At 43.6% G+C, this 238,102-nt stretch overlaps 2 protein-coding genes across 4 annotated transcripts; one reads left to right on the top strand and one right to left on the bottom strand.

Moving 5' to 3' along the window:
• Window positions 1-4,735: 4,735 nt before the first annotated feature.
• RPAP3 (RNA polymerase II associated protein 3) lies at window positions 4,736-201,631 on the top strand. Of its 3 annotated transcripts, none has more exons than XM_029616263.1 (17): window positions 4,736-4,790; window positions 8,217-8,405; window positions 20,148-20,285; window positions 48,617-48,733; window positions 58,906-59,033; window positions 72,662-72,783; window positions 74,729-74,799; window positions 95,817-95,954; window positions 96,731-96,858; window positions 117,243-117,364; window positions 131,506-131,576; window positions 156,445-156,555; window positions 178,759-178,994; window positions 180,246-180,431; window positions 181,139-181,240; window positions 197,726-197,826; window positions 200,953-201,631. In XM_029616263.1, the coding sequence occupies exons 2-17, from the start codon at window positions 8,253-8,255 to the stop codon at window positions 201,036-201,038; spliced, it is 2,010 nt and encodes a 669-aa protein (XP_029472123.1). In that variant the 5' UTR covers window positions 4,736-4,790; window positions 8,217-8,252; the 3' UTR covers window positions 201,039-201,631. The 3 variants fall into 3 exon arrangements, with proteins under 3 accessions (XP_029472123.1, XP_029472125.1, XP_029472124.1); XM_029616264.1 differs by having other exon boundaries at window positions 4,740-4,790; window positions 8,214-8,405; XM_029616265.1 differs by lacking the exon at window positions 8,217-8,405 and having other exon boundaries at window positions 4,738-4,790; window positions 200,953-201,630.
• Window positions 201,632-203,329: 1,698 nt separating this feature from the next.
• LOC115099019 (G-protein coupled receptor 61-like) lies at window positions 203,330-205,183 on the bottom strand. Its single transcript, XM_029616266.1, has one exon. The coding sequence runs from the start codon at window positions 205,141-205,143 to the stop codon at window positions 203,788-203,790; it is 1,356 nt and encodes a 451-aa protein (XP_029472126.1). The 5' UTR covers window positions 205,144-205,183; the 3' UTR covers window positions 203,330-203,787.
• Window positions 205,184-238,102: the final 32,919 nt, after the last annotated feature.

Raw genomic sequence — 238,102 nt, 5'->3', positions numbered from 1 at the left:
GAAATGTTTGTGATCTAAAGTATATTTGGTGTGTAATATCTGAAATGATTTTATTTGGTTATTATCTTTGAAAAATTGGGATATATATTTCAGCCCTCTAAGCCCCATTATAGAAAAAAAACCTATGAATACATTCCAGGCAGAAAAGTCCAGTTGTCCTTAAAAGGTAAAAATTGTGAAACCAAACTCTCTTTAAACCTAACAAAGAAGAAAAAGTTTCCATATTTTAATCAAAGGCTTTTCCAGCATCCAGGCTTACCAGTATTGACTGGAGTTGTTTCCCCCGACTACTTCCTATTGCGGCAATTATGCCGCACACACTGATTGTAGTATATCAATCTTTTACAAATCCCATCTGATCCATATCCACTAAATGGGTAGGTCTGCATCCAATCTGTCTACCATAATTTTAGCTAATAACTTACTATCAAAGTTTAACAATGAAATTAGTCTATAAGACTCTGGAGTTGTGGATCTTGGCCTGCCTTTGGCAAGACTATAATAGTAGCTGTATTTGGCAAAAAGGAGAAATGTCCTGTGTTTATTATCTGCTCATTCATTTTTCCTAATGGAAGATATACTACTTGGGCCACTAATTTAAAGAATCCATTGGAAAGCCATCCAGCCCTGGAGGTTTAAGAACATAAGAAATTGCCATGCTGGGTCAGACCAAGGGTCCATCAAGCCCAGCATTCTGTTTCCAACAGAGGCCAAAACCAGGCCTCAAGAACCTGGCAATTACCCAAACACTAAGAAGAACCCATGCTACTGATGCAATTAATAGCAGTGGCTATTCCATAAGTATAATTGATTAAAAGCCATTAATGGACTTCTCCAAGTACTTATCCAAACCTTTTTTGAACCCAGCTACACTAACTGCACTAACTACCTCCTCTGGCAACAAATTCCAGAGCTTTATTGTGCGTTGAGTGAAAAATAATTTTCTCCGATTAGTCTTAAATGTGTTACTTGCTAACTTCATGGAATGCCCCCTAGTCCTTCTATTATTCGAAAGTGTAAATAACCGAGTCACATCTACTCGTTCAAGACCTCTCATGATCTTAAAGACCTCTATCATATCCCCCCTCAGCCGTCTCTTCTCCAAGCTGAACAGCCCTAACCTCTTCAGCCTTTCCTCATAGGGGAGCTGTTCCATCCCCTTTATCATTTTGGTTGCCCTTCTCTGTACCTTCTCCATCGCAACTATATCTTTTTTGAGATGCGGCGACCAGAATTGTACACAGTATTCAAGGTGTGGTCTCACCATGGAGCGATACAGAGGCATTATGACATTTTCCGTTCTATTAACCATTTCCTTCCTAATAATTCCTAACATTCTATTTACTTTTTTGACTGCTGCAGCACACTGAGCTGACAATTTTAAAGTATTATCCACTATGATGCCTAGATCTTTTTCCTGGGTGGTAGCTCCTAATATGGAACCTAACATCGTGTAACTACAGCAAGGGTTAGTTTTCCCTATATGCAACACCTTCGATTTAGCCTCCTTTATTATTCTCTGGATTTCAGACAGTTGATTGGGCCTATTAAAAGTCTCTACTTGCTTCGGAGTTTAATAGATTGAAGATAATTTTTAATATCCTGAATCCCAGGCACTCCATTCTATAGTTTTTTGTAATAATCTTGGAATGCTTACAATATCACTGTGTTGCACTGCAATTTCCAGGTTGGAAAAACTTTACACCTGTAGTATAGTTGCCCTTTCTGATCTTGTTGATGAAGAAGATTATTCAAAGTGTTTTGCGTAGCTAAAAATTGTACTTATTGAGCCCTGTTGGAGATCGCACATTCATGGTTTTGTCTAGTCGTAATTGCTTCTCTAAGGCCAAAATCGCTGAATTTGTTTTCTTCTTTAGGGTAGCTACATAGGCAATGATGCTTCCACCCCCGGAGTACTTTCTTGATGGTTTCCCAAAACAAAATAGGCGAGTCCTGGTGCATATTATCGAACACAAATTCCTCCCATCTTTTAATCAGGAATTCTCAAAAATTAGTCTGTAGAAAGATATTTGGGAAATAACCATGTCCTGATCGAGTCTATTGGGTGATAACCTTCAAGGTCCAGCCACACAGAAGCGTGGTAAAATACGATCAGCAGGCTTATTTGGGTAGTTGTAATGTGGGAAAATACTTCTCATTGAATCAAAAGATAATCAATGTGGGATTGCGTGTTGTGTGCATAGGATATGTGAGTAAATTCCCTATCAAGAGAGTGAAAGATCCTTCAAACATTAATCACATCTAAATAGGGACACAGATAAGCTATGCCTTCACATTTCACTCGATTGGATCCTATAATCGGTGGCATTTTATCCATTTGCCAATCTTGCACATAGTTAAAATCCTCCTATAATCACATTTGTACTTGCATATGGCAATAAACAAGCTTTTTTTTTTTTTTTTTTACAAAAATAAATCATGCTTACAATTACTTGGGGCATAAACCTTGCATAACACTATAGATTTACTTTACAGGGTGCATTTAAACACTAGGTATCTCCCTTCCACAGTGGCTATCACATTGGCCTCCTGAAAGGGTATACCCTTCCCCACCAATATTGCCACCCCAGCCTTGCGAGTTCCAAAGGAGGCAGAGTAAACCTTCCCCCACCCACTGGCTTTTCAGTTTGTGATGTTCCTTTTCGCTCAAATGACTCTTCAGCAACATGGCAGTATTTTTCTTATACCTCCGTAAATATTGTTATGTTTGGTATCTCTTAGTTACGGAGCCTATACCAGCCACATTCTAAGTCACACATCTAACTGGTGGTACTGCTGTAAATAAAATCAAAGCCAAAAGAAAGCCATCTGCACATGACTAGTCCAACAGCCGAGACCCCCCCCCCCCCCCCCAGACCTCAGCCTTTCATTTCCAAAAATACGCCAGTACCCGCTCCCCTGTTAAACATGCATGTCCTTCTCTTCCCCCAACAATCCCTCCCCCCTAACCTGTTCCCAACTTAGATATCAGTCTCATAACATGCAGCCCATACATGTGCATCTAGAACACATTCCCTGTGTAAGGTCCCGCTCCCCAAAATCACACTCTCCCCCACCCCCCCCCCCCCCAAAAAAAAAATAAAAAAATCTTACTCAGCAGTAGGTTTCCAACAGTAAACCCCCAAAAAGAGAGAAAAATAAAAAAAAGAGAAAAAACAACAGCATCACCTCTTGATTATGCTGTTTTCAAGTTGACTGCATAGAAAATTGTCAACAGTCCCATCTAAGCTCGCGGCCAGCTGGAACACATATTTGCAGATCTATCAGCAGGAAAAATCAAATTAAAGAATAATTGCCGTTTTAATTCACCAATGACCATGAGGAAGCTCTTCTTTCTCTTGTAAAAGTATTAAGGGTTAGCTGTCTCGCAATTCACCCAATATCAAATGCCTTGTATCACCTCCAGATTATCCCTCAGATCTGTAATGAAAACGTTCACTTTTTCAACTGTCTCAAAGATGTGGCTCTTATTCTGGTGCTGGATTCAAAATTTTGCAGGAAACTAAAGTATGAAGGATATTTGGCACTCTGCCATTTTAGTGCAGATGGGGCAAACATTTTTCTTTTTTACCAATACTGCTGCTGAGTAGCCTGGGAAGAGCAGAATTCGTATTCCAGTTTCCTAGATTGATGATATAGCCTCAGAACTTCCTCCTTGTAGCGATAGTTAAGGAATTTGGCAATAGCTAGCCAAGGCCTTGTCTGTACCATTGTTCTCGCTCCCAGTCGAAGTACATGTTCTGCCTTTCACTTCCCATGTCTGCCCGAAATGCCAAGGTCTTAGCTGAGCCAGGTTTCCAGAAAATCCTTCAATGCCTTATCCTTAATAATCTCTGGAAGGCCAATTAGCTGTACATTGCACCACTGGGACCTATTCTTGAAGCATTGAGCTTTTGTTCAGCTTTTACCACTGCTAATTCCTTCTCTTAAGACCTGTACTCATTCCTCTATGCTAGTAAGTGCATTTCTACTTCCTGGAATCGCTGAATATTAGTCGTGAACCACACCTGAATTTTGGTGAGCTTTTCATACATTTTTTCAAACCTACCATCCAGGGCTGTGACAGCTTGTACTGTGAGATCGCCTGCTCTCTCGGTCTTCTCACTTGAAGAAGGGGCTACCATCTTGTGCCATCTTGCCTACTGTAGGTTTTTCCTTTCTCCTGCCGAGCCAATTTAGATGTTAAGCATTCTCCGATTTACTTCGGCTTTGTCCAGAAAAACACAGTCTGTTAGGAATTATTTGTTCCCTGTCAATTAGAGCTAATTCAATAAGCAAAGATATCCGAATGCGCTTAAATAAAGGAGTGGGGCTCCGGAGCCATGAAGAAACACATTTCCACTCTCCTATCACATCATGTGATCTCTTATCCACATGTTTGTTTACGCCTTCAAAAAAGGTTTAGTAAATTGGTGAGGCAAGACTTCCCTCTGCTAAATCCTTGTTGTCTTTGTCCCATTAAACTATGCTTATCTGTATGTTCAACACGTTTGTTTTCTATGATAGATTCTACCATTTTGCCTGGCACAGACATCAGATTCACTGGTTTGTAGTTTCCTGGACCACCCTTTGATCCCTTTCTAAAAACTGATATTACATTTTTTTTTGTCTTCTTTGTACTCAGGGGCGGATTGGCCTATCGGGGCATCGGGCTCCCCCCCGGTGGACCGGTCGCTCCCATCACGTGATTTTTTTTTTTTAAACTTCCCGGCCAAAGACAAGAAGAGGGTCTGCTGGTGTTGCGGCCCGAAGAGAAACCTGCGGGCAAGGTAAGAACCAATTTTCCTATAACAGCCTCACATCATTACTAATAGGAATCAAAAACTAGATTTCATTTGCATAGATGTGGCTAATGATACCTATTTCCTGAAAAATTCCAGCTTGTGGTCTCATAAATATGTTAAAAATGGTGAGAGACGAGCTCTGAGGGACTCTAGTTCTCACTGCCGTCTGCTAAAGTGAGACTTGTCAACTTGTATTGTCTGGATCATGCATGACAGAAGTCAACCCTGTCTTGTGTGTAAGGTACCTAACTTTCTTCCCATAAATCAGAAAGAAATGAAAACTGTGAGATGATCTTAGGCTTACAGAATCTACCTTAGATCTTTGTCTGCACAAGCCTGAAACATACTGTCCATCATACGATTTCCAAAATGCTGACTCATCAGAGAGTGCAATGATTGCTATGATAAAACCAAAATTGTTATGCAAAGGAGAACTAACCTAGTGTCCAAACACCATCTGGCTAAAAGCAGTGGTAACAAATGTGCTCACAAGAGATATCCAACAATAGACTTAGGTATCACAAAACCCACCTTTAATGGATCATGATACTAACTGACTAAAAGGTGAGGACCCATGCTGTAGCAGACAATGAGAATTTCTGCATATGTATAAAGGGAACTTTTCAGATATGTTTACGTACATAAAAACATAATTTGAAATTTGTCCCCACCCTCAGAGCAGTGTTTGGGACGAAATTAGGTCATAGAAGGATAGTATGTGCTGAGACTTCAAAGCAGGTGCTAAGTATATGGATAGAAAGTACATGCATTCTCCCACTATTCCATATTTTCAAAGGGAAAATCAGGAAGTTTCTCTTTGAAAATTAGCTTGCAGGTATAGGGGCTGTTTAAAAAATGCCCCTGTAATTTGCTAGAATTATGTGTTGTTCACTCTGTCAGTCATACTCAAAATATATTTACTCTGCCTTTTTGGAATATTTAATAATTGATTTTGTTTCCTGAGGGTGTACATTTGGTATCCTACCAAAAAATTGTGCCTTAATAGCCTTAATTGAAGACATGGGATGCAAGGATGTCAACTTTTTGCCTGTTTCATGCATGTAAAATGTTTACATATGTAAAATGGGCATCTGATCATTACCCAGCCTCTAAAAGCATGCACACTGTGGTAGATGTGCACACGCTGACATCTACCGAGTGGGAAAAGCACATCCTCTGTATAAAGGAGCATTCTTGGGTGCAGGAAGAGATTGAGTGACTGCATGTGCATACATGTCTCCCCCCCCCCCCCCCTCCCCCATCAGTTTTGAAGGGCACTTACCAGGAAATATGTTTTTTCATGGAAAGAATAGTAAAAGAGTAGCATGCTTGGGACCATATACAAAGTTGTTTCCTAGCTCAGAAATTCAAAGCAAAAGCAGGAAACTGAAGGAGAGGTGTGAAATGGGTCAGTAAGAAAGATATGAGTTTAACTGCTTCAGATATTACAGAAAAAAATATAGCTGGGTGTGATTTGCAATATGAGAAACAAGATTTCAGCACAGCACGGGAAGATGTCCAAACAAATAACTGCAGATATAAAACTGTGAACTTTTGTTAAACAGGCCATGATTACAATTAAGGTCTGACATTGACAGCCTTGCCATCCAATCAGATTTGAAATGAATTATAGCTAATTGATAACTTATTCTTTTCTCGTCTAGCAGCCCAGCTGACTCTTTCACAGGATTCTTGCTTCAAATGTACTTGAAAAATTTTTCATTATTTTGTTGCCTCTCTGGCAAATTTCTCTGCAAATTCTGTCTTGGCCTGCTTATTAATGATTTACAACTAAGTTGCCAGTGCTTCTGCTCGTTCCTAAAAAGAACATAAGAAATGTCATGCTGGGTCAGATTAAAGTCCATCAGGCCCAGCATCTTATTTCCAGCAGTGACCAGTTTGGGTTGAAGTTCCCACTAGATACAAAAAGGTAGATCTATTTCTTATTGCCTACTCCTCTGGATAGGTGATGGCTATGTTCCTCGTTTGGATCTGCTTTCCATTTTCTGAAAAAATGTCCTTTTGGCTTTAACTGCCTCTTTCATCTCATCATTTAGCCCTGCTGACAGTTATTTTGTTGTCCTTTTTGAACTTTTTTTTTTAATACATTTTATCTGGGTTTCCAATATGGTATTTTTAAACAATGTCCACACATCTTGCAAACTTTTAACTTTTGTATCTACTTCTTTTAGTATTTTTCCAATGTCCTCATTTTATCACCCCTTTCTAATATTACATGTTTTTACAGTAGTTTTACTTAATGTTCCTTCTCCAATGATTGTTAAATTTGATTGCATTGTGGCCCCACCATCAATGGTCCGTAGCATCAGGTATCTCTATATATCTGTTTATCAAAGCTTAAAAAATAGCCTACGCTACAGTGTAAATATCAATTCATAATGGTATCATCTTTTATTGTATTTTATATATTTCCATTTATATACTGCCCAACAATAATCTTCTCAGAGCAGTAATAATGGCCCCCAACTATGGGAAGGCTATACATTCTGAGACATGGTAGCTATTTAATTTACTTTAGTGCTATTGTATGTCTGAGTGGAGTCTGATAATCTAGTAATGCAACCTAGACAAAAGAATATGTAGTGGGCTGACATGTATTGCGACACATATAGATGTATCTCTCTCTCTCTCTCTCTCTATATATATATATATATATATATATATATATATATATATATATATATATATATAATGTACATTATCAATCTATATCTATAGAGAGAGAAAAAAAATCATTGTCATATGCAAGGATGGCAAAATTTTTGGAAAACTTAGGTGCCGGCCAAAATTCATAGGAGCTAGGGGGGAAATATTCTTTGGAGCTTGTTTATCTTTTTGCTTCTTTTATTCTTTTTTTTTAATATTCTTTTTTGTTTTGAAATTATTTCTCCACCTTCTCTCAGCTATTTTCCCTCCCCTTCTTCTTTTTTCCCATTTCTTCCATCATTTTTTTTTCATTTCTTCTCTCCTGCAGGCTGGCAGCAGCTCCTCTGCCCATGCCCAGACACATTTGGTATTCAAGTGTTTTCCATCCCTGATCTTATCACTATATTAATGAACCTAGGGATTTTGGCTTGCTGAAGTAGAGGGAATGGTTCTAGTGTTGTCTGTCTATTTCAGAGGTTCCCGAACCTGTCCTGGTGGACCCCCAGCCATTTGGATTTTCAGGATATCCACAATGAATATGAATGAGAGAAAATTTGCATGCAGTGGAGACGTGCATGTACATTTATCTCATGCATATTCATTGTGGTTATTTTGAAAACCCGACTGGCTGGGGGTCCTCCAAGAGACAGGTTTGGGAACCACTGGCCTAGTTCAAATTGAATTATGAGATTCTTGTGTGTTAGGGAAGTTAACAGTTGATTCATGTGTTTTGTTTTTAAGTAGAAATCTGAAATTTCTGGCATTCAGCAAACCCACATTATGACTTCGTCAAACAAAGCAGTGGAGTTGCAACTGCAGGTGAAACAAAATGCTGAGGAACTGCAAGATTTTGTAAGAGAATTAGAAAACTGGGAAAAAGACATCAAGCAAACAGATGCTAATCTGAGTAAACAGAGTGGAGTAATAGAAGAGGTAAATCTATGAGGCCCAGTTTGCCATGGATTTATTTGTTTGTTTTCATGTTTGGCTACCCTTTGGGTCATTTTCAGACTTTGTGGAACAGTACATATTCATTTATATAGTGGATGCACATGCTGGACCAAAACAAATTAATTAGCATGGCTGTTTTCTTTTTCTGGCATCCCATATTCCCTCTGTTGAGAATATGTACTAGTCAGCTGAGTTTGAATCCAACTCTGAGAGCTTCTGTTTATGTTTCTTAATATTTGTTTAGTCCATTGTAGAATTTTGAGTGTAATGAGAAACCTAAGTTCCTCTATATTCTGGCAGGTCAGTCCCCACCAGGTTATGCACTTCTGTCAGCAGATGGAAATGGAGCAAAAGCTGACGACGACATGGCTAAATAGTCCTGCCCTAACATCTTCCCACCAGATGGTAAGCATGCATTTCCCTGTGGGGATTGCCTGTGAAGCAAGAAAGTAAAGATAGAAAGGAAGAAAGAAGTTCAAAAGGAGCCATCAGGAAGATGAGATGTCTATATAGTACTCCTTGTCTCCTGAAGTTATATTGTTCGGTTTGGTAGCCTTGGGTGGCATGGACTTAAAATTCACTTAGAGGTTGCAGGCCGAGAGAGGCTCGGCGGTGAAGGCTTTCGCCCTCTCCCCCCATAGCCGGGACCCGTTCCTGTTCTCAGCCAGGGAGGGCTGAGCTCACTTAAAAGTTTTTACTTTATATTTTAAAAAAAATAAATAAATAAAGCAAGATAAAGAAGAGGAGTTTTTCATCTGGGTCTGTTTCCTTGGTGTTTGGTCTTCCTGCTCACGTTTCTGGGGAGGTCTATGAGGGGTAGAGGTAGTTCAGGCACAGCAGGTTGAACGGTAGTTTGTTTAGGCCCCGCTTTCAGGCTTTTCCTCGTTTTAGTGTGTGGTAGGCTGCGAGGATGATTTTGCCCACTTTTCTCTGTCCTCCGTTGGCGTGGGTGCCTGACCGCATTTTTTGTTCATCTAGCTAGGCATGTGCCTATACCTGACTGAGTGCCTTATAACCATGGCACACATGGCAAAGAAGTCTAAGTGCTTATCTATTTGTGCTGCATACCATATCAGCTTGATACAGCCGGAGCTTTCTTTAAGCTGTGTCAGTGCTGCCTGGATGCTCATGGGGATTTACTTCCTTCTGATCTTGCTGTTGATAGTCCATCTCCTCGGTCGGAAGGGAGTAGGACTGAGGGCTACATGACGCTGGTGCCCTCTTCGGTTGGTCCTCGGGGAGACTTCTCAGGGGAAACTCGCTCTCAGGATGTCAGGTTTAGACTTACTGACCTGTCCTTTTCCTGGGTGGAATTCTTCCAGGGATTTACAGACATTTCTTCAGGGGTGGTCTTCTGAATTGACTATATCTACTGGTTTAGGTCCAAGTGCTCGGAAATCTTCAGTGCCTGCCGCCATGGTCAAGTGGCATGGCCTGATGAGTCTCAAATACAGGTGGATCAAGATGACACTAATGATGTTGGTGGTGGCTCTCTTTTGGAGGATGGGGAGATTCCCCAAGATTTGAAACCCATAGAACTCTTCTCCGTTTCTTTCATAGAGATAAGTTGCCAAGCTTGATTTCTCAGATTTTGAAGACCCTTGGACTTGCAGGAGCTGACTACTCGGGGATAAAGAAGAAGGACCCCTTATTGTCACCTTACGCAAGGCCTCATATTTCTTTCCCTCTTTGGATGTGATTCAAGAGTTGACTGATCTGGAATGGAGTTCACCAGAGGTGTCCTTCAAAGGGGGGGCACGCCTTAGTAGGTTTATATCCCTTGGATCCACAGGCTAGAGAGCAGTTTTGTTTCCCTAAGGTGGATGTTTGGTGTGTTCTGTCACAAAGTGAGCCACCATTCCAGTAAAGGGAGTTGCAGCTCTTAAGGATGCTCATGATAGGAGAATTGAGGCTATCCTAAAGTAAGCCTTTGAGCCAGTGGCAATGAACTTGAAAATTGCATCTTGTTATGCCCTGGTAGCTCGAACTACCTTGCGTCTTTCTCAAGAATCTGACAGCGCCACGTCAGATAGCGGACCTATGGTAGAACCGGGGGGCTGTCTTCTTAGCTGAAAAGGTCTGTGACCTGGTTCGCACAGCCGCCAGAGGAGGTTCTGCTGTAGTAGCTAGATAACAACTGTGGTTGCGCAACTGGTCAGCAGATACTATTTCAAAGTCCAACCTTACTAAATTGCCCTTCAAGGGTTCGCTTCTATTTGGCTGTGAGTTGGAGAAAATGGCAAATAAATGGGGGGAAACCCAGGTCCCTCGCTTGCCAGAGGACAAGAAATTGATTTCCTGGATTTTTTGGGCAAGTGGCCACTCTCGAGACTATTGGCATTTTCAGCCTTATAGGGGATGTTCTTCCCAAAGAGCCCGTCCCTTTTGCAGATATCAGTCTTTTCATCCCAGAAGGCCTGGAAAAGATGTGGGCTCCAGAACTGGAGCCCCTCGATCTTCTCAGTGAAGATTTGTGGACTCACCTGTCAGTGGAGATAGGGGGCTGCCTATCTTGTTTTATCACAGGAAGGTCAAAATTACTTTGGATCAGTGGATCCTCAAAGGGGTTCGGGATGGATATGCTCTGGAGTTTTTTCGCATCCCTCCGGACACCTTTATATCTCCAATCAACTCTCCTCAGAAAAGGGTATCAGTGGAAGCTACTTTACCAAGGCTGTTGGACCTGAAAGCGGTGATGCCCGTTCCCGAGTCTCAGCAAAATGTGGGTCATTATTCCATTTATTTGGTCGTGCCCAAGAAGGGAAGGGTTTTTTCGACTCATATTGGATCTCAAGGATGTCAACATTTTTGAGTCACGCATTTCAGGATGAAACGGTGCACTCTGTCATAATGGAAGTACTAGCAGGGGAATACCTCACATCTCTGGATCTGACGGAGGCATATCTGCATAACTGCGGCCCTATGCAAAGACGGAATCCTAATTCACCCTATATGGACGATTGGTTGATTCGAGTCAAGAGCTTGGAAGAGTCTTTGCTTCTCGCAGAGTGGGTTCATTGCTACAGGACGTAGGCTGGGTGGTGGACCTGGCCAAGAGAAATTTACAGCCATCTTACACTTTGGAGTATCTTGGGGTTTGTTTTGATACAAGGCAGGTACTACCACAAAATCCACAAAAATGGGGGAAATTGAATCCAATGTCACTACATATCCTGCATTGCCTTTATTTTTTTTTTGTTTCAATAGTTTATATTACTCTGATAAATCAAATATTGATCTCTATTGAGGGCACCAGCTGGGTGGATGCCAATACTGAATATGAAGTAAATTGCGGTCAGAAATACCGGCAGGATTAAATGAACAGATGGATTGGCTCTCATTACTTTAAAGAGACTTTAAGAGCAGTTTAAAGGGCTGGCTGTTTGACATTGGTGAGCGGGAGGAGTCGCATGATTAATAATCCCTTTAAATGAGGACGCGGTGAATGAGAACTTGTATCCGCCATTTTTTTGAACAGACGGACCATCTGTTCGTCCTGCACAGCGGGAAGAAACAAGGAGAAGCGACCTCTCGGCCCACCATCGCCCGCTGGATTAAAGAAGTTATCAGAGCGGCCTACGTAGAGGCCGGGAAGTCACCGCCTCTACAAGTCAAGGCTCATTCTACCAGAGCCCAAGCAGCATCTTGGGCAGAATCTAGGATTCTGTCGCCTGCAGAAATATGTAAAGCGGCGACATGGTCCTCCCTCCATACCTTCTCCAGGTTCTACCGTCTGGATGTCCAGGCCAGGGAGGACACAGCATTTGCAAGGGCAGTCCTACGCGGTCCTCAGGCAGCCTCCCACCCAGTCCGGGAGTAGCTTTTGTACATCCCACTTGTTCTGAGTCCATCTGGCTACACGCTAGGAAATGTTGAGATTACTTACCTGATAATCTCGTTTTCCTTAGTGTAGACAGATGGACTCAGCATCCCGCCCGGCTGCCGGTATACATGGGTTTCACTGATTCAAGGTAGGCCATGTCGTTTTCTTACATAAGAGCGTCCCCTTTGCCAGGTGTCGACGCCTTCCGGTTGGGAATGCTGGCGGTCTCCAGCTACTATCAATCGGTCAGGGGAATCCTGTTTCACTATTTCATTGATCGTCAGTACACATATATCCATAACAGCTTTTGCAAGGAAGATTACTGAATTGCCTCACTTCCTGTGGGGGTATATGTACCCGTGCTGACGTCAGATCCGTCTCCAACTGCTAGCACGAGCACACTATACCCACTTGTTCTGAGTCCATCTGTCTACACTAAGGAAAACGAGATTATCAGGTAAGTAATCTCAACATTGTTATAGGAGAGTCAATGGAGGGCCTTTGTCTTCCCATTTCGATGTGTCCCATTTCTTGAAGGGAGTTAAGCATCCTTGCCCCCATTTACAGCTTCCAGAGCCTTTTTGGGACCTTAATTTGGTTCTGGAGTTCTTGGCAATTCTGACCTTTCAGCCACTACATGTCTTTCCTTGCGTCTGTTTACCTTGAAGACAGTTTTTCTGGTAGCAATCTGTTTGGCACATCAGATCTCTGAACTGCATGCTCTTTCTTGCTGGGAGCCTTTTCTGCATATGATTCCTGAGTGGTACAGATTTGGACTGTGCTATCTTGTTTTTTTTGCCAAAGGTGGTTTCAGAGTTTCATTTGAATCTGTCTATTGCCCTGCCTACATTGGACAGGGACAGAGATGAGAGTGAATACCGGTTTTTGTGTTCCTTGGACATCAAGTGTCATTTGCTGAGGTACTTGGAGATAACTGAATCTGTTCAGAAGTCTGATTGCCTGTTTATGCTCCATGTGGCTGTAAACAGGGAACACTGGTGATGTGGGCAACGATAGTCCGTTGGGTTAAGGAAGTCGTTATGGTTGCCTATATGGCTGCTGAGATTACTTTATCGAAACAGATTAGACCACATTCCATGAGGGCTCAGACACTATCGTGGGCGGAGCTTCATTAGTTATCACTTGCCAAGATTTGCCGAGTGACGACGTGGTCATCTTTGGTCACTTTTTCCAAGCATTACCACTTGGATGTTCAAGCTACGGAGAATGCAGGGTTTGTGCAAGTGATTTTGACTGGAATGCTAGCAGCCTCCCGCCCTTTTCGGGATTAGCTTTGGTACATCCCACTGGTAGGGATTGGCCTGCCAGAATGCAGAGGAAAGATAAATTACTACTTACCTGATAATTTCCTTTCCTCTCCTCTAACGATGGCAGGTTAATCCCAGATGCACCCTAGGCTGCCAATGTTGAATTTTATGGTTAGCCTTTTCAGGGCAAACATTGCAGAGTGTGATTCCTGCTCTTTGATGAAGACTGGTAAGTGGCTATTCTAGCCCCTTAGTTTAGTGCATTTGTTACTTCTTTTTATGAGCTCAGTGTTCCCATTTGGTTGGAAGCATGAGTGGTTGATTATTAATGATAATGTTCAAGTATAATCAGTTTGTCAGCAGTTTGGGTTTTCCAGCAGAGAATATTGGCAGGCTGATGTAGGGGCGGGACTATATAGCCATGATGTCAGCTTTTGCTCTGTCTCCAACTGCTGGCAGAGGTGCATAATCCACTGGTGGAGATTGACTGCCATCATTGAAGGAAAGTTCATTATCAGGTAAGTAGTAATTTCTCCTTCCTTTCCTTGCTGCTAGACCAGTCTTAACATGTGGGATTTCCGTCTTCCACAGCTGTCGGAGGAGGGAAATCCCACTGCTTTTATGACTTCTCTCTGGGCTATAAGGGAGGTGTGGTCCTAGGCCATTGCCAGTAGTCTCTGTCTCAGTCAACTGTGGACGCTGGCTCCCAGAGCCCAGGTGCAGTCTTGGCCTATTTGTGCCTTTTCTGCTCCTGGGATAACAGTCCTTAGGGACTAATTTTTCCAGTGGGAGCATTTCTCTTAGGCTTGGCCCTGGTAAAGTCCCCTGGGAATAATCCCAAAACCCTCTGGAGTTTTGAAGGGAACTGGAGAGTTGAGGCCCTTTTAAAAATATAAAATGATTAGCAGTAAAACTGTACTAACAAAAAGAACATATTTTGAAACAGCTGAGTGGAATATCCAATAATTAAAAACTCATATAAAAAATTTCCAGATACCAACAAAATATTTCAAAATAGCAGACACAAAGACCCAGTAATGAAAAATAATAAGGATACAAAACATTTTTTGCTCTGCATACCTGGGAACGTTTGATATCCAGGTATCCTGAGATTGTTCTGAATTATCAGGAGGAGGGGTGGTTTGCTTGAAACTTTCTCCTCTCTTAGTCACATACCAGCGCTCTCTCTCACACTGGCTCTCAATTACACACCTATACACACATGCTCTCAGTCACTCACATATACGCATGCTTTTTCTCTCTCACTTATATAGGCTCTTAATTACACATTTACACACATGCTATCTTTTCACGCTTACACACACACACACAGGCTTTCAATCACATAAATACATGCTGTCTTTTTCTCTCACACACAGACTCTCATTCACATGCTTACAAACATGTCCTCTCTTTCTCTCATTTATACACAGGCTCTCAATCACATACTCACATGCTCCATCACCTAAACCAGATCTCAATCACACACAGACACACATGCTCTCTCTTACTTATACACACAGGCTCTTAATCATACATACACATGATCTCTCTCACACACAAAGGATCTCAATCATACACACATATTCTTTCACACAAACAGGTTTTCAATCACAAACTTACCCATACAGGTTCCCAATCGTAAACTTACATTCATGCTCGTTCTCTCACAGGCAGGCTCTCAATCACAGACATACTCTCTTTCACATTCTTGCAATCTCTCACTCACACACACAGCATCTCAAGCACACATGCTTGCTCGCTCATTCACTCTCTGTCTCCCCCACCCCCACCCCGGGAACTCACGGCAGCAGCAGCCTCCTCCCCCCAACGCTAACCTCCTTCATTTCAGCCCTCGCGGAGGAGGAGTCCCATCGGCCGCGTTTGAAGCTCTTCTTTATTTTCCTCCGAGCCGCGCTGCACAGTCTTCTTTTCGTCGTACCGACGCTGACCACACTAGCGTGGTCTCTTTTTCCCGCGCACGCACCCGATGCTCACCACTTCCTCTTCTGGGCCTCGGGGGGGGAAGAGACCATGCTGGTGCCGGCGACTCCAGCTATTCTGCCGCGTTCCGCCAGGGCTGACAGCATTTTAAGCCCGGGCGGAGGAAGACCGGGGAGCAGCTGGGTCAGCGGGGGACTGGAAAGTGTGGCGACACACTGAATTAGTAGATTTGTCTGCGAGCCAGATGCAGCCATCAAAAGAGCCATATCTGGCTCGCGAGCCATGGGTTCCCGACCCCTGGCTTAGAGAAATCAGGGAAGCTAACCAGTTTGGCAGTGCAATAATAATGGGAGATTTCAATTACCCCAATATTGACTGGGTAAATGTAACACCAGGACTTGCTAGAGATATAAAGTTCCTGGATGTAATAAATGACTGCTTCATGGAGCAATTGGTTCAGGAACCAACAAGAGAGGGAGCTATTTTAGATTTAATTCTTAGTGGAACACAGGATTTGGTGAGAGAGGTAACTGTGGTGGGGCCACTTGGCAACAGTGATCATAAGTAAATCTGCAGCTCTAACACTAAACTTTCAAAAGGGAAACTTTGATAAAATGAGGAAAATAGAAAAAAACTAAAAGGTGCAGCTGCAAAGGTTAAAAGTGTTCAACAGGCATGTACATTGTTTAAAAATACAATACGTTATTGGAGGACCTTGCAAGACTGGAAGATTGGGCATCCAAATGGCAGATGAAATTTAATGTGGCCAAGTGCAAGGTGTTGCATATAGGGAAAAATAACCGTTGCTGTAGTTACACGATGTTAGGTTCCATATTAGGAGCTACCACCCACGAAAAAGATCTAGGCATCATAGTGGATAATACTTTAAAATCGTCGGCTCAGTGTGCTGCAGCAGTCAAAAAAGCAAACAATGTTAGGAATTATTAGGAAGGGAATGGTTAATAAAACGGAAAATGTCATAATGCCTCTATATCGCTCCATGGTGAGACCGCACCTGGAATACTGTGTACAGTTCTGGTCGCCGCATCTCAAAAAAGATATAGTTGCGATGGAGAAGGTACAGAGAAGGGCAACCAAAATGATAAAGGGGATGGAACAGCTCCCCTATGAGGAAAGGCTGAAGAAGTTAGGGCTGTTCAGCTTGGAGAAGAGATGGCTGAGGGGGGGATATGATAGAGGTCTTTAAGATCTTGAACGAGTAGATGTGAATCGGTTATTTACACTTTCGAATAATAGAAGGACATGGGGGCATTCCATGAAGTTAGCAAGTAACACATTTAAGACTAATCGGAGAAAATTATTTTTCACTCAACGCACAATAAAGCTCAGGAATTTGTTGCCAGAGGTTGTGGTTAGTGCAGTTAGTGTAGCTGGTTCAAAAAAGGTTTGGATAAGTTCTTGGAGGAGAAGTCCATTAATGGCTATTAATCAATTATACTTAGGGAATAGCCACTGCTATTAATTGCATCAGTAGCAAGGGTTCTTCTTAGTGTTTGGGTAATTGCCAGGTTCTTGTGGCCTGGTTTGGCCTCTGTTGGAAACAGGATGCTGGGTTTGATGGACCCTTGGTCTGACCCAGCATGGCAATTTGTTATGTTCTTATGTTCTAAGAAGATAATAGTGGCCTATATCAATCTCCAGGGAGGAACCAAGAGCCAGCAAGTGTTGCAGGAAATAGACCAGCTAATGGAAAAAGTGGAAGGTCATCTGCAGATGATCTTGGCCTCTCACATTGCAAGAAAAGACAGTGTAAGAGCGGACTTTCTCAGCAGGGAGAGTCTGGACCCAGGAGAGTGGGTGTTGTGAGCCGAGGCGTTTCAGCTGACTGTAGATAGCTGGGACCTTCTGTTCCTAGACCTGCTGGCGACTTCTCAAAATGCGAAGGTTCCTTGATTCTACAGTCACAGGAGAGATCCGTGGTCCCTGGGAATAGATGGTCTCGTACAGGTCTGGCTGGAAGACAGATTGCTTAATGCCTTTCCTCCATAGCCCTTGCTGGGCAGGATAATTTGCAAGATCGAAGGCCACAGGGGGCTAGTACTCTTGGTGGTGTCAGACTGGCCCAGGCATCCGTGGTATGCGGATTTGCGACTACTCCTGGTGGAAGCCCCCCTTCGTCTTCTGCCACACATGATTCTTCCTCAGCAGGGACTGGTTCTTCACGAGGATTTGACTTGATTCTGTCTTACTGTTTGGCCCTTGAGAAGGCTCACCTGTTCATCATTTTGGCTTATAAGAGTCAGCAAGTTATAAGCATTGTTTCATTACTCTCCATATCTACAGTTTTTCCACAACAAGGTGGAAAATCTAGAGTGCTCCTCACTCTAGATTTCTACCAAATGTTATTTTGGCATTTCTTTTGAATCAAGCCTTTATTTTGCCAATATTCTTTTCAGAGCCTTGTTCACATAAAAGGGAAAAGGCCTTCAGTTCACTGGACTGTAAAAGATAATTGGTTTATTAACTGAAGAGAACCTCAACTGCTCTCAACTTTTAATCTCTTACAACCCTAACAGACTGGGAATAGCAGTTGCCAAGTGTACATTGTCCAGCTGGCTAGCAGATTGTATCGCATATTGCTGTTCTAGTCTCCAGATCACAGACTCTGTCAAGGTTTATCAAATAAGAGCCATGGCTACGTCAGTTGTTCACCTAAGAAGAGCGCTCTGCATTGAAATAAGAACATAAGAAATTGCCATGCTGGGTCAGACCAAGGGTTCATCAAGCGCAGCATCTCGTTTCCAACAAAGGCCAAACCAGGCCACAAAAACCTGGCAAGTTCCCAAACACCAAGAAGATCTGATGCCAGTAATAGCAGAGGCCATTCCCTAAGTCAACTTGATTAATAGCAGTTAATGGACTTCTCCTCCAAGAACTTTTCCAAACCTTTTTTTTTAATCCAGCTACTCTAACTGCACTAACCACATCCTTTGGCAACAAATTCCAGAGCTTTATTGTGAGGAGTGAAAGAAATTTCTTCGAATAGTCTTAAATGTGCTACTTGCTAACTTCATGGAGTGCCTCCTAGTCCTTCTATTATCTGAGAGTGTAAATAACCGATTCACATCTACTCGTTCAAGACCTCTATCATATCCCCCCTCAGCCGTCTCTTTTCCAAGCTGAACAGCCCTAACCTCTTCAGCCTTTCCTCATAGGGGAGTTGTTCCATCCCCCTTATCTGCAAAACTACAAATTGGTTGTCCATCTACACTTTCACATTTCATTACTATCAGGACAAGCTATCAAAAAATGATAATAACTTTGGGTAGCCAGTTTTGTGTAGTCTGTTCATTCTTCCACTCTCCATGGAGGGATTTGGGTTGCTTTTTCTGTAAGTGTTCCTTTTCAGCTCTTAGCTTGGGACTCCCCATGTGTTGTGATTGATTCAGTCCTCCTTATCAATGGAGAAAGAAAGTTTTCTTATCTTAAATGGGGTTCTCCATAAACAGGATGAATTAGCCATTTATAATACCCGCTTGCCTCCCTCAAGAGTAGTAAAGATTCTACTGAGCTAGATAGATGGATCCATTCAGCGCCATAGGATGACTTCACTTGCATCTCATGTCTGTTTCATTCTGCTGTCTTCAGAGAACCCCATTTATGTTAAACAAAATTGCTTTTCTGGAAGTAATGGTCTAATAGCCTCTGTTTATTCTTCCTGGGGCCAATACAGTTAAAGCAGGTATTCACATTAATCTTATGATTGTAAAGTGTCTTACATAATTATTTCATTTCTTCTAAAGTACTGTGCAGTACTTCTTGAATTTCTCTATTATGGAATTGTAGATTGGAAGTTTTGCTGTAGGAGTGCTATGCTTTACTGAGATCTAGTTTGATATAAAGAGGATTTTTAAAGGAAAGTCTGAATATTTTTCACCCTCAGACTTTCAGTTAAAGTACACATGCTCTCATTTTGAAAATTGTCCATCAGTACAAACTGTTATATGCCTGTTATTGGAGGGTGTAACTTGTGTGAGTAATGAATTTATGCGCATAATTTTGAAAATCAAGTCACCCATAAGTCCAGACTCCACTCCCCTGGAACGCCTCTCTTATACTCATAAAAGAATGTGCGGACTTGATTTACATCTATACTTTTTGTGCACAAAGACAAACACATTTTCTAACAAGCATTTTAAACATGCCTTAAACCCAGCTTTAAAGAAACAAACTGGATACCGATCCAATATTGCAAGTAGCGACCAAAGAGTAGAAGATCGGTAAAAGACCAGGGATTCTTTATTATCATAAATCTTTACAAGCTGCCCGACTCAGGCCGAGTTTCGCTCATGTGTGAGCTGCTTCAGGGGCAAAAGGGCATGATGCTCTTCGTCTTAAAAATGAAGCATCTAAAAAAGTATGTTTATTATATGCATCCTAAAGAGGGATCTTTAGAACTGCATTTCCATTCGATTTGATATGCAGAAACCAAATTGCCTTGTCAGAAGTTGTCTACTGCTGAGTAAACCCAGCTTTATGCACGTAAATAGCTTTGAAAATTCAGCTCAAAGAAACATAATAATTAAGTGTGTTTGTTTAACGAGTGTGGTAAAGTCAAATATTGTTCTTTTGTCAACATTTTAAAATTATGTGCTAGTTATTCTTTTTTAGCTGAATTTAAAAGTCACTCGTATATGCTGGGTTTTTTTGTTTTGTTTTGTTTTATAGAATTTACCACCAATCAGAAATAAGGATTTTAAGAAAAAGAAGAAAACCAAAGCACTCGCTAAGAAACAAAATCAGAAGGAAAGTAAAAATCTCAAGATCAGGTCATATGATTATGGCGCATGGGACAAGCTTGATGTGGTAAGCTGTAATGTGCTGATCTCCATTTGCAAAGTGCTATCACATAGGTCTTCTATATCAGCTCAGTTCTGGTGTAAGCTGTTTTACAGTATGGGCCACGGATTATTTAAAATGAAAGTTGCAAACCTCAACTGCTCAATATTTCTCATTATTTGTCACAAAATTGTACTGTCCCCCCAATATCAAAAGCAAATATTTGAAATGCCTACTATATTTTCTCTTCCATAAATTATGTAGAAAAAGGTGTGAGGAGTTATAATTCACTAAATAAGAGCAAGCCTATGTATGGGATACCTTCATATGAGGACCTTTTTAATTAAATATAATTTAACTAGATGACAGAAAAAGATCAAATGGCCAATCTAATCTCTACAGTTATTCCTTTTTGATTCTGCTAAGGATATATCCCTGCATCCAGCCATAGAGCATGACCACTTGTAAGCTATTTCTTCTTATGCAGGCTAGGTTTCTCATCTTTCTTATTTTTATTCTACTATTTTGGATAGATGAGTATACACAAATTCCCACTTAGTTAACAATAATCTAAAAAGCTGTCACTATTAGCATGGCTGTTGACAGAATGTCCAGCCTCCTAGGTCTCTTCTGTAGACTGCCAAAGAGAATCAGCTATATGAGCACATGTGTTTTAGCCAGAACTTCTAACATTTCATGTTTCGCACTTTGACAGTTCCAGTGCTTGTTGAATCATTCGACTAAGGCACTTTAAACACTTACAGACATGCTTTTAGGCTATCTGTTTACTTTTTGCACTATTGATCTTTTATGCTTATCGCATGGCCTCTCAAACACTGTTACTAATTTAGCCTTCATCACCTGTTCTGGGAGGGCATTCTGTGCATCAATTACCCTTTCTGTGAAAAAAAAATCCCAAAACTATTTTCTTTTGATAAGCAGTCTGAATTAGCTATTACATGTGGATGATGTCATCGGGTGCCACTGAATGGACTTGTCTATCCAAGCTATAGAGCTTTAACTCTATTGAGGATGTGAGGGAGTTTCCATGCGGGTATTGCCTCATGAGCATCCTCAGTCATTTTTTTGTCTGAGCTAAAGCATGGACATATACCGGTACTTCATTTCAATTATTTTTTTTTAATTTTATATTGCATTTTTACATCAAAAAACCTCTGCCTTGCATTGATGCTTCTGCAGCTACACAAATAGAACTTTTAAGTGCTACTTAAAAAAATAAAGAAAACTTGTTTCTTCACAAGATGTTGGATCACAAGAAAAAGTTTACAATGGTGAGTGGGTTATAAAGACTTGGAAAAGTTATGTTCTTTACTGATGGTTACAAGTTTTGCTAACATTGTCTAAGAGCAGACCATGTTAAAAAAAACAAACAAAAAAAACAAAAACACATGAAGCCTTTGGACAAATGTGCATGGTACTGTGAGCATGGGGACATCAAAGAGCTGCATACGTTTCTAGGGAGTAGCAGCAGATCTTTCTCGAGCAGTGCAGCATCATCTACTGCCTCGGGAAAATCTTTGAGTCGGAGCCAATCAGAACCCCACCATTCACTAGGTCTGTGGCCATAGGGTCAAGTTCAGCTGCCCCAATGCCATTTACACAAGCAGCATCACTCCCTTCAGCCAGCCCTATCTCCGTTGAAGAAGTACAAATGAACTGCATCAATGTCAACTGCATTGAACTATCCTCCTTCGGTTCCACTAGCACAAGTCTTATCTTAACATAGTGTGTCAAAGCACCAGAAGACCAATGCATCCATACACGCCTATGCTGCTTCAAAACATGATACATTGACGCACTTGAAGCAAAGAACCTTGACACACTCTAAGCACAAAACTATGCACTCAAAAGTGCAGAGCATCAACTCACCTGATGCACTGTACACAGATGCTCCTGATATGTGGTGCTCAAATGCCAGGTACATCTATGCACCTTTCCACAACACATAATGCACCATTGCAAGTTGTGTTGATGCACTCCACACATCTTTCCTCTGATTATAGCCATGTCTTTTCTGAAGCATTTCCCAGTATACCTGATGCAGGCCATGATGCATTTGACTCATTTGCACTCCATGATGTCCCTGGGCCTTCTACAGTCATATAGACCAAAAGAAACTCATGATCTTCTATATCGCCCGCAGATTCTTTATCGCCATCGTGCAAACCAAGGTGATTACCTATGCAAAAGTGTGCTAGCTGTCCAAGATCTGCTGGAGGAGTAAAAGTAATCTTAACTCCTCCATTGGTTAGTCGGCTCACACCCCCGAGGTTCGTACCTGAGGATCTTCAACTACAAACACCAAACCCTATTTATTTGATAGTACTTCTAGCTTTCAATCCACACCTATTACAATGCAAGAAACAATTCTAGTTTCAGAAGAAGATATTCCTCTGTTAATCCAGGGCAAAGGACACAGAGGTCCTATGGCCAAGTTGATGGGGTAGTGAATAATTTCTTTACCTATTTCCAAATGAGACAGATTGAATGCTCCAACCTATCTTTAACTCTTGCTTCTGTGGTTCTTCAGACTGGAGTCCTAGATTAACCTTTGGATGTGTTAGCCTCAGAATCTCAAATTAGAGGATCTTAATCAGCACCCTCAATTGCAGCAGAATCTACTTATTCAGAGGCAATAAAAAAAGACTGTGCCTCTAGAACCACAAATGGAAAAATGTTGTTCTTCCCTCTATTCATCATTAGGGTCCTGGTTGAGTCCATTGTAATAACTTCAGACCCTCCACCAGATCATCTAGAGTATTCTTCTCCCCTGGAAGACTTCACATATTCCAAATTTATTGAAACGTTAGCAGCAGCACTGGTATTCATGTCCATAAGGACAAAGATCCACCAATCAAAGTCCTTGGATTGTTGAAGATCTTGGATACCCCTGTGGAACCTACTGCCTTACCGTTTCAATGCATACATAAGGTTTTTGCACTTGAAACAATTGGAAACACCTATATCTTGCTATCCCACATCTTGAAAACTGGATTTCAAGTCTAGAGCACAACTCTCTCTGGGATTTGGTGTAACACATCTTCCACACCAGTCAGTCATTGTGGAATTGGCAATGAAAAAACATATTTATTCCAGTTCCCCATCAGGGAAAGATCTTAAACTCCTGGACAATTTTGGTAAAAGAACATTCATAAGATTTGCCATACTTGGCCAGACTAAAGGTCCAACAAGTGCAGTATCCTGTTTCTAACTGTGGCCAATCCAGGTCACAAGTACCTGGCAAGCTCCCAAAAGAGGTAGATAAAGACCATGCTGCTTATCCCCAAGTCCACCTTAATAATTGTTATGGACTTTTCTTCCAGGAGTTTGTCTAAACCTTTTTTTAAACCCAACTGCACTAACAGTTTTTACTGTATCCGGCAATGAGTAAGGGGGAGGATTCCATCATTACCTAGAGGAGTGGCACAAGGTCATAAAGGATCGCTGGCTTCTCAAGATTGTGGAGTCTGAATACCACTTACATTTCTTCTGGCTTCCCATGCTTCCTCATTGCTCAACCTTCAATCCAGATCCTTCTCACCTGATGCAACTCAGACTGGAGGTGGAGTCACTCCTCAAACAGTGGGTCATAGAACTGGTTCCACATACTACGTCTCTAAGAAATCTGGGGTACTGCGACCCATCCTGGATTTATGATGCCTGAATAAGCTATATTCAGCAAAAAGTCAAAAGGAGTTCTTTTGGCGCAATCCTCCCTTTCATCCAAGGGAGGAGTGAATATGCACTCTGGATCTATAAGATGCTTATGCTCATGTTTCCATCCATCACTACCTGGCACTACCTGTACTTTATGGGTGTTTATTCCACTATAATTACAAAGTCTTGCCCTTTGACCTGTCAGCTGCACCAAGAATCTTAACCAAATGCCTAGCTATAGTAGCAGCACATGTACAATGTCTGAGCATTCTAGTCTTCCCTTAGCTTGACGACCAGCTTGGAAAAGTGAATTCCCAATAGAGTGTGTTATCTCTATGCAGAAAACCATTTAGCTCTTAGAGTTGCTTAGCTCCCTCATGAACTTTGAGAAATTGACTTTGATTCCCTCTGAAAAAATCAAATTAATAGGGGTGCAGATAGATGTTCTGCAGAAGAGAGCTTTCGTCCCATTAGATTGTTTGCAAACTCTCTGGACTCTAGTTCACAAACTGGGGATTTCCAGCAGTTGACCTCTTTGCATGAAAGCAAAACAGAAAACTACAAAAATGTTGTTCCATTCTTCCCAGCAAACTCAGATCTGCTCAGGACACTTTTCTGCTCAGCTGCTTTTCCACCAATTCCACTGATAGAACGGTACAAAAAATCTAGAAGACTGGCCTGTCTGATCCTCATAGTTCCAGCCTGGCTCAGACAAGTCTGGTTTTCATAACTATTACAGCTCTCCAGTCATCCTCAGATCCCTCTCAAATCAGACATACTTATTAATTCAAAAAGAAGGGGACCTGTTTTATCTGAATCTTCTGTCCCTCAACCTGATAGCTTGAATGTTGAACATTCAATGATAAAATAATTGTCCTTGCTCAAAGAAGTTGAGGATATAATAGTGACTGTCAAAAAACCGTCAACAGGAGCTTATGGTTTAAAATAGAAAATATTCTCCCATATAGTGTCAGCACAACAGCTTGCATCCATATGCATGCGAACGCAAACACGTTCTAAATTATTTACTATTGCTGTCTGTCTCAGGTTTCGCCACTGGTAGGTATGAGCACATCTCATTGTCAAGCAGCTTACCATATTCCATCCAAGGGTAAATCTATCTCCAGTCATCATTAGTATCCACATTTATGAAAGGCTTGTGGCATACTAAACCCCCAGTTGTGAAACCATCCTTTCTATGGGATCTAAACATCATTCTGGCACAACTGATGAAACCACCATTTGAACCCTTAGTGTTGGCTTCTCTCAAGGTTTTGACAAGGGAAGTGATTTTCCTTGTAGCAGAAACTTAGCCAAAGAGTCAGTAATTTCATGCCTTAGATCATTATCCTCCTTATATGCAATTCTTTTACAATAGGGTGGTTCTCCACACGTGCCCGAAATTTCTACCAAAAGTAATATCAGGTTTCTATATTAAGCCATCACGTTACCTACATTCTTCCCGAGGCCACATGCACAAAAGAAGAACTCAGTCTTATCACCAGACTTCTCAATTATTCGTCTCTTATGATCCTAACGACTGGGCATAACAGTGGCCAAATATACATTGTTCAACTGGCTATTATAAATTAGCAGGAATACAAATTACAGACTCCATCAAGGCTCATCAAATTAGAGCCATGGCTACATTAGCTACTATTCTGAAAGCCATGCCTCTCGAAAGCACCTTGATGGCCCATTACCGTCTAGGCAATCTCTCAAGAGAGGCAGTATATTCAGACAGTTTTACATAGCCTGCTCACCTAGTAAAATACTCTCCATAAATGGGGTCTGGGTTTCTTATTCAGCTAACATTCTGCTGCAATCTTCAGCTTGGGACTCCCCACATGTTATGTCTTATTTAGCCCTACTTATTGATGTGAAAAAGCAAGTTTACTTACTGTAAACGGTATTTTCCGTAGATAACAGGATGAATTCACCATACTAAATGTTCCCTGCCTCCCTGGAAAGTTGACTACCTAGCTAGAATTAGCTCTAAAATTGGCTGAGGGGGCTCATAATACAATGCCCAGGCAGGAATTCCTGCATACGCTCAGTAGAGTAAAAGCTCTACTAGCTAAGACAAAGCTGTCTGTTCAGTGCCACCCACATATTATGGCTAATTCATCCTCTCTATGGAAAACACTAAGCAAACTTGCTTTTTCTTTTTTCTTTTAGTTATGTCTCTGCCTGGGCACCCTGGTGTCTCTCTAGCTGTGGTCACCAACTTATGTTGAAATTATTGAATAATATAATTCCAATTTCTCTATCCTGCTCTATGACCATCAGTGTCTCATCTCCCATTGTAATGTTCCCTCAGATTTCTGCACCTCAAAAGCAAAACTATACAATCATTAGAAATGAAACTTAGCTGCCAAGCAGTCAACAATTCCACAAGTTTTCTTAGATCTTTTCTCATGCTGTCTACTCCCTCAAGTATGTTGCTCATCTTAGTGTCATCCTGTAAAAGACAAACTTTCCCATCTTAAACTTTCAGCAATATTGCTGACAAACATATTAAACAGAACCAGCTTCAGGACCAATCCCTGTGGCATTCCTCATATTACCTTGCTTTCTTTTGCGTGAACTTCAGAATTTTCTCAAATGTAAATGCTGTGGGAAATAGATTTATATAGTATTTTTGTGGCAGTATGTTCACAGTTACATTAATCTGTTTGAATGAAAAGGCATCCTACAAGCATATTTCAGAGTAGGCATAAACAGTTTGAAGAAACTCTTTTCAGTAATGTCTATAGATAAATATTACTTTCATTCTGTTGGAACAATTATAGATGCAAATCATTTTTAAAAGAGCACTTTCAGTTTTACCAGAAAAAAATGTTGTTGACCAGAATTAGATTGTGATTGGGAATCACTATTGGCTGGTTAGAATATAATTTTTCCTGTTGTTTCCCCCCTGGAAAAGCATTACAGTTTTTTGATTATTGCTATGTGGCATATTTTAGGACAGAAACTTCCCTCTGACTTACAACAGGCTGCTACATAGCAAATAGTCAAATGGGCTTACTTATTTGCCTTCGTTTTATTTTTATACTATTATCAAAAACCTCTAAAACTTAATTTGTAAAGCTTTGATTTTATTGGGGAAAGATTGCAGTAAAAACCTCTTAAAATCAAACTGCATTAACTGTAACTTAATCAACAAAAAGGTTATTGTCGGAAAAATATTTGTTTTTGCTAAAATGAACTTAAAGATAGCCTCTAGTTTTTTGGCAATGTTAATATCTTCAAACTGTTCATTTACTGCCATTATCATATCCTGCTTGAAATTAAAGTTTTACAATTAAGTTTAGGTCTGGGCTGATTTCAGGTTCTGGTTATTTTGTTGCCATTTCAAGCCATGACACTTTATAGGGCCCCACTTTATAGGGCCACAAATACTATGTATTAGCAGACTGAATTAGCCATAACACATTGGTGACATCATCCAGCAGCACCGAACGGACTTGTCTGTCCTAGCTAGTAGAGCTTTGAGCTCTACTGAGCATGTGCAGGAGTTTCCATGCAGCTGTTGTCTCGTGAGCCTCCTCAGTCTGTTTTTGTCTGAGCACAGCACAGACATGTGCTCTTTTTCTCTATTCCATATTGTTGACCTTCTTGATTCCCTAAATTGTTTTTGCAACTTTTTGTTGCCTCACTTCTTTGGCAGCCCCAAGAACACCATTTTTCAGTGCTACTCAAAAGAAAAAAAAAAGAAGAAAATAGATGTTAACTTTTCGGAGATTCTGTCTGGAGCCCTTACTTTTGGTATCAGGCAAAAAGAAGGCCACCCTTAGTTGGTTTAAGAGCTGGCTTGTGACGGTGCACTCTTGGGAAGCAGTGTTGGCCTCTCTGAAAGCAATGGTCCAGCTCCTTCAGAAGCTGGGATTCCTAGTAAATTTTGAGAAGTCTATCCTGGTCCCATGCAGAGGATAAAGTTCATAGAGGTGTGGATAGACTCTCTGTACAAGAGGGCCTTCCTGCCACCAGACAGAGTCACCAAATTAGTATCTCTCATACACAAGCTGTTATCCTCACGGCCATCCATGGCGAGAGCCCTTTTGGTGATCTTGGGCCATGTGGTAGTGGTGCACGTAGTCCCACTGATACAGTCATCCATCTTTCCATGCGTATGATTCAGGACTTCGCTGGTGATTGGAATGCCTGAGTGCTTCAGCAAGGAGCTCTACTCCATTCTCTGCCGCCACAGGTAACTCTAAAGACTGACGCCTTCACAAGGGAATGGGGAACCCATGCAGGTTTAATTCAGACTCTGGGAACATGGTCCTCCGAAAAGCTGCCTCCAGATAAATCTAGAATTGAGGTTGGTGAATGTACATGAGGTATGTTCTCATGGCTTTCTAGCATGCCCTCCTGGAACAGCAAATCTTAGTTCATAGAGACAACAAGGTGGCTATGTTCTATCTCAGCAAACAAGGGGCTACGGGATCGTGGTCTCTTTGCCAAGATATGCTGCTGATTTATCGCTGGGTTGCCAAGTTTCAAGCTATCGTATAGGCTGCCTATCTTCCAGGCCTCAAATTTTATCACCTCCCTATTAATACTTCACATTAAATTGCCTGACTTTTACTTAAATCCTGTGAAAACTTGGAATATTATATATTTTACCATCAGAAAAAATCTCTGGAAATAATTATTGTGCATAAAAATATTTTTAAGGAAGGAGTGGAAGGTTTCATACAGAATTCAAATTGGCACTACCACCCAGTAATGTGCTGTTGCAATATAATCATCAACCAACCTCCTCCAACTGTGTTTTTTTACTTTTTTGTATATTCTCAGCGTGTAAAACAATCTTCTTTAGAAAATGACTTCAATCAATGTTATAAATGAACAAATGTGGATGCTTATAGAAACTGTTACTCTCTCTGTAACACTGGTGCAACTTTAAGCGCCACACACAGATCTCTAATACACGAGTTTCTCATCTTCTACGGTTCTTCTAACATATTTTTATGCACAATAATTATTTCCAGAGATTTTTTCTGATGGTAAAATACATAATATTCCAAGTTTTCACGGGATTTAAGTAAAAGTCAGGCTATTTAATGTGAAGTATTAATAGGGAGGTGATAACATTTGAGTGATTGACACAGTTCGTGGATCCCTCCAAAAAAGAGTGTGTGTGGTTGTTTTGGTATCTTCCAGGCATTAGCAGGGTATTTCAGCTGCATGAGTGGTCTATTCATTGATCAACTACAAACACTCTTTGAGTTGTGGGGTTGGCCAGCAGTTGATCTGTTCATGACGGAGTGGAGCAGGAAGCTGGAGAGGTTCTGCTCAATTCTATCTAGCGACTTTAAATTAGCTATGGATGCCTTCCTGCTCGAAGGCAGCACTAACCTCATGTACACTTTTTCTGCCAATATCTTTGATTGCAGGAGCAATCCGGAAGGTCCTTCAGGACAAGGCCCGGCTGATTCTCATAGCACCTGTGTGGCCCTGGCAAGTGTGATATCCATACCTCATACGATTGTCCAGCTGCCCTCCAATTCCTTTGGGATCAGAACCTTCCTTGTTAACTCAGGAAAGGGGCTTTCTGTTCCATCCCACTCTTTTTTTCGCTTCACCTCATGGCATGGAGGTTGAATTGAGGCATTCCTTACCCAAGGATATTAAGGACATCATAGTATTGTCCAGGAAACTGCCTGTTCGCTGGGCTTATAGTTTGAAAACTGAAATGGCTCACAGTCTGTTGCCAGCGAAGTCCTTAGTCCCCCTTCTCTTGTGAGCCATGTTAATTATTTGTCTACCTGTGTATTCTTTCATGCTCTAGTCTGGCCACGTCCTTGGTGAGGGTCCATCTCAGCGCCATAGTTGCCTCATTGCTGCAGTGGATGACAAGCCCATCTTAAGTCACTCATTGATATCTAGGTTCATGAAAGGCTTGTAGCAGATTAAGCCTCCCATGCAGAAATCTCGACTCCAGGGATTCAAATGTCATTCTTGTTCAGCTTATAAAGCCACCTTTTGAGCTGTTGGAATCCGCTTCATTGAAATTTTTGAGGTGGAAAGTTCTGTTCTTAGTTGTGATATCATCAACAAGGAGTATCAGCAAACTTCAGGCACTGGTTCACTATTCTCCATACATGTAGTTCTTCTATAATAGAGTGGTCCTTCATAGTCATCGGAAGTTTCTTCCACAGGTTGTCTCTGCATTTCATAATAGTCAGTCCATTATACTGCCCATTTCTTTTCCAAAGCCTTGTGTACAAAGGGGAGAAATCCCTCCATACTCTGGATTGCAAGTGTGCTTTGGTATACTACAAAAAGAGAACTGAACCACATCATCAAACTTCACAATTATTGGTCTCGTATGACCCTAGTTAGCTTGGTGTGGCGGTCACTAAGCATACGTTGTCTAATGGGAGTGCTGATTTATTCATCATTGTTATACACTTGTGGGCCTTCAATTCTCAAATCCAATTGAGATTCATGAGATGCGAGCTATGGCTTCTTCAGTTGCTCACCTTCATGAGATGCCAATTGAGGATATTTGTGAAGCTGCTCATGGTCATCAGTGCATATGTTTGCATTCAACTAGTGTCTGGACAATCTTTCTAGGAATGATAGCAGATTTGAACAAGCAGTTCCTGTACGTACCCGGATCAGTCCAGACAGTGGGTTGAGCCTCCTTTCCATCAGGTGGAGACAGACGATCCGTGGTACTACAGGAACGAAAATTAACAGGTAAGAACTAATTTTCCTTTTTTGCATAATCTTTTTTTCCATGTAGTCAGCTCTCAATGGTGGGGTCCAGGTTGTTTGTTAGTAATTGCTCCGCTGCAACCCTCAGCCCAGGACTCCCACATGTTTGGCTAATTCAGCCTTCTTATCCATGGAAAAAGCTTTCCATAAATGCTGTGTTCTGTAACTAGCAGGATGAATTAGCCATACTTATGTAGGAATATCAGGTTTAGATATCTACATTTAATTGAGAATTTAATCTGATAACCTTATGATATGAATTCATAAGTTTTAAGGGACTAGTTACTTACACTTTTGTGAGGAAATCAATCAGTTTTATTGTAGCAGCATAAGTATACAAGATTTAATATGGTACATATATTTATTTTCTTTGTTTTTGGTTTTAGTTTCTTTGTTTTTGGTTTTAGTTTCATAGCGCAAAGCACTGTAATGAAAGATAAGCAGAACTTATATGCGTTATCTCCAAGCACAACGATGCACAAATTAATTACACAATTGCCAAACTTACTAACCCAGCTGAAAGTTAATTAAATCAGTTTTATCTCATTTATTTATTTATTTATTTAAAATTTTTATATACCGACATTCATCCAGGATATCATATCGGTTCACATTGTAACATAAACTGGCGCTAGGCATGGCGCTTTACATTGAACGATTAAAACATGCGAACAAGGTATTAAAAGGGGGTGGGAGATAACATGGGAAAGTTTGCATTAAATTATATTATAGCAACGTCTTTAAACAATCCAGGCTACACTCCTGAGCATAAGAACATAAGAAATTGCCATGTTGGGTCAGACCAAGGGTCCATCAAGCCCAGCATCCTGTTTCCAACAGAGGCCAAACCAGGCCACAAGAACCTGGCAATTACCCAAACACTAAGAAAATCCCATGCTACTGATGCAATTAATAGCAGTGGCTATTCCCTAAGGCTGCTTGATTAATAGCAGTTAATGGACTTCTCCTCCAAGAACTTATCCAAACCTTTTTTGAACCCAGCTACACTAACTGCACTAACCACATCCTCTGACAACAAATCCCAGAGCTTTATTGTGCATTGAGTGAAAAAGAATGTTCTCCGATTAGTCTTAAATGTGCTACTTGCTAACTTCATGGAATGCCCCCTAGTCCTTCTATTATTCGAAAGTGTAAATAACCGAGCCACATCTACTCGTTCAAGACCTCTCATGAACTTAAAGACCTCTATCATATCCCCCCTCAGCCGTCTCTTCTCCAAGCTGAGCAGCCCTAACACCTCTTCAGCCTTTCCTCATAGGGGAGCTGTTCCATCCCCTTTATCATTTTGGTTGCCCTTCTCTGTACCTTCTCCATCGCAACTATATCTTTTTTGAGATGTGGCGACCAGAATTGTACACAGTATTCAAGGTTCGGTCTCACCATGGAGCGATATAGAGGCATTATGACATTTTTCGTTTTATTAACCATTCCCTTCCTAATAATTCCTAACATTCTGTTTGCTTTTTTGACTGCTGCAGCACACTGAGCCGACGATTTTAAAGTATGATGCCTAGATCTTTTGTCCTGGGTGGTAGCTCCTAATATGGAACCTAACATTGTGTAAATACAGCAAGGGTTATTTTTCCCTATATGCATTACCTTGCACTTGTCCACATTAAATTTCATCTGCCATTTAGATGCCCAATCTTCCAGTCTTGCAAGGTCCTCCTGTAATGTATCACAGTCCGCTTGTGATTTAACTACTCTGAATAATTTTGTATCATCTGCAAATTTGATAACTTCACTCGTCGTATTCCTTTCCAGATCATTTATATATATATTGAAAAGCACCGGTCCAAGTACAGATCCTGAGGCACTCCACTGTTTACCCTTTTCCACTGAGAAAATTGACCATTTAATCCTACTCTCTGTTTCCTGTCTTTTAACCAGTTTGTAATCCACGAAAGGACATCGCCTCCTATCCCATGGCTTTTTAGTTTTCGTAGAAGCCTCTCATGAGGGACTTTGTAAAACACCTTCTGAAAATCCAAATACACTACATCTACCGGTTCACCTTTATCCACATGTTTATTAACCCCTTCAAAAAAAATGAAGCAGATTTGTTAGGCAAGACTTCCCTTGGGTAAATCCATGTTGACTGTATTCCATTAAACCATGTCTTTGTATATGCTCTACGATTTTGATCTTGAGAATAGTTTCCACTATTTTTCCCGGCACTGAAGTCAGGCTCATGGTCTATAGTTACCCGGATCGCCTCTGGAGCCTTTTTTAAATATTGGGGTTACATTGGCCACCCTTCAGTCTTCAGGTACAATGGATGATTTTAATGATAGGTTACAAATTTTAACTATTAGATCAGAAATTTCATTTTTTAGTTCCTTCAGTATCCTAGGATGCATACCATCCAGTCCAGGTGATTTGCTACTCTTTAGTTTATCAATCTGGCCTAGTACATCTTGCAGGTTCACAGTGATTTCGTTCAGTTCGTCTGACTCATCACCCCTGAAAACCATCTCTGGAACTGGTATCTCCCCAACATCCTCATTAGTAAACACGGAGGCAAAGAATTCATTTAGACTTTCTGCAATGACCTTATCTTCCCTAAGAGCCCCTTTAACTCCTCGGTCATCTAATGGTCCAACTGACTCCCTCACAGGATTTTTGCTTAAGATATATTTAAAAAAGTTTTTATTATGAGTTTTTGCCTCTATGGCCAACTTCATTTCAAATTCTCTCTTCGCCTGTCTTATCAATGTTTTACACTTAACTTGACAATGCTTAAGTTTTATCCTATTTTCTTCAGATGGATCCTTCTTCCAATTTTAGAAGGATTTTTTTTGGCTAAAATAGCTTCTTTCACCTCACCTTTTAAACATGACTGTAATCTTTTTGCCTTCTTTCCACCTTTCTTAATGTGTGGAATACATATGGACTGCACCTCTAGGATTGTAGTTTTAAACAATGTCCAAGCCTGTTGAACACTTTTAACCTTTGCAGCTGCACCTTTCAGTTTTTTTCTAACTATTTTCCTCATTTTATCAAAGTTTCCCTTTTGAAAGTTTAGTGTTAGAGCTGAAGATTTACTTATTGTTCCCCTTCCAATTATTAGTTTAAATTTGATCATGTTATGATCTGTCTCAATACCATGGGTTGAAATCCAGTGAAACACCATATGGTGGTTGACAGAACCCAAAGGTTTCACAGACGTCTCCATGAGATATATGATAAATAATTTTTTAGTTTTAATTCTTTCAAGGGATAGTTGGCCAGACTCCTGCTTCGTGGTTATGGAATAAGTGGTTCTGAGTATGAAACTCAGTCTTACTTGCAGGTTCAGAAGTAAAGTGAACTTGCAGCAGTCAAAGTTCTGTAAGCCATGCTCTGGAAGCAAAGCTCGTTTTGGGATAATCCTTGTTTAAAATCCCTGGATAATGTCCCTTTAAGAAAGTGTTCTGGTATAATGTCCATGTAAAATCCACAGTCTCTATAATTCAGAGTTCTTTTCTCCATTCGGAACTTCATTGCATTAGTTCCATAGAATCCAATGTTGCTCATCTGGGTCCAGATTGCGGGTTAATGAAATTCATAGAGTTCATCACAGACACTGGCGATTAATATCCATTTCATAGCGGGTCTTATGGCTGGATACAAAGTTTTTTTTCACCACGATCCAGTGGGAGCACTGAGAGGAGATGATCACTTTGCTGGTGGCTGAAAAGAATCAGTAAGTACTGCTTGGGGAAATTTTTAAAACTTAAAAGTATTGGGGAGAAGTAAGCTATTGGGTTATATTATTTAGCTTATTTCTGTGTCTGTATAGAATAGCTAGTCAGAGGGCAGGCAAAATCCAGGAGTTTTGTGTGATTTTGTATTAAATAGGGAGAAAGGCAGGCAAGAAACAGAAGTTTGGTGTTTATATTTCCCAACCCTCCCACCCCTCTCCTAGTTCATCCTTTAATTTATAGACAGGTGACACTTTCACACTAAAAAAAAAAATCAGCCTTTTAACTTGAATTCAGAAATTTCCCACACCTTATCAAGAGTTTCCCTGTACGTACCAGGATCATTCCAGACGGTGGGTTATGTCCCCCGTCCATCAGATGGAGTCAGAACAAAAAACTCTCAGGGGAGGTCCCATATAACCACGCCTCCCCTGGCTCAATCCCCAGTATAGTTCTGACTCCAGCAGATGTTGAGCAGGGGACTCTGAGGTCCCCAGCATTAAGCCTTAGGGTTTTACTCCTTTTATTTCTCTGTGAGGGATCAAGTTGTTTTAAACAAATTTTATTAGTAGAGATTCAGCTTTTCAGCCAGGAAAGGGTTTTTTTGTCCTGAGGGAACAATGACTTGCTGACAGGCTGTGTTTCTGTTTTCTACTCCTTTCCTTTCCTGCCTCCTCCCGTTTGTTGCAGGGCTGGAGGTAAGTGTTTATTTTTATTTTAGGGCGCCGTAGGTTTTTCTGCTTCAGGGCGCTCAGGTCCGAGGGAGCACATTGGTGGGGCCGATCCCTCCCCTCTTGCCCGAGGTTGTGTGTACCCGCCCTGCCCTTGAGGTGCGAGGAGTCTCCCGGCCCGCGGCCCCGCGATGTAATATTCCCCGGGGCCGCCTGCCGTCGGGAAGTGTCATTCCCCGACGGTCTCTTCGGGTCGGTGGGTGGGGAACCGGGCCGGACCCGCAGTCTTTCCGTCCCGGTTGACTGTTTATATTTTCGCGCGCGAGCTGCCCCTCCTCCTCCTCCTCCTCCTCCTTCCCTCCTCTCACGATACAGCGGCAGTTGAGTGGTGAGGGCGGCGGTGGACAGGGAAATCCCCTGCAACGAGAATAACTTCCTGTCAGCATGTCTTCGGGAGGGGAGGATAGCCCTCCTCCGAGGGAGGTCGAGCGTCTTCAGGACCGCGGGGGCAGAAAGAGACAGGCCCCGTTTCCACCGAGCGCGGGAACGGCGGCCATTTTGTCCCCAACTGCAAACGGCGGTCTCTCAGAGGAGGACACAGACGCCCAACTTTCGACTACTCTGCCTTTTCCTGGTGCCGGAGTTCAGCCTGTTACTCGGCTTGGGGCACATTCGGATGATTTTTTCTCTCCTGAGTTTGTAGTTTTAATGCACAGAGCATTTGTATGTAGCAGAGACACCCTGCTGGGGGGAGGGGGACCTCCTCCAGCTAAGCTACCATGCCTGATCCCCTCCCTGGGGAGCTTTTTACCCCAAGGGGGCGTCCCTCCTCCAGAGGGACGGCCAGGAACGTCTCGAGGTTCCCCGACCACTCCTGCAGCTCCGCAGCCAGCGGGGGGAGGAGACCCTCTCCTGGATCCACTCGCTGATGACCCCTCCCTGGGGGCCCAGGTCAAGGGAGATGATCCCAGAGTCCTCAGAATCTTTCAAGCCGGGGAATTAGAGGAGCTCATACCACACATCTTACAGGAGATGGATATTGACCCTCCTCCGGATCCGGTGGCTCCAGATCCTAATGTCAAGAAGGGGGATCCACTTTTAGCAGGTCTTCGTCCACTAGCAAAGGCTTTTCCTACTCATCATTCTATCCTACAGCTAATTGCCCGGGAGTGGGATACCCCTGAGGCCAATCTTAGGCTTGGCAGGGCCATGGACAAATTGTATCCTCTGCCGGCGGTTTTTTTGGAGCTTCTCAAAGTTCCTGCTGTGGATTCGGCCGTTTCTGCGGTGACCAAACACACAACCATCCCTGTCACTGGCGGGACAGCGTTGAAGGATATTCAGGATAGGAAATTGGAAGTGTTCCTGAAGAGGGTATTCGAGGTTTCAGCATTGGGCTTGCGAGCTGCTATCTGCAGTTCATTAGCACAGCGGGCAGGGCTCCGGTGGGTGCAACAGCTGCTCACCTCACAGTCCCTGCCGGATTCCGAGGCCCACCAGGCGGACAGGTTGGAGGCAGTGGTGGCCTATGGGGCTGATGCTCTCTATGATCTTATCAGGGTGCAAGCAAGAGCCATGGTGGCAGCGGTGTCGGTGCGCCGCCTCCTTTGTTTAAGGAATTGGTCGGCGGATGCTTCATCCAAGACATGTCTGGGGTCTCTCACTTTCAAGGGCAAGTACCTGTTTGGGGAGGACCTGTATCAGATTATTAAGTCCCTCAATGAAAATGCAGTCCACAAGTTACCGGAGGATCGACCACGCTCTTACAGGTCATTCAATACCAACAGAAGCCGATATCATAGTCAGCGTAAGGTGCGCTCCACGAGGCAACAACCGCCTCGGGCCCCTTCATCTCGCTCGCACACTTGGAATCGGTCCTTTTGAGGCCGTCGGCCCAGTAAGGACGGCCACGGTACAGGCACCTCGCCGAAGTCGTCTCAATGATGCCAGGCGGACCCACGAGTCGATTCCCTGGCTGGGGGGTCGACTTGCGCTCTTCTACGAAACGTGGGTCCAAATAACCTCAGACCAATGGGTTCTAAGTATTCTAAGACATGGCTACGCGTTGGATTTTGTACGCACTCCACCAGACAGAGTCCTGTTCTCGCCCTGTGGGTCCCTTCTCAAGCGCTAGGCAGTTCGACAGACCCTAAGTCGTCTCCTTGCCTTGGGGGCGATTGTGCCGGTGCCGGCCTCCGAATTGGGACGGGGTCACTATTCCGTTTATTTCGTAGTGCCCAAGAAGGAAGATACTTTTCGACCCATTTTGGATCTCAAGACCGTCAACAACTCCCTCCGGGTTCCTCGGTTCCGCATGGAGACGCTCCGTTCTGTCCTGGCGGCAGTACATCCAGGAGAGTTTTTGGCCTCATTAGATCTGACGGAGGCATACCTACATATTCCGATCCATCACGCCCATCAAAGATATCTTCGATTCAAGGTTTTGGATCAGCACTTTCAGTTCCGGGCTCTACCTTTTGGACTAGCCACGGCACCCCGGGTCTTCACAAAGATAATGGTGGTAGTGGCAGCGGCGCTCAGAAGGGAAGGCATCCTGGTACACCCTTACCTGGACAATTGGCTCATCAGAGCGAAGTCGCGGGTACAGGGGATTCAGGCGGTCGACAGGGTAATTCAACTTCTTCATGCCCTGGGGTGGATCGTCAATTTTACAAAGAGCAAGCTACAGCCCTCTCAGACACTGAACTTTCTGGGAGCCCATTTCGACACGAGAGCAGCCATGGTATTCCTCACCCAGGAGAGAGCGCAAGCTCTACGCGAGCAGATCCTCAGGTTCTTGGCTCTCGAGCTCCCGACGGCGTGGGACTATCCAGGTTCTGGGAACCATGGCCTCCACCATCGATCTGGTACCGTGGGCTTTTGCCCACCTCCGACCCCTTCAGAGAACATTGCTTTCCCGTTGTAAGCCGGTGTCCCGGGATTACCAGGCGGTCCTTCCAATCCCAGACTTTGCAAGGCACAGCCTCGGGTGGTGGCTGGACCCCTTGAGACTAGCTCAGGGTGTGTCCCTGGAGTCTCCAGACTGGATGATTGTGACCACCGATGCCAGTCTCTCCGGCTGGGGAGCGGTCTGTCAGGACAGTTCGCTTCAGGGGAAATGGTCGAAGGAACAATCGACCTGGCCCATCAACCGTCTAGAGGCCAGGGCCGTTCGACTCGCCCTTCAGGGTTTCTTACACCTTGTGCGTCTCAGGGCGGTTTGAGTTCTGTTGGACAACGCCACCATGGTGGCATACATCAACCGTCAGGGGGGCACAAGGAGTCGGTTGGTGTCGCTGGAAATCGACCGACTAATGGAATGGGCGGAGCGTCATCTCCTATGTCTGGCAGCCTCCCACATAGCGGGCGTCGACAACGTACAGGCGGATTTCCTCAGCCGACAACACCTGGATCTGGGAGAATGGGAACTCTCGGAGGAAGCGATGGATCTGATCATCGAACGCTGGGGAATTCCTCACTTAGACCTCATGGCAACGGCCAGGAATGCAAAGGCAGCTCGCTTCTTCAGCCAAAGAAGGGAGCACGGTGCAGAAGGGGTCAACGCGCTGGTACTCCCATCGTCTCGACGGTGCCTTCTGTATGTCTTTCCACCGTGGCCACTGGTGGAAAAGGTCATTCGAAGAATAGAAGCTCATCAGGGTCCGGTGATACTCGTGGCACCGGAATGGCCCCGACGACCGTGGTTCGCGGATCTCCTGCAGTTAGCGGTGGGGAACCCGCTTCGGCTAGGTCACCTTCCGCGGCTACTGCGTCAGGGTCCAATATTTTTTCCAGCGGCAGATCGCTTCTGTCTTGCGGTCTGGCTTTTGAAAGGCGCAAACTGAGGCGTCGCGGTTATCCTGAGCCAGTTATTTCCACTATGTTACATTCACGAAAGACATCCACATCAGTCACGTATGTCCGGGTGTGGAAGGTCTTCGAAGAATGGTGCGTCTCGAAAGACATTCAGGCTCCACAAGCTTCAGTGGCACAGATTCTTTCCTTTCTACAGGCGGGATTGGATCTAGGGCTGGCCTACAATTCTCTCCGTGTTCAGGTGGCGGCTCTGGGGGCTTTTCTGCAGGGGATGGACGGCAGCTTTCTGTCTTCCCATCCGGATATTCTGCGCTTCCTTAGGGGGTCAAACATCTGAAGCCTCCAATCCGACCGCCTTGTCCATCGTGGAACTTAAACCTGGTGCTCCGGTCCCTCTGCACCTCACCCTTTGAACCTTTGCGTGCCGCTACCATCAAAGATGTTACACTCAAGACAGTCTTCCTGGTGGCAATTAGTTCAGCACGCCGGATCTCGGAGTTGCAGGCTCTCTCCTGCCGAGAGCCATATCTTCGTTTTTCGCCCGGTGGAGTTTCTTTGCGTACCGTTCCATCTTTCTTGCCCAAGGTGGTTTCCGGGTTCCATCTCAATCAGTCGGTGGACCTTCCGTCCTTTTCTTCCTCAGTCGGGTGATCTCCACAAGTTAGATGTAAGGCGTGTCCTAATGCACTATCTGGAGATAACCAATGAGTTCCGGCTCTCCGATCATTTATTTGTTCTTTGGTCGGGACCTAGGAGAGGGTGCATGGCCTTGAAGCAGTCCATTGCTCGCTGGTTAAAGGGAGCAATCATAGCGGCATATCTGGGAGTAGGTAAGTCTCCGCCGTTGGTGATTAAGGCTCACTCTCTCCGCGCCCAGGCAACCTCCTGGGCTGAGAGTTCCTCCGTGCCCATCCAGGAAATCTGTAGGGCGGCCACTTGGAAGTCGATTCACACTTTTACCAGACATTATCGCCTGGACGTCCGGGCTCCGTCGGACGGACAACTGGGGGACAGAGTCCTTCGGGCAGGGCTGTCCACGGCCCACCCATGATGGGAAAGCTTTGGTACATCCCACCGTCTGGAATGATCCTGGTACGTACAGGGAAATGAAAATTATTCCTTACCTGCTAATTTTCGTTCCTGTAGTACCATGGATCATTCCAGACACCCTCTCTTGTTCTGGGGGTAGTTGTTTGTGGGACATCCCTGCTTACCTGTCTCTAGCTTCCGTTTTCTCTCTGTACTTCTGGTACTGCAGACTGTTTTTTCAGCACAATACTGTTTGCAAGGTTCACAGTTAAGGTTTTTTTAGTTCCAAAACTAGTTCCTGGTTATTGGCCAGATGGCCTTCTGTTCATTAACTTGATCCCTCTGTTCTTATAATCTCTTCTCTTTTGGCTTTGATAGTCTTTTACTGAGGATTGAGCCAGGGGAGGTGTGGTTATATGGGACCTCCCCTGAGAGTTTTTTGTTCTGACTCCATCTGCTGGACGGGGGACATAACCCACCGTCTGGAATGATCCATGGTACTACAGGAACGAAAATTAGCAGGTAAGGAATAATTTTCATTTAAACATTCCCTTGTAGGTCACTACCAAATGTATAGTGAATACACTAATACATTTAAAGGACCCTAATTGTATGCAGTCCCACTCCCATAGCAACCTAAAACTTAACTGGGAACTGAACAAATGCAGCAGTCCAGTAGCAAGAGGGGGGCCTCCCAGTCCTGCGTTGAGTGTCACATGTATGATTTTTTACCTGCTGGTGAGAAGTTGTACATGTACATCCGATACAAGGAGGGCCTGTCTTTCAGAGAATGACTCCAATCTCTGGAGGCTAGAGTAACAGACCTGGAGGAGATGAGGTAGACAGACGTATATAGATGTGAACTTCAGGGACATCATAGCCAAGTTCCAACTCCAGTCTGGTAGCCCTGGTGCTCCCTGGGAGGAGAAAGGTCTCATAATCGGAGAGCATCAACCTCGTGCAGCAGGAAATGATCCTGTAGCAAGGACCTGCTCACCAGGTGGTGCATTGTCGTCTCACACCAATGATGTCTCTCCCAGAGCTACTGCCCAGGAGGGAAGGGTTAGGTTGGCCATCATAGTTGGTGCTTTGATTATTAGGAATGTAGACAGCTGGGTGATGATCGCCTGGCAACAGTCCTACTTGGTGTGAAGGTGGCAGACCTCACGCGTCACCTAGATAGGATTTTAGACAGTGCTGGGGAGGAGCCAACTGTCATGGTACATGTGGGCACTAACAACATAGGAAAATGTGGGAGGGAGGCCAAATTCAGGATCTTAGGTAGAAAGCTGAAATCCCAGAATCTGCAGGGTAGCGTTCTCTGAAATGTTTCCTGTTCCACGCACAGGTCTCCAGAGGCAGGCAGAGCTCTTGAGTCAGAGTGTGGATGAACTGGGGAACATTTTGGGGAAGGGGGAGTCTTTTCCGAAGGGATGGACTCCACCTTAACCAGGGTGGAACCAAGCTGCTGGCACTAACCTTTTAAAAAGTAGGTAGATTAGCTTTTAAACTAAATCAAAGGGGAAAGCCGATAGTTGCTCAGCAGTGCATGGTTCAGAGGGAGGTATCTTCGAAGGATACTAATGAAGCCTTAGGCTTAGGACATCACAACAGAGAGGTTCTAATAATAAGAAAAGTAGTCCAAGTGCCTATAATTAAAAACTCATCTGAGCTAAAAGATTCCAATTTAACCCTGTCAACTGAAAAGCAGATTGTTAATACAAACAAAAAACACATTTTGAAATGTTTGTATGCTAATGCCAGAAGTCTAAGAAGTAAAGAAGGGAAAATTTAGAGTGTATAGCAGTGAATGATGACAGATTTAATTGGCAACTCAGAGACATGGTGGAAAGAGCATAACCAATGGGATAGTGCTATACCAGGGTACAAATTATATTGCAATGACAGAGGTGAGCACCTAGGAGGCGGTGTGGCGCTTTATGTCCGGGATGGCATAGAGTCCAACAGGATAAAGATTCTGCATGAAACTAAATGCACTATCAAATTTTTATGGTTAGAAATCCTTTCCGTGTTGGGGAAGAGTATAGTGATAGGAGCATACTACCGTCCACCTGGCCAAGATGGTGAGACAGTCAGTGAAATGCTAAGAGAAATTATGGAAGCTAATCAAATTGGTAGTGCAGTAATTATGGGAGATTTCAGTTTCTTCAGTGTCAACTGGGTAAGTGAAACATCAGGACATGCTAGAGAGATAAAGTTCCTGGATGGAATAAATGACAGTTTTATGGAGGAATTGGTTCAGAAACCGATGAAAGAGGGAACAATTTTAGATCTAATTCTCAGTGGAGCACAGGATTTGGTGAGAGTGGTAATGTGGTGGGGCTGCTTGGTAATAGTGATCATAATATGATCAAATTTGACTTAATGACTGGAAGGGGGACAGTAAGTAAGTCCATGGCTGTAGCACTAAACTTTCAAAAGGGAAACTTTGATAAAATGAGAAAAATAGTTTAAAAAAAAATGTTTTTAAAGTTGCAGCTACCAAGGCAAAAAGTGTGTAACAGGTGTGGACATTGTTAAAAAAAAAAAATAATAATCCTAGAAGCACAGTCCTTACGTATTCCTCATATTAAGAAAGGTGGAAGTAAGATCAAGCGATTGCTAGCATTAATAAAAAGTGAAGTGAAAGAGAAAAATTTAGCCAAAAAGATCTTCATTCAAAAATTGGAAGAAGGATCCATCAGAAGAAAATAGGATTAAGCATAAGCATTGGCAAGTTAAATGTAAGACATGATAAGACAGGCTAAGGTACAGAGAAGGGCAACCAAAATGATAAAGGGGATGGAACAGCTCCCCTATGAGGAAAGGCTGAAGAGGTTAGGGCTGTTCAGTTTGGAGAAGAGACAGCTGAGGGGGGATATGATTGAGGTCTTTAAGATTATGAGAGGTCTTGAACGAGTAGATGTGAATCGGTTATTTACACTTTTGAATAATAGAAGGACTAGGGGGCATTCCATGAAGTTAGCAAGCAGCATGTTTAAGACTAATCGGAGAAAATTCTTTTTCACTCAACGCACAATAAAGCTCTGGAATTTGTTGCCAGAGGATGTGGTTAGTGCAGTTAGTGTAGCTGGATTCAAAAAAGGTTTGGATAAGTTCTTGGAGGAGAAGTCCATTAAAGGCTAATAATCAAGTTTACTTAGGGAATAGCCACTGCTATTAATTTGTTATTAGACATTATTTTTATGTTGTTAGACATTATTAATTTGTTATTAGACACTGCTATTAGACATTACAACGTTAGAATTGACGACATCGAATCTAAACCTATACACCTATCCAGGGGAGTTCCACAAGGCTCCTCCCTCTCTTCTACCCTCTTCAATATCTACCTGCTTCCCCTTTGCCAACTACTTTCTGATTTAAGCCTCCCTCACTTTCTTTACGTCGACGACGTGCAAATACTCATCCCCATCACAGACTCCTTAGACAACACACTTAAAACCTGGGAAAAAGCACTATCCTCGATCAGTAGCCTCCTTAACAGCTTTAATCTGGCCCTCAACACATCCAAAATGGAACTTATGCTCATCTCTCCACCCAGTAACCCCATAAAAGCATTACCCCAAACTATTACATTCTCACAGCAAGTACGAGACCTAGGAGTCACCTTAGATAACCAACTGAACCTAAAAAGATTTATAGGCTCAACCATGAAATAATGCTATTTTAAACTTAACACCCTTAAGAAACTCAGACCACTCCTCCACCAAAATGACTTCCGCACTGTTCTGCAAGCCACCATACTCACCAAAATAGACTTTTGTAACTCCCTACTCCTCGGTCTCCCCAAAGCCTCTATGAAACCCTTACAAATGCTTCAGAACTCTGCTGCCAGAATTCTCACAAATACTCGCAAAAAAGACCATATTACACCCATCCTCAGAGATCTCCACTGGCTCCCCATTTCCTCCTGTATCATTTACAAAACACTCACCATCCTACATAAAACCCTCCACAACCAGAGCATGCGCTGGTTAAACGACTCATTACAACTCCACACAGCCAACAGACCAACCAGATCTTCCTACAATCTTCCTACACATTCCCTCGCCCAAGCTAACCCACCTCAATACCACTAAAGAACATGCTCTATAGATTGCAGGTCCATCAACCTGGAATACCATGCCTCCTGACCTCAGACAAGAGCAATGTACTCAAAAATTAAAAAAAACAACCTCAAAACATGGCTCTTCAAGCAGGCCTACCCCTAACACCATCCACTTCATTAAAAAATTAACTTTTCAGCCCAAACCTTTACATCCATTCATCCCTCATGCCCCACCCTACCATAGCATAGTTCATTGCTTTTACAACCCAGCAATTGGCTCCTCCCTCACCCCTTCGCTTGTTCATGTCTGTTACATTGCCTTTTGCATTCTCACAATTGTTCTACCTCCACTATGTTTCCTCATAGCCTGTTTCGCATATAGTTATTTTATTGCTCGTTCTCTTTGAGTTTTTATATTACGGTTTCTCCTCTCTTGAATTTTTTAAGTTCCTAACTCCTTTGTTAACCCTGAACCAGTTCCATGTAACTGGTTCAGTTTCCAGTTAGCAATGTTATATGTAAACCGGCATGATGTGCATATGAATGTCGGTATATAAAAGACTTAAATAAATTAATTGCATCAGTAGCATGGGATCTTCTTAGTGTTTGGGTAATTGCCAGGTTCTTGTGGCCTGGTTTGGCCTCTGTTGGAAACAGGATGCTGGGCTTGATGGACCCTTGGTCTGACCCAGCATGGCAATTTCTTATGTTTAAGAGAGAATTTGAAAAAAAGTTGGCCATAGAACAAAAACTAACAATAAAATCTTTTTTAAATATATCCGAAGTAGAAAGCCTGCGAGGAAGTTGGTTGGATCATTAGATGATTGAGGGGTTTATGGGGCACTTAGGGAAGATAAGGCTATCGTGGAAAGATTAAACAATTTCTTTGCTTCAGTGTTTATTGAAGAGGATGTTGGAGAGATACCTATTCCAGAGACAGTTTTCAAGGGTGATGATTCAGATGAACTGAACCAAATCACGGTGAACCTGGAAGATGTGGTAAGCCAGGTTGACAAACTGAAGAGTAGTAAATCACCTGGACTGAATGGCATACACCCCAGTGTTCTGAAAGAATTTAAAAAAAATGAAATTTCAGACCTATTTCAGTTAATTTGCAAGCTATCATTAAAATCATCCGTTGTAATCACGTGCAAGAAGATGTCTAAATATTCGCCTCTGGAAGTGGTTACTGGGGAGAAGCAGACAGAAAAACGGAAAATACTACCCCAAACTAAACTGTATTTTCTAGTACTTTTTTAGGGCATAAATATAGACATTCAATTGAGAGTCAAGGGATGGGGGAGAGGAACAATTTAAAAATATTCAGCATTATCTTTATTGTAGATTTTCTTCACTTTATTAATGATGCAGACGTGGTACCTTGAAATCAGTCTTGTTGCATGTTTCACATGATCTATGTACTGTTGTGCTACTTAATAAACATTAAATTATATTTTAAAAAAATCATCTGTTGTACCTGAAGATTGGAAGATGGCCAATGTAACACCAATATTTAAAAACAGCTCCAGGGTGATTCGGGAAACTATAGACTGGTGAGCCTGATTTCAGTGCCGAGAAAAATCGTGGAAACTGTTTTAAAGAATAAAATCACAAAACATTTAGACAGACATATTTTAATGGGACACAGCCAGCATGGATTTACCCAAGGGAAGTATTGCCTCACAAATCTACATTTTTTTTTGAAGGGGTGAATAAACATGTGGACAAAGGTGAACCGGTAGATGTGGTGTATTTGGATTTTCAGAAGGCGGTCGACAAAGTCCCGCATTAGAGGCTTCTAAGAAAACTAAAAAGTCATGGGATAGGAGGCAATGTCCTTTTGTAGATTGCAAGCTGATTAAAAAACAGGAAAGAGAGTAGGATTAAATGGTCAGTCTTCACAGTGGAGTGCCTCAGGGATCTGTACTTGGACCGGTGCTTTTCAATATATTTATAAATGATCTGGAAAGGGGTACGATGAGTGAGGTGATCAAATTTGCGGATGACACAAAATTATTCAGAGTAGTTAAATCTCAAATGGATTGTGATAAATTGCAGGAGGATCTTGCGAGACTGGAAGATTGGGCTTCCAAATGGCAGATGAAATTTAACGTGGACAAGTGCAAAGTGATGCATAGAGGAAAAAATAACCATGCTGTAATTACAGAATATTAGGTTCTTTCTTAGGAGATACCACCCAGGAAAGAGATCCAGGATTAATAGTGAATAACACATTGAAATCGTCGACTCAGTGTGCTGTGGCGATCAAAAAAGCCAACAGAATGTTAGGAATTATTAAGAAGGGAATCTACTAGATAAGGGAGCCCTGACCGACGTGCCGCAAATGCGCAGTAGAGAGCAACTCTACCGCGCATGTGCGGGCAGCACGTCGGCCAGAGCAGAGCGTGCCCGAAAAAAAAAATGGAGCCTGCTCCTTAGGAGCAGGAGCGGCGGCAGCAGCAGCAACGAGCAGGAGCGGGAGGAGCAGTAGCCGCGGCGGCGACGACGGTGACATGCGTGCGTGTGCGAGGGAGGGACACCCCCCCTGTCTGCCGGGTGTGGATGAGCTGAAAGGGGAGGGGATTGAGAGGGGGGAGTGAGTGAGGGGAGGAAGGAGAGAGTGAGGAGAGAGGTGGGGGGAGGAAGGAGAGAGTGAGGAGAGAGGTGGGGGGAGGGAGGAGATGGGGGAGGGAGGTGAGAGTGAGGTGGGGGGAGGGAGGGAGGAGAGAGTGAGGTGGGGGAGGGAGAGGGGGAGGGAGGTGAGAGTGAGGTGGGGGAGGAGCAGGGGGAGTGAGTGAGGGGAGGAAGGAGAGAGTGAGGAGAGAGGTGGGGGGAGGAAGGAGAGAGTGAGGAGAGGTGGGGGGAGGGAGGAGATGGGGAGGGAGGTGAGAGTGAGGTGGGGGGAGGGAGGGGAGGAGAGAGTGAGGTGGGGGAGGAGAGGGGGAGGGAGGTGAGAGTGAGGTGGGGGGAGGAGCGGGGGGAGGGAGGTGAGAGTGAGGTGGGGGAGGAGCGGGGGGGAGGGAGGTGAGTGAGGTGGGGGGAGGAGAGGGGGGAGGGAGGTGAGAGTGAGGTGGGGGGAGGGAGACTAGAGGGGGGAGGAAGTGGGAAGGAAATGGACCGAAATTTTTTTTTTAAATGTAGCCCGTTGTTACGGGCTTTAACGGCTAGTGGTTAATAAAACAATGGATGTATTAATGCCTCTGTATCGCTCCATGGTGAGATCACATCTTGAATACTGTGTTGCACTGGAGAAAGTGCAGAGAAGGGTGACCAAAATAAGTGGCATGGAACGGCTGCCCTATGAGGTAAGGCTAAAGAAGTTAGAGCTGTTCAGTTTGGAGAAGTGATGACTGAGGGAGGGGATATGATAGAGGTCTACAAAATCATAAAAGGACTTGAACAAGTTAATGTAAATCGGTTATTTACTCTCAGATAATAGAAGGACTAGGGTGCATTTAAAACACATCAAAGAAAATTCTTTTTCACTCCATTCATAATTAAGCTCTGGAATTCATTGCCAGAGATGTAGTTACAGCAGTTAGTGTAGCTGGTTTTAATAAAGGTTTGGATAAGTTCCTAGAGGAAAAATCCATAAACTGCTATTAATTATTAAGCAATAGTAGCTTGAGATTTATTTAATGTTTGGGTACTTGCCAGGTACTTGTGACTTGGATTGGCCACTGTTGGAGGCAGGATGCTGGGCTTGATGGACCCTTGGTCTGAACCAGTATGGCAATTCTTATTTTCTTATGACGTGCACAGTTCTTGTCCAAGGTTCTCATCTCACATTCTGAGGTGCTGACAAATATCTGATATGAAAGAACAATCACAACTTCTCAAGTTGCCAAGATCATCACTTGACTGAAGACTCCATCTCTGTGTTACTTAGCCTACACTGTTTAGTTTAATCTATGTGCATGGCATCAGGCCTCAGTTCAATAATGCACGTTCTTGTTTAGGGTCACTGGCATTTATGCTACACTTGTAACCCACCCACCTCCCTGGAGAGTTGACTACTTCTCTCAGTTAGCTCTGGGTTAGACTGCAAAGGCTCATGAGGTAGTATCCATATGGGAACTCCCGGGCATGTTCTAAGCTGTACCAGCTAGGAGAGAAGAGTCTTTTTTTGTGCTGCCTGATGACATTACTCACGCATTATGACAATTTTTCCTGCTATCTATAGCAATCTTGCTTTCCCTTCATACTGGATACATATGGCAGTTACATCTGTCTCAGGGTTGTGCAATATCTGAGGATGCTATACTGATTGCACACAATATTCATAAGAGAAGATGCTATAAAAGATTTGTATCAAATATTTGTAAATTAGTTTTGAATCTTCATTTTTCATTTTACTATTTGCATTTTTTGTATGCTAATAAATCTATTTTACTGGGAGAATAGTAGATGCCTGGAATAGAGGTGGTTGTAACCAATCCCATGACAGTTGTCAAGCATCCTTTAGACTGGTACAAAGAACAGTAGTAAGGTAAAGAGAGGGAAATAACTGGAGATCAATTTGGGCCTATTGTATCACAGTAGAGAGGAGAAATTGGGCATAGTAAATGGAAAAAGAGGCCATTTTCTGTTAAAATCTTACTATGAATGTATGCTTTTTGTAGTATTCAAAGCTGTGGTTTCTATTTTGTGTGTTTCTAGGACAAAATAATTGAAGAAATTGATAAAGAAGACAGCCCTCATGGCTCAGATTCAGACTCTGAAGAAGAAGATGGAATCTGTATAGACACAGCAAAAGCTCTTGCTGAAAAAGAAAAAGTATTACATCTTTAAATGGCTTGTTTCTTTTATTGGAGTTTGGTAAAGGTTTAGCACTTGATGCCATTTATATTTTTGCAGATATTAACATATATATATTTATTAGGATATTTGAGATATATTGACTTTTTTTATTGTTATTATACTTTAATATTTACGTATATTTTTATTGAATTGTATATGTTGAAATATGTTTCTTAGCATTCAGACAGGTTAATCAACACCAGTGGGTTATGCACCTCTACCAGCAGATGGAGATGTAGCAAACCAGAAGTCACAGTATATATATACCCCTGCACTGACAGTCCCTCCAGTATTCTCCATCTCCAGCAGATGGTGGATGTGCATCTCCCTACTGGGGATTGCTTAAAAAAAAATTAGAAGGAAGAAGGAAATTAATTTGCCTTGCTCTCCTTTGGTGATACCTTATGGTCCCTCCCTCAGTTGAGTTTTCCTGAGGTGATATCAGCGAATTCCTCCCTCAGTCGAGTGCCTCTGTTCAGTAGCTAGTTTTCTGGCAAGGACTTAACTGTACAGAGACAAACAGCTGAGAGGCTAGCGGGTACAGGAAGCTGAGCACAGCGGTGAAGGCCTTTTGTCTTCTCTCTCCCCACAGCGGAGACAGATTTTGTAGTTGGCTAGGATGTGTTGAGCTCAGGTAAAGAGTAGATATATAAAAAAGGAGTTAATTTTAGGGATTCTTTTCCCCTTCTAGTCTCCGAGCTCAACGCGCTGATCCGACGTTTATTCCTGTCTCTGGGGGAGCTTGGGGGGTTGTGGCAGCTTGGCGGGCTGAGCAGCCTTTTTGGCTAGGCCCCACTCTCAGGCTTCGCTTAGACCCCCACGTGCTAGACCGCGACAGAGTTCTCCTGCTTTTCTACACGTAAGTCTGCCACAAAACAGTGTCTGACCTTGGTTCGTGCTTGTGCGCCCAGGTGGGTGCTCAGGTGGGGGCCTGCCTGGACCGCATATTGGGCACCTACATTTTAGGCATCTGTAGTATGTGCTTATTGGATAACAAAGAAGAAGAATAGATGCCTTGATCTTTTTCAAATATTTTATTAAAGTAGAGACGTTTTCTTTTAAAAATGCCCGACTCAGCCGCTGCCTCAGGGGCTTAGATAATCATGATTCTTGAATGTGTTTTAGTGTTGTAGAATCATCAAGGAACAGATTACTGTAAATCAGCAGTGCAATGCAACTTACAGTGCACAATCCAGCGTTCAGTCTCTACTCTTGTTATGCTGACGGCTATTATAGGTCGCCTACCTCTTTGTGTGTGCTTATTGGACAGCACTTGTTTTTTGTGCGCTCTGTCCAGACTCGCTTGTGCGGGCATGCAACTGGGCGCACAATTGTCAGATGCTTTTGGGAATGTGCTGCTAGCAGGTGTTTATCCATGGCGCCAATAGCAAAGAAGCCTAAGTGTTTACCCTTTGTGCTGCTTGCCATATTTGGGCATCACAGCCTGGCATTCCCTCTAACTTGTGTCAATGCTGCTTGGAGGCTCAGGGACAGTTGTCTCCGACTGATTTTGCTGAGCCTGGCCCTTCCCAGCATGATACAGGAATGGGACCAGAGGGGGAACTGCCAGAGGTTTTGTCTAGTTTTGGGGCTCCCCTAACTGGTTTGTAAGCAGGGGAAGGCAACTCAGTGGTTGCAGGACCAACACCCCCTGGTTTTATTATGGATCCTTCTGCCTTTTCTTGGTTGGAATTTTTTCAAGGACTTCAGTCCTTTCTTCAGGCGCAGTTAGTGGCCCCGGCCAAACCTAAAAGTTCAGGATCATAGGCTGCGGATCCCCACATGCCTGGTGTTGTGGGTAAGTGTCAGAGTACGTGTACACCTGCTGTGTGTCACCCTGTAGGGACCCAGATGACACAGATGAAGGTGATCCTTGCTCCCTGGAGGATGGGGAATTCCTCCAAGTTTGCAGCCGTATAGAACAATGTTGCATTTCTTTCATAGAGATTAGTTATCGGCTCTAATCTCCCAGACATTGAAGGTGCTGGGTGCTGATTCCATGTCTGAGCCAAAGAAAAATCCTATTCGAATTTCTTTGTGTAAAGCATCATGTTTCTTCCCCATTATGGATGCTATTCAAGAACTGATCAATCTTGAATGGGGTGCCCCGGAAGCTAATTTTAAAGGGGAACGAACTTTGGAAGCGCTGTACCCTCTGGATCCAGCGGTGAGAGAGCAGTTGCGCTTTCTGAAAGTGGATGTGCTGGTGTGCGCCGTTACTAAGCAGACTACTATCCCTGTAGAAGGGGGAGTGGCAGTGAAGGATGCGCAGGATAGGAGAATTGAGGCTACCCTTAAGCAGGCCTTTGAAGTGATGTCAATGAATTTGCAAATAGCCTCTTGCTGCTCCCTGGTGGCTCGCACTTGCTTGCTTCTTTCTAAGGAAGTTGATGAATCTGGTTTGAATTCCAGGGCAGTGATGGAACTGGCAGCTGCCATTTTGGCAGATGCAGGTTGTAACCTGGTCAGCACTTCAGCCAGAAGGGTGGCTTTGGTGATAGTGGCCAGGTGTCAACTGTAGCTGAGGAAATGGTTGACCGATACAATTTCAAAGTGTAACCTTAAGAAATTTCTCTTCAAAGGATCACACTTGTTTGGCAGTGAGTTGGAAAAAAATAGCCAGTAAGTGGGATGAGTCCAAAGTTCCTCGGTTACCAGAGGATAAAAAGCAGATGCCGCAATTGTTCGGCACAAGAGGTCATGCAAGGGGTTTCAAACATTTTCGACCCTACAGAGGAGCGGCTTCTCAGAGGGCTAGACTTTTGGATACATCTCAGTCCTTTCATCTCAAGCAGTCCAGGAGGGGGTGCAGGCTCGAGCGGTACCCTCCAATTCTCTCAATGAAGGTGTGCCAAACCATCCCCGGGAACAGGAGATAGGGGATCGCCTCTCTCTTTTTTTTTTTTTTTATCAGAGGTGGGTTGAGATTACATCAGACCAGTGGGTTCTGAAGGTGAGACGGCTGTGCTCTGGAGTTTCTCAGCATTCCTCGGGACATTTTTATGGTGTCTCCCTTCAGCTCTCCACAGAAGAGACAGGCAATGGGAATGTACGTTATCAAGGATCCTCAGCCTGCGGGCTGTGATCTTAGTGCCCATGTCACAAGTAAATATGGGCTGAAATTCCATTTATTTTGTTGTATCCAAGAAGGATCCCTTTTGACCCATTCTGGATCTCAAGGGAGTCAACCATCATTTGTGAGTGACTCTGTTTCGCATAGAAACCTTATGCTTGGTGATAATGGCAGTACAGTCGGGGGAGTTTCTTATGTCTCTGGATTTGTCAGAGGCATACCTGCATATTCCCATCTGGCTGTAGCATCAACAGTTTCTGCGTTTCACTGTTTTGGGGCGACATTATCAGTTTCAACACTACCCTTCGGTTTGGCCACAGTGCTCAGAACCTTTTCCAAAGGTCATGGTGGTGGTAGAGGCAGTGTTGAGAGAGGATGGCTTTCTGGTCCACCTGTACTTAGACGATTGGCTAATTCGGGCCAAGACTATGAAAGAGAGCCTTCAGGTCTCGCGCAAGGTAATCTCTTTGCTGCAGGAACGAGGTTGGATGGTGAACTTGGCCAAGAGCAATTTGTAGCCATTCCAGACACTGGAATATCTCTGTGTTTGTTTCAACACAAAGCAAGGCAGTGTGTTCATACCAGAGAGCTGCATTCAGAAACTGATGATAACCGTATATACGATAACCGGCAGTACAGAAACTATCTGTACTGCCGGTTATCGTATAAACCTGTTACCTGTAAAGCCTGTTGCTAATTTTTGTTAATTGTAAACCGCGGTGATGTATCTTTTTACGTACTGCGGTATATAAAAACCTCTAAATAAATAAATAAATAAATAAATAAATGATGCATGTGCAGCTATTTACAGAAACAATATGCCCGATGGTATGGTCTTACCTACAGGTGCTTGGGTTGATGGCAGCCACCCTAAAGGTAGTTCCATGGGCAAGGACGCATATGCGTCCTCTTCAGCGCAGACTACATTCATCTTGGAGTCCACAGTGTCAGGACTACTCGATATGGTTTCACTTACTGGTGGAGATCAGCATCCAACTGCAGTGGTTGTTACAAGCTGATCATCTAATGAAGGGCTTTCCCCTTCAAACTCCGGACTGGCTAGTACTCATGATGGATGCAAGCTTCCAGGGTTGAGGGGCTCACTGTCAGGAGTTGACAGCACAGGGGTACTGGAGCACAGCATAATCTCTCAGGAGCATCAATCGGCTGAAAGCCCCTGGTTAGCATACTTGCGATTAGTTGACCGCTTGCAGTCGAGCAGTCCAAATAATGTCAGACAATTCAACAACAGTGGCTTACATCAATCACCAGGGAGGAACCAAGAGCCAGCAAATGTCACAGAAAATAGCCCAACTCATGGATTGGGTGGAAGTACATCTTCAGGAGATCTCAGCATCACACATTGCAGGAAAAGACAATGAAAGAGCTGACTTTCTCTGCAGACAGAGTCTGGATCCAGGAGAATGGGAATTGTCAAACAAAGCGTTCCAGGGCCTCCCTTTTCTAGACTTGCTGGTGATATCACACAATTCGAAGGTTCCTTGTTTCTTCAGTCGCAGGAGAGATCTGATGTCTTTGGGCATCAATGCCCTCGTGCAGGAGTGGCCAGAAAGCAAACTTCTATATGCCTTTCTCCTGTGGCCCATGTTGGGCAGAGTGATTTGGAAGATCAAGAGACACACAGGGATGATGCTTCTGGTGGTGCCAGATTGGCTCAGGAGGCCATGGTATGCAGATCTGCAGAGGCTCCTGGTGACTCTACTCTCTGATTTCTGGCCTACAGGGATCTGCTGCAGCAGTGGCCTATTCTTCACAAAGATCCATCTTGATTTTGTCTTACAGCAGTATGGCCCTTGAGTGGGCTCGGTTGCTGAAGTGTGGATACTCCACTGCTGTGATTTCCATCCTTGCTTCGAGTGCATAGGTTCTCCACTTCCTTAACCTATGTTCGGGTTTGGTGAGTGTTTGTGGCTTGGTTTGAGGAACAAGGGGTTCATCCTTGTTCAGTTAAGATTCCCCTCATTTTGGATTTTTTGAAGGATGGGTTAATTAAGAGTTTGGCCCTTAATTCCTTGAAGGTACAGGTGGTGGCTCTTGCCTGTTTCCGAGGTCAGGTGAATGGTGAACCCTTGTCTGCCCATCCAGATGTGGCCCAGTTCTTAAAAGGGGTGAAGTATCTTTGTCTTCCCTTGTGGTTCCTGGTGCCCTTGTGGAGTCTTAATCTGGTTCTGGATTATCTGGTGAGTCCCAACTTTTGACCACTGCACAGCCTGTCCTTGAGGTTACTTACTTTGAAGATGGAGTTTCTAATGGCAATTTGTTCTCCGCGTAGAATTTCTGAACTGCAGGCCTTTTCTTGCCAGGATCCATTTCTCTGAGTGACTCCGGGAGTGGTACAGCTGCAAACTGTTCTCTCCTTTCTGCTGAAGGTGTTCTTGGATTTTCACTTGAATCAATCATTTTCCCTGCCAACACTGGACAGGGAGAAAGATGTGGATGGATATCGCCTGTTACGGACCTTGGATGTCAAGCGGCATATCTAGAAGTCTCAGGAAGATGGACCAGCTGTTTATTCTCCACGGTGGGAGTAAGCAGGGTAAGCCGGCTTCGTGGGCTTTGATAGCCCGCTGGATTAAGAAGATTATCATGGCCACGTATGTGGATGCTGAGCAGCTGTTTCCTAGTCAGGTTAGGGCTCATTCCACTAGGGCTCAGGCAGTGTCATGGATGGAGATTAGATTGTTGTCTCCCATCGAGACTTGTCAAGTTGTGACGTGGTCCTCCTTACAAACTTTTTCCAGGCATTACCGCCTGGATGTTCAGGCGCGTGCAGTATTGATCGGACCGCGGGAAGCCTCCCATCCTGTTCGGGAGTAGCTTTGGTACATCCCACTGATAATTTCCCTTTCTTTAATGAAGATAGGTTAATCCATCTTCCTGCCCTTGGCTGCTGGATGATAGTACTATTGTCCTGTGTGGCTGTGTTTCTGGGGATTACTATTGTCAGATCCTGTCCCTAGATTAGTGATATTACACTCCTTGTCTGAGCTCAGTATTTTCCTGTTAACTGAATGCTTGAATGGTTATCTATTAATAGTTATGTTCATGTATTATTTAGTTCAGTGGCTCTCAACCTTTTTTCTGTCGGGACACACCTGACAGATGGTTCTCACATGCATGACACACTGAACTGTTTGCATCCACGGGAACCCCCCCCCCCCCCCCCCCCCCCCCCCCCCCCCCCCCCCCCCCCCCCCCGACCCACAATAATGGATGTAAAGCAGAATTACGACATTCCCCATACAACTCGCCCTATAAAAAAGATGTTCTGGTTCTGGTGTCATCTCAGTAACAGCAACTCAAACTCTTTCTACTAACCAGGCTACATAGCCCTACTTATGAAAAGACAGCAGTTTACCACCAATGCGTGTCCTCTTGAGAAAACACAACAAATAAGACTGATACAAACACTTACATGCTAGTAAAATATCTCATCTCAGTAACACACACAGAACCGACCTAACATACTCCCAGGATCTGCAGTTATGTACATAAACTAATCCGCACACAGTTACACCTGTATTATGGAATACACTCAAACAGTAACAACCCTATCTATGAAAAGGCAACACTACAAATATTAAATCAGGCCCTAAACACCAATACACCTCCTATTAGAAAACAGAACTAGCAAGCAGCTATAGATCCCCACACAGAAATAATTGTAAAACTATACTAATAAGCAAAATACATTTTTCAAAACAGCTATGAACAGAATAACATCCAACAATTAAAAACTCATAAAAACTATTAAAAATTCTCCAAACACCAACAAAATATTTAAAAAAAAGCAGACACATCACATAATATTAAATAATTAAAATGGCAGTCAATCAAGAAAGATAAACTTAAAAAGCCAACTTTACTTACCCTCTCCAGCAGCTCTCCTACTCCTGTCCTCTTCCATGCAGGCCATAGCACACACCAGAAGCAGCAGTAGTGGCTAAGCTCTATACTCATGGTCCTCTTCCTTAGGGCCCATGACCAAGTCTCTCTGTCTCTCTCTCACACACACACACACACCATACCAGTCACACCCCCATGACCAATTTCTGTCTCTCACACACCAATCATCTCCCAACCAGTCTTTGACACACACACCAGTCACCTTCCTGAACAGTTTCTCTCATGCCATACACACACAGGCTTCCCACTCCCGTTTTCAATCTTACATATACGGGCTTCTCACTCATACTGTGTCTCACTCATACTGTGTCTCACACACACCCAGTTTCTCACTCCCATGCTCACTCTCTCCACATGCACAGGCTTCCCATTCCCTTAATCACTTTATTTCTCTCACATACACACACCCCAGTCTCTCTCTTTCACACACCATCATCTTACCAACCAGTCTCTCTCTCATGCATGCACACACACACAGGCTTCCCACTCCCATGCTCTCTCTCACACGTATACAGGCTTCTCAGTCCCATGTTTTCTTTCACATATTCCCCCCCCACACACACACACACAATACCAGGCTTCTTACTCCCATGCTTTCTCACATACCCAGATTTCTCACTTCCATGCTTTTTCTCTCTCTCTATCTCACACACACACACACACACCCATCAGTCACCTCCCTGACCAATCTCTCACTCTCTCACACACACTCCAGTCATCTCTCTGACAAGTCACTTTTATTTTCTCTCAATCACACACATGCTCTCACTCACACACATGCTCTCAATTGCACACGTGCTCTCAATCAAATAAATGCTCTCAATTACACACATGCTCTCAATCAAATACATGTTCTCAATCACACACACATTCTCTCACTTACACACAGGCTGGCTGTCTTCTCTCTCTATCACTTCCTCCCCCCCCCCCCCCCCCACCCCGGAGCACAAATGGTAGCTGCAGCAGCCTCCTCCAGCCCCTGCAGGCCAAGAAAAAAGAATCCCATCGGCTGCGGGAGGCTTATACTGCTGTCTCCTTTGCCAATTGCCGGCTGCTTCGATTGCTCCGGGCCACGCTACTGCTCGGGGGCCGATACTTTTCCACACGGCACGGCTCTTTCTCCTTCCCGCGCACTGCACTGCATTTCACTTCCTGTTCCGGGGCAAGCGCAGGAAGAAGAAAAGGCCAGCCGCGGGTGCCACAGCTTCCTCTAACACCACTGCCGTTCCCATTGGGCTTGAACGTGCTGTTAGCCTGGTGGCAACGGCAGCAGGGAAGGAAGCAGCGGGAGAGACCAGGAGCACGCGACACACTGGTTGAGAAGCGCTGGTTTAGTTGTCCACAGTTGGCTTTTACAGAGATTACTGGCGGGCTGATGACCGTGCAGGGGTATATATACCTTGACGTCAGCTTTGCCTCTTCTCCATCTGCTGGTAGAGGTGCATAACCCACTGGTGTGGCTTGACTTGTCTTCATTAAAGAAGAAGAAATTATCAGCTAAGTAATAATTTCTCCTTGATAACTGATTTGAGCAGTATTTTATACTGGAAAAGTAGGGTATAAATCTAATAGACAATGTGGAGAAATATACCAAACAAACTTTTGTCTTACCAAAACAATAACTTAACAAGGGCTTGGAACAACCTAATACTTTACAATGGTCACGGTTGCTTTTTATATTGATCCTAACCACTGTGCTGAAATAGCGGTTTCCACAGAGATTGAAACATTGCTCCATTACCAACTACTAGAAGGCAGGAGCATTTAAATGTATATTTCACCCATCTTAGGCCTCATGCCCAGAATTGCATTTTTCTTTTTCCTAATTTTTTCTGCAGTCATTCCTGTAGATATCTTTCCCCCACAGAATGGCTATATCAAGAAGAATATGCAGCTCCAGCCATGCCAATGTTTTTGTAGCCTTACAAAAGATTAAAAAAAACTTTTGTGTTTTATAGTCTGATACATTTTGGTTTCATTTTACTTCTAATCCTAATTATCATATGGGGGAAATTTTAAAAATTCTGTAGATAGGTGAAAAGTTCGTGGATACTCTCCCTGTAGACTTTTTAATGGTTCTTAAAGGGAAAACATTTCCCTTTGAAAATTGTCATTGAAAAGTACCTGCAGAGATTTCAAAAAAATAACATGCGTAATTTTGAAAATGTAAAACTATGAGCGTTTTTGCTCGCCCCCACATAACTCAGTCCTGAACTTGCTTACCTTTTTCCTGTGGGCAAAAGTACCTGCACTGTTGATCCACATTTATACCTTTGGATAATTTTCAGACAGCCTAATTACCCAGGTAAATAACTTTTGAAAATTGCTCTCATAAAGATTGCATGGAGTCATATACTTGTTGGTGGCTAAAAGAGCCTTGTAAAGACATTTTAACTGGTTACTATGTAGTACTGCAGAAATATACCCTGCTTCCTTTCTCTTCTCTTCCCATATCCTGCGAGCACATGACTTAGGCCTTGCTTGAATTAATATTTTCATAAACTGCTCTAAATTGTCTGCTAAATTAAGGGGACTTGCCATCTTGGTGGTACAACACAATGAAGAAAACTTTATGGTTAATAGACAATACGAAATACTGAATTTCTAGTGGTGTTTGATTTTTCAGTTTTATTTTTTAATACCTCTTGCCAGATTAATGTTTCGCTAAGGTCAATATTTGGAGAACTGGCGAGCAGGTACATTTTCTGGATAAAGTTATGCATGTAACAGTGGAACATACCTAGATAAGTGTGCTACTGAATATACCCAGATAAAGTTATGCATGTAACTTTAGGACAGATATTTTTCTGACCATACCTATGCACATAATTTTAATAAGACTGGGCTCAATAACTGCATGCACTGGATAAAGTTTAATCCCGCTTTGGATAAAGTTTAATCCCGCTCTCAGAAAGCCTCCATTGCTGCCTCTCTTTATTAGCAGGAGAAAATATTCAAATCTTGGCTTTTGTCTTGCTAACTTTAAAGGTTAGCCAGATTATGCCTTTTGAATATTGACCTCACTGTGTTTGATGCTGTTACCATTATGATTCTCATAGCTAAGTGACGGAGGACACAAATAGTATTGTGGTAGAAAGTTTTTGTGGTAGAATGTAACCTTAACTGATATGTGTCATGATGTTTACAGGGCAATAATTACTTCAAACAAGGAAATTATGAAGAAGCTATAGAGTGCTACACACGAGGGATGACTGCTGACCCATACAACCCAGTCTTGCCTACGAATAGAGCATCTGCTTTCTTCAGACTGAAGAAGTAGGTTTTCAAGTAGTATGGTGTAACCTATTTGAGAGTTTACTGAATCTGTCTGTGGATTTATTACATTAGCAGAGTAAGACTGCCTGAGTCATACTGGAAGAAACCTATGGCATGAGATAACTGCTGAACGTCCACAGTAGGTTTGTAGATTGCCTGTTCCCGATGACGTAAGGGCGCGCGCTCCAGAGTTTGTACCAGCAAGGGCATGAACCTCGGGTGCATCCCCCCGTAGTGACGTCATCCGCTTCCACCTTAAAAGGTCTTTGCTTGCAACTATGAATCGAGTTAGCAAGGGGAGTTCTTTCTCCACTACTCTGCCTCCACAACCTTACCTAGGGGTACCCACTCCTCGGGGGACCTGCTCTCTCTTCTTGATTTCAGATTGCTAAGACGGGATCCGGTACTCGCTCCTCGAGGGCCTATGACCCTGAATGCTCAGAAGACTCCTTACTACCTGGAAGCGATCACAGATGTGAACACAGTGAGTTCTATTACAGATAGGAACCAGTACTCGCTCTAAGAGGGCCTATGTTCCTAATCTCCGAAGACTCCCTTCTGTCTAAGAAGTTATCGCAGGTATGGAGATCGTGAGTCATTATTGCAGATAGGAACCGGTACTCGCTCCACGAAGACCCATGATCCTAAATCCCTTCTCAACTCTCTGCTATATCCGAAGCTATCATATATCTATAACTTGTGAATTACTATTATAGATTGCAGATAGGAACCGGTACTTGCTCCATGAAGGCCTATGTTCCTAAAACCCTCCAAAGACTCTCTTCTATTCCATAAGCCATCTTATACACAGATATTGAGAGTTCTCATTCCAGACTGCATATAGGAACCAGCACTCGCCTATGGCTCCTGTTCCTGAATATACTGAAGACTCTCTGTTGCATAGAAGCCATTACAGATATCTACAATTGTGAGTGTATCATCTACTACTGGTTATGTATCCAGCATACCCTGTCTACTCACTACTTATAGTCTCTCTCTATAGCTCAGTAACCCAGAGACCGCAATTCCAGTATCTGAGGGACTTCAGCCCTGCCGGGCACATCAGCTCACTACTGCTACCTCTGGTGGTTCTACTTCCTGTCTAATAAAGAACTATCTGGATTTGTCTCCATACTCTAGCCTAGCCGGTGGTCCCTCTCAGGATATCCTCTTGGGGGCGCTGTCATCTGCCATCAGCCCAGGGATTCACCAATTTACTTTAAGTGTTCATTCCTTACACTACTAGAGCGGTATTATATGACTGCCACTCTGTGGGAAGCCAACCCACCACAGATCATTAACTCCGCCTACGGAGTATTACAATTGTTAGCTCTTCCCCTTGGCAGGGTGATCCATGACAGACTGCTAACTCCCTGGCTGACTTATAACAGATTGCTAACTCCAAGCAGCAGATTTATAACAATTGGAGCCAGCATCTGCCTTAATGGATTTACTGCAGATCTTTTCAATTTTTTTTATATGTGATTGCTTTCAGAGGGAAAGGGGTCTCATAAGTACAACCACCATGCTTTAAATTACATTGCATTCTCTGAGGACAAACAGTTCATTCATTATACAATCAGAGTAGAAATGCAGCAGAAAAGGACCAATTGGTCCATCCTGTCTACCCAGCAAGCTTATGGCCCTATCTGCTACGCTGTGCAAGTTCCCCCCATGCTTATCAGTTTCCCAGACCATAAACATCAGGGCTCTCATTGGTTGCTGTTTAAATCCAATTCCCCGTTACCCCTTGCCATTGAAGCAGAGATCAATGTTGGAGTTGCATCAATATCAGGCTTATTGGATAAGGGTAGTAACCGCTGCATCAGCAAGTTACCCCCATGCTTATTTGTTTCCCCACACTGTAAAAGTCAGGGGCCCTCATGAGTTTTATTAAGGTGAACTGACACAAAATAAGTCACGTATATTCAAGGTGAAACGATACATAAAAATGAAAAAAATGCTATTGAATGACCGATGATTATACATCGAGTGGTAGTGCGATACATACTACTTACCAGTTGGCATACTCTGTATAAGCTTCCATGCTGACCTCAGTCTGCCAGTATTCTGTTCCAATAGATGACAGGCAAACATCCCATGCTGTAAGCTGAGGCCTTGTTAGGCTGGGTGAAAAAAATTATTGGATGGGCAGCTCCTGAGGTGAAAGTCTTATACTCCCTCTCTCAGATGATTAATTAGACAGGGCAGTTCCTGAGGGGAAAGCCTTGTATTCCCCTCCCTTGGTTGAGCACTGCCCTAGACCAGAGGGCATCCAAATTTCTGAACCTGAGCTTCAGACTTAGTCTGCAATGAGCCTTCCTCTTCCTAACCCCCATCCCCCACCCTGCTCATCCTTTCTGTAGGTCCTCCTCCACCTATAGGAAAAAAAGGCAAATAGAAGAGAAGCATGAAAGTTACACTATCTCTCCTCTAGCAGTCACTTGTCAATAATGTTGCTAAAAAAAGGAAAAAGAAACAGAGGAAATCTGCATCAGAGCTTTCAACTGTGGGTAGATCTCTGTTTGAACTATGAGGGTGAGTAAGGGAGATTTTGACCTTTAGCAATAAAATGGCAGCGTAAGTAGGGAGACACTGGCATTTCCTCTGAAGCGTCGGAAGAAAGCTGCAATCTGTGCTGTGAACGGAGAGCATTGGTGAGTATCAGGAGAAGGATTGAGCTGCAAGTGGGGAGGCTGCCCTGGAGTAAAGTGTATGGGGGGGGGGGGGAAATCACATCAATGGGGTCATCTTGTCAGCCAGTTCATGCTGGAATGCTTGTTGCTACATTGTGAACAGTAGACATGTTGGAACTGCTGCAGTTGGTGTCAGAGCCTAAGTCTCTCTCTGTTCCACATAGTGTAGAACAGGGGTCGGGAACCTATGGCTCTTTTGATGGCTACATCTGGCTCGCAGACAAATCTACTAAATCAGTGTGTCACCACACTTTCCAGTCCCCCGCTGACCCAGCTGCTCCCTGGTCCTCTTCCGCCCGGGCTTAAAATGCTGTCAGCCTGGGCGGAACGCGGCAGAATAGCTGGAGTCGGCAGCACCGGCATGCTCTCTTCTTCCCGCCCCCCCCCCTCCCGCGGCCCGGAAGAGGAAGTGGTGAGCATCGGGTGCGTGCACGGGAAGACCACGCTAGTGTGGTCAGCGTCGGTCCGACGAAAAGAAGACTGTGCAGCGCGGCTCGGAGGAAAATAAGAGCTTCAACCGCGGCCGATGGGACTCCTCCTCCGCGAGGGCTGAAAATGAAGGAGGTTAGCGTTGGGAGGAGGCTACTGCTGCTGCTGCGAGTTCCCGGGGTGGGGGTGGGGGAGAGAGAGAGTGAGTGAATGAATGAGCGAGCAAGCATGTATGTTTGAGATCCTGTGTGTGTGAGTGAGAGATTGCATGTATGTGAATGATTGAGAGTCTTTATATGTGAAAGAGAGTATGTCTGTGATTGAGAGCCTGCCTGTGAGAGAGAGAGCATGAATGTAAGTTTACGATTGGGAGCCTGTATATGTAAGTTTGTGATTGAAAACCTGTTTGTGTGAAAGAGTATGTGTGTATGATTGAGATCCTTTGTGTGTGTGAGAGAAAGCATGTGTATGTATGATTAAGAGCCTGTATGTATAAGTAAGAGAGAGCATGTGTGTATGTGTGTGATTGAGAGCTGGTTTAGGTGATGGAGCATGTGAGTATGTGATTGAGAGCCTGTGTGTAAATGAGAGAAAGAGAGGACATGTTTGTAAGCATGTGAATGAGAGTCTGTGTGTGAGAGAAAAAGACAGCATGTATTTATGTGATTGAAAGCCTGTGTGTGTGTGTAAGCGTGAAAAGATATACAGCATGTGTGTAAATGTGTAATTAAGAGCCTATATAAGTGAGAGAGAAAAAGCATGTGTATATGTGAGTGACTGAGAGCATGTGTGTATAGGTGTGTAATTGAGAGCCAGTGTGAGAGAGAGCGCTGGTATGTGACTGAGAGAGGAGAAAGTTCCAAGCAAACCACCCCTCCTCCTGCTAATTCAGAACAATCTCAGGACACCTGGATATCAAACGTTCCCAGGTATGCAGAGCAAAAAATTTTTTGTATCCTTATTATTTTTCATTACTGGGTCTTTGTGTCTGCTATTTTGAAATATTTTGTTGGTATCTGGAAATTTTTTATATGAGTTTTTAATTATTGGATATTCCACTCATCAGCTGTTTCAAAATATGTTCTTTTTGTTAGTACAGTTTTACTGCTGATTTTATATTTCTTGACTTGTTTTATAAGGATGGGTGATGTTTCTTTTTTCCTTTGTTACACTGCATTCTGCTTCTGGCTTGTTGCAGTTTCCAATTCAGTTTTTTCTGCATGCTTCTAGTTATGCGTTTTGGTCTCTTTATTCTATGTTAGGTGAGGGTCAGCACGTGATTCAGTTGAGGTTTTCTGCTGGCGTGTAGTTTCTGTGTAGGACTCTATAGCAGCCTGACTTGGTCCGTTTTCCTAATAGGAGATGTATTGGTGTCTTAAGGCCTGGTGTAATATTTTCAGAGACTTATTGTACTTTAAAAGTGTGATCTTACATAAAATGCAACTGGATCTCTGATCCAATGTCGTAGATTTTTCTGTCTTCTGGAAAGGAATCTATTAGAAGGTCTTATTGTAAGCAGAGGAGATTTGCTATCTGTTTTGAAAGCAATGTCTTAAATCCCTTTTTCTGCCCCACAGAAAAATTCCTTGAATACCTTCTACATATTTCAATCTGAACTGAAAATTAACTCTTAGAGTACATTTTGTAGAAGGGAGGTTCATTTATATACAGATGTTAGAAGTGTTATTAATGCAGTACTTGCTTCATTTGAGACTTTACTTCAAGCCACCAGTTGTCATGGGATCTGAACATGGTTTTAGTTCAACTAATGAAAGCCCCTTTTTTGTCTCTGGCCTCATATGGGCTGAAATATTTGACGTGGAAAGTACTATTTTTGGTGGCAGTCACTTTAGCACACAGAATTGTAGAGCTACAGGCCTTAGTAACTTATCTACCTTATACTGAGTTTCAATAAAATAGGGTGATGCTTTTGTTGTGGTTGAAGAAATGCTTAAAGCCAGCAGCTGAGGAGAAAAATCATTTTTTATTAAAGTCTTCAAATAATATAATAAGGCACACCTTATGGGAGAAAGAGTGACAGAATACCACACAAGACTCCAGTACAGAGCTCTCTCTTAGATGATTTACTGATACCAAGCATTATTTCACACCTCCAACCCTTAAACCAATAACTGAGTTACAAAATTGTCAAAATATTTCTATTTTATTTATTTAGTTATTTAAAAGTTTTTATATGCCGGAATTTAGCTGGCTGCCTTCATTCCGGTTTACAGATACAACAACTTAATACATTTGGGAGCAACTGACAACAAACAGGAAAACAACTGATATCAAACGAATTAAAAAATAATAAATAAGAGACATCAAATAAGTTAAAATCAACATCAAAATGCAACTTGGATAACTTATATCAACTATTTTAAGTGATGAGGAGAAGGGCATGGAGTATAGTCCGGATTATGATATAGCGTAAGGCGGCGAGTATTGGAGCTAGATGAATCTATGAAAAAATGATTATTATGAGCTTGAGAGAAGGTGTATAGAATTGACGTGACGGTACATTAATGGTTTAAAACGAGCTCTATGATGATATTCTTGATATTGCGGTTATAAAATTGACTGTGGTTAGGTGATGGATGTTATGAGTGGTTAGCCAATTCCATCTTTGAAGGTTTGTCTGAAGATCCATGTTTTGAGTTCTTTCTTGAAAGTTTTGGTGTTGCTTTGAGAACTGAGGTGTTCCGGTAGTGAGTTCCAGAGTTTAGGTCCTGCTATGGAGATGGCTCTGTTTCTTATGTAGGATAGCTTAGCTAGAGGTAGTGATGGGACGTTTAGCTGTACTTTTCTCGAGGTTCTTGTAGTGCGTTGTGATCTGTGTTTTTTTATGATGTTATCTAGGGCGGTGTTTTCAGTTTTGTATATTGTATTGTGTAAGATGGTTAGTATTTTGAATTCGATTCTTTTCTCTACTGGAAACCAGTGGAGATTGTAGAGTACAGGGGTGATGTGGTCTGATTTTCTTTTGCCAGAGAGGACTCTGGCTGCCGCGTTCTGAGGTAGTTGTAGTGGTTTTAAGGTTGTTTTTGGGAGTCCAATCAGGAGTGAATTGCAGTAGTCAAGGCTGGTGAATATAAGTTGTTGTAAGACGGTTCTAAAATCTTTGTGGTGAAGCAGTGGTTTTAAGTGTTTAAGGATTTGAAGTTTGTGGAAGCCCTCTTTTGTTTTCATTGCGATGTGTTTTTTGTAGTTTAGTTCAGAGTCTATCCATATACGAGGTCTTTTACGTTGTCCTTTAGTTGTATGCAGATGTTGTCTATATGAATGGAGTGGTTGCTTTTTAATTCAGTTTTTTCTTTCTATCAGAAGGCATTCTGTTTTGGACATGTTTAGGCATAGCTTCAGATGGTTTAGCATGTTTCTTATTGATTCGAGGTGAGAGGCTGCTAGTTTCAATGCGTCTTCAATGGTGGAGGTTATTGGTATAAGGAGTTGGATATCGTCGGCGTACATGTAATATGTAACGCCTAGACCTGAGATAAGTTGGCAGAGTGGTAGTAGGTAAATGTTAAAGAGTATAGCCGAGAGGGCAGATCCTTGTGGAACTCCGGTTTCAAGGGGGATGGCATCTGAAGAGTTGTTATTGAAGTTGACTTTGAAGTATCTGTTTCTGAGGAAGGATGTAAACCAGTCTAGTGTTTTGCCTGAGAGGCCGATGTTGGCTAGTCTTGATATTAGACTATTGTGGTCGACTGTGTCGAATGCGGCAGATAGATCAAGAAGAATTAGTATATGGCTTAGTTTGTTGTCAAAACCTCTTAATATATTATTTGATAAGTTGAGTAGCAGGGTTTCGGTGCTGTGGTTTTTCCTGAAGCCATGTTGTGTGGGGTGAAGGATGTTGTTGGATTCGATGTGTTCAATGAGTTGTTTCAGTGCTGCTTTCTCAGTCAATTTTGCGAGTAAGGGTAGGTTTGAAATAGGACGGTAGTTGTTCAGATCGTCTGGGTCTAAGTTTTTCTTCTTTAGTACTGGTTTGATCGTTGCAGTTTTTAATATGTCTGGTAGTATGCCTTCTTCAAGAGATTTATTTATAATTGCTGCTATAGTTGGGGCTACGGTGTATGCTATTTCTTTTAATTCTCTTGTTGGTATTATGTCTAGGTCATGACGTGCTGGGTTGATTTTTCTTAACATTTTTTCTGTTGCTGTTGAGATTGGCTCGAAGTTGGACCAAGGTGTTATGTTTGTGGTGGCTATTTGGTCTTCAGTGATCGAGGATTTGTTTATGGTACTGGTTATTTTGCTGACTTTGTTTTTGAAAAACATGGCGAGAAAGACGGATGCCACAGAAGAGAATTTGCTAGATTAAGATTTTGGTTTCTGATGTTGGGGTGTTGATGTTTTCGGATATGAGGTTGTTTACTATGTTATATAGAGATTTGGTGTTATTGGTGGAGTTTTTGATTTTTTGACTATAGTAGTCACGCTTTGTGTCGTGAATCATTTTTTTGTAGGTGGCGAGTTGTGTGCGGTATCTTTGTAGTGTCAAGGGACATTTGCTTTTTTGCCAGTCCTTTTCTTTTTTTCTAAGATTGGATTTCGAGGCCCTTAGTTGTGAGTTGAACCATGGGTTGAGCTTTTCTTTGTTCTTTATCTGTTTTATTTTCTCGGGTTATATTAATTTTAAACAATCCAAGTGGATATTTGTAAATTTATCACTCAGTTTGCAAATACGATATATGTGTAAGATGAACGTATAGCTAGGCTAAAGTGTCAGCGTCAGCCTTGGTGTACTTTAAACATAGCACTGTAACACTGTGACCCAGTAATTTAACTAGCTTATGCAGCATTTTATCTAGCAAATTCTCTTCTGTGGCATCCGTCTTTCTAGCAAAAGTAATGCCTAAAATTTAGGGATAATACTATAAAATATTTGAGTAATTATAAAGATATTTATGAACAAAAACTTAGAACAAGAATAATGACTTCTTGTGTGGCATGCTAAAAAGTGATTCACTGCTTCTTCACCGTTCTCTATCACGTCATGACTGCAATAGAGCCCTTAGCACATACAACACTTTGCGCGCGCACGCACACAAAGTTTTTGCCCAAGGTAGTATCAGGCTTCTACCTCAATTGTCCTACAAACTTTTCTGTAGAGGCCGCATGCCATTAAAGATGAATTGAATTGCAAGAGAACTGTTGCCTTCCACCTACAGTGGATCTTATAAAGTCCACCTAATTTTTTGTTTGTTTTTGCCCTAACAAGACAGGGATAACCATATTAAAATGGATTCTGGATAGCGGATTGCATATTCTTGCTTATTCCCTAGTGGGTTTAACTTTAAAGGGACAAGTAAAGGCTCATAATTTCAGAGCTTTGGCTGCGATGGTAGTCCATTTAACACTGATCTCTATTAAATTGGCTTAAGATTAAAATCTCTATTAAATTGGCTTAAGATATTGTTTATTACGCAACGTTATGCTTTCACACTTTGTTAATTGTAAACCGGGTTGATGTGATGCCTGTCATGAAACTCGGTATAACAAAAACATTAAATAAATAAATAAATAAATAAATTAAAGAGATATGCCATTATTGTTTAGATAGTGACTCCTGACATGAAGGTAGGTTTAGGCCATTTGATCAGGATCTCTTTGAGGATTAGAACCCAACTCCAGCTCCCTCACCTACTCCCCCCCCCCCCCCCCCCAAAAGGCCAATATTTATTATTTTAGCTCTCCTGTTGTCATTTTTTTAAAAAGGGAATTCTAAGCCACCAAAAATTGACCTGCCGTGTTAGCAAGTGGTTGTTTTTGTGCCTTCCCCTTTTTATTATAAGGACAGCCCCTTAGCTAGGGAGTTGAGTTTATGTAATGAATGGACTGTTTGTTCTCAGAAAAAATGGTTACTTACCTGTAATAGGTGTACTCTGAGGTTAGCAGTTAACCAGTCATATAAACCCATCTCTTCCCTTCTGGATTTGAGCTCGTTAGCTTAATGGTATTGTGTATTATACTTTTATACTACCTCCTTCAAACAGAAGTTTAACCTAAAACAATTTACAACAATGCAATAAATATAAATATTGTTGTGACTAAACATGGACACAATAGTGTCCATGTTTAGTCACAACAATGGTTTGTATTGTTCATGCAGTGCCAGACACTTGTTTATATTTTAAAAACAAATTGTGTATGAGCCTAAACAAACTTACCCCCTGCAAACAAACATATCTCAATCTCCCTACCTATTTTCTAAGTGTAGGTTTCGCTGTCTCTCACTCACACATAGCATACGTACTTCACAAACATTTTATATTATCATCCATTGACTGTGACATACAGGACTGAGGCATACTGTGATGCATAGCTATGCAGAAACTGCTGTACATGTCCAGTTGAGATGAAACTTTTCTTAGAAAAGATCTGGAAAATGTCCAGCTTGGTAGTGTTGTTGTGATGTCACCCCAGTTATGTGGCTGATGAATTGCTGTCCTTAGAAAACATCTGTTTGAGGTAAGTAACTTGGTTAAAATTCACACTTACCCTCGGAGGGTCCTCCGCCGACCGCGAGGCTACCTTCGCTGTCCCACCGCCGGCAGAGCCCGCCTCCAGCCAGTCCCTCCTGGGACCAGCCAATCAGCGCAGCTGCACCCGACAGCCAAAAGAGCAAGGCCCCGGAGGCCTTTAAACTCAATCTCCTCCGGCGCCGCACACCGAAGGAGCGCGACAAAGGGGCCTGCCCCTTTGTGCGCCCCTTCGTGCAGCCCCGCACGGCAGTCCCTACTCCTGAAATTGGAATTTACTTCTATTCAAGCCCGACGACATCACTAATCTACATCAAAGAGCTCTAGCCTCCGGCCCTCCACCAGCAGGGAGTTGCCGTCTCTTGCCACAGGCTCCTTAGAAACATTTCTCCTCTCCCCACACTGACGATCCACCGGCGTAAGAAGAATCTGCCCGGGCCTACGTCGGGGTAAGGCCTTCACTTCCACTCTTACCCCCAACAGACACCTGCCAACTACGAGGCGCTATCGACCCTCCTCCACTGCAGGCCTTCCCTCCACTCCAACAACCAATCGCTCTTATCAGTCTCTCACTCAAACAACATTCTGCATTCTTCGAAACTTCATCCTGCATTATTTCCTTCCACTCTAACACCCTGTATTCCTCCCACAATTAAGCCCAAATGCCTAATTATCTCCCTTTACTGATTCACCATTATAGTTCTCTCCTCTTTGGAAATAAATCTCCCATGCTTAACCGCCCACACACCTACAAATCCCTCATCCCCATCATGATTTCCCCCACTACCCAATTTTTAGGACTCACTTTATTCTCCATCATATTATTCAATGCCCAATGTCACACTAAGAAAACGCTGATCCTCAACGACCTTCTTGACACAAATCCAGACTTCTGCGCCATAACTGAAACATGGCTCAAAACCACGGACATCGCTCTTATAAACCAGCTACCAACACAGACCTACAATTTGTTCTCCTTCCCGAGACGGAAAAAAAGGGGTGGGGGTATTCTCCTAGCAGTCAAAAAGTCTCTGAGATTCGCACAATATCGAATTAACTCATCTACTAAACTAGAAGCAGGCCTCTTCAAATCAGAACATCTTCAAATCCTCCTGGTTTATGCCCCCCTCGGGCCTTCTAGATTCTGATGCCTCTCCCATTCTTGAAATAATAGCGTCACACCTAAATCTGGACTCCCCAGCCATAATCCTGGGAGATTTTAACTTACACGTAGACAACTCCCCTCACTCAACAAATTGCGGAGCTTTCCTAACAGCCATGTCAGCCATGGGATTCAAGCAGCTAATCAACAAACCTACCCACAAAGCGGGTCATACGCTGGATCTCATCTTTATAAACTCAGGTATTTCACATACAGCGCAACTAGTGTGCAAACAAGTCCCTTGGTCAGACCACACCTTAATCTTCACCATCTTCTCACTGACACAACCGAGCAACAAACACTGCCCCCTACCATCATTTCTCTACAGGAAAACTTGCTCCTCTGAGCACCTCACCAAACTCTTAGCCCCAGAACTCTCTCTCATTGACGTCTCCACCCCCAACTCGGCCCTCCACTCCTGGTCCAAATTAACTGAATCAGTAGCAAACATTCTTTGTCCATTGACAACAAAAAAATGCAAACACAATGCGACCAAAAGACAACCTTGGTTCAACGATGAACTTCGAAAACTCAAACATCTCCTTCGTCAGAAAGAAAATGGCATAAAGCCCCATCACCGATCACCCTCTCTGATTACAAATGCACCCTTCACTTATACAAGTGTCACTTTGAAAACAAAAAGGGACTTTTATGCTTACAAGATCCATAACCTCATCTTTGACTCCAAAGCTCTGTTCGCATACGTTTCCAATCTAACAAAAAACAATACTCCAGACATTCCATTCGACCAAGCTCAACCAAAAGCAGATGAGTTGGCCCTTTTCTTCAGCAAAAAAATCACCAACCTTCTTACACAGCTTACTCCTAATACGTACTCACCTTCCAGCACATAGCTCCACCCCAACAAAGACATTTCTTTCAAATACTTCAAACCGATTACTATTTCAGAGATACAATCTGTTCTGAAGAAAATGAAACCATCTTCACACCCTTTTGACCAAATACCATCCAAACTGCTTCTGCTAATCCCGGATACAATCTCTAAAGCACTGGCTGACATTATAAATTGTTCCTTATACCAGGGAATCTACCCAGATGACCTTAAAATGGCCTCCATCAAAACTGCTCCTAAAAAACCAAACCTAAACCCCAATGATCCCAACACTTTCCATCCAATCTCCAACCTCCCATTCATAGCTAAAGTTATGGAAAAACTAGTCAACACACAATTATCGAATTACATTGAAGATCACCAAATTCTGTTCCCTAATCAATATGGATTCCGTAAAACATTAAGTACCGAAACACTACTTCTTTCCCTCACAGACTACCTCCTCACCGGCCTTGATAAAGGTCGTGCCTACTTATTAATCCTTCTGGACCTCTCTGCTGCATTTGATACAGTCAACCACTCCGTCCTCCTAAATCAGCTGGCGAACATCGGCGTTACAGGCACAGCACTGGCTTGGTTCAAAACATTCCTCGGGAACAGAGGATACAAGGTCAAAATACACAATAAAGAATCTCACCGTTATCCATCCTCTTTAGGGGTTCCTCAGGGCTCCTCCCTCTCACCCATGCTCTTTAATGTTTACCTTCTCCCACTCTGCCAACTGCTAACTAAACTGAACCTGAAACATTTCTTATACGCAGACGATGTACAGATCGTGATCCCTGTAAAAGAATCCATTAATAAAACCTTAGAATTTTGGGAAAACTGCCTGGTAGAGATCAAACACCTCCTCACCAGTCTAAATTTAATTCTCAATGCTTCAAAAAGTGAATTCCTTCTTATATCCCCGGAAAAAAACAACATCACCACAAACCCACCAGCCAACCTTCAAATTTCTCATGTAAGAGACTTAGGAGCTATCATTGATAACCGTCTTAACCTAAAAGCATTCATCAACCAAACAACTAAGGATTGCTTTCACAAATTACATGTCCTCAAAAGAATTAAACCACTCTTCCACTGTCAGGACTTCAAAACAGTTTTACAAGCAATAATCTTTTCTAAAATAGATTATTGTAACTCTATCTTATTAGGTCTCCCTGCATCTCATACCAAACCTCTACAGATGGTGCAGAATACAGCAGCCAGAATTCTGACTAACTCTAGGAGAATTGACCACATCTCCCCAATCCTCAAAGACCTACATTGGTTGCCAATTCACTACAGAATCATTTACAAGTCCATCTGTACTATTTACAAAGTCATCCATCACCACGCTCCACTCAACTTACAAATTCCTTTCAAAAAACATACCTCCTCCAGATCCATCAGAGAGAGAATCACTTCATGTTCCACACGCCAAAACCTTTCAACACAAATCCCTCAAAGACAGAGCCTTCTCAACAGCAGGACCACCATTATGGAACTCCATCCCATCGGACCTGCGACAGGAACCCTGCCTACCAACGTTTAGGAAAAGGCTCAAAACATAGCTTTTCAAAAAAGCCTTTCCAGACCCCAATTGATCCTTACCTCACCGGCTATATACTATCAGACTTCACCAACACACTGTTAACAACTTCCATCACTACATTAATTCTACTACATTGTAAATAATTGCTCTCTCTGTTAACCTCTCTGCTTCTTTCTTTTCTGCTCCCAGTTGTGCACTTCCCTGTTTTATTGTAACTGCAATATTTCTAACCACGCATTTGTTAAAGTTTATTGTACTTTGTATTGTATATTGTATTTTCTCTGTGTTTTTCACCCCTTGTTAAATGTAAACCGGCATGATGTGATGCCTGTCATGAAAGCCGGTATAAGAAAAACACTAAATAAATAAATAAATAAATAAATATATTTTGCTTAGCACATACTCAAATGTTTAATTTATTATTGGAAACTTTGTGAAAAGATAGTTTACCTTTTTTTTTTAGGTTTGCTGTCGCCGAATCTGACTGTAATTTGGCTATTGCACTCAACAGGAATTATACCAAAGCTTATGCTAGAAGAGGAGCTGCTAGATTTGCATTGTCCAAACTTGAAGGAGCAAAAGAAGGTTAGTTTTTGTTAAACTCATTTTTTTAAACTTTTTATTTATATGCATTTCAAATAAATTTCAAGAAATCACTTGAATAGCAAACCTAAGAGACAAAAAAATATATATACAATTAAAAAGAAGGAAAAAGGAAAAAAAACCCAAGGTAATAAAGAAATCTATGTTTTTGTACCTAAGACTACGATCGCTCGCTGGCTGAAGGAGGCGATTTCTTCAGCCTATATCTGCAAGGGCCAGTTAGTCCCGGAGGGCCTGAGAGCTCATTCCTCGTGGTCTCAAGCGGCTTCATGGGCGGAGTCTCAATCGGTCTCTCTGCAGGAAATATGCAGGGCGGCTACATGGAAGTCCCTGCACACCTTTGCTCGTCACTATCACCTCGACGTTCAGGCTCCAGTGTTTGGTTCCTTTGGTTGGCAGGTGCTTCGAGCGGGACTGTCTGGGCCCCACCCTTTGTAGGGAAGCTTTGGAACATCCCATGGTCTGGGCTGATCCGGGGACTTACAGGGAAAGGAAAATTAGTTCTTACCTGATAATTTTCGTTCCTGTAGTACCACGGATCAGTCCAGACGCCCACCTGTTTTTTCCTGTCCGCTCGAATTTCTTTCCTGTTTTCTCCTTCTTATAGGAGTACTTTGTGTCTCTGCATGGTTTTCATGGAATTTCATTACAGGCACCGGAAGCATCGTTATGATGATCAGGGGTAGTCATGCAAGAGCGTTTACTTACACAGTTCATTCAGTTGTTCTGTTGTTCTCTTGATTTACGTTAAATTACTAGTTATTCTGTTACTTGCTTGATCTTATACCTTTCTGCTTTGACAATGGTTATTCTGAGGGTGGCAGGATTGGCTCTGTCCTATTATAGGATACCCTTTCAGTTTTAGTATGTCTCTACCTGCTGGAAAGGAGGCTCAACCCATGGTCTGGACTGATCCATGGTACTACAGGAACGAAAATTATCAGGTAAGAACTAATTTTCCTTTATTTTATATTCATTTTATACATGCATTTGGTTGAAAGTTCCAAAGAGATGAACTTATTATGGGGAGCAACTGAGTGAATCATAAGGGGATAACAAACTAGTAGTTCAAACATTTTCTTATTGAGGTCAATAATTAGAGTTTATCCAGTATCTTTTTGAGTTACCCAAAGAAACCCCAATAATCAAATTTGCTGCTCTGCCAAATGGTAAAATAATATTACCCTAGTGCAAAAAAAAAAGAGGGTAAGAGTCTTTCCAGGGCCGGGGCTTAAGTTTAGCTGGGTAGTACTGATATTGAGCACTACCCAGCTGAAATTGCCCAGTAAGTCTGGTTGGACAAAACACTGGCTTAAAGTTACATGGGTGACTTTAGGGGAGCATATTCAGCAGTAGACTTAACCAGGTGCAACCCACTGAATTTCTTGACTAAAGTTACTTAGTAACTTCCTGTTCGCATGCCTGCTGAAATTTGACCTCATTATTTTTAGGAATAATTTTTCATATAAACTTTTGAGAGGACTTCCTACAGCCTACAAATGCTGTTTAAACTTGTGGAGTTATTTCTCCTGGTTCTAACAGCTGGTAAAATTTCAGCACTAATAAAACTGTCTTGCACCCTCTTGTGATTGATAAATGACCTGATTCAGGAGGTTCACCCAAGCTAGTGTACAGCAATGTAAATTGGAAATAAGCAAAATTAAAATAAAATGATAAAATAATAATATAATATTCACAATTGTGCACAGTGTGATAATAATATGGATTGCCCTATCTTCATCATAATATTGAAATGCAGAGCTATTTCAGGACAATTTCCTTTTCTTCCTCCATGATCAAGGTGTTACTTCAGTTAGTGCTGATTGTTAATTACTGAAAAAAAGTAGCACCTTCACTAGAACTTTAACAAATTAGCTCCAATTTTGTAGATTGTTTTTACAAAATATTATTTTTGTTTTATGTTTAGATTATGAAAAAGTATTAGCACTGGATCCAAGTAATTTTGAAGCAAAATATGAGCTCCAGAAAATTGCTCAGGTAACCATTTGGTTCTTATTTTCTTCAGATATAAATGAAATGCATTTCTGTAGTGTTGTCAGGTTATTAGGGCCACTTGCAAATTAGCCACGACACTCCAGGATTCCACAACTGGGCTTTATTTTAGTATACGCTTTAATAGAAAGCAAATACTTCCTCTGCACTCTGGCAGACCAGTCCACCCCAGTGGGTTATGCACACCTACCAGCAGATGAAGATGGAGTAAAGCTAACCTCATTGACATATAACCCTGCCCCGACATCAGCCCACCAGTATTCTCTGTCTTCAGCAGATGATGGACATGCATCTCCTTACTGGGGATTGCTTGTAGTAAAAAGTAAACAAAAAAAAAAGGATTGTAAAGAGAAGAAAAATTGAGAAGATAGAAGATTTAGACACATTGCATGAGTTCCTGAGGTGACACCCGTTTGGTCCTTCCTTTAATTGAGTGATTTAAGTTTGGGAGCCTGACCTGGTGTAGACTAAAAATAAATAAAAAAGCAGCGGTGAAGCCTTGTGCCCTCTCCCACCGTAGCCAGTGATCCAATCATATTCTCAGCCAGAAAGGGCTGAGCTCAGGTTTAAAAAAAAAAAAATAGAAAAGAGTAGGGAAGTTCTAGTCTCCTCTTTTTTTCCTTACCGGGACCTTCTCCCTTGACATTAGTTCCTCTGTGTCTCTTACCTCCTTTCCCCTTTCACTTCTCTGGGGCATTAGTATAGAGTGGAGGTGGCTTGGGCTCAGCTGGTTAAGCAGCTTTTGAGCTAGAACCTGTTGTTCTGGCTTGGTTCGGTCATCTGTATAGTAGGCCATGGCAGTGTTTTTATTTCCCACTAGCGTAGGTGTGTGCGCACATTCTCGCCACACGGTGGTGGCCTGACATGGGTGCGGACATGTGCGGGTACTTATGCATGTAAGGCTGTGGTCTAGATTTGAGCATCTATTTGCGCATAGGGAATACTCGGGCATGTATTTGCACACATACACTTGGAAGCTCTTGGTGGGTGCGCAGGAGGCTGCCTAGAGCCAAGTGCAGGAAAGCTATGGAACCGGGGACAAAAAGCCTAACCGCCTTGCTGTCTGTGAGGCTTGTCATATAAAGGTAATCCAGCCATTGCTTTCTTTAAGCTGTATCAGTGCTGTTTAGATGCTTGAGGCGATTTGGTTGCTACAGATTTTGGTGACGTTGGAACATCCCCTCAGGCTATGGTGACTCTGGAGATGAGTGGGGTGTAAGGCAACTGCGGACGGGTCCCCTCTCTTCTTGTTCCCAGTGATAGAGGCATATCTGAGGGAAGGCTTGGAGAGTGTCAAGTTTGAGGCTAAGGGCTCCCGTATGGAGCCATCCTCCTTCACCTGGGTGGAAGTTTTCCAGGGTTTGCAGACTTTCCTGCAGGGCACCCAGCGAAGGTGAAACAACCTAAGAAGGGTTTGCATGCTCGGGGCTCCCACTTGTCAGCCACTGTGGGCAAGCATCACAGGGAGGCTGTCCCTGGAGATATTCAGGGGGATGTAGATCATGATACATTAGATGACTCCGATGGGGACTTGGATTTCTCTTCTTTACAAGAGGGAGAAATTCCATGTGATTTGGAACCACATCGGACTCCTGTTTCATCACAGAGATGAGTTGCCAAGTCTGTTGGGGTCTGACGCTTGGTGTGGACGAGGCTGATGCTACGAGCTTACGAAAAAAAGTTCTCATATTGGTCACCTTACACAAAGCATCCTGTTTCTTGTATCCGATTCAAGAGTCAATTGTTCTTGAGTGTCCCAGAAACAAGTTTTAAGGAGTGATGCACTTTCGCGGGTTTATGCTCCTTGTATCCGAAGGCAAGGGATCAGTTGCAATTCCCAAAGGTGGATGCATTAGCATGCATTGTGACCAAGAGAACCATCATTCTAGTGGAAGGAGGGGGAGCTCTAAAAGATTCTTAAGATAGAAAGTTTGAAGCTATCCTTAAGCAGGACCTTTGAGGCCGTGGCAATGAATTTGCAAATTGCTTCTTGATGCTGCCTGGTGGCTCAGGCTGGTTTGCATCTCTCTCAAGAGACACAAGGAGTGGGGTCCAGTGTGGATTGGTAATGGAACTGGGGGGCCAAATTCTTAGCTGATGCAGGTTGTGACTTAGTGTGGACAGCGTGATAGTGGCTAGGCTAAGTTGTGGCTGCAAAATTGGTCGGCAGACACTATTTCCAAGTCCAATCTCACAAGGTTACCCTTTAAGGATTCTCTTTTATTCGGCAGTGAGTTGGAGAAGATGGTGAATAGCTGGGGGGAATCCAAGGTTCCTCGATTGCCAGAGGACAAGAAGATGGTGTCATTTAATTTTGATGCGAGGGGCTGCTCCATGGATTCCCGTCTGTTTCATCCTTACAGAGGAGCAGCAACTCAGAGGTCTCGTTCCTTCAGAAGATCTCATTCCTTTTGACCTAAGAAGCCTCATAAAGAAGTGGGCTCCAGGGCTAGTGTACCTCGATCTTCATAATGAAGATGTGGGGGCTCACCTACTGGATCAGGAGATAGGCGGGCATCTATCTCACTTTCTTCAAAGGTGGGGCCATATTTCAATGGACCAGTGGTTCCTGGAAGTGGAAAGGGACGACTGTGCTCTAGAATTTCTCCAAATTCCTTCAGATGCCTTTATGGTCGCAACATGCAAGACTCTGTAGAAGAGAGTGGCAGTGGAAACTATGTTTAGAAGGCTGTTGGATTTGAAGACTGTAATTCCTGTTCCTAGATCACAGGAAAATATGGGGCACTATTCCATTTATTTTATTGTTTAAGAAAGAAGAGGGATCTTTTGGCCCATCCTAGATCTGAAAGGGGTCAATCAACATTTGCGTGTGACACATTTCAGAATGTAAATTCTATGCTCCATCTTAATAATAGTACAAACGGGAATTTCTCATGTCTCTCGACCTGACAGAGACCTATCTACATATTCCAGTTCTCAAAGAACATCAGCGTTTTTATGCTTCTCCGTTCTGGGACATCATTATCAATTTCAAGCCCTGTCCTTTGCACCCAGGACCTTCTCCAAGATCATGATAGTAGTAGCAGCATTTTTATGCAAAAAGGACATTCTGGTCCATCCTTTTCTGAACGACTGGTTGATTCAGGCAAAAAGTGCAGAAGAGAGTCACTTCGCATCTCGCAAGATGATCTCCTTACTCCAGGAGCTGGGCTGGGTGGTGAACTTGGCCAACAGCAGTTTATAGCCATCCTGGAAGCTAGAGTATCTCGGTGTGTGATTTGATACGGAGCAGGGCGCAGAGTGTTTCTGCCAGAGAGTCGCATTCAGAAGTTAATTACTCAAGTTCTGGCCCTGAGAAGGACTATTCACCCAATGGTGTGGTCTTATTTTGCAGGTCCTGGGATTGATGACAGCCATGTTGGATGTAGTTCCCTGGGCAAGGGTGCACATTGCTCTCCCAGTGGAATCTGCAGTCCCAGGAGTACACAGCGAGACCCCATTTGCTTTTGGAGGTGAACTTTCATTTTCAGTGGTGGTTACAAGCAGATCATCTCAGGAAGGGGGTTTATAAGAACATAAGAACATGCCATACTGGGTCAGACCAAAGGTCCATCAAGCCCAGCATCCTGTTTCCAACAGTGGCCAATCCAGGTCATAAGAACCTAGCAAGTACCCAAAAACTAAGTCTATTCCACACTACTGTTGCTAGTAATAGCAGTGGCTATTTTCTAAGTCAACTTAATTAATAGCAGGTAATGGACTTCTCCTCCAAGAACTTATCCAATCCTTTTTTAAACACAGCTATACTAACTGCACTAACCACATCCTCTGGCAACAAATTAAGAACATAAGAACATAAGAAAATGCCATACTGGGTCAGACCAAGGGTCCATCAAGCCCAGCATCCTGTTCCAACAGTGGCCAATCCAGGTCATAAGAACCTAGCAAGTACCCAAAAACTAAGTCTATTCCATGTACCATTGCTAATGGCATGGCTATTCTCTAAGTGAACTTAATAGCAGGTAATGGACTTCTCCTTCAAGAACTTATCCAATCCTTTTTTAAACACAGCCATACTAACTGCACTAAATTCCACTGCACTAAATTCCAGAATTTAATTGCGTTGAGTGAAGAACTTTCTCCGATTAGTTTTAAATGTGCCACATTGCTAACTTCATGGAGTGCTCCCAGTCTTTCTATTATCTGAAAGACTAAATAACCGATTCACCATCTACCTGTTCTAGACCTCTCATGATTTTAAACACCTCTGTCATATCCCCCCTCAGCTGTCTCTTCTCCAAGCTGAAAAGTCCTAACCTCTTTAGTCTTTCCTCATAGGGGAGCTGTTCCAAGGGTTTCCTTGGAGACATCGTACTGGGCAGAACAGCATCTCCAGGACATATCCATTCTCCCACATTCACAGGAAGGACAATGTGTAAGGGCCAACTTCCTCAGCATGCATATCTTGGACCCGGGAGAGTGGGAGTTTGCAGACAAAGCCTTTCATCTCATAGTGAAGTACTGGGTTCGCCCATATCTGGATTGCTGGCAACCTCCAGAACCAAAGGTACCATTGTTCTTCAGTCACAGAAGGGATCCAAAAGCACTGAGCATCAAAGCTTTCGTTCAGGTTTGGCCATGGAGCGCAATGTTGTATGCATTCCTGCCATGGCTGATGATAGGCAGGGTCATTCAGAAAATTACAAGTCAGAACAAAACTGTACTTCTGGTGGCTCCAGTTTGGCCCCAGAAGCTGTGGTATGCTAATCTTCAGACTACAACTCAGGAAGGATTGATTGCATCAGGGGCCCATACTGCACAATGATCCAGGTCGGTTTTGTCTTACAGTTTGGCCCTTGAGATGGCTTGGTTACTGAAGTGTGGTTATTCTTCTGCAGTGATTTCCACTTTTGCCTTGCCAGGAAATTTTCTACAACTCTAGCTTATATTAGGGTTTAGAGAGTGTTCGAGAGCTGGTGTGAGGAGCAGATTTCTCATCCACTCAAAGTTTGAAATTCCACTGATATTGGAATTTTTGCAGGAGGTGTGTCCATATTTTTGAAGGGAGTTGAGGAGTTGAGCATCTACATCCTCCCTTGCGGTTCCTGGTGTCTCTTTGAGACCATAATCTGGTCTTGCTTTTTTTGGTGGGTCCTACATTTCGGCCACTGCATGGTCTCTTTTGAAAACAGTTTTTTTCGTGGCAGTCTGTGTGGTGTGACGGGCCTCCAAGCTGCAGGCTCTTTCTTGCCGTGAGCCATTTTTATGAATGACTCCAGAGACGGTACAACTTAGAACTGTACCTTCCTTTCTGCTGAAAGTGGTTTTGGAGTTTCATTTGAATCAGTCTGTTTCCCTGCCCTCGCTGGATAGGGATAGGGATGAGTATAATAATCATCTGTTCCATGCCTTGGTTGTCCAGCAGCATCAGGTGCAATATTTGAAGGTTACTTGCTCTTTCAGGAACTCTGATCAACTGTTTGTGCTTCATGGTGAAGGTAAACAAGGTGAACCAGCGATGCAGGCAACTGTAGCCCATTGGGTGAAAGAAGTCATCATGCCCACCTACGTGGATGCAGATCTTCCTTTACCTAGCCAGGTTAGGGCACTTCTACTAGGGCTCTAGGCAGTTTCGTGAGCAGAGCTTCAGTTGTTGTTTCCTATCGAGATTTGCAAAGCAGTGACATGGTCCTCCTTGTACATTTCTCCAAGCATTATTGCCCTGGACATTAGGGTTTAGGAGGATGTGGCTTTTTGCGCAAACGGTGTTAACAGGACCATGGGCAGCCTCCATCCCTTTCGGGAGTAGCTTTAGTACATCCCACTGGTGTGGATTGGTCTGTCTGAGTGCAGAGGAAGGAGAAATGACTACTTACCTGACAATTTCCTTTCCTCTAAGGAAGGCAGTCCAATCCACAGGCCCCCCCCCCTCCCCCAGGCTGCTTGCTTTTAGTTTGTCTTTATATGTGGGATGACTAACAGTGTTATTTCTGTTAATTTGTTTGAAGGACTGGTAAGTGACATAACCAGCCTTAAATTTAGTGAATGTTAACTTTTTTTTTTTGCTGAGCACAGTGTTTCTCAATTGTTGCCTGTTAATAGTCATGTTCATTCTAATCAGTTGTCCCACAGTTTGGCTTTTCTAGAAATACTGGTAGGGTGATGTCGGGACAGGGGCTATATGTGAGTGACATCAGCGAGTCATGCTTTACGTCGTCTCCATCTACTGGTAGGAGTGCATAACCCACGTGTGGATTGCCTGCCTTCCTTAGAGGAAAGGAAATTATTACGTAAGTAGTAATTTTCTCCTTCCTAGTTTACATTGCATGGTTAAATGTTTCCTTATCATCAGGTTAACTATGTAATTCAGATTCAATATTAACTTTCTCTTCATCCAACTAAACTAGTCCAAATGCATGGGTTATGCCTATCAACCATCAGATGGAGACAGAGACTAACAGGTTTGCTAATGTCACTCCTTAAAAAATGATGAAACAGAGCAAATTGCTGTTTTTTTTCCCATAGATTAGCAGGATGAATTAGCCATGCTGTCTGGGTACGTCCTCAGTGCCACTAGGTGGCGGCGCTCTCTAAGATCACGAAAGTCTTTTAGTGAGGTGTTCCTCCTTGTATCTTCCCGCATTTCCCTGAGGCTCCTCAGTCCGTTTTTTTCCACGTGACTGCACGCGGAGCTCTCATCTCCTGTGAGAAAACTATTACTCTGTGCAGAAAAAGTGACTGGAAGTGACTAAAAACCAGCAAAATACCACAAGGAGACTTCCATAACTTATGGTGCCTCGTCCACCAGGCTTTAAGTTTTGTTCCTGTAGTAAACTAATGTCTGTCACCGATGGACATCAAGTCTGCTATATCTGCCTTGGTCCCAATCATGACCAGGTAAATTGCAGGGACTGCGGATGCTTGTTCCCACAGGCACAGTTCCAGAGAGCTACCCGAATAGCTCAGCTCAGAGGAGAACCATCGGGCTTTTATGCCCCCTCTGAGGCTTCAGCCAGGTCATCACGGGGACCATCCAGGAAGTCTAAGGCTCCATCTCATCGAAGGGCCACTTTTGCGGACCCCTTGGGTCCAAAAGACCCAGCACCGAAGCGAGCACAGTCACCGTTGATGCACGGCACTGGAGATGCGCTGCCAACTCCGAGGCCACATTCTGCGTCAACGACACCGACGCATTGCTATATCAGAGACCAATTTAGTATTGAAGAGAATGAAACCATCATCGCACCCATTTGACCATATCCCTTCCAAACTACTGCTGCTAATACCAGATACCATCTCCAAAACCTTGACTGACATTATCAATTGTTCCTTAGCCCAAGGAATTTTATCCTGACGACCTGAAAGTTGCTTCTATCAAACCCCTATTAAAAAAACCTAACCTTAATCCTAAGATCCATCCAACTACCGCCCAATATCCAACCTTCCTTTCATAGCCAAGGTTACAGAAAAATTAGTCAACACCAGATTATCAGAATACCTCGAAGAAAACAACATATTATTCCCCACTCAATACGGCTTCCGAAAATCTTTAAGTACAGAATCACTTCTCATATCTCTGACAGATTACCTCATCATGGTCCTCGATAAAGGTCACGCCCACCTGCTGATACTCCTCGACCTATCGGCGGCCTTTGATACCGTGAATCACTCCCTTCTCCTAAATCAACTAGCGAACATCGGAATAACAGGCTCTGCTCTTGCCTGGTTCAAATCATTCTTGGGAAACAGAGGATATAAAGTCAAAATACATAACAAAGAATCACAGTTTTACCCTTCCACGCTAGGTGTTCCACAGGGCTCCTCTCTCTCCCCCCACGCTCTTTAACATCTACCTCCTACCCCTATGTCAACTATTAACCAATCTGAACCTCAAATACTTTCTATACGCAGATGACGTCCAGATTGTCATCCCCATCAAAGAATCCCTTACTAAAACTATCAAAATCTGGGAAAACTGCTTTCAAAATATTGACAACCTCCTCTCCAGTCTAAATCTTATCTTAAATTCCGCAAAAACCGAACTCCTCATAATCTCCCCCGAAAACAGCAACCTCACCTCAAATCCACCAACCGGCTTTCAAACTTCACATGTAAGAGACCTAGGAGCCATTATTGACAATCGGCTAAATCTAAAATCTTTTATTAATCAAACCACAAAGGACTGCTTTTATAAATTACATGTCTTAAAAAGAATCAAACCACTTTTCCATTTCCACGATTACAGAACAGTTTTGCAATCGATAATCTTCTCTAAGTTAGATTATTGCAATTCTATTCTATTAGGTCTCCCGTCTTCTCATACTAAACCTCTTCAGATGGTTCAGAACACGGCGGCCAGAATTTTGACAAACACAAGAAGAAGAGACCACATATCTCCAATTCTCAAAGACTTACATTGGCTGCCAGTGCACTACAGAATCTTATATAAGTCCATTACTACCATCTACAAAGCATTCCATCAACTCTCTCCGCTTAACCTCCAAATCCCTTTCAAAAAGCATTCCTCAGCCAGACCTATCAGAGAGTCCTACAGAGACTCATTACAGGTTCCTCCTGCAAAAACCTTTCACCATATGACACTCAGAGACAGGGCTTTCTCTACAGCAGGACCTACCTTGTGGAACTCCATCCCACCAGAACTGAGACAGGAACCTTGCCTCCCTACATTCAGAAAAAGACTTAAAACCTGGCTTTTCATGAAAGCCTTTCCAGATACCAACTAAACCTACTCCCAACTCAAGCAATTAAGATCTCCCTTCAGGGTATTCAACAACCTTTGACAACTCCGTAATGTTCTTCTCATTTAAATTGGCAGGTTTTTATTTACCTTGGTTATTATCTTTTATCTCATTGTTAATCTTTCTCTCGCCTTCTCTACATTCCAAGTTTACATTTTATCCCTGTTTTATTGTAACTGCTACTTTATTCTTCTATCACATGTTAATGTTCTAAGTTTTTAAAGTATTTATCCTTTTATCACACCCTGTTATTTGTAAACCGGCATGATGCGACTCCCATCGCGAATGCCGGTATATAAGAAATTCAAATAAATAAATAAAATAAATTAAAGCATTGACGCGTCCAAAAAGTGTTCCGACGCACCCTTGAAGCATCGACGCAACTACTGAGAGTCGATGCACTGACACATTGACGTTCAGGGGACGTCGCGTCGCAATCAAGTATTACCAGCATACCACCGATTCCTTCGAGGCCTCCTTTGACTCAACCTTATGCAGAGCCTTTCCCACCGATGCTGCCGACGCAGCCTACATCAAAACAAACCAAGAAACATTCCACTGGGCATAAGAGACCAAGGGATCCTTCCCCACTATTGGTAGTCGACTTAGACCATAGTCCATCTCCTCCAAGGCTCTCCAGAAGTTCTTTAGCCTCTTCGGAAGTTTTTTCAGGACTATCCGCAGCCTCACACCGCCACAGGGGTTCTGCTTTACAAGATCCCCTTTATGGAAAGATTATCTGCCCACCTATCGACATCTGTCATCCTAGAGGACCGGACAGCGACATTCTCCTCGCGGCATTACCTCCATCAGGAATTCAGCCACAGCCAAGGCCGTTCCCTGCATCGGGTTCTGCCTCTGAAGCAATATCTCAAATTTCAAAAATCCTGTCTCGATTCCTCGCATCAGTGGAGCAACAACACCAGCAACCACTTCACAAACCATCTGAGACAACTTCATCGCCCGAGGGTTCCCCTATTCCGGGTCCTGCGCCTCAGGAGCTGCCGAGGAGGCCTTTACCTCCTGCAGAAGATCCCATTTCTTCTTCTTCTTCGCCTGGTTCATCAACGGGTTACCCATCTGACCCACAAGAGATTCCACCAGAACTGGTATCCCCTCTGGAGGACCTCACTTATTTGCAGTTTTTAGAAAAAGTGGGCCAACGGCTTGAGGTGGAGACCAGATAAATACCAGACCCTAGGCAGGAAATGCTTGGGATCCTTAAAATATTTGACAGCCCAGCCGAACCCACTGCACTACCATCCCACTCTGTATTGGATTCTGTGATGGAAAAAGCGTGGGAATCTACTTTCTCCACAACACCAACTTCAAGGAAAACCGACCTTAAATATAGGATGCAAGACTCGCCTTTTTATGCAAACGTCCAGCTCCCACATGCGTCGGTAGTTGTCGAATCGGCAATGCAGAAAGCTAAGAAGTCGAGGTTACATTCGAACACCCCCTTCAGGGCAAGATAACAAATATCTAGATGACTTTGCAAGGAAGGCGTTCCAGTCAGGCATGTTGAATGCAAAGATTCAAAACCACCAATTCTTTGTTTAAATGCCTACAATCTCTAAAACCCCTCTTGCTAGGTGGTTCTATGGATGCTAGCCCCCCTCAGGAATTTAATGATATGGAGGAGGGCCTCGACATCTCTTACGTTCTATCTATGAGGGATTTGAAATGTCGGCAAAGAACACAGCTAATGCAATACCGGCAAGAAGACTGGCATGGTTAAAAGCAAGTGCCATAAGGGAAGATGTGCACGACAAGCTAGCTAATCTTCCCTGCCGCCTGGACAACCCGTTCGGTGACAGGCTCACTGAAACAGTAGTAAAACTGAAAGAACAGAAAGTGGCAGTACTATCTTTGACCTCGCCACATGACTGTTCATCGTCTCGGCGCCAATTCACCTCTTATAGGAAACCTTACCCTAGGCACACACATCAGCCTTATACTACTTACCGGCCTCAACAATATCAACCCAGCCGCCAGCAGCCTTACCAGCAACAGGGTCCATGCCAACTCCTTGTGCACCCCGTCAACCACGCCAATCGAAAGACCCTCATCCCTCTAAAAACCAGCAGAGGGTTTAGGGCTACCCTTTCCACCGCTACCGACAACAGCAGTAGGGGGATGGCTGTCCCTATTCCTTCCAGAATGGAACAGAATAACATCCGACCTTTGGGTCCTGACCATAATAAAGGAAGGATATTCTCTCAACTTTGCATCCCTTCCAACTCTCCCACATCGAGTTCCCATGAAACATGGTGCACATCAGAGACCTCTTCAAGAGATTGTCCAACTATTTCAGCAACAGTGCATATGAGAGTTAACTCCAACCCAGTATCAAATGGGATTCTATTCACAATACTTCCTCATCCCCAGAAAATTCTGGAGGGCTTCAACCGCATTCTGGACCTACACTCCCTCAACAAGTACTTACGGAGAGAGAAATTCAAAATGACCTCTCTCAAATCCATTCTTCTTTTCCTTCAACCCAGGGACTGGATGTGCTCGCTGGATTTAAAGGATGCATATGCCCACATACCAGTCCATCCCAAATCCTGGCGTTACCTCCGTTTTCAGGCGGAAGAGAAACACTTTCAGTACAAAGTACTCCCGTTCAGCCTCTCCTCTGCCACCAGAGTCTTCACAAAATGTCTAATGGTAGTGGTGGCACACCTCTATCGACAGGGGGTTCAGATATTTCCTTACCTAAATGACTGGCTACTAATAGCCCCCAATCCTGCTCTTCTGCGAGACAATTTAATTCGCACAATAACTTGCTCAGACAATCTAGGCCTCCTGATAAACTACGAAAAATCAAACTTGCAACCTACTCAAACCTTGCAATTCATCGGAGCGCACATCGACACCATTTGGAACAAGACTTTCCTGCCACAACCTTGAACGCTGGCTCTAACTGCACTAGCCCATTGCCTGTTACACACGACAACAGCTCCAGCCCATCAAATCCTAACCATACTAGGACATATAGCAGCATCCATCTATGTTGTCCCGCATACGCGATTACATATCCGTCGCTTACAATGGGCTCTAAAGAATCAGTGGACTCAGTTTCTAAGCCCACTATCCGCTCCGGTGACTTTAACAACCAGCATGAAAATAGACCTACAGTGGTGGATAACCTCACCACCACTGATGACGGGCTCACCCCTACGATCTTCTCGACATCAAATAGTACTCACCACAGATGCCTCTCCCACAGAGTGGGGAGCTCATCTCACCAACCTATAGATTCGGGGTTTATGGTCCAAACAAGAATGGAATCAACACATAAACATCCTGGAACTTTAGGCTATCCGCAATGCCCTTCGAACTTTCGAACGCACCCTCCGAGAACAAGTTGTCATGATTCACACAGACAACCAAGTCGCAATGTTTTACATAAACAAAGAAGGAGGGTCAGGTTCATGGAGCCTTTGCAAAGATGCGCTCGACATCCTAGAATGGGCTCACAGCAAAGGAATCTCCCTGCAAGCCATGTACTTACCGGAATCAACAACTCCAGGGCAGACAAACTGAGCAGAATATTTCACCCTCATGAGAGGGAACTACATCAGGATGTAGCCAATCGAATTTTCTCCACTTGGGGTCTTCCCCGGATCGACCTTTTCGCAATACAACAGAAAGGTTAACATGTTTTTGCTCAGTATATCCCAGCCCCCACCGGCTAGTACAGGATGCGTTCCTCATCGATTGGTCACAAGGTCTGCTTTACGCATTTCCTCCTACCACTCATCTCTTGCACAGCTCCAGAGGTGAATCAGAAGAAGACAACCGCAGACTGATCCTAATTGCTCTACTAGCACATGGGCACGCAACCATGGTACAGCTACCTAATTCAGTTGTCGATACACAAAACTCACTCCCTCTGGCTGGGCGCCAGCCCCAACCCTCCTTACCCAAAAAGGGGGGCTCAATGCTCCATCCACTTCACACATCGCTGAAATCTCACTGCATGGAGATTGAACGGGTCTTATTCCAAAGCCTAAACATTTCTCCTCAACCAAGAATATTCTGGTCTCCATCCAGAAAACCATCAACGAGACTAGGCATACCAATGCAATGGTCGCGTTACACTTCCTGGTGTTTGACCGAAGGTACAGATCCACTTACTTGTTCACCGAGCATCTCTTGGACTTACCTCCACCTGCTCTACAGGGAGGGCCTCGCCACTGCCTCTCTTCATGTTCACCTCAGTGCTATAGCGGCTTATCACGCTTCTCTCAACAGAGAACCTATATCTTGTCATATCTCGTCTCCAGGTTCATGAAAGGTGTCCTACATTTATGGCCCTCGACAAAAGAACCGCAAGTGCCATGGGATGTTATCATAGAATTGGAACAACTCATGCTACCACCTTTCAAACCATTGGACACTTGTCATCCTAGGTACCTTTCCTGGAAAGTCCTCTTCTTAGTCGCCCTCACCTCCGCGAGGTGCATCAGCGAATTTCAAGCCTTAGTGCACTACTCACCTTACCTTGAATTTTACCATGACAAGGTTACACTGCGTACACAAACTTCCTACCCAAAGCGGTCTCAGCTTTTCACTTAAACCAGACCATAACCCTCCCAACTTTCCACCCAAAACCTCACACAAATGACAATGAACGACGACTACGTTCATTGGACTGTAACGAGTGCTAGCCTATTATAGAAGCGCACTCTCTCTTATAATAGAGCCTCGCAGTCTCTTTCTCTCTTTCGTTCCAAATGCACCAGGACTCCCTGTATCCAGAGCACGCTATTAACTGGATCTCCAACTGCATATGTTTCTGCTACCAAAAGCATTGAGTCCTTATCTTCCACGCTCAAGGCACATCAAGTATGTGCGATGGCTGCTTCAGTTGCTCACCTCCACGATGTGCCTCTCCTTGACATTTGCAAGGCAGCCACATGGTCATCGCTGCAGACGTTCACATCCCACTACTGTTTAGATAAACAAACTAGGGATGACGGCAACATGGGGCGGATAATTCTGGAAAAGAGCACCTCATCATCTTTCAAGCAGGCTCATAAGAACTGTTTTGCCTCTCTACTACCATATTGAGCGCTAAACCTCACTACAACATAGTCACATTAAAAAATTGCGCTCAATACTTCAGCTGGGGATTCCCAGACATCATGGCTAATTAATGCTGCTTATCTACTGGAAAAGAGCAAGTTTGCTTACCATAAATGGTATTTTCTGTAGATAGCAGATGAATTAGCCATGCTGACCTGCCCGCCTCCCCAGTCAGTTCCGGCATTACATATAGTCTTGCTTTGACACGGCCTGAGGAGCCTCAGGGAAACGCGGGAAGATACAAGAAGGAACACCTCACTAAAAGACTTTGGTAATCTTAGAGAGCTCGCCACCTAGTGGCATGGAGGACGTACCCAGACAGCATGGCTAATTCATCTGCTATCTATGGAAAACACAGTTTACGGTAAGCAAACTTGCTCTTCTTGGTGGTCTACTCTGTGAGAAAAAGCATGTTTGACAGAAACTGTGGAACAACAAGTCTGAGCATTTCCGTAGGCACATGGAAATTTTTGTGCTTGCTAAGTGGAGCTGAAGTTAAGTTTTAAGGATTATTGCTTTTCTATACCGTCACATCGGGGGACCTTCACAACGGTTTACAATCAGTTACAAAGAAATACAAAAATATATTAAAAGAATTAACAGTTAAAAAATAAAAAGATAAAAAGTATAGAAAAACACATATTAGCTGTTAAAAAGCATTAAAAATTAAAAATATATAAACATTACACAGTACTTAATAAAACAGATATTAAAAATAATAAAGAACATTATTACTAAACATAAACAATCTCTAACTCTATTAAGCAGGGTGAAAAGATAAGCCAATGCATAACTAATGCTCTTGTTCTGTATAGGCACATTTAAAGAGCCAAGTTTTTAACTCTGCTTTGAATTTTTTCTTGTCTGCTTGCAGTCTCAGTTGAGTAGGAAGGGAGTTCCACACCTTTGTTCCTGCAATTGATATTACATGTTCCCTTACCTGGCCAAGTCTAGCAGATTTTATTGTTGGCACATTTAAAAGTCCTTTGTTATTCGATCTTACATTTTTTTGCAGAACGTACAATCGTATGGATATATTTAGCCATTCAGTTCTTTCATTATATATTATATTATGTATTATACAAACTGTTTTATATTGTACCCAATAAAATACTGGAAGCCAATGTAAGGAAATCAAAGTGGGTGTAATGTGATCACATTTTCTTTGGCCATTTAATATTCTGGCCGCCGATTTCTGTAATACCTGGAGAGGTCTAATAGTAGATGCTGGGAAACCTAAAAGCATCACATTACAATAATCGATATTGGCAAAGATTAATGCCTGTAAAACAGATCTGAAATCTGAATGGTCCAGAAATGGCTTCAGCTTTCTCAAGGTTAACAATTTGAAATAGTCATCCTTCAATTTGGATGATATATGTTTCTTCATAGAGAGCTCAGTATCAAGGATAACCCCAAGGTCTCTAGCAAAGAAGGATGGTACTATCTTAATATTAGCATCAAAATCCAAAGTTGGGATGGGTTTAAAATTACATTTTCTTTCCAGTAGGATTATTTTGGGTTTTTTTCTGTATTTAAGATTAGCCTCATATGCTGTAGCAAATTTATTATGGCATATATATAGATTTTTATAAAGTCAAAGGCTTGTTCTGTAGTATTATCAATTGGTACCAAAAATTGTGTCTCTTCTGCATACAGATAAAATTTTAAACCTAACCCGTTAAGGAGATGGCAAATTGGTAGTACATAAATATTTAAAAATATAGCAGACAGAGTAGACCCTTGGGGTACTCCTGTGTGTAAAGGAATCTTTTCTGATATTGAGTTCTATTTTAACTTGAAAAGAGCAGTTTTTAAGGAAGGATCTAAACCATTCTAGAACTGACTCTGTGATGCCAATTTCTTTTAAACAATTAACTAAAATGCCGTAATCAACCATATCAAAAGCTGCAGATAGGTCTAAAAGAACTAAAAAAATAACTTTTCCCAGTATCAAAACCCCTTAAAACAGAATCGGTAAGAGCAATTAAAAGTGTTTCTGTATTAAAATGTTTTCTAAAACCAAACTGATTAGGAAATAAAATATTATTGAATTCTAAAAAATTGTCTAGCTGTTTTTGAATGGCTTTTTCTAAAATCTTAGCTAAAAATGATGTTTGAGATTGGTCTAAAATTCTTGAGTTGTGTACTATCTAGTTTAGGTTTTTTGAGAATGGGCTTGATTATTGCGTTTTTTAGGATATCTGGGAATGAGCCTTCTTCCATGGATAAATTGACTATATCAGTAATAAGGGGAGCAATTGTACTTGCAATTGATATGAGAAAAGAAACTTGAACAGCGTCAATGGGATGTTTTGCGGAATTTAGTCTTTTAATAATTGATTCTATTTCTAGGGATGAAGTTGGTTCGAAAGAGCTCCATTTGATGTCTAATTTAGAGGGCATTTTAATTTCCTGGTTTGAATTTAACTTCGTTTGAATTTAGATCATCAACTTTCTTTTTGAAAAATAAAGCAATCTCATTACATTTCTCTTCAGCTAATCCATTATCTTTGTCAGTTTGGGTTCTAGTTAAGTTTTTTATGATTGAAAATAGAACTCTGGGATTATGCAGGGACTTCTCAATATTTTTTTTATAGAACTCTTTTTTTTGCTTTTTCTATATTTTTTTTTTTATAACAGTTAAGGGCTGATCTAAAAATTCTTAACAGTTGGACAGTCTTATTTCTTCTCCAGTTAATCTCATGTTTTTTTTAGTGCTTGTTTTATATTTTTAATTCTTTGTTGTACCATGGATTTTGATTCTTTTTAGGTATAATTTTTTTGGTTGTGCAAGGACATAATTTATTGGCAATATTTGTACAATCATTTATCCATTTCATGGATAACTAAGAACATAACACTCTTCTGTGTTATTTGCTTTGGGGCTTTCTTTGATATTCTTAAATTCATCAATTAAATCTTCTAATTTAGGTTGAGTTTGAAAAGTTGTATAAAGAACACTGTCTTTTGGATAAGTGTTCTTTATGTAAGGAGAATCAAATTCTGTCTTGGTATACATTAGAAAATGATCAGACCAGGGCACCTGGGTTATATTAGTTGTGATATTTTTACAGAGATTAACATTGTAGAAAATTAAATCAAGTGCATGGCCTGTTTTATGCATAGGATTTTGGGAGGAATGATTGTAACCCAAAGCTGATAATGATTCTAATAAAATAGCACATGTATTGTCTAATGGATAATCATTCATGTGTAAATTAAAATCTCCTAAAATCAAAGATAGCTTGTTGGGGTTTAATGATAATGAAAGGAACTCTATAAGTGGGGAAATGTTATGATCCAATAAACCTGATGGACAATATAGGAGGCATAGCTGCAATTGTTCAGATTCAAACAGGGTTATTTCATAAGATTGAGAAATATCTATAGGAACGATTTTCATCTTAAACTGTTTCTTTATAACCAACTTTATTCCCTCTCCCCTAGGATGCAATCTTGGTATTGAGAATATATCATAATTAGTTAACTGATTTATTACGATATTATCTGCTGGTTTCAGCCAGGTTTCAGTCTTCTAGAAAAGGACAAATTTAATCTTACCTGATAATTTTCTTTCCTTGAGTTCAACCATACCTGTCCAAATACATGGGCTTATGTCTCCTAACCAACACATGCGGACAGAGACTAACAGGTTTGCTGTTGTCACTCCTTATTGGATCCTATGCTGACCTCAGCCTGCCAGTATTCTTTGTCTACAGCAGATGGTAGGCAAGCATTCCATGCAATGAGCTGGGGCCTGGTTAGGCCGAGTGAAACTTTTTAAAAAATGTACATTTAGACAAGGCAACTCCTGAAGTGAAAATTTCAAACTCCTTCCCTCAGTTTTGCATAGCCCTAGACCAGTGGGATTCCAGATTCAGGTTTTTTGCTTCAGATTATGTATATTGTAAGCCTCCCAGCGCTGTCGTCTCTGATATGTTCTGTGAGTCCTCTCTTTAAAAAAGAAGAAGAAGTTTGAATATCTTCTTTATTCTCCTTCTTGGTCCTGTTGATAAAGTTAGTTTTAGAAAAAAAAAGAGGAAGCCTAAGAAGAAATGAGAGAAGCTGCAAACATCCATTTCGTGGAGCTTTGAGGGTGAGTAAGGGAGTATTTTAAGGGATATTTTTTTTTTCAGCCTCATTTAAGATCGGGACGGCAGTGTAACATCATGGCTGTTCCTAGAGTGTAGGAAGAAAACCATGCTCTGTGTCACAAGCGGGATATATTGGCAAGTGCAGGAATGAGGATCTTAATGTAAATTATGTGTGGGGGAGAAGGCGAGCGGGCAACAGGGTGAATTAGCTGCCCTGGGGGAACTGCTTCAGTGGGATCATCTGACTGCTGCACCAAAGACAGCGGCCATGTTGAAAAAGAGGCACAGCTTTTTTGAGGTGGAGCCCTTTTCTCTGTTTCTAGCAAAGCAGGATGCTGTATTAATGCCTCCTGGGGGCCACATTTGCCACAAGTCGTAAAGGAGTGACTACTTTTTTTTGTCTAATGAAGTAGTTCCTCCTTCAGCTCGAGCTTCAATTTAAGTTGAATTTTCATAGGTGTTTGCACAGAGTGCTATGCTTGGGCTCCCTTCAGTGGCGCCTTCTCCCCAAGATATACATTTTGGGGGAATCACGAGTGAAGAGAGCAAGGAAGGAAAATGATGAGGATGAGAAGTTCTCCTGGTCTAATGGATCCTCAAAAAAAAAAAATGTGAGTGAAGGGGTTTTGGAGGAAGGAGGGTATCCCCTTGAAGTGTATAGCACTGTAATGGTATGCCTATTTGTAGGGAAGAACTTTCCTCCTTGACTTTTCAGTCTTTACGAGACTTGAATATTGTGGAGGAGAAAAGTGTGAGGGGGGGCCTGAAACAATTGATGAAGATTTTGGCGGAGTCTAAAGGGAATAAGCTACCGGAGGTCAAGATGACAGTCAGGAACTCTTTTCTGCCTCGCTAGGTTTTGGGAGGTGCAGCGGTTTTCAACCTAATATGGGTTCTGCATTATTTTCGGGGCAGAACCAGGGTTCCGGTAGGCAACGGTCCTTTCGAGGCTCCCATAGACTTCTCTGAGAGGGCTCCGACCGGCGGCGGTAAGGCTTTACAATGAAGCCAGGCTGGTCTACTCTCTCAAGATGGCGGTGGAAGGCGGACTATCACAGTTTTATGAAGAGTGAACAAGGATTACCTTGGACCAATGGATCCTAGAGGTAATAAGGGACATCTAGGCATTAGAATTTTTTTGCCCTATCACGGAAGCTTTCGTGGTGTCTCATTGCAGTGTTGAAGACAAGCAAGCAGCGATTCGGGACACGTTGTGTTGCCTTTAGTTGATGTCATGATTGTACCAGTGGCGGCAAGAGAGTGTGGTCGCAGGAGGTACTTTATTTACTGTGGTGTGCCAAAAAAGGAAGGAGCTTTTCATCCCATCCTCGTTTTGCTAAAGGTGAAATTTGGTACTGCGAGTTTCCCATTTTTCAGTATGGAAACGTTGTGGATGGTGTTAGCAGCAGTTCATCATGTAGAGTTTTTCTGGCCTCGCTGGAATTTACGGAAGCCTATCTGCATATTCCCTTTCGGAAAGAACATCAGTTTCTTCATGGTATGATTCTTGGGTAACTTTTCCAGTTTCGGGCCCTCCCATTCTGTTTGGCGACTGCACCTCACATGTTCTCAAAGATTATGGTGGTGGTGGCGGCAGCGGCTCTCTGCAGGGAGGGAATCCTAGCTCATACTTATCTGACGACTGGCTTATCTGAGGGAAATCAGAGGATGTATACAGGCAGTCTGTGCACAGGATGATGGGATATGTTGCAGTCCTTGAGCTGGGTGGTGAATTTGATAGTCACCTGAGCCCTACCCAGATCCTGGAACACTTGGGGATGAAGTTTGATACTCAGCTCGGCAGAGTGTTTCTCACTTCGGAGAGGTTTCGGAAGTTCCAATCCCAGGTGGTGCGGATTTTGCAGATTGCCAGTGCCCGAGGCTTGGGATTATCTTCAGATCTGTGTTCAAGGACATCTATATTGAATTTGATGCTATTGGCTTTTGCCCACATGCATCCTCTACAGGGGGCATTACTGATGCACTGGAATCCGTTGTCGGAAGAGATTCATCGGCCTTTACCGCTGCAGGGTATTTGCAGGTCCAGTCTCTCATGGTGGCTGTGTTGGCCCAATTTGGAGAAAGGGATGGTCCTTGAGGTTCTGGACTGGGGTTATAGAGATCATGGATGCCAACCTCAAAGTCTGAGGGGTGATCTCTCAAGAACAGATGACATAAGGACTGTGGTCGCCAGATTTTGAAACTTTTTCTAGGAATTATTCATCTTTCACCCTGCCAATTTCTCACCATACTAACTTTTAAATTCCATATGCATAGCATGTGCATTCTTCTTGGAAAATAACTCCAAAGAGTGAGGAATGTGTGGTTAGTATTTATAAAGGGATTGTATTGAAATAGCATATTACCTTATCTACCCTCAGTCATAGCATTTGCAAACCAGACAGGAAACTGTATATAGAATTAGAATATGTTCACACAAGGACAGGGTAACTATGAGGGTTTTAGTTAGATATTGAAGTTTGCTCAGGTATTTACAATATGTGACTTTTAGATCTATCTGAAAATTCCAAAAAAAAGGCATAAAATATATTTTTGGTGAGGCATATCCTAACTTTTTCAACATAAGAACATGCCATACTGGGTCAGACCAAGGGTCCATCAAGCCCAGCATCCTGTTTCCAACAGTGGCCAGTCCAGCCCATACGAACCTGGCAAGTACCCAAAAACGAAGTCTATTCCATGTTACCGTTGCTAGTAATAGCAGTGGCTATTTTCTGAGTCATCTTAGAACGTGATCTTCATTTGTTAAATAAAAGTCACTTTCAGGAAAAGGTATCTTATAGCACAACTGAAAACAAAAACTTCTCCCACGCACATTTATGAACTTCAAGCAGTCACTAAATTGTTGTAAAGACCATCAGACAAGTGAACCGCCTCACTTATTGTAGTGCTGGTTTGATATTTTAATCATTGGTCCATACTTAATTGTATGAAAATGTCGTCTATTTTTCTAATACTTTTTACATATGTAAATAAGACATATTTTGAAAGGTCTCTAAAGATACTGATTTTGATGTCTCATAATGAATGGAATGTTGTCTGTTTATCAGTAATATCACTTTCTTAGGCCTTGTCACCATCAAAAGAAGGCTTGCAAGATAAGGAAACTGAAGAAATGGACAAAGACCCAGAAACAACTGATGAAGAAAAAAGATGTCTTGAAGAGCAGCAGCGTAAGCAGCAAGCTATTGCAGAGAAAGACTTGGTAAATCTATTGCCTAACTGAATTTCTTATAGAATAGATTTAGGGAGGGTAATTTTATAACATTGTGCATAGCAGTAAAGTCTGTTTTACCTATCAAGCACAGTCTTTACTGCTCATAAAATCACATTGAACATGCTGGGATAAAGTCCCCTAGTATACGCAGGAAGTTACACCTGCTCCTAGCAGTGCCTAACTTCTACATGTAAACTTAAGCACAAGTCTGTGTGTAAGTCCTATATCTGCCCAAGCTCCACCACCAAAAAGCCTTCCACATTATTGGATTATTATTTTTACATGCATATCCACTTGGAGCTATTTTCTAAGATCAACCTATGTGCATAAAACAAGGTATTATGCATATTAGTGGCTTTGAAAATCACCCTCTGTTTGATCAGCTCCTTGGATAAATGAATGCTAAAGTGTCTTGTGAAATGGATGTACATGGGCTCCTGGGGGAAGGGAAAATGTCCGTATATTAATGGAATAATTTAGGAAAAAGCTCTTAATCGGAATATGAGTTGATAAGCAGCATGTCGCTGATATTTATAAGTAAGAAGTATTTTGAAAGTTTAAATTTTGGAGCAATATCAAAATATTTGAAAAGTTCAGGATCTTTGAATATGTTAAGAGCATTTGTTAACCTTTGCATGCTACATATTTTACCATATTTTAGCTTTTTTTTTAATTTGCTTTTTAGATTAGCAGTCCATCCATTAAATTCTGATTATGATATAAATAGAACAATAGGTAACACTTATTTTTATGTATTGCACTAGGGCAATGGGTATTTTAAAGAAGGCAAATATGAAGCAGCAATAGAATGCTATTCACGAGGTATAGCAGCAGATGGCACCAATGCTCTTCTACCAGCAAACAGAGCAATGTCCTATCTGAAAATTCTAAAGTAAGTGATGCACAATATAACATATTTCTTGCCAGTATTATAAAGTGCCTTAAAAAAAAGTCTAATTAGCTACTAGTTAGTGTTACCAACATATAGTAACTACTTAGATATGCTCTATTCAGAAGCTGGCTTTCTTTATAAGAAATAAATGCAAACTAGTGAAATTGACTTATAGACTTGTCTTTAACAAGTTAAAATAATAAAAATGGACTGAAGGTTCTATTTAGTGATCTAATCAAAGTAAATGAATTGGGCAATTTTCAGTTACCATGTTGATTCATGGTCTGAGGGTAGAAAAGTAGCTAATTTTCAAAGGGAAAATACCTGGAACGTTTACATGAAAACTTCTAAAACTGACTATGCCATACTAAGCGGGCCAACATACCATGTATCCATGTGGAGGCTGCTTCAGTCTCTTCTTTTCTGGGAGCCCACTAGTCACTGTTCCTCACTCTCCTGCTTCTAGGCATGTGTTTTTTGGAACACAGGAACATTTGTCTTGAAGCCCCGTGGTCTTTTTCTGTCTTTCGATAGTTTCCTTAAGTAGGTTGCTTTTGTAAGTTTTATATTTGTCTTTTTGCTGGGCCGGCACATCGTTGGTAACCAATGGATATAGATTCCCTTGCCACTACTGAGTTCAACTTTGCCTCCCTGCTTTTTTGGTACACTAGAGTAATGTCTATCACTGACCCTCATGAGAAGTGTACCCTGTGCCTGGGGGCATTACTTGACATTAGGAGGTTTTGCATTTGCGCAACCATGACCTCAGAGGGATGACGGTCTCAAATGGAACTAATGGAAAATCACTTCGGGTCCCAACGGGCCAATCCATTGGCATCAACAACAGAGGCATTGTTGTTGAAAGGATTCCAAAGCTGCACCAGTTGAGGAGGATGCACCAGCATCAAGGGAGTACTCGGTTTCTTTGATGTCAAGCATCAATAGAGCTCCGAGGGACAGGTCATCATATGGCTTTTCCTAATCAAAGAAAGCAAAGGGTTCTGTCTCTTTGACTCCAGCATTGGGAGAAGTCTCGGAAGCCACAAATCACCAGAATGGACCAGTGGCAAGCGAGCTCATCCTAGTCTATAGCCGTGAACCGTGTCGATCTCCGAGGGTCCATGTGTCCTCCACCGATACACCTCTCAGTTTCCAGGAAGACATGACTAACCCTCCTGCCTGCTAGTCAGTGTTGGCATTGGCTATTTTCAAGTAGAAACTGGACAAGAAGATCTAGAAGGCCTTAGACAAGGCTTTGCATGAGCTCAGTGCTTTGGCATTGGGACTGACGCAGGCCGAAGTTGAGTGCAATTCGAGACTCTTCAGCTGCCTGGTGGCTTTGAATCAGTGTTGGTATTGGTGCCAGTAACTGAAGGTGAATCGGGATAGATATCCACTGCCCTAATGGTGATCTCCAGCCCATCAGGGGAGGATGCTTCCCCAGAGTGCTGGAATTCCCCAGGATCTAGACCAATGTAGCAAGTGCACCCCTCTCTGAGGCCTTGTCTGTAGATCGGGCACTGTCTACGTCCTCACCGACCTACTGGTTGCAGTCTAATTCTGCGTTCTCATGAGAATATGGCTATAGAACTAATGATGCTTCTGAAGAAAAGTCAATGACAGATCTCCCTTCTGACCTTTCTCCCCCAGAGAGAAGGAAGTCCCCTCCTGAGACCCTCTCCATCATTGAATTTGTTTGGAGAATGGTAGAGACCATTCCATTTACGTTGCTGATGGAGGATGAAACCAGAATCAAGATGCTGGACATCCTCCAGTTTGTGAGAGCCTTAAGGAGGTTGTGGCATTCCTACTCTACAAAATCTTTCAGGAGATACACATGAGGATGTGGGAACACCCCTTCTCTGTGGCTCCCGTATACAGGCAGGAGGATGCAATTTATCTTGTCCAGAAAGCTCCTGGATTTGAAAAGAGACAGTTACCATACCAATCTGTGATGGTCAAATCTGTTCTCAAGAGGGCCAAGAGGCAGTGGACTTATTGCTCGTTGCCCCCAGAGAAGGCATCTGGGATCTTGGATACTCTTGGGAAGAAAGCGTTTTAGGGACCTCTGCTGAATGCCGGCATAGATTCCTACTAGTTCTTTATAGGCCAGTACATGTGGGACCTGCTGCAACAGTTGCAGGGAGTAGCTGAGCTGGTGGACAAGGGAATGGAGTGCAGAAAACCCATGGTCTGCTCGACCTTTGTTTTTGAAATGGCATTGTGACTATCTCTGCAGTGGGGATTGTTACCCGCAGATTCACCAGGTTGCGGGCCTCAGAACTTTGACCAGAGATCTAAGAATGACTTGTGGGCATACCATGTTCTGGAGAAAAGATCTTTAGATATAAGGTAAAAACAGCAGTGGCACAGATCCGTGAACACTGTGCAATGCTACAGCAGTTCTCCACTGCCACTGCAGACCCACCCTCCTCCTCCGTATGGTATCAGAGTATAGGGCAGGGGAGGCACTTTTTCCAACTGAGGAGGATCTATCCTCTGCCCCCTCGGTCTCAGATACATCAGACTCTGCATGCACATTCATGGCACCAGTGGACCCCTAAGCCACAGTCGGTGCCCAATCAACTCCTAGGACAGGCTTTTGACTGAACGTGGAGAGCTTAGGCTGCATCTTATACCCATGCCAGAGGTCTTTCCCACCTGAGGCAGGCTGAAGTTTTATGTAAACCATTGACCCAGTGTAACTTCGGACGTGAGGATTCTCAGCATCATAAAAGGGTACAAATTGAGTCTATTGAATCTCCCACCAAATCAACTCTTGGACCCAGTTGTGATCAATTGCTGCACCAGGAACTTAAAAATGAATTCTTCTCCCTGGACCAGATTGGTCTACTCCAGGATTCTTGATTCCAAAGAAAACAAGAGGACTCCCATCTCATCTTAGACCTAAAGGCCTTGAACAAATTTCTAAAAAGAGGAAAGTTCAAGATGGCTTGCCCTGGGCACCTTAATCCTTTTTTAAAAAAAGGGAATTGGCTATGCTCTCTCAATCTATTCCCCATCAAAGGAAATTTCTCAGATTTTTTTGTGGGAAACCTTTACCTCCAGTACCGCATATTGTCCTTTGGTCTAGCGTTAGCCCCAATTGTCTTTACCAAATACCGTGTCCTGGTGGCTATGCACCTACGCAAGCTGGGGGTGCATCTGTATCCCTTTCTGGACAATTGGCTGATCAAGAGCATATCTCAGGCAGGCACTTCATCAGATAAGCTTCCTAGACTAAAGGCAAACCGGTACATGCTAAAGCCTTTCAGAGATCAGTTGGCCAACAAAGTAGTCCTAGTTCAAATAGATAACCAGGTTGCGATACTTTACTTTACATCAACAAACAGGGAAGCATGGGATCGTACCTCCTGTGTAAGGAGGCTCTATAGCAATGGGTCCAGGCCATCTCTCAGGGGATGGGTCTTAGGGCCATGTATCTGGCAAGCATGGAGAATGTCCTGATGGACAGATAGAGTCGGATCCTGGAACCATATGAATGGTCCCTGGTCGGGGGGGCCCCAGCAAACCAGATTTTCCACCAGTGAGGGTACTCCTCCACTCTTCTGTTCCAGAAAATGGGCATAGGACAAGATAGCTTTAGATGCCTTTCTTCTTTGTTAGGGTAAGGGACCTTCTATGATACCGCTAGTCACAGAGACTCTTTTGAAGCTGAAAGAAGACTGGGGGGGGCCATGATTTTTGTAGCCCACATTTGGCCAAGATGGATTTGGTTCTTGCTCCTCAGGGAGATGTCCATCAGGGAACCAATCAAGCTGAAGACTTCCCCAGACCTCATCACTTGGTATCAAGGCAGGTTGTGCCACCCCAACCTCAGGTTCCTGGCTCTCACTGCCTGGTTATTAAGGGGTTGCAAGGTCAACTTCTCATCTATCTGACGATATGTCTCAAGTTCTCTTGGCTTCCACTAGGAAGTCTTATGGACTTAAAAGGAAGAAGTTTGCTTTATGGTATGATCAGAAGGCTTTAGATCATTTCTCTTGCTCCTCATAAAAACTGCTTGAGTACCTTCTACATTTCTTTAAGTCTGGTCTCAAGACTAACTCAGTAAGAGTTCACCTTAGTGCAATTGTCGCTTATCACTTTGGTTGTCCTGTTTATTTAGGGTCTGCTTCATTTGATGCCTCCCATCAGGCCTCTGGCTCTGTCTTGGGACCTCAACATGGTTTTGTCTCACCTGATTAAAGCTCCCCTTTAAGCCATTGTGCTCCTCTGACTTGAATTACCTGATTTGTAGAATGAGTTGCCACTTTGGCTATGTCTAGAACAAGATTAGATGAGTGAATGCTAATTTGTGGTACAGGAAAATTAAGTTTAACAAAAAAAAAAAGCTATTTTAAATTGTTTTAATGTATTAATATTGTTTTTATGTTTTATGTATGTTTTTTGAAATCCATATTGAACAAAAAGGATTTTGTGGAATAAAAGATGTAATAAATAAATAAATCTGGAAGGTTGTATATTTGGTAGTGGTCATAGCACATAGGGTCATTGTGCTCCAGGCTCAAGTGCAACTTATACCAAATTTCATCATGATAGGGTAGTTTATTTATTTTATTTATTTGTGTTTTATATACCATCATTCCATGTTAAAATCACTAGTTCATAACGGTGTACAGGTTAGACACATAAACAAATAATGAAAACAGAGGTAGAAGTACGTACAGATTGTAACTTAGGGAAATACTTAGATACAATGCGTGGATTCAAAGACAGATACATTTAGGAAAGCATAACTGGGTTAAGAGGAGTTAGGAGTGGGGGTAAAGATCAGTACATTTTTTGTTTTCTGTCTCATGGAGAACTGGAGGCATTTGGCAGACTGAAGGAATTTTTGAATAGCCAGGTCTTCAACTCGCTCTTGAATTTTTTATTGTCTGTTCCCTGTACGTACCCGGATCAGTCCAGACCGTGGGTTGAGCCTCCTGTCCAGCAGATGGAGACAGACTAAAACTGAAAGGGTATCCTATATCAGGACAGAGCCTACTCTGCAGCCCTTCAGTATTTGTCTGTCTCCAGCAGATGGATCAGCTCCCTGTGGTCTCCTGATCTGGGCTGTTTAGTCCTTCTTTTCTGTCCGTATAGGATCAAGCAAGTAGTATCGTAGTTCTCCTATTTATTTAATCTTAAAAAAAAAAAAGAAAAGAAGATTAATTACACATTTGTAATCTGGCTCATTTTGGACTCTGTCCTTTCCTTTCTTTTTTTTTTAAATTCTTTATTTATAATTTTAACACGTAATACAAGAATTACTTGCCATATAGACTTTTACAGATGGAATGCATTATACATATTATCACATCAGTTTACTTTATTCAAAGAGAACATGTATTACCTTACATCCATCTGACATTTTAAAGAAAAAACTTAGAGAAACATTTAAACTTGTGAGCAATTATTCATTTAATAACTATAGGAAATGTAGGTTTCTACCCCTTTACTTTTTACTACTGGCATTCCTTCAGTCTCCCAGAAGAGATCTGAGATGTTCAGGATCAGTGAATTGATAGTTCTTTCCATTTAATTTAATTGCACATTTACATGGGTAGCGAAGAATGAATTGGCCACCCTTACCATTTACTTTAGTTCTTAACTCAAGGAACTGCTTCCTCCTAACTTGTGTGACCTTTACTAAATCAGGATAAATCCATATTTTATTCCCATAGAAGGTTTTCAACCTATTTTGGAAGAAAAATTTTAAGATAGTATCTCTATCTGAAATAAATGCAAAAGTTACGAGCATAGTGCCTGTTTTTTCAACAACTACTTCATCTTGAGATTTTTCTAAGAAGTCAGACAAATCTATAGTAGATTCAATATTTTCTCTATGATCTTTTGCTACATTATCATTTCCATTTTGTATCGAATGAACCTGCTCCTTCACCTTAACTGTATTACTTATATAGAATGCCCTAACAATAGTAGGCATACTCTGTCCTGATATATTCAATATTTTTACAATATACATCCTAAATAATTCTATGGGCAAGATCTTACTAATAAAAGGGAAATTGACAATTCTCAGATTTAAAGCACGTGAATAATTCTCAATATTTTCAATTTTCCTTTGTATTTCAGCTTCAGCCTTAATTTGTTGAACTTGTATTTTCTCCAACTTCAGTAGGCGATGGTCAAGAATATTATTGTGCTTTTGCATATTAATCATGGCTGCTGAATTGCTTTTAACTGTTTCATTTGTTTCATTTACAACTTTTTTTTTTAATTTTATATTTATTACGTTTTATAATAACAAAACAAAGATAACTTTGCTTAGAAATACAGCAAAAGATTAACACATAAGAAATATATTCCATTTGGTACAAACAATATAGGAAATAAATTTAACTTTCACATTTTTTCAGGAAATATTGTGGGAGAGAGATAGAACACTAGAGGAGTAATTAAGTAGAAAACAACATAATAAAGGCAAGACTCTCTTGTCATACCATCATTAATTCTGCACGAGAGTATCTTTTTATCTTGGGATGACCTTCTTGGCGTTTATGAATTCCCTCAAATGCTCAGGATTATAAAACACACAAACATTTCCAGAGTATTTTTTAGACATCTTGCTGGATATCTCAAAAGAAATTCCGCCCCCAGTGTACGAGCCTCTGGGCGCATTTTCAAGAAATCTTTCCTGCGTAACTGAGTTACTCTGGATAGATCAGGAAATATACGGATAAGCCCTCCTAGATAGGTAACATTTATCACTTTGAAGTAATGCTTCATAATTAATGCTTTATCATACTCTGAATATAATGAGACAAACAAGACCGGTCTTTCCAGCACTTCAAGACCTGAACTTTCTAAATAATCAGACAAGTTCTCAAAGTCTCCCGTATCCACAATCGGGGATATCTGAATTTGGCTTTGCCTTTGTTTCAAAAACAAAATTTTCTTCGGCGTTGGCATCTGCTCTTCCGGGATCTTCAAAATTTCCTTTAAATATCTTTTAAATGTTATTAATGGTAGTTCACCTACTACCTTAGGAAAATTCAAGACCCTTAAATTTAATTGCCGTAAATAATTCTCCACAGTTTCAAGTCTGCGCATTGAAACTGCTTGTTCTTTCATAGACGCCACACTTAATTCAGATAGTTGTTTTAACTCATTTTTCACTTGTGCTAAGTCTTTAGTTTGTTCTTCATTCTTTCTCTTGACCTGATTTTCCAAAGAAGTTATTTTCAAGGAGTTTTCATCTGTTTCACGGGTATATTCATTAGCTACCCTGGTCATCCCCACTATCAAGTCCCAAAGAGACTCCATAGTAATTACAGCCGGTCTTTTTACCTGAAGAGGGCTTCTCAAACCTCCTGTTGCTCCACTTTCTCCTTCTCCCACTGGTAATCTCTGGAGTATACTCCCGGCAAGCTCTCCATTCTGTGCCGGCCTCTTCGGAGTCGTGGAGGGAGGTGAGATGCTCCCTTGATCCGCTGCCTCGTCGAAACATCCACCCGGCAGAGACGGAACTGCGACGTCATCCGCAGGCGACTCTGCTTGCACGGCGGGGTTTAGAGAGGTAGCCCTCGGCTGTTCTCGCGGCTCTGGTGGGGTCAGTGATATATCCCCAGGCAGCGACGGTTCTCCTATTCCAGTCCCGCCAGCGGGGCTCAAGACCCCCATTTGAGGTAAGGGCGTCGCATACTGTAAGATGATACGCTGACCGCTTGGAAGTGAAAGCTCGGGTGGGTATACCCTTACTTTACCCTTCCTCTTGTGAGGCATTCCGTGAGAAGAAATAAAAAATCACGGAAAACAGGAAATTTCGGGAGCATCTGAGTGTGCGACCACTCAAGGAGCCCTCATTTACAACTTTAGTTAAATTTTTAATAGACGAGTCTAACTTCATTAGAACATTCCACAGAGTGTCCATAGTTATAAATGTAGTTCTTACTATTATTTCTTGAGGATTTGGTTTTTCCTTTGTTTGTTTCAACCCCTCCTTGGGAAACTTTAAAGGTGTTTCTGATTTATTCTCTTTATTTTCATGTTTAGTTATTACTAGCGGTAAAGTCCTTCCATCCAATGCTTCTTTCCCATTTAATATTTCACTAACTTCCTCCATTTCTAACCCATTCTGGGGACTTTCTGGTAAATTGGGGGATACTTCCCCTTCCTTACCAGGAGGTGGTGGAATGTCCGGCGCTCCTGGACTCAGAGATGTTATCGGCCAATAGGGACAGATTTAGCTCCATATCTGTCCCTATAGCGGCCCCCTCTACAGGAGTTATCTGTGGGGAACTCAACCAATCAGCCACTGTCCTCTGTTCTTGCTCTAAAATTGGAGTACTTGCGGCTGGCTTTAGTTTTGCCTTCCGCTTGGTATATGGCATTTATATTATAAAGAATCAGAAGCACTATAGAACAGATGCGACTGATTGTCCCTATTTATTTCAAAAATGCTTCCCTAATGAAGGTTAAGGAGAATCTCAAACAGGAAATATTTGTTTTTCTTACTAGATAAAGAAAAACAGTCCTTATCAAAATCAATTATTCACCATTGAACCCAGTTGGATCCAGTCGGAGCCAGTCAGAGCCATGCGGCCCTTTGGCACGTGGCTTCGACTGCGCGCCATAGGAGGGCTAGTTAAGCTGTTTCCTCTAGCCCCTGCCTATGACGAAATCCAATCCGATCGGTTCTCTGAAATGCCGTCGGGGCAGGCTCCTGCCTACCCCCGGAAGTCTCAGTTTATGAAATATATGAAGAGTTCCACCAAGGCAATGCAAGAAATCAGGAAATGAGCCTTAACGCGTCAAAATCAGGTAATAACAGTTCTCCTTGCCTCCTCTGTCCCTTCCTTTCACAGGAGACTCTTCCGTCTCCTGGCTCTTGCCGGACCTAGGGGGGCTTGGCCCCTTGTGCAGGGCATAGCCTAGGTCCGAGCCTTCTTCCTCGGCAGGGGGGGGGGGTTTGATATTGGTGGTCCAGTCACTCACCCCCCCCCCCCCCCCCCTCGCTGGCTGCTTTGAGGGCTTTGGGCTCTTCTTTTTTATTCCCCTCAGTTTAAAAAAAAAAAAAAAGCCTCATAAAGGATTTTTTTCATTTTATTCTACTAACAGGCTGGCAAGAAGGGGGAACTAAGTTGGCTTGTTAAACCGGCCGGCAGCCAGCCCAGTGGAGTGTGCAGGATTCACCCCCCAGCCTCCACTCCTTACCGGCACTTTACAGATTTTTTTATCTTCAGCTGTCTTAATTTCCTGTGCAGTCTCGCGGCTCCTCTTCGCTGGGGATGCCGCGGCCAAGTGCCTGTATCGCCTATGGGGAGCCCTCGGTGTGCCGATCGCGCGAGGGGCTCTGCTCAGCGTGCTTGCCGGGGGAGGAGGGTCCCTTCTCGGCAGCGCTGACAAATTCAGACCGGGGCCGCGCTCCCTCACGCATGGCCAGGTCGTTCCCGGGTCGGCAAACTGCGGGAACGGCGGACATTTTGGTTATCTCGGCAGCTCCCGATTCAGAGCTGCCAGGGGCTGGGACGCGTTTTTGGAGGAGTTTCCCCCCGATTTAAGCCTCGAGGCCCCTAGGGATGAGGTCCCTAACCCCCCCGGCAAGACTAGGGCCCGTTTTTCCTCAGATTTTGTGCTTCTTTTGCACAAATCTTATTTGGCCAGCTTGCAGGAGGAGGAGGACACCCCCCCCCCCTGGTCCCTTGCCGATAAAAATCCCTCGGCCGACTCAAACGCCCGTCCTCCCGACCCCGGAGCCACAGGGGCCCGTCAGAGTGCAGGTGGTCCCGGGGGTGCCCCCTATTCCCGGCGCCCCTAGTTGCCCCGGAACCGGATCCCACTACAGATCTAGCAGGGGCTCTCCCTCCCCTGGAAGGCGATGATCCCTGAGTCCTCTGCATGTTTCAAAAGGAGGAGTTGGAGCCCCTCATCCCCTTTGTCCTCCAGGAACTGGGGCTGGAGGGGCCCCCTGCGGATGCGCTTACGGCCTCTTTGCCCAAAGATATGGACCCAGTCCTGGCAGGATTCAGGGCTCCAGCAAGTGCTTTTCCCTTCCACCCTATGCATAAGTTACTACTCCTACGGGAATGGGAAGCTTCTGAAGCGGGGCTCCAGGTGGGGAAGGCTATGGACAAGCTCTACCCTCTCCTGGAGGACTGTCTGGACATGCTGCGGATTCCCACTGTCGATTCCTCCGTCTCTGTGGTCACCAAGCCCACCACTAATCCCAGTGGTGGGGGCAATGGCCCTGAAGGACGTACAGGATCGTAAGCTCGAGGCCCATCTAAAGCGTATCTTCAAGGTTTTGGCCTTGGGAGTCCGGGCGACTATCTGCAGCAGTCTCGTGCAGCGGGCAGGTCTCAGGTGGGTTCAACAATTGCTCGGCACCCAGGACCTCCCGTCTGCAGAGGCAGAGCAGGCTGAACGATTGGAAGGTGTCATCATGTATGGGGCAGATGCGCTCTACGACCTCCTCCGTGTCCAGGCGAAAGCAATGGTCTTGGCGGTCTCGGCTAGAAGACTCCTCTGGCTGTGCAATTGCGCCGTGGACCCGTCCTCCAAGGCGAGGCTGGGCACATTGCCCATCGAGGGTAAGTTGCTTTTTTGAGAGGACCTTGAGCAGCTTATCAATTCCTTGGGGGAAAACAAGGTTCATAAGCTACCGGAGGACCGTCCGAAACAATCTCGCTCCTTTGCGCCCTTTCGTCCTCAATTCCGGGGTCAGCGAAGATATACTCCCCGCGGACGAGGTGGCTCCTCTAGAGGTTACTCTTCCCGGTCTCAATCTTGGTCCCATCCTTTTCGAGGGCGTCAGTCCTTCAGAGAGGGACCGTCCCAGCACACCACTTCCAAGCCAGCCCCTCAATGAAGTTCGGTTGACCCATTCCTCGGTTCCCCTCCTGGGCGGTCGACTCTCCCTGTTCTTCGAGGGGTGGGTCAAAATTACGTCGGACCAGTGGGTCCTCGAGATTTTCCGAGACGGCTACGCTTTCAAATTTGTTCAAGACCTACCGGACCTCTTCGTAGTCTCCCCATGCAGCCGTCTCAAGCGAGAAGCGGTGGAACAAACCCTCACCAGACTCCTGGATCTGGGCGCCATTGTCCCGGTCCCGAAGAAGGAACTCTGCGCCGGCCAGTATTCTATTTACTTTATGGTACCCAAAAAGGACGGAACTTTTCAGCCGATCCTGGACCTCAAGAGGGTCAACCAAGCCATCAAGATCCCACATTTTCGCATGGAAACTCTGAGGGCAGTCATTGCGGCAGTCCACCCCAGAGAGTTCCTCGCCTCTCTCGATCTGACAGAGGACTACTTTCACATTTCGATTCACAGAGATTACCAGAAGTATCTTCGCTTCCACATCCTCAACCGGGATTTCCAGTTTCGGGCATTACCCTTCGGCCTGGCCACCGCACCCCATACCTTTACCAAGGGTCATGGTGGTAGTGGCGGCCGCTCTCCGCCACGAAGGTGTCCTAGTCCACCCCTATCTGGACGACTGGCTCGTGAGGGCCAAGTCGGAGAGTCTCTGCAGACAGGCGGTGGATCGGGTTCTATCTCTCCTCACATCTCTCGGATGGATAGTGAACTTTCCCAAAAGCAATCTTTGACCTTCACGGGTGTTAGAATTCCTGGGGGCCCGCTTCGATACTCGGCTCGGCAAAGTGACCCTACCTCATACTCGGGCTCTCAAGTTGATCAACCAGGTACGGAATCTCCTCTCGCTTCCTCTTCTGATGGTGTGGGACTACCTCCAGGTCCTGGGCTCGATGGCCTCCATCATCGACCTCGTTTGCTCATATGCGGCCATTACAGAGAGCTTTGGTATCTCGTTGGCAACCGGTGTTGGAACAGTTCCACGCAGTTCTCCCCCTTTCGGCCTCTACCGTCGCCGCCTTGCAGTGGTGGCTTTCGCTCCCTCATCTCCTCCAGGGAATGCCCCTTCATACTACACAGTGGACGATAGTAACCACGGATGCCAGCCTCTCTGGCTGGGGTGCAGTCTGTCAGTCCCAGTCCACCCAGGGGATCTGGTCCCCGGTTCAGTCTCGCTGGCACATCAACCGTCTGGAGGCCCAGGCAGTGCGTCTGGCTCTCCAGACCTTTCTGCTTCTGATATGCTGCAAAGCGGTGAGGGTCCTCTCCGACAACTCCACCACTGTGTCTTATATCAACCCCCAGGGAGGCACTCGCAGTCACCTGGTGGCTCTAGAAGCCAGCCATCTCTTCGACTGGGTGGAATGGCATCTGGATTGTCTGGCGGCCTCCCACGTAGCGGGCAAGGAGAATGTACAGGCCGACTTCCTCAGTCGTCAGCCTCTCAATCCGGGAGAGTGGGATCTCTCGGAAGAAGTCATGGCCCTCATCGTTGACAGGTGGGGTCCCCTGCACCTGGACCTCATGGCGACCTTGCGCAATGCCAAGGTCAACAGGTTCTTCAGCCGCTGGAGGGAGCACGGCTCGGAGGGAGTAGATGCCCTAGCTCTTCCCTGGCCTGCGGCAGTCCTTCTTTACGTGTTTCCTCCGTGGCCTCTGGTGGGAAAAGTTCTCCGAAGAATAGAACTCCACCAAGGACCCGAGATTCTGGTAGCACCCAAATGGCCCCGCAGACCGTGGTTTGCGGACCTTGTCAATTTGGCAATGGATGGGCCTATGCTAAAGGACCTCACTCTCAAGACGGTCTTTCTCGTCTCTATCTCTTCCGATCGGCAGGTTTCAGAGATCCAATCACTGTTGTGTCGGGAACCCTTCTTGCGTTTTTCCGATTCGGGAGTCTCTCTCAAGACGGTGCCTTCCTTCTTACCGAAGGTTGTTTCCGCCTTCCACGTCAACCAGTCGGTGGAGCTCCCAGCCTTCTCCACAGAGGAGATTGCGGGTACCTCTGGGGGCGATCTTCATCGGCTTGATGTCAAATGAGTTCTACTCTGGTATCTCCAGGTCATTAATGACTTTCGGGTCTCGGATCACCTGTTTGTCCTCTGGAGCGGTCCAAACCAGGGGAAACCGGCTTCCAAGACTACTATTGCTAGGTGGTTGAAGGAGGCGATTTCCTCGGCCTATCTTTGCCAAGGTCAGGCAGTACTGGAGGGCCTTAAGACTCACTCGCTGCATTTTCAAGCTACTTCCTGGGCGGGAGAGCCAATCGATTTCTCCGCAAGAAATTTACAGGGCCGCTACATGGACGTCCCTACATACTTTTGCTCGACACTACTGCCTGGATGTGCAAGCACCGGTTTTTGGTTCTTTTGGGCAGCGAATGCTTCAAGCGGGACTGTCTCGGTCTCACCAGTTTAGGGAAGCTTTGGTACATCCCACGGTCTGGACTGATCCGGGTACGTACAGGGAAAGGAAAATTAATTCTTACCTGTTAATTTTCGTTCCTGTAGTACCACGGATCAGTCCAGACGCCCTTCCCTTTTGCTCATTCATGTCATCCGCTCAGTCTTTCCTACAGGTATTAGGATGTCGGTACTGTTTTATTCTCTTCTCAACATTGGAAGCATTGGTTATTGATGCTCAAATAATGCAAGAGCATTTTCTTTCTACAGAGTTCCTTACAAAGTTATAAAGTTACTCCATTGAGTCTTTGTTGTTGCTTGCTCGATCTGGTTTTTCTCTTGTTTTTCTGCTTTGACAATAGTTATACTGAAGGGCTGCAGGGTAGGCTCTGTCCTGATATAGGATACCCTTTCAGTTTTAGTCTGTCTCCATCTGCTGGACAGGAGGCTCAACCCACGGTCTGGACTGATCCGTGGTACTACAGGAACGAAAATTAACAGGTAAGAACTAATTTTCCTTTATAGTTCACAGATCCCTTGGCATGGAGTTCCATAGTTTTGGTCCAGCGACTGACATTGCTCTTTCTCTAGTTTGCGTTAGATGAGAGTTTTTTATAGTCTGGATTTCTATGAGGCCTTTGTTTTGTGATCTGAGCATTCGTGGTAGAATCTGTGGTTTAAATGTTATTCCCAACAGATCATTATTCAGATTAAGGTTGTTGAAAATTATGAGAACTTTGTAGACTAATCTTGATTATACAGGGAGTCAATGTAGAGCGATCAGCGTTGAGGTGATGTGGTCATATTTCCGTTTTCTAGACAATAAATGGGAGAGTTAGAGTGTATAGTAGCAAATGATGAGATTGACGTAATTGGTATCACAGAGACTTGATGGAAGGAGGATAACGAATGGGTCAGTGCTATATCAGGATACAAATTATATCGCAATGATAGGGAGGATCAACTTGGTGGGGATGTGGCACTTTATGTCCGAGAGGGTATAGAGTCCAACAGGATAAAGATCATACAAGAGACTAAATGCTCAGTAGAATCTATATGGGTAGAAATCCCATGTGTGTTGGGTAAGAGTATAGTGATAGGAGTATACTACCGTCCACCTGGACAAAATGTTCAAACAGATGATGAAATGCTAAGAGAAATCAGGGAAGCTAACCAATTTGGCAATGCAATAATAATGGGAGATTTCAATTACCCCCAATATTGAATGGGTAAATGTAACATCAGGACTTGCTAGAGACATAAAGTTCCTGGATGTAATAAATGACTGCTTCATGGAGCAATTGGTTCAGGAACCAACAAGAGAGGGAGCTATTTTAGATTTAATTTTTAGTGGAACACAGGATTTGGTGAGAGAGGTAACTGTGGTGGGGCCACTTGGCAACAGTGATCATAACATGATCAAATTTAAACTAATAACAGGAAGGGGGACAATAAGTAAATCTACAGCTCTAACACTAAACTTTCAAAAGGGAAACTGATAAAATGAGGAAAATAGAAAAAAACTGAAAGGTGCAGCTGCAAAGGTTAAAAGTATTCAACAGGCATGGACATTGTTTAAAAAGACAATCCTAGAGGCGCAGTCCATATGCATTCCATGCATTATGAAAGGTGGAGGGAAGGCGAAACGATTACCATCATGGTTAAAAGGTGAGGTGAAAGAGGCTATTTTAGCCAAAAAACATCCTTCAAAAGTTGGAAGAAGGATCCATCTGAAGAAAATAAGATAAAACATAAGCATTGTCAAGTTAAGTGTAAAACTTTGAAAAGACCGACGAAAAGAGAATTTGAAATGAAGTTGGCCATAAAGGCAAAAACTCATAATACAAACTTTTAAAAATATATCCAAAGCAAGAAACCTGTGAGTGAGTCGGTTGGACCATTAGATGACCGAGGGGTTAAAGAGGCTCTTAGGGAAGATAAAGCCATTGCAGAAAGACTAAATTAATTCTTTGCTTCCGTGTTTACTAATGAGGATGTTAGGGAGATACCAGTTCCGGAGATGGTTTTCAGGGGTGATAAACTGAACCAAATCACTGTGAACCTGGAAGATGTAGTAGGCCAGATTGACAAACTAAAGAGCAGCAAATCACCTGGACCGGATGGTATGCATTCTAGGGTACTGAAGGAACTCAAAAATTAAATTTCTGATCTGTTGGGTAAAATTTGTAACCTATCATTTAAATCATCCACTGTACCTGAAGACTGGAGGGTGGCCAATGTAACCCCAATATTTAAAAAGGGCTCCAGGGGCAATCTAGGAAATTATAGACCAGTAAACCTGACTTCAATGCCGGGAAAAATAGTGGAAACTATTCTCAAGATCAAAATCGCACAGCATATAGAAAGACAAGGGGTAGGAGGCGATGTCCTTTCGTGGATTACAAACTGGTTAAAAGACAGGAAACAGAGAGTAGGATTAAATGCTCAGTTTTCTCAGTGGAAAAGGGTAAACAGTGGAGTGCCTCAGGGATCTGTACTTGGATCGGTGCTTTTCAATATATATATATATATATATATATAAATGATCTGGAAAGGAATACAATGAGTGAAGTTATCAAATTGGATGATACAAAATTATTCAGAGTAGTTAAATCCCAAGTAGATTGTGATACATTACAGGAGGACCTTGCAAGACTGGAAGATTGGGCATCCAAATGGCAGATGAAATTTAATGTGGACAAATGCAAGGTGTTGCATATAGGGAAAAATAACCCTTGCTGTAGTTACATGATGTTAGGTTTCATATTAGGAGCTACCAACCAGGAAAAAGATCTAGGTATCTTAGTGGATAATACTTTAAAATCGTCAGCTCAGTGTGCTGCAGCAGTCAAAAAAGCAAACAGAATGTTAGGAATTATTAGAAAGGAAATGGTTAATAAAACGGAAAATGTCATAATGCCTCTGTATTACTCCATGGTGAGACCGCACCTTGAATACTGTGTACAATTCTGGTCACCACATCTCAAAAAAGATATAGTTGTGATGGAGAAAGTACAGAGAAGGGCAACCAAAATGATAAAGGGGATGGAACAGCTCCCCTATGAGGAAAGGCTGCAGAGGTTAGGGCTGTTCAGCTTGGAGAAGAGACAGCTGAGGGGGGATATGATAGAGGTTTTAAGATGAGAGGTCTTGAACGAGTAGATGTGAATTGGTTATTTACACTTTCGAATAATAGAAGAACTAGGTGGCATTCCATGAAGTTAGCAAGTAGCACGTTTAAGACTAATCGTAGAAAATTCTTTTTCACTCAACACATAATTAAGCTCTGGAATTTGTTGCCAGAGGATGTGGTTAGTGTAGCTGGGTTCAAAAAAGGTTAGGATAAGTTCTTGGCGGAGAAGTCCATTAACGGCTATTAATCAAGTTTACTTAGCGAATAGCCACTGCTATTAATTGCATCAGTAGCATGGGATCTTCTTAGTGTTTGGGTAATTGGCAGATTCTTGTAGCCTGGTTTGGCCTCTGTTGGAAACAGGATGCTGGGCTTGATGGACCCTTGGTCTCACCCAGCATGGCAATTTATTATGTTCTTATGTTCTTATAGTCTAGCTGCACCCTTTTGTAGTACTTGAAGTGGTTTTAGGTGACTGGATGGGATTCCCAGGAGTAGGGAATTAATCAAGGTTAGAGAATATTAGAGATTGTAGAACTGATCTGAAATCTACTGTGTTTAAAAGAGGTTTAAGTCTGCTCAGAATTCGTAACTTGTAGAAACCAGATTTGATCATTTTGCTAATATGGGTTTTCGTCGTTAAGTTGTCATCAATTTGACCTCCTAAATCTCTCACTTGAGTTGATGGGGTTAATTGGTAATTTCCGAGATCAATCCCTGGTGGAATAGATTTAGGTGGATTTCAGTTCAACCACATTAATTCAGTTTTCTTGGATTCTACATACACATCCTAAGTTCTGGCCTAAAATGGTTTCAGAATTCCATCTTATATAGTCATTCATCCTTCCAGGATTTTTTACTAGACCACATATGCACCAACATGAGCAGGCGCTGCACAGTTTGAACTGCAAGAAACTTCACCTTCTACCTAGCGTGGACTGAAGCCCATAGAAAGGTTTCCCAGCTTTTTAATTTTTTTTGACACCAACAAACTGGGAATAGCCGGGCTAGGGGAAGGGAGCAGTGTAGCTTCTCTGTTCGTAGTTTTGGGCTGCTTGGGGAACCGGAGGCTGCATTGGGCCATGTTCTCTCCTCTCCCGCAATCACATGGTTTCTGTTCCTCTGCAGCAGGCCTGGCCGCGTGGAGACAAGATGGTACCGACAGTGGTTTCCCAATGCAGGAAAGCTTGTCGGGCCGCCAGCCTGGCTTGGGGACAGCTGAATGCAGCAACACTATGCCATGATTCGTTTCGGGAGGGGAGGGGCCCTCCAGGGGGAATGAGGCTGGTAGGAGAGCCACAGGTTCCCAAGGCCCTGTCAAAATCAATACTGGGAGCCTAAACAGCCTGTCAGGCAGGAGAAGGGCTACAGCTCAGAAGGTGACTGACTCCTAAGAGCCTAGGGACTCCCCTCCTCCATTGTCTCTGGCGATCCCACCGGGGAGGGGGGGGGGGGTTGGAAATGCAAGCTCTGGGCCGGATAGGGGAGAGGATAACATGGGGTTTTCTTTTGAATGCACTGTCTGTAAAAGGGCATTACTGTCAGCTGTCTCCTCCTGCTGCAAAGAGACCGAAGGGTTCCTTGGCCAGGGGTCAGGGGACCTCCTCCGCCTGGACCATCCTGAGGGGCCTGACAGCTCAGATGATTTGGACCTGGATGACCCAGAAGATGGTCTTGGGGGTTGGTCCGAGGGTGGATCAGGATGACCCAGCAGATCTCACGGCGGATGTCGATCAGTTAAGGGATAAGAAAATGGCTGATCTGGAAGAAGTCCTGATAACTGAGGGAGTTGACCCACAGTGGTTCTTCCGTACAGTAAGGTCTGGACCACTGTGCAAAAGTCAGCATGATATAACAACGGCGTAATACAGTGTAATAAGTGCAGCTTATAAAAACCATCTCTAAGCATAGTTTTAATCTGGGGATACATCGATAGTTTGTTTCAGTCATAACCCTGGGGCTTCTAGGGTGTGAGTGAATTTTAACCTCAACATCTCCAATCTCTACAATAGTGGTATAGCAATTATCTCCTTCCTTTGAATCACTACAGTTTTGGTTTTGGCTAAATTTAAGCTAATTTATTAGAGTGAGCCATCGTCTTATGGAAGTTGAACAAAGTGAAAGAATTGCAGTTGTCTCATGCCATAACTGATTAGCAAGGATATAGAACTGTACGTCATCCGCATACAAATGGAAGCCCTCAGAGAGGCCAGCTAGAAGCTTACAAATCTGTGCCAAATAGATGTTGAGTAGTAGTGCTGAAAGAGCTACCCCTGTGAGATTCTTTTCTGTACAGGATATCAGTCAGAGACAGTGTCCCCAATTAAAACTTGTTTGTTTCTGCCTTTGGAGGCATGATTATAACCATTTTAGAGCTAAACCTGAAATCTTGATCTCCTTATGGACGTAAAGAAGGATCTCATGATCAATCATATCAAACACTGAAGAAATATCCAGCATGACCAAAATGTAACTGAGACCACTGTCTAAACTTCTCCTTAATGAATCAAGAAGAGAAAGTAGGATTTCTGTGCTGAGACTTTCTAAAGCCAAATTGAAATTGAGATAGTATTTGATGCGCATCCACAAAATCTACAAGGTGTTTCAGCAGAGTGAATTCTACTATTTTGATCACCAACAGCAGAGAGAATATTGGCCTATAATTGACCAAATCCGCTGGATCTAAGTTTTGTTTCTTCAAGAGTGGTCGAATTACTGGGTTTTTTTGGGGGTTTTTTTGAGTATCCAGCAAATAGCCCTCCGAAAGTTAACCAGACAAACCCTTTTCAATATCGACATCAATATTTTTAAAAGTTATTTTTTAAAGAAAATATTTTTGTAGAGTTCAAACATTTTGAGGTCCGTATTCTTAACTTATCCAGCTAGGAAATATAGTTGTATAAACATAATAGCAGGTCTAACTTATCTGGCAAACTTAGCTGGTTAAGTGTGAATATCGCCACTTATCCGGCTAAGTTACCGGTAATCGGGTAGGTAGCCACATTCCCATCCTGCCTATCACCTAGCTGAATAAATAGTTCAGTGGTATTCGATTATGTTCATCAGTCTCCAATTAGCCAGATAAATATGGTAGTTATCCAGATAAGTGGTGACTGCTGAATATAGCCAATTAGTAAAATGCTGCCACTTAACCGGATAGGTGAGAACTTATCCGGCTAAGTGCTGTTGAATATCGGACCCTTGGAGGTCCATCTTCAGCCAGAAGTCAGCTAGCAAAGTTAGCTGGATAAGCTTATCCAGCCTATGTTTATGAGATTTTCAGCAGTGCAGCATTATGTCAAATGTAGCCAGATGAGTTTATTCAGCTAACTTTAGGACTGCTGTCTAACAGTCCTAAAGTTATCTCTAACAATGTTAACCAGATAACTGGTGCTGCCCTGGACTTATCCAGCTAATTTTTTTGCTGGATAACATTTTAGCTGGATACATTTGGGGTGGTTAGACTAGCGGGATTTTAAACACCATTGTTTGGCTGAATCTGGGGTTTAACAGTCAAACTTTTTTCAGTATTGACTGCTTAAGAACATAAGAAAATGCCATACTGGGTCAGACCAAGGGTCCATCAAGCCCAGCATCCTGTTTCCAACAGTGGCCAATCCAGGCCATAAGAACCTGGCAAGTACCCAAAAACCAAGTCTATTCCATGTAACCATTGCTAATGGCAGTGGCTATTCTCTAAGTGAACTTAATAGCAGGTAATGGACTTCTCCTCCAAGAACTTATCCAATCCTTTTTTAAACACAGATACACTAACTGCACTAACCACATCCTCTGGCAACAAATTCCAGAGTTTAATTGTGCGTTGAGTAAAAAAGAACTTTCTCCGATTAGTTTTAAATGTGCCCCATGCTTAGTACTTTCATAAAATCTGTACACTTTTCTTTGTATTGAAAAATTTACAAAACTGCAGTGAAAAGTGTTAATAGTTCTTTTCTTTTGAATAAATTTACAATATCCAATATAATATGATTTTTTTGTTCAGATTTGAAGAGGCAGAAGAAGACTGTACACAAGCCATATTACTAGATGGCTCTTATTCTAAAGCTTTTGCCAGGAGAGGGACTGCTAGAGCAGCATTGGGAAAGCTGAAGAAAGCAATGGAAGGTATGTAAGAGGCTATGCACTTTGATTGTAAAGGGTTTTATCCCAAGGTATAGAATGAGAGAACACCTTAATAAATTGGATCTCAGAAAACTGAACATCCTCTTAAGTTAACTGTAAATAAAAAAAAATTATACTTAGAGGTCCATATTCAGCCACTTCTAGCAAAGTTAGCTGAATAAACTTATTTGGCTAACTTTTCAGGAATATTTATCAGTGTGGACGTACTATTGAATATCTCTATCTTACAATTGTCTTGCTAAATTTAGGATGGCTCTTTAGTTGTCCTAAAGTTTCCCACTGTGTTAGCTGGATAACAATAGAAATCTGTGTTTATCCAACTAACGTAGCCATATTGCCACCTCTGCCTCAGAATGCCCTGCACCACCCCTGAGTTATAAAGCTAGTATTTTAACCAGATAGTTATCCAGCTAATTCGGACTGGTTAGCGTAGTGGGATTTTCAAATCCCACCATTTGTCCTGCTAAGTCCAAACTTTGCAGGACAAATGGAACTAAATATTGGCCACTGTCTTTGAACACACTATTGCTTACACCTCATTTCTCTACATTTTTTTTTTTTGAAAATGGCCATAGAATATCTCTCTTCAAATAGCAACTGTATTTGAGGACCCACATTTTTTTTTTGAAAATGGCCATAGAATATCTCTCTTCAAATAGCAACTGTATTTGAGGACCCACATTTTTTTTTTCTGAATTTTAGTTAAATAGCTGTCAACTCTTGTCTGCATGAGTTCAGCTCAATAGCTTTAGCACAAATCAGAAGGTCTGAGGAAATGCAAATGTTTCAGTCATGGATAATATTAACATAAAAAGTAGGTTCCTGAACATATCCAGATCAGTCCAGACAAGTGGGTTTTATTCATCCCTACCAGCAGATGGAGGTAGAGAACAAAACTTTGGGCACTGCCACATATTCGAGAGTGCCACCTGCAGTCCCTCAGTATTTCTCTACCTCCAGCAGATGGTAGAGGTGCTATTCCTGCAGTCCTGATTGACTGGGTTTGTTGAGGAAGAAAATTTGCTCCCCGAGGTGTCAGGTTCCTGTGCAAGGGCCATCCCTCGGGTGGAGTTGTGCGAACAAGGTGTTGGATACCCCTGGCCAGTTCAGCCTGCAACCCCAGGACCCGATTAACCAGTGGTCTGGTTCCCTCAGAGTCTCCCAAAGCCCCTCCACCAGCTACCAAAAGGAAGTACCCTAATTTTTTATTAGCTCCTTTTTATTGTAACAGGGCTCTTTAAGGCTCTGAGTATTTAAAAATAAATAAATAAAAGTTAAGTAGCTGTGTTGCAGCAGAGGCAGCTCAAGCGTCAGCTGAGCTGCAGCAGAGGCAGCTCAAGCGTCAGCTGAGCTGCTGGTCAGGCAGTCGACTCGGCAGTCGGGGGCGGGCCTGCTTGTCATCAGCAGGAGTGGGATCGCTGTCGGCGGGGTCAGGGCCCTGTTGGGAACCAGTACCTCCATTTTGGGGCTCTTTGCCCTGCCGTTTCCAGTGCGCGATTTTCAGCCGTTTTTGCTGAGGCTTCCTGAGGGCGCCGGCAGGAATCATTTTCTTTGAGATAAGCGCCCTCTGCCATGTCTTGTGCCACCTGCGGCCACGTGGTGTCCCCTCCCCCTCGCGATCCCGGCCGCGTTGCTGCAGCATTGCTGGTAATTGTGTTTAAAAAAGGAACAGCAGAAGGGATTGGGGAATGGCAAAGAAACACCTCGGGGAGGTTTACCGAGCTTGTGGGAGTCGGGTGGCTCCTCTTAATGAGCTCCTCCTCTGCGCAGCGTGTGCGGAAGGGGGGGAAGGGGCATCAGTTAAAATGTTAAAACCCCAGAGCGGGACAAGACGGCGCTAGGCTCGCAGGAAGGTGTGGCTATGGCTGAGGAAGCGGAGCCAAAGCGGGGGGGGCGGGTACCGCCCCGAGGGTTCGAGGGGTCCCTGCCACCACTTCCAGTTTCGAAGTCCCGGCAGAGCCTGGAGGATCGGAATGGAGGAGGTCCTAGCAGCCCTAAGCGCCCTACGGGACCCATAGTGGGGGGTTTCACCTTAATTTGTGCTCCTCATGCACAAAGCTTTCTGGCTAAGCAGGAGGGAACGTGCGGTTTGCAGATTAGTCCGACGGACTCGTGCAACGAAAGAAAGCTTCAGCCAAAGGGTCCGCGGGACCGCGCATCGTCCCCCGCAAGGGACGGCCGGCATGTGAGGAGTCGGACGAGTCTCAAGAGGAAGTAGACATCTATTTGGTGGCCGACCCTGATGAGGACCAGATAAGGGATCAACCTCTGGATCCACTAGATGCGAAAACGGAGCCTGGAGTGGAGCCTCCGGAGGCTGAAGGTGATCCGCGAGTGATCCGTCTTTTTAGAAGGGAGGAACTGTGCTCGCTTATCCCCCAGGTGTTAGAGGAGTTGGGGGTCAAACTGACGCTAGAGGATTCGGATGCAGAAGGGGTTAATCTGGTGCTAGATGGCATCAGGAAACCCCCCAGTGCCTTTCCAATTCCTAAGAAAATTCAGAAGTTGATTGACCGGGAGTGGGATTCCCCCGACTCGGGATTGCGAGTCGGCAGGGCCATGACCAAGCTTTATCCGCTAATGCAAGAGCATTTGGATGTTCTTAAGGTTCCGAAGGTGGATGCAGCGGTTTCAGCGGTCACCAAGAAGACGACCAACCCGGTGGGCTGGAGCTTCCGCTCTGAAGGATTTTCAGGATCGGAAGCTGGAGGTGCACCTTAAGTGGGCCTTTGAGGTTCTGGGGTTAGGCCTGTGAGCGGCGGTCTGTGCCAGCCTCATGCAACGGGCCTGTTTGTGTTGGATCCAGAAGCCACAGGAACAGACTGCCTCTGGGATTCTGTCCCCGGCCCAGGCAGCTCGACTGGAGGCGGGGGTTGCGTATGGTGCTGATGCTTTATATGACCTGGTGCGGGCCACGACTCGCAGTATGGTCTCGTTAGTGGCGGCCCGGCGTCACTTGTGGTTGCGAAATTGGTCGGCTGATCTTTCGTCGAAATCACAACTTTGTAATTGCCTTTTCAGGGAAAGCTTTTGTTTGGTGAGGATCTGGATCACCTGATGAAGTCGCTTGTGGAGACAAAAGGAAATAGACTGCCGGAGGATCAGAAGTCGATCAGGAAGTCTTTCTCCTCGCGGCCTCGTTTTCGAGACTCAAGGTGTTTTCATCCGACAAGATCCTCAAGGACCTCGGCTCCAAGACAGGCTTCGCATAGACAGCAGTCCTTTTGAGGGACTGGCAGGTCATCTAGAGGCGGCGCCACCAAAGGGCAGGTGGCAGTAAGTCCACCCAATGAGATCTGGCAGGTCCACTCTTCGGCTCTGGTAATCGGGGGCAGGCTAGCCCGATTTTTACGGGGAGTGGACCAAAATAACATCCGACCAGTGGGTATTAAGCGTAAAGAGAGAAGGTTACGCCTTAGAATTTGCTCGTCCTCTCAGGCCAGCCTTTCTGGAGTCACGCTGTCTTTCCCAAAACAAGCGGGCAGCGGTCCAGGAAACACCAGTAATTGTTAAATCTAGAGGCTGTGCTGCCAGTGCCCATGGCCGAATGGGGGCAAGGCAAATATTCCATCTATTTCATAGTGCCAAAAAAGGAGGGCACTTTCTGGCCTATCCTGGATCTCAAAAAGGTCAACCAGGCTTTGAAGGTGCCAAGTTTTTGGATGGAGACGTTATGTACCATAATTGCGGCGGTAAGGAGCGGAGAGTTTTTGGCGTCTCTGGATGTCACCGAAGATTATCTTCATATCCCCATCCGGCAAGAACATCAGAAGTTCCTCAGGTTCATGGTGTTGGGGGAACATTATCAGTTTCAAGCGCTTCCCTTTGGTCTGGCCACTGCTCCATGTACCTTCACAAAGGTGATGGTGGTGATGGCTACGGCCCTGCGACAGGAGGGACTGTTGGTGCACCCGTACCTGGACGACTGGCTGATTCGGGGGAAGTCACTGGAAGAATGTGTGCAGTCCGTGGACCGCGTGAGGTCTCTCCGGAATCTCTGGGCTGGATCATCAACGTGCAGAAGAGTCATCTGCTGCCATTTCGTATCCTCGAGTATTTGAGAGCCCGTTTTGACATCTTGCGGGGCGGGGTGTTCCTTACAGACAACAGGTTGAACAAGATCCAGGGGCAGATAGCTCGTCTTCTTCGTCTATCGCAGCCGAAGGTCTGGGATTATTTGCAGGTCCTGGGCTCGATGGCGTCCACGTTGGAACTGGTGCCATGGGCATTAACTCATTTTAGGCCCCTTCAGAGGGCATTGCTGTCGCGCTGGAATCCTCGATCACAGCAATACTTTTTGCCCCGCCTCTGGATTCGGCCAGGTCCAGTCTGGCCTGGTGGATGATGCGGAGAAATCTGGAGAAGGGAATGCCTCTTGAAGTCCTGGATTGGATGGTTGTCACCACGGATGCCAGTCTTCGCAAATGGGGAGCAGTGTGCCTGGGCAAGTCAGCACAGAGACTGGTCGACGATGGAACAGGCGTGGTCCATCAATCAACTGGAGACGAGAGATGTGCAGGGCTCTGGTGGAGTTTCTACCCTGGGTTCGCAGTCGGATGATACGAGTTTTTTCGGACAACTCGACTACGGTGGCTTACATCAACTGCCAGAGGGGAACCAAGAGTCCAGCAGCGGTGCAGGAGGCTCGACTGTTGTTCGAGTGGGCGGAGATCCATATCGAGGGGATCGCCACCTCCCACTTAGCAGGAGTCGACAACGTCCAAGCAGATTACCTCAGCCGGCAGCAGTTGGGTCTGGGGGAGTGGGAACTATCACCGGAAGCCTGGAATCTTCTCTGTGATCGATGGGGAACACCTCAGTTAAATCTGATGGCAACAAGTCTTAATGCCAAGATGCAGAGGTTCTTCAACTGTCGAAGGGAATCCAGGGCAATAGGGATCGATGCCCTGGAATGCCTGTGGCCGATCGGAATTCTCCTGTATGTTTTTCCTTCATGGCCTCTTATAGCAAGGGTACTCAGACGGATAGAAAGTTATCAGGGGTCTGTCGTAGTGGTGGCTTCGGAATGGCCTCGTCATCCTTGGTTCACAGACCTGCTTCGGTTAGCAGTGGACGGACCGGTTCGACTGTCCCAGTTGCCAAATCTGTTACGTCAGGGTCCCATATTTTCGGATCGGGAGGATCGCTTTTGTCTCGCGGCCTGGCTTTTGAGAGGAAGCGGTTGCGTGTGAGAGGTTACTCCGAACCGGTAATAGCTATGCTTCTGCAAGCGCGTCGTCCTTCTATCTCATTGACTTATTCCAGAGTATGGAAGGTTTTTGAGACCTGGTGTGGACAACAGGGGTTGGACCCTCTTAGGGTTTCCGTCTCTCATATTTTGTCTTTTTTGCAGGAGGGCTTAACCAAGGGGTTGGCCCATAGTTCGCTTCGAGTCCAGGTCTCAGCCTTAGGTTGTCTCAGAGGGGGAGAGTACAGGGAAAACTGTTGGCTGCCCATCCGGATGTGGTGCGTTTTTTGCGTGGAGTTAAGCATCTCTGTCCCCCTCTGCAGAATATTTGTCCGGAGTGGAATCTCAATCTCATGTTGAAGGTCCTTTGCGAGGAGCCCTTCGAGCCTTTGAGTCGCACGTCCACAAAAAGCCTTGTTCTGAAGACTGTCTTTTTGGTCGCTATCTGTTCAGCTAGGAGGATATCAGAGTTGCAGGCGTTTTCTTGTCGGGATCAGTTTCTGCAGATTTCATTGGACAAGGTGTCTTTACGAACGGTGCCTTCATTCCTTCCCAAAGTGGTGTCCAGTTTTCATTTGAACCAAACTGAGTTGCCGGGATTTCCGGATTGGTCTCTGGATCCCTCGATAGGTCGGGATCTCCATCTTTTAGATGTAAGACGGGTGATATTGCGCTACTTGAAGGTCACTAATGAGTTCCGGCACTCTGATCATTTGTTCGTCCTCTTCGGGGGTGCAAAGAAGGGAGAGAAGGCATCAAACTCCTCTTTATCGCGGTGGATAAAAGAGACGATCGCGGCAGCTTATGTCTCCAAGGGAAGACCAGTTCTGGGGGCTCTTAGGGCACATTCGACTCGGGCTCAGGCGACGTCTTGGGCTGAGTGTCAGTTAGTGTCCCCACAGGAGATATATAGAGCCGCGATGCGGTCTTCATTACTCACGTACACCAAACATTATCGTTTGGAGGTGCGGAATCCGGAGGCTGTCCCCTTTGGAGAGAGTGTTCTGCGAGCTGGTCTTTCGGGTACCCACCCGGTGTAGGAGGGCTTTGGTACATCCCACTTGTCTGGACTGATCTGGGTATGTTCAGGAAAGGAAAATTGGTACTTACCTGCTAATTTTCGTTCCTGTAATATCACAGATCAGTCCAGAGGCCCACCCTGAGAATCTATGCCGAAAAACTACTGTGGTTTTTTGTTCGCAATACAGAGTTGCCATTTTTGGCTGACATTTTTCTCAATTACGGTTTTGTTGCATTGGTTTCTAGTTGGTCAGGGGTATCCATTTTGGGAGTTGCCCTTTTAAATAGTTTACTTATCTTGGCTTGGGTATCAAGTAATACTGAGAGACTGCAGGTGGCACTCTCGAATATATGTGGCAGTACCCAAAGTTTCGTTCTCTACCTCCATCTGCTGGTAGGGATGAATAAAACCCACTTGTCTGGACTGATCTGTGGTATTACAGGAATGAAAATTAGCAGGGAAGTACCAATTTCCATATATGAAAAATCCTGGGTAGTTGCAAATGTTCCAATTGAGCTGGAAAACCAAAGGAGCAGGAAGAATCTGATGGGCCAAAAAAAGAAAAAGATACCAAAGTATTAGGAGTCGCTACCCAGGAAAAGGACTTTGGAATCCTCATAAACAATATGTTGAAATTCTCTGTTTGATGCGCAGCAGTGGGCAAAAAACAAACAGAATGTTAGGGATGATTCTAAAAGGAAGGGGGAATAAAATAGAAAATATCATATTGCCTTTGTTTCGAGCCATGGTTTGACTGCATCTTGAGTATTGTAGTGCACTTCTGGTCGTCCCATCTCAAGAAGGATATAGAGGTACTAGAAAACTTGCAGAGGAGAGTGAGAAAAAATGATAAAAGGGATGCAACATCTCTGCTATGATGAGAGGCTAAATCTCAAAATGAAAAGAGTAAATTAGTAGAATGCAAATATTGTAAACAATTTAAAGAAAAGCATTCACTAGCAAATAAAATCTTGTAATCACAAAAATCTTATAATCATGACAAAGCCTGAACAATGCTGCTAAGGACCATCATAACACCTGTGCGTACATAATACATTTGTGTATGCGCATATTAAACAGGTCATGCTTAATCATAGGTCCTGGTTGATTGTCCTTTTTTTTTAAATTTTTTTTTTATTTTTGCAGTTAAAACAAGGTTAGGTTTTGGCAGTTAAAACAAGGCAGCACTGTTATCCAAGGGAAGTTATAATCTTAGATAACAGTTCTGCCTTCTTGCCGCCTTGGATAAATGGAAGTAATAACCTTGTTTTAATTACAAAAATCTAAAAAAAATACCAAATACCATGAAATTTAGTAAAATATCTTACAGTTCTATATCTCTAACTCTGGGTGGTTGAACATAATTACTTTATGTAATGCTAGCTGACATATGTTCTTTGCCCTTCCACTTGATTAATAACACAATTTGTTTCTCAATAGCCATCACTGCTTTTCAATAATCTATTTATAGACCATTTATATTATAAATGGAGAAATTACTACTTACCTGATAATTTCCTTTCCTTTAGTAAGGGCAGGTCAATCCCCATGATTGGGTTATGCACATCTACCAGCAAATGGAGACTGAGCAAAAACCGATGTCACGGCTATATAGTCCCGCCCCAACATCAGTCCGCTAGTATTCTCTGGAAAAGTCAAACTATGGACAAAACTGATTATAATTGAGCATTATTTTTAACAGCCAAACATTCATGTTTCTCAACCAATGCAAACACTGAGCTCAGCCAAAAGAAGGAACATATCTAGCAAACTAAGGGCTAGAGAAGCCACTTACCAGTTTTCAATGAAGAGCAGGAATCATAGTCTGCATTGCTCGCCCGAAGAAAGACTATCCCCAAATTGGGATGTGACAAGTTTACAGAATAAGATAGGTTTTATATTGAACGTGGGATATACTATATTATTTTTTGTTCAAAGGTTGTGTGTATGCTTAGAAATAAATGAGTTGAGAGTTCTCAGTGATGTGAGTGAGGTATGTAGTGTATGTAATGAGAACATTGTAATATATCTCATGTGATATTAGATATATTTGTTTTTTGTTAATTTTTGGTTTTGTATGTTGCTGTTGCTATTTCTCTTTTTGATAGTTTTTGTATTAATGCACTATTGAACTGATGTTTTACACAATATTATTTGTTTATATATTATTCAAATTAAATTAATTGAAGTTTATATAAAAATGTTTCCATATTGATTAAATATTTAGAACTTTTTTGTATATTAACAATGGTTGATTCCTTCATGTAATGCAAATTCAAACATTGGAATCTTTTATACCTTCATGTGGTGATGTAATCACAAATTAAAACATTAGCAGCCGAGGGGGGGTCGGGGATTGACTTGCCCTTACTAGAGGAAAGGAAATTATCAGGAAAGTAGTAATTTCTCCTTCCTTGGCGTTCGGGCAAGTCAGTTCCCACTAGTGGGATTTATTTATTTAGTGTTTTTATATACCGTTAATAGTTTGGAACATCTAATCGGTTTACAGCGAACAGCAATTCAGCAACAGGCTTTAAATATAACTTAGCGAACAACAAGGTAGAAACAAGGATTATATATAACTTGGTAGTCAGTGTAACTAAAGGCTATGAGGGGAGTAATTACTAGGTCGACTTTAGTTTAGATTTGTTTGTCGTTACATGAGAAAATAAGAACATACATACACATAAGACTTGGCAATCAAGGTAACATACATACACATATGACTTAGCAATCAAGATAATTAAAAGTTTTGAACGGAATGTACCAAAGGTAATCTTGAAAAGGGCAGGAGGCGGCCAGGGGTCCAGTCAATACCGCACCCACAAATGCGGTGTTCACCCTAACATCCAAGTGGTAATACTTAAATGAGTGCAAAGATGACCATGTCGCTGCTCGGCAAATTTCAGCAGGCACAACAAATGAAGTTCCACCCATGATATCGCCTGAGTCCTCGTGGAATGCGGTCTAATCTGTTTTGGTAAGGCAACCTCAACAGCCACATAGGCTGCCATAATGACTTCCTTAACTCAGCGAGCTATCATTGCCTGCATCGCCGGTGCTCCCTGCTTACCTCCACCATGGAGTACAAACAGGCAATCATACTTTGGAACAGCCTTAGTCATCTCCAAGTACCACAGTAAGCGACGCTTGACATCCAAGTAATGGAAAAGACGGTACTCAGCTTCATCTCTGTCCCTGTCCAAGGCAGGCAAAGAAATGGACTGATTCAAATGAAAATCCAAAACCACTCTAGCAAAAAGGAGGGCACAGTCTGAAGTTGAACCACTCCGGAGTCATATGGAGAAATGGCTCACAGCAGGAAAGAGCCTGCAGCTCAGAGACTTGATGTGCTGAACAGATTGCTACCAGAAAAATTGTCTTCAAAATAAGCATCCACAAGGAAAGAGTATGCAGTGGTTGAAAAGTGAGAACTGCCAAAAATCCGAGGACCAAGTTAAGGTCTCACAGAGGCACCAGAAGCCGCAACGGTGGGCGATGATGCTTAATTCTCTGCAAGAAACGGGATGGGAAGACAAAGGTCCTCCATTGACTCTCCCCCTATAACAAGCCAAGGCTGCAAGGTGTTAAGGGCCAAACCCTTAAGCAAGCGGTCCTGTAAAAATTAAATTAAAAAAAAAAAAAGGAATATCCACCTTAAGCAGCTGATTACCTCACTCTGAACACCCGACCTCAAACATCCTCTAAACTCTAACATAGGCTAGAGAAGTAGAAAATCTTCAGGCCTGAAGAAGAGTGGAAATTACCGTTGGTGAAAAACCCCACTTCAACAACAGAACCCTTTCAATGGCCAAACTGTAAGACAAAATAGACCCAGATCCTTGTGTGAAATGGGCCCCTGACAAAATAGATCTGTCCAAGACAGTAGCCTGCCGGGACAGCCTATCAGAAGTCTTTGAGATTGGCAAACAGCAGCCTTCGAGGCCAATCCGGAGCCACTAAAAGGACAATATTGGATAGACTTGCAGTCTTCTGGACCAGCCTGTCTATTAGAGGCCAGGGCAGAAACGCATAGAAAAGAGTGCCGTGTGGTCATTCCTGAACAAGTGCGTTGATGCCCATTGCTTTTGGGTTTCGCCTACGACTGAAGAAGCGTGGAATCTTTAGGCCCAATTTTAAAAGGGCCACATGTGTAAAAATGGGGGGTCCACGCGTGGCCGAGCCTTGCGTGCGCTGTGCACATTTTAGAATGGGCCTGGCCATGCACATAACCCCTGTTATGTGCAGGAGTGCCGGGCCCTGAAAAAGAGGAGGGCGGGGGGTGTGCTCTGTGCAGGGCGAGCCGGGACAGCGCCACTAACCGCTGTTTTGGTGAAGCATGCCAGCAGCCAGCCGATGAGCAGAGTTTACTTCTCCTGAGGAGCAGTAAGTATAAAAACAAAACAAATGGGGAAGGTTAGGGCTAGTTTAAGGGTCAGGGAGGAGAAGGGAAGGCTAGGATTAGGGATAGGAAAGTTCACTCCCAGTCCAGTCCTTAATTGATGCGGACTGGGAGGGAACTGGGGGAGGCCCGATTGCATCGCCGTGCATATTTTTCTAAAATCCTTCCCCCTCCCCTCCACGGAGCAGGCCACCTACACATGCGCTCATTGACATGAAAATTCTGCGCATGTGTACGTGCTGAACCAGTATTTTATAACGTGTACATGTGTGTGGAAGACCAGTATTTTATAACAGGTCTATATCTGGTAGACCCCAGTGGTTCACCAGGAGCTGAAAGGCCTCATCCGCCAGCTCCCATTCTCCTGGGTCCAAGTTTCTCCTGCTGAGGAAATCAGCTCTGATATTGTCATTTCCAGCAATGTGAGAGGCGGATATTTTTAGGAGATGCTGCTCTGCCCACACCATGAGCGCATCTCTCTCCTCGGACACCTATTGACTCTTAGTTCCACCCTGATGATTGATGCAAGCCACCATCGTCGCATTGTTGGACATTATCTGGACCTCCTGAGCCTCTAGACGCTCTGCGAACTACAGGCACGCCATCTGAATCGCTCTTGCCTCCAGTCTGTTGATGTTCCACTGCCGCACCACCAGCTCCTGACAGTGAGGCCCCTAGCCCCGGAGGCTCACATCTATCGTGAGTGCTAACCAATTTGGCGTTGTCATCTGCGTGTAACCACCAGTCCAACTGGGATCTCACCTCTGACTGAAGGAGAAGCCTCACCGCATAGTTCTGTGACTGTGGACTCCATCAGAGAGCAATATGTGCTGAAGAGGACACATATGTGCCCTTGTCTAGGTGACCGCTTCTAATGTGGCAGCCATCAACCCCAGGACCCGTAGATAAGACTACACGGTTAGATGAACAGAGTTCCGCAGGGATCGAACTTGCAGCATCAATGTGTGGATCTGAGACTCTAGCAGAAATACTCTGCCCTGCCTTATATTGAATCAAGCCCCGAGATACTCCAAGGTCTGAGATGGCTGCAAATTTGCTCTTAGCCAGATTCATTACCCAGCCTAGCTCCTGTAGCAAGGAAACCACCCTGTGGGAAGCACAAAGACTCTCTTCCACTGTCTTGGCTTGAATCAACCAGTCATCCAGATAGGAGTGAACTAGAATGTCTTCCTTGTGAAGGGCTGCTGCTACCACCACCACGACCTTGAAGAAGTTCCTGGGCACTGTGACTAGTCCAAAAAGCAAGGCCTGAAACTGGTAATGTCGATCCATGATAGCAAATCAGAGAAACCTCTGATGTTTCTGCCGGATGGGAATATGCAGATACGCCTCCGTTAGATCCAGAGATCCAGAAAGGAGATATCGGAAAGACATGTCTGTGTAGCACTGCTTGCCTTCTGAAGTGATATCTTGCGGTCCCTCCTTCAGTAGAGTGCCTTCAGTCTGGTAGCCTTGACTGGCAAGGACCTAAATTCAAATTAGCAGTTGCAAGCTGAGAGAGGCTCGGCGGTGAAGACTTTAGCCCTCTCTCCTGTAGATGGGACCCGTTACTGCTCTCAGCTAGGGAGGGCTGAGTTCAGGTAAATGTTTTTTACTAAAAAAAAAAAAAAAAAAAGTAAAAAGGAAGATAGCAGGAGAAGGGTTTGTTTCCTCAGCGTTCACGTCTCCCCAGAGTTCTGTCAGGTGAGGAGATAGTGCAGGCATGGCAGGTTGATCAGCCGTTTGGCTAGGTCCTGCTCCCAGGCTTCTCCGATTAAGCCATGCACAAAAAACGTGCATCCGTCTAACTGGACACCCAGTACCAACACCTAAGCTGGACGCACAAGATGTGCATACAGAAAGAACAACACCCAAATTGGACGCACAGGCGAGAATGGATGCACACATGGACGCGCAGGTGCGCGCTAACGACCTGCAGTAAAAAAACACATAACTACCCCGCAGCCTACCATGCGTGAAAATCGGAAGCCTCTCATGAGGAACTTACCATAGGTATTCTTGGAGTTTCACCTGAACCAGTCCATTTCCTTACCGTCCCTAGATAGATGCAAGGATACGGAAGACTACCACCTCCTATGCCAATTAAACATCATTAGGCTTTCAGTACGGTATCTGGAATGTTCAGAACCGGTGCACAAGACAGACCACTTGTTTGTTCTGCACGGTGGAAGGAAACAAGGCGAAGCAGCTTTTGCGAGCTACCATAGCTCACTGGATCAGGAGGTTATGTAGAGGCAAGGAAGCCTTTACCCCTTCAGGTTAAAGCTTGTTCCACTAGGGCCTAGGCAGTATCCTGGGCGGAAACTAAGCTACTGTCTCCTGTCAACACTGTTGAGCAGTGATGTGGTCCTCATTGCACACCTCCAGGTTCTATCGCCTGGATGTCCGGGCCCGAAAGGACGCAGCCTTTGTGAAGGCGGTGCTAACCGGACCGGAGGCAGCCTCCCACCCCATTTGGGAGTAGCTTTTGCCACTGGTCCTGAGTCCATCTGGCTACATGCTAGGAAATGGAGAAATTACTTACCTGATAATTTCTTTTTCCTTAATGTAGCAGATGGACTCAGCATCCTGCCCACGGCTGCCCATGAGGTGAATCTCAATTCCAAGAAGTTACAGGTAAGCTGTCGCCCTATCCCTAGATCAGGGCATCTATAATCTTGCTGGGATTCAACGCTTATGTTGATTACAGTACTGTCACCAATTTTTTTAATCACATTTTTAATCAAGTTATTAAGTTGTATTCAAGTTTTTCAATAGTATGTCCATGATGGCTTTTGAAGAGAATACTGAATAGCTGAGGTCTACAGTGACATCAGCTTAGAAACTGACTCCATCTCCATCTGCCAGCAGGAGAGCATATAACCCATTGGTCCTGAGTCCATCTGTCTACACTAAGGAAAACAAAATTATCAGGAAAGTAATTTCTCCATTAAATGTTGTTACTGGGCCCTTTCATAGCCTCTTTTTCCTTTTCTTTTAAAGACTAAGTGATAGGGTACTTTTCATGAGAGACACCCTTAGGTTGTAAAACCATTTTCATTTTATGTCATAAAAAATAAATTGAGCTGCTTGATACTCGTGAGACAAACATTGTATGAAAAATACCCTATTATCTGTTTAATTGCTGACATGAAAAGAAAAGTCAACTTGCACAGAGCTTACCTGCCTCCATCCTTACTCTCCAACTGTCCAGTATTGCAGTGATGCAGTTTATGGGGTGTTGATGTCCCCATATGTTTTCTGAGTACTGTTGAATATGAGTCAAGTAAGTAATAGAAATTGCATGATCTCTTTCTGCTTTTCTTTTTCTTTTTCCAAATGTGACTTTATAGAATATGCAATATTCAGTATTAATTTAACAGCAGACATTTGTATTGTACCTATGGGCAAGTGTTCAGACACTATAACTTGCTCAACAGTACAATCAACTAGCCCCCAGACATTTAAACCTGAGATTTCTTATGGACTAGAAAATGACTTTTTTATTTTAGATTTTGAAATTGTTTTGAAGCTGGAACCTGGAAACAAGCAAGCCATGAATGAACTGACAAGAATAAACAAAGTATGTATGTCTCTACCATTTTGTTACTATAAATGTATTTTTACTCTACACTTCTTTAACTGCATAAACCTTTAACTTTATGAAGAAAGCACTTAGGAGCAGCAGTGTGGGAGCCCTATCTATCTTGTGGCTTATTTGGTCATAGCTTTTGCCCTGTTATGATGCTGCTGCATTGCTACATGTTATTTTCATAACATAACTATGACACTGATTTCTGCAACTGGTGAGGTCAAGCATCTTCAGCATATTTGCCAAAAAAAGCCTAACTGGTCAATCTAATTGGCACGATTTGGCTGTTTCCAGTGAATATAACTGAGATGCTCAGCTAATATTTGGCCCTCAGACAGCCCAGATCAGCTGCTATATTTCTGTGCAACATGTCTGCATACCATACATTGCTCCTTTTGTGCAGGTAGGTGCCACTAACAATGTGGGTTTCTTCATTTTTCCTTCACCTGGCCTTGCTGGTGGCTTATAATTACATAAAAAACATATCAATGCATATATGGCAAGCTAAGCATCTTAAGTACCAGGAAACACTGATTGAATTTCTCTCCCGCCTCTTCTTTCTTCGTAATTTGCTATTCCCTGTACGTACCAGGATCAGTCCAGGCGGTGAGTTATGTCCCCTGTCCAGCAGATGGAGTCAGTACAAAGCTTCGGAGGATGCTCCCTATAAGCCAGTGTGCACCCTCTGTGGCATCTCAGTATTCTTCTCACTCCAGCAGGTAGGAGTAGGGGAGCTTCAGCTCCCCTGGGATTGAAGAAAATTGTTCTTTCTCCCTGTTTTCTATTTTATGTTAGTTTCTGTTGGTGGATCAAGCTTGTTTTAAAAAAAAAAAAAAAAAATCTAGTTCCACTGATAACAAGCACTGCCCCCTTCAGAACTTGCAAACAGTTCTGCGTCTTTGGGGCTTGCCTGTTTCTCCTTCTTTTCTTCTCCTGTCTGACTTTTGGGGTAAGTCTTGGTGGTTATTTTGGTTTTCAGGATCAGTGGACCTGGTTCTTTTCTCGGGGGTGATCGCTGAAGGCTTCAGCCCCTCCCCCCTTGCCGCGATTCGGCCCGCGGCCCCGAGACGTGCATTCCTCGGGGCTGCCGATGGCGGAGAGCAAGTTGCTCAGCAGTGGGGCCGAGGTACAGCGAACGCGTCTTCCCACTGCCCGTGGCATAGGTTTCCTCGCGGGCCCCCCCCCCCCCGTCGTTCCCTCTCGGCCAGCATGCCGAGTGCTCATCGCTGCTCTGCCTGTGGGGAGCTGGGGTCCCAGCTCTCCCACGAGGGGGTGTGCTCGAGGTGCCTCCCTGGTGGGGAGGGCACCTCGCAGCCGACGAGACGGCCTTCTCCGTGTGACGCAGCGCGCCTGCAGATTGCTCGGTCGGCCCCGATCCCGTCTATGGTGGGAACGGTGGCCATTTTGAACTCGGAGGCAAGTGTCCAGCACCGGAGGGAGAGGAGATGGAGGATCTCCTGCACAGCCAACCTCCGATTCTTACTCCTTTTCAGCCTCTGGTCCCCCGTGGCAGCCTGGGGACCCTCCGGCATTGCCTCCTTCAGGGCCTCCTCACTTCACCACCGAGTTTGTCATTCTAATGCACAACGCATATATGGCAAGTATGGGCCACATTCCAGACCCAGCGTCAGCACCACCTCCTTTTAAGGCCCCCAGGGTGGCGGATACCCCTGGGGCCGGGATGTCAGGGACATCACATGGGGCCTCCCGGGTACGGCTTGCGCTTCCCCCAGTAGAGGGAGTTTTCTCAGCTCCGGATCCCGTTCCCGCTGATCCACTGCCGGGCCTGGATGACCCGCTCCTGGCGGCTCAGCTGGAAGGTGACGACCCAAGGGTTTTGCGCATTTTTCAGACGGAAGAGCTGGATGACCTCATCCCACACATCATACAGGAGTTAGACATTGACGCGCCCCAGGAATTGCCAGGACCCTCTACATCGGGGAAGAAAGGGGACCCTTGGCTAGAGCCTTCCCTACCCATCCCACATTCATGCAGCTGATAGCCAGGGAATGGGACGCCCCCTAATCATCACTGAAAGTCAGCAGGGCGATGGAGAAGCTCTACCCCCTTCCAGAAGATTTCTTGGATCTCCTCAAGGTCCCGACGGTGGACTCGGCAGTTTCGGCGGTCACGAAGCGTACGACTATTCCGGTTACAGGTGGCATGGCACTGCGAGTCCTGCAAGTCCAGAAGCTGGAGGCCTATCTCAAAAGGGTCTTTGAGGTCTCCGCTCTCGGGGTTCGGGTGGCCATCTGTAGTTCCCTTGCACAGCGAGCGGGTCTTCGCTGGGTTCAGCAACTTTTGACCTCAGGCTCTACCACCTGAGGAAGCCACTCAGGCAGACCGCCTGGAGGCGGTCATCGCCTACAGTGCAGATGCCCTCTACGACCTGGTGAGAGTACTGGCTAGATCGATGGTGTCGGTGGTTTCGACACGACGCCTCCTGTGGCTACGTAACTGGTCAGCGGACTCATCATCCAAGGCGTGGCTGGTATCTCTGCCGTTTAAAGGTAAGTTTCTCTTCGGAGAGGATCTAGACCAGATCATCAAGCTCCTGGGGGAAAACGCGATACACTGGCTGCCTGAGGATAGACCCAGATCTTCCGGTCCCAGGTCTTTTAACCCATCCAGAAGTCGTTACTGGACGCAGCGCAGACCCTGCACCACCAGACAGATGACACCCGAACTCCTTCCGACAGGTCTCAGTCATGGACTCGGTCCTTTCAAGGCCGCAGACCAGCCAGGGACGGGGTGGCCTAAGGGGCTACCACCAAGTCCACTCAATGATGCCACTCCTCGACTCCCAGGATCGGGGGGTGCATCTCGCTCTTCTACGAGGAGTGGGTCCGGATCAGTGGATTTTAGACATCTTAAGGCGAGGCTACGCATTGGAATTTGTAAGACCCCCGAGAGACAGGTTCCTTTTCTTCCCCTGCGGATCATCCCACAAGCAGCTCGCGGTTCGTCAGACCCGCGACAGACTCCTGGATCTTGGGGCCATCATACCAGTACCCCCAAAGGAGGTTGGTTCTGGACACTGTTCAATCTATTTTGTGGTTCCCAAAAAGGAGGGCTCCTTTCGACCGATACTGGATCTCAAGATTGTCAACAAGTCCCTCAAAGTTCTCCATTTCTGGATGGAGACTATACGGTCAGTAATAGCGGCAGTTCACAGAGAGGAATTCCTTGCCTCGCTAGACCTGATGGAGGCTTACCTTCACATACCCATTCTCAAGGAGCATCAGCGTTTCCTTCGCTTCAAGATTCTGGGCCAACATTTTCAATTCCAAGGCTCCCGTTCGGTCTTGCGACCGCGCCCCGAACATTTTCCAAGGTAATGGTGGTGGTAGCGGCAGCCCTTAGACGAGAAGGCACTTTAGTTCACCCATATCTAGACGATTGGCTCATCCGTGCCAAGACTCTGGCACAGGGACATGCAGCGGTCTCTCGGGTGGTGCAACTCCTCCAATCCTTGGGTTGGGTCATCAACTTCTCCAAGAGCACTCTTCTCCCATCGCAGGCCTTGGATTTCCTGGGGGCGCGGTTCGACACGGCCAAGGGCAAGGTTTACCTGCGTCCGGATCGGGCGCAATCAATTCGGGAACAGGTACATCGCTTCTCTACTCTTCCAGCTCCTACGGCCTGGGATTACCTGCAGCTGCTCGGATCCATGGCGTCCACCATCGATCTCGTACCCTGGGCTTTTGCACACCTGCGCCCCTTGCAAAGGGCACTGCTCTCTCGCTGGAAACCGGTGTCCCAGGACTGTCCTCCCACTCCCCCAGTTCGCCAGGGACAGCTTCCTGTGGTGGCTGGACCCTCTCCATCTAGTGCAGGACATGCCCCTCAAGGTTCCTGACTGGGTGGTGATCACCACGGACGCCAGCCTGTCCGGCTGGGGGGCAGTCTGCCAGTCGAGGTCTGCCCAAGGCCTATGGACAAAGGCCCAAGCCCCGTGGCCCATCAATCGCCTGGAAACAAGGGCAGTGCGTCTAGCACTGGAGCAATTTCTTCCGCTCATTCAGCATCGGGTGGTCAGGATATTGTCAGACAACGTGACCACAGTGGTGTACATCAATCGACAAGGGGGCACAAGGAGTCAACACGTCTCCCTGGAAACAGATCTTCTGATGTCTTGGGTGGAGAGAAAGCTCTCTCACCTGGCAGCCTCACACATTGCAGGTGTGGACAATATCCAGGCGGACTTCCTGAGTTGACAACGTTTGGACCCAGGAGAGTGGGAGCTCTCCGAGGAGGCGATGAGGCTCCTCATCCAGCGCTGGGGGACCCCCCCATCTAGATCTCATGGCCACCTGTCACAACACCAAGGCGCCGCGATTCTTCAGCCGCAGACGGGACCACGGTGCAGAAGGAGTGGACGCGCTGGTCCTCCCTTGGCCTCCTCATCTCCTACTATACGTGTTCCCACCGTGGCCACTAGTGGGCAAGATCCTCCGAAGAATAGAGATGCCCCAGGGTCCGGTCATTCTCGTAGCGCTGGAATGGCTGCGCCGACCATGGTTTGCGGACCTGATCAACCTAGCGGTGGACAGACCGCTCTGCCTGGGGCATTTGCCACGGCTCCTGCACCAAGGACCAGTATTTTTCGACCAGGCAGAACACTTCTGTCTTGCGGCATGGCTTTTGAAAGGCTGTGGCTCCATTGCATACAACTGAGGCAGAGTGCATGCAAATCTCTCTCATGCATATTCATTAGGGATATCCTGAAAACCAGACTGGTTTGTGGCCCTCGAGGACTGGAAGTGCCCACCCCTGTTCTAAGGCAACAAAGACAACCATCGCTCGCTGGCTCAAGGAGGCCATTGTGGCGTCCTATATAGGAGCGGGTAGACAGCCCCCGCTGGGGGTTAAAGCCCATTCGCTTCATTCTCAAGCTGCGTCCTGGGCGGAAAGTCAATCTGTTTCTGCACAGGAAATCTGTTGGGCAGCGACTTGGAAGTCTCTGCATACTTTCGCATGGCACTACCGACTACAGCTCCAGTCGCCGACCTCCAGCTACTTTGGGGACAGGGTAGTTCGAGCAGGGCTTTTAGGGGCCCACCCTCTTTAGGGACACTTTGGTACATCCCACTGTCTGGACTGATCTGGTACATACAGGGAAAAGAAAATTACTTCTTACCTGCTAATTTTCGTTCCTGCAGTACCATGGATCAGTCCAGACACCCTCCCTCAGAAAATTGGGGTTTGGGGTTTACTGCTCAACTCCCCTTCCACCTGTGCTTACTCAGTTCAGCTGTTTAAGCTCTATGTTAAAGGGCTGCGCTCCACAGTTCTTTTTGCAAGTTTGTCAGTTAACAATTCTAGTTTTGATAACAGTTTGCGTGTTTTACCCATACCCAGTGGGTTTATTTAGCTTGATCCATCATCATCTTTATTTATCTTTGGCTTTGATATTCTCTATACTGAGATGCCACAGAGGGTGCACTGGCTTATAGGGCAACACCCTCCGAAGCTTTGTTCTGACTCCATCTGCTGGACAGGGGGCATAACCCACCGTCTGGACTGATCCATGGTACTACAGGAACGAAAATTAGCAGGTAAGAAGTAATTTTTTTATCTCAGGATGAGCCGATCTGGTTAGTGTAAAAATATTTGGCTAGTGCAGTTGAGCCTGAAATTTCATGGTCTGGAGATGGGTATAAGAGTAAGGCATATTCTTCACCAGAGCAATATTATTCTTTTTTTTTTTCCAATTTATAGAGCTGATATTTTATTGCATAGTACTGTGGGGGATTATTAGCTGTTGGTCTGTTTCATTCTGTGTTGATGGTAAAATCCTTGATGTGTGGTTCGTAACTTTTTCCATAGACAAGGTGGATAAAGTCCACCACACAAGTAGATGATAGAAATGCTTTCTCCATGGACAAGAGGGTACAAATTCAGCCACACAAGAGGTGGTGATGTCTGATGACACTATGATGATGGAATGTGTGCTCTTATAGCTCACAGTAAAAGAAAAAATTCTCAAACCATGCATGGGAATTCCCATGCTGCTGTTTCCGTGCGAATCTCCTCCATCTGTTTTATACGTTGAAGTGCATGGTCTTTCTGCTCTCTTTTCTTGATTCTCTCCTTTCTTCTCCATTTCTTTTCCAGATCTTTCTCTTTCTGCCTCATTCCTCATTCCCCCTTCTCTCTCTCTGTTCTATGGCTCATTCCCCTTTGTCCTCCTCTATCTCCCTGGATTCCTCTCCCTTCACCTGCTCAACAATCCAGGGTCCTCTATTTCTCTTTCTCCATCTACTCAGTACCCAGTTCTCTCCTACCATCCTGGTTCTTCTTCCTTTTCCTATGTTACCTCCCTCTTACTGAGTCCCTGCTCTCTCTCCTTTTCTGTGCCCTTGCTTCTACCCCTGAATTTCTCCCCCTATTCCTGATCTCCTCTTTCTCCCTAGTCCCAAGTCATTTCTCTCCTTTCCTAATACTCTGTCCTCACTTTCTCCATATCCTGGGTCCTTTTCCTCTTTCCATCATCCTACCCCATATCCAGGTTCTTTTCTCCCTTCTTCTCCCTCACATTATCCCAAGTCATTTCTCCCTCAGTCCCTGCCTCGCTCCCTGCTCTTTCCTTCCGTCCTTCCTTATACCTAATCCTCTTTCTATGCCTCTCCCTCCATTACCATCCCTTAGCCTAAGTTTGGTCTCCTCTTCCCACATCTCCCTCATTATTGCCGGTTTGCTCTATCCTTTGCTCTCTCCTCCACCAATATGGCCTGACTTTTCCTCCATATCTTCTTTCCACCCATGGATGACAGGAACAGTGGTCCCTAATATTGTGTCAGTCATTTGGCCCTCTTTCCAAAGCATTCACAGCCTTCCTCACCTCCCCCAACATTCATAATCTTTCACACTGCCCGCATGCATTCAACCCCTTTCTCCTCACCCTCTTTCAGCATTTATTCCCCTTATCTCCCCACAGTTCATTCTTGCCTGACCATTTCTCTGGGTGATCTCCTCCTCCCTTATGCTTTCAGCTGAGTCACAAGTCCCTGCAGCACAGGCATCTAGGCAGTGATGGATTTTGGATTTTTCCTGCTCCTAAGCACTGATGGTGCTGTTGTCTTCCCACCCCCTTCCCCCAAACCCAGTATAGTCAGATAACAGGCAGTAGGTTTAAGCCCTAGTTTCCTGTGGCAGCTTGGGCAGATTATCACTCCGAGACGGACATATACCCATTACCCTCTCCCAAACAGATGCATGCCCTTCAGTTGATTCTCTCTCATGCCCCTCCCCCTCCCTGTGATCCACACTCAGTCCATCCCAACCTCCTCAAAATGCATTGTCTGCTCCAAGCTCATTCCCCTCCTCCCTGTTCCCTGCATGCTTCCTAGGAAGGTAAAGGCTGGATCAGGAACCCCAAAGAGCTGTTCTCTGCTGAGTGAGATTCAGCATAGCTGGAAGGCAGCAAATCTTCAGCCAACTTGCTGCTCCCCAGATTTTTGACAACCTAGGTGCACAGGCCTAGTGTGCGTATTAAATCCAAGCCTGCATGTAGGGCCTGCGGCAGTGTCCATTTCAAGTAAAAACAGCACGTCAGAGAAAGAGTCCTTACGCCAGGCAGTAGGGGGGAGGGGCTGGAGCAGAGGCTCTTCTCTGTTTTTCGCTACTGCAATGTGTGTTCCTGGATCCTTCCCTCCTTTCCTGTCTTACCCAGGTGCTGTCTGGTTGTCATGGGTCCAAAGGGGAAGGATCATGCTGGGGCTGCCAACACTGCGGTATAAAAAGGACTCTCCCAAGGCACACTGGTTGAGAAGCACTGTTCTAAACCTATCTGACTCTGTTAACCCAGTTAAGTGAGGTTTTTCAGTTGCAGAGGGTTCTTTCGACTTGCATTTCTGGTTGTATAGCTTATTGCTGCATCAGTTAGGACAACATCTTCCAAGTAAGGTGAAAGCCCATCAGGTTAGAGTTACAGCAACTTCCTTAGCATATCCTCACTCTGTATACATTTATTTCTTTAAAAAAAATTTTGGAATCCTCTTAGGAGAACTCCTTTATACAGAAAAACATAAACATCAGAATAAACAGAGAAAATAAAACAAAAAATAAAATAAATTAAAAAATAAATCCTCAACCAATCAAGCAAATGCTAGCCTAAACAGATGCAACTTTTACTTTTTATGAATAATTTTATAATCAGAAACAACACAAAATTCCTGGGCTACATAATTCCATAACATAGGACCTTTAACACAGAATGCCTGACTCAGTGTAGATTGGAACAAAGAGCAACTGGTAGTCAGCAGAATGGAAACAGTGAGATGGAACATCAAAAGAAGTATAATTAGTAAAATATGAGGGGCCCTCGCCCAAAGAGCTTTAAAAACCAGGCTAAGAATCTTTAAATCCATGCTGTTACACTGGGAGCCAGTGCAGTTGCTGCAAAACAGGGGAATTATGTTTTTTCACAGGGACAAGCCATAATCAAATGAGCCACAGCACCTGTAAGTCCGTTAAAGATTACGTGAGTGACTAGCATATGATGAATTGCAGTAATCAAGAGTAGTTAAAATAAAACTTAAACTGTTGTACGTAGGTCTTCCTTAGGAAGGATATATTTAAACTGGTGACGTAATCTCATCTTTAAAAAAAAACAAAAAAAAACCCCAGTCTTAATAACAGCGTACTGTGTGAACGTATGCAGGTGCAGAGTTCCTCATATGGAAAAAATAAAATCCTGTTTTACCTGATACTAAGTCCTTATTTTGCCTGATAAAATGGCTAAAGATTTTTCCAAGAAGTCCTTCTTGTTGTCTGGAGTGGAAAAACTCAGACTCTTTGGGGGAGGGGAAAGGATAACGCAGGAAAGACTGAGGCAGTGGAGCAGGCCTCAGAAGATGAGCGGCCTACACCAACTAAGCCATTTGAAATTATGAAATTACTCAAAGATATGTTTGAGTCACTGTCAAAGAAACTCACTTCCAGCATTACTGCTAAACTTGGGATCATCATCAAGAAAGTTGCAGATTTAATGGCATCTTTGCAGGACATGAACAAATGGCTTGAATCAATGGTGTCTCAAGTCAAGGAAATGGAGGATTCCCTGTCTGGTACACACCACAAGATACAAATGCTGGAAAAGCATCTAGCAGAGTCCTCCGAAAAGCTAGATGATATTGAAAATTGGGGCAGGGGCACAACCTCCATGTAGTTGGGTTCCTGGAGAGCAAAGAGGGCTCTGACCTGGCTGCTTTTTTTTTTGCTAGATGGATTCCAGATGCTTTGGGCCTCAGTGTCAAAGACAACATCTAAATCAAGAGAGCCCATCAGGTATTAGCCACACACCCCTACACACCAAACACGCGAGCAGTGCTTGAGCCAGCATCTGTCAAGTGTGAGATTCTGTATAAACAGGATTTCTTTTTTTCACATTTTTCCAACTGTGCTGCAAAAAAAACAGAGCTGGATGTTCATCAGTTAAGAAATCATTGTGGCAACATAGCCTCAAGTACACTCTTATTTACCCAGTGAAGCTCAAGATTTTGGATGGGGCAAGACAGTTATTTTGATTCTTCTGGAGAAGCTCAATGCTTTCTGGATAAGCTGGAGGCAGCATCTCCCAAGGCTAGCATTAGTAGTAGCTGTGACAGTGATTGAAGGCCGCCGGATTTGAACTTTTTAGTACCATGATTTAAGTTGCCTGGCCTCCATTTGGGGAGCTTTATTGGCTGTGTAGTGCCTTAAGGACTATCATGACTCCACCAAGAGACTGAATTTTTGATTGTTTTTGTCTTTTGGGTTTTGTTTTTGTTTTTTCTTACTGTTTTGCTATTTTCCTTATTTGCTTGAGGTTGGCTATCGGGGAAGTGGGAAAGGAAGAGGGCTGGGTGGAAGGGTGTGGAGGTGGGTTTTTGAATCTTTCTTTTTTTTTTTTTTTTTATGATTGTGTGTGTTGTGGTGATTATGGCAGCTGAACTTAGATGGTAATTGGCATGTGTCCTGCTTTGGAGCATGGTGGAGTGCCTGCTGCACATGAACATACATTTAATAACGGCGACATCCTTTGTCATGTACAGACAAAGTTCCCTTTGTCTCCACTGATTTGGGAGTTCAGTACCTCACTGAGGAAGAAACACTTCGACTGAGACAATCATAGAGAATAGCAGGCTATATGGCTTGTTTCTGTTGGAAAGGACAGTGAAACTTGATTTTTTATTTTGTAACTTTTTCTGGCTCATAATTGATATGGAGTGAATTACTCCTGCAGCCGCGACTGTAGCGTCATCCCTGTCTGCATCCCTTCCACTCTCCTACTCCATCCGCCCCCATCACAACTAATTGACCCGTGGCCATAAATGCGTACATTATTTATGATTTATTTTTTATTTACAGGTTTTATATACCATCATTCGGTAGTCAGAAATAAAACACAAAATCATAAATGAAAACCCTAATTACATTTAGATCTATAAAATATATAAGATAAATTATAAAAACATAATTACAAAATTGAAACTAATAAAACTAATCAGAAAAATAAAATCATAATAAGAGTATCACTCAGGGTATGGAAAATATAAAGAATGAAATGGAATAACAGCAAAGATCTTGGATAAAAAGGGCTGCAACTTTATTGTTTGTGTCTGTGTGTGTGTGCGCGCGCGCCTCCCCACAGTTCATTCTTGCCTGACTGTTTCTCTGGATGATCTCCTCCTCCCTTATGCTTTCAGCTGAGTCACAAGTCCCTGCACCACAGGCATCTAGGCAGTGATGGATTTTGGATTTTTCCTGCTCCTGATGGTGCTGTTCTCTTCCCACCCCCTTCCCCCAAACCCGGTATAGTCAGATAACAGGCAGTAGGTTTAAGCCCTACAGTTTCCTGTGGCAGCTTGGGCAGATTTTCACTCAGAGACGGACACATACACATTATCCTCTCCCAAACAAATGCATGCCCTTCAGTTGATTCTCTCTCATGGCCCTCCCCCTCCCTGTGATCCACACTCAGTCCATCCCAACCTCCTCAAAATGCATTGTCTGCTCCAAGCTCATTCCCCTCCTCCCTGTTCTCTGCATGCTTCCTATGAAGGGAAAGGCTGGATCAGGAACCCCAAAGAGCTGTTCTCTGCTGAGTGAGATTCAGCATACCTGGAAGGCAGCAAATCTTCAGCCAGCTTGCTGCTCACCACACAGCTTTGTCGAGGCCTGCACCGGGTTTGCCGGTGACTGCACCTCTGGATGAATGCTGAGCACCCAGGGCCCCAACCCCCGTTGATTACAGTGAGGATGAGGGTCCCTATGACCACCAAGAGAATGATACTACTGAGCCCTCCTCTGATAACTCGAAGGGTCTTCCCTCAGAGCCATCTCCTCCAGAAGAGCAAAGGAGGTCCCCACCAGAGAATTATTCTTCCTAGAGTTTGTGCAGGTAATGGCGGAAGCCATTCTGTTTCAGTTGACAGAGGAAGATACTGGAGATCCTCCAGTTTGTGGAGCCTCTTAAGGAAATTGTGGCTATCCCAGTGCACAATATCCTTAAGGAGCTGCTGTTCAGGAAATGGGAACACCCCCTCATAGTGCTTCCCATTAACAGTAAGGCGGACAGGGTTTCCCTCGTCCAGAAGGCTACCGGATTTAATAAGCGTCAGCTCCCCCACAAATCGGCCCTCGAGAGGGCCAAGTGTTCTTGGACTCCTTCCTCGGTACCCCCGGGGAAGGACCACTGGGCATTAGACACTCTTGGGAGGAAAGTGTTCCAGGCAGCCATACTCATTGTCCGTATTGCCTCCTGAGAACTCTATATGAGCCAGTATTCGCGGGACCTCTGGAAACAGGTGCAGGAGATAGCCAAGCAGCTGCCTCAGCAGCAGCAGGACTTCCTCCTATTGCTGGTGAAGAAGGGCCTGGAGTGCGTAAAACATGAGGTCCGGGCGATCTACGATATTTTTGAAGCAGCAGCAAGGGCCTCTGCAGCGGGAGTTGGCACCCACAGGATGGCATAGCTGCGGGCCTCGGATCTCCGTCCAGAGGTTCAGGAACTGACATACCTTGTACTAGGGAGAATCTCTTTGGAGATAAGGTAAGGGATGTGGTGGCCTAGTTGCCAGACCACAATGAGACCCTCGCTGGCACTCCGGACCTGTCCTCATCCAGGAGGTCGGAGAGGCAGGGGCAGAGAAAGTCTTTATATATCACCAAAGGAGATACTATCCTCCAGCATGTGAGCTCCCATGGCCGCCCCAGGAAGCAAAAAGCTCCAGCCAAAGCCTCAGTCAACTCCTGGGACAGGGCTTTGACTGGATCAGAGGGAAGCATAAGCCAGTTGCCTGTACCCGAGACAATGGATCCCTCAGTCGGGGGCAGGCTGCAGTTCTTTGTGAACTGTTGGCCCAGTATAACTTCAGACTATCGTCTGTCAGGCATACCAATTAAACCTATTGGGTATCCCACCAAATTGCCCTCTGTGCCTATTTTGGGGGCCAGTAGCGCATCAGGAAGCACTACTTGTTGAGCTCTCCACCCTCTTAATGGCTAGGGTGGTCGAGCCTATTCCACCGAGGCAGGGAGAATGGGGATTTTACTCCAGGTATTTCCTGATTCCAAAGAGAACAGGAGAACTCCATCCCATCCTAGACTGAAGGGCCTTGAACAAGTTTCTAAAAAAAGAAAGCTTCAAGATGGTTTCCCTTGCACCTTGATCCCTTTCAGCAAAGTGGGGACTGGCTCTGCTCCCTCAATCTAAAGGACACGTACACCAATGTCGAGATCTTCCCAGGTCACAGGAAGTATTTCCAATTCATGGTGGGGAAACAGCACTTCCAGTACAGTGTATTCCGTTTGGGCTAGCGTCAGCCCCCATGTGTCTTCACAAAATGCCTGGCCTTGATGGCAGTACACCTCTGCAGGCTAGGAGTGCATGTGTTCCCCTTTCTGGATGATTGGCTGGTCAGGAGCACATCTCCATGAGCTTGACCTTCCAGGTGTTGGAGTCATTAGGGTTTGTCATCAACTACCCGAAGTCCTATCTCAGTCCGTCACCTCAGTTGGACTTTATAGGAGCCCTGCTAGACACAACTCAGGCAAGAGCCTTCCTGCCTTGTTCATGGGCTGCCACCCTGATGCCCGTTGCGGCAGAGATCCAGGGGAGCCAGCACTTGTCAGCACGGCATATGTGAGGTTGTTGGGCCACATGGCTGCAACCATCCATGTCACTCTCTTGGCATGTTTACACATGTGCAGAATCCAATGGATCCAGAGGTCGCAATGGCACCAGGCCGCGCAGAGCCTCCAGGCTTGCACTCGAGTCACCCCATCTCTCCTGGACTCTTTGTATGATGGCAGATACTCTCCAATCTGGAACTGAGGATCTCTTTCCGGAATCCTCCTACATAAATTGTCCTAATCACAGATGCATCCACTCTGGGCTGGGAAGCTCCACACCCAGGACCTCTGGTCCACTCAGGAAAGCTGTTGCCAGATCATCTTCCTGGAGCTCCGGGTGATCAGATGTCTGCTATGTACTTTGAGATCGCTGTCTAACAAAGTTGTCCTGATCCAAACAGACACCCAGGTAGCGTTGTGGTATGTCAACAAACAGAGAGGTACAAGATCGTACCTCCTGTGTCAAGAGGCGGTCCAGATTTGGTCATGGGCCCTGTCCTATAGGATGGTGCTCAGGGCAACGAGTCTGACAGGTATGGAGAACATGGTGGTGGACAGACCGAGTCATGCCTTTAGACTCCATGAATGGTCCCTGAACCAGGAAGTGGCGAATCGGATCTTCCACCTCTGGAGGAGCCCAGACAGAGATCTGTTCACGTCTACCTGGAACAGGAAAGTAACTTGTGTCTGCTCCCTGTACGGGACAGATGGCAAACCAGATTTGGATGCCCTTACCTGTCATTGGGGCAAGGGTCTTCTGTACGTGTATCCTCCAATTCCTTTGCTGGCCAAGACACTCTTGAAGCTTCACAAAGACAGAGAGACTATGATCCTCATAGCCCCTATGTCATACGGGCGAAGTCGGCCCGTATGACATAGTGAGGGCAAAGGTAGCGCCGGCGCCATTTTGAATATTGGCAATACGGCCCGCGTGCAGGAGGTCGCTCCCGGACCCCCGCTGGACTTTTGGCAAGTCTTGTGGTGGTCAGGAGGCCCCCCCAAGCTGGCCAAAAGTCCCTGGGGGTCCAGCAGGGGTCCGGGAGCGATCTCCTGCACTCGTGACGTCGGGAGCCAGGAACCAAAATGGCACCGGCGCTACCTTTGCCCTGTCATATGATAAGGGCAAAGGGCCACCGGCACCATTTCTATTAACGCAGCCGTGGCCAGAGAGCGGGAGATCGCGCCGGGACCCCACCACTGGACCCCAGGTAATTTAAAACATTTTGGGGGGGTTCGGGAGGGTGGGGGATTTATTTTAAAGGGTCAGGGTGGGTTTTAGGGTTGTTTTGGTGTGCCGGTTTTCCCGCCCTCCCCCGATTTATGATTTTTTGACGATAAATCAGGGGAATTGCTATTGTATCGCGGCTCTAACGATTTTTGACGATTTAAAATATATCTGACGATTGGTTTAAATCGTCAAAAAACGATTCACATCCCTAATGCTCAGTATACCAAGTCAAATTTCTGGAAACTTTCATAGAAGTTTTCTGTGCCAGGCTCCATCTGTTGATGTCACCCATGTATGAGGACTAACATCCTGCTGTCCTTGGAGAACACGTGCTACAGTTAAGCAACTCTGCTTTCTCTTGCATATAATATTTGGATTCAAAGGGTTGTAAGTGTTTGGAAGGCAGAGGTGAGTAGGGTTAGAAGGGCAAAGCCCAGACCTGGGCTCCTGTCTGGGCAATATGCTAAGTGTTTTGGTTGAAGGAATCTTTCTACTGCATGCTATGGGTTGTGGGAGGGTTGGACAGGGGGGGGGGTTGACAACTGAAGGATGCCTTGTCTGATTTCTCTCCTAGCCCAGGGTTGGTGAGTGAGGGGTCGGTAAGGGAAGGGAGGTGTAGTTGGGAGTGTTATTTTCTGTGTGAGTTTACATGGTTAAAATGCAGACACAGTTTTTGTTTTTTGAATGGATATTTGTTTTTCTAACTTTCTTTAGTGAGTATATGATGCAGTTGCCTTGATATGTGTAGGTTATGTCTAATCTACAGGTACATTTTACTTCATTAAACATGAGGAATGACATCCCCCATAAAACTTAAGAGGATTTTTCAGTTTCTCAAACAACGTAAAGCACAAGTGACATTGTTACAAGAGACACATATCACTGATAAGGAACACGAAAAGCTCCTTAGAGAACAGGGGGGTCAGGTACATTATGCATCCTTCAATTCTAAGAGTATAGTGGTATGCATACTAAGACACAATCTTTCCCTTTGAAGGCAAGAAGGATTGTGAAAGACCCCAAGGGGAGATTTATTATTTTAGAGGGAACATTATAGGAACAGAATTTATCTATTATTATAGTATATGACCCTAACAGAGATCAGAATTATTTTTATCATCTGGTGAAACTGATCGGGACAATGTTTCGAGCCCCATTATAGCTTTGGGTGACTGAAATGTCTGCCTTGACCCTTTGATGGACAGATCCAGTTGGGTAAAGGGGGCTGGGGAATGCAATAGGGGCCTTAGTTTTTTGATACATGGGTTGGGTCTGGAGGACAACTGGGAGGACAAGATATCCTCTCAGTAAAGATTTTACTTATTTTTTCCTGTGTGTGTAACTCGTACAGCCATCTGGATTTTTTTCTTTTGTCACGAAGGTTTAGCATGTAAGGTGGTAACAGCTGATAAGATGCCCTATCACATTTCTGACCACTGTCCTGTAGGACTGTCAATGGATAATTTCCTGGTGTGTAGCCAGATGGACTCAGAACGAATGGGTATAGTATGCTCGTGCTAGCAGTTGGAGACGGATCTGACGTCAGCACGGGTATATATACCCCCACAGGAAACGTAGCAACTCAGTAATTTCCGTCTCCAAAGCAGTTTGAAGAGCCTGCACGCTCGCTGAGTGTGTTTCCAATCTACTTTCTACTTTCTTCTTACTAAATTTCTACTGCAAAATCGAGCCCCGCACTCCTGCGGTGATACCCTTGGGGTCCCTCCCCCAGTAGAGTTTCCCGGGGTGATTTCCGTGATCCCCCGGAGGTTTAAGACCTCGGTCCGAATCGCGGCAGGAACGTAGCCCCCGGGCGAGGCTCGGCCGTGGCGAGCGAGGCGCCTCGGTCCCGGCGTGGACGAGGCAGCGAGTGCATATCCTCAAACGCGGCAGTGAAGGTACTTGCCCTCTCCCCCCGCAGCCGGAGACCGCCCGGGTTCCAGCTGGGAAGCGCCGAGGATCAGGTAAGGCGTACATCTCTTACTTCTGGTCTTCGAGGAACCGAGGATTGGCGGCGTGGCCTGTAGGCGGCACGCCGTGGAGGGCGCTATTTTGTTGGCCTTGTTCAGGTATTGAGTGCCCGTGATAGGCGCCTGTCTATGACTAAGCGCATATTATATACATCATTGTGCGTATATTGCTGACCTCTTATTGCTGAGAGCATATTGAATACCATTGAGTGTGTATTGCTAACCGCTTATTGCTGAGAGCATATTGAATACCATTGAGCGTGTATTGCTAACCGCTTATTGCTGAGAGCATATTGAATACCATTGAGCGTGTTTTGCTAAACGCATATTGCTGAGCGCATATTGCATACCATTGAGCGTGTATTAATAACCGCATAGTGCTGAAAGCATATTGAATACCATTGAGCGTATATTGCTGCCGCATATTATTGTGCGCCTGTTATATTATGCGTATATTACTGCCGCATATTATTGTGCGCCTGTTATATTAAGCGTATATTGTTGCCACATATCATTAAGCGCATACTTTTCAATGGAACAGAACGCCTCAGCGTCTTCAGCGGGGGCGCCTCCTGCCTCCGGCATTAAAGCCCTCGGCCTCTGCTCCGCATGCCAGCTTAGAGCCATGCACAGTAAAGAGCCAGACTCCCTATGTGCCCAATGTGAGGAGGGCGTGGGACCCTCGGGCCAGGACCAGTCTCAGCCACGATTTCCTGACAGTTCCCCAGGGGCTACCCCGGATTTAGTGGGCAGTCTCGACCAACCTGGAATCCCGGGGGATCTCGTACCCCGGCGATTAGAGACTGCTTCCATTTCCTGGGTGGATCTCTTTAAGGGGATTCATGCTTTTGTACAGATGCAAACAGCTTCCCGTCCAGGCCCTGCTGTTTCTGCGGTTCCTGCTGTGGCTGCGGCTGCGGCGGCTGCTGCGGCTGTTGCTGCGGTTGCGGCTCCAGCGGATCCTGTTCCTGGACCCTCACGCCCTTATCGTGAGCAGGGCCTTCCGCCGCTAGACAGTCCGGATCAGTCGGACCAGGAGGTTTCACCGGACGAGTCCGAACTCCCGGAACTTCCCTCAGGGATTGAGCCATATAGAACCATGAGGCGGTTCTTCCCTAAAGAGGATCTCTCCGACCTGGTGTCTCAGTGCCTGGCGGAGTTGGATATTACAGGTCCCAGCGCTACGGTACCCTCTGCGCAGAACCCCCTGCTGGAAGGTCTTTGTCCTACAGCCCGCCATTTTCCATTTTTGCAAGCGGCACAACAATTGATAGATTTAGAATGGGCTGCACCAGCGGCCTCATTCAAAGGGGGTCGGGCCCTGATGGGCATGTACCCCCTGGTACCGGCTATCCAGGAGCTGCTGGTGTGCCCTCAGGTGGACGCCTTGATTAGCGCTGTGGTCAAGCGCACTACCATTCCAGTTGAGAGGGGGGCGGCCCTCAAGAAGCCTCATGACCGGCGACTGGACGCCATTCTGAAACAGACGTTTGAGGTGACAGCTTTATCTTTGCGGATCGCAACCTGCTGCACAGTGGTGACGCGTTTCTGTTTGTCACAGGTCCGGAACAACGCTCCAGCAGCAGACATGGAGTCAGCTCTCTTGTTCCTCATGGATGCTGTATCAGACCTAGTCCGGACAACAGCCAAGGGGATCTCATCCTCCGTAGCCGCCAGGAGGCAGCTCTGGATCCGGAAATGGTCAGCCGATGCGCCTTCAAAGACACGCCTCACCAGATTGCCCTTTAAGGGCTCTTTCCTGTTTGGCAGCGACCTTGATAAACTGGCCAGCACATGGGGCCGCCTCTCCAGTACCTCGACTGCCGGAAGATCGGTTCAGAAGGAACCAGCGTGCCTTTCCAAGGCCCTCCAGGGGTAGAAGCTCCCAGCGCTTCATTCCCTACAGGAGTTGCTACCAGGCACCTCGTCCTCAGGCCCGGAATCAGTCCTTTCGGACCAAGCAGTGCAAGAGGAGAGCAGGCCCGGGCTCAGGTCCCGGCCGCGCCTCACAATGAGAATCCGCCGATTCATCTGGGGGACGGAGCCATAGGGGGCAGGTTAACCCTCTTCTACCCCAGATGGGTCGAGATTACGTCGGACCAGTGGGTCCTCGTCATCATCCGAGAGGGGTATTATCTGGACTTCCATCACCTCCCTCCGGACAAGTTAGTGGAATTTTCATGTCCCATACACAAGAAGGCAGCATTGGAAGCTACCCTGGCGAGGCTCCTGTCCTCGAAAGCCATAATCCCAGTACCTGCATGGGAAGTGAATTCTGGACACTATTCCATTTATTTCATGGTACCCAAGAAAGGGGGGCACCTTTCGGCCCGTACTGGACCTCAAGTCAGTCAATCGATACTTAAGGGTCCCGAGGTTTTGCATGGAAACTCTGCGCTCCGTCAAGACCGCAGTACAGCCAGGAGAATTCCTCACGGCATTAGACTTGTCGGAAGCCTACCTGCATATCCCGATCCATCCGGATCAGCGCTACCTACGCTTCAAGGTTTTGGGACGCCACTTCCAATTCCGGGCTCTGCCCTTCGGGTTGGCCACGTCACCACGGACCTTCACCAAGGTGGTCGTAGTGGTAGCAGCGGCACTCAGACGGGAAGGAATTCTGGTCCATCCCTTCCTAGACGATTGGCTGATCAGGGCGAAATCACGAGAGGAGAGCCATCGGACAACCGACAGAGTGATCGCCCTTCTGGAAAGCTTGGGCTGGGTAATCAACCTCAGCAAGAGTTGCCTACAGCCTTCCCAGTCGCTGGAATACCTGGGAGTACAGTTCGACACTCAGGCAGACACAGTCAGTCTCACTACCAAGAGAAGGTTAAAACTTCAGACGCGTATCCGGTGCTTGATGGGAGCCAGTCGGCCCATAGCTTGGGATTATCTGCAGGTTCTCGGTCTCATGGCATCCACCCTGGAAGTGGTACCTTGGGCAAGGGCCCATATGAGACCTATGCAATGCTCCCTGCTCTCTCGCTGGAGCCCCCGTCTACGGAACTATTCCATGCACCTACCTCTGCCTGCCAGAGTACGGACCCAGTTACGGTGGTGGTTGCAGTCCAGCCACATGAGCAGGGGGTCGAAAATGTCCTCCCCCACGTGGTCTCTGCTCACCACAGATGCCAGCCTGAGTGGCTGGGGAGCACACTGCGAAGAACTCACCGCACAAGGGCGGTGGAACAAAGAAGAGTCAGTGTGGAACATCAACCATCTAGAGGCTCGGGCAGTCCAACTGGCATGCCTTCGATTTGCTCACAGACTGAAGAACAGAGCAGTCAGAGTGATGTCTGACAACGCCACCACAGTGGCATACATCAACTGTCAGGGCGGAACCAGAAGCCGACAAGTTTCTCTGGAGATCGCCCCACTGATGGCTTGGGCAGAGGCGAATCTTCAGGACATCTCCGCCGTCCACATTGCCGGGAAGGACAACACCACGGCAAACTTCCTCAGCAGAGAAAGCCTAAATCCCAGAGAGTGGCAGCTGTCACCCACAGCCTTCCAGATGATTGTGGATCACTGGGGGATTCCGGACATGGATTTACTGGCGGACAAGTCCAATGCTCAACTACCCAGATACTTCAGCCGCAAGCGCGATCCGTTCTCACACGGAATCGATGCCCTGGTTCAGCCATGGCCTCCAGGGACTCTGCTATATGCCTTTCCTCCGTGGCCTCTGCTGGGCGCCATCATCCACAAGATTCAGAAACACCGGGGCCTAGTTCTTCTGGTGGCACCAGACTGGCCAAGAAGACCCTGGTACGCGGACATGAGAAGACTACTGGCAGGGGAGCCCCTTCCCCTGCCTCCTCTATGGGACCTTCTACGTCAAGGTCCCATCCTCCACGAGGATCCAGCTCAATTCTTTCTTACGGTCTGGCCATTGAGAGGGCTAGACTGAAGAAAAGAGGTTACTCGGAGCCCGTGATAGATACTCCTCCGAGCTCGCAAGTTTTCCACATCCCTCACCTACGTAAGGATCTGGAGAGTATTTGAAGCATGGTGCGACACTCATGGCACCAATCCACATGCGACCACAATCCCTATTGTGTTGGATTTCCTGCAAGATGGACTTCAGAAGGGTCTCCCTCAGCTCCATCAAGGTTCAGGTGGCTGCGCTGTCTTGCTACGGTCCCAGGAGGGATGGCAAGACCATTGCCAAGCACCCAGATGTTTCTCGCTTCCTGAAAGGAGTCAAGCATATTCGTTCGCCACTGAAGTGGCCTGTGCCCTTATGGAACCTCAACCTTGTTTTGGATTTCCTCGCGGGATCCACCTTCAGACCCCTTCGGGGCCTGTCTCTCCGTTCTCTAACCTTGAAGATGGTGTTCTTGTTGGCGGTGTGCTCAGCACGCCGCATCTCAGAGCTACAAGCACTGTCCTGCCGTGATCCCTTTCTCAGAGTCACTCCTGAGGCTATCCATCTTCGTACGGTTCCCTCCTTTCTACCTAAAGTGGTTTCACAGTTTCATCTTAACCAAACCATATCCTTGCCTACCATGGCGGGTTTGAAGAAATCTGAAGAAGGGCGTTTATTACGCCATCTCGACATTGGCAGATTGCTGCCCAGATATCTGGAAGTGACACAAGAAGTACGAAAGACGGACCATCTGTTCGTCCTGCACAGCGGGAAGAAACAAGGTGAAGCGGCCTCTTGGCCCACCATAGCCCGCTGGATTAAAGAAGTTATCCGAGCAGCTTACGTAGAGGCTGGGAAGTCTCCGCCTCTACAGGTCAAGGCTCATTCTACCAGAGCACAAGCGGCATCCTGGGCAGAATCCAGGATGCTGTCGCCTGCAGAAATATGTAAAGCAGCGACATGGTCCTCCCTCCATACCTTCTCCAGGTTCTACCGTCTGGATGTCCAGGCCAGGGAGGACACAGCATTTGCGAGGGCGGTACTACATGGTCCTCAGGCAGCCTCCCGCCCAGGCTGGGAGTAAAGCTTTTGTACATCCCATTCATTCTGAGTCCATCTGGCTACCCGCCAGGAAATGTTGAGATTACTTACCTGATAATCTCCTTTTCCTTAGTGTAGACAGATGGACTCAGCATCCCGCCCAGCTGCCTGTGTACATGGGTTTCACCGATTCAAGGTAAGCCATGTCATTTGTTTACATAAGAGCGTCCCCTTTTGCCAGGTGTCGACGCCTTCCGGTTGGGAATGCTGGTGGTCTCCAGCTACTATCAATCGGTCAGGGGAATCCTGTTTCACTATTTCACTAAGCGTCAGTACACACATCCATAACAGCTTTTGCAAGGAAGATTACTGAGTTGCTACGCTTCCTGTGGGGGTATATATACCCGTGCTGACGTCAGATCCATCTCCAACTGCTAGCACGAGCATACTATACCCATTCGTTCTGAGTCCATCTGTCTACACTAAGGAAAAGGAGATTATCAGGTAAGTAATCTCAACATTCTCAATCACTATGTGCAGAGTGTACTTGGAGGCTTAATCTGTCAATTCTTGGTAGAGAGGATTTTGGACAGTTGATTCGTAAGACTATAAGATTTCTTTGAGATTCATTCCACAGAAGTTTTCTAACCCTGTGCTGAGGGAGACACTGAAATCAGTATTAAAAGGCCAAATAATTAGTTTTATTAATCGCCTGAAATGTGCTAGGCTGGATCTCTGGAAAGGATAATAAAAGACTTGGAAAGCAAATATAAATGTTACTACTCTAAACGGATATGGAAATGATTAAGAACTGTAGATAGGAATTAGAGACTTTGCAAATAGATCAGATTGAAAAATTGCTAAGGTTTTCCTGTCAGAAATAAGGTGGGCAAACTGCTAGTTTATGTGTTGAGGAAGAAACAGTGGAGCACTCTGACTACAGGGATTAGAAATAGGGTGGGGCAGGTTACCCATAATCTGTGGGATATTAATGAGGTATTCAAATATTTTTATTCAGAATTATATTCAAGGGGAGCCTCCTGTACCCAGGAGACAACAGAGACATATCTGAGTAAAGTTCATCTGCCCAAAGTTTGATGAAGCAGAATGAAAGGCTGAAGGCTCTCATATCACTTCTTGAGCTACAGAAGGTGGTACAGCAACTTTCTATTGATAAGTGTCCTAGCCCCAATTGTTTTTACTTAGACTGGTTTATAAAATATTTTCCAGACCTTGAGCCTTGGCTCCTTGAGACTTTTCAATATCTGAGAGAGCACCCCTCCCTAATAGATTAACAAAAGCCACTATAGTGCTTATTCATAAGAAAGGCAGAGACAAATTGGATCCTGGTACCGGCCTAGCTGTCGCAAATACTAATCTGAAGATTCTAACTAAAGTGTTACAGTTCAGACTAGAGAAGGTTGTAGGGCTGTTGGTCTGAGATGATTTGACAAGATAACATTAAAGGCTGCCTTTCCATGGCTGACACAAGGAGAGAGCCTTTAATATCATTTCTCTGGCAAAATGGCATAGAATTTCAATGCTTGCAATGAATGCCAGAAAGGCATTTGACAGGCTGGGGTAGCCATTTATGTTTGCAGCAATTATATTAAACCATCTTGACATAGGATTTCTGGATTGAATTGGTCAGGGTACTGACAAATTGGTCACTTTCTGATCCCTTTGAGATCTGACAGGAAAAACTAGACAGGAAATCTGACAGGAAAAACTAGACAGGAAATCTGACAGGAAAAACTAGACAGGAAATCTCCCTTTGAGATCTGACAGGAAAAACTAGACAGGAAAAACTAGACTACTTACCCCTTATCTCCATTATTGATTGATTTTGGCTATAGAAGTGTTGGCACAAGCTATTTACTCTGATGCTCAGATTACGAATGTTCCATTTAATCTTGTAGCTCATAAAATTTTGTTAAATGCAGATGATGTTTTACTATTTCTCACTAATCTGAAAAAAATCTGCTCCTAAACTCTTGGGAGTCTTAGATAAATATAATATAACAGAATATATGGTTACAAATTATCAAATGTGAGAACTGTTTGCATGGAAGGGTAAGGAGGGCTATATTCCTGCCCGCATGTCCTATTTTAAACATGCTGAAAATGGTTTCAGATACTGGGGGGGGGGGGGGGGGAGTTATGTATAAAAATTGGTCTGATTTATATGGATCTAACTAAATGATCATACTCAGTAGTATTCTAGAGGATTTGCAGAAGTGGGATGATTTACTATTGTCCTGGGTGTGAAGAAAAGGAGTCCTGAAAATGAATCTTCTACCTAGGCTAATTTACTTGTTTTTGATACCTTCTCATAACACTAAATGGGCCTATTTATAGATTTATTTGGCAGAGATGAACTCCTAGGCTGAAATTGGGTACCCTATGGAGGAAATTGGGTGGAGGAATAGCATTACTAACTTGTTAGACTATTATTGGGTTCCTAGATTGGCCCATCTGAACAGATATTATGTGCAACCTTGGCTTTCCCTGGAGACGAGTGCAGCTAAAGGAATTGATTTACCTTTGCTATTATTTCTACCCTCTTCTGATACACAAGCACAAAGGGTGTTTTGGTCCTGCCCCATCATTGCATAGTGTTAAAATTTGGTGAGTGTTAGGCAAGCACTTAGGTATCTCTGAGGAGCCAATCTCGCCATTTACGCTGTTGAAAGAGAATCCTAATATAATAATTGTAACTTTTCACCAGGAAATATGGGAGTGATGGGATGTTGGGCTTTGGTTCCTGGGTCAGATGCAGGATAAGGGCTGGATTCCTTTTGAAACACTGCAATGGGAGTTTGGCCTTTGTGAAGGGTCTCGTGAAATTTAGTACAAGATTCATATTAAACTCGCTAGGTCTAAAGAGGTATCAAGGAGTCAGAGAAAGTTATCTTGTGAGGAGTAGGTGCTGCTTTTGGCAGAGGAAGGGTACAAAAACATTTCCCCTTTGTACTGGGCTATTACACAGATGCTAGAGCATTTTATAGCTCCTGAACGGTTCCATCTATTACCCTCAAAGGAAGCTACTCCATGTTTTATTACCAAGGTAAGTTTATGAAAACAGCAAGGGAGCTAACTAGAAAGAAATCAGAGAAAGGATCTTATCCCTGCTGACCTTTTCTGTAAAGAAACATTAGCATAAATAGGAGACAGGAGCCAGGGATGCTGTGAAGAAACTGCTTGCGGCCCTTTATTGGGTGGTATCACAGCTATTATGAAGTATTGAAACATATGGATGGGATTCAGGGTGCATGGAGGTCTAGAGGGTAGTGTAATCTGTGGCCCCTTACAGCAAACTGGCTCTTTAATACTTTATAAAGAGAGAAAAGTGGGAAATAATGAGGGGAAAAATTCCTGATGACTGCAAAATGTCGACCATAATGCCTCGGTTTCAGATCCACCTATAGTAAATGGCAACGAGACTGACTGGGGCAAATTCTTAGCAGACTGGAAACTCATGGGAAGAGGAAGGTGAGCCAAGTGAAAAAGTCATAAATCTGATTGATTTTTGTATTTCTTGTAAGTATAATTTGTGTTTTTCTAGTCAGGGCATATTTGTTTTTTAACTGCTGTTAAATTCTGTGGTCAACTGTTTTCCTCTTTGTTAAGGAATTAACTGAGAAGGAGCTGTGGACTAATCAAGGATTTCTTGAACCACCTACAGAAGAAAAACAAATCTTGGTGATGCCCATTGATAAACCCCCACATCTTAGATCAACTGTAAGTACCTGTTTTCTAGCATATTTACCATTTATGATACTCTCATGTTTTCTGTATTGTCTGCTATTACCGCAAATATTTTTGTGATTTGAATTAGAGATATGGAAGTCATTAATCAAAAGGTTTTTCAGCAGTCGTTTCCCTCCACTCTGGCCAAAAGATGTGCAATGCTGGGACTTCCTCCCTTCCTGGCCATCTTTCGATGTTACACAAAAAGCTTTTGCTCCAGTCCCCCTCCTAATTCTGCCCCCCACCTCCCAGAGATTTAAAAAAAGGACTATGGCTCCAAGCCCAAACCCACCCAGCACCCTCCAAAACCTCCAAGCCAGGAGGCAATAGAGTCTCACTAAGCTCCTGGCATGCAGCATTGCTTTTCTGGCAGCAGTGTCATCCTGTTGACTTCCAGTGTTTCTCTGACAGCAGCACTGTACATTGGGAGCATGGTAAGACTCTACTGCCTGCCACCTCATATTGGAATCTTGGTAAGACTCTACCGCTTCCCAGTGTGCATTGGGAGCTTCGTAAGACTCTACTGCCTCCCAGTGCATATTGTGAGCTTGTTAAGCCTGTACCCCCTTCCAGTGCACATTGGGAGTGTGGTAAATATCTACCATCTCCTAGCGCACATTGGGAGCATGGTGAGACTCTCCCACCTCCCAGTTTGGGCGTGGGCTTTTGATGATTCGAGTGGAGAGGCAGGAAGGGACCAGAACCACAGTCCTTTTTTTAAATATCTGGTGTGGGGCATAGGAGCAGAAGCTTCTAGTGTAACATCAGAGGAGTAGACAGGGAGGAGAGGATCCTGGCACTGCACACTTTCTTATATCCTGGGGGCTATCATACCCTTGTGTTAACTATATGATGCGCAACAGTGCTACCCATATTCCATTATACAGGTAACTTTAGCTGAGAGATTTTTAGCAGATGCAGGCTTCAATTTGGTCTGCACCTCAGCCAGAGGAGGTGGCTTCAGTAATAGTGGCCAGACGGGAGTTATGGCTGAGAAATTGGTCGACCGAGGCGACCTCCATGGCTAATCTTACAAAGTTGCCCTTTAAAACCTCGCTCTTCTTTGGGAGCAACTTGGAGAAAATGGCCAGTAAGTGAGGCGAATCCCTGGTTCCTCTGTTGCCGGAGGATAAGAAGCAGTTGCTGCATCCTTTTGGCAGGAGGGGTTATACCAGGGGTTCCAAGCGTTTTCACCCCTACAAAGGAGAAACCTTTCAGAGGACTCGATCTTTCGGTAGGTCTCAGTCCTTTTTGTCCCAAACAGCCCAGGTGGGGCACAGGCTTGGGTAGTGGAACCTCCTGAGCCTCCCAATGAAGGTTTGCCGACCCACCCCCGGGAACAGGAGATAGGGGAGTGCACCTCTCTTTTATCAGAGGTGGGTCAAAATCACATCAGATCAGTTGGTCCTAGAGGTGATACAAGAGGGATATGCGCTAGAGTTCTGCAGTGTTCCTCGGGATGTGTTCATTGTGTGTTTCTGCCACTCCCCGCAGAAGAACTGGAGTGTAGATTGTCAAGGCTTCTCAGTCTGAGGGCTGTGGTCCCAGGACCATGTCTCAAGAAAATATGGGTCAATATTCCATTTATTTCATTGTGCCCAAGGAAGAGGGCTCCTTTCATCCCATCCTGGATCTCAAAAGGGTCAACCGTCATATGACCCATTTTCACTTGAAAACATTGCGCTCGATGATAATGGCAGTGCAGTCGGGAGAATTTCTGACCTTCCTCCCAATTGGAGCACCAACGTTTTCTGCGTTTTGTGGTGTTGGGATGCCATTATCAGTTTCGTGAGCTGCCTTTTATTTTGATCACTGTTCTCAGAACATTTTCCAAGGTTATGCTGGTGGTGACGGCAGAGTTGAAAAAGGATGAGATCCTGGTACACCTGTATTTGGACGACTGGCTGATTCGGGCTAAGTCTGTGGAAGAGAGCTGCCTAGTGATCACAAGGTGATCTCCCTGTTGTGGGAGCTTGGTTGGGTGGTGAACCTAGCCAAGAGCAGTCTTCAGCCATCTCAGTCATTGGAATATCTGGGTGTTCGGTTCGACATAAAGCAGGGCAGGGTTTTCCTGCCGGAAGCTCGTATTCAGAAGTTGATGGTACAGGTGCATCTCTTCATGAACACTCTATGTCCGACGGTGTGGTCCTATCTGCATGTACTCTGTTTGATGGCGGCAGCCCTGGAAGTGGTGCCATGAGTAAGAGCGCATATGTGTCCTCTTCAGCACCCCCTGCTGTCTCGTTGGAGCCCGCAGTCTCAGGACTATTCAGTTCGGCTCCACTTGCCAATGAAAATCTGCTCTGACCTCCAGCAGTTCTGGCAAATGGATCAACTAAGAAAGGGAGTTTCCCTGACATTTCCGGACTGGTCGGTATTCACGATGGATGCAAGCCTCCAGCATTGGGGAGCTCACTGTAAGGAACTAACAGGGCAAGGGCACTGCAATACGGAAGAGTTTCTCTGGATCATTAATCACCTGGAAGCATGGACGGTCCGGTTAGCATGCTTGCAGTTTAGTGTCAGATAATACATCAACAGTGGCATACATCAGTCAGCAAGTGTCGCGGGAGATAGAACAACTTATGGAATGGGCAGAAGTTCATATTCAGGAGATCTCTGCCTCGCACATTACAGGAAAAGATAATGTGAGAGCAGACTTTCTCAGCAGGGAGATTCCTGACCCAGGAGAATGGGTAATGTCGAACTGATAGTGGATCGCTGGAACCTTCCATTTCTGGACCTGCTGGCAACTTCTCGCAATGTGCAGGTTCCTCGATTCTTCAGTTGCAGGAGAGATCCAAAATCCTTGGGTTTCAATGCTGTCGTGCAGGACTGGCCACAGGACTAGTCGCTGGATGGCTTTCCCCCGTGGCCCACGTTGGACAGAATAGTTTGGAGGGTTGAGGGTCACAGAGGTATGTTGCTTTTGGTGGTACCGGATTGGCCCAGGAGACCATGGTATGCAGATCTGCGAAGGCTCCTGGTAGAATCCCCCCTCTGGTTTCCAGCAAACAGGAATCTGTTGCTGCAGTGACCTGTTCTTCACAAAGATCCAACTCAGGTTTGTCTTATACTATGGCCTGTGAAAGGGCTCGCTTGATGAAGTGTGGATATTCTACTGTAGTGATTGTCACCTTGCTACGAGCACGTAAATTCTCCACTTCCTTGGCCTATAGTGAGTGTTTGAGGCTTGATGTGAGGATCGAGGAGTGTTTCCTCATTCACAGGCCGATACAGTAAGGACGCGGTAGAAAGAGTGCGGTAGTGCCGGGCGCACCCTCGTTTGCTGCGCGCACAGTTCGGATCACATACCGCTCGATACAGTATTTAAATGGCATGCAAATGCAAGCCGCGTCCAAGAAGCGTCCATGAAGTGCAATCCATTTTACTGTATAGAGCGCTAAACAGCGCCTATACAGTATCCTGGGTGCGCTGGTACCTGTCATTTCAAATGACATTTGAAATGACAGGTACCAGGAAGTGGATGGTTCTCCTACGCTCAGGCATCGGGGATTGCCAGTCCTCTCTCCCCCCCCCCTGAAGCAAGGCGCAGGGCGAAAATCGACTCGACATGTTATTAAGAAAATAGAAATTGTAACTAAAGTAAACTTACTGCATGCTTCCAGCAGCCCCAGTCCTCTCTCCCCTCCTCCCGAGGCGCCCACTGCGGCTCCCGGGGGCAACCGGCGGAGGAAGCGGCTTCCAGCAGACCCGCCAGCGAAGGTGTATGAACGCACGTCCAATTTGGGCGCTCAAGGCACCTTCGCTGGCTTGAGCGCCCAAATGGGACGTACAGGCGGTGTGAGCTCATCATGCCAAAAGAATTGCACCAGCAGGCAACTGGAAGATTGCCAGAGCGGCGGAGCCAGGGCCAGGGGGGGTGTGCGCAGGAGGCGGCAGCTCCCCTACCTTTCCTGCATGCGGGGCAGCTCCAGCTCGCCTGCCTCCCTCCCTTCCACCGCTCACTGCCTCTCCAGCGCCATCTTGCAGCTTGTGACGTCACCCCTGACCCTTGAGCGCCCAAACGCCGGCGAAGGTGCATGAACGCACATCCAATTTGGGCGCTCAAGCAGCGAAGGCGCATGAGCGCACACCGTGACCTGAGCGCCTGGATGGACCTCCGAGGTCACGGCGTTCGCTCATGCGCCTTCGCTGCTTAAGCGCCCAAATTGGACGTGCGTTCATGCACCTTTGACGGTCCTTCAAGCCTTAATCTTCTCAGGATTGGATTACTGTAACTCTCTCTTTCTAGGTTTATAAGATTCTAATTTGCATTCACTTCAATTAATTCAGAACTCAGCTGCACATATATTGACAGGTACATCCATTCGAAACTGTATATCACCGGTACTTCAATCTCTATACTGGTTGCCTATCAGATCAAGAATACACTATAAAATTCTAACTATCAGGTCGATACTCTAAGGCCGCGGTAGAAAGAGTGCGGCAGTGCCGGGCGCACCCTCGTTCCCCGCACGCACAGTTCTCTTCACATACCACTCGATACTCTATGTAAATTACTTGCAAATGCAAGCCGCGTCTGCGAAGCATTAGGCGAAGGTTAGGCCCGTGCAACCCATTTTACTGTATAGGCGCTTAATACAGCGCCTATACAGTATCCTGGGTGCGCTGGTACCTGTCATTTCAAATGACATTTGAAATGACAGGCACCAGGAAGTGGATGTTTCCCCCCCTCCCGAAGCAGGGTGAAAATTAAAACATGCCGTGACGTCACGCCTTGAGCGCCGAAATCGCACGGGCGTACACAGGCGTGCATTCATTCACTGCCGGCGGGGGCTGCCGGAGGCCGCTTTCGCCGCCAGCTCCCTCTGCCTGGATGAATGCATACCCGCCGGTTCCCGCCACCGCCTGGATCAAACGCGCGCCCACCCGCCCGCCGGCTCCCGCCGCCGCCTGGATCAAACGCGCGCCCACCTGCCCGCTCCCGCCGCCGCCTGGATCAAACGCGCGCCCACCCGCCAGCTCCCGCCGCCGCCTGGATCAAACACCTGGATGAACGAGCGCCCACCCACCCGCCGGCTCCCGCCGCCGCCTCGATGACCGCACGCCCGCCCGTGTGGAGATGGGGGATTCGGAAAGTGACAAGGTATTTTTATATATAATATATATATATATATATATATATATATATATATATAATGTAACAACTTTACGCTGCAAATGTTAGTATATATGGAGGTCGTCCATGGTGCAGTCCGGTACGTAGCTGTTCGAACACCACACTAACGCCAGGTAGAGGGTAGGCGGTAAACTAACAGGTTAAGGACGCGGCAAAATAGCGGGTTACAAAGGAGATAATCGGAGCGCGCGTCACAGTATCGGAGGGGAATAGCTAATTCGTTCATTTACATATCATATACATGCTGCGTGCGGAAAAGGTTACGGGTCGGTTTCAAGAAGCGCTAAGGACGTGTGAAACTGGAGACTGTATCGCAGGATCGCCTTACGCGTCCCAATTGTGCGCCCACAGCGAGTTAATCTCCAACCGCACCTTACAGTATCGAGCTGTATGATTCATGCGTTAATACATAATCCTTCCACTACTTGGCTATGTTCTACCCTTCGCATCTATCAACCTGTTAGGCATCTAAGGTCACAATCAAGAAATCTACTGGAAATCCCCTCAACAAAATCAGTTAGACTACATTATACGAGGGTAAGTCAGTAAGTAAGTCACAAATCTCTCTACTAAGGTAATAAAAAATATATCTGTAATGTTGTCATATTCCATAGATGGCAGCACCTTAGAAGTGCTTATGTACATAAATAGTTATTTAAACTGTGCATGTGCAGGGGCTGTGTACACAAGGAAAATGGCTTCCGTGTTGACAGATTGTATGGTCGAAGAACAACGTGCTGTTGTCTGATTTTTATGGGCTAAGGGCTTAGTGGCAAAAGACATTCATAAAGAAATGTATCCAGTATATGGAGAGAAATGTCTCTTGCGTAAAGCAATTTATAACTGGACCGATAAATTTGCAGAAGGACGTGCCAACGTGAACGACGAAACCAGACCTGGTCGACCTGTAGAGATTGCGACAGAGGCAACTATGAAGCAGGTTGAAGAGATGGTTCGCACTAACCGGAGGGTAACAATTGACGAAGTTGCCAAAAAAATTGGGTGTTCTCACGGATTAGCATATTCCTTAGTACACGATGCATTGAACTTTCGCAAAGTCTGTGCAAGATGGGTTCCCAAACAGCTGACCGAAGACAATAAGAACAACTGGATGGGTGTCTGTTTGGAAAATCTCTGCCGTTTTGCAAATGAAGGTGAATCAATGATGGCACGTATTGTTACTGGTGACGAGTCATGGGTGCACCACTATCAACCAGAAATGAAAAGTGATTCCATGCAGTGGAAGCATCCACTATCACAGACACCGAGAAAGTTCAAGCTTGTGCCTTCTGCAGGAAAGGTGATGTTTACTGTGTTTTGGGACCGAGATGGGATACTCTTAACCAGTTTTCAGAAGCGTGGTGAATCTGTTAATTCGGCTTCCTACTGTGCTACTCTATTAAAGCTTAAAGGAGCTATTCATAGAAAACGCCCAGATCTGGAAAAAAGAGGAGTGCTGATTTTTCACGATAATGCCAGACCACACACTTAGAATGAGACTCGTCAGACAATTGCGAACCTGCACTGGGAAGTTCTTGAACATCCACCATACAGTCCGGATTTGGCACCCAGCAATTTTCACTTGTTTGGCAAACTGAAAAGCCATCTCTGTGGTAAACATTTCACCAGCGATCAAGAGGTGAAGCGCTGGTTACGATGCCAGCCTAAAGACTTTTACGCAGAAGGTTTTGACGGACTTTTCAAACGCTGGGACAAATGTATAAATGTTCGTGGCAATTACGTTGAAAAGTAGTTGGTTTTTCCAGAAAAACTGTTTGTGACTATATTCTGTAAATTTCACAGTAAATAATTCATCTTTTGCATTTAAATAAATTTCATGAATATTAATCCCATGTATGTTTGTGACTTACTTAACTGACTTACCCTCGTACAAAAAAGCGCGCTTTTTCAGTGGCAGGCCCACTCCTCTGGAACTCTATACCTGACACACTTCACCAAATTTCTAATAGAAAGCAATTCAAAAAAGAACTTAAAACATATCTTTTTCAGCTAGCCTATAATATTTCAGAAACTTGACAAACATTACATCAATCACAGTAGGTTTTCTGGAAGTCATTTGTAGCTCTATAAGACACGCTCTCCTTTTCTTGTTATGTAAGATGTAATATTTTGCTTGTATTTATTTTGATTTATATTAATGAAATTTTTATATTTTATTCTTTTATTCTTTATTTATTTTTATTGATTTCATATTTATGTTTACACTTGTAAACCGTTTTGACCAAGTAATTGTAAGGGTGGTATATAAACACTTTTAAATAAATAAATAAAGGGATCTCTTAAGGCAGTGATGGGATTTATAAAGCTAAATTAGTTGGATGGATGGGCCATTGTTATGATAGGCAGCTCCACGCCATTCATCAAAGCTATACAGTCTTTTCTGCAGTCTTGTTTCTATATTTTTGTTGTCCTGTCTTGGCCCTTCCACAATGAACACCGAACAGCAATATTTATTAAGCAATTTTGTTTTTTCTTCATCAGCCTCTACATATTCTTCCCCTTCATTTCACAATGCCACTTTTGCCCTGTTTCACTGTATTTGCTGTTTTTTCTTCCATTTGAATTTTTTTGTATTCCTGACTACTTTACCATCTTCTCTTAGCTTTTCCAGATATTATATTCCTCTTCCCGTGATCTCTTGTAGTATATGAACCCAAACCTTTTCTCCCTTACCTGGTTGGACACAGGAGACAGCAGGCAGGAGGCCAATGACTGGAGAAAAGAGACCAGACCATTGAGTGTTGAGATACTACAGCACTCTTAGCTGCATAAGGGAGGACTGAATACTCAGGATAAGAGTATATGGCAGCAGCTCGGCACAGGGACTCTTTAGCACAGTAGGCAACCTTCCATCTCACCAGCACAGGGACACTTCAGATAGGACAGGCCAAGCTACTTGCTGGTTTTCAAGGCAGCCACTTTTCTTCAAGGCCACTGATTAGGCCTTCAGGTGCCTTTTCACCCTTGAGGCCTTTTACTTGGGTGAGCGGTGCAGGTCTCATTGGCTATGGTCCCTGGCCCATCTTGACAGCCATAGACTGCATCTCTGTGTTGTCGGTGTCTAGACTTGGGGATGTCTGCTGGAGTGATTGGCTGGCACAATACTCCTCAGCTGACTGTGAGAAGTCTTGGGGTTCCACTGTAGGGGTGGTAGAACCATCTGGCTGCTCCTGTATTTCCATGTCCAAGCACCTGAGATTGCTCTCCTCGATGAATTTGTCCAGGCTTAAGGAGGTGTCCAGCAGTAGGGTTTCCCCTATCTTTGTCCTTTTCCTCCTGTGTCATCTTCCGAAGTCTGTAATGTTTCTCCCCCATCGGGTCTCTGTCTCTTCCACATCTCGGTTTTCCTTCTCCTCAGTGTCCTTTGGTTGTTAAACCTGCTCCTGCTGGGTGCTCGGACCTGGGGCCTGAGTAGAACTTATGAAAAATAATAAAAGGACATATGTGTTTAGCTATGAATCAGCTGCTACTCCTTAGTTGTCAGGACGAAGGGGCATGATGCTTCTTCTCCTGTATCCTTTGCATATCTCCTGCTTGCCAACTTTGATTTCAGCCAGGTCTTTAAGTCTCTGAACCCATAGGGCACCTGGTCACTGGTCCTCCTGATGCCACTGTCTCTGAGGATCGCATCTGCAATCTTCTTCCAAATTACTTCCTTTGCCACCTTTGATGTCTTGACTGTCTGGCTCCCGAGCAACATGGAGTAATTGGTGAGGATATCCTGAATAAGTAGGTGGTTATCCTCAGAGCTGAACTTCTGGGCTAAAAGATACTACCTCCTCTTTTCCTTGGCTGACTGATGGTTGGGTTGTCACTTCCAGAGGGTCGGTGTCACTCTCTCCCTCACTCTTGCTCAAACCTAGTTCCTGGCCTTCCTTCCTTCTGCTCCCCCACCTACTCCTGCTCTGGCCGCTACATCACCCTCTCTCTTCTCTCTCTGAGTCTAACCTGCCTTGCTTCTCTCTCTGAATTTTCTTTTCTGCACCTCCTCTCTCCCATCCTCCCTGTCTCTACACCTCCAGCTCAAATCTTTTCCACCACTCCCCTCTACCACTCCTGCCACCCTCCTCCTCCTCCCTCTGCCACTCCCAGCATCTCTTCTTTCCTCCCTACTAGCACTTGCCCCATGCACATGTCTATCACACCCACACCCACTCATTTAACACTCAATCGTCACACTTCTCACACACACACACTCCTTTCTTCCACTCTCTAAACACAAAATGACAGACAAGAGAAACAAAACACAAACTCACACTTCTTTCACTCACAGGAAAAGACAAAGGGGAAGGTAAACAATGAGCAAACAAGAAAATGACAAAGTCTTAGCACACAGGTAATTGAAATTCCTAATTTTCCAAATGCCTAACTCCACAGCCTTACCAAATTTCTCAAAGGAGTAGCTGCAGGAAGCTGCCTTATAGAAACAAAAAAAAATAATGCGCAAGACGATAAAATAACGCGAGAAGCACTAAAATAACATGCAAAGCAATAAAATAATGCAAGAAGTGATAATTTATTGCATGAAATGCTATTTGGGAAATTAGCCTAAACACACCTACTTTTTTAGATTTGTGCAATTGTTACTTCCATAATGTATGATATTTCTTAATTTTTAGCGCAGCTAAGTAAATCTGTCTCCCCCCCCCCCCCCCCCCCCCCCCCCCAAGGTTTTTAAATTGATAACTAGATGACTTATGTTAATTTGTGTTTTTTAGTTAGTTGGTGTCTTTTAAAATCTAACAGGTGAATTTTCAAAGGAGTTACACATGTAACTTACTATTGTAGCAAATTTTCAAAAGCCTTTTACCTGCATTAAGTGCACTTAACGTGAGTAAAACCTATTGACAATTCAGTAGCATATATTGTAGGAATTTTCAAAAGCCTACTTATATGGGTAAAGTGCATTTACACGTGTAAAGCTCAGTTTTAAGCATATAAATGCTTATGAAGATCAGGCCCTATCGTTTTAACATTGATTACTTGGTGATTTATGTTAGTGTGTGATTGACCAGCAACAAGATTAAAATTAGTTCATCATTAAACAAACCATAAACTAAATATAATCATATCTGAGGTCTCTATAACCAGCATAAAAGTTGTATCTACTGTTAGGTGAATTACTCCGAGAAAGTCGTCAGGGAGTAGAGCCTATACAGTCTGATTATTTTTAGATGTGTTATTGCCAAATATCTAAGTTTTCAAGGCCATTGGCAAATTTTTTGGTAATTGCTAGGCTAGAAATCCTGATTATCTCCCACTATTGGCCCCCTTTAGGCCAAAAGTAATTTGTTTGAAATGAGTCCTCATTGAATAAAACCTGTTTAGTGGCAGAGGAGGTTGCATGTTCAGCAGGATATAGGGCAGAAGGAGAGAATACAGTAGAAGAATCAGATGACAAATACAATGTAGAGATGACAGTTGGGAGAAGAGGGAAAAAAAAAGATATCAATGGGGAAGGAATATACAAAGGATTGGGCAAAAGACCCATAGGAATATTTGTGCATCTTTTAGCATACTTAGGATTTTATGTGTGTTTTATCCAGATACAAATATTTGCCTTAAGCAAAACTTGTACTGTTTCAGAATCACACGTTCTAAATTATTCTGAATAATTTATTTTTTAAGTTATTTAGCATAGCATAGAGGTCAGAGCAGGGTCATTTGGTCCATCCAATCTAACCATTTGTTCTTGCTTTCTATGTTGCTACTTGATCTGTGGTTTTCTCCCTCCGTTACCCTTCTGCTAAGGTACCTTTGTGTCTGTTCCATGCATGCTTGAAGTCTGTCATTGTTTAGGCTCCTACCACCTCCACTGAAAGTTTGTTCCAAGTGTCCACTATTCTTACAGTAATAAAAAAAAAAAAATTCCTTTGTTTCTTATGAGCCTCCCATCCTTTAATTTTATATGATGAACCTTTGTCTTTGAGCTTCTTGTTCTATTGAAAATGCTACTTTCTGGTACCAGAAGTAAGCCACTGTCTGGTAGATATTTGAAATCTTGTATAGGATCTCTCTTTTCCTCCTTTCTTCTGGAGCAACATCTGGAGCTCCTTCGTTCTCCCTATGTGTGGTGTAATAATGCTGGCCATGCAACATTTTACTGGTCCTTCTTTCAGATGCCTCCACCTTATTGATGTCTTTTGTAGATGTGGCCTCAAGAACTGTACACAGTACTCAAAGTGAGGTCTCACCAGAGATTTATACAAAGATAATATTTCTTTTTTATCTTCTTACTAGTGAGGTTTGCCTAGTGTCTGAGGTCTGCCTAGTGTAAAAGTCATTTGTTAGACTGCGTTATTTTCTGTTTATTTATTTATACGCATGTGATAGGAGCAGCTGTGCGACAACAAATATGTAAAGATTGACAGCTGAATTGAAAAGTGATACAAAAATTCTAACTTTTTCAGCCTTTCAAAGGGAGTGAAATTAAGGAATACTGGAGCTGTTGTAAAAGGAATACATTTTTCCTCCTTATCATCTGATTAGTAATAAGCATCACTAATGTAGTAGACATTTTACTTATTCCTAAAATATGTTTATTGTGCTAAATAGATACTGGGATAAATTTTGTATGGGACTGGCATACTGTTTTAAGATATCTATCTTGTTCTTCAAATGCCACGTCAACCTTTTTCTGTTATCAATGATGCATGAACCTCAAGCCTCTTTGAATCCTCTGCTCAGTAAAAATAGTGCAATGTGAATTACATTATTTCTCTCATGTCCAGCTGGTGTCCACTGTCCTAGAACTTCAAACATTTATTCAGTATTTTGGTATCAAATGGTAATTTTATGGTCCATAATTGTGTTTATTTTTGAAGAGGCAGAATGAACTTTAAAGCTGTTATCTAGAAATGAGAATCAGCAAATAAGTTGTAAGTGATGCCTTTTTATTGAATTAATTTAATACATTTATGACCAATTTTCAAGGTTTATACATTGATGTTGTAATCCAACCTGCAATTTACTTTTATAGCCACATCCTGTCCCAGTTACAGTGGCAGAGGGACTGTGAGGGCCACAATCCAGTTGGGTTTTCAGGACTTTGAGAATGAAATATTCATGAGGTATATTTGCATACAATAGAGGTAATATATACAAACAGATCTCATGCTTACTCATTGATTTAAGGGGTCAGGAAGATTTTGAATTGAACCCACAATAGCAGGGAACCAAGAGTTACTGCAAAGAGGCACTGTGCACACTGTTTAGTGTTTCCCAGAAGCTTACAGTTAGTTGAGGTACTTAAAGTAAAGTGAAAAAAATAGTTTATTTACAGTCAGCATTCCTATTAGTGCTGAACAAGTATATTCTTCTCTCTCCCTCCTTGTTCTTCTATATTACAGGTAGAGACCTCTCGATGGGTTTAGTTAAAGTTTTGGGTTGCAGGTCTCAGGTCACAGGGGATATTCTTTTATTTAGGACAGGAAAAATTCCACTGGTGTTTGAATCATGTAGGTAAGTCCAGCAATAAGCTACTGTCTGGCCACCATACAAATGTAGTAAATGATGGATAAAAGTCAGTTGGTCCATCCAGTCTGGATTCCTCTGCTCTGGTTCTCTACCACTTTGGATAGATGAGCACATAAATTTCCATGCCTAAAACCACAGCTCTCCTCCCACCCCAACGCGCAGTCTTTCACTTATTTCTCTGCCTCTGCCCTACATCATTTGTCACCAGCATGTCCAGATTTTGTGATAGTGGTAGCCTCCACTAGTATGCTGTTGTCATCTTCTTTGATTCTTACAAAGTCAATACTTAATCCAACACCCATGCTCTCTTCCATGTCTTACCACCAGGTTCTGTAACGATGCACATTCCCATCAACATTTGAGAGGCAGTTGTGCAAAATCATTTGGCCTCCCCTTGCTCATTAATTTTTAGTTTAGCCATGGTTGCTCCATGCAAGTTACTTCTTGGAATCCTAATGCCATAACACTGCTGTTAGGGTTGTAACTTTGTATGATACATGTACACCTCCGCATATTGTTCCTTCCTCCCACTCCTCCTTTGGCCCTCTAAAATTTCATATAATGGAGCAAACACTCAAGCCTCCTCCTTCATTTCTTCTACCTGTTTACCACCACGTACGCATACACACACACACCTGCTTCTTACCACTGTACTGTTTCACAGTTTTGGTTGCTATTACCTTTGCCAGTAATCTATTCCAGCATTCCACCATACTGATGGCAAATAATATTTTTCATGTTTCCTTTATACCTTTCTCCTCTTGTACTTGAAATATCCTTTTTCTATGGAAATTTTCACCTTCCTCCACTTCTGCATACATCTTTTTACTGATTTTACACATATCTGCACTGCTCACAATGAATATCAATGAACCTTTATGAATTATAATTAGAGTACCTGTCTAATTTGAATCGAGCACCATTTGCAGTGAAATTTTTAACACAGTTTTCCCTGTCTATAACACCTTCCCCTCTTCCTTTTATTTCCTTCACATTTATAAAGGGTATAGATTCTGGAAACAATTTCAATACATTTCTCTTTCTCTGAGGAAGAGATGACAACTTCACATTTAGTTGTTTACTGTGTATTCTGCAGTCTTATTTGTAACTCCTTGAGGTGGGTTCAGAAAATATTCCTTCATTCTTATACATAGTCTGTATATAACACTTCCAGATTCAGAGAAATACTGCGCAGGTATGAGAAGTGTTTTCTTTTGCTGACTGTATCTCCGTTATCATAATGTGATGGATCTGTTTTCTCCATACTGTACAAGTCTGTCCTTCCTCTTCCAAATAGTAAATCATAATACATTTCCTTGTAACTTTTAAACATTTTTAACAAACTATTGAATTTACTGGTCTGGTATACATTGCCTACTGAAACCAAAGGTTTAAACTGACATTTTGTCATTTTGCTAATCTTCATAACTATTTTCCAAATACTAGAGATTTTAATGCATTATCATAAATAGTGGGGATAAATGCCCTCTTATGTAGTACATTTAAGACATACCTTTGTAAGGATTCATTGTTGAATTGTCCTCCAGCCTGGAGGTGACGCTGCGAGCTGCTTGAACTATCTATCCAGTCCTCCCAGATCTGTGCCCCTCGCATTCCCCTGTAGTCATCTTCTTTCCTGTATAGACTTGTATTAATAATGAGGCAGCCTCATCAGTCAGTTGGCGGAGCTTGGACCTACTTTCTGGTCTTCCGACTCTGGCTCCATGCCTGCATCCAGAAGACTTCTTAGTTTCCAGATTCTACCTTCAGCGCCCCTGCTTGTTCTCCTTCCTGGATTCTCGGTATGCTTCAGTCCCTTGCTCTGATTCCAAGCTTGATACTCCTTTCTGGTATCAGGGTTATGCTGGAATCTCATGCCACACCAGCTACCAGAACCTGAGGGCTCAGCATAGGTGAAAGATGCCCAGGTTTCTTGCTTTTTACTGTCTTTGATCTGGATTCGCCTCTCCAGCTATTAGGCCACTCGTTCCTGGGGCAACTCACAGATGACAACTGTCACATTGAGCTCTGTCCAGTATGGACACCACCAAGCTAGCCATGTGTTTGGCAGCTCAGGGTAAGCTCCTGGATTTGCTGAACCAACACTTGAGAGAGCTGAACCCATGCCTGGTAAGTCTGCAGGAGCAAGTTAATGCACTTGCTTGAAATCCTCTCCCTGGGGCCTCTGGATCACAGCCACAGAGCATGCCTCCTTCTGCTCCTTGCAGTTGTGAAGTATATGCTTAAGGTGGAAACCCCCCTGCGCTTTTCTGGGGGTTCTCAAAATCAGAGCTCTTTATCGTCTTCACCCTGCAAGCCTCCTGTATTCCTGACCATAAGACAAGAGTGGCAGATATATATATGACTGGGGAGGCTCAAGCCTAGGTCTCCCCACTCTGGGAAAAGCAGGACCACTTGATTTCAGACTGTGATGCTTTTATCATGGCATGTAAACACATTTTTGATGACCTAGGCTGCTTTATTTCAGCTTCTACCTCCCTTCTCTGCATGATGCAAAGGAGCCGTACTGTGGGGCAATACACTGTGGAGTTCTTCATGGTCGCAGCAGAAATAAGTTAGATTACTGAGTCCCTTGTAGTGGCCTTTTGGAATAGATTAGCAGATCGAATCAAGAATGGAGCAGCCTTTAGAGCTGGATGCTTTCATCCTCTGGTATCTATGCCTGTATTCGTGAATGACAATCAGAGCTCCAGTCTTCTGCTAAGAGTCCTATGCAGTCCCATGAGCCAACCCTGCTCTGGCACACAAGCCTATGGAACTGGGCCATATTGGCACTCACCTTTCCCAAATGGGCCTTCCAACACGGCACCATTCTTCTGCAGAATTTTTTTTATCAAGAATCAATTATTGTTCCCCAATCAAGTCTCATTATTGGGGAGCATAATAAAAATGGAAGTGAACCCAGTATTATAGTCAGATCATTTTCCAATTTCTTTTAGGCTTTCTGTCCCTTTGGATTCCAAAACTGATTAGGAAACATCAAATAGCAGTACATAACGCTATGAACCTAGAAAGTTGTGAAAAGGAATGTTTCAATTTGAAAATCAGGTGATTAATGAAGTAAAAGATTTTACAATTTTTTTTAAAACACGTTAAGTTTGATAATTTATAAAATTGCACCACATCAATTAAAAACAGGGACTGTAACTTTCAAACCAGAATATGTGCATAAATTCGGCCCACACCCAGGTACACAGTCATTTTATAACATACTAGCATAAACGCGCATGTTATAAAAGCCTGGCCACATGTGCCTGTGTGCTCAATCCCTCGACTACCATGTAATCAGGAAATTTTAAAAGGGGCGTGCACCGATGCCATTCTCAGTTTTAACCATTTTGTCTCCAGTTCACCCAGTTAAGAAATAGATCCTCCAACCCCACTGATTTGATGGCCTTCACTTCCCCCAGTTAGACCTGACCCTTAAAATTCCGCAGATCTGCCTAGTTTTCTTTAAATTTTAACTTAGACGGAATCCATAGCAGAAGTAACATGAGGCAGGGAGCCTCGAAGCATACCGGGTCGCGCACATCTTTGGTTCACATCCTGAAATGCCCAGATTGCACCGTTGCCTTTCCACTTTTCGAAAACTTTCAAGATGTGCACACTGCAGGAGATACGTGCATAATCTCAGTGGCTTTTAAAATCCACTTGGTGCATGCGAGCCCAACTTCACATATCCCTTAACGCGCACATCGGGCTTTTAAAATTCACCTTCAAAGTTTTTTACCATCCTAGAGTGCCTTGGTTTATAACAGAAGTAACTGCAAAGAAACAATTAATGCAAAGGGGTGGATCAGTTATGGCGGAAGACATATTCCCAAGGAGCTAAAGAAGAGTAGCTCATTCTAACTATGGGGCCAATGCAATACAGTGTGCTTAGCCGAGTGCACTGTTTAACCCGCTTTTGGACTCTTTTCTGTACTTTTTTAAAAGTAAAAGAAAAAATTCTCTGCCGGCCGCTTTAAAGACCGACGCAGATATGTTTGGCTTTGGTTTTCATAACCGGCCGGCTGCAGTAATGAAAACCGACGCCAATAAACTAGGCATTGGTTTTCATAACGGCTGACTGCACTTCCCCGGCACAGTGTCTAATGGAGCTGGCCTTCCCCCCCCCCCCCCCCCCCCCCGGTCACCCCTTTCAACAGGTTTGGCACTTGTGCGCGTATCTTGGGTTACGCACGTGGCCGGGCCCATTCTAAAATGTGTGTGGTGAGCGCAAGGCCCAGCCACGCACGTAACCCCCGATTTTACTACTCAGTGCTTTGAAAATTCGGGCTTATAAGTATATGGTCATGCCCTTTGGCGTTTGTAACTCTCCTGCCATATTCCGATTTGTCAATTAAGTTTTTAGTGACTACCTCTCTTAGTATGTAATGGTCTACCTTGGCAACATTTTGATTATCTCCCCAGAACTGGGCACCCATAGGCAAGATATAATGGAGGTCTTTTCTCAACTATGTCAATGCCAGATTTTCCCCAAGTTTGAGAAATGTGTGTGTGAACAGAATCAAGTCCACTTTTTGGGATACATAATCTTGGGTTGAAGGTACGCGTATCTTTTAAAATCCAGCGTACTTTTGTTCACGCCTGGTGCACGAACAAAAGTGCGCCCGTGCGTACATTTATAAAATCTACCCCATAGAGTGCTTCTGTTTGTTGATGAAGTTTTGACTCCATTCATTGCTTAGAAAGAGAAAATGTTTCTCTGTCTTTCATTTTTAAATTTAATGGGGAGAAAGAAAATGTGCATTATTCCTGGCATACAGCCAGAATTAGCTGTTTGCAAAAGAAAATATTCTAATTAAATTTCTAGTGTTGAATAGATACATTTTACTTGGTACACTTAGTAAATCTTTAGAATACAGAATTAGGAAGTGGTTGTGTGTGTGTGTGTGTGTGTGTGTGTGATGGTCCATGCTTATAGGAGTATATTTACACACCCTTGCATGCATTGTGAGGCGGAAGGCTAAAGGCTGCATGCTTTCAATATCCAAGAAATATATGTATAAGTATACAAATTGGAATACATTACACTTAGGTTAAAATATTAAAATTATTATATAACATATGCAAAACAATTATTTGAGTAATTTATGAAGAGCAATAAAATCACCCAGAAACATTTTCTTTGAATTTAATGCAGATTTTACTAGGCTACTAATGTGTACCCTGAAAGTTTAGTTTAACATATTCACATAAAGTGCTTTTGAAAAAGGCTTTAAGTTTCTTTTTAAACCAGAAAATAAGATTTGATTGCTTCCATCGCAGAGCAAAGTCTGCTACCATGTAAAGCTGGAGCTTTACAAAAAGATAAAAAATTTAATAAAAATTAGTAAAATCAAGATCAAAATTAAGCTATCTCATCTGGAAGCTAATGTAACAAGCAGCGCTGAAGCTGCCTCAGGTTTTTACATGTACGTGCGCGGGTTTATGCGCATGTTTTTCCCACACTAGTCTTATGCATATATTTAATAAAGTGCTGAGCATGGAAAAGTGACCTGCTTTAAAACGTGCAGCTGGTTAAGCATGAGTGCAAGTAAATAAGGCAATTAACTGTTCACGGGCTATGCAGGGAGCTGTGCATCAGTGCGGGTTTTTGAAGGCGGGGGGTTTTTTTTAGCACCTGGGTCAGGGCAGGAGTGAAGTTAAAGCATGAGTCTGGAGACCCATTTACTCTGGAGTAATCATAGATTACCTTCACTTTTTCCAGATGTTTGGAACATTTTTGTGGGTCAGCTATAGAAATCTCTGCTGCATTCCAGCGCCTGCTGGTGCAGCTGCCACGCAGTTGGAAACGGAACATGAAGGGGATAAACATTGCTCTACCCAGTTTCACTTCCACTCCTGGACCACTAACTTCTTCATCGATTTATTAAAAAAAAAAAAAAAAAAAAGAAGGCTTTTGCCCTGAGAATCGCTCTCGGCTCACCACAGTAATGCAGGTTAGGAGGAGAAAGGAGACGCAGCAGTGGCGCCCACCAGAGGAGAAGAGAGACCGGGTGGTGGGTCACTGCTTCAACCCAAGCCAGCGGGGCTGAAGAATGAGTAGAAGTACAATTCTGTGTTTGGGGGCGTGCTTGTGTGTTTACCTGTGGAAAAAGAGAGACAGATTGGAAGCCTGCTTGTGTGTGTGCCTGTGAAAGAGTCTGCAATCTCAGGGTGACTGGAAATGAAATGTTTCCAGGTATGGAAGGGGGGGGGGGGGTTATCCTTATTAGTTTTAATGATTGGGTGTTTGATATGTCTGCTGAAATATTGATTGATTTTGTGGGAATCTTTAAACATTTTTTTTTAACCTTATGCTTCTTAATAATTAGGTGGTGTTCTATTTGTCATCTTTTTTGAAATATGCTTTTTATTAGTATGGTTTCCTCAATGTTATGATTCATTTATATTTCTTGATTTTGTTTTATGAGGAATGGTGATATTTCTGTTTTTGCATTATTACACTGCATATGAGGCTGACTTTTTAGTGGTTTCCAGTACAGTTTTTTGTTTGTACCATACTATTTATACTTTATGGCCTGCATTTGTGACTGAGGTGAGATAGTCTGCTAGCTGGGAAAGCTCATTGTACCTGTTAGGTTGAAGGTTTTTTTCAGATTTTGGTAGAGGCTGAGAATCGATGATTGAAGGGGATCCTTGGGTGCTAAAACTGATGGCATTTAAGCATGCTGGAAACTGAAATGCCTGCAGCAAGTGGTGAAGATTTGATTGCTGTATCAAGGACCCGCCAAGTCCAACCCTGCCATGCCCACCCCATCCTCTGGCCTTTTGTTGCGCTCGATAGCTTGTAATGTGGCCCTAGCACAAAAAAGTTACCCTACCCCTGCCCTAGAAAGCTGTATTTTTGGTGACAGTTAGTTTGCCTGCAGAGTCAGTGAGCTTCAGGCCTTAGTAACTTAGCTACCATACATTAAATGTCATTATACCAGTGCATTACTTTGTACTCATCCAAAATTTCTTCCTAACGTAATGCATCACAATCTGTCAATCATCCTTCCATCATTTTCTCCTCAGCCTCCTCATGCTCATAAGAGGGAAGCTGTACTTCATTCCCTGGATTACAATAGAGCTGTAGCCATCTCTCTAAAGTGGACATAAGCCCTTAGGCAGGGTGATTTTTTAGCTGTGCAGGTTGAGGGTAGTCTATGCATACATTTTATGTGCAGACTTTACTACAAACTTTCAAAGCAAACTTATCCACATAGGTTTGCTTTGAAAATTTGCACATAAGTGCTGTGGTATATGCACAGAGTTATACCTGTTCTTCAGAGGGCATAACTTATGCAGGTGAATCTATACGCATCTGGTTATACAGTCCCCTCATGTCATATCAGTTTCTGAGGTTTCTGTTGCATTGTCACTAACATGTCTGTTTACAAACATATTATCTATTCTCATTATATACATATGTAAACCTTGTGTGATGGCCATTAATTACAGGCAACCAATAAGAGATACTTTAAAAGACCTAGTTTTTGTTTTGTATTTAAGTATATCATAGAAATTGATCCCTGTCTATTATAATTTCTAATTGCATCAGGCCCATATTTATACTTTTTTGGTGTATGCATCTGTTATTGATTTATTATGTTTCTTCTAGAATTTACTTTTCTCATAAGGCAGCAGGGAAACTACGTGCTATGATGGCATTTGGGAATATACATACTGATAATGCATTAGCATGTTGCTTTTAATCTGAAAATGTATGTCTAGAGGAGATGGGGGCCATCAGTAAAAGCTATCAGTAGTGTTTCTGCAGGTACAAACATGTTACAGCCCCAAAAGTATGTTAGTTTCCTGCTAAAAATGAACCTGATAATAATTATTGACATACAGAATTATTTTACTTTAATTAAATAAACTGTCCCATAGGAGGAGGACCCAAGATGGCAGCATATGTAATGACTGCTAATCACTCCCTGCTCATCTGGCTATGTTTTCTTTTTTTCCTTCTCTTTTTTTGGTTTGCTTTGAAATTTTACTTTGAACAAATATGGAGGAGTAGCCTAGTGGGCTACGAACCAGGAGACCAGGGTTCGAGTCCTCTGCTGTCGCTCCTTGTGACCTGGGCAAGTCAACTTTACTCTCCACTTTACTAATTTTAAAAAGCCCGGCACATGGGAGATATGCAACATGGCAGGGACGCTTGCGCACCACACCGGATTTTCAGAGGTTCTCAGCCACGCACATATCTCCTGGTACGCGAATAAAGAACAAATGGTGAAAAAGGGGTGGGCTGGGGGTGGGGCTATGGGCAGGCCAGGACAACGCCAATCAGCGCACAAGTGCGCTCCTGGATACAAGGAACACACAACCTGCTGCTGCTACGGACTGCGAGTAAGTATAAAACAAAAAATTCTAGGGTAGTCAGAGTTTTAGGGGTCAGGGCTGGCAGGTTAGATAGGGATTAGCAAGTTCGCTCCTTTACAGGGGCAAACTGGGATTTGGGCCCATCGCGTCGTCGCACATAGTTACTAAAATTCCCACCCCTTACGCGATCGAGACTGGATTCACACGCGCATCGATGTAAATTCATATGCGCATGTGGGCGCGGATAGCCGATTTTATAAATGTGCACGTTTATAAGCGCTTGTTATAAATTGGCGCGCACACCGGCAACCCACATGCACATGGACACCCACGAGTGGGTCCTAAAATCTACCTTTTAGGGCCTGATTTAATAAGGATTTTCTCCCGTTCTACATCTATGGGAAAAATGCTTAGTAATGGAGGCTCTTAGATTGTAAGTCCTCTGGGGATAATTCGCTTTGAAGTACCTGAAAGTCAGAATATAAATCAGATAGATAAATACCGGTAAATGTTACCAGAATAGAATGGAGGGGATAGAACTAGATAAATTACTTTCAGATTGTATTGTGTAAATCTCAGAACAGAGTGATCAAGCAAGTGATGCACATGTACTGTATGTATAAGAATATTACCCTAATGAAAAGAAAATTGGAAAAAGCATTTGTAAATCAGTTACAATTATCTGTTTTTTCGTTATCATTTACAGACTCACTATCTTTTATGTTTTCTTTCACATTTCTGATATATAGGCCCAGAGAAGATTGTAACTTGCTCTACAGCAATTTACAGTTCAGGGTATTTTTCCCCCAACCGTTAGGGTATCCTTAAAAAGCAGTGCTTGGCTTAGTGAGTGAAAATACTCCTTCAGCTTTCTCAGTGGAGCTCTATAAGTCCATTTTGGCTTTGCTAGCAAAAAGATAGTCTTAGGCATTTAAAAGTGCATAGTTTTTATAATTCTGTAAGGTAAACCATTAACATTTTAGATTTTGGGGTTATTTTCAAAAGGATTTACATGAATAAAAGTAGCATATATCGTAGCAATTTTTCAAAAGCTTATTTACGTGAATTTATATGCATAAAACCATTGACAATTCAGTAGCATATATTATAGCAATTTTCAAAAGCCCACTTACATGTATAAAACCTAGTTTTAAGGGTGTAAATCCTTCTGAACATTACCCTTGTGTACCTTTTTTTTTTTTTTTTTAATTTAGAAACCTTTGAGACGGATAATAATCGAAGAAGTTGGTGACAAGATGGAAAACATTGATTTTTCAAATGGCTCCACTAGTTTTCCAGCTGCCAACCAGGGTAATTCTTCAAGAATGGAACGACAGCTACTCACATCAACAAGACAAAATCCTAGTCCAGATGATAATTTGTCCACGTGTGAAACTCCTAGTGCAAAGCTATTAAAAATAGAAGAGATCGGAGATACCCCTGCCTTTCAGTAAGTGTGGGAGCCTTATTTCGTTCAAGTTTTACTATTAGCCCTGACTCACAAGTTGCTACATTCTGAATATTTTTGCTCAATAGCTTAAATGTTGACGTTGGTACACACCCATTAGATCCTTAGGCTCTGCTTGTACCCATCTACTTGGGTTACCAGCCATAAAGAACTGTAAATGTCAATTGACCCAAGCAGGAGCCTTTACCTACTGAATTCTGTTCTGACACTTTGGAACATGCTGCTGGTTGAGATTCGTAGGAAGAAAGAGTCTTTTAGGAAAAGCATTAAAACATATTTTCCAAAGGCTTTTAATATGTTATTTTTAATCATATTTTGATTACATTCATTAGGTTGAGATGTAAGAAAATTCATGTTTAACTCTGATCTTAATCAGATCACTAATTTATACTTTTGTTTTTAAAATGTTTGTCATGTCTTTGAAGATATCATACAACTTTGACTGTTTTATTGTTATCTGCACTGGACAGTTTTTATTGGAAGAGGCAGAATATAAGATGTTAAAATAAATAGTAAATAAATAAATACATACATAGAACGTCAATACATCAAGGAAATAGCCATCATTTAATTCACCCCTCCCTTTACCAAAAATATCATACTTCAAATCTAATAAATAGAGTAATAATTTTTCCTGAGTTTCAGGAGTGCCCACACACTAAGCCAAGTTGCTGTCTAATACTACATGGTGTAGTTATTCTGAAAAAAAGGTTCTATTTTTTTCTTTATTTCTTAAAAATATGAGCAGATCATCAGTATTTCTGTAAGGATGATTTAACATGTTTTTGTAGCATAGAAACACTCTTTGTTGTTCTGAAAAACAGTTATTTTTGGAAACATGATGAAAGGATATATAGTGCTTTGTTACATCACCAAGGTAACAGAACTTAAAAGGCATTCACATGTGTCAGCTGCTTAATTAAATTCATTTTTTCCAGTTTACAGTCTGGGATTTTACTTTGAAGTTTTTGAAATGCTCTCTTTCTAAAATAATCTTTCTTTAAGAATAATATAATTAATGAAATTGATCAGGAAGAGATTTCTCTGACATGTTGACTACATTAGTCATATTTCAAAAATAAGTGACCTTGTGTGTGTTGGACTATACTATTATAAGAAAAATAAGGTTAAATTATAATTTTGTAAATTATGCATTTATGTTCAGATTAATTTTTACTCTGGAATGTATGTATATGAGATACATCCTTCATTTTTTTATATTCCTTTCTCCAGATCCCAACCCACTGTAAAAGCAAGTCTACCAGCTGAGCCTTTGTCTCCCAATATGAAAAATCATACAACAATGGTAAAACAAAAATGTGTGATCTCTGAGATCCCTATAGCTCCTACAAATGCATTCCAGCTTGAATCGGACTTAAGAAAATTGAAAGGCTATCCTGATAAATTGTACCAGTATCTAAGGTAAAAAAAAAGGAAAATGCGACACATCAGAATTTAAGGATAGTAGAGGAAGAATTTCCATTTGATTCTGGGCGAATGGACATTTCATCTTTGATTACTTAAAAAAAAAAAAACAACCTATCAGGAAGTTAACCTGGTGACTCAAAGGCAGGACTGCACACTGCCATGATGGAGACCTGGATTTGATTCCAAGGCTAGGCTGCTGCCCCCTTTGCCAGTCAAAGGCTTGGCATGATGCAGAGGCAGCATTTTACAGCCCCTGAGAAGTAGGCATCTCGGTCATTGCTTAACAGAGACTCTACTGTCCAGACTTAAGAGTTCCCATTAGCCCAGTTCTGAAGAGAACTGGCTGAGCACTATCACCGCAATGACTGAGTTGAGAGAGGAGAAGAAATATAAAAGTAGGGGGAAATTCCCTAGGTTGTTTTAAATGAAGGCTTCTGGCAACATATTCCCAAAAGAATAGGAAGAAGCTGCCAGGCTAATAAATAATGTTAACTGTCTCTAACACTAGTTTGATGTGGATAGTCTATATTGTAAAAGTGTAGTGTTTTATGTCCATTACAAGAGTAGCTAAGGTGTATGTGAACTTCAGAAGAGTAAAATTATACACACATTGTATCTCTATATTTTCCTTTTTTCTTTTTTTTTTTTTACATATGTACAGTATACATTTGCAAAAAATACATTTTTTGTCTTTTCCCAAAGCAAATTGAGCCATCATTTTATTCTAAACTCTTCCAAAAATCTTTGGATCCAGATGTTTTTAACCAGATTTTGAAAATTCTGCAGGACACGTATACTGTGTAAGTAAAGTTTCTTACGGCATAGTTTCTTACTGACTGTTGTTCAGGCTGTGTCATTTTTTAATCTTAATAATAAATCTAACAGAATTAAGGTTTATATAATGTTTTGAGGTTTGAAGTGGAGAGCCTGGATGTAGGTGCATATCTTTTTATGCTCATTTTAGGGACCCAACTCAAGTTTGTGTTATATTGTATTTCTGATGCCCATATTAATGACATTTCTGCAGGCTTAAGGACTGAGGGAAGAATGTTTTTACTACTCAGTTGAACTGGTTTAACTAAAGCACAAGTAAATAACATGGTATGCTCCAGATCACATGAAGGCAGCAGTTGATGGAATTTTAACTTGTCAAAGGTGTTTTTCTGGCCTCATACTTAGTGTTTTGAACAATAGATAAATTGCCTTCTGTGGGATTATAATTTATCACTATATATGTGTCATGGCTGTCTTTAAGCCAGTGCAAATGGTATGACTTCATGGGTTATTCAGTTGAAGGGCTGCACAGCAATCATACTACATATGCCTAAATACAGACCTTTTCTGTGGACAAGCTGGACAAATAGTCACACAAATGGGTGCTGTCACCTAACGGCACTGACACAGGAAAAACTCTGTCAAAGCTTCTTTTGACAAAAAAAATTATTTTCCTCTTCATCCGGGCAAGCCAAACTACACCACTGGGTTGTGCACTCCAACCAGCAAGTGGAGATGGAGAATGACAACTCGCTGACGTCCTTCTCATATAGATCACTACAGACATCAGCCAGCCAATATTTCTCCATCTCCCGCACGTGGTGGACATGCATCTTTGCTTGTGGACTTCGGCCTGCCAGGATTGAACAGACTACCCTGACCTCCTGTGGTAATAGCATTTGCTTCCTCCCTCAATTGAGTGTCTGATATGTCAAGACATGCATGAGGTAAAGGCTGGTGTCCTAGCCCTCCTCACAAGAAGGAGAGGTCCCTTAGGGAGAGTGCGGTAGAGTAAGTATGCCTTGGGCTCAGCCCTGTTGATTTGTCTCTCTGCCTATCCTGTCTGTTTTCTCCTTCTCTCCTCCTCCTGATCCCTTCCCCATTATTTCTTTATTGTTCTGCCTAATCAGTCTTCAGCACAGTGAATAAAGTTGAAAAAAAAAAGTCTCCGCCCAGCAGAGTTTGCTGCTGCGATCGTGCACAGAGTAGGGGGCAGGGATAGAGGACTGTGTTGGGCTGCGTTGAGTGCCTGGGCTGAAGTGTTTCTAATTAAGCCAGTTGGAGTGCCGCAGCAAGAAAACTATGTGGCAGGTGCCATTTTGCAGGTGCAGTAGTACTGCTGAGGCACACTAGGGAGAGATTTATTTGTTATTTTTATTTGTTATTTATTTTATTTGTTCACTTTTATATACCGATATTCGTGTTGACTTCATATCGGTTTACATGTCAAACCAAACAGGAGTACAGCAGATCAGTTAGTAAAACAGTCTTAAACAATTCAAGCATTAAATAAAATTAAAGGTCAATTATTAAAATTAAATTCTAACATCAAATAGTGTAAATGGAGATGGCATAAGGGTCAGCCTCATATGACATGGCTGCCAAAAATGCATGGAGGTCAAGGGGATGGCTGTGCAGGGGAATTTGTCCCTGCAAGGGACTTCAGGAGCACCAGATTAATCTCAGGAGGGAATTCTGGCAACAGCTCTTCCTGGGTGAGGTGAGGAGTCTACCCTGCTACCTCGCCTGCCAATTCATACAGGGGTGAGCTCAGAAGGGGCTTTCCCTACTAAGGCAATGGATTGTTCCATCTTCTCATGGGTGGAATATTTTAAAGGACTGCAGGCCTTTTGTAAAGGGCAGGAAGGGCCCCAGGTGGAATCTTGGGAACGCCCACATCAGCAGTCTCCCTCCTCGAGGTTGAAGAAGCAGTCAAAGGAGGATTTGTCTCCCCTCTTCCCCCCCCCCCCCCGACAGGTAACGTGGAGAATGGCTCAGTATACTGGGGGAGAAGGTGTGGATGTGGATCCTTCAGGAAACTCCTGGAAAGAGTCAGGATCCTCATTGGGGGATCCCAACGCATTTTTGGAGGAGGGGGAGATTCCTGCAGATGCAGAGCCGAACAGGATGATGCTTCTGCATTTTCACAGAGATGAGATGGGTTTGATTTTACAGACCCTGAAGGCCCTTGGTTGTGAGGAGGCGTTGCCTGCAGCAGCTTAGAATCTGAAGAAGAATGCTGTGATGGTTAATTTGCGAAAGGCTTCCTGGGTTTTTTCCTCATTTGGAATGGAGTTCTCCTGAGGCTAATTTTAAAGGGGGGTCGCTCATTAGCGGGTTAGTACCCTGTAGTGGAAGGAGGTGCGGCATTAAAAGATACCCAGGATCGAAAGATTGAGGTGAGTTTGAAACAGGCCTTTGAGGCAGTGGCCATGACTCTTCAAATCTCCACATGCTGTTGTTGTATGGTGGTCAGGGCCGGATTACCATTGGCCTAGGAGGCTCAGGAGATATTGGGCGAGAATGGGCCATACCTGGAGGCTGGAGCTGCGTTCTTGGCAGATGCTGGAAATGATTTGGTGCACACGGCTGCTCAGGGGTGACTTCGGTTATTGCAGCCCGAAGAGACCTCTGGCTGCAGAACTGGTCTATGGATACTATTACAATGTCCAATCTCACCAAGTTGCCTTTTAAAGGGTGCTTATTGATGGGGAGGAGTTAGAGAAGATGGTGGATCAATGGGGAGACTGTTTCCTTAGTTACCTGAGAACAGGAAATCTACTCCCTGATTTTCGTCAGCAAAGGGGAGATTTCGGAGCGCCCGGCATTTTCAGTCTTTCAGAGGTTCAAGTAATCAGGGGTCCCTCTCCTTTGCCAGGTCTCAGTCCTTTAGGGCTAAGAAGCCAGGTAAAGATGGTGCATCCAGCTCCGGAGCTCCTCGATCCTCCAATATGAACTCTCTCTCTAGTAACTGAGGTCTTGGCAGTCAATAGCTTCCCATTTATAGGGCTTGAAACATCATACAGCTTATGAACACTTTATATAATTCTTCGTGTAGTAAACAAAACAAAAAGGGCACAGAACTTCTCTCCAGCCTTTAATCAAACTTCCACTCAAGGCTAAGCAAAAATACATTATAGTACTTATCAGGCTAGTCCCAATTAGACATAAGTTAAGGCTACACATTTCCTGTAATATAAGACAGCAGCAAGAACCAATACCAACATTTAAGACTCTGAGCCAGATTCTCTTAACTTAATCACACTAGTAGCAACAGGCATACTGATTTAAACACACGTCATCTAACTTCTTTGGATTTAGAGAGAGAGTTCTGCATTCACAAGGAAAAGACAGCTGTTCTTTAATTTCCATTAGGTTAAGTTCCTTCATGTAGGGATACCAGGTCTTTGCTGACACTAAAACACTAAACCATGCTTTATAGTTTATAACACTTTTCTGGCCTGGTATCAGCCTTTCTTCCTTAACAATTAAGGTAAAGTACAGCAGTGTAGGTAATTCAAGGGTTTATACAGTGCACTTCACTGGACCACTTTCAGTTTGGTTTAAACTACGAACCTTTTCATTCTTTCTGACACTTTCACTAGGACAAAAAGGAAACTTCACAGTGCTACTAACTCAAGCTCCCAACTTTAGTGGTTTACCTGCTGTTAGCTCATTTCTCATAGCAGCATTGTTAAGGTGCATTTTCCCCAAACAAACTTTCTTACTATCCCTCAAAATTCAAAGGCAGGGTCAGTAATTATACCTTCCATGTACCAATGCTTAATTACTCAGCTGTGCCCCAATTTCACGAACAATGAAGAACTCTACTTTTAGTTTTTTACTTTTTCTTATGAAGCAGAAATTGTTTACGACACTGCTTATGCAAAGAAACTGCCTACTTCAGTTTTCTCACAGTTTTACACTTTGAATTAACCAAATTACCAATCCCCCTAGAACGGAGTAGGGGAAATCTTATCCCACACCCAGCTTAATTTCTCAATTGGTTTGTCTGTCTGAGGGCATGTGCACAGGTCATTTTTCTGGTTTAAAGTCAGTCTCTTAACAATCTCAGTAATTATAACAAAAAAAATGACCCCTTAAACATTCTGGTATTTCAGTTAACTTTAGTGCTGAGCTGCCCGGTGAGTCTCTTCGTAACCCCCCAACCAAGTCCTCCTCCATGTCAGGATTAGATGAGCTGGCTGCGCTACCTCTTTCTCCCCCACGCTTCTCTGCCTCATTTGTCTGGCTCTCCTTCATTTATAGCACCTGCTAGCCTATTAGTGCATTTCTGCTGAGTTATTATGACTCCGATCCTTTCCTCAGATTCCACCAGAATTCAGAGCCAGGGTGTCTAGGGAAATGTAGTCCAATTAAGACTCCATCTTGATTTCTATATACATTCTTAAAAAGAAAAAAAAAACACCCTGCTTTATACTTCTATGCACCATTTCTCAAACTGTCTTTTGCAGAGAAACCAATACAGATACCCCTAAATCATCACAATCCCCAAATAAAGTTATACAGCTAATCATAACTGCGTAACTTTAAACCTAACTGGCTATTTTTGAATATTGATGATTAGGTTTAAAGTTATTCGGCTATGGTTAGCAAGATAACTTTAGACTTAACTAGCTACATTCAAAAGAAATAGCCGGTTAAATGACAATCTGCAGGGTTTAAAAGAAAAAAAAATAAAAAGAGAGATCACAGGCTTTAGTGCCTTATTAGAAGTCCCCGCATTCTGCCCCCGAGCTCCCAAACGATCGATCCTGTGGGGCCGAGCCCACACCCTCCCCCTCCTTATCCATTAAATTAAAAAAAAAAATGGTGCCAGTCTCCCTTGCCTTCTGTTCCCCACCTGCTCCCAGGTCAGTCAGTTTCTTTGAAAAAAAATTGCTTCCAGGGCCCCCTTCCATCCCCAACCCTTACCTTTCCACCCTCCTGTTTCATTCTGACTGAAAATTTTTCAGCCCAAATCGCAATAGCAGCACACCACAAATCAGGCCAGTGCTTCTGCAGTTGATATGCTTTCAGTGTAGCTCTTCTAGCAATGCCAATTAAGCCAGGGAAATATTCAGAACTAGCCATTTAAATGGATAACTTGTGAATTATCCATCAAAATGACTTTGAATATTAACCTCACAGTAATTAGCAAATTTTATAGCAGCTTTCCTTTTGTTTCTGCTAGACCAGTTCGTACATATGGGATTTCTCCTCCCCACAGTTGACAGAGACAGAGGACACACCTCTTTTATGACTTCATTCTGGACTATAAGGGAGTTGTGGCCCCAGGCCGTTGCCAGTATTCTGTCTCCTGCAACTGTGGACATGTGAGAACTGGTCATACAAACTCTTAGAGCCTAGATTCTTTGGTACTGATCTCCAGTGTCTTATCCGCATTAAGGATAGTGGGTTCCTGCCCAAAGTATACCGAAGGAGGGGACCCCATCCTTCAGGAAATAAGGAAGCCTCAGAAGTCATTCCCGTTACACAGCGTCTTAAGGCATCTGGTACTTACGGAAGGCAATAACCCTCATGGGGACTTAAAGGGGGTAGGGCTATGAGTAAAATATACCCACTACCCCCAGAGGAGGGAAACAATCTCCTTAAGATACTCCAGGAGGATGTCTTGGTCTGAACTGTAATACGAAGAACAACAATAACTGTAGAGGGGAAAAACAACCCTAGAAATAGGAAGATAGAATGCATTTTAAAGCAGACTTTTTGTATAAACTCCATGGTTTCACAGGCATCCATTTGTGGAGGTTATGTGGCCTGAGCAGTCTTACATTGGATCTGGCAGCTTCCAAAGACCACAAACAGTGCAGCTGGAGTCCGCCATAACATTCTTTGGTAAGGATTTTCTCCCGGGCACTGATCTCTGGAGTGGCAGCCAGGAGACTTCTATAGATGCACAACTGGGCAATAGATTCAGCATCCAAAACATATCTTTGCAAGTTACCTTTTAAATGGGGCTTATTCTTTGGTGAAGACCTAAAGAAGCTGGTTAAAGATTTGAGGGACCCTTATTTGACTTTTTCTTAAGATGCTCACTTTTCGACCAGTACCCTCCTTCCTACCCAAAATGGTTTCCTCATTTCACATAATCAGTAGGTGTCATTCCCACCATTTAGAAGCAGTGAGTATTGGAGCAAAGATACTAACCTAAATCTGCTAGAGGAACCTGAAAGTGATGAACGCCTTTAGAAAAACAGATAAATTGTTTCTTTTGTTTGCCAGTCCCTAGAAGGAGGAGGTAGCTTCCAAGGCTACCTTAGCTAGGTAGATGAAGGAAACAATAGCTTTGGCCTACCTTCTTGGGTGAGCAGGCAGGTACAGCTGCGCTCCACTCCTACTTCACAAAAGTGCAGGCATCATCATGGGCGGAGGCATCGTCAGTCTCCCTGGAATAAATCTGTAAGGCAGCCACATTATCATCCTTATGTACCTTTGTGAAATACTATAGCCTGCATGTACGGGTCAAAGCCGAAATGGCCTTTGGGGTGGGAATCCTTAAGACAGCCCTTTCTTCCTCCCTCCCCGGTAAGGCACAGCATAGCTAAATCCCATGCGTAAGGACTGGTCTAGCAGGAAGGAAAGGAAGGCGAAATTTATTCTTACCTGATGATTGTCTTTCCTTGAGTCCTGCTAGACCAGTCCAGGACCCATCCAGGAACCCAGAGCTAGTAAAACCACAGTATTGATATCTACAGAATTGACCTCTTCTTTCACTCAGGGAATGGCCTTGCGGACCCTGATATTGGATTGAATTATTTTTGTTAGGGGGCTGGTTTTATCTGTGCTCTGGCAGAAGCCTACTGCCAGTGGCATGGTGCCAGACCTCCCTTATAGCCCAGAGTAAGATCATAAGAGAGATGTGTCCTCTGTCTCCGTCAGCTGTGGGGAGGAGAAATCCCATGTATAAGGACTGATCTAACAGGACTTGAGGAAAGAAAATTATCAGTTAAAAAATATTTTTTTTGTGCAACTGGGTACTAACTACTACTGCTATTAAACATTTACATAGTACTACAAGCTATGTATAGCGGTGTATAGAAACACATAAAAGACGGTCCCTGCTCTATGGAGCTTATATTCTAGTCAAGACAGATAGACAAATGTGTTTTTGGAACCAGGTTTGCAAGTAAAAGTCTTACCGGGTGGGTTAATTAGCTGACAGAGACCAACTTACTAACTAAATAAATGGGAAATGCTGCAGGAAGTGCTGACTCTCCCCCACTAAAAACCTATAAAAGAAACACAGGAAGCAGGGGTGAGTGAGGTGAAGGGAGACTGGAATTCACAGTAAACCAGATTTTATTTTCTCTTGTACTATGCTAAAATCACAGATAAGCCACCCAAATATTCAATATTAACCAAACCGAAACTTAGAAATCTAATGAATTTAAAACTCAGTAGCCATCAGAATTAATAAGTATCCTCTTGCTCATTATTCAATGGCAATGGTTTCCTTTCCCACCATGTGAGTGCTGCATCTGCAGGTGGTCTCTTATGAATATTTTGCTTTTTTATATTCTTATCTCAAAACAAAAGTCATGAATCTGCAAATTTATTTGCCATAGATTTTAAGTTTTGCACAAGCTTTATAAAATGGCAAATTTGTCACATCAGGATCAGTTTGCAAATACTCTGTAGAATTCCATAAGCAGTTTACAGTATTTCACCTTTTTTGCATGTTTCATTGTAAAGTTTCCCATTGAATTCTAGTGTAAAAAATCTTGCTGAAGTAGATATTTTCTTCAGAATATATGTGATGGTAATTAATGCAAAATTTGCCTGTTTTAATTTTGCTGTAGAAAAATGTGCACATTTCTAGTATTTTGTGTTCCTCATTGCCACTGCCATAGTACCTAAGGGGGGTCATTTACTAAAGCTTTTCTCCCATTTTGTCTATGAAGAAAATGTTTAGAAAACCACCCTCCTCATTTTTCTTGTTACTTTTTTCTCAGTTAAAGCATGAGTCAAAGATAGCCACACATCTGAACAGTAGTACCTCTACAGTAAATTATAAATCGCTGTTTTCAAAAGTCTGGCATACTGCAGCCAAACAGTCCCAAGGGACTCAGCTGATCATTATGGCTACCCCAGCCTCAAATTCCAGCATCACACATCAGCTTCTTTCTGTCCATCACTGTCCTATCAGCACCAAAAGGGTTGACAATGACATGGAAAACAGGATCTAGTACATCTGACACACACCAAGCTCTTTTAAGATAGCAATTTATTGCTTATTTAAAATTATTATAGAGCAACACCCACTTGCACAACAGTAATTTCTAAAAAAAAAAAAAAAATTGCTAACTGTTCTTGTTTTTAAGGGGGCCATTTTGACAAAATGGTCTTATGATGTATCAGTCCATTAGTTTTGATTGAGCTGCCAAAATGTCAGCTATTAAGCACTGCTGATTATGGGGCAGAGTCATTAAAGCTAGTTATCAGCATGCACACTAAATAGCATGCTAGTCAGTAATGATTTACCATGGGCAGGCCTGCAAATCGGGTAATGATGATTTCATTAGCTCTCATTCCCCTATGCACAAAGAATCCGTGACTTAGTGAATTGGTGTGCTAAAAAGAAATGTTACCATATTATGCTACAGGTATAAAATCACAATTCAGGCAAGATTTCATACATACGATCCAGAAACCTGAACATATGTACAAGACAAAATGAATTAGCATAAAAAATGTGAAAATCTTTGCATTACCCTGATTGCATAATTCAGTCTAATTGGCTATGCATCTTATTTTCAAAATGCTAATCTTTTTAAAACATTTCTTACAAGACTATCTCTGTTTAAATGTTTGACTTTCCCTATGTACATTATATTATAAAATAATTAAAACTGCATTCTGGTACCATATATACACAATTAATTTGTAATGATGTTATATTTGTATGTCCCATTTACATTAATAGATTTCTTTTTAATTTCTGATACTCGTAACTGTGCTAGAAGTATTGTGCCACAAATCAGAAGATACATATACAGAATACATCTAGAACATTTGTGTGCAATATAAAATGCAGATCTTGTTCATATATCAATTGAGGTTATATTCTAATTAAAATCCTTTGTTCAACTATGCGTCCAAGAAAACACACTTGGTCTGAATCAAACTATTTATCTAGAGACAGCTGTGTTCTGGGTTTCCATTTAAAATAAAAGCTCAACAACATGGGCAACTATGACCTGCCCCAGTATCCCCTTCCATTCAGCCCCATACCACCTTTATTCACCCCAGACCTGCTGCTTCTGTCATGTGGTGAGTATGCATAAATCAGATGCTCTGTAAGTCATTAGATAACTTCAGTAATAACAATAAGATTTATCAAGTTTATTCTGCCTGCGAGTGGCCGTAAACTACAATTATTTGTGATGTGATCAGTTTTGGTGGTAACCATCATACTTTGGATTCTGTTTGAATTTTCACTTGTGGAGGAGATGTGCACACTGGCCTGTTGATGTTCTAAAGCGATTTAAGGATCACCAAATCTTTCTTGGGAGATCGAAACTATACAGAACCTTTTTAGGATCCTTGATGAGGTCTTTATTCGGAACATAGCATATTTCACAGTGCACATCCTCATTCAACAAAGGGATCCCTTGCTTACAGAAGACCTGCCAAAAAAAATAGTAGGATCCTTACTATGAATATATCCACTGAATATGGAGGGCCTGTCCCATGCAAAAGATGATGTGCTTTCCAAATATCCAGAACTATTTACCAATGATCAAGACCTTGCACTAGAATTACAACTGAGAGACTGTTTACTGGAAAAACAAGGGCTGCAGTTTTACAATATCTATAACATATATAGCACCTACTGGATCCATGCATTCTGCCAATTGACTGTCTGTTATGGGACTTACTGAGCAGTCTCTACTCTTCTCAGTCTCACCCTCTCTAGGACCAGCTAGGTGGCCTCCTCCTGGTGTGGCTGAACCTAATTCATTCCCAGCTGACCATGCACTGCTTCACCTACCAAACAGGCATATCTAATGGCAATATTAGCCCTCCTGCTGCTTTCTCCACTTGGAGTTGTCGGATTGGGGAAGGGGGCCTCTCTCCTCCTATCCCCACAGATTTGGGTCCTGCTGATCACTGTTGACAGCCACCCCTAGCCCCCTTGGTTTGAGTACCCTGCTACAGACATGATGCAGTCAGAGACTTGCCTCAGAACCAGTAATAATGCAACCTTGTCACTTAAGCCCAAAATTTGCTTTTAGTGCATCCTTGGTTTTAAACCTTGCAGTGCCATTAAATGGCACCTGTTCCTGCACAAGAATGAGTGCCCATGATGCACACCATCCACTCCCATTACCATGACAAGTCTGCAAGGTTACGCAAAGAGGCCATTCCGAACCCATTGTTCCTAATGTTACTGCTGCAGATCTCCGCCTCCAAGTTCTCTACAGAGACATGATTATTGGTGGCCTTTTATAAATCAGTAAGTGCTGAAGAGATTCTGGTTGACAGTCAGGACCTCAGGCAGCATTTAAATGTGGTGAATTGGTATCATGTGAAAGAGGACTGGTTGCAGTGTCATAAGTACTATAAAATGCTTTCTGCCTGATGGTGAGAAATGCCCTATTATTTTGTATTGGTTATGTCACTAGGTGCTCTGCTGCCTTCCTCTATGTATACTTGATCCTCAGGGATTATTAAGCATCACCTTCTGCTGCACACATTCAGAGAGCTGTGTTACAGATTGAGCATTACTTACATTGTTGTGGATGGGGAGATAAGGGATTCTGAAATGCTGCATGAAACCAGTGAGGAGGATGTCCACAGCATGCCTCCTCTGATAGGTGGATAGCCAAAGGATCATCATCTTTACACAAACTGGGGATGGGGCTTTCCGATAAACCAGGGCTTTGTTTAGATTGAGTAGAAGACTTGTATGAGTGGCTGGCAGTGCAAGTATAGCAGATATACTTACATTTGCTGTTCCTGTTTGTAACCAGGATCAGTCCAGGCAAGTGGATTTATGCATCCCTACCAGCAGATGGAGGCAGAGAACAAAACTTTGGAGCACTACTTCATAACCGAGAGAGCCACCTGCAGTCCCTCAGTATTTCTCTGTCTCCAACAGATGGTAGAGTTGCAAAGCTGCAGTCTGGAGTATTAAAAAAAAAAAAGGTTTAGGAGATGTTGGCTCCCTGAGTGCTAGGGTTCCTTCATGGGTCATCCCTCGGGTTGAGCAGGGTGAGCAACGGGGTTGGAGATCCCTGTTCTGACTCAGACCTTGCTGTCAGGGGATGGTGAAACTCAGGGGTCCTTGTTCCCTCACCCCCTCTGGGTTCCTGGCACCCTTAGCGCTTGGCCTCCTTCAGAAGCAAGGAAGTATTTGAATTTTCTTCCCTTCCCTGGCCCTGTTTGTGAGTGGCTGTAAGTTTTAAGTTGTTTGGGAAAAAAAAAAAAAGAGCTGCTTCCAGGCAGAAGAGGAGCAGGGCTGAGGTAGTCAAGCAGCTGGATTTCTCTGCCGGGAGGCAGGTAAGGGTGCGGGGGGGGGGGGGTGCCAAATTCATTCCTCAGTCGGGCTGTTTTCAGCACCAACAGCTCCATTTTCTCCTTGCGTTGGCAGGGGCTATTTTTAGGCGTGATTGCGCCTAAAAATATTATCCTGATTGCTTTATATAATATTATCCTGATTGCTTTATATAACTTTATTGTTAAAACTAACATGTACATTTGTATATATTTGTATATATTTGTATATATTTCTCGTATTATTATATATATCATCATCGTATTATTATATATTTCTCGTATTATTATATATTTCATCGTATTATCAGTACATTTGTATATATTTCTCGTATTATCATCCCCTGCCCTATTATCCGCTACCTGTTAATGTTATTATTGTAAAGCTTGTTGCTAAGTTATTATTATTATTATTATTATTATTATTATTATTATTATTGTTGTTGTTGTTGTAAAGCTTGTTGCTAAGTTATGTTACATTGTGAACCGAGGTTATGTTTTGCAAACGTGCCTCGGTATATAAGAAACCCTTAAATAAATAAATAAATAAACAGCATACTGCCTCCTGCGCAGCGTGGCAGTTTGCTGCAGCTCGAAACTGGCTCCCCTTAATTTGTCCGGTTTTAAAGGGAATGTGTCTTTTGGGGGGGGGAGGCTGGGACCTCTGGGGGAGGGGGGGCGGCAGGAACACGAAGTCGGCTGGACCAGTTCTGGAGGCCTCGAATTGGGGTCAGAGGATCCGGTGGCCATTTTGTCAGCACACGTTGGGAGCCAGGCTGCTGTGGCAGAGCCTAGGAACTCCCCTCCCATACTGTTTCCCGCAGATCAGGACCCTGATGGTACCAGGAAAAGGGAAGAAGCACAGGGGACCCGGACCCTTCTTTGGATCTGGAAGTTTTTTCCGCAGATTTTGTCCTTCTGCTCCATAAGGCCTATTTGGCCAGAAAGGGAGCAGGGACCAAGAGGCTTTTGCCCAGGAAGTCCCAGTCAGCTAAGAAGCCTTGGGATCGGGGGCATGCAGAATCCGGAGGGATCCTGTGAGCTTTGGGTCTGTCGGGGCCGTGGTAGAAGAAGACTATTCAGAGGAGACAGATGATCTGGATCAGATGCAGGGAGGGCCGGTGCATCCGGACGCGGATCCTGTTGGTACGTTAGCGCTTTGGGGGATCCAATGCAGGATCTGGACGAGGTTCTGATCACGGACCGTGAAAACCCTTGAATGGTTCGGCTGTTCCATAGAGATGAGCTGGGCCCGCTAATTCCCCAGGTGCTGGAGGAGCTGGGGATTAAGGTCACTCAGGAGGATTCGGATAATGAAGGGGTAAGCCCGGTCCTAGAGGGATTATGGGGACACCCCCCCCCCCCCCCAAGGCTTTTCTGTTGCCTAAGAAGGAGAAGAAGCTGGTGGATCAGGAGTGGGAATCCCCCAAAGTGGATTTGAAGGTGGCCAGGGCTATGGCTAAATTATCTCTCTTGCCGGAACAGACGGAGCCGTAGAAGAGTCCCAAGGTGGATGCGGTAGTGACCGCAGTTACCAAGAAGACGACCATCCCAGTGGCAGGTTCAGCCACACTGAATGATGTCCAGGATCAGAAACTGGAAATTTTACTTAAAATGCTGAGGTGTCGGCCTTGGATCTGCGTGCAGCGGTGTGCAGAAGCTTGATACAAAGAGCCTGCATGTGCTGGGTGCAGAAGGTGCATGATAAGCAGTCAAGATTGGCAGCTGAGGCGGCTCAAGCTACCCACTTGGAAGTGGAAGTGGCTTATATATCGGATGCCCTGTATGACATGATCTGGACCTCCATTAGAAACATGGTCTCTGCAGTGGCGGTGACAATGAGATGACAGTAGTGTATATCAACCAGCAGGGTGGAACGAAAAGTCATCTAGTAGCGCTGCAGGTGTAAGAACTATTTGTTTGGGCAGAGAAACATCTGGCAAGAATAGCTGCTTCCCATGTAGCTGGAGTGGACAACGTGCAGGCAGACTTCCTCAGCAGACAGCATCTGGTTTCAGGGGAGTGGGAGTTGTAAGCGGAGGCCTTTTTCTTGATTCAGGCCAGGTTGGGCAGACCAGCAGTGGACCTATTGGTGACTTCAGGAAATGCAAAGATGGATCGGTTTTTCAGTCAAAGAAAGGAGGTTGGATCAGAGGGCATTGACGCTCTCATTCAGCGGTGGCCGACATCTGCTGCTGTATGTTTCCACCATGGTCTCTCAGAGGTCGAATGCTGCAGTGCATCAAGCTTCATCCAGGCAGGGTGATTCTGGTGGTACCCAAGTGGCCACACCGGCCATGGTTTGCGGACCTTCTTTGTCTAGTGGTGGACTGTACTGTTTGCTTGGCCCATCTGTCAAGGCTGTTGCAGCAGGGGCCCGTATTTTCCGACCAGGAGGATTGCTTCTGTCTAGCGGCTTGGCTTTTGAGAGTTAGCAGCTCCGCTTGAAGGGGTATTCTGAGCCTGTGGTTGCGACTTTGCTTCAGGCAAGGAGACCTTCCACGTCATTGGCTTACGTCTGAGTGTGGAGAGTGTTTGAATCATGGTGTTTGCAGAATAGGGTGCAGCCTTTGAATGTAGACATTCTGCAGATTCTGGCCTTTTTGCAAAGCAGCTTGCTAAGGATTTGGCCTATAATTCCCTTTGGGATCAGGAGGCAGCTTTAGGGGTCCCTTCAAGGTAGGATACAAGGAAGACCATTGGCATCTCATCCAGATGTGGTTCATTTCTTCAAGGGACAAAACATCTTCATCCTCTGGTCCAGAAGATTTGACAAGCATGGAATCTGAATTTGGTTCTTCGGGTACTGTATGGTCCTCCCTTTGAACCAGTTAGAAGGGCTTCTTTAAAGGGAATTAACCCTGACAGCTGTTTTCCTGGTGACTGTCTGTTCAGCTAGAAGGATTTCTGAACTGCAAGCATTGTTGTGTAGGGATCCTTTCCTGTGTTTTTCAGAGGATGGGGTTTCTCTATGTACAGTTCCTTCCTTTTTGCCTAAGGTGGTGTCCTCTTTTCACCTTAACCAGGTTGTCGAGCTACCGGCCTTTCCAGACTTGGTAGCCAATGCTTTGATGGCAAGGGAGCTTCACTTATTGGATGTGCATCAGATTCTTTTGCTATATCTTATGGTGGTGAATGTCTTTCAGAGATCTGATCATCAGTTTGTCCTGTTCAGTGGTGCAAGGAAGGGTAATAAGGCTTCCAAGGGCACTATTGCACGATGGTTGAAGGAGACAATAGCTTTGGCTTACATCTGTAAAGGCCGCTCAATGACGGAGGGGTTGAGAGCACATTCCACTTGGGCGCAAGCAACCTCGTGGGTATTGAGAGTTCAGTTACTTTCTCCGCAGGAGATTTGTCAAGCAGTGACGTGGTCATCTCTTCACACTTTTACCAGACATTACCGATTGGATGTGTGAGCACCAGAAGAAATGACGTTTGGGAAAAATGCGTTGTGCATGGGTCTTTTGAGCTCCCACCCAGAATAGAAGTGCTTGGGTACATCCGCTTGTGTGGACTGATCTGGGGTACGAACAGGAAAGGAAAATTGGTTCTTACCTGCTAATTTTTCGTTCCTGAAGTACCACGGATCAGTCCAGAGACCTGTCACCATTTTTCAAAAGACTTCCTTGCTTCTGGATGTTGCTGAGCTGGTGTATGATATACTCAGATTAATGAAAATTGTACATAGTTTGGTATATGCTTTGTGTTAAGGAGACCTAGTTTTCAGGGGGCTCCAACATGTAAGTCTCTGTTCGCCCAAGGTTTATTGGGGTTTGTTAAGTTATACATCTTGGCTTAGGTACAGGTCAATATTGAGGGACAGCAGGTGGCACTCTCGGTTTTGTAGCAGTGCCTAAAAGTTTTGTTCTCTGCCTCCATGTGCTGGTAGGGATGCATGAACTCACTTGTCTGGACTGATCCTTGGTACTTCAGAAACAAAAATTAGCAGGTAAGAACCAATTTCCCTGTAAACCTGTTGAATTGGCAACAAACATCCAGCATTATGACTGCAGATCAAATTTTGCTTGTGGATGTGCTGGCCTGCCAAAATGATCAGCTCTTTCAGCATGCTCTTCTTACAGTTGTAATTGTGGAAGCTGAACATGTGAGATGCAGTCTTCTGGCTTACATTTGACCCCCACCATATCATCTGCACATGCCTGTGCCAGATCCAGCTGCTTCTTGCCAGGTTGATCTGTGCACTGCCTCCCCAGGGTCAGGACTCTCTCAATGGTAGGTCCTTGTTACGCTGCCAAGATCGGTCTGCACCAGTCGCTTCTCCACCCTACAGGCAGTCATGGTTGCTAGTCCTGGAGATTCAGCCACCTGCTAGTTTGTCTACCAAAAGAGGCTGTAACCTGAATTGTAGGCTGGCAGTGAGCACTCCTGCTGTCTTTCATCATGCCACAGCTTCTACCCCATTGTACTAAGATCATAATGGAGTCAGTCATGCTGGCCACCTTTATATTGTGAGTTCTGTGCATTTATACTGACATGAAGGCCAGGAGAGTGAGTGATCCAAATGTCGTCCTTGTACCTTTTCCCAAGAGAACACCAAACATCTGTGCTCCCTTGCAATCTCCCAGTCCCTCGATGAAAAGGTTCTCACCATGAGATTGGGTTATACAGGCAGCTGGGAAGTGGGTCTCTTCATGGGAGGGGAAAGAAGGGCCAGGGGCACAGCCCCATGTTATAGGCAGCCATGCAACTTGGTCTACTACCTCTTACATCTGCTAGTCTGATCGTTCAATTCATGTGTTTCCAGTGAACAGAACTTTTATTTATTTGCTCACTTTTCTATTCCAGCTTTCCAAAATAACTCAGAACCTTAATGTAGTCATACAGAGAGTTGGTTGGGACTATTGTTCCTATTTTGTTTTTCAACTGCTTGCATTATAAATGTTTTGATAGCATGGTTGCTGGGAAAATGAAGAAGATATATTTGCTTTCTTCTAAAGGTGAAAGTTGATGTCTCTTTAATATTTTAGGAGACAGGAATCACCTCTTATCCTTGAAATCCTTCAAAGGCTGTCTGAACTCAAAAGATTTGATATGGTAGTAATGTTTATGTCAGAGTCTGAAAAGAAAAGTAAGTAACAAATATGCATTTATGGTCTTTATGGTGACATGTAACGGTGGAATGAGCACAAACTAAATGAATGTCAGCTAAGTATGACAAGACTTTATTTCTTATGTGCAATTATCAGCTGCTTTGCAAATGGCTGCTATTTTTAATAATCTAGTACTTATCGTCTTTACCATAATGAAAGACTATCATCTCCTTCTGTCCCATAATTGTACTGGGACAATCAGACACCTGTTAGAAAGACATCATGTTGCTGAGTTTTCAATTCATCAACTTTATTTTCACTAACACCATGATACTGTGCTTCTAATATGAGTACCACTATTGAAATGTAAGTACTGGTGGTCACTTTCTGATTGAAACAAAAGTACAGGGGAATCAATCTGTCTAACAAATAGAACACTTTTATTATATATCATAAATCAATTTTGAAACATATTTTCACAAAATCAAATTTTAAAGTAATAGAACTGGTATTCAAAGACCCTCACAGCCCTCAAACCACAGAGTATTAAACACGAGCCTATTTACTTAAAAAATATATTTCAACCATACCATACAGCCACACCAGTCTCACAACATCCTCATTCACACCTCAATAAAAACCCAAAAATGGTATTTGTTACAATAAGGACTACATGAAAACACCCTCAAGTTCAGCCTTTTGTGAAATTGTAAAAACCTTTTTAAAAATAATGTTGATGTATATGTATATTCTTTGTTAACAAATCCTCCTGATGAAGCTGTTTCAGCGAAACTGGCTTCTGTAGGGGTACATTTGAGAAAATGTATATACATTGTATCTATGGTGTGAGGGTGGAGTATACATTGTTTCTATCTTCTGAAGTGGGTTATCACAGTATAAGTTGAGAAGTTACATGTTTGATTTTTTGGAGTCCTTATAAACTCCAAAATGGTATTTTGGGTTTTGTTTTATTTAGGTGTGAATGTGGATATTGTGAGATTGATATTGGATATTGGATATTGTATACCAGTTCTATTACTTTAAAAGTTTAAGATTTTGTGAAAAATGTTTCAAAATTGATTTATGATATATAATAAAAGTGTTCTATTTGTTAGATAAATTGATTCCCTTGCACTTTTGTTTTGGTTTCACAATTTTGGGGAATTGTGTTCTTCAGTACCTTCATTATTTTACTGCCTATGCAGTTACCACTTTCTGACTGAACATAAACATTAGTACTTTTTCCAAATGTATCATGTGTCACATTTTTAACAAACATTCACATGAAAATTGCATTGGCATAGTTTATTCTGTGATGCAAGACCAGACAGCATTATACCTGATAAATCACATAGCTGCAGGATCCTTAAATAATCCTAAATTGTAGAAATAGGATTCATTTTTGTGCTCCAGGTTTCACAGAACTGTGTTATTGTCTGCCTCTGGGTTATATTTTCTAAGGTTTGTACCTTAATTTTATAATCTAATTCTGAAGTAGAATTCTGCAAATATAGGTTTTTACATAGAAACATGACAGCAGAAAAAGACCATATGGTCCATCCAGTCTGCCCATCCGTCCAATTAATTTAATATTATAATGCTCATCGTCTCCTTAGAATCCCCTGTATTTATTCCATGTTTCCTTGAATTCAAATACTATTTTGTCTCTACCACTTCCACTGGGAGAATGTTCCATACATCCACCACCCTCTTTGTAAATAAATGTTGCCTAAAATTACTCCTGAGACAACCCCTTTTCATCCTCCTCTCGTTCTAGAGCCTCTTTTCCACTGAAAAAGTCTCACCTCCTGTGCATGAAAACCTTTGTGATATTTGAATGTCTCTATCATAACTCTCCCCATCTCACCTTTTTTCTAGGGTATACATGTTTAGATCTTTAAATCTATCCTCATATGCTTTAGAACAAAGACCACTGACCATTTTAGTAGCCTCCTCTGGATAGACTCCATCTTGTTTTATACCCTTTTGAAGGTGTGATCTCCAGCATTGTACATAGTATTTTAATGGTGGTCTCACCAGGGACCTATTCAGGGGCAGTATCACCTCTGTTTTTCTGCTGACCAGTTTTTCTTATGCTTATAAAGTGTTCTTAGGGGGAAATTTTGTGACTTTTGTGTGGTACCAGTACAAGAGATTTAAATGTAATGCAGTCATATGTATGCAAGCTGCATGAACAGAAGATAATACCCAAATATATTGTTCTTCCTTTTAGTAATTCTTTTTAGTATGCTTTGAAAGCAAAAATCACATTTTGATGACTATGATTTTTCATGTTCTTTCTGGTAGTTGTATGATTGCAGTGTTTTTCACATAAAAACCATTGAACTTTACTTGCATATAATTTAGACACCGATCTTTAAATGATATCAGGATGATGCAATATTGGCGCATCCTTAACGCGCGCCAATCCACCTCTTCCGGGCGCCCGATTTAATATTTAAATCAGGTGCCATGGTAAAAAGGAGGCGCTAGGGGAAATTGCATGCCCCTAAGCGCCTCCTCGGCAGTGGGTGCCCGGGAGAGAGGTGTCTATCAGCCGGTTAGGAAAATGACGCTCAATTTTAGAGCGTCCCTTTTCCTAACCTGACCACCGGCACCATTTTCAACATTTTTTTTAAATTTTTTTGGGGGGAACATTTCTAATTTTTTAGTTCGTCCAACTTAATATCGCCCTGATATTTTCTGCTTTTTTGTTCACTTTTTGAGCTCAGGGCAGGCATTCATTTTGGCAAGTAAAAATGTGCTCATCAGGCACACATTTTTTTTTTTTTACATCGGGAGGAATAGATAATAGCCTCATCAACATGCATTTATAAGTGATGAGTGCTATTACCTACGCACGCAATTGGTCACTCATTTTGGACGTGCTAACCCCCGTTTTGCATTGGGGGCTGTGGACGCATGTCCAGTCGCACATTGAGCCGTGCGCTGTGGCCAGAGCATGGTATTGCATCAGCCTGTATGTTTATAGCAGTGCCAACATAAAACCACAAATATTAACCTAATAATCATCTTATAAAAGTAACTGACATTTCTACATAAGTACTGTCTGTTCTTTATATTTGTTTAAAAGTAAATGTCTTTTTTGATGTTACCAGAAAAAAATACATTTACAAATTAACTTGGTTTTCTCTTTTCTATAGCTGTACATGCCTTGTTTGATCATCTAGAGACATCAGGATACAAAAACAGCTCACTTGAAGATCTGAAGAAAAAATATGGCTTTTGAATTGGCGTTTTTTGTTGATCATAATTTCACCAGATATCTGCCCTGACACTTCACCATGCAGATTTGTTTTCAACAATCGATTGTCCTTCCAAAAAATGATGGTGGAGATCTGTGAAAACAAAAGAAGCCATACTGTACTCACTGAATTTGGCAAATGGATGGCACGTATCCAAAATGACAGTAGACTTTCTTTTTCCATATTTCAATCATTGAGTGGCTTGAAGTTGTAAAATATTCAAAAATAAAATTCTGTATTTATAATTGTGTTAATTTTTAATAACAATATCATTATGAAGTGGGACTAAAATATGTAAATAGGAGCAGTCAGTGTTGCATCTGAAAAAGGGCCCTCTTCAGTCTTGAAAGCTCATGTGCAGCATCATTGAATAATTCTTAACTTGGTCCAGTAAAAGGTATCGCGAGCAAAGAAATGAGTAGCATTTAGTCTATTTCTTGAAAATTCCATCTGGCTTAGGCATCCACAATAGGGATGTGAATCGTTTTTTGACTATTTAAAACAATCGTCAGATATATTTTAAATCGTCAAAAATCGTTAAGAGTCGCGATACAATAGAAATTCCCCCGATTTATCATGAAAAATCGTAAATTGGGGGAGGGCGGGGAAAACCGGCCCATCAAAAAAAAAACCCCTAAACCCACCCTGACCCTATAAAATGAATCCCTTACCTTCCCCCACCCTCTCGAACCCCCCCCCCCCAAAGCTTTTTACGAGTACCTGGTGGTCCAGTGGGGGCGCGAGGACCGCTCTCCCGCTCTCGGTCTATCTGCACCATTTTGGCTGCCACTCAAAAATGGCGCCGATGGCCCGATAAAAAAAAAAAAAAAAAAACCACCCGACCCTTTAAAAACGACCCCTTAGCTTCCCCCACCCTCCCGATCCCCCCCAAAACATTTTTAAATTACCTGGTGGTCTAGTGGTGGTCCTGGGAGCGATCTCCCGGTCTCAGGCCGTCAGCTGCCACTCATAAAGATGGCGCCGATGGCCCTTTGCCCTTACCATATGACAGGGTATCCGTGCCATTGGCCGGCCCCCGTCACATGGTAGGAGCACTGGCTGGCCGGCGCCATTGTAAAGATGGCTGCCGCCGTATTTAAAGATGGCCGCCGCTGTGGTAAATATGGCCACTGCCGTGGTAAAGATGGCGCCAGCCATCCAGTGCTCCTACCATGTGACAGGAGCCGGCCAATGGCACAGATACCCTGTCACATGGTAAGGGCAAAGGACCATCGGCGCCATCTTTATGAGTGGCAGCCGACGGCCCGAGAACAGATCGCTCCCAGGACCACCACTAGACCACCAGGTAAATTTAAAATGTTTTGGGGGGCTCAGGAGGGTGGGGGAAGCTAAGGGGGTCGTTTTTAAAGGGTCGGGTGGGGGTTTTTTTTATCGGGCCATCGGTGCCATTTTTGAGTGGCAGCCAAAATGGCGCCGATGAGTTTTACACATGTAAATAGGCTTTTGAAAACTGCTACAATGTATGCTATTGAATTGTCCATAGGCTATTCATATGTAAGTGCACTTTACACGTGTATATGCCTTTTGAAACAAACTGCGATAGTATGTTATATTTACACATGTAACTCTTTTGAAATTTACCTCCTATGTGCGTAAATGCTTTTGAAAATTGAGTCCCAAAACATTTGTTGTACTAATAGTTTTGTATGCTATGGTATACAAAACAATGCTTTAGTCTTAAAATGTGACATGATTGAGTTGTTTCTTATAGTGATAACTTCCAATTATCAGTAAATGTATGGACAATAAAAAAAATATGTAAAAATCATTTCATGTCACTAAAAAAAACCCCCCCCAAAAAAAACTTGTGTGACAGGGCATATCTTCCAGCCTGTGGGCTCAGGCCCTGCAAGGCACTACATCTCATCTATAAATGGGTGAATCTTGATATGAGTCCAACTGTGCACTAAAAGGCAATGGCAAAATGTATGTCACTTAATCTAACTTTAAAAAAAACATCTGTGAAAATCCTGGAAACTGTTGGTAAAAAAATATTTTTTCATGAGTTGTCAACCCTATATACAATGGTGTTGAATATTTTTATTTATATTCTACTTTTTAGGCATTTTCAAAGTGGATTACGTTCACATACTGTATATAGATTTCATTGTTTTAATCAATGAAGCAGTATTTTGTTTTTAAAGGGGAGGGCAATCCATTTTCATTAGATAATTATACTAATTTATTTTCATTCACAATTAAATGTCCATAATACAATATGCAATCCATTATTGCTAAATTATCTATATTGCAGTTCTAAGGAAATGGTCACCTAACAAAATTGATTAATGTAATTCATAACTGTTACCTTATTGTTACTCTTAAATAATTTACATGTGTCACCTGATTGGCAATCTTTCAGATGGTACTTCCATATAACTATTCTAATACTTTTTAAGAAATGACATTTAACTGAAAATATACACTAAATTGATTTTTAATTTGTTGTCTTGAGGTAATCGTTCATGAATTTACAAATACTTTAATGCATGAGAAATAGTATCAAAAATTAACAATTGATTTCCTTACTCTGTATAGTAAAGAAAAAAAAGTTATAAAAACAGATATTAGTACTAAAAGGTTGTATCCATTTTAAAGGATTCGGAAAACAGCTCTCTCTAATTCTGTCCCTACCTTTTTAGTTTTGACATCTTCTTTGACAATATACATGTTTTAAATGTATTAATGCCTCCTTCCCTTTCCTAGTCCGAGTTAACTTTCATGTTTAACATAATTTTGTACATTTCTCAAGCGCTCTGTACACTCCTGTTCCAAAAGTTCAGGTGTCTCCTCTGGGATCTGTCCTGGGATTCGACAAGTTAGAGTACTTGGGTTTGCGAGTATCCTCGGACTAGAGGCTGAAGAAAAGCTGGTCCGCTTGTCAGCTACACAACTGGTCCTTTGGAGAAACTGAAGGAAATTCTCTTCCACAGACCCTTCGTGACTGGAGAGGCCCAGTTGTTCATCTAAAGACTGTTTTAAAAAACATTTGGGGAGCCTGATCAGCTCTTCTCTGATCTGTCTATTCAAACACCCATAAAATAATGGATTGACCGTAAATGATGTATATGCCAGCCAAGTGACGGTAGTCTCCCACAGGTCTCTCGCTATAGATTTATTAATTATGGCAGTATGAAGATGATAAGTAAAGTAAGGTAACCAGCAAATCAGGAACTGTCCGCCTATTAAAATGAGTGTGAAAGCAGCTTTTCCTCCTCCAAAGACTCTTTCAGGAGACATTTTCTGCGGTCTGCTTGCAGCTACTATAGTGGCCTGACTCCCCATGGAGTCCGATCGACGGCGAGGAGTGGCCGCCCAAGAGGGTAAGGGGCCATGCTGGAGAGCTGCGATCCGAGCTACCCTGAACACACTAAAGTAGACGCTCAGTATGATAATAAGAGGTAAAACAAAACACAGCATGGTGAAGAAGAGCACAAACACCTCGCTATAATCCCCGACGTTGTTATGCAATGAGCACCGAGTGCTATTTACAAAACTAGCATTGCCGGGTTCATTCCCGGCTGAAGTCCAACTAAGCAAGGGGACCATAGCAATCAAGATAGCCTGAACCCATATAAAAAGCAAGACTGACACAGCCACGCCAAGGGTCATCTTGACTTCATAGCGCATGGGATGCACGATGTAGTAATAGCGCTCGATGGTGATGGCAGAAATGGTCAGACTGGAGGCGCAGCTGAAGCAAACTCCCAAGGCGAGGTAGAGCTGGCAGAAGGAGGCCCCGAACTCCACCCGGCCGAAGACCGCAGAGCCGGACACCATGCCCAGGGGCATGACGGTCAGCGCGGCCAGCGTGTCCACGATGCACAGGTGCACCACAAAGAGGAACTTCCGGAGCTGGGGGGTCTTCACGATCACCACCGTGACGGCCGCGTTGCCCACGACCGCCAGCAGATCCACGAGGAGCATGAGGAAGAGACCGAGGCACTCGCGGAGGGTCTGCGGCTCCGCCGGCGCTCGGCTGCCGGCGCCCGGGCCGGAGTGCAGGCACACGGGCGAGCAGTTGCCGCTGCCGTTCCAGAGCTTTTTGCTGGTGTGCAAGCCCTCCATCCCCAGGCTGGCTGGCGCGATCCAGCGGAGGCTCGGCCCCTGCCCGCTTCTCTCATTGCCCGCGCTCACCGCGGGAGAGCCGGGACCACAGCCCGCCTCTGCCCGCGCATTAGCGGAGTCCTGGTTTCTAACCCGCCGCCCGCACCGGGAAAGAGTCCGAAGAGCCGCCCCCGACACGCAAGCGTCATTGGCCAGGAAGGGGTTTATGGCCGCGGGGAGGGGATGTAGGCTGAGTGCATGCTTTAAGAGACAGACTAGCAAATCTATAATGCTGATAACTTTTCCTAGAAAATAACTTACTTTTATATCCCTTTAATGGCAAAAAAAAAAAAAAAATATTACAAATTTGTCTGACTCACGCAAACGTGCCAAGCTGAAAAATATTTGCCGTACACGCGCTCTTGTAAGTGGATGGTATCATTTGAGGCTTTGTTGGTGTGGTCCCTTCCTGGCAGAGCTGCACACTGCGGAGCCTTTGGGAGAGCTGCATGCTCCGGCCATGCCTCTCAAACAAGCACAGTTAGGCTTCTCCTGTTAACTGAAAAGTAAGAGACAGTTTTTGCCTACTGAACGCAAAGACAAAAATAAATAAATAAATCGGAATATGGGCTGTCTCTTATAATAATAGACTGTTGTCAACCTTAGGCAAGAATGAAGATGAGGAAACACAGGAAGAGTCAGGGCAGTCTGAGAAACTGTATAAATATTACCCTGTTATGCCAGCAGTTAAGCATATGTGGCTGTGTGCAGCTTTGGAAAGGAAGAGGGTAGCCAGAAATCCTCCTGCAGCCTATGGATTAGTGCAGTGTTGTTTTCTAACCTTTTCAAACTCAAGGTGCATCTACACTAACAAAACCGTTGTATGGACATGGAAAGGGCTCAGTATGACCAAAAGAAGAGCTCAAGAAGCACTGAAAAGCCCACCAGTATCTCTTCCAAATTAAAAAAATAAAGAACAGGGGCAGAGACATACATAACCCTTCAGAATGGACCAACTCCCTTTATACAACATACAAGTGCAGGTGAAGGGAGAAAGCAGTAAGGTGTGGGCAGCCAGATTGGTTAGTAGGGATGTGAATCGTTTTTTGACGATTTAAAAAAATCGTCAGATATTTTTTAAATTGTCAAAAATCGTTAGAGTCGCGATACAATAGAAATTCCCCCGATTTATCGTGAAAAATCGTAAATCGGGGGAGGGTGGGAAAACCGGCACACCAAAACAACCCCTAAACCCACCCCGACCCCCCCCCCAAAATGTTTTAAATTACCTGGTGGTCCAGTGGGGGGGTCCCGGCTCTGTCTCTCGCTCTCAAGCCAATGGTGCCATTTTGGCTGCCACTAATATAAATGGCGCCGATGGCCCAATAAAAAAAAAACCCACCCGACCCTTTAAAATGACCCCTTTAGCCTGCCCCCCCTCCCGACCCCCCCCCCCCCCCAAAACCTTTTAAAATTACCTGGTGGTTCAGCAGGAGCGCGGGGAGCGATCTCCCGCTCTCAGGCCATCGGCTGCGTTAATAAAAATGGCGCCGATGGCCCTTTGCCCTTACCATGTGACAGGGCAAAGGTAGCGCTGGCGCCATTTTGAATATTGGCAATACGGCCTGAGTGCGGGAGATCGCTCCCGGACCCCTGCTGGACCCCCAGGGACTTTTGGCCAGCTTGGGGGGGCCTCCTGACCCCCACAAGACTTGCCAAAAGTCCAGCGGGGGTCCGGGAGCGACCTCCTGCACTCGGGCTGTATTGCCAGTATTCAAAATGGCACCGGCGCTACCTTTGCCCTGTCACATGGTAAGGGCAAAGGGCCATCGGCGCCATTTTTATTAACGCAGCCGATGGCCTGAGAGCGGGAGGTTGCTCCCCGTGCTCCCGCTGGACCACCAGGTAATTTTAAAACCTTTTTTGGGGGTTCGGGAGGGTGGGGGAGGGTTTTTTGATTATCGGATCAGGCGCAGCCGATAATCAGAACTCAAATCGGGCTGGGCGATAAAAATTTTAAGATTTGGATCGGAACCGGAACCGATCAGATTCTGGTTCCGATTCACATCTCTATTGGTTAGTGACCTTGGCTGCCAGAGAACTGCTGCACTGTTGCTACTCCCAACACTCAGAATGAATCACTTCCACTGCTCAATGCGTGCTCTTCCCATCTTACCCAGCCTGGAGATGAGACAGAGGTTGGAAGAATTCCAAGAAGGAGGCTCAAGAGAGGAAAGAGGAGGAGCTACTGGGTGCAAATTGTGTGCTACACAAAGCAGGGCCCAGCTCTGCATGTCCTGCATGTTGCCGTCAATTCCCAAACTCCAGGACTCGTGCTGTGACTAGGAAGGGGAGGCATATTTGACTCTATACGTTTTTAAAAACGAGCCCCTGCATGTTTAACAGCTACTGCTGGGTTCTCTTGTTGCTGTGAGGTGCTGAGGGTTGAAACCATGTCCTGTTCTGAGCATCAGGCAGTGACTACTTCTGTGGCATACTTGATCAGGTCTGATGCACCCTGTATGGGGAAACACTGGGTTAGTTCTTCTGTGAGAAGAGAGACAGGAGGCAGGGCTGAATCTGGTAAGCCATGTCAAGGCTTACTCTCTGAGCCATGGCAGCATCAGTGGCTCATCAGTGATCAGTCCCCATGGAAACCTGCAAGGGTGCAACGTAGAGTTCTCACCACTCATTCACATCTCACTTGGCCAATGCGACAGTAGGTTTGGCCAATCTGTCCTCAGGAACTTGTTACAGGTATAGAACCCAACTCCTTTCCCTCCTATGGCCCATTGTTTTTGTTCCAGGCTGCCCCTCATAGAATGAGTATACAAATGGCAAAAAGGCTTGTTGCTAAAAAAATATTGTGCCTGTTGGCACTTCTGTTGTTATTTTCCTCATTTTAAGTTAGGGGCAACCTGTAGCTAGGGAAATCCCCATGTGTAAGGAGTGCCATCCTACTTGTCCTCAGATAAAGCAGAGTTACTTCCTTGTAATAGGTATTCTCCAAGGATAGCAAGACATCATTCCTCAGGAAACCCACCCACCATGGAGTTGCTTTTAATGTTTTTTGTTTTAATTGCCAAATATAAAAGACCCCATGTGGGCACATGTATAATGGCATGCATTGGCATGTCCAATAAGGCACAGTCAAAGTTAAGAAACTTTGACAAAAGTTTTCCTTGCCAGGCCCCATGGCGTATCATCCATGTGTGAGGAATGACATCCTGCTGTATTTGGAGAACACCTGTTAAAGGTAAGCAACTCTGCTTTACTTTTTGGAGCCATGGGTCTTAGAAGCTTAGTTTCCTGGTTATTCAAGGCCTTGCTGATATGGTTTTTATCTTGTCTCACAGATACATGTAAAGCTGGGGGGGGGGGGGGGGGGGGTGTCACAAGACTTTGACTCCTTTTGGTCAGGTATTTGGAAATATACTTTAAAATACCCTATCTCCTTAAATCTCATGAATACTCAGGTTATAATCTTATTGAGATCATATCTATATTTATTTATTTTATTTAAAATAATTTATAACCTGCAGATACAAACCATTTGCTCCCACTGAGGATATCAATCATTCATAATAATCAAACATACACATTAAAAACACACAATATCAAATAAAGTATGTCCTTAAAATCACATCAACACATACAAAATCAAAACTCCCAGCTATATCTCTCCACAAAGAATTAACAAATGGGACCCCAATATTTCCTGTCTGCTGTTGAAACTATGGGATGCTAGGGTCCTTTGATCACTTATAGTGTAGTTACCCTTGTGTTGATGTCTTTTGAAAAAATATACAGTTTTCTATCTCAAAAATGTATGGTGTAGATATAACTCTAGAGATCCTGGTCTTTATCCTGGGATTAGAAATACAAGATGGAGGAGGTCCAGAGAAGGCTGACAAAAATGGTGGGGGGTCTCCATCAAATGTCTTATGAAGAGAAGTTGAAGGACCTAAATATGTATACCGTAGAGGAGAGGAGGTGCAGGGGAGATATGTTACAGACCTTCAAATACCTGAAAGGTTTTAATGATGCAAATCAACAAACCTCCATTGGAAAGAAATCAGTAGAACTAGGGGTCACATAGTGAAACTCCAGGGAGGCGACTCAGAACCAACATCAGGAAATATTTCTTCACAGAGAGGGTGGTGGATGCCTGGAATGCCCTTCCAAAGGAAGTGGTAAAGACAAAAATGTTGAAAGATTTCAAAAGGCGTATTTGATAAACACTGTAGATCCCTAAAGGCTAGAGGATGGAAATGAAGAAAAGAGTGCATGGTGTGGTTGGTTGGTTGGTGTGGTGGTTACTGCCCTTAACCAATAAGCCTTCATAATGTTGATGCAAGTCCATTATTGCTCTCTGCTTTAATGGTAGGGGGAAAAGAGGAAAAGGGGAATTCGATTCAAACAGCAGCCAACAAGGACATTGAATTTTACGGTCTGGGAAAACAAACAAGCAGGGGGTAACTTGCTGTTGCAGCTGTTACTAACCTTAACCAATAAGTCTGATATTTTGGATGCAACTCCAATATTGCTCTCTGCTTCAATGCCAAGAGATAACAGGGAGTTGGACTTTGACAGCAACCAACAAGGGCCCTCAGTTTGACAGCTTGGGAAACTAAGATGACTTAACTGGCGCGGCAGATACTACAATTATGTGGGCGACCTGTATGGCGTGGTAGATGCTACCATAAGCTTGATGCCCAGACTGGATGAACCGTTTGGTCCTTTTCTGCTGTCATTTCTATGTTTCCTTGCTTCTAAAATGGTATCTCAAAGAAGGCTGAATATATAATTGAAAGTCTATTATAAGCAGCAAGATGCATGACAGCTAGATACTGGAAAAAGGATACTCTCCCTACCTTGTTAAAGTAGATGCAAAAGATTTGGAATATGGTAGTGATGGAGATGCTAACATAGGAACTGAAAGAAAAATTAAGCCTTTTTGGGGGGTTGATCTACTTTCTTTAACTATGCTAAATTTAGATAGTAAGATTATAGAAAGATGTATGAAAAAGCTAATGCTCTGGGATGCTTGCATTTTCCACTCATTTACCTGTTACTTAATTGGATTCCAATATTTAGCTCAAACAATGTCCGTACTCTTGAAGAGTGTTTGGGGGGGGGGGGGGGGGGGAGCTATTAATGTGGGTTATTTTATATTCTGTTCATTTTTTTTTAATCAACAGCCTAGTTATATTCCTAAGCTATCCATATCTGACATTTTATTTCATGTTAATCATTGTTACTGGATGAAAATGCAAAATAACATTTGGATAAAGAGGCCTTTAAACTGACGAAAACAGCCTACAACTCTTCCACTTCTGTCTCTCCCCCCCCCCCCCCCCCCCCCCCCATTAACACTGGAGGCTCCAAGCAATGCTTCCCATTGTGCAAAAAACATCCATCAGGCAGCAATGTAGAAGTTTCATTGGGTGAAGTTTGGAATTTCCTCTTTCTGTTTATTATCATTTAAGTATTTTACAGTCAAAGAAATATTAGAAAAAGAGGATAATTTAATCTGGAAACACTTTTATTCTTTATAGTTTTTTCAAACGCAGTCAACATGTTTGACTACAATAAATTTTGGAAGATCTTGAATACCCTCAACACTTAACAAATACCATTCAAAGTATGTAAGATAAAACAAAAATATCTATGGACTATGGAAATAAAATTACAAACCCAACTAAATTAAATTAAGCTGTAACATTTATTATCAACACTGTTTAATATCTATATTGATTACTTTCTTCGAGAATGGAATAATTTAATTGACCTCAGAATTCAAATGAATTATAATAACATACAACTGCAAGAATTTTTGCTGATGAGCAAGGTATATTACATAAAACTGAAAATGAACTTCAGAAATCAATTTATGTGCTACATCAACTTTGTAGGAACTATAATTTCAAAACAGCTTTAAAGAAAACAAAGACAATGGCCTTTAAAGGAAAATAGCGGGCTAGAAACAAGATTGTCAATATGAATAATATGTATCTCTAGAACATAGAAAAAGAGAATTATTTTGGAAGAGAATTATTTGGGTTTTATTGTCAGCATTTATCACATAATCTTTACTTTTATTGCACATAGGGTAATATGGATGCAATTAAACTGCATCATATTAAAGCAGCTGAATCTAGCAAATGTTGATTTTGTTTTAAAGAAACTGGTTTAATAGATTACTTTGATTTTTTGTGCTATCTTTCCTTTTTGTCAGAAAATGTAAGTAATAATTTAAAAGATTTTTTAGAATCAGTTGCAATCTATCTTAAAAGATAGTCATCTTTAAATTTGCCATATTTAAGGATGGAGTCAAATGCTTTGTAATCTTTTTGACATATTGCTCTCTACAGAAGTACACGTTATTCTTGGTAACTGGAGAGATCACTCATTGACTGATGATGATTCCTTTTGGTGGAACATGGTCTGGGCTAATTACAAATATGAAGCAGTGGTTGCTAAGAAATTTGGTCAAATACATTTCTTCTGAGAGACCTGGAGCTCATTTTAAGCCTATCTTATGGGACTAAAACTTTTCTGCCTGTGAATGATTCTGTTCAGATCAATGATTGCATTCTCTTCCCAGTGGTGTTTCATATATTCTTAATGCTTGTAATTATACATTTTTCTTCTATGAATACCATTAAAAATGTTAGAACTAAAAAAAACCCCAAAGATTCTCATTGATAACAATGCTTTTGAACAAGTTTTGCATTTTAATTACCTTGTCTGTGACATCTTTTTTGGATATAACACATTTCATCAATTCCAATCAGTCTGAGGTACTATGTAGAGAACTTACAAAGTCATGGCAGCACCAATACTTTTCTATGAGTTCTGTCTTATAAATATGTTAGCAGAATTCTAGCCATAACATTGATATTGTTAATATCAATTAATGTATGTAATAGACAACATAGGATTAGGAATGAAGATATAAGAAAAGAACAAAATCTCTAGTTTATGAATGACAAACTCAAATATCATAAAGAACAATAGCAACATATAGAAAGAATGCAAAATAGAAGATTCATCTTCAGTATCAACCTATAGGAAAAAGAGATCCAAGCAGATCTAGGAAAATATAAACCAACAGTGATCTGTAATGAAGTTGGAACAGGCATTGTTGCTAAATCTGTGATAGAAACTGATGATGGTGATGCACTGACTTGCAAAAGGAGCTGCAATAGCGTGTATCTACTTGGTATCACCCATAGTACCATATATTCTAACTTTTATACTTCTAGCATTTTCATATAGATACTGAAATATATTCTTTTTGATACCATTTACAAACCACATTTTGAATCATTCTTATTTGTTTGCTCTTAAATCCACCTGAGCTACTTTTTCCATATCTTCTCTATTAGGATATTCTAAATTCCCATGTTTTAACAATATCCTTTAAAGATACCATATTCTGAACCATATGCTTCTGAACAACTGTTGTCTTGCCCCCGTGATCTAGTTTAAAAATCGCTTGGTTGCCATTGTATTTGTTAATGCCAGCTGCTGGGTTCCATTGCAGTTAAGGTAGATCCCATTTCATTGGAATAGGCTTCTCTGTTTCCCCAAAGATCCACAGTTTCTAGTGAATCTAAAGTCAACTTCCCTGTACCATTTCCTCAACCACTTATTGAGACTCGAGAACACAGTCTGCTCTTGGGATCTTGTATTTGGAACTGGAAGAATTTCTTAAAATGCTACCCTGGAGGTTTTGGATTTCATTCTCTTACCCAGAATCCTAATTTTGACCTCTGCACCTTTCTATGTCATTGGTACCCACATGAACTACAACAGCTGGTTACTTTCCAGCATTCTCTAAAATCTTAAGTAGATAATGTGTGAGATCCACTAGCTTTACACTAGGAAGAAAAGATATCAAGTGATCCTCATGGCCACCAGCCACCCAGCTATCTACATTTATAATGGTCAAATCACCAACAGCACTAACAGTCCTATGCATACCCTCCTAGACACAGAGCGCTAGTGACTTATCCATGCTGCAAAAGAACAACACATCACTTCAAAATAGTGGATCTATTTCTGCCATTGCAAAGTGGTGCTAATCTTCCTGGTGAACTTATTTCTCCAATGTAGCACAGGGGCTAATAGAGTGGAGGTGAGACTGCTCTATTATATTTCTGAAGGTTTCCTCCAAGTATTTCTTTGTCTACCTCAGCTCCTCTAGATCTTCTGTTCTAGCTTTAGGAGACTGTACTCATTCTGTGAGAGATAAACCTTCCAACTGTGGCTAGGATAGCAAGCAGTTATTTAGCCTTTAGAGAGTTGTTAAGACTCATCTGTTTTTGTAGGCTTATACCAGATTTTTTTTTGTTCATTTTTTTATCCGTTTGACTTTTTTATATTTATCTTTTTGATTTTTATATCTGAATGCTATTTTATATTTATTTGTGGGATGATGTTTTGTCCTTTTATTCCTTGCTCATATATGGAATGATAGTATTTTTTTGTTGATATTGTTTATATTTTACGGTTTAAACTTTATTGTCTCTATGATTACTTTAGGGTAAATGTATCATGTACAACAAATTTGATAAATAAATAAAAATTTGCATTGGGTGCATATAATTTCTCCTCAAAGGGCACCCATCCACTCCAATCCACTTTTTAAACATTTATACACAGGGAGTAGAGAATGCTTAACAAAGTTCAAGTACTTTAAAATGTTGAACAGTGTAGTATTAGAGGCTAGGTAAGGAATTTATGAATAGGGATTTAATATATTTAGCTAGAGGTCCATATTTAAAATATTTATATGGGTAAAACTGTCTTTTTCCAACATAAATCTGGTCTTAGGAAGCGAGATTTTATAACTGTGTGCAGTGGGGTAAAGTCTGTATGTATCTTTTAAACGCAGACTTTATTCAAAATTTTCAAAATTAACTTATGCACAGCTCAACACACACAGTGGTTGTTTGGGGAAAGAGAAAGAGAGGCAGCCAGAATATTAGGACTGCTGCTGAGGCAATACCATAGCGAAGCAGTTCCCAAACTTGTCCTGGGGGACCCTAGCCAGTTGAGTTTTAAAGATATCTGCAGTATGAGGTAGATTTTAAAAACATACGCGCGCGCGTACTTTTGTTCGCGCACCAGGCGCGAACAAAAGTACGCTGGATTTTATAAGATACGCACGTAGCCGCGCGTATCTTATAAAATCCGGGGTCGGCACGCGCAAAGGGGTGCACATTTGTACAACTTGCATGCACCGAGCCCTGCGTGCGCTGCCCGTTCCCTCCGAGGCCGCTCCGAAATCGGAGCGGCCTCGGAGGGAACTTTTTTTCTACCCCCCCCATCTTCCCTTCCCTTCCCCTACCTAACCCACCCCCCCGGCCCTATCTAGACCCCCCCTACCTTTATCGGAGAAGTTACTACTGCCTCAGGGCAGGCCCCGACACAGGCCGCTGTGTTGGGGCACTTGGCCACGCCCCCAGACCGCCCACACGCCCCCCGGGCAACCCCCGATCCCTAACTTCGCCCCCTGACCATGCCCCTGACTGCCCCTTTTTGCAAGCCCCAGGACTTACGCGCGTCCCGGGGCTTGCACACGCTGCCAAGCCTATGCAAAATAGGCTCAGCGCACGCAGGGGGGGTTTTGGGGTAGGTTTTCGGGGGGTACATGTGTATCTTACGCGCGTACCCCTTTGAAAATCTACCCCTATATATGCATGAGATAGATTTGTATATACTGCCTCCATTGCATGAAAATTTTCTTTCATGCATATTCATTGTAGATATCATGAAAACCTGACTGGCTGGGTAAACACTGCCATAGAAGCACATTGTGAGTATGTTTTCTACACAAAGCTAAGAAAGGAAGCTTTGCTTTGCTGATTTAATCTATTGGAGAAAATCAGCCTGTGTAAACCAGTATTAGAGCATTCAGTAATTGATAACATTTCTGGAAATGTAGGATGAAATTTCAGAAAAAACTGCTTTTAGAATGTCTTGACAGAGAGAGGAAAAGGGCTAAGTACATTATTTAACTGTTTAGAGATTGGCAGTAACCTAAGAGGTAGATTTTAAAAGTGTTGTTCACACAAAAATGGCCACATACATACATATGTGGGCCACACATGAGCAATACAAATTTTAAGAATCTATGAAGTATGCGTGCACATAACCATGCACGTGTCAAGAATAAGTGGTGGAAAACAGGTGGGGCATGGGCGTTCTGGGGCAGGGCTAAAACTTACACACATAACTCCAAATTTTAAAAAGGCTGACCATGGTGCACATCTGTGTTATCTGCATAACTTTGCTGCAGGTCCTGACGAGGAACAAGTCTAGAGATCTTGGATTTTAGGGCTTTCAACACAGTGTAAGGGTTCGGGGTCAAGTGGGAGACTTACAGGATGAAGAACCAGAGTGGTCTCGAAGACCTCAATATCAAATGGACAAACTGGTGGACTAATTGCAAAAACTGGTTTTTCCCTTGCATGAAAATGTTTTAAAATCCACCTGCCTTTGCATGTAAAAGCTGCTAAAGCCCTAGCAGAAATATATGCAGGACATTTACTTGAGTTGCCTCTTAAGATTACGTGCACACGTATGCATGGCAGAGGGATTTTAAATGATACGCGCATGTTTGCGCACACTATATAAAATTGCAGTGTATCTCCGCTTGTGCACCGATATGTGCATTTATGTGCACACCGATATGTGCGACATGTGCCACACACATTCCTTTTAAAATTAGCCAGTAAGTCTTGCTACCTGTTAATTCAGAAAAAGTGAATTCAATTCTGTGTGAGATAGATAATACACTTAAATTGCATTCATGTGGCATTCTTTAAGTGGAGGAAATGAGTGAGGAAATTTGTGGAGACTTGAGTGAGAAAAGACATTATTCTGTTAGCATGTAACTGTAAATTTCCACATAGATTATGCTGCCACATGTGGAAGGAGGACTGACAGAGAAAACGTATTGCTCTGAAGCCATTGTGATATAACTTTGCTGCAAAACTGAGTTAAAGCTGGTAAAATTATAATTCCAAATTTTGCACAGTAGCTGAGAGAATGTGTTAAACTGAATACTGGAAAATGTGCCTCTGAGGGTATTCCACATTTACTGGAAAAATTCAAAATAGATATGGGGCAAAAACTTACATTATTTTTGTTTCTTGACTAGAATACAGTTTCACAAAGGTATCCGGTTCACACCGAGATCACACTCTTTCTTGTTTTTGTAAGAAGATTGCATGGTGGTAACCTGCAGGTTACTACCCTTAACAGAAGCATGGGGGTCACCTGCGCTGAGCGACAATTACTACCATAAGCAAATTGTTGGGCAGATTAGATGGACCATTTGGTCTTTATCTGCCGCCAGGAAGGAATGCACCAATAGATCTCTTAGATTCCTTCCCCGAGAAAACACGAACCTTGGTATTTCTTATACACTGACTGCATTTTTGTCCCGCAGAAATAAGGAGCTGGTTGGATTAAATTGCGAGTTCCCCTGGAGCATAGAGGAGTTGAGCATACTCTCGAAACGCTGCCAACATCAGGTTTTTGACTGCAGAGCCTTTAGCTGCATATCTCGCCCAGATAACAAATAAGCTAAGTAATCTTTGGATATACAAAGATTTAGAAAAGTTTCATTTGCAACAAAACATACAAAAAAAAAAAAAAAAAAAGGATTGGGCTGTTTAACACTATTCCCATGATGACAGTGTTTCCCCGCAGTGTGTTACGGCCATTGAGTTTTAAGCTTTGAGGAATTGTGTTTACAATCTTTATATATAAGGCCTGTGTGCTTTTTTTGAAATTCATTGAAATTTTACAGCTTGCCTTTTTGTGTGAATTTTAAGTAGTTTTATCAGACAAGGAGGGGCTCGTTCATGTAGGGCCTTAAAAACCCACAGCAGTGTTTTAAACTTTATCTGCTAGCTAATAGAGATGAGCTTCATTTTTTTTGGCTCGGGTCGGGTTTCAGTTCGGGCGCTTCGTGGGAAAACTCGTTGAAATTGCCTAATTCGTGATAAACGAATGCACATCTCTACTAGCTAATGGGAAACCAATGCAAGCTAGCCAGGACTGGGGAGTGTTAGGTTTTGTAGGTTTCGTGGACCCTTGGCCCAAGGTGGGAGTTGACTCTCCCCGAGGGGTTGAGCCTCACAGGGCCCTACCATCGGGAGGCGAGGTGGAATGGAAATACAGGCAACTGAACCATGGCTGTGGTCCAGGAGAAAGGAGGTGTAGCTGAGTTGTCTGCATCACAGCAACGTGATCGCAGACAGCTGCATTGTGGCAATACTGCGGGGTGCCCCGAGGAGTGGGGTCTGAAAGAAACAGCTCCAAGGTATTGCAGTGCAGGGTAGAACAGGAGATAGAGTAAACCAGAGGAAGGATCTCCAAGGCAGAGATGCACAGAGCAGTCCTGAGAAGCAGGGAAGAGTGAAGACAGAATGTCCAATGTGGTAATGCTTAGGTTACCCCGAGGAGCAGGGAAGCATGGAGACAGGATCTCTGGCGAGGTAGCGCTGAAGCTACCCCGAGGAGCGGGGCAGCGCAAGATAGAGTCCCGGAATGGGAAGCGCAGAGCAGGCCCCCGAGGAGCGGGTACCCAGAGCCAGAGTCCAAGGTTGTGGAGCAGAGATCCAAGGCAGGGACGGCAGGTCCGGAGAACAGGAACAAGCACCAGAGGAGCTCAGGGAACTCATTGCCAAGTCGGTTAGCATAGGCCAAAGGAGGGGCTTAAATATCTCAGGCTTGTGATGTCATCATCCGAGACGCCCCTGGAGTTCCCGCCATTGGGCCTTTAAAGGGAGGCCCGGTGGCACACGCGCGCACCTAGGGAGGCCCGGAGTCAGAGTGTGGGTTGGTGGCATCCCAGCTGTCGAGTGGAGTCTCGAGAGCCAGGAGGAACGTGGCGGTAGCGGCTAGCCACAGCTGCGAGTTCACCAGGAGTGGAGAACAGAGCATGACATGACGTGAGTTGGGTTGACCGCGGCCGCCCGCAGCCGACAGTCATAACAGGGAGATATGGTCACGCACCGAAATGCCCATAATAAGGCATACTACTAAAGTACCTGTAAGTGGAAACTGGAGAGACCTAAAAAGAGAACACTACATTAATCCAATGATGACAAAACAAGGGATTGTATAATAGTATGAAAGTCACAGGAACTGAGAAGCAGTTTTAGGTGTCGCAGTAAACAAAGTTTGTAGTAAGAAGCCTGAACTAGCTTGTCAATATGCTGTTGCATAGACAGGGAGAGTAAATGATGTCCCCCAAATTGCGTGTTCTTAGTTGGATTGGAATATTGTGTCCTTCAAATGAAAAATGTGAAGTAAACTCTTCTGTCTGACTCTGCGCCAGAAGCACGATTTCCATTTTTTTGACATTAAGGGTTGCTATTCTGCAACCAATCCTTGATCTTTGTAAAACATACTAACATTTTTTTCTAAAGCCTCAGGAAATGTAGAAATAGGGAAAAAGGACTGTATATTGTTTGCATATAATCTGAATGATCCATCCAAAGCCGAAAGGACTACACACAGGGGAGCAAGATAGATATTAAAGAAGATCAGAGAAAGGGAAGATCCCTGGGGAACTCCTGTAACAAGAGGGTGTAATGCAGATGAAGAATCCCCAATTGTGGCTTGATATTGGTGGTGAGCAAGAAACGAAGTAAACCAAGCCAGGTCACAAGATAAGATTCCTAAAGTCACAGAGCATATAGAAAGACATGGTTTAATGGAACATAGTCAACATGGATTTACCCAAGGGAAGTCTTGCCTAACAAATCTGTTTATGTGTGTGTATGTGTGTGTGTGCATACATGCATGCCTGTGAAAGCCTATATGTGACACAGGCTCTCACAGGCACAAAACATACACAAACACACAAGCTCTCACACAGACATATTCACAGCACACAGGTTTTCACACAGATGCACACAGAAGTTCTCACACAAACACACACATAGGCTCTTACACAGTCACAAACACACACACAAATGCAGACCCCCCCAACCCCATACACCCAACAGGCACCCTCACACACACACTCACCCACCCACACAAGTACCCTTACACACACAGCCACACACCTACACAGGCACCCTCACACACACACACACCCTTTCATACACAGACACTCACTCTCACAGGGCCAATCTCTCGCTCTCTCATACACATTTTGGACCTCTTCTTCGGCTGCTGGCTGCAAAGCAGAGCCTCATCATCTGCTGCCGGCTCCAGGGAAATGCTGGTGGCCCCACAGGACATTGCTTTTGCTGGTGGGGAGTAGGAACCCTGCCTGCACTTTACTTTGCACTGCCGCGGGACCTTCCTGTACCCGTCCCCCCTCCCTTAGTATGCCACTGCGGCCCACCAGTCTTCCTGCTTGGAAGGGGGCGGAGGGAACGGAAGCTGTGTGCAGTGGGCATGCACACCTGGTTGTGCCAGGCCAGGATACTGAGGAAGCTCAGAGATGTGCTGGCGGGTTTGCTGAAAGACCTGTTAAATAGATCCCTGGAAATTGGAGTGGTACTGCGAGATTGGAGAAATGTGGTTGTGGTTTCTTTTCACAAGGGTGGTAGCAGAGAGGAGGATGGAAACTACAGGCCAGATAGCCCCACCTCGGTGGTGGGAAAATTAATGGAGATTTGGAAACTCTGATGAAGGAAAGGATAGAGAACTATCTACAAACAGGTGGCTTGCTGGATCTGAGGCAGCATGGATTCACAAGAGGAAGGTACTGTCAGACCAATCTTATTGATTTCTTTGATTGGGTGACTAGAGAATTGGATCAAGAAAGAGCACTCAATGTGATCTACTTGAATTTCAGCAAAGCTTTTGATACAGTCCCACATAAGAGGCTTGTGAAGTAAATGGGAAGCTAATCTGAAGAGAGAACCGTGATAAGCGGAGTGCTACGAGTGCTACAAGGATCAGTTTTGGGACTGGTTGTATTCAATATCTTTGTGAGTGACATTGCAGAAGGGATAGAAGGTAAAGTTTCTCTATTTGCAGATGATACTAAGATCTCCAACAGAGTGGACACATGAAAAAGAGTAGAGAGAATGAAAAGTGATTTAAGAAATCTTGAAGAGTGGTCAAAGATTTGGCAACTGGGATTCAATGTCAAGAAGTGCAGAGTCATGCAACTGGGGTGTGGCAATCCAAAAGAGCTGTATATGATGGGGAGTGAAACACTGATGTGCACAGACCAAGAGAGAGATCTTGTAATAGTATTTGGCGATCTGAAGACAGCAAAGCAATGTGACAAGGTGATAGCTAAAGCCAGAAGAATGCTGGGCTGTTTAGAGAGAGGAATAACCAACCAGAAGAAAAAAGGAGGTGATAATGCCCTTGTACATGTCCTTGTTGAGGCCTCACCTGGAGTGCTGTTTTCAATTCTGGAGACCATATCTCAACAAGGACAGAGACAGGATGGAAGCGGTCCAGAGAAGGGTGACCAAAATGGTGTGGGATCTATATTGGAAGACTTATGAAGAGATGCTGAAGGATCTAAAAATGGCGCCGATCACCTTTGCCCTCACTATGACGGCGATCGGCGCCATTTTGAGTATTGGCGGGACGGCGATTTTGAGTCTCAAAATGGTGGCGATCGGCGCCATTTTGAGTATTGGGATCGGACGGACGGCGTGAAAGGAGGTCGCTCCCGGACCCCCGCTGGACTTTTGGCAAGTCTTGTGGGGGTCAGGAAGCCCCCCCAAGCTGGCCAAAAGTTCCGATTGGGTCCAACGAGGGTCCCGGAGCGACCTCCTGCCACATGACCTACCTGTCACGTGGTAGGAGCACAAGGTGGCGCCGGTGACCATGTGACAGGGGCTGACCAATGACACCGGCAGCCCCTGTGACACAGGCTATCGGCGCCATGAGGAAACTGCAAACAAGTGCAGGGATGGCTTCCTGACTCCCCGCGGGACCACCAGGGAGTTTTGGTAAGTCTTGGGGGGGGTCAGGAGGGATAGTGAGTGGACAGCTACAATGGTTTATTTTCTCTGGATGGGTATTGGGCAAGAACTACTATGTAAGTAAAGTGTGGTTTATTGTCTCTGGATGGGTACTGGGCACTGCTGCACCAGTCTAATCCAGTGAGATGAGCAGTTTGAGCACTGCAGAAAAAGCCAGCCTACCATGTCCCATATACTACCATAGGGATCTGACTGCATCCACTTTGCCAGCCTGCCATGCCCCATATACCAACACAGGGGTCTGACTGCATCCAGTCTGCTAGCCTGCCATACCCCATATACCACCTCAGGGGCCAGGCAGTTAAAACTCTGACTGCCTAGCATGGCTATTATGTATCAGCAAGGGAGTTTTAGTGCCTCCATAGTTTTTTTTAAAAAAATATATTTATTTATAGAAAAAATAGACGTGTACATAAACAGCAAATAGAGATCCTCAAAAAGTAGGAAACAACATTATAAGTAAACATAACTAGATCTCTCATACTCTGTTAGTCCACAAATGAAATGGAATTCCAAGTCAGAAATATTGAGAAGAAATAATAATATAAACTAGAATGATACACCAAATAGAAAGGAAGGAACTCTCAATAATTATGGCACCATTATCATAGGAGAGCCTCTAACTTGTGGCAGGGGGAGCAGATCCCTGCGGGAGTCTATCATTAAGAAATACAGTCAATTGGGAGGGTTAAGAAAACATATTTAACTCCCTGATATTTAACTACACGCTTACAAGGAAAATAAAGCCAAAACAAAGCCCCCAAACTAGTGACAGTTGGATGCATCGGCAAAATTGATTTCTCTTAGATTGAGTTGCTTTAGCATCATCAGGACACATACGAACTCTCAATCCTAAAAATAAAACATCTCTATTACGGAAAAACAATTTCAAAATAAAGTCATGATCTGACTCAATAGTGAATTTTACAATTAGAGTGGAAGACTCAATTCCTTCCTCTGAAGATTTTTCAAGGAATGAAGATAAATGTGATAGTTCTAGTGAAGGTACAGTGTCCTCTTTCCCTTGTGAGATCTTATCATTTATAGGCAAATAATAAGCCTTCAATCACACAGAGATATTTTCTTTACTTGTATCAAAACCCCCTAGCATTACTCTTGATTCTATCTGGGAAGATCTTATGAAGCTTTCTCTTCAAGTGGTACAATTTGTACCTTATTATCAGGAGTTGTCTCCTACAGTTCATGTCTCGTAATCTCATATAGCTGGAATTTTGGCGAGATTGGAAACTAAAGGGAGACAGCCTTACAAAACTTGATGGGAGTTATTTCTTCTGGTCATTTATATCTACAAAACAAGGTGGAAAATCTGGAAAATTTTATCCATCATTGAAACATCAGGATAATAAATTTCCCTAAGAAAAAATTGGTAGCCCCTGTGGAGATGCTGCATAGATACTGTTACGCTCGGGCTGTGTTCTGGTGTTGTGAACACCACCCAGAAGGGTGGCTCCAGGTGGAGAGAGAGACAGGGATGGCTGGAAACAGTGTCAGAGTCCACGCTGGGTCAGGGTACCTAGTAGTAAGGCAAAGAGCCCGAAGGCCACACACGCACACACTAGTTAAAAATATATGCTCTCCTATTCTGTTATGACCTAGAGCCAGGTGCTTATTCTAATAGCAAGAGGCAGTCATATTTCCACAAAAATGCAACCCCAACACAAAGAATAGACAACATGCGTATACTGTGCTGACAAAGTATCTGGAGGCAAGACTGACATGAATCTGCAATGCAAATAAAAATGCATGATGTATAAATACTGCTAGTGCATAAGCAAAAGTCAAGATGGAATGGCTGCATTTTGTGCTTGCAATGAGCATCAATAATCTGAAAAGGAACATACTGCTACTAGCTGAAAAATATTGAGGACAAGAACATTAGAAAGGTGGTACATTTATGATATCCCACTGATTTGCAAAAGACAGCTAGCAAGCACAAAAGGGGTCATAATGTAAAGACGTATGCACCAATAAGCTGTAGCTGAAAGTGGTTTGAGCTAGCATATTTCATTTTTGTTGCATTCTTGCCACCTACTGTACAGTCAGAGTAACACAGTCTGCATTTTGTGAGAAGCTCTGGCTATATCATTCTGAATCAGGCTGTATGAAAAATGTTCAATTTGAGAATCTTTACTTGCTGAGGATTTAACTGAAGCCACAATATATTTTTATTTTATAGAGGGTGCTGCCACATCATAAACATTTGTTTGATACTGGAATCTTTGTAGGTTGTGATATCTTTTAAAAGACCCAAAAAATGTTGTATGTGATTTTTTTGAGACCTTACCAACCTCTTTTTTTTCATTATGCTGGAAAGAATAGGAAACTTTGTGTATGCTAAAATGTATGAGTATAATTTTATTCAGATTTTTGGAGAAAGCTAAGTGCATTATGCACCAGTATAGAAGAACATAAAACATTCTATGTTGCTCAGTAACAGTAGCTAAATAATCTAATATACTGGCCAAAATGTACGAGTTTTAACTTATTTAACTTTGAAAATGTAACTCATTCAGGCAATAGTAAATTGCACTGTAAGGGCCAGATCAATGGCTCAGATGCAGTGCTGCTGGAACTGGGAATGCTGTTGAGGCAGTATTCACAGCCTCTTAGGAGAGAGGGGGCATCTTAGCTATCCCTCAATGTAGACATCTAGTGGCCAGACAATGTCCATATTAGCTGACTTCCAGAAGGAGCTGCAGCTTGTGGCCCCTGGTTGGGGACTGTTGCTGTGATAAGGCTGGTTTGAGTTGAGATGGTGGGGGTGAAGGCTTATGATGTCAGATCACTGTAGAGGCTGATTTCAATTAATCTGGAATCAAGAGGAAACAGATGGGCCATAATAAATCAAAACAAAAAAACTTGTATTGTAAACTTGTGCGTAATATCGCAATGCAGATCCTGATCGCATATCGTGCAATATTGACAGTATTAGAATACGCTTCTTTCACCAAAGAGATGGCAATAACTACCATCTCTGAAAGCCCAACTTGTGCCTTTTTAAAAAATATGCCCTGTGCTATCATAGCTTATCTATCTCCCTTGGTACGGGCAAGCTTTTGGGCATTCCATGGGTTTCTCTTTGCCTTTTCTTTAAAAGCAAAACAAGGCTCACATAAAAGAGGGGAATGCTAGATGAGTTTAAAAATCATAAATGGTAGAAGTGCAAAAAGATCTTTAAGCTTAGCCTGTTGAAATGTACAGAATGCTAGAGAGCCCTTATGGTCTTAAGCTACCATCATACTCTGTGATTCAATGTTATAGTTAAAGGAAACAATACAGCCTGATAGAAATCTCAGCTGAGCTGCTGGGAATCTTATGCATGTTTCTGAATAAAAGCTCCTGCTGTATGCTCTTTGAATGCTAACATTTATTGACTGGAAGTAAAGTTGTGTTGTGACAATATGTAAATATCCACAGGAGAAATGTAGTCATATTTGCTGTCAGATCTGTCTTATGCTTCAGAAAAGCAGTGTTTTAAGATTCACTTTTATTTTGCTCTATTATATAACATTCTATAGAAATGATCGTTCTTTCTAAAGTAATTTATCTACAGCGTGCCTCACAATGTAGGGACGGTTTCCATAAAAACTGGGAGTATCTTTTCCAATATCATGAATTAAAATGAAGTTATGCAAACCAGCACCTCTAATTTTTTTTGACCCAGTTTCCTCTTACTACTTTCAGCTCAATCAGAACCAAAGATGGAAGATGGCACCATGAGCGTCATTTGCAACTACCCCAGAGATTGGAAAAGCATTACATTTGAAGCATTAAGAGGGGATCTCCAGAGACGATTGTAATAAATCTAATCAACTTTAGCCAATTCAGACTAGTGCTTGAGCCACTCTTACAGAGAAAAGGCTGAACTGATTTAGTTAGCTGTACGGTTCAGACTTTTCTTCATAAAGCTCTAATAAATAGTTTGCATTGGCCTCTTGAGAATAAGTGACACATCTGCAATCACCATCTGATATTGTTACTACAGAATTGTTTTAGGAGAATGGCAGTCAATCAAAGATTCTGGTTGCTTGACTGGACTTTAACAGATTGAAAAAAGACTTTATGACCTATACTGAATCGACACAGGATCACTGGCATGTTGTAGGAAACATTCCTTCCAGCTGGATTGTAATCATAGATGTTGTGGAGAGACAGCAGGATACCTACAGTATGTCATAGTAACAGATGATAGCAGAAAACTATCAAGCGGCCTATCCAATCTGCCTAGTTATGCCTGAGCACACTGCAAGCATATATCCTAATTGTAAGCCATAGATTGTGACCGCTTGTACAATCTCTCCTTATCCAGGACAGTTTTTGTGGTCTTCCTTAAGTTTAGGTCTTCCTTAGGTTTAGGTGACCTAGCAGTACTAAGAACATAAGAACATAAGAAATTGCCATACTGGGTCAGACCAAGAGTCCATCAAGCCCAGCATCCTGTTTCCAACAGTGGCCAATCCAGACTACAAGTTCCTGGCAAGAACCCAAAAACTAAGTATATCCCATGCTACTGATACTAATAATAGCAGTGACTATTTTTTAAATCAGCTTGATTAATAGCAAGTAATGGACTTCTCCTCCAAGAACTTATCCAAACCTTTTTTAAACCCAGCTACACTAACTGCACTAAACACATCCCCTGGCAACAAATTCCAGAGTTTAATTGTGCATTGAGTGAAAAAGAATTTTCTCCAATCAGTTTTAAATGTGCTACTTGCTAACTTCATGAAGTGCCTCCTAGTCCTTCTATTATCTGAAAGAGTAAATAACCTATTTCAAAGTATTATCTATTATGACGCCTAGATCTCTTTCCTGGGTGGTAGCTCCTAATATGGGACCTAACATCATGTAACTACAGCATGGGTTGTTTTTGCCTATAGGCATCACCTTACACTTATCCACATTAAATTTCATCTGCCATTTGGATGCCCAATTTTCCAGTCTCACAAGGGTCTCTTGCAATTTATCACAATCTGCTTGTGATTTAACTACTCTGAATAATTTTGTATCATCTGCAAATTTGATTACTTCACTCATAGTATTGCTTTTCAGATCATTTATAAATATATTGAAAAGCATGGGTCCTACCACAGATCCCTGAGGCACTCCACTGTCCACTCCCTTCCACTGAGAAAATTGTCCATTTAATCCTACTCTCTGTTTCCTATCTTTTAGCCAGTTTATAATCCATGAAAGGACATCGCCCCCTACCATGACTTTTTATTTTTCTTAGAAGCCTCTCATGAGGAACTTTGTCAAATGCCTTCTGAAAATCCAAATCCACTGGTTCACCTTTATCCACATGTTTATTAATCCCTTCAAAAAAAATGAAGCAGATTTGTGAGGCAAGACTTGCCTTGGGTAAAGCAATGCTGACTTTGTTCCATTAAACCATGTCTTTCTATATGACCCCCCCCCCCCCCCCCCCCCCCCCCCCCCCAAAGAGACTGAGGTTTGCTTGAGCAACAGGAGAGAAAAGAACAATACAACTGTAAGCTGAGCCACAAGCTCAGGAGACTGAAAAGGTTGCCAGACATCCTGCTGTGAGGATACTTAGCTGACCCTTGAATGGATTAGTCAGACAATCAGGTAGGGGATTTGCATGCCACAGACCCCTGGACTTCTGGGTAATTTTGTAGGAAATATCGCTAACAAAAAATCCAGAGGATTTAAACTTCTAAATTAAAAAACTATGACTGGGGAAGGGATTTGTGTGAGAAACGTGTTGGAAGACAGTACTGGGAGGCAGACAAATTTTTGCCCCGACTAGAAGGGGTATTCAGACATGTTGGATGTGAAGTTCCCAGGCAGGTTGGGAAAAAAAAAAAAAATCTTTTCTGTGGATCTGCTTGTTTCTCATCCTTCTTGTTTGGGAAGTGATTCATGCTGTGTCAGACAATAGTTTAACTAGAAGCTGGCTAACAACACAACTGGCTATGAGCCCTTGAGAAAAGTTTTTTGTTAAGGATGGGGTCTTTATTCTTTTTCCCTCCCACCCAGTTGTATTTGCTCATGTGGGTGGGACTGGGGAAAAAGGGGGAAGATAATAGCAATTCATCAGTAAGTAGGAATGTGGTGAGGTCCACTAGAAAGGTGTATGCTTGTGTAGTCTAACAGTCTCATTTGTTTTCCCTGGGGTGATGGGAGGGAAATCCCATCCACTAACTCTTTCTCCCCCCCCCCCCCCCCCTCCAGGTGGAGGCACCTGGTGCCAAGAACCTGAGGAATGATGGAGTATGCTCTAGGGGGGCTCCTGCCAGGTCAGTCCTGAACCCAGGAACACCCCATGAGGTAAGCGGTCAAGGGGGCGTTATCATATATGTTCTGTGATTCAATCTTTAGAACACTTTCCCCTATTTTTCCTGGTACTTACCTGGTCTGTAGTTTCCCGGATCACCCCTGGAGCCTTTTTTTAAATATTGGGGTTACGTTGGCCACCCTCCAGTCTTCAGGTACAATGGATGATTTTAATGATAGGTTACAAATTTTAACTAATAGATCTGAAATTTCAGTTTTGAGTTCCTTTAGAACCCTGGGGTATATCAGCCTGCACTACCACTGCCGTCCTCTGGGGTCCTGGAAGAGCCATAGGCAGGGGGTGGTGAAGCAGGTGCACCTGATCTAGGGCACCATTGCCTGGTGTGCCCTAGCCTAGGGCACTGGTGGTATTTTTCCTCACCAGCAGCATAATACATCCTGTATGGGTAGCTTTGGTAGCAAAAAAATCTGAAACCAACCCCTTCATCCCCTGCTGTCCCTCTGACAACTGGATGCTAACCCGGCATTTGAAGGACCTTAGGTGAGGCAGTTCTGCTTCCCTGTGCCCCAGTGAAATCTCTGAGATGATATTCCCTAGGGCGCTCAGGAGTGGCCTTAAGACCTCATCGGGCAGGAAAGGTGGTACATTTGTTAGTAACACCTTTGTTCCCTGGCTCTTCTAGGGGTTTCATCCTTTGTACTATACCTCCCATTTTTATGTCCTTTCTAAGTAATGTTTTGACAGCAGCCATTGTAGCAAGAAGTATTACAGCTTCTCCATTTGCCTTTGTGGCTGCTACCACTGCCTTTGTTCCCACCAGACGTGCCAAGGCAGAGGTATACTGGAAAATATTCAAGTCTGGCAATATCCGGCATGACACTGTGTGCTGCCAGCCTAGCCACCTCTGCCTGGAGGGTTTTTCTTCTGCTGGGCAAAAGAGATTTGTCCAGCTTCAGTCAGCCTCTGGCTTTTCTTGATCAGGTAATTATTCTTTGTTTCGTCCTGGGTTGCTTTCTGGCCCCCTTCTGCTCCTCCTTCCCAGGTGGAATTTTTGCTCTTCTAGTCTGCGCTTCATCCATTGCTGATGGCTCACCGTTGATGAACAATAGAGCTGTCTGGTACTTCTCCCTCTTCCTGGAGTTAATACCCTGAGGTGTCCACCACGGTCCTTGGGACTGCTCTGAAGGAAAAAAACCTTACCAGGAGTCACGGGGGCTGCAGGAAAATTTAAAAGGATGGATACTGTGGATGGGGGTCTATTGTCATTTCTGAGGGTCTCCACCATTCTTGTCCTTTTACCACTTCACCAGGTAGTTTGTCCTGTCCAGAAAGCAGGGAGAGGGCAGGCCGCTTCTCCTCCCTATCTTGTGTGTTAAGTGGCACCCGTATCACTGCCTCCCCAGGGGGCTCCCCTCTAACTAGGAGAGGGTCCACATATGACAGGGGTAGTAATTGTCCCTTGACAGCCTGCAGCTCAATAACTAGAGTCGCCAGGAGTCTTTCCTGTCTCCTGTTATCCTTCCCTAGTTCTGGCTGCCCTGCATTTTCGGGAAGGGTATCTCTAATGCCCCATCGAGCCTTGCCACTTCTGTTGTTTCCTGTCCTCCTGGGAGTTCCCCTGGGGATCGTATGTGAGGATGTGCTTCCTGTTTGGGGGCAGACGTGGCTATGGAGAGGCTATCCTGGGAGCCGTGAGAAGCCACATTGTCTCCCCCCTGAAACTCAGGGGCAGCTGACTCTCCCCCTCCTTCCTGGTCAGGAAAGTCAGAGCTTTTCTTTGCAAGGAGATGGGTCTTTTCCCCCTTAATGAGTCAGGTTGTCACAGGTTGATTGTTGTTTGGAGCATCCACAACGCAGGACAAAGGTGCTGAAAACTAATAGCACTCATCACATGCAAATGCATTCAATGAGGCTATTAGTTATTCACCCCAAATGTAAAAAAATGTGCGCCGGAAACGCTCATGTTTATGCTCAGAAATTATTTCTGAGCACCCCAAAAACTTGTACAGAAAAGCAGAAATTACTGCTTAATATTGTGGCGATATTAAGTCAGAGGAAGCAAAAGTTTAAAACATTTTTAAAAAATGTAAAAAAAAAGTGCCGGTGGTCTTGGGAAACGGATGCTCAGTTAACGAGCGTCCACTTTCCTAACCCACTGATGCAGACCTCTCCTGGGCGCCTACTGCCAAGGAGGTGCTAGGGGAGCACAATCGATCCTAGTGCTTCCTTGGCAGTGTGACCCCTAATTTAAATGGAGAGGTGCCTGAGCACACGTTAGGAAAGTGGGCGCTCAACACTGAGCTCTTGCATTCGGCGCACTTTTATTGCATCAGCCCCTTGGAGTGGGGGAGAGGTTTTCCTGCTCTAAAGAAAACCAGAAGAAAAATTACTTAAAACAGAAAAAAAAGAAACTTCTTTTTGCAGTTGAACTGCTCCTCCTCAAGTGTCTATCCATACAGAGGCTGCCCCAGAAGGTGTCCCAAAAATAAAGAAAAAAATAGGAACTTACCTTGGGTTTGGTTTTGTTTTGTTTTTTTTTTTTTGGGGGGGGGAGGGGTATCAGGGAAATGTAAACAGCAAGCAACCTCTGGAGAGGAGCAGATGCAAGGCCAGAAAGGGGAAGGGGGAAAGCAAACTTGCTTGCTTTTTAGTTGGGGGAGAAAAAAACAGGATGCATCAGTTGGAAGAGAGAGAGAAAAAAATGGTAGTACAGTGTATGTGGGAACAGTCTTTTCCCCCACAAAACCTGCTGCAGAGGGGTCAGGGCAAGGAGCCAAGGCAGACTTGATATAAAAACATCAAGGCAGCAAGAGACAGGGTTTTGTAGGGCTGAGACTTGGGTGTGTAGGAGGAGGAGCTTGGTGAGGAGGAGGAGGAGGAGCTTGGCAAGGCTGGAGATAAGATTGGAGGAGGAGTCCTGGTGGCTAGGAGGCTGCACGAGCTAAGAGGAGCTGAGGTGGATAGCATGGAACAGAAGTCCGAGGAGACCTGTGCTGGCGGAGAGGTGTCACAGTCAGGGTACGATGAGACTGCGTAGCAGGTGAAATCCTAACACTCTGGCATCACACTGCTGCTGGGTCCACACTCCTGGACCAAAGTAATCCTTTTTTGTAAATTTTTGTGTGTAAGTTTTATAGTGGGTTTATTTTTACACAAGTCTCAGATGAAAACTTATGTGCAGAAAATTGCAACATCTGCATAAATTTTGGTGCACTTTAATACATTGGCCCCAGAGTCTTCATTTTTTTTCTGCAGCTCCTGTGTGATATATATATTTTTTTTTTTTGCTGATGTAAGGTAATTTGTTGCAGCACTCAATTTATTCCCTAACCAGCAGATACATTTCTTTTTATATGAGTAAGTCCTTGAGCAGTATTATAAAGTATAAATCATAGTACAATTAGATTATTCTGACCTCGGGTATTGAATATTATCAGTTTAATATAGGTAATGAAATATTACATCTTAGGTTAATTGAATGTTGCAGTCCCAGAAGCTCAGCTATCTTATATTGTGCTGGTGTGTTGTGGTATATCGCATATTCTGGAATATTCTCCCATATACTTTGTACTGTGGGTAGGGGCTTTAGATACATTCTGAACTAGTTCGCATATCCATTGTGGAAGTTGCTTTCAGATTTTGCACAGTTTCAGATTGTGAACATCCAATCTTTTGACACCTCTAGGTGTAAATAACTACATTACAAAACTGTCTATGGAACAGGAAACTGCTAAAATCAATTTAGACAAATATCTAGGAAGCTTCTGATGAAAACATTCTCTTGTTTTCCAAAGCTGAAACATATATGAATCCAATGCAAAAAAAGAAAAATCAGTTTGTAGACTGGATATTTAATTCTGTTTGTTCAACTTAATTGTATTCATTCATCCCATCTACTACTATCAATCCTTCAAGGTGATCCATTTCACAAGTTCAATTTTTACTCCCTTCTCCAGTCTCACACCATTCCTTCCCTCTCTCTCCTCCACTGTTGTCCTTCTGTGCAGCTGCATCCCTCTTCCTCTGCCCCTCTAGATGTCTCTCACACCAGCACTTAACCAATATTGCACACCCTCTCTCTTACATACATGGCTGGTGCTTAGGCGAACCTTTGATCATTTGGCAGTGGCTCCAGCGCAGTGCTTCCTTCTTTGACTGTATTGGCTTTGGTACAGAAATCCTCTGAACTTCACACTGGACAAATTGAAGTGCTAGCCCTGCCTGCTTGCATATGCTGACTTCTGTACTGCATCCCATTCCCTCAGTCCCTCTCCAGACAATGCCACCCATACGACCATTCCCTAACACTGTTCCCCCTTCACGATGGTGATGAATGCTTTGCATCACCACCTCACCACGCTGCACTTCCCCCTCAGTCTGGACCTCAAGGTACTGCCACTTGAATCACAGTCCTTCTTTCCCACAACTGCAAGTCTGTCCATGCACTGTTGCCTGGGTCCTATGGTGCCAACTGGAACAATTACTGTTGGTAACATATGGGCAATGTACTTCTCAGTCCTTCTCCCTGCTTCCCTGCCCATGCACCAATCCCCCTACCCAATGATGCCTGGGACTATCCACTAGTCAGACTTATCCAACCAGCTGTGTCCCCTTTCAATCCTCTCAGTCTCTTTCTCCCAGAGCTTGCCATGGCCCTTCCCCTCTTAATCTTGTCTCTTGCCCCAGTCAACCATCCCATCATCCATTCTTTCTTTTAGACATATTACTAGTAGTCTATAACTTCTCATTCACATCAGCTGTGGTACCTGAGGATTGGAGGGTGGCCAATGCAACAGGCATTTTTAAATAGAGTGATCCAAGACATTACAGACTGGTGAACCTCACATTGGTAGAAAGAATACAATTAGGCCTTGATAGAAACATATTAATAGGGAAGAACCAACATGTATTTTGCAAATGGAAGACTTACCTTACAAATGTGATACTTTTTTTTTTGAAGGGGTTAATTAACATGTGACGAAGGGCTTGTTAGTTGATGCAGTGTATCTTAATTTTTCAAAGGCATTTGACAAAGTTTTTCATGACAGAGTCATCAAGAAATTAAAAAGTCATAGGATAGGAGCCAATGTCCTATTGTGTACTGATAATTGGCTACAAGTTAGTATAACTGTGTTTAAAAAAGGATTGGATAAGTTCTTGGAGGAGAAGTCCATTACCTGCTATTAATTAAGTTGACTTAGAAAATAGCCACTGCTATTACTAGCAACGGTAACATGGAATAGACAGTTTTTGGGTACTTGCCAGGTTCTTATGGCCTGGATTGGCCACTGTTGGAAACAGGATGCTGGGCTTGATGGACCCTTGGTCTGACCCAGTATGGCAATTTCTTATGTTCTTATGTTCTTAGTACTGCTAGGTCACCTAAACCTAAGGAAGACCTAAACTTAAGGAAGACCACAAAAACTGTCCTGGATAAGGAGAGATTGTACAAGCGGTCCTTTTAAAATCCGCCCCTAAGTCTATTCCATGTTCCGTTGCTAGTAATAGCAGTGGCTATTTTCCAAGTCAACTTAATTAATAGCAGGTAATGGCTTTCTCCTCCAAGAACTTATCCAATCCTTTTTTAAACACAGCTATACTAACTGCACTAACCACATCCTCTGGCAACAAATTCCAGAGTTTAATTGTGCGTTGAGTAAAAAAGAACTTTCTCCGATTAGTTTTAAATGTGCCACATGCTAACTTCATGGAGTGCCCCCTAGTCTTTCTATTATCCAAAAGAGTAAATAACTGATTCACATCTACCCATTCTAGACCTCTCATGATTTTAAACATCTCTATCATATCCCCCCTCAGCCATCTCTTCTCCAAGCTGAAAAGTCCTAACCTCTTTAGTCTTTCCTCATAGGGGAGTTGTTCCATTCCCCTTATCATTTTGGTAGCCCTTCTCTGTACCTTCTCCATCGCAATTATATCTTTTTTGAGATGCGGCGACCAGAATTGTAAACAGTATTCAAGGTGCGGTCTCACCATGGAGCGATACAGAGGAATTATGACATTTTCCGTTTTATTCACCATTCCCTTCTAATAATTCCCAACATTCTGTTTGCTTTTTTGACTGCCGCAGCACACTGAACTGATGATTTCAATGTGTTATCCACTATGACGCCTAGATCTCTTTCTTGAGTTGTAGCACATCATCCCCATTAAAAAAAGATAAAGATAAAGTGGAACTAGAAACAGAAAAGGTGACCAAAATGGTAAAAGGGATGGAATAGTTTCCTTCTGAGAAAAGGTTAAACAGATTAAGGCTCTTCATCTAGAGAAGAGACAACTGAGAAGAGATAAGAGAGACCTCTATAAAACCATGAGTGGGGTGGAACAGGTAAGAAATGGTTATTTACCCTTTCCAAAAGTATTAGGACTAGGGGATGCTCCATGAAGCTAACAGGTAGCACATTTAAACAAATAAGAGAAAGTATATTTTCATTCAGTGAACAGTTAAACTGCAGAGTTTGTTGCTGGAGGATGTGGTGAAAGCAGTTAGCATAGCTGGCTTTAAAAAGAGTTTGGATTCCTGGGAGAAAAGACCATAAACCACTGTTAGCTATGTAGACATTGCTTATCCCTGATTATGAGCAAGAAGGACCTGGATCTATTCTTTGGGAGTCCTACTTGGCACCTGACACCTAGCTAGTGTTGGAAACAGGATGCTGGGTTTGATGGACCTTTGGTCTTATCCAGCATGGCACTTCTTCTGTTCCTCTCATCTTGTCCACTCTCTTCCCCATTATTTACTCCTAGCCTCTACCTCTACTACCTTCTTACACCTCCCTCCATCTGGCAGTCAGGGATCCATGGAGCTGGGCTGGGCTGGGCTAGGCTGGGTCTCCAACACTGGCAGCATTATATTTAATTAATCAATTAATTAATTAATGTGTATACTGTTTACCAGTAATAAACAATATAAGTGATTTACATAATATACATAATCAAATATTTAAAACAAAACACACAATAAAACTTAAACCAAATAAAATAATTTAAAACAATCCAACTATATCAAATACACACACACACACACACACACACACACACACACACACAAACAAATAAATTCATAAATAATAAAACAATCATTGCCTGCTTCAAAATCTATCCACATCCCACTTTTATACCTACTTCCAGAAAAGAAAGGTCATAATCTGCTATTGGAACTTAAAAAAATTAAACTCAGCTCTAGATTGAACAGGCAGTGCATTCCAAATAATAGATGCCACCTGCAAAAAAGTCTGGCCTTGACATATTCATTTTGCCTCCCTTTCCCATCCCCCCTAGTGAAGAACTGGGTCCCTCACAATGGCAGCTTTCTTCCTCCCCAATCTGTTCCCCACCTTGTACAATCATCAATTTTCTCCTCCACACCCTTCCAATCATTTGTCCTCCTCTTCCCCCTCCCTCTGTAATCATTAATTTTTTTCCCTTTCCCTAACCTCAGTGCAATTATCAAAATTCTTCTTTCCCACATAGCCTCCCTGTCCAATCATGTGGCCTCCTCTCCACCCTGCCCCAGTGTAATCATCAGTTTTCTTCCTCTCCCCTTCACCCTGATACAATCGATTTTCTCACCCTCCAATCTCCTCCCTGTGATCCCCTCATATGGATAGGAGCTTGCCAGCAGTGGCACTTCTTACCTTCAGCAGTCGTTTCCTCCCCTCTGATTTTCCTGTGAAGTCAGAATCATGCAGGGCTCCGTAGTCTCTTGAGACCTGATTTCCCTATGTACTTCAGATTTCAGAGGGAAGCCAGCAGTGGAGGTGGTGACAACAGATAAGCAGTGCTACTCGCCAACCAGCGGCATAGTCATGGGTGGACCTGAGTGGGCTGTGGCCCACCCACTTTGGGCTTAGGTCCACCCAATCAGAGCTGCCCGACACCAAACGAGGCATGAAGAATGGCCACCGCTGATTCATTCATCGCGGTGGCTGAAGAAGGAGAGAGCCCGCTGAAGCAAGGCTGCCATGGGAACCCATCTCCTTGTAGGTGAAGAAGGCCACGGCAGGAGCCCATCCCTGTGGCGGTGGAAGAAGGGGGTTTGACGGTGAGTCCCGGAGCGTGCAAGTGAGAATGGGAACTTAAGTGTAGGTGTTCATGCATGAAAATGGGAGCCTGGGTGTTTGTGTGTGAGAATGGGAGCCTGGGTGTTTGTGTGTGAGAATGAGAGCCTGGGTGTTTGAATGGGAGCTTGTGTGTGTGGTAGAACATGTGAGAATGGAAACTTGTGTATGTAAGTGAGTCTGTGAGAGAAAGCATGAGCCTTTGTATGTGTGTGAGAAAGAGAGGAATGGAAGAAGATAGGAGAGAGAAAGAAAAGAGTGACCCTGGAGAAAGAATTAGGAAAAGACTGACAAGGGGAAAGTGGAAAAAAGAGACCTGGACCAACTGATTAGAAAAATAAAAAGACCAGACAACAAAGGTAAAAAAAAAATTATTTTGAGATTTTAGTAAATGGAATATTCCTTCTTTGGATATATGCATTTGTTATAATTTTGTATTTTGCTCTTTAACTTTCCACTGTTCAGAGTCTGATTTCTCAGGCTATTTCAGTTTTATTTGCATTTTTCTGTTTCTAAATTGTAGTCCCTTACTTCTGTATTAGGTAATGGTCGGTCATTGTTCTGCCTATGTGTGTCTCTGAGGTACAGTATTGCTGCTAGTGTATAGTTTCTCTATAGGGATTTGTAGCAGTCTGGCTTGTTTTGTTATCCCAGTAGGTGGTGTATTAATGTTCTAGGGCCTGATATAGTATTTGCATTACTTCTTTTTCATAAGGTTGCTGTTATTTGAGTCCTGAGAGTCAGTGCTGTTATGATATGGTGTGGCAAGGTTCTAGGTGCCTTTTCTTTGCAGAGGTTTGTGTTGGTTCACAAACAGGCTGATGCAATATCGACATGCTAAAAACATGCGTCCAGACTGGACGCACTTTTTTTTAACACATGCACAATCACCTCTCCTGGGCGCTTGATGCAATAGGCAAATGAGCCGCCACACTAAAAAGGACACAGTAGGGATAAATTGTGCGTCCCTAGCATGCCCATGGCATCAGGTGCCCAGAAGAAGTGACTGTGCGTGGGTTAGGAAAATGGATGCTTGTTAATTGAGTGTCCGTTTTCCTAACCTGACTGCCAGTAAGACATTTTATTTATTTTTTTATTTTTTTACTTTAGTCCTTTCTTCGGTTCCTCCAACTTAATATCATGATGATATTAAGTTGGAGAAACTACAGAAAAGCAGTTGTTTCTGATTTTCTGTTAACTTTTGGGTCTCCTTAAGACAATGCCAGCTCTGTGACTGACATTAATTTTTGAGGATAAAAATGTGCGCATTGGGTGCACATATACTTTTTACAAAAGAGGGTAATAGCTAATAGCCTCATCAATATGGCATTTACATGTGATGAGCGCTATTAGCTATGTGCTGGTTTGGACACGCATTTTGGATGCACTAATCCCCTATTGTTTAAGGAGTTATGGACACGTGTCCAAAAACGCGCATCCAACTGCAGGTTAACCTTGCACTAGCCTAGATTGGCCTGAAAATGTTTAGCAGTGAAGGGAGTCCTTTATTTTTTTTTTTTTGCAGAGATGACTCCACAATTTGAATATAGCTTTTCATGTTGGGCTGTAATGTGAACTGTCATAGTTTTGCTCTGCTCCCATTCTCATGATTATTGCTATTTTATTGTCATTATGGTGATCTCTGCCTTTCTGGAAAGAGGATTCTAGAAATAATACATTGATATTTGTTTTATGATGTAATTGATTGAATCCGATGTTTATGAGTTCTTTGCTTTTTACCTATTCTTGTTTAGTTAATTAATTGCAATAAATATAAAATAAATAAATAGATTTATAAGGGATTTTTAATGTTGGTAAGTGCTTGAAATAATAGAATTAAAATATTCTAAAAAGTTTCTCTCATGAGGCATAAGGGCTGTTGTACACTAGAGATGTGATTCGGCCGAACCGTTTGGCTTGGCCTTTGTTATCAGCCCGCCGCGGGAAATTTCGGTTTCCCACGGTTCGGGCCTTTTTTTTTTTCGGCCGCCCCAGGGTTGCCGAAACAGGACAAATTAGACAATTTCATTGAGATTGTCTAATTTGTCCCAGACGAATGCACAACTCTATTGTAGACTACTTAGGAACCATTATTTATCTAAGAGTACAGCTAGTAGGGTTCAGACCTGTATACATACTGCTCACCCTTGTTAACCTTGGGCCCACCCAAAAAGTCAGTTCTGGCTATGCCAATGTCACCAACTCCTCCTGACAGTAGGAGGATAACATGCAAAGGCAGGGAGAGGATATAAGCAAAATTGTTGCTGCAAGCGGGAGCGACTGTCATGCCTATAATCTTCTGTCTGATAATGGCTCCCCTGCTCCAGCCCCGATTTATTTATCTCTGCATTTGCTGGAAAACCAGTGGCTAAGGGTTGAGCCTTGGGTATTCATTGAATCCCTAGAAGAACCTAACTTAATTTGCTTTAAGTATCTGAAAGGTGGAATAGAAATCAAATTAAATAAATAAAACCATAAGCTACTGATTGTATTCTGTTAACATAAGAACATAAGAACATAAGAAAATGCCATACTGGGTCAGACCAAGGGTCCATCAAGCCCAGCATCCTGTTTCCAACAGTGGCCAATCCAGGCCATAAGAACCTGGCAAGTACCCAAAAACTAAGTCTATT

The sequence above is a fragment of the Rhinatrema bivittatum genome, chromosome 9 (assembly GCF_901001135.1).
Source record: "Rhinatrema bivittatum chromosome 9, aRhiBiv1.1, whole genome shotgun sequence".
NCBI classification, from domain to species: Eukaryota; Metazoa; Chordata; class Amphibia; order Gymnophiona; family Rhinatrematidae; genus Rhinatrema; species Rhinatrema bivittatum.
Note: the sequence above shows the minus strand (reverse complement) of the source record. Positions and strands in the feature narration are given on the sequence as shown.

Excerpts from the sequence above, each read along its gene's own strand:
- RPAP3 (XM_029616263.1), top strand. The coding sequence starts at position 8,253 with ATGACTTCGTCAAACAAAGCAGTGGAGTTGCAACTGCAGGTGAAACAA. Across the intron at positions 156,556-178,758 it reads CCCCACATCTTAGATCAACT|AAACCTTTGAGACGGATAAT; the intron begins GTAAGTACCTGT and ends TTTTTAATTTAG. Across the intron at positions 181,241-197,725 it reads CTGCAGGACACGTATACTGT|GAGACAGGAATCACCTCTTA; the intron begins GTAAGTAAAGTT and ends TTAATATTTTAG.
- LOC115099019 (XM_029616266.1), bottom strand. The coding sequence starts at position 205,143 with ATGGAGGGCTTGCACACCAGCAAAAAGCTCTGGAACGGCAGCGGCAAC.